General features: G+C 38.7%; 1 protein-coding gene across 1 annotated transcript; it reads left to right on the top strand.

The window, feature by feature from the left end:
- The first annotated feature begins 56,420 nt into the window (after positions 1–56,420).
- Positions 56,421–275,434, top strand: TRHDE (thyrotropin releasing hormone degrading enzyme). Its single transcript, XM_083859071.1, has 19 exons — positions 56,421–57,208; positions 63,280–63,553; positions 94,945–95,071; positions 136,625–136,779; positions 142,623–142,736; positions 154,298–154,435; positions 170,437–170,502; positions 187,336–187,401; positions 197,482–197,669; positions 216,654–216,742; positions 225,923–226,056; positions 226,155–226,210; positions 244,730–244,877; positions 247,000–247,097; positions 247,589–247,696; positions 258,917–259,084; positions 259,594–259,734; positions 265,759–265,840; positions 267,702–275,434. The coding sequence occupies exons 1-19, from the start codon at positions 56,439–56,441 to the stop codon at positions 267,843–267,845; spliced, it is 3,066 nt and encodes a 1,021-aa protein (XP_083715197.1). The 5' UTR covers positions 56,421–56,438; the 3' UTR covers positions 267,846–275,434.
- Positions 275,435–288,358: the final 12,924 nt, after the last annotated feature.

Raw genomic sequence — 288,358 nt, 5'->3', positions numbered from 1 at the left:
AGGTACAGTAGGAATTTGAATTAGAATGGACACTATCTTTCCCCGATTTAAAAAAAATAATAATTCTAGACGTTGTTCTAACTGCAATGTATCCATTGGCCATTTGGCAAGCTAACAAGGCAGACATGACTGCACCATAGAGCACCAAATCTAGGCTTCTGTTAAAATAAGTGAATTTCTAGCCATTTTGTTTGCCACGATAATCTTGCCACACTCTAACATAATGTTGTCTGTTTGCATCCGCACACAGTCTTGTCAGAAAAGGGTGAACCTTTCCAGACCATTCATCTCAGTGAACTACCAACCTCTCACTCAACTGGTTTCACTCAATGTCAGTGCCACTTGTACTGCTGGGTGTTTTATCTGAAGGTTTGGAGGGGCATGCAGGGTAGGAAAACACAGGAAAGAAGAGCAGTGCCACAGAGAGGAAGAAGGCCATCCATGCAGCCATCCCCTGCATGTGGTTGATGGATTAAGCCCCTCTGGTGACAGCAGTAAAAACAGGAGCTGGAGCTCTGATCAGCTCATCCATTACAATCTCCCCTGAGAGCAGCCCCTTCACACATTCCACTGTTGTTAAAGGTAGAAATCTTTTCCCAACACCGGCTGAGATCATCCTTCCTGCAATCTGGGCTGGTTGCTTCTTGTCCTTCTGCCTTGTCCCACTCTTTCTGCTGCTGTAATTTGAGCCATCACAGAGACTGGTGTGAGTCAGTATTGTAAATACCCTGAGTGCTGTTAACCAGAAATTTAGGTGTTGGTAGTGACACCCCAGCAGCTCCCTGGAGACTCAAGTCTTTTGTCTTCCCTGTATCCAAAATCTTCATTTGTCCGTGTCTCCACCACAGTGGGTCCTTCCCTGACCAGGTTCTTCTACAGAAAACCTCCCCTTCCCTGCTCTTCTCTGAGTTTTCCCTCACCTTTTCCTTGAAAGTTTTCAATACACTGCAATAAGACAGCCTTCTCTATGTCACTTGAATGGGACTCTTTGCTTTAAGTTTCCACTTTTTTCTAAGGTGTTCACTTTGTCTATACTCAGAATTATAAAAGTGGCCACTTACAGGGGCTAGGACTCCTACAACATCACTTCTCTAATGCTTCAGGTGTGGATATTATAACTTGTGTTCTCCAGTTTTCGTACCTTTGTTCTGGATGCATGACAGAGAAAAATTCAAGGCTATGCTGCAAAATGTTTGTCTTCCTCCTTTTAAGGCTAACAACTAAACCCCATGATATTTTCCTCCTCTCTCTCTGTGTTGTAGCTTTTTCACACCTCTCCACTGAAGAACTCCTTCAGAGGCACTGAAAGGACTCCCTACTTCTTTGGATAAGAGGTGGTTAAAAAGGCACAGGACTGTGAGGGGAAGATGGGGCTATGGAGCTGAGTTAAAGCAGAGGAAAAGGCAGCATCAGCTGAAGTCAAGGAGAGGTAAGGGCCTGGAGGAATAGGGGAGGGAGGGCTGTCAGAGCCTGTCCTTCATTGACTCAATAAATAACCCGCATGGCAATAACAATAAATAATTTTATGAGGAGCTAGATAACCTTTTAAGGGGAAAAATGGTAGGGAGTGTAACTGCAAAATTGAGGAGGAAAGCAGCAGAGATAGGTTTCCCTGTTGCCGTCTGTCCTCTATTTGGCAGCAGCTCATTTGTGAAAAAAGCAGTCAAGAGTAGTTTATGATGCTTAGACATTTCAGTGACTTAGACTCAATGAAAATCCTTGATGTTTCTCCTTTAGCTAGGTTTTGCTGCTCAGAGTTGAAAGCATTTTCCTGTCTTAAATCCTATTTTGTTAAACCTGGCAATGAGTAAAATCACAAGTTCCTTAAGAAAATCCTCTGGGCTTGAAAAGGGACGTGTTCATTACCCTTGTAATTAGCAGGAAAACTTCATCTTGACAGGGCACTCAGTCCCCTCTACTTACCTTCCTCACAGCTGCTTAATCACTAGGTGCCATTCAGATTGTAGATTGCCACTATTTAATATGTGTTGTAGAAAACTCTGATTATGTTTCACTTTGAAACATTTAAAGAGCTGGGCCATAAATATTTCCATCAACCTGTGTCTCTCCCACCCCCAGGACTCCACTTCCTGCAATACAGCTAATCTCTCAAAATGCAGTTTGGGTTTTGCTTTCTGTGGAGCTGATCCTTATGCGAAGGAAAGGTTACCTTGGGAACAAGGTTAAATGATAGCCTTATGGACCTAGTCTCTTATTTCCCCTTCATTTTATGATGGAAATATAAGATGTTGTGAATGGTTCATCATAACATATGCCAGCAGAAGCATGCCAAAAATAGCAATCTGAAGCAGCACACGGTATGTAACGCTTGCATACTTCTTCGAGAGTTAGGGAGATCATTGGAACAACACATGTCAGATGCTATTACTGTCATACTGCTGGGGCCATCTGTTAGAGGCCAAGATCAAGACCTGCTGCTTTCCCGGGAACAGCAGCTCCAGAAAGGACTGTGGCAAATTAAACTAAATCTGCTCAGGCCCAGGGAGTTCATCTAAGGGATTTTCTTGTTTTGTTTTGAGATTTCATTAGGGATAAACCCAGCAGTATATTTTGAATATTACTCCAGGGGAACTCTGAGGAAAGGTTTTTTAATTCTTTTTTGTTTGTTTGCTATGGATTTTTTTGAGGAACTAAATTGCAGGTCCAAGATAAGGACTGAATTGTCAGGACAGGATGTGCACATTTGCACTCACAGCTGTGCTTCTTGGGAAAACATGTTCATAAGTAAAGTCCATACAAATGTGCACATGAAATTCTTTGCAGCTACTGAACAATAATTTGACAGCAACCTGGAGTTGAATATGACAACTGATTTATGCAGCTGACTACACAGACACAAATTTTTAAAGGGAAGCAAACTTTTGAAGTTCCACATGGAATTTGGATGCCAGTTCCTCCTAATGGTCCTCAAAATCTCAGCTAGGATATCTGTAAATATATTTATTAAAACTAAGATGAAGTTCTGAGTAATTTGAATCTACAAGGAACTTTGCTACTGGAAGCAGTAGGCTGGATTTCACACGTATATTTGCTGTATCAATATAGCTGCTCACACACACATATATCTATTCATATACATATAGATAGATGTTTTCAATACTATTAGCATAATGGCACAGTTTTAGTTCCACTGCATTCGTAGAATTTTATGTAATAGGCATATGTTTTACTGACGTGTTTCATAACAGTTCTAAACAATGTCCTTGCTGACACCAGAACACTATACAATTAAATGTATTGATGTGGAAGACTGGAAGTCTCTGTTATGAAGACAGATGTGGTTCAAATGCCATTAAGTGGGAGCAGTTTGCAAATGTAGGAAAATGACATCATAGATCTGGAATATTTTTGTCGAGGTTTTGTTTTTCTTCATGTTGGTAAAAGACTTGGACCCAGCTCCTACCCATTCTGCACTTTCCATTTAGAGGAACTTGCACCACAAAAAGCCTCCAAAGCTTTGCTTTAACTCTGCTGCAGAAAGAGGTTCTGAGGTTTTGAAATCTCAGGCTGTGCTACAGCAAAATAATTCTTTTCCTATGGACTCTGGATATTCACAGTGAGTGCCCCATTTTGCTTCTGGAGGAGCCCAGCACAATGGGGTGCAATAGCAGGAGAGATCCTTCCAGAGTGGAGGAGGCTACAGTCTGGTACTAAAATAAGGAGAGAGCAGTGGAGACTCTGCAGAGCAGGAGGGAGATACAAAGGGGAGAGAGAGGACTTCTGAGGATTCCTGACTGGCAGCACCTTGTCATTCTGCTTGTTAGCTATTTCCATGTTTTACCCAATGACTATTTCATGCAAAATCTGTGGATGGTCCTTGGAGTTGGAGTAAGATCCAAGTCCCCATTTCCAGGACAGCTTTCTCACTGGCAGGATAGAGATCTGAAGTTTATTAACTACACCTTCAGGACCTTTTGCTTGTGGAGGTCAGACTCTGGAGAGAGGACAACAACTTTATGCTCACAGCTATTTTATAATCTACTGCTGTTCCGTCCTCTGGGTTTCTTGCAGGAAACTGGTGTCAGGAAGATGCTGCTGCAGCTTTTGCCAGTGAGGAGTAATGATCCCAACTGCAACACCCTCTGTACACATCACTATCTGGGGATGCTAACAGTGCAAACTGATTATGCAGTGCAGAAGTACCTAACAACCTTCTATTTATTTCTTTTGCAGGAGAAATTCCCCAAGTAGGTCTCTGTCAGTCCTCCTGGCCATTTCTACTCATTGTTTAATCAGAAGTGTTAAAAATACATGTTTGGAAGCTTTTTTTGATTGAAATTCATTGTGTCTAAACTAATTTGGATGAGTTGGAAAGGTATTAGTTTCTTTGGAGGAGGGAAGCAGAGTGGAACTGAAAGATGGCATGGCAGTTTTGGAGCCAAGCAAAGGGCGTGTTTGCAAACCAGAGGTACTGTGGAGATATCTTTGACCCCTGAGAAGTGCTAAGCTAAAAGAGAAGCTTCCATAATACGAAATAAACTCCCTTTCCTTTCCTCTCTGGGTTTAATCTGAGTATTATTTGGGGTAGAAGCAATTTTCTGATTTTGAAACTTGTGCCAAATGACGAGCTCCCAGGACAGGGCATTTCAGCTCACTGAGACTGATGTTCTTGTCACTTTTACTGCCACCTCCAGCACAAATGGGCAGCAAAGCCAATTTCCCCTAGCAGCTGCTGGCATCTGCCATCAAAAGGGACTCTGGGGGAATCCACCAGCAGACTGACTCCATCTGAGGGACTGCACAGCTTCCAGCATCTCCATTCTGGGGCAGGCGTGCCAGTAGTCAGGATGACTGATCTCAGAGGACTGTCTTGGATTAAGCAAAAGCTTGAAATCCATTGTCTGGCACATTTTGGGCTGCAGAGGATGGTATTTTTTTACTAATATGTGTTTCAACAATGTGTTTGAACAATTCTGAAGATTTCCCACAATCTAAGTGCTCATGTTACCTCCTTGCTGACACTTTGGAGTATTCTCCAATTTCATTTAATATCTTACCTGTATGTGACCAGAAAAGCTCCAAAAAAATGGTTCCACTTTTAAATTAACGAAAAAAAGAACAGTCAATTCTTAAATGATCTGACCAACACTGAGGCAATTTCTGTGTATTTCATAGTAAGTGGTAATAGAGAACTTTCATAAAGCAAACCCTAAACCATCCCAAACTGTGCTTTCCTGTGAATTCCATCACAAAAACTGCCTGCATGTGGACTGCAGGAGCTCAAACACAAGATGTGTTAACATGAAGGCCATGTCCAATCTCAGTTGTGGCACACAGAGAGAGTATTGCTAATCCCACTGCCAGACACTAAGTCATTCCTTGCAGCAAGTGGTTTGTTCAGTCCCAGCAGAGAAGGAAGCAGTTCCACCATAGGGGCTATCCAATTACGTGTAATTTTTCAGGAAAAGGTGTAAAAATATCTTCCTTCGTGAGCCTGAGCTTGAGCTGTTTATCTCTAGTGACACAGTATTTTTGTTCTGCTTGGCTTTTTGTAGTGTTTCATGATGTGACAGGTTTCAAGTATTTAGTGATTGTAAGATTAAAATGCGCAGTGTAAAGGTGGCAGCAGTATGATGTGTTTGTTTGCTGCTTTCTTGCTTGATTTTCCTTAGGTTAGAAGAAGCCAGAAGAATTCAGATAAATCAGAGCTGAAATGTGTTTTTTTTCAATATTGAGGAAATACAGACTTACTTGTTTACACTTGGAATATTCTTTAATGAAGGCAACCCTCGGAGCAATAGTATATATGGGGGAGGCTGAGACTGGAGCTATTTATCCTAAGGGATTTGTGAATTAATATGTGTTCCTCTTTTTTTCTCTAATTTCTTTCTGCTGGTAGGAAAAGTTATATCCATAATGTAGCTTCAGTCCATGTCATTTAATATCCTAGACTGATTTCCCCTTGGGATGTAGGGGAAGTGGGAAGAAGTATATTTAGAAAAGGAGACAGTTTGTTAAGATTTTAAGAGCATTTTGGTCAAAACGAGACCCCTAAAACGCACTGGATTCAATACAGATTATTTTTGAAGTTTGAAGTCTGATAATTCTGTGCTGCTTTTGCCACGCCTTATGGTTTCTGGATTCAGGGATAGAAAAATTACAGCTTGCCTTACCAAGCCACAGTCTTGTGAGAAATGAAGAGTGCCAAATAGCCTGCCCCTGCTGCTGGCTGTCAGTGGGATCTCAGGGAGAAAAAAGAGAAACTGGACAAATCCCTAGGGAGCCTTGCCAGCACCCAGTGCTGGTCACCCAGCTCCTGCTGCTCTGCTTGTGTGGTGGGGAACACCTCTCTTCCATGAGGAGCTGCTCTGGTGGTGCATGTTGGCCTTTTGGGTCCTCTGTCACCCACCAACCCCTCTTTCCTCTCCCCTCCTCTACCCAGGAGCTCCTTGTGCATTTGGGAATGAGCTGCTGTGCTTCCGCCTTGAAGAGCAGCCACACGGGGATGAGGCAGGTATTATCCCCCTTTTTTGGCCTGAATATTACCTGGTTTATTTCAGAAGAGGTTGTTGCCTTCCACTGTGCAAACGCCTGTTCCTAGAAAGCACATGGTCACAAACCTGTTCAACACGCTCTCACGTTACTAGGGGGAAGCCATTTATTAATTTTATCTGCTTTTTCCCATGGGAAAGTAGTCCAAATGCCTGAAGTGTCATTAGGAAAAGCAAGAGGAATACTGACAGCTCTTGTTTTGTAAATTGTCAAATGAACCCATTTCCCACCGTTGCTAGTGATGTCTTTCATTATGGCTTTAATGAAATTGCATTGACATATTTATGGTCTAATAAAAGGAAAAAAAGATACCCTGTAAAAGAAGTCTTCAGAAGCTGAAATGTTTTAATAATGGTTTCATAAATTATTTTTATTTTTTTTTTTAGTCATAAACTTTGGCAAAATGAGTGTCATATTATTCAAAAGCACTAATGAAATGTTCTCTGGACTGTGCCATTTAAATCCTGTAAGATGTATTTTCTCCCGCCTCTCTCCTGCCTTCTCCTGCCTTTTTAAATTCAATGCCCTTCATTTTTAACATCAATAGGAAGCTGGCTACAATGTATTGCATCTTCTTCCCACACAGACCATTTATCCACTATTATATTTTCCTACTCTCTTATCACTAGGAAAACAGCACTTTGACACACCATTTTATGATTTATACTTTTAAATACCCACCTGATCCAGTTTTATTATGTCCTCAGTTGTTGAATTCAGCTTGAGTGAAAGTAGGGACTTAAGCATCTGTTTTGAAATTGTTAGGGATTAGCCAGAAAATTTTGTAATGATTCTGATGAGCATCTGTCAATTTTTTTGTGGGGCAGTGGTGAGAGGTTCCAGATAGATTGTCATGTCTGGTGGATCTAGATCTGGACTCTTCTTAAACCTAGGATCCAATCTGTTAATTGTACTAATTTTCATGAGGGCAGTTCTGGTTTCAGTTATAGATGTGTATAATTTTTTCAGGTTTTTTTTTTCTTTTGTAAACTCATAAAATGAATCTGACTGAGAGCTTTGTATGTTCACTTCACTTATATGAATCAGCCAATTGCTGTATCCAGCTCAATTAACATCTGAATTGGCTTTTATGGAAAAAAGGGCTATTGGTTCTATCCCAGAGGTTACAGCAGACTAAGAAAATAAAGGTCGTGTTATATTTTGAATTCAGGATACACAGATGTTATAGAAAGATAAAATCTGAAATTCAGAAGGAAAAGGAAGACTTATCTGCAGCTATGCTATGTACATATAAATGGTAACAGATGATTTACTAGTAGTATCTTTTTTTTTCTTCTTTTAGCAATGAAATGTCATAAAATAGGCAAAAGGAAAAAACTAAAATGGACCAATGAATAACAATACATACTCAATCTCTCTTAAATATGCAACTGGGGGAATATATGCTAATTTCTTAGGATATGGCTAGTAAATATGTAGAGGCTTAGTAGCAAATCTGCTTTCTTGGAACAATAGTTCTTATATCACAGATGAAAATAAGGATATATGCATCAAAAATAAAGAAGAGAAACAATACATATACCCCTGAGACCTATGTATAATTCAAATCAGTTGTCTGCAAGAGACAGAAAATACTTCATACATTCAGGGAATACAGCTTTCCATCAGAGAAATAAAATAGATATATCTAGGATGTATCAGCATTGGTCTCATATTTCCTTTCTCTGGGGCTTACTCTGATGTCATTTCAGAGTAGCCATGCTTTTCCCTTTGAAACTCACCATTGTTAGCTCAGAGGCAGAGACAAGGAACATTTCAGAGACAGAGCTCTTGGCACAATTTTTGCTCATGTTGTATTTTCATCCTGTTTCACATTTTCAGTCTCCTCCTCTGCCTGCTGTGACTTCTGGCTGAGCAACTGCAGAGTTCACCGTGTTTGAGACACATTCAAGTGCTAAGCAAATATATAATTTCATTGTCCATGAGGTGGTGGTGGGGGACATGGTGGCACAGAGTACAAGGAGTTTGGCCCATTTTTTCAACAAAGATGTGTGTGATAGTTTTCAAAGTTTTTTGAAGGGGTTGTTGTTTTAAGATGTTTGTGGCTCTTACAAGTGCATTTGTTACCTGCCTGTTCAGGTGCACTCTCTGCCTGTTGTCTACCTGCCTATTTATGATCAGCAAACCTCAGGAGTGTGGCTGAAATGGCTTATGTACTTATCTAAGTGTCATGCTTAGATTTGGGCAAGTTGTCCTGCTGAAATCTACCCATTCCCTGTTTCCTGATTATACTCATAATATACACAGCACGTGAGAGAGTGTAGCCTCCAGGCATCTGGGTGGGATGTTCTGTTCTGTCTCACAAAAGACCACAATAGCTGAGATGGAGTAAATGAGTTCCTTAAAGTCACATGTGGTGTTTCAGTAGGAGCAGGAGCTGCAGTGAATTTCTTTGGTAGATCTTTAGATATATGACTGTGATTGCCAGCAACCAACAAGAACAGAATATGAGGGTATTTGTGGTTTAGCATGTGTGTGTTTGAACTTGTTTACAACATAACAATCCAATGCATTGATGGAAACCATTAATGAGTTTCCAAGGATCATAATAATATAGGAGAATATAGAGATATAAGAATAGATCTAAATATAGATTTGCAGTCCTGTGTCCTGTCTTTTGTGCCTTAAAAGCAGGTGAAGTAATTCCACAGCAAACGTGTAGGACCTGGCTTCCACGTGATATCTGCATGATCTTAAAGCAACACCCGTACAAACTCATAGAGAAAGAAGTTTTGAATTGTGATATATGCTTAGCCTCAATTACAGGTTGAGATGCTGAGTTTCCCTGATCTTCATTTTATGAAATGTCTTCCATTTCTTGTGACACAGAAATACCTAAAACATAAACCAAGACACCAATATAATTTAGCAGTATGCATTAGAAGCCCATATAACTAGGTAAGTCAGTTGACACTTCTAAAAGGCCTAGAATTGATTTGTTTTTCAGAATGGTATAAATGTTCTTAGAGGTGTTCTGAGGATAATTTTAAATGAGATATTAATAAACTAACAAACTTTTATTGTATGTGCACAAAAATGTACACATGTATGTGTATTTCTTACTAATTTGCAGAGGCTGCTCTATGTCTTCAGGAAACACAGAGGTTTGAACTTTGCTGTTTGCTAAAATTTTACTGCAAAATTTGGAACTGACCTATTTTAATGTCTACTAAATTCTATACTCTTTATTATTTTGTCTAAATGATTACTGACCTGGTAGTACTCCTGGTCCATTTTAATGGTGAGGTAAATGTGCCTCAGGCTGTATCAAAAGACAGTATACTTTTCATTTAATGTGAAACTTCAATAGTAACCCTCCCTGGTTTTTTACAGGATTGATCATTATGTTGGAGAAAAAAAAAGTATCTTTTTCTTGCATGCTATGTAGTTTTAGGAGATAATAACACACAAGAAAAAGAAGATATTTTTTCTTGCACAGAAGTAAATAGCAACCATTTGATGAATCATTGCTGCAAGTGTAGCAATTAAATTTCATTCTTCAGGCAGTTTGTTTTGAATAAAAATATTGCCGAGTTCTGTACCAGTGTTTCCCATATAGCTTTGGCTTTTGTAGAGAATACTGGAGAGTTGGAAATGCAGACCTGTTTGTTCTCCAGGTTTGTAAAAGACGAATTGTACTGTGAGGCAATTTGGAAAAGAAGGGTGTCTGTGCAAGGAAGCCAAATCAGAATCCATGCCTGACTTCAAAAACGTCACCTTTATTTTTCATTAGCCACCACAGAAAGTGAAGTGGTTTTGTGTCTGTTAAATCCTTGGTCTTGCAGCCATGACATTGCATCTGTCTGTGAAGCTGAATTCAAAACACCCTCACTCTGGCTCAGAAAGCAAATGAAAGGCTTGGGTCAACTGATGACAACGTTTAGAAAAAGAATTTAACTGGTTGCTTGAGGGTAAAGGGGATTGCATTTGCTTATTGATCCCCTGATCCCCTCAGGCTGAGACACATCTTACTGTGAAGGCTAAACTTTGCTATGGATCTGAATTGATGTAGCTAATGGAGCTGGACCTCATGCCTCTGACCTTTCCTGGTCCTTCCTGTCAGACTGGATTGGCTATTCTCCAAACTGCACCTGGGGCTGCCTTTTCTGAAACCCATGAGCCAGTGCTTACTGCATAGATCCTTTTTAGGTGTCTCTGCTTTAGATCTCACTATTAACATTTATAGCTGCGATGTTACAAGTATGAATTCTCAAATAACAAACTATTTTATCTGTACTAACAACCTTAATATGCTGTTGCATCTATAAACATCTGCTCTCTCTGATAGTCCAGAGTCCACTGTAAAGGTCAGCTCAGGGCAGGAATCACCAGAATTCTCTACTCACATTATGAGATTTCCCCCGGTTTGTTGCTGTTTTGGTGGAACATGTAATTTCTTCTAAAGGAATGCCTGGTCCTCACAACTCCTCTAAAAATTTCCCCGAGGTTTTCTACGTGATAAATTGCCCCTAAAATAATTTCATGAGTAGAGCTGGTACAGTATTTCTGATATGTCCCTGCAGAGAGAGTAGGACAATTGCAGGAAAGGGGTTGCCTGGATCTCCTTTCTAATAATTCTTTATCTATGATAGAACTTAGCATAGCTACAACAGGATGAATAAATTGTTCTCAGTCACCTACCAGTGGAAATTTTTCTTCACAGCATCACTTTAAAAAGGAAGCAGTTCCCCAAAAATTTTAAATTGATGTTCCAGCTGAGAAAAATAACAGTAACTTTTGAAAGAGGATTTGATTTTTATACTCTTCTGGTTCAATACCCAGTAGCCTTAGGTATCTGCAAATATATCCTGAATACATAATCAGCCTATGCTGAAACCAGCACAGGTTTCATATCTCTCTTGTAAATACAATTCCTACAAAGGCTGGTTGCCCTACCACGAATCACTGCATGAACTTAAAAAATGCTCTGAAACCCTTTAAGGTGTAGTTCTTTCGAGCAAATGACATTCTCCAGCTTTGTAATGTCATGTGGATAAATGCCTCTTTCACTAACTCTGAGGGGACTATGAAACTCTGTAAAAGTTTGATTTTCCAATTCTTGGGATTGGAAAATAGAATAGAGACTTGTCCTAGCCTTCTGGCAGAATGGGCAAATCATTAATTCCATTGATTTCCACAGTAGTGAAATTTATCAAACAGAAGTCCATTTGTATTAGCAAAAAAGGTTACATGCCATAGCATTGAAAGGTCTCTTCTCATGCTCTTGCTTTTATACTTTCACCTTTATTTACTTGTTCTTCTTAATGCTCTGTTATATACTGTCATGTGTATAGAAGCTTCAGAGAAAGATTATTGGTGAGACTCTCCTGTTGGGTCACAAGATGCAGAAAGGACCCCCTGGCTTTCTGAACTCCTTCTCAGAGAGGAGTCTAGATATGGCTGGATCTGATCCTAGTCTCAGACTTGGTCAATGGTTTATGTCTAAAGGATTATATAGGTGTAATTGAGCCTTTATATGACTTCATCCTGCAGGATTAAGGATGTCACACCAATTAATTATTCATTTAAATTGCTGATAATAATGATTTGACTAAAAGACTTTAGTCTGAATAAATTACTACACAGTATAGATAGTAAAAGCTACAAGTATGGTAGACTATTTATTAAATCAATAATTCCAATGCTAGCAAAAAAAAAAAAAAAAAAAAAAAAAAAAAAAAAAAAAAAAAAAAAAGAGAGAGACTGATGTAATCATTACCAATGATTGTGGCCAAATATCTTTCACTCAGCCTCAAGGTGTAACCTTGCAGGGTATCCCCTCTCAAAGGAGGAACCTCCACACATACTCCTAACAGGAGTATGCTTGTAGTCCCTGCTGTTAAAAAGTGGGACTGTGCCTTTATAATATGAAGTGATTGACTGTCAGTCGTGTTTCTAGGCCAGCTGTATCAGCTCAGCAGCCTTTAACTCAGCAGCTTTAGATAAGTTATCAGTACTATCACTTGTTGGTTCCTTTATCTGTAAATTTTTCTGCCACATCCTCACCAGTGAAAGTTCCTGTCGGGATACATTGTTTTTCACATTCTCAGAGTGTTTGGGATTGTTATCAGTCTGGTCTCAGCATTCTTCAACAGCAAAAGCAGCATGACCTTCCTTCTATGTCCACTGATGCAAATAGGGTAAAGTTTGAGCTGTTTTACCCCCACTTAGGCAGAGGAGCCTGCTTTGTGTATCTTGTAAAGAACACAGAATGATTTACTGTGAAACCTTCTGCTCATTCTTGTCCATCGCACTCAATGCACTTTATGTCAAAATTGCAAATACATTAATGCTGAATGAATATGTTTGCCAGTCTTCAGAAGGATTGGAGAGGAACAAAGGACTGCATGGAAGCAGGCAAGCCCACTGCTCTTCTACCCCCACAGCCTGCAAACTTTAGTGATGAAAAGGTCATTTGAAGGTATTTGACTAGGAGCAAATTTCCTTTTTTCTTAATTTCAGGAAGAAAACACTGCATTTCCTGCTTGGTGGGCTTACCCCATTCCAGCAGGTGTTGGTGCTGGCTGGTGTATGTGAACACAGCTGCAGCTGGAGAACTGGTGATGATTTGCAAGGACTGCTCTGCTGCTGGGGGTTGTGCTGTGCTTCCACTGGAGACCAGCCTCTGGATGCCACAGAGGTGCACAAGAAGAGGAGGGTTAAGGGTGATCTCTGATTAAAGTTCCATTTGCTGATGCTCTTCACTGATTTATATCCAAGTGCTACTTTGCTAATTAATGACTGCTCATGAAATGCCATGTGTCAGCAATGAATCACTTATTTTTGTTGCACTTCAGTAGTATATGGCTAATGAGCAAGGACAACTCATATAATTAAAGCCTAAAATAGCCCTGTCGGTAGGACACAATCAAGTGTTTATATTTTGCTGCAGTGTGTGGACCACAGTATATCACTTTCCTGTCTTTCCTTTTTGGTAGTTTTACAAGAAAAAAAAAATGGAAAGTTGAAAAAATTTAGGATAGCACATGTTTTTCCAATGGTAGTAGTATGAAGAATTGAATTTCATTTTAAAAGACGTAAAATCCTGCCAATCATCTGTATCTGTCATATCCCTAAAAAAAGTCGATGTTAATTATTGCCTCTAATGTGCATCACCAACTCAAAACTAATTAAAAAGATAAATAAAAGGGAGAAACTTCCTGGATGAAATGGGGAAGGTTAGTGCAAACTTACAAAAAATCTGGAGTTTGTGTCTCCACAGCTGCATGCAGGTAGGAAAAGTGAGAAACAGGGACAAGCCTGCTGTGAATGTGTGAAGACAGCTGTTCATACTTTAAGCAATACCTTGAAAAATCTGCCACTGAACCAGTAAACCAGCAAGTAGCATTTCTCCTGTTTGACCTGGTCAGTGCTAGCACAGCTGAGGTCTTGTATTTTCATTCATGAGAGGTAAGATCAAGCCCCTGGAGAACATTTGGTCCATCCATGCATACTGCATCCCTTTCCCCTGTGTTATGTACATTGTGGTCTGAACCACAGATGTAGTCCACTAGTTTTCCTCACAGATGGGGAAAAAAAATCATATTCCTGAGTGAGCAAGTAGAATCTACTAACCAAAGAACTCCATGTTAGTAGTGACATGCACAAAAGACATGTGCAAATGGTTTCTCAGGTGCAGAAGTGGGAAAATCACATCCCATCTCCTTTATCAAGGAATAAATCCATCTCCTGTGAACCCGCTTATTCTGATGAGCATATTAGAGAAGGAGAGGAATATATGTAGTCTACATTAAAAAGATAATGCAGAAAAGGGACATTATGAAAGGTATGAGAAGAACAGACTTTCTATTTCTTAGTTTTGGATACAAAATATTTCAATGTTTAGGATTTTAACTTTGTAATAAAAAACAGTTTTATGACACATATCTTCCCACAAGAGCACCCAACATTTCTCTTCCACTCCCTTTTGCACACACCTATGTGGGAACTCAAGTTTCTATAAAGGAACAAAGAACAAAGCTGCCAGCTGTGACCACTACTATGTAAAAGAGCAAAAAAAGTGAACATCTGTTTTCCTCAGAATAGGTTCTAGGTAGTTTCTCAGTGTGACCAGATCTTATATTGGTGCTCAGCAGTAAGAATAGCTACAGCTCTCCCGTTAATGCACTGTGTAGAGTCTTTGTATTGGCCTCATACAGCAGTTCAAAAAAATCCTGTGAAAAGAGCGTCTTTTCTGAAATGACTTCTACAAATTCTCAGAAAGCTTTGTGAGTGTTTGAGAAAAGCCCTTACTCTGGGGTATAAAGCACAGTGGGATTTTAATCTCTTTGTTTTCACAGACTTGTTTAGGGAAAATATTCAACTCAGGTTGAGTGGTGAAGACGTTAATCTCCTTATTGAAGACATTATAGCCTTCCCACCTGGACTTGCTTGAGTGTTAAGCTATCAAGGCAGATGTTCTGTCTGCATCTTCTTCCCTTCATGGCTCTGCTGTGATCTCTAATGACATCCTGACACTGGAGAGTTGCTCAGTGATAAACTGGGAGACAAATCCTCCTGTTGACATCTGATCTTCCAGATTTGTTTAGCTCTTTGAATGCTGCTTGCTTGCAACAATAAGGCTGTGGATAACCACCCTCCATCTGAGCAGTGAGATTGTGAGAGATCTTGGATGGAATTAATTTAGATATTTCTGATCTTTTGACATCCTTGTTGGTTAAGTCAAGGTTCTTTATAACTGCAGAGTGGAGGGAGGGATAAAAGTATGAAACTATCAGAGCATCTGCAAAGTGGGCACTTCATGTTTTTAAAAAACATGCACTGCTGTGGAACAGAAGTGTAATATATGCCATTAATATTATTGTCATTGATATGAAAACAAAAGAAAATGAAAACTGTAATAAGCTCTCTGCATGAGAAGGGTAATCTACAGTTAAATATAAAAGCTAAACTGAAACAATGTGAAGAATGAGATATATTTCCTATTTTAGGGCTAAGACTGAATCTCTGTCTCTAACCCCCAAATCTGTGACAAAAACTTAATGGTGTGAAGCAGAGACACCATGTCAGACTTCACTCTGCATCCCTGGGTCTGGATGATTTATCACTTGCAGCCATTCTGTTTGCTATTAATTAAGTGCAATAGTTATTTTAGTAAGTTAGCTTGACTGTGCTCTGTCCCCTATGGAGCTTAGTTGAAAGTGAAAACAAAAAGTCTTTTTTGCAGCTGCTGTAAATTTGGGTCTCAAATATGTTTCTTTGTATTTGCACACTCATAAAATGAAAACAGGCAGCCTCAGTTCTCTGCTATAGGTGTTCCAACACTTGTATATAGACCAGGTTATAAAAACTGATTACTTCATAACAAATAAGCTGCATGTATTGTAACATAGCCATGAGGATGGATATGATCTAGGTGGTATTACGAGAGAATTCTGTCATTTTTTCCCCCTGACAGCAAACATATGGGCTTCTCTTTATGCTTTGGAGAACAATGAACTATTGACTAGCAAATGATGGGAGAGTAATATTCGATGTTGTGAAGGCCCTGCTGGAAGTGCCCTCTGGGAGACCATGCTCAGCACAAAGGTATTTCTTGGAACTGGAGCTGACTGCCAGCCAGGCTGTATCTGTAGTTCTGACTGCTTTGGAAATGTCAGTAATGTCAGCCAAAATGGGAGGTCTGTAAGAGAGGAAGACAGAGCATCTTGCTGAGCTATGGCAATAACAAATCTTAGGCTGAATGTGAGCTACTACTACCTGCATGGACAGGTTTCAGAGAATGCACCCCTTGACATGAATTTCCTGGTAACATGTCCCTGCTCTGCTGGGAATTCAGATAGACACATACCTGTGGCAAGGAGCTTTTTCTTCTTCAGCTCTGTTGACCATATTTCCTGTTCCATCTGTTGTGTCAGAAGAGCCTTGGTCACCTTCTGGTTTACTCTTTTTTTCCTTCTACCCACAGAATATGAGAGTATTCTCCCATTTTCTTTTTCTTAATGGCAGGTAGAAAGAATGAAAGACAAACCCTACTAAAGAGCCTCTGGGCAACTGGCTGTCTCACAATTTGAAATATGCTGAAATACAAGATACAAAACTGATGACTGATGTGGCTTTTTTGTTCTCCAGTCAGCTGATTATAAGGCAAATGCTTCCTTATTTCTTATACAGTGATGACAAATTGAAGTTGTGTTTGGGTGATGCAGGGGACCAGACACTACTCAAACATAAGGTGCAAAGGATTTTGTTCGTTCAGATGTCTGAAAGTCCCACCCAGCCCTTTTGTTAAAGAGCCCCTCCATGAATGGACATGTGCAGTGTGGGTGAGCTGACAAGGGATGCCAGGGGCCTAAGTGATGGTGGGAGTTAGAAACCACAAGTGGTTTCCAGTTCTTTTGTCTGGGCTACAAATATACATCTTGTGTCTGTTCCTTTGTATAAGGTTCTTAAGGGTTCTGTTGCAACCCTGCTCCAGTACAGTCATGCTACATGAAAGAGACATCTAGTTTATATTCAGGATAGAGATTTAAGCATTCCTGTATAGTTTCATGCTGAATGGCTGGCTTGCAGATTCTTTTGCTGAAGTTCTGAGGAGCCAGTCCATACAAGGTTCTTTGTCTAACCCACTTTGCTCCTCAAGTCATCCTTAAAATGTAAATTAACCGGGCAATCCTTTAACTCCCAGTTCAGCTTATTAGAAGTGGGAGTCCCTGGGAACAGCAAACACAGCACAGGATACCTTGCATGCAGTGATATCTTTTGTATGCTGATTTTAACAGTTTTCTGAAAAAGAGGTTCAATTACAGTTTGCCTTGGAAGAAGCTTTTTTCTGAGCTGCTGAACCCTCTCAAGCACTGTTTACAGGCCAGTGCCTGCCAGGTTTTGATGTTTTCTGGAGGAGGTCCAGCCCATGGGCAAGGCACCAGCTCTGGCTCCTGCTGGAAGGGCCAAGCAGCAGCAGACGTGCCATGAGTGTGAAGAAGCACCTGGGGGCTTCAGAAAGACTGCACCCCACCCAGAGAGATAATCTTAATGTCTAAGAGTGCTTCCCAAGGCCAAAATTTCTTGCTTTAATGAAAATAAGAGTTTTAGCTGGTTGAAATGAGGATACATGATGGGAAAATTTTGTCTTGATGGAATATTGTTATAAACATTTTATTATCACTTTTTGCACTGAAGTGGCTCATGGTGTCTCAAGAGAATCATCATTAGGCATTTTGACATGCTTTTTATTCAATTCAGAAATTAACACTGTGGCTTTAATGGAGTTCAAATAAACCCAGTATGAACCCTGGGATACAAAACCATTATTTTGTAAAAAAATCAGGAAGAAAATCAAGCAAAAGTATATCTGAAGATTAAAAAAAATAATTTCAAAGACAATAGAAAGATAAATGAATGAGCACAGCTATCATTCCTCTGAATATAATGAAATGTGCTTTACGACTTTTGGCTGTAATCACAATTAGCAATACTCAGGGCTATTTGCTTGGCTATGTGTGCAAATCAGAATTTGTGTGTATGAGAGAGTAATAGTGGCTGTACAAATTAATTTCTTGTGAAGAGCTGATTGCTCCACCTGTTATAGTCTGTCTACATCCTCTATTCCCATCAACTGCTGCCGATTAGTTCACAGAACGTAATTGAAGAATGAAAATAGAGAGCAAAATGTCTGATTTATAGTCTGAATTGGTTATGCCCAGTGATTTTTTTTTTAATGGTGGTTCAGATATTCTGTTATTAAATTGATTAAATAATTAAATGCTGCTATAAACATGTCAGATGGTATCGCACATCAATTTTTTGCTGCTGAGTGGGACTCTCATTTACTTCTCAGTATACTGAGTATTACTAAGGTTGCTGCTAGTCTTGGACAAGTGCTAAAGAACACTAAGGAAAGAAGGGAGGGATGAAAATACCCTCTGTAAACACCTGCCAGTGGAAAACATAGCATGGGCAGATCATGCTGTTTGCATGTGATTTGTCTTAAATAAAAGGGCTTTCTTTGCTGGGATGAGCAGAGCTGAAAAAATAACTGGTTCTAAAGGGAAAAGATGATTTTCAATGATTCCTTGTTTTCTTTAAAAATAGTATTGTGACAACACAATCACCAGATCACAAGCTGCACTCTTTATATATTTATTCAGTTGGAAAACTGAATCTTTATTTGAGGAAGCATGAAAAGTTAACACTTAAGAAATCCCTAGACTGAAACAAAGCCACTTGCTGTAAATCATAATGTTAGTAAAGCAGATAAAGTAAAAAACATTTTTTGGCAAAATATATAAGCTGATAAAATCCAGGTGGACCTACGGGAAATTAGCATAGCAAACTGTTATACATATTGTCAGAGAAAAGGAGATCCAGCTGCTGTGTCTCACTCCCCACTCAGAGCTGAGTCACTGCAGGAGCTGTGCTCCCTTTGGAGCATCGTATCTGATCTCCATTTCTTCATGTCTGATGGCAGCTGAATTCCTGTGTTTGTATTCAACCCTTTAATCTTTGTTTATGCTGAACTTGCTTGCAGGCTATTTAAGCTGTGCAAATGGCTGTAGTCTGATTTAATGAAAAATCTCCTGGAGATTCACAGTCATTGTCTGGATTTACAAATTTTTGAAGGAAGAGAAAAACCTGTACCTGCCATTTTGTTGTTTTTCTGACATGTTATTTGGTCCACTTGCTATTCTCCACCCATGTGTAGAGAAGAGGGGGTAGCAGTTTGTATTTCATGCTGTTCTGGTTTTGGCTGGCGTAGAGTTAATTTTCTTCACAGTGAATAGTATGGGGCTGTGTTTTGAATTTATGCTGAACACAGTGATCATAAAACAGAAAAGCTTTTACAGAGCCAAGGCCTTTCCAGCTTTCACACTGCCATGCTGGTGAGGAGACTGAAAGTATGTGAGAGGCTGGGAGGAGACACAGCCAGGACAGGTGATCCCAACTGACCAAAGGGAGACTCCAGACCATCTGATATCATGCTTGGTGTATAAAGTGGGGGGAGGAAGGGGGAAGGGGATGACATTTGGAGTGGTGGCTTTTGTCTTCCCAAGTAACTGTCACAGGTGATGGAGCCCTGCTCTCCTGGAGATGGCTGAACACCTGCCTGTCCATGGGAAGTGATGAACTCATTCCTTGTTGTGCTTTGCTTGCATGTGAGGCTTTTGTTTTCCTGGAGACTAAATATTAATCTGTGTATAAAAAGTGTTAAAAGGAAGTTGAGAAAGTTAAATTCTTTGACACACTGTTATCAAGAATATAGCTGCCTGGTCAAAAGAAGACAGTTCCTTCACTGACACAGATCCCCTTTCAAGAGGGTGTATTTCTTGGAAAGATATCCTATGGCCAATAAAGCTTTCAAAATGAGTTGAGAGTTTTTGTTGCTGTCCTTTGCTGTGATTTTGGATTTTGTATATCTCAGTTTTTCAGGGCATTCTGAATGCAGTCTATATATTCTGCCCCTAAGACTCTACTTCTTGAAAGAATTCTTTAAAGAATCTTTAATTTAAAAGAAAACCAAGGCAGAGGCTGAAGATCTATTTTTTATATTTGGCAAATAACAATTTCCATGCACAGGTTTGCCTTACAGCAAATGTAAGCCTCTCATTTTTAAGTATTCATATGGACCCCAAGTCTCAGGGCCTCAGTAATGCTTCCATTTTCTCATCCTTCTTCTTGTTCACTGAGTATTTTGGAGATTTCAGTACTCAATGATTTATAACTTGCTTGTAAAAGCAGGTATTCTTGATGCTGCAGTGATGGCCAGATGCTTGGACACCTCCCTGCTTGCTGTCATTTTGCAGATGCAAAACAGAGGCCTTTTGGCAACTTATCATTAATCATGAACTGTCAGACTTGGGTATAAAGATTGGAAACTGCTTAGTGTGCTTCACGTTCCCTTTTCAGACTAGTTCTGAGCTGAGTGCACACTATTCTCTGAATATGTGTCAGAGTGGATTGCATTAAAGTTCTTTTTTCACTTGCTGTTGAAGAGATTAATTAAGAACTTACGGTTCAATGTGCCATGAAAACTTGGGAATTTGACTCACTCAGTCTGAAAGCATGTACCCCAGCTGAAAGGATGCTAAAGGAGATAAAATTGGCATTGTGATTTTGAGGCAAAAGTTCCTCCAGATTTATTTAGGAGAACAAGTTAAATAATATTATCTTATATTAAAGGAAAAGCTTATAAAAGGAAGAGCTTAAATACTGAAAAATAAATTGATTTTTCAGCAGTAAAGAAGCTGGAGAAGGCCATTAGATTTTGATGACAAATCAGAATGATCACCAAAAATATACCTGGAATGGACATCTCCACAATTCAAGTGACTGGCTTTACTCCAAGTCTTAAAAATTGTAAGAGTCTATATAGCTGCAGTGGTTCATGGGCTTTTTTTTTTTTTAGAAGTGCTGTAACTAACAACAGATATGATTGGTATGTGGAAGGCAACTTTTGTCATTACTAAACATGTTTGTTTATATTTAGAGTTCGAGACAAAGTAGCCAGGAAGGAAGGTTTCAACTTGAAACAAATCTGCAGTGTTGTTAGAAGGCATGAGAGGAGCTCCTCTGAGATGCTCTCTTTCTGTCTTGTAAATACACTTTGGCAATTTTATGTAGTGCATGGAGAGCCAGATGTAAGTGTCTCTATACAGTTCACTCAGCACTATTCAATCTGAGAATTGGACTTCGGTGTACATTAATTAAATGCAAAACTAGGAAACAGACAAAGTTTCTAAGCCCTGTGTCAGTGAACCACAAAGTAAAAGCGCAATTATAAAACTATAATACATATTTATGCGCTTAGTACATGTGAGATATTCTATGATTCTATATTGCGAAATGCGCATGCATTGAATAACAAAAGACCTAATACCGAGGCATTTTCTGCTTTGTAGATTACTTTAGGCTACCACAGCCTACTTGCTTTGGAAGCAAGATTATTTTCTTTTACTAAAAGTGAATATTTTAAGATTTTCATGTGCATGAAGAAATAAGCACTTACTTGTGCCTGACAAGGAGATGTATATGACGTGGTATATCCAGAGTCAATTTATTCATATGGCATATAATTGTCACTTTTTAGCAAGTAGAACCTCCTCTCCTTCTATGAACAAAAACGAAGGCTCTTTTGTACTGTTTACTAGGCTCACCCTGATTCTTATTCTGTCAAAACAAACTCTGAGATATAAACTCTACTCCTCCGAAGAAAATAAAACCCCTACAACTTTTTTAAAATTATTTTTGTTGTGAATGGAAATAAAGAAGGTTTAGAGATAAGTCTGGGAGCTATAATCATAGAAATGTATTAATGAAACTGTCAAATGATTCCTTTGAAGACACTTTTAAGCGTGTATTTCATACAAGGATGATGCCAACCCTCATTAATTGAAATTTCTGTGCCTTTGCTTTAATAAATTTGCTTCACTTACTTGATCCTTTAAACTCTTCGATTAAGTGGCTGCATTTGTTAAGGAATGGTGTGAAGCTTGTGGTCTGTGCTGAATTCTGTCTAAAAGCTGGATCCATTGATGAGGTGTCCATCGACTTGTAGTGCAAATATGAATCCTCCTTTCTGTGGATAAAGGGGTGGAGAAAGGAGGCTGGAAAGGATATCTTAAGCATATATTTCTGTAGGATTTGGTCATTCTGCTCTCTTAACAACCTGATCTCATTCACACAATGAGTTGCGCATGTTCTTGATTCTCATGTGACTAAACAAGGATTTTAGCATAAAAACGGGTTTTTGAGCACAGGATCAAGCCCCCAAAGACAAATTAAGTATGCAATAAGCAGCGGCTCGCAAAGACCTGACAAAAGAATAAAAAATGCATCAGGATGTGCATCATTGGCAGGAATCTTTCAACTGGAGCAGGTTGGATAAGGTTTCGTAGGGGATTAGTCCAGCCCCTTGTCATCACAGGCCAGGATATGTTTCTGCCATGTGGGCAGATTGGTCATCATTCCCCATGTGACAGGGAGGTCCACAAACCTCAGCCACAAGTGTTGTGTTTCCAGCCAGAGGAATGGACACCACCTCCACCACATAGTACTGGCCACAGAGAGCAGCACAGAGCTGGTACCTGCCAGCCAGCCTTGGTGTTTTGGTTACTTGGTGAAGGTGCTTCCTTTTGGCTTTGTGAAGACATGGCATAGGGCCATGGGGAAAGAGGGCAGCAGGGCTGGCAAAGCAATTCAGTATCCCAAGAGAAGGGATGGGATCAGGTCTTGGGTCAGATTCAGTTTTTGTGGTAAAAGAGATAATTTGTAGGGACTGGAGGTTGCTATCTCTGACATACAGTGAGATGTACTTGTGAGGGGCAGTTTGCCTTTTTCTATGATTAACATAATAGAAAAACTTTACTCATGGAGAATCTTAGTTGACATATGTTCCAGATTTCTAACAACATGGTAGTACGCAGGGTGAATAAATTGGTGTAGGTGGACAGAAGCAAATCTAATCATTAATGACATCAAAAGTGTCCTGCAGATCACACCTTCATGTAGGCACAGGCTACAGCCAAAACAATTTTATGTAGAAATGGGTGTGTCTAAATATGGGGATAAGTGAGAGCCACTCAACTCCTGCACAAACCCCTGCTTAACTGCACCTTTGTTTACCCGGCTTGTCCCAGCCTGAGCACCCAGAAGAGCCTGTCTGACCCCTAGGCCAGGAGGGAAAGCAGCAGTCTCCCAGGTGGCAGTTTCATTCATCTTTTAGAGGCCTAGCTCCCCAGGCATTCTGTGCCTGAAGAAACACAGGCTATGTCCATTGTGTCCATCATCACAACTTCTTTCTGTAGTTATCAGTGCAGTATTAGGTATTGGGACATAACTGCAGCAAAAAACCCAACCAAACAAACAAACAAAAAACAATAACCAACTCCCTGAAAAAACCCCAACAACCCCAAAACACCCTTCCCCCCCAAAAAAAACAGCAAAAAAGCCCACAAAAAACTCCCCAAAAACCCCAAACAAAGAACCAAACAAACACAGGAAAACAAAACAACCCCAAAATAAACTCAACCAAAAAAAAAAAAACACCACAAACAAAAAACCCACCCCAAAAAACCTGGCAAAAACCCTCAAATTAAAATGCTAGTAGGGCTGTAGTCTAAGGGATATACCGAAATAGTGGGGCCTTAGGAGTCATTTAAGCTATAAACTGAAGTTCTCTCATGAGAAACTTGAGGGAGGCAATCCACACTGGGTAACAGGACTTTTGATGTGAGTTATTGTTGAATACCTAGAAAGTATGATCTCTTTTACAAACAGAAAATGCATGTACAATTTTACACTAGGTATAAGTCCTATAATTGTATGTCACCCTTTTAAATGCAATAGCAGGTAAAACTGTTCCTGGGCATAATTTTTAATGCTTTTTCTCTGAAAACCACAACTACTGTTGAAATTCTGTGCCCAGTTATGAAACTAGAGTACCTGACATCCACAGTAATACATGTCAGAAGGGGGGAAGAGAAGAATTAGTGTTTCATGCCAACCTGATTCAGAAAATGAACTCAAATTATCTAAATCACATGAAATCCTAGGGTAGCTCATATGCTTTAAGCCAAGATGTCCAAATACCTTGCTGGGCTGATAGGCTTAGGCTTAGAGAATTCCTAAAAGAATCTGAAATAATTTCTGTTTCATATAATGACTGCTGACATGAATTAGTTATATCCTTACCTTACACTGAGAAATAGAAGAGTCTCACCTTCATATTTGTCATCTGTGTATTAGACAAGGAGATGACTTCAATTGCATCAGGGGTTCTCCCTAAGATAGTGAAATATCTCAAGAACAATCACTGGTTGATGGAGGCTTCTGGGTGTGTGGTAAAAATGGCAAATGGGCTCCCTGAAGACAAGAAAAAAAACCCCTATAAAACCTACCATCATCTTATTAAAATTAGGTAGATTAAGAATTTATTTATTTCAGATGGATTTGCACATTTAAACCCATTCTGTTTGATTATCTATTAATTCATAAGCAAATACTTTCCCCCCCATACTTTCCCTTTCTACAATCATTTTTTGTCCTCTCAGAACAAAAGCAAAAAAAAAATCACAGCATTTGAACTCCCCAGTGCCAAATTAGGATCCTTATGTTTTAAGAACAGAATTCCCTGGGAGGATATAAATTTCTTGCCAGCAGTGGACATGACTGGTAAAGAGTCACTTGCCGAGATGCAGCTTTTTGGGTATCTGATTACCAGCTCCTGAAGTGAAGTCCTTAACTCTCCTATGCCCTGTGCTGCATAGTGGTAAATGAAGATCTGTCCACTCAAGTGGAAAACCAAGCAGAGTTACTCACAGGCACCAGTTCAGAGTTACTCAAGAGAAACCCATCCAAAATTGCTTTTTCAACATCAGTCTGGAGCTCCAGTGCTGAACTCAAGGTGATAGAAAGGCACCACCATTCTCATCCTAAATTTATCTCTGTGACACCCATTTGATTAAAGAATGGGACTAACAACTCTCTCTTTCCTTGAGATTTGGAATTGACAAGAGACATTTGTGTAAAAGAGAAAGTCCCAGGATCAGGAGTCCAACTAATGGAATCTCCATACTGAAGGTCCCAAGCACAGAGCTATAGGCTAGGCAGAGCTGTACCACCATAAAATCCCTGTGACTGCCATGCCCTGCTGTTCTTCCCATTGGCTCTGTGACACACCTGCATGACAAGAGCAACAGAACATCCACTGATAGCGACACTTACTTTCTTCCTTTTTAAGTGAAAATGTCCCAGTTTCATTACATATTGTCAACTTCCTTGAAAAACTGTTGGTCTGGACATGTGCAGCAGATGTGGACACAAGTCACTTCTGGATGAGGAGGTCCTAAGTTGATAAGGATTTCGAAGAAGAGGATAACAAGTGTCTCTTTTGTTAGAAGTGAACAGAAGGAAGAGACCCCTTTGACATTCTATTAGGCAGGCACTGGAGGGTGCCCGCTGCATTTGCTTCCTTTTCTATGCAGAATTAACTTCACTGGAAATTTTGCAGTCAGTTTTCAGAGGCAGAGTCTTATTCACCTGCTTTTGAACACCTCTGTACTTCAACACTTCCTCTTTCCTTCTTCTAGACAAATAGAGAACAGCATTTCAGAGGTTTATTTCTGTCTGTATTTATCTACTGTACCTTTTGCATCATTTGCATCATTTGAGGCTGTTCACAGAAAATGTACTTGCATTACTTTTGGGAACTGAAGCATGGAAGGAAAGAAAATTACATGTTTATCTTTATTTGATTTCTTAATCTGAGATGCGGGGATAAGTTAATTAATTGACAAAGGTTTTAGATTTATCCCATTAGAAGTTAGGGCTGGGACTGCTGAGTAGCTAACTATTTTTGACATGTCAAGAACCTGAGAAGAATGCTTTTTGTTATGTATTGGTTTTTTTCTCACTTCAGGCCAAGGTACTTTTATATTTGTTTTAATATTTTTGCTAAGTAGTAGGAATGCTAATGGTACAAACAGGAAAGGATCTCTGCTTCCAATAGCTTACATTGAATAATTACTTTGCTAAGGAAGTATAGAGATGATTTTATAGTGCAATTACACAGTTCTGTTTCCATGCCTTCTTGATGACATAGAGATTCAGAACTCTTGCTAGATTCTGGTAAAAGGCAGCTAAACTTCAGAAGATAAGAATTAATAGTAGCATTTTAGGATGCTAATAATGCAGAATAATTAATACTAGTTAATAACTAATAAAAATAACTAACAACTTTTTGTCTGGTCTGAAATTCTCAGTCTAGAAATCCAAGTCAGCCAGATAATACTTATAATAATTTATACTTAATTCAATGTCCTCTCTGCTCTTTGTGTTTGGGGAAGACGTTTAGTCATAGGCAGATCACTAAGTGAAAGCATCTATGAGATGCTCTGAGGTTTCCCTACAGCCAAACTCTTGCTCTGACACAATTCTCCTTGTGTCTTTGAATTTCTAATCCCTTTGCCAGGCCGTCAGGGCATTAGCTATTTGAAAAGCTCAAAAGTGTTTTCATATTCCATTCAGGTATCAAGTTATTTAATCAAAACCCTAAAGAGTTATATCCAGACTTAGTTTGGCTCTTTATATTTAGCATAACCTAATATCAGGGCTTTATTTCCTCTAAACTATCTGATTGAATGCTGCTGCAAATTATTCTGGTTTTAGCAATGCATTAGTTCATCCTGTTCTCATGTTTCATAACTTTCAGAAGCTAAAAAAAAAAAAAAAAAAAAAAAAGAAAGAAAAAAAGGAAGAATCTTTTCAGCTTGTTTCCAAGACTTGCTTAGGTAAGCTTTATGACATGCCTGCACAATTTGAAACAATACATGTCTTGAGGGGGAGGAACATCAGTGACATTCCATATTGCCCTAATTGCAAAGGGAATATATTGCATAGCTTAATCCCTCTCTGGCCCATGTTGGATTACAGGGTAATTCAGACTGGAAGAGGCCTCAGGAGGCCTCTAGTCCAATCCCATGCTCAAAGGTTCAGAACAGATTGCTCTGGACTGTACCCAGAGTGTGCACTTCAAAACCTCCAGGGAAAGAGAATGTAGATCTCCTTTGAGCAGCCTGGCTCCTCTGCTTGGTTGTCCTCACAGGAAATATTTCTTCTGTCTGTTCTGAACTTCTGTGGTTTCACTTAATGATCTTTGCCTCCCATCCTCCAGACACCTGCCGCTGGGAGAATCCTGGCTCCATGTCCTTGACAAGCTCCTCATTGGTGCTGGGGGCTTTTCTGTGGTGCCCTCAGAGACATTTCCTCTCTGGGTGAGCAAGCCCTGGTCCCTCTGAGCTTGTCCTCACAGGGCACGTGCTCCATCCCTGCCCACCACAGTGTCCCTGCCCTGGGCCTGCTCCAGTTTATCCAAGCCTTTCCTGCACTGAGGAGCCCCAAACTGGGCTCAGGGCTCCAGATGTGTCTAACAGCTGCCGAGTACAGGGAAGGTTCCCTTTCCTTGATCTGCAGGCTGTGCTCCTGCCAATGGAGCCCAGGGCACTGCTGGCCTCCACTGCTGCCAAGGCTCACTGCTGGCCTGGGCTGACCCTCTGGTGTCCCCAAGAGCTCCTGTGCAGAGCCGCTCCCCAGACTCCCTTGTTGCAAGGATTTCTTCCTCTGAGGAGAACCGCATCGTGTTTGTCCTTGTTGAATTTCATAAGGCTTTTGTTGGCCCATTATTTGAACCTGACCTCAAGCAGGGTTGGAAATATACTGGGAATCAATTGAAAGGATACAATTGAATTCAGAGGTTGCTCTTGAATCATTCAGGACAGAAATTTAAATACATTAAAGGGAAGAAGAATGTGCAAAGCTATTCCAGGGTATTTTTGAAATACTTGAAATACAGTGACTGAGTCTTTAATCTAGTTTTGTATGGTGTTAGCATAACCCAGGTTAGCACAAAACCTGCTGCTGGAGAAGACTCCACAATCCCTGGACCAGGGAAAAAATCATTAGTTGCCACAGCATGGTGCCCCATATCTAGCAACAGTCAGATACATAAAGTGCACATCAGGCATCTGAGGCAATAGGAGGTGCTGTGTGTGTACTCACACATATATACAAGCACAGTGTGTTAGGATAGGACTGACAAAATGGTGATGGGATGGGCCTGCACATGGTGGGGAGCATATGCTTAGAAAATCCCTTATTTGTAATAGCATTTCACTAAAATTGACAAAACAAGTGGAGGCAATTTAGGTCTTGTGTATAAACCAAGTTATACAGGCATAGGTTCATTGTTCTACTCAATCCCTAAATTAGGCCTTTTTGAGAGTTACTTAGGCTTAAGGAAGGACATGAATTTAAAGTGAAATAGCTGTTCTAATTTTTCATGTAAACAAGCTCTTATTTGATTTTTCTCTGTAATTATTCAATAGCATGAAAATTAAAGACTATATTCCCTTTCAAAAAACTTTATTAAATATTTTGCCCAAATGACTTGATTGTATCATTTTAATGAATACAGAAAAAATTAATCAGGACAAAAAGTCATTAATTATAACATGGCAGAAAACCCCTGAAATAGACAAGAATAGACCTTTAACATGTTAAAGAACTTTTTACTGAGACAGACTATTGCAAAGCCATCTTGCAAACTTATGCATGTGGGGCAACAAATTTACCAGAAGTTCATAATGCCCTCTCAGTGCTTTACATTTTCTCCTGTATTTCAATAGGAATCAATCCTACTAAGGCTGGTTTGTTGTAGCCTATGTACATAAAACCAGAGGAATTTACTTCAAAAAGTGGTTCCTGATTTTAGGAGCCATCTCTCTTTTCATAAACACAGCTTGATCAAAACTGAAGACTTTGTGAAAGGGGATATTGCACATAGAAGAAAGTCAAAGAGATTTTGAAAATGGATAGAGTTTAAAGTGGATCAGTACTACCAGCTATTGCAATCATTTCAACTGAAGACATTAAGTTATATGTCTGTGTGGATGATGCATTTGTAGCTCTGCAAAACACTGGACATGGAGGTTTTTTCGTGAATGCAGTTCCTTTCTTGATCCATTTTTCCAATAAATGGACTGCAATCAACTTCTGAAAGAGAATCTCAAACGATAGGTAATATCAAGTGCCTGAAATCTGAAATGCTCCCAACTGCTTAGAGAAGAGAAATTGTGAAGAAAAAAAATTATGACACTGTCAGGAAAAACATCCTGAAGAATGGGGAGGTTCAATTGCATGTTGGGTTCTTGCAGAAAATGGGAAAGCAGCAATATTTTTTGTTTTACTATCTTAACCAATCAAAACATAGTAACAGGACTGTGTCACATCCAAAAAGTGAGGAAATGTGGTTTACAAATTAGGAGATAATATCTGTAGCTAAAAATTCCCATTTTATTAATATTTTGATTTCTGTTCTTTTTAAATTATTAAGGCTTTTTTTTTTTTAAAAAATCTTATACCAAGCTTCTTCAAGCATTTAGGCTATCAATAGCATACTATTTTTTCCACATGCTGAGATTATCTATCAATGGTGGCACTGCCAGGGAGGCATCATATGGAGGGAGATTTAGGCTAAGTCTGAGAGATGCTGGACACTCCTGCACTCATGTGTGACTGGAAGACCTACTGGTGATTTCCACGGGCCATGTTTTTGGATGGGCTAAAGTAGTTTAATTCTGAAGAATCCTGGAGCTGGTTTGAAACACATCATATGGGTATTCGGCTAAATCATTCCCTGGCAGAGTTACAGAGCTATAAATGTGGCAGTGCTCTTCCACTGTCAGTCTTTGTGGGTTGATTCTGTATTTGCTGAAGAGAAACAGTAATTGAGGCCCAGATATTTGCTTGACAGATTATACTCATGGCAACAATCTCTCAGGCATTTATTGTGTACACAGCTATTGAGAATACTGGCAGTTTCCCCTCACTTGATGACATAATAAAATACTACAATTAGTGCAAAATGCACTCAACATTCAAAATGTCGTCATCCAGTGATATTCATTGTTCCTGTGATTGATAGATTTTAGTGGAGAAGGATGATTAAGTGATACACATTTGCACATGTTTTTCAGTGATAGATAGATTTGAATTAACTAAAGGCAATGTGATTTCCAGATTTTTGTTTTCCCACAAGGACCATTTACATTTGTTTTGAGGTTTCCATTAATCCCTGCAATTTATTGAGTAAATTGCTATTTATTTCATCATGGATAGGTGCATTTCCTATGACATTTTCTTGACAAACAAATGTTTGGTGTTTTGTTCCAGTGGTATGTCATTGAAAGGAAACAATGACTTGTCTCTGCATACTTTGGTGGCTTTGGGAGCACAAGCATAGGAAGTAAGGTCATCCTGCTTGCAGAAGGAGGTTGTACTAGCACAATGACATTCAGGGGCACAAGGTTGCTTCTCTAATTTTGTTACAGTCAAGTGCTGTGACAGTGCAGTGGCATCTAATGGAGTGAATAGTAGGAAGAGGACAATGTTTTTGCTAAGGAGACAGAAATGGTAAAACGAACTCCCAAAGGATCAGTGGGGGAGATAATGACACACAAGACCCTGGTAACTCTTCCCTGTTACTGTCTAGCAGAATATTTGGTGAGTTTTGATTGCTTCATTCACTATCAGACACTTGCCATAAAGCATTAAATTACCACATAAGTCTTCTGATAGATAGCTAGCTATAGAACAAATGCATGCAAACCTTTATCAGCAGGAGTTTGGGATGCTTGCTGAGGCACATCCTCATCAGACATAAAACCCAAGTGATAACTCAACTCTGAGGCTTGAAATTTGTATAAATCATTAAAGCTACCCAGGATATGTGGCATCTCCCCTTATTTCAGTGCCCTTAGGTCAGAGTGCAATAGGATAATTAGGTTCACATGTGGTGAATCATTTCTTGGTTATCTGGTGCAAACCCTGAATTGATGCAGGTCCATCGAAATCACATTGCTCAAGATCTTGTCTAGTTAATTTCTGAGTGTCTCTGTTAATGAAGATGTGTTCCTGACCCTTTCCAAGGTCCAGGGAAAAACGGGGAAGAAAAAGGACTATTTCTTCCCCACTCATCTTTCCCTCTTCTGTTCCTGGGTACTCAAAGCAGACATTGGTGCTGATGCTGGAGGTCAGGAGCAATCAGAAAAAGAGGGCTTACTCAGGCAGGTGTGATCTAAGCAGGCTTCCTGGGACTCATGACTATGAATGCAAGAAATTGAATTGCAAGCCCAGGCTTTATGGGAAACAACCTATTATATGCAAGGGTCATCCTGACCCGAGTCAGAGTCTCAGCATAGGGTCACACAAGCTTTCTGAGAAAAGAGCTGGCTCCTTCAGTGCAAGACTTTTCTGCAGCACAGTAGATACCAATAAAAATTTTGAGCACACGACACATCATATGAAGACACTGTTTATGTTCAGCAAAGGTATTTTTATAATTTAAAGAGAAATTCAAAGGATGTTATCTTGAAAGAATACAAGCTTGTATTTTTCCACCTGAATGTCAATACTGAGAGGTACAAAATATGTACATGGACTCATTCAGTGCACCTCTGGCAAGATTGTATTCAGTGAGGCTGGCTATCTTCACAGATAAATTAGCTGTGTATGCTTTTCTTCCAGTCACTGCATGACTGTGTTTTTAAATACAGAATATCTGACTGTGTAAAATGAGTTCAGCTTCAGAAGGGAGGTTTGCTTCTACCAAACTTATTCCATTCCTTAAACTACCATAAACTTGAATGGGATGAGGGAGGATGAAGAAGAAATGAAACAGTGGCTAAGTTCTTCTCTGCTTCTTCCCCTATCCTGCACACCCAGGTTTGTGGTATGGGAACTGCACACTCTGTTCCTTGAGATTTGTTGGAGAAGCTCCTTTCCCTCGGAGTTCCTACTTCTGAGTACATGCAGATTGCTTAGTTAACACATTTCTCTAGTACTCACAGTAACTGCTCCCATACAGCAGTACCCTGCAGCTTTCTGAGAGCTCATCTTGTAAAAACCCAATGAACATCTGAGGGGACATAGCAATTTTTTGCACCTGTCAAAATCTTACACTGTTGCCAATGCACAGCATGTCGCAGACTCATTTTCAATGGTGGGAAGTAAAGTCTGGTTAATCTCTGAAAAGCCCAAAAATAGTTCTCAAATCATCCCAATTTAATGGATGATTCTTATGCAAGGATAGCAATGTCTACAAATTTAAGGTAGCTGTGGATTCAACAGAGATACAGGGGATTTGGTGTCACAATCTAGTGAAACATAAAGATATGCATATACAGCAGCTTTTAAATTTCAGTTGAAACATCAAATTGCCATGCAACATCCACATAACTTTGTCACAATGTTTAGTAGGAAACACTTAGAGCAAAATATAACCCTCTCAGCTAAATACATGTCAGAGAGAAATATTCATGTCTTTCAGTATGGCTATAGAGGCAAACTGAAGTTAAGGAAAAACAACATTTTTAATAGAAGTATTTATTTTTAGGTTGATTTTTTAATGAAATATTTGAAAGCCCTGGAGTAAAATTGTAATTATTTACTGCAGGATTTAATTAAAATACGCTTATTTTTGAAAAAAAGAATTACATCTGTCCTGAAATGCCAGTGCTACACCATGCAGGCAAAATAAATAATGCAACAAAATTTTGAAGTTCACATTTATTGTGTGCATGTTTTGAAGTACTATTTATGGGTCAAATTCAAGAAGCACTAGAGGAGGTCCCTGTGGATGAGGAGTTTGTGCTGTGGGATGGGAAAAGCAAGTAACATGCATATGGGACTCCTCTATCTCTCAATGCCACCTTCTTTTCTTCCATGGGGAATGGCTGGTTGATCCACATGGTCACAGAGTTTCATTAAAAAACCTGCAAGTTTTCATTTTCTTTCAATATAATTCCAGCAACAAAACCACTTCTGCCTTACCTTATACATGTATTTCACTGCCACCAGGTTAAGAGTCATGCATATGAGAGATTGGCAGGTTTTGGCCCAAAACAGTTGGTGCAATAACCTGCCTGTGTGTAAGTGCCTGTAACTTGCACTCAGCTGTGGACAGATGACTTATTAGGGTTCACAGAGCTTTGGGTCAGGATTGAGGCTACCATGGGTCCACAGAAGATTCTGTCAGTGGGCGATGGACCTCCTGGTGGACTCGTATTGTAAAGCCAAAGGGAAGGCTGCACACATATCCCTGACACTGAATGTCCCAAATGACAAAACATATTATTATTAATAATAATAATAATAAATATAATAGTGATTAATATTGATGAAATGTTATTATTAAAATGCAATATTTCACTGATAAGATAGTGGAATTGGCTGGCATTTGTAAGAGATGTGGCCCTTTCAGTGACCTAACCTGTTCCAGCAATAATCTGGTGAAGTTCTCCACTGATGTCTTTAAAGTGAATTGCTAGACAGAAATGTTTGTTATGCAGAAAATCCAGATGTGATAGGAAAATATATGTGTGACTCACAACTTCGAATTGTTTTCATGTATCATATGTGATGTATATCTTCCCTAGAAAACAATCACAGCATCTTCCCTAGAAAATAATCACAGAATCATTTAGTATGGAAAAGGCCTTTAGGATTCTGGCATCCAACCATCAATCCAGCACTGCCAAGTCCACCAACAAACCACGTCTTCAAGTGCCACATCTAAACAGCTTGTAAATACATCCAGGTTTGGTGATTCAACCACTCCCCTGAGCAGCCTGTTTCAGTTATTGACAAGCCTTTCTGGTATTAAATTTTTCCTAATATCCAATCTAAATCTAAGTGCAGCTTGAGGCCATTTCCTCATGTCCTGTCACTTGTTGTCTGGGAGAAGGAAACAACCCGCACTTGGCTATAACCTCATTTCAGGCAGCTGTAGAGAGAGATAGGGTGTCTCCTGAAACTCCTTTTCTCCAGATTAAACCCCAGTTCACTCAGCTGCCTCTCATCAGACTTGTTTTCCAGTCTCTTCACCAACTTTTTTGCCCTTCCCTGGACTTGCTTCAGCATGTTGATGCCCTTATTGTAGTGAGAGGTCCAAAACAGTATTTGAGGTGTGGCCTCACCAGTGCCCAGTACAGGGGAACAATCACTGCCCTGGTCCTGCTGGCCACCCTATTGCTGATCCAGGCCAGGATGCCATTGGCCTTCTTGGCCACCTGGGCACATGCTGGTTCACGTTCAGCTGCTGTGAACCTGTGCCCCCAAGGCCCTTTTCTGCCATACAACTCTTCAGCCACTCTGCATCAAGCCTGTAGTACTGCAAATGCTACACTGCAAGTGTGCAAAAAGCCAGTGTTTTATAAACTTTTCTGATTAAAGTGCCTAAGTGCAAGAGTAGGCTGTATGCATGCATGTGAAAAATGTGAAACACTGCCATCGGCTATAGGAGAGTCAGGGGTTCCCAGAACTCCTCTCTAAGTGACCCTATTGGCTGAATACCACAAATTTCATCCTCTGCTCCTTCCAGGTATTTTTTCAATAATGCTGATGGAGCGAATAGTTTTTCTTCACACAAGTGGCCTCAGTTTCCAGTAAACATTGCACATGAGGACACCCTGAAGGGGAATCTGAAAGAAGAATCTGTTTCTATCTGTCCTTGGCTTGCACATGTGTTGCTGTCCGCATCAGGTTAAGAGAGTATAAAAATGCTGCTGACAACTCCCCTTAGGGATACCCTTAGGAATTCTTACCATGTGGAATAATTATCAGGGCACTGGGGAAGTTGTGGGGGAGCTTCCTTTCCCTCAGGGACTCTGTTGAATAACTCAAGCTCCCTCAGTATTTGCACAGCTCTCTCCGTATAAAGGACCAGGATTGAAAGCGAACAAACAGGTAGCTACGAAGAGAAAAAACAATCAAAAAACAATCTAGCCATGTCTAAACAGAGAATCCTGCAGCCAGACCTAGACAAGAAAATAAGTGATGTTGTTAAAGGTGCATGTTTCCTGGCAGGTTCAGTGGGAATCATTACCTCCTTCGTGCGATGAAAATCAGGTCATTCACTGAGCGCCTGAACATGGATTTAATAGCCTCACTGTGGTGGACGTGGTTTTCCTCCAAGGAGCTTTTGGCCTTATGTTACATGTTTTGAAAAGGACACAGCTCTTCCCACCCCATCCCTAAAAAAAAAAATTTAAAACCCAACTGCTGTAAATCAAGTAAAATTCATAACTTGCTTGAGGTATCACAGCTGTTGATTAAAGACTCAACATCTTTGGGAGCGCATTGCTGCTAGGAAGATAAAAATCTTTTTGACAAAGTTGTGACCATAAAAATTGCAAGGCTTTAGTCAACAGTTAGAGAGGATTTGCATCTCCCTTATAATAAATAACAATAATAATAGCTCACATTTATACGATGCTTCCCAGATTCAAAATGTTTTACAAACATCAGATAATTAATCTTATTGAAATACTTTCTCTTGCAATACAGTGATATACAGTCCAGAATATATCTCATAAAGGGGGCTAATGACTCATAAAATGCAGCATTCTCCTCGCTGTGTGACTATCACTGGTTTTTTAAATGGCAAATATAAAAATCACACACCTTTATATTTATGAAGCCTATTCTTCAATTACTACATCTCTGCAGTGGCCACTGTGGTTATTTTGGGTTGGGAACATGACTGAAATTTGGATATCCAGTTGGAATCTCTGGTCTCTTCATTCTCTTCTCTGGGATTTGTTCACCTTACAGAGGGTTTGTGTCAGCAGCCTGACAAAGCTAATGGTACCCAGCTCCTGCTCAATGTCTATGGGCAAAAGAGGCTGCTCAAGGGGCCAGGTCAGAGCAGCCACCAGTCTGTGGGGCAGAATGGGGGCTGCATCCCTCTCTGCAAGGTCTGCAGAGACCATGGAGGCAGAACAACATTGGCAGCTCTTGTAAATACTCCCTAAAGTCCTTCTTACTGTGTTGGGAGATCTGAAAGGAATATGCACTGAATTTTCACTCCTTCTGTATTCCTTTCCTTGTATACCCCATGTCATACAATGTCTCTGAAGGAACATGGATGAAACCTGTGGTGGTGCAAAGGTATTCTTGACAGCATAGTTTTTAGGATGTATTTCCTGATCAACAGTGTATTTGGTTTGCATGGCAAGGTTTTGGTAGTGGGTATCTGCAGGGTTGACTTCTGTGAGAAGCTGCCAGAAGCTTCCTCCATGTCCAGCAGAGCCAATGCCAGCTCCAGGATGGACCAAGGCCAAGCACATCAGTGACATGGTAGCACCTTTGGGGTAACAGATTTAAGAAGAGAGGAAACAAAGCCTGTGCATCATCATCCAGAGAGCAGAGTGAGAAAATGTGAGAGCAAGAACCCTGTAGACACCATGGTCAGAGAAGAAGGAGAGGAGGAGGTGCTCTAGGCACTGAAGCAGAGATTCCTCTGCAGCCCGTGGCGCAGCCCATGGTGAGACAGGCTGTCACACTGTCCTCACTGAAGGTCTGCAGGGGAGCAGAAATCCACCTGCAGCCCATGGAAAATCCCACCGTGGAGCAGGCGGAGGCCTGATGGAGGTGACCCAGTGGGAAGCCTGTGATGGAGGAGGGTCCTGGCAGGACCCAAGGGCCTGTGGAAAGAGGAGGCCACAATGGAGCAGGTTTGCTGGCAGACTTGTGAAACTGTGAGGAATTCAGGCTGGAGAAGTCTGTTCCTGAAGTACTTAAGTCTGTGAGAGGGATTTGTGCTGGAGCAGTTCTTGAAGAACTGCAGCCCATGGGGAGGACTCAGGTTGATGTCTGTGAAGGACTGTCTCCCATGGGAGGGACCCCATGCTAGAATAGGGGAAGAGTGTGAGGGATTCCTGAGGAGGAAGGAGTAGAGACAATGTGTGATGGACTGACCACAGCCCCAGCTCCCTGTTCCTCTGTGCCACTGGTGGGGAGGAGGTAAAGAAAATTGTAAGTAAAGTTAAGCCCTGGGAGAAGGAAGGAGTCGGAGGAAGACATTTTAAGATTTGTTTTTATTTTCTCATTCTCCTACTCTGACTTGATAGTTTATAAATTTAACTAATTTCCCCAAGTCTGTTCTGCCCACAACTTGTAAGTGATCTTTCCCTGTCCTTACCTTACCCACAAGCCTTTGGGGTCTCTCCCCTGCCCAGCTGAGGAGGAGCAGGATAGAGCAGCTTTAGTGGGCACCTGACATCCAGCCAGGGTCAGTCCACCACAGACAGTAAATGCTTTTGTGAGAATCCTACCAGTTAAAACATACTGTTGACGTATTGATGATAGTGACAACAGAGTTTTTCCTGTGGTTTCCTGGGGAAAAAAATAATTCTTTGTCCTCCATGCAGAGGACATGGTTTCAAAAGTTGGAAGCTTAAAATAGTGTTGTAACTAGGAATTTTCTTCTCCCATCATGTGGAGTACCTTTATTCAAAAAGATTGGTTAACTTTACAGCTTTCACCATTGCTTACTGTTTCCTACTTGAAGACAAATCTATGCAAAAATCCACTAATATTTAAACTAACTAAAGATTGAGATGACTCAAGCAAACCTTTGCACCAGAAAAATATACTACTTGCTTTTCATTTTAATGTATTTTACTTTCTCTTTGACTTACTAATTACTGCCACAACTGTGGTAGCATTTTTTATAGGAAGAGGTAAGACTGATTGCATGGCTATGGGATTATTATGTGGGATGAGATAATTTTTCAGAGCTTTTGTTTTCTCTTCTAGAAATCTTGAAAGACTGCATTTTAGGTCTTGACTCTTATTTATATGAATGCTGCTTTATTCCTTATACATAATATCAGAAGCATTACAGGGAATACTAAAATAGTTTACTAAGTCTACAAGGCCCATTTAAGCTGATGGAATGATACAAAGTCCTTAAACATTTATGAGAATCAGACTGTTGGGGCTTTTGTTTAACTCAGATCCATGCTTCGTTTAAATCAGTTTGTTGACTGAAAAAATGACAGCGGAGGAAACCAAGACCTATGGAGTTTGCTCTCCTGTCACAGGCAGGTCTTTTTGCCTGACAGTAAATGAGATGATGGCATCCTAAAATCTTTTCAGCAATTTCTAGTACGTGTCTTTCAGGGCACTGGCTGTGACACTTAGTCCTGCCAGTCCCAGCCTAGCACAGATCCTCAGTCAGCTCTGAATTCAAAATCTCAGCCTCCCTAAGAGCCTTGCTGTGACTTCAGGAGAGGAGCAACCATCTCCATTATGGAAATCCTCTGTAAATCAGCAGTGTGGAGAAAGGACCTGCAGGCATCCAGCCATGGCTGTCAGCTGCTGGCATGTAGCCCTAACCTGCCCCTTTCCTCCATCCTTGTGTTCCACAGTCCTGCCTTCCATGGCATAGCTTTAGGTTTCCTAGCAGAAACCCTTACCTGAAAAAGCAGGCTTAGAGGACTTGGAACACTCCAATGAATCTTGAAATGCTTTGCCTAAACTGTGCAAGGCCACTTTGAATAAAGGGGATAATGGACCTCCCCTTGCATATTTGATGCATAAATGGTGACTCTGGTGACAATATCTGCTTACTGCTTTTTCTTTTCTTTTCTGTTACCACTGAAGAGCCACCATTATCATGGAAGCATGAGCCAGGTAATCTCTGGTTTGTGCTTGGTCAGCAGGGAAGCTGCATGCTTGATAATGATGTGTGATATCAGATGCATGGAACCAGTTTCCTGCTCCAAGACCCACTTCATAGGATTGCCTAATAGCGGAATGTAATTTTTCTTTGGAACTTCGTCAGATTTAAGCTGACAGTTGTCAACATGTGAGATATAAATATGGAGCTTTTATGGTCAAAGTTATAAAAAGTTTGGTTTTAGGCTTGAAACCATACTTTAGGCAGTAACACATGATGCTTCAGTGAAAGGTGTGTTTTTCAGATCATACCTTGCTTCTAGCAAGGTATTTTTTGTATGTTATCACATCACATGAACAATGTTTATATCACCACTGAAAGAGTATTGTCATGCTTACCAGAGTAAAATCTGTGCTTTATTTACTCATCTGAGAATAATTGTTTAGCTACAATTTCCAAATAAGCCTAAAAATAAATGTTTGAGACACCTCAGCACGGGTTTGTTTTTCTGACTATTCTTTACTTTCAATATTGAGCATGGAGCCCTTTTTACATTTTTAAACTGAACCACAAGATAGATCAGACTAATATTTTACAACAATTGTAGCAGAGTGTGGAAGGAACAGAAATAAATAAATCAGCTGGTGAGCCACTAGCATTCACTTTACATAGTAAAAACCAAATACAGCTGTCATTTCCTAACTTTCATTGAAAATAAATTGAAAAAGTATATCATTCTTTAACCTAGCAAGGAAAGAGAGAATTGTCTAATATAATGCAATGCACACTGCTTTTGTAATACATATATTACAAAGGGCGGGGGGGAAACAGAAGGAAGGCGTGAGGTGACATAAAGTTGTAAAAGTAGATTATCATACCCCAGAATCTTGAAAGACTCATTTGAAAGACATAGAGAATAAAGAAGAAAAAAATCAATTAAGAGTAAGCAAAATAAATAGCAATTGTTTCTGTCTTCCTACACTACTTTGCAGCTCCTCTATCAAGCAGATAACAGGCTAGGTGAGTGTGGGTGTTGTAAAGGTCCAATTGACTCAAACCCTCAGATTTCTGAAATAGTGTGTAACACTGAAGCATTACTTTTCAAGGATGCCAACATAATAACATAGACTTTTCATCTGAAAAGTAAAAGAAACCCACTATCACTTTTCTTCCAGCTCGGAGGATTGAAGTCACAAAAGTAAAGCAAAGTGTAAGGCCCCCATGGCTCTTTGTCAGTGTGTTCAGGGACATATGAAGCTTTGGTAGCCCAGATAAATGAGCAGGGCTGCCCTCCATAAGACATCATCCTTTTCCCAAACACCTGACCTGGGAGTCGGTCATGCTGAGCACAGTTTTAGTCTTCACTCCTCATTGACCAGATTAAGCACTGACTCTGTAATTTGGTGAGCTCAAGCATGTGACTAGTGTTTGCCCTCCTACATCCAGCCACATCAATAAAACTAATTTCCAGAGCAAAGAAACAATGATCAGTTTCCAATAAGTCTCCTCCAACACAGGAACTTTTGGACCATGCAGCTCTGCAGAAAGACTTATTAATTTTTGTCACTTATCCCTTCTACTGCTCAAAGGTGGTTCATCCCAGATTCTGTCACTTTGTAACTCAACAGTAGTAACTTTGTTACTACTGAAATCTGTAAGAATTTCATAATTACAGTTTTGTATTTCTAAACCAGCTTTATTGAGGTTTCCATCTTAAGGGCCTCCTGTGCCAGAGGATGATTGATGGCCAGCTGACACGTCTGGGGTGCTGAGAGCTAGTGAAATGCACACTGATGAGAAACCTGTTTACAAAGATAAAGGGTTTTTTTTTTGCAATTATACATAAAAAACACTGTCCAGTTTTCCTTGGAGCAGCTGCTGGTCACACATTAATTACCCTTTAGGAAAGACCATTACCAAAGGCTAATAAGGTTTAACCCTGTTGAGGAAAAAATATTTGTCCTATAAAATACCTTTCAATAATCAAGATGTAATGACTTCCCTCAGAAAAAAAATGGCAGATTCTGTATTGAGGGGAAAGTAAAGAGTTACATAGTATTCAGCTCCTTCGAAGGATCTCAAGAGACACAGGACACGAATTAAATTCTAATTGGTTATATTCTAATTGTGTCAGATTACATGGAGAAATAAACAAAGCTTTTTCCATATAATATACCTGACAAGTATCTATTATAGCATTCTCCAGAAGCAATTTCCAGCAAGCCGTATTTTCGTGCACAGTCTTATTAAAAAGTAAGGAAATTGGAGAGCATATTTGACAGATAAAATTAGAAAATTAATGGACACAGATAACCCACTCAGATATTCAGAACAGGTGTATGAAGAACCAAATTCAAAGGCACAGGAGAGAAAATACATGAAGAGAAAAGGGAATGGTACTATGGGTTTGCTTTCTTATTCCTTAGCAATATTAACTTACATGCATACAGTAGCTCAAATAAGTACTGACAAAAACTGGAAACATTTTTTGTCAAATCCTTTATACAGACTAAATCTGACACAGTCTGATTCTCCCTTCTTCTCCCTCCTTCCCAAAAATATCCATTTATACATTGTATTCAGACTAAAAAGCACACAAATTTTAACGGAATGCTAAATACAATTATCATCACAATAATATTGCTTTGCCTGTACATATATTCACATAATGTGAATAATTTCCTGGTTGTTAATAAAATAATATAATAATTTTTTTCACTTTTTCCACTATTTCTTGCAGCAGTCTTGGAAAAATGTATGAAATAATTCATACTTTCCCTCAACTCTTTTAAAATACAAGACTTAAAGTGGATGTAAGATGTATGTATCTGTGCACACTTTAAATGTCACTTTATGGAGTTCTGTGCATGACCGTTCATTTTGGAACCACTGGCAAAGCTCAAATTGATTTTCAACCTTACAACTGACGTAGGAATGCATAATAACAGAGGATGGACAAATCTGCAACTTCATATAGTGGCTACTATGTAAATGAATGACAGGTCTTAAATCTGCTGAGAATAGTGATGTTCAAGATTATTGTCAACAGATTCTGTTCTATAGGATGCTTTGTTTTCATTATATTGAGCATATTCTACCCAAGGATATATTTTTTACATAATTTCCTTAATTAATTTCTATTGAGCAAAAAGCCATTTGCAAGAAACTATTTTCAAAATTTGGCACTGGATAAAATGCTCTTTTGATGATGATTATAACATTTATCTTCAGTTTGGGAAGGTAGTACAAGAATATAGCAATAAGATATACCACAGTTTGTGGTATGCCTTATATGTGGCATTGATTATGCAGCTGTAACTTTTCCATTGTGCCCCCATTCCTGCCACCCAGTCAAGCTCCTGACAGTAATGATTCAGGTTCTCATTCTTATTGAGCATTCCGTTCTATTTTTGTAAAATGCTTTTGGCTTCTAAACAGGTGTAACCCTTTTTTCTGTACCTCATTAGGCACTTTGCCAAGGAGAGAAAGGCTGATTCAACTTTCCTGTCAAACCATCTCTTTTAAAGTGGCACCTTTGAAAGTGAGATCTGATATTTTGCTCATGTGTCTGAGCTCAAGTTTGGAAAGCAACAGAGCGTTCCTGGTTATCCCAGAAATAAAATTCTTAAGCTTTAAGGCTGACATTGGAACATGGGGTTTTGTTCCTGCATTTCTCACTGAAAAAAATATATTGTGTTTCAAATACTTCCACTAAATTTGACCACAGATAAATAGACCTGTCATTGTTTTCTTAAGGTGTAATTATTCACATGAAAAAAGCTTTTCAGAAGATCAATTCTGATAGTTTTTGTTTGGGGAACATTTACTTTGGAGTAAAAGGGCTTCAGCCCATGCAGAAGGTGAAAAAAATAGATTCTTCATGTTATTATGGTTATATCTGATGTATTCATCTTCTACACATTTGGGCTGCACCCCTCCTCAAAACCAGTTAGGATGTTCCTTGCTCTGGGGAGCTATCTCAGTGCCCGTGCCTTTCTGTGTACACCCATAATGACATCCTGCAGTTCCACTGTCCCCAGCCAACAGAGCACATTTTCTTGAGGAATGATGACTTTTATGGCCTTTGTTTTGATTCTGTCAAGCTGCCTTGCCAAGTCATTTAAGATGCCTCCTGATTCAATGACTTATTGGTGAACAAAAGGCCACCTCACTCTATTTTCATCCTTTCCAAGATATTTTTGCGAGCAGAAGACCTAGGCACAAATGTTCTGCATTGGAATTCTGGCCTCCAACCTGGCTGCAAGTTGGTGTGGGGCAAATTTTACACCTATATAGATCACAGTTAAATGATGAATGTTAAGGCTGAGGTTATGCAACCAGCCACAACATTTAGCTGGACTATACCACATGGAATAAATAGCGATTACGTGGAACCTTCTCTAACTAGTTTTAATTAGAAAATGTGAATGCAAGTGTGGATGTGCTGAATGCACAGATAATAATAATAATTTGAAAAAAAATCACCATTTTTTTCTTGCTTCTTTTTAGTTTATTAAATCTCTACTGTAGCTGTCATGTGCCAAAGTTCTGTGTTCAACATAGGATTTCAACAATTATTTCCTAAGCTAAAACTAAGCTTATTTTGCACATTTGATATCAGTCTCAGTCTATTTATGCTCTTAGTTGCCTGTTTTTCCACCCAGCCAGTGCCTACACTTTGCTCCCCTCACTCTGCACTCAATCCAGCTTCGGAAACGGGATCTCCTGTGCTTTTGCTGTTGGAATTGCATGCCATATGAACAGTGACCAGCTGCCTCCAGCAATGCATGGAGGGCCTGACCAATGGGTCACAGCGGCTGCAGGGTGCCATGATGGGAATCATTCCCTGGACTGGTGAGGATCTCAGCTGGGAGACAGGAGCTGGCAGTGGTCAGTCCCTGGCAGTGGGCCAAGGTGGGCTGACCTCAGCTGCGAGGCTTGCCTGGGTCCAAATCCGAGCTCAGCACCATGAACCAGCTTCCTTGGCTTCCAGCCTCAAACTGGGCAAAAAGGCTGTATGGGAACATCTCACTCATCCAAGAGCATGTGCAGTTGTGTCACCGTAACACCTGCACTGCTATAGTCTCCCTTAGACTGCTACTATACAGTCTTAAAATTATTAATGTAAAAAAAAAAAAAAAAAAAGAAGAAATTAAAGAGCTCTTGATATGCCAACTAATCTGCCCACCTATCCAGAAAAAGAAGATTATATATACAAGTTACAAAGAATGTTTGCAAACATTATCGTTAATGTGCACACCTTATCAAAATGCATTGATTTTATACACATCCTTTAATTTAAATAGCTTTGATTTTCTGTCTGGAAGACAAAAGAGAACATTAATAGCCATCGCTTACTGAATTTACAGAGTTGTGCATTAGCTCCTCTAAAATGATCTTGTGTTTGTTATGCTTTAAATATTAATATTTAAAAGAATATTACAAATGCTGGTAACCTGAGTCATGTACACATTATAGAAATAAATTGCATATTTGATATTAATTCACTCTGTTACTTCCTATCATCCTCCATAAAATTGTACACTTCCTCCAAAGCTACCAATAGCAATCTCGGTGTGCCAGTTTATTACCTGTATAGATATCATTATTCCCCGTGACAGCAAAGTCAAATTCAAGGCATTTTTCATAAACTAGGAAAAATTATCTTCCCAGTGACATATGACACAACCTTCAACTACTAAATGAATCCAAGAAAAATTCTCTTTTGGGAAAAGAACTTGCATATGATTTGTCAGCCTTAAAAATATTTCTTGAGAAAGTTAATTTGGAGAGACTTTACAATTGAGCACTGTTTTCTGTTTATATTTAAACTGTACTCTGCTATGAATGCATTTCAGAACCAAAACTATGGGACAAAAATTTGCTTTGCTATATTTCATTTGTACAAAGACTGTTAGGTGAAATCTGAGACCTTATTGGAAATCTCACATAAAAACTGTATTTATAAATGTCATGTCATGATTTTCAGCACTGAGGTGTTCCAAGAGATTGATGCCATGATGAGGAGCCTGAGGAATGGAGACTAAAACCGAGGTGAAGTGTCTGGGGATTGACAGGGGAGTTAAAGTAGAATGAAGTGGTTGAAGCAAAAAGCATCAGCTTTGGGGAGGAGGGGAGGACAGAAGGATATTCATAAGAAGAACACATTCTTTCCGAACTCTCACACAGATTTAACCTTTTTGCTGTTGCTAAAGATGTGTCTGTGAAGCTGATTGGCTCCTGGGCTCCTTAGTGCTGGTTCGTTTATGAGATGATAACCCAGAGATGCTACTGCAGCCCACGGTTACTGAGAGGAAGCAGGTACACCGTGCCTGCCCACAGCCCAAGGAAGGGTTAATGGCTTAATTACCTCCCCTAGTTGAGATCAAGCTATGGATCTAAACCAGCTGCTGTAAGAGACAGCTGCCTGGGCATTATGGAGCAGCAAATGGTGAGGCTTCAGGCTGCCCTGGAGGCTTCAGAGATACAGGCTGACAGGAGTGGTAGAAAAAGCTATGTGGAGATAAAAATTGCCAAGCAGGGAGATAAGAAGTTGCAACAGAAGAAGGAGAGGTAGGAAAGGGTGATCTGCTGTTGCTTGCTCTAAAGCTGTCAGGAAAGAACATCTCTGGACAACCCACTTGAATGGACTAGAGTGTTCAAAGTTAAAGTAAGGGCTCATAACTGAGCTTGTACAGGGTGGTGCTGATTGGGTAGGGTGCCATGGAATAGGGATGCTCATCTTCACTACAAGCTTGTACAGCAGGCTTCTGCTGCCTTAGTGAAATTCAGCTGTACAGTACAGCTCAGTGGTGTGCAGAGACCCTGAGGCTACTTTTGACGGCAGCTCTGTGTGACAACTTTGTCGTGCTTGCTCTTGCACAGGTGATCTTGCTGAAAAACATGTTGGAGCAGTCTGAACAGCACAGTGTTTAAAGCAGCTGAACCCCAGCTGGATCACAGCTCTTCCAGGTGATGCTGTGCTATATAGACCTACTTAAAATACTGCAAAAGCAAGGCTCTGGGGTTTGCTGAAACAGGGTGACACTACTAGTCTTCTCTATCCTGCAGACTTGGAAAATTAGATTTTCCATCTGCATATTCATACAGTCTTAGAATTGGAATTTCCTGGGGTCTGGAGAACTTGCATTTCAAATAAAACCATGGGAAATTACTTATGTACGTAACTTTTCAAAAACAAATTGAGCAGCGTTTTTTAGGAAGGGAGCTATTTGAAAATTGTCCCAGGAGTGGGGAGGGCAAGAAAGCCACATCTCTTCAAAACTGGTGTCTGTTTTCTGCCACTGTCTGACTCAAAGCTGTCTACATGTGAGCACAGCTGCCAGTGAGCAGGTCAGACTGCACCCAGCTGGGCCTGAAGGGCATCATGCCTGGTGAGTTTGGTGGGAGACCTACCTGGCAGAGACATAGCTTGTGGTGTATGCCTGTTGTTTCTGATAAAGAGGAAGCTAAAAACCTGTCATAGAAAATGCAACTCAGTTCTATGAAGTACTTCCCAAAAATAACACAAGGACCTTCTGTATGAACAATGGTTGCAGTCCTGGGTATCCCATGACTTTTTTTCTTTAGAGTATTTGTTTTGTGCCATTACACTCACTCTCACCATTTAAACATCATTGATACTTTTTCAGAATTTCAGAATGTCAGGATTTCAAGCATGTAACCCCTCCCCCGCCCCCAACATATATTCAAATCTCATTTTTAAGGATACAGCCATTTCTTAGTACAGTAAGTGCGATGTTCCAACAGGCAGGTTGCCAGTCTGTGTCTTCTGGTGCTGGTAATTATGTAGAAGCACCTGGTAACTGATTATAATCTGGTGTTTGTGAAAGTTTGGGAAGGAAAAGTGGGGAGAGAGTGATAAGAATAACTGATGCATGGTGGAGTCATGCAGAGATGGCTCTCTGTAGCTGTATCCCCTGCAACTGCTGAAATGTGAGCACAGGGTGAAAGCTCTCTCCCTTGCTGTGTGTTATTCTTCACTCAACCTTATTGTTACTCCTTGCCCTCCCCCTGTATTCTCAGTAGAGGAGCATTTGTCCATTGGTGTTTTGCAGTGGGTGGCTGTTCAGCTCACAGTGAATTTTGGAACATGATCGGCTATCCCAGCCATTGCTATCTCAGTGTTTCCATGGGGTGTAGCATCCAGACACTATACAGTCATCAACAGCTCTTTTCCTCAAAGGCTTTTTCAGTGTTTGGAGGGGTGAAGATAGCAAAGGGACTATGGGAGAAGGCTGTGGCTGTACTCACAAGCCAGCTGCTGAGTTTTCTCCAGTCTGGGCTAGTGAGCCAACTGCTGGACTATCCTTTCTATTGCTTGACCTGAACTTACTGTGTTTGAACTTACTTAAGGCTCAGAGAAACTGCTGGACACCTACCTACTTATTGGTAGGGGAGTTTACTGGGCTTTTCATGCTTGGAAAATTTCCTCGAACTTCAATGCCTGCTGTGGCATATGCTTCTGTGAAGCTCCTTAGCCTTGTTCCATCTAAGAAATAGCAAGGTCTGATCATGGGAAACGACATTTTCTTCAGTCTTATATTTTTAGTCACTTGGTCTGATCATATGCCTTAAGGTTGATAACAAAGTTTAGTAAAACCCAAGGGTACCATTTAAAATAACCCCTCTTACCAGCAAGAATACCTGATATGTGACTGATTAAATTTAAGAGATTTTCAGGGATGACTTATTTTGCTTTATAAGCCTGCATTTAGTAAGAGAGAATGCAAAGGAGCTGGCTAGATAAAAACCAGAATCTGTATGTTTAAAGTGCTTTTAATGTGTATGCAGAACAAAATGGGGGCTATAATGTATAAAAAAATATTTTTCTTGTAGCTTCCAAAACTGTCAGCATTAAGACAAGCAACAAAAAGGATTAATGAAAGTAACAAAAAGGGCCCTTTAAAAATTAGAAACATCAGAAACATTCTCTCTGCTCCTTTCAAGAAGACAAACTGACCATAATTCTACTGTCCACAGTCATCCAAGTAATGAATGAGCAGTGTTTGAGCTATTCTGTAAGGTGAGGGGGCAGCTGAGTCATTAGTGTTGTATTAAACAACGCTTATTGTGACCACACTCCAGCCAAGTTTTGATTTGAATGTCCTCTGCAGTATGCATGTCCCCTGACACTTTTAATTTTTATATATGCTTTTAATTTCTGTGCTTTATCACCAGAATGAAAAGCTCGTGTGTGCAAATTCACCCTGAATTTAAGCAAGTATGCTATGATGCTGTATCTGATCATTCATCTTTTCCAAGAGTGGGATTAGTGGGAGTTTACAATTATCTAGCTTTACTTCTCTTGAAAAGGTGTTGCAAAATTAATGTCACTAACATACGAAACCATTTTTCTTGTGGCAAAAATCACACAAGCCAGAGCTTGCCACTTACATTTTCAGGGTAAGTTTGATGATTATCCTTTAAATGAACATTGATTTTTTTTTCTGTAGATCCCATTATTTTCAATCCAGAGAGATTGTTCTGTCTTCTTGCATACCTATTATAAATGAATAGCAAACATTTTCACCATACATTACTGCTTTTTTTCTTAAAAAAAGAGATGCCTTAAACCCTTACCTAAACCTCTCCCCCTTCCCCATGATGTTCTGAAGGCTAGATCCAGATTATTCTTAGTGCAGGAGATATTTCAGTGCTTTTATAACTGGCTGACCCACAAGGTGGCACTAAAGAGAAAAGTGACAACTTGGCTAATAAAATGCGAAAACCAAAGGCAAAATACCATATGCTGAATCAATATTATTTTAATTAGGAGCATAGTTCCTTTATTGTCACTTAAATTTTATTTTGTGAAAAGCCTTAAAGCTATGTAGCAGCAAGGATGGTTCACTGCCCCCATCCCACATCAAAAGTTAAGTTTTTAAAAGAATGAGCAGCTCCAGAATCTTAAGGAAGGTCATTGCGATCAAAATGTAGTTTAATTAATTTTCTTCTCTAAGGAATAAAGGATTCAAACGAACTAAAACCTGAAAACTTCTTTTCAGTCATTAGTCATGTTGGTAAGAATATGACACCAGGAATTATTTATTGCCTGCAATGTGAATGTATTTTCTACTGGAATGTTTCGATTGTTTAATTTTTGTGGCTTTGTTGCTAAGTGCTCTGGTCTTACTTCATAAGCAAATTATTTGAAATACTGAGTTCTGTGATCATGAATTTTATACCAAGAGGGGTTAAATCTTGCCACTTTGATGATGAATATGAATCCTCACCAAAAACATCTTAATAGTGAAACTCTTTTTGAGATCCAAGTGAGTAGTTAGATTAATACTTTTCTAACAAAAAAGTAGCAGCCATGACCGCTGTAGACTGTTCTGTAGACTGCTGATGTGAAGCTTACAACATAATGAAACAATTATATCTGAGTCATTTTTAGACTTTTAAACCAGACTAGTTATAATTTTTTTTAATTTTCCTGAGATGCATGCCTGTGGTATCAGTACTATTATGGGCGATAGGGGGCAGGAGTTTACTTGCAGAAACAAACTCAAAACAGTAATGCATTTAGAAGAAAATCTTTAAAACTGTTATGAAATATTTTTCTCTGAACTGAGCAGTGTTACAGAGTACCTGGTAGTGGGCTCTGGGGCCCATCAAATGATCAGATATTATATTGGTAATGTATTTTGATCCTTAATGATATTGCAACTTTACATCCATCCTGGAAATCAAGAGTCACTGTGGGTAGCTTGAAAGACTTGGATCTAGAATTATTACTAAGTAGGATTTTTTAATGTATTTTAAATGTTGGTTAAATTATCAATACTGCTGCATTTAGAAGAGTTTTATCACTACAAATAGTTACTTGTTTTGTTTTTTGTTTGATTTTTTAAAAAAATCAATAACTGGTATTTTACATTCAAAGACCTTGTTTGATTTGCTCATATTATTCATTTTGTGAGGAAATTGAAGCATCTAATCCTCAGTATCCCAGTAAAATCAAACCCAGACGAATTTTGGCCAAAAAGAGCACTGAGGCAAACAATCTTGCTAACTCAGCTGAACTCCTCTTTCCTTTCATAATTTGTGCCCCCTGTTTATGACGCCCCTTCAGCACTTGCTCAATTTTAACGGCGAACCCAAAGAAAGTCATGTTCTGGCCTGTATCAAAGTGCGTTCTTGGAATGAACCGTAAAATCACAGCAGCCATAAAAACACTGACTTTCTTTCCTTGCAGTCCTTATTCAGAGAAAGTTTGGGATCAATGAGCATTTAAACTGAGGAATCTCACAGTGATTCTGTTTGTAGATGCTTGCAATTATTTTAAGAGATCATTCTTCTTGAAGTATTAGGATTGTTGTGGGCTGTACTTTCCCCAGCTGTTAAATTTTGGCCACATTTCTGAATAAAATTGCCTGGTTTATGCTTATGCTGGACATTTGGCAAGTCAAAAATCTCTAAGGTACTGTGATTGTGAAGATCAGTGGAGGTGATCATTGGAGGCTGAGGTGAGTATCAGTGCACATATCCTTTCTTAGGGAGTCCAAAGCAGGATACAAAAGGTTATGGTAGAACTGACAAAATACATTCATATTCTCGTATCTCTACTGGACACAAATATACTGGACACACTGAGGCAGGTCATGGTAAAGCACAAGTATTCTTGCATAAATATCTCTAGATAAGCTGAATCAGGAGAACCACAAGGAAACATCTATATTTTTGCCTTCTAAAATGGAAATAGGATATTGAAAGGAAAAAAAGCACATTGTGTTTATAATGTTTGTATTATGTTACAAAATACACAAAACTCTGTATTGAAATCCAGTTCCAGAAGTCTGAATATTTATTGTAGAGTTTAAAGGATGAAGAGATTATCCACAGATATTTTTAAAAATGGGGTTTAATCTAAATTTTAATGGAATTAAACCCTTGCCTTGCCCATTACAATGTTCCTTGTATTTTTAATGAAAAAGGTTCAGTAGATAAGACACAATCTAGACATGTAAGTGCTGGTTCTTAATACAATCTGGAGTTTCCACAAATAATTCTTCTTCTCCCCCTGAGACTAACTTCTTACTACTAATTGATTCCAATTAGCCAGTTTTAAGTGTAATTATTCAGTGAAAGAAACAAACACTATTATATCTATGCTCTACATTCCACTACTAAAAACATGGCATTATTGAACTTGTGGAGTTGAAATGGTTCATGCTTGGGAAAAAGATATCTTCAAGAAGCTGTGTTTAAAAAACACTGAGAAAAAAACCCTTGTAAATAAGTTGGAATATACTTTAACTAAAACTTGCTAGTGGAGAATGAGGACACTTGTTTTCCTTCTTAAATTACTGCTATAATGAAGAAAAAGAAATTTAAGGAAGAAAAAGAAAAATCAGTTGCTGACTAGATGTGGATAAATATGAAAACAGAACATCTGGGGAAAAGAATATATCTCAGACACCCAAATTGAAAATTTAAAATATTTAGGTCTCATATAAAAGTAGACACTCTTATCCTAAAACTTGAGAAAAAAATGCTGACTTTTGAAAAATGAAAAAGTATTATGACTTTGTAGGGTAGTACCGAACAGTTTAAAAGGACTGGAATATAAAGGAAGTAAATTCCCCAACAAAGGGTGGCAATGGTGTGATTTCAAGGCACAAGGTGAATGGAAAGCAGCAGGTGGTCACTGAGGCCTGGTGGTGCACAGACAATGCTCTATTGATCCTCCTCTGCTGCAGCTGGAGAGGTGACAGGAAAGCAAGAGGTGATGAAATGAGAAAAAGGAAGGAGGGGAAGAGAAAGATCAAGGTTACTCGGGAGCCTCTCTGTCCTGTGGCAAACTTCCATCTTTTCATTCTATGGGACTTTAACCACAGCACCAATCCCCTTCCTCATATATCTGTTCCTTGAAAAGGAAACACAAAACTTGTCCAAGATAAAGCCACACCTACACATCTGGATATCTCTAGTTATAAACTAAACATAAATAGTGCTTACTGCCAATGAACCCAAGTTAAAAAGGTCATTTATACAGGTGACATGAGGGCGAAGGAGCAGAAAACAATGGAAAGAATGTTCCTTTTCTTGGGATGTTTAAGCCAGCACAAATGTGTGTCAGCTTGTTTTACAATCCAGTGTTTTCACTTTTAATTAGAAAGTCTTTCCCTTAGCATTTTTCTTAGCAGCAATTTTTAAACTTAACAGAAGGTGTATTCCCCAGTGCCATATGTTAAACCTGACATGTTACTGAAAATGTCTTTGGGAAAAAACAAAACAAAAGAAAACCAACTAAAAACCCACTAAAATAGGACCACTGTCCCATTCCACTCTCTTTGGCCTACTTGTAAGCCTTAAGAGCACGCAGCTGTCCCGTTAGGCAGTGTCAGTTCCTTGAGGAATTAGTCATAACTGGAAAGCCAACAGATGATAGACTGATAATTTCCTCTTTGCTTCAGTGGCAACCTGAGTGCCTGGAAACAGTTATCCCCCACTTGGTCTTGTAAGTAACGGCTAGATGGAAGCTGTGTCTGTGGGGAGTGAGTAGCTCATAATGCTCTGAGAGGTCACCTTGTTGATGTTTTTTGACCAATATGTTACTAGGCTATGAAGTGTAGAACATTTTAGGACTTAAAGAGGAGGGATTAAGACCTATGGGTATCCTTGACTTTAAAATATGCAAGGAGAATCCAGGTACGACCAGAGAAATGCCTGACTGAGGCTGAAAGGGTCAGTGGAGCAGTGACTGATGTGGGCTTTTTTCCCCTGTAATTTTTCCCAGTATAAATTCCAGTAGATTTTGGGCTTTGCATAGAAGCATAGAAGGACATTTTCTGAGCCTTTTTTTTTTTTTTTTTTTTTGTGAGTAGTGCCACTATGATAAAGTCTGTCTGTAAACCTCTACTATATATCCAGATGAATGAAGCATGGATCACTTGGATTAAAAAGCAGCAATAGTTAGGCAGACTCAGAAAAATGTAATGTGCCAATCCCTAGGTTGGATGAACTGTACCCAGCTGCATGATACACAATGAAGTCAGTCATTTATAGTGCTTTTCTTCCAAGGCTGTACAGCAGCAGTGTGAATACTGAGCAGTGCTGTGTGCAATCTTAATGTAACATAAACTACAGCTTTATGCAGATCCCTCATCAGCTCTTTGGGAGCCAACCTATAAGCTGGTATAGAATTGGAAAATGTGCTATCTGAAGTTTATCCATGTTTCTTCTGATACTTGTCTAGGGAGGGCCATCTCCATAGAAATTCAGTTAAGGTGAGACACATTCTTTTATTTTGTATGAGTACCTGAAACCCTAGGCTATAAGCTCATAAAATGAGATTGCATACAAGATGTTGATGGCCTAGGGGAAGTTTTGAACAACAAGGAGTCATTATCAGGATCTGCTGAAAAAATGATCCATGATCTGATGTATTTTCAAACAGTCTTTGCAGAAAGACCAAAGGAGTTGCAAGCTTCAGAGGCAACACCTGTGAAATCCATGTCTATGTTTATAACTGTGGACAAATGAAAAAGCAAGAATTTTTCCCAGATGTACACACAGATTTTTTAGGAGCCCCATGCCTTTGCATTTTCTTCAGCAAAATGACTATATATATAACAGACTGTATATGAAACTACTTGCAGAGAGTAGCAGTTGAGAACAAATTATGAAGTTAATACCTTCTTTGACCTGTATCTGGTCAAGCTATATTTTAGAAACCTGTCATTACTAATATGAAGAAGAGGTTAATCCGGTAATGTGAAGTTTCAGAATGATGGATGAGTCAAGGCACATGAGCTATTTAACACATTGCCTAGCTGCACCTTCTTATTGTAAGTCTCCAGACTGACATGCCCAAAGAGGAGGGATCGCAAACCTCTCAATACTTTGTTTCTGCAATGATGAAATTCGGAGGTAAATCTAAACAGCCTTAATTCCCATCAGTCATGCCTTGTGCCAGTTCTTGGAGTACTATTCCAACTTGGCTTAAAAGGAATCAGCCTCATGACTCCTTACTAGCATGCATCTTAACCTTTTTACATACACTCTCTCATACTGACCCTTCAATTTATAGACAAATGTTGAAGCAAAATTGTGTGACTGACTCCCTCAGCAGGGATTGGAAGATCTCAGCCTGGAGAGTTATGCATTTGTTATCTGTACAACAAGAATGACGCTCATGTGCTGTCACACACAGTTGTACTTCCCTCTTTACAAGTGGCAGAGCTGGTTAGCCCAGCTGCCTGCTATTCACTACTTTTCTGAGAAGGCTTCACAAAAACCTTAACCTGTGAAACTTGTAACTATCCAACTGTATTTAATTAAATTTTGTTAGAAATGTTTATAAATGGGACATACTGTACCACTTTATTCCAGGTTACTTCTACTCTTGCCCGAATGTCTCCCTGCACTGCTGACAGAAACAAACATAACTGAAAGGGCAGTTCAGAGAGAGGGAAACACTGCCTATTTTACTAATGCCTGATACTGACAGCCTGCACACAAAATCTTAAAAGCACTCATGCTCTTCCTTTTGTGCCCACTTTTAAAGGGTTTAATGAAACATATAGAAACTGACATTTTAAACCTGTAGCTTTGGATGTTATTTTGCCATGTCAGTTTCTTTTTTTTTTTTTTCCAAATCACATAGCAATAGTTTTCTACCTTTCTGCATCAAACTTCAGTCAACAAATAATGAAAGCTGTTTTCAGATTAAAAAAAAGTTCCTGTTATTTGACCTGTTCTAACAGGTGGGGAGCCAAATATCACCACAGGAAATATGTAGTAATGCTAGTTATTGAGCAAAATTTTAGTCCTCCTAGGATATACAAACACAATTAGCAAGTGTATCAACACACTCCTAATTAAAAATTAAGATTAAAAACCTTTTTTAGAGTGTGCTGCAAAATAAAAATAAAGGCTCATTTTTTTTCCAGAGGCAAAGAATACAATCCTTCTATAGGAATATATAAGGAAGCTAATAAACTCTTTATACTGAAACTGGTAATCCTTAAACTGGTTTGAGTGTCAATAAATGTTCATTTGTATTCTGCAATAGAGTGCAAAATGATGTAACACTTCTTGAAGATGTCAAAGATTCAGGACAAAGAAAGATTAGGCAGTTCCTCTTGAAGTAAAATGGCTAATATATCACATTTCATGAAACTCTTCAGATTTGCTTTGCTTATGCAAGAAGTGTAGGACTTGATTTTTATTTTCTGTTCTTTTTCTTTACTATGGAAAGCAAGGCCTTTATCCTGCAAATTGTTATGTATGCATTTAACTTGATGTACAGCATATATTCCCATAGATTCCACAGGACTGAATGCCAAAGATAGACACATCTGTGACTGCTTACAAGATTGGAGCTAAAGAGCTTCAAAAAAGAAAATGAACAGAGATAGTTTTTGAAGTATGCAAGCAGAATAAGGGGAACAGAGACACTTTCAGACATTGATCTAGATCCTCGCTGTATATATTAATTCTGTGTGTTTGCAGATCCTATGTACAAAAGTTCGGGCACAGGTAGAAAAAGTAGGCTGGTTCGGTTTTCCAGACAGGGCTTCACTCCTCGGGGTACTGAAGCCAAGTGCTGCTGTATTATGGCAGGCAGCATTTAACACATCTTTACATCCCTCCGGCTGAGGAGTGGGGGCTGAGCACCGGCAGGAAGGAGAGAGAGAGGGAGTCCTGGGGCCGGGGAGTACCGGCAGGGGGATTGCTAAAAGTACCAGCCAACGCTTACCGCGCGATTCTTTTTCTGGGCATATTAATCCCATCGATTTAAGTAGGAGTATTTATCCTTTTCTGAGCTCCATCGTCACGTTAGTATGACAGCACTATTGTCGTTGAAGCACGTAGTCGGCGGTTCTTTATTAAGTCTTTATAAATATGACACAGCGAGGGCATTCAGTATTTACGCGGGGAGCACACGCACTGGTGTGTAATCCCGGGCAGTCCTGCGGCTCGGGCTGTGCCGCCTCCCCGCTCCCGGCCCGCCCGGCCCTGCCCTCCGCCCGCCCGCCCGGGGCTCCCGCCGCCGCCCCAGCCACCACCTCCCCCGGAGCCGCGGCGTGTCACACACCGGAGAGGAGCCTCCCCCGGCCCCGCCGCCCCCGCCCGCTCCCCCGGGGCGCCGCCGTCACCGCCGGCAGCCGGAGCAGCCGCTGAAGCCGAGGGGCGGCGGGGCTTGCCCGCCTCTCCCCCATTCCCATCCTTTCCCTTCCCTTCCCTCGCCTCTCCCCGGTGCCTATATATAGCCGCCTCTGCTCGAGCCAGCCGGGAGATTGCTCTGTACCTGCAGGAGACAGGAAAGAGAACATCAGAGGAGCCACTCTCCGGAGCCTGATCCGCTCTCAGGAGGAGGAGGAGGAGGAGGGCCCGGCCCGCGGCGCTGTCCGGTGCACGGCCCCGGTGCCGGGCGAGCCCCGCGGGGACGGGCCGACCTGAGCCCGGCGCCCCGGGGGCGCGCATGGCCGGGGCGCTGCGGGGACCGGGCGAGGAGCCCGTCCCCGGCCCCGGCGGCTCGGGACGCGGGGCAAAGCCAGCTCTCTGCGGACGGCGGCGCTAGCGGGGGCCGGGGCGGCGGAGCCCTCCCCTGGGCGCCGGGGAGCGCTCGGCGGCATGTGCTGAAGTGCCCCGCAGCAGCCGCACAAGTTGCCTGCGCGGCCGGACGGCGGAGAACGCCCGCCGCCTCCTGCCTGACCCGAGCCGACCTCGTCCCGTTCCCCTCCCCGAGGGCTGCCGCTCCCCCGCGGGGCTCCCGGCGGCCCGGGTGATGCGGCTCGTCGGGAAGTGACAGACGGTGCGTCCCGCGCGGGCCGAGGGCCCCGGCCCCGGAGTCTCCCATGCGCTCGGGGCCCCCTCGGGCGGCCGCGGCCCCGCGGGAGGCGGGGGCGGCGCTGCCGTGATGGCCCTGGAGGAGAAGCGCCCGCCCGTCACCCCCATGATGATCGAGGAGGAGGCCGCCTTGCGGAACGGCAGCCGGGGGCCGCCTCCGGGACCCTGGGCCGAGGCGGCGGGGCCGAGACCCCGCACCACGGAGCGGCACATCGCCGTGCACAAGCGCCTGGTGCTGGGCTTCGCCGTCTCCATCCTGGCGCTGCTGGCGGTGACCATGATCGCCGTGCTGCTCAGCGTCCGCTTCGAGGAGTGCGGCGCCGCCGCCGACGGTCCGCCGCGGGCCGGCGGCAACGGGAGCGTGTCGGGGGCGGCCCGGCAGCCGCCCGGAGCGGGGCAGACCCCCGGCGGGCCGGAGGAGGAGGCGCGGGGCGGGGAAGCGGCGGAGGAAGAGGAGGAGGAGGAGGAGGAGGAGTGGCAGCGGCGGCGGGAGCTGCCGCCCTGGGCCCGGCCGAGGCTGCCGCGGCACCTGCGGCCGCTGCACTACAACCTGATGCTGTGCGCCTTCATGGAGAACTTCACCTTCAGCGGGGAGGTGAACGTGCAGCTGGAGGTGCGGAACGCCAGCCGCTACATCGTGCTGCACGCCCACCGCATGCACATCGAGGCGGTCCGCGTGGCCGAGGACAAGCTGGCCGGCGGCGTGCGGGTGGCCCGCACCTTCTTCTACCCCCAGACACAGGTGTTCGTCGTGGTCCTCAACCGCAGCCTGGAGGTGCAGAGAAGTTACAACCTCAAGATCATCTACAACGCCCTCATCGAGAACGAGCTGCTGGGCTTCTTCCGCAGCTCCTACGTCCTTCACGGCGAGCGAAGGTAGCGGACGGGCCGCGTCGCTTCAAACGCAACTCGGTCCGAAAGTTGGCGGCCCCCGCGCGGAACTCGGGGCGGGCGGCGCTAGGACCCGGCGGCGCCGGGCGGGGGATGCCGCGGGCTCCGCGCTGCCCGTCCCGCCCGAGGGTGCGGGGCTCGGCCGCTGCCCGGAGAGGGGCCTGCGGCGGGGGGAGCGGCCGGCTGCCGGTGAGCGCTGCCCGGGCCTCGCCTTCCCCGCCACCGCTCTCTGGACATCTCTGTAGGGCTCGGCTCTCAGGGCAGAGATGCGTTTCTCGGGGACTACGAGCCCTTTCCCGGTCCGAGCCGCCGGCCGGTGTCGTGAGACAGCCGTGGGAGCTGCTGGAGGGCGGCCGAAGCTGAGGGACCGCGCGGGAGCGGGGGCGGGCGGGGGCGGGCGGAGCTGTCCGGGCTGGGCCGTGCGGGAGGCCGGGCCGGGGTCAGCCAGGCCGGGGTTAGCCGGGGTCAGCCAGGCCGGGATCAGCCAGGCCGGGGTTAGCCAGGCTGGGGCTAGCCGGGGTTAGCCAGGCCGGGGTCAGCCAGGGCCGGGGCTAGCCGGGGTTAGCCAGGCCGGGGTCAGCCAGGCCGGGGTCAGCCAGGGCCGGGGTTAGCCAGGCCGGGGTCAGCCGGGCCGGGGTCAGCCAGGCCGGGGCTAGCCGGGGTCAGCCAGGCCGGGGTCAGCCGGGCCGGGGTCAGCCAGGGCCGGGGCTAGCCGGGGTCAGCCGGGCCGGGGTCAGCCAGGGCCGGGGCTAGCCGGGGTCAGCCGGGCCGGGGTCAGCCAGGGCCGGGGCTAGCCGGGGTCAGCCAGGCCGGGGTTAGCTGGGGTCAGCCGGGCCGGGGCTAGCCGGGGTCAGCCGGGCCGGGGTCAGCCGGGCCGGGGTCAGCCGGGCCGGGGTCAGCCAGGGCCGGGGCTAGCCGGGGTCAGCCGGGCCGGGGTCAGCCGGGCCGGGGTCAGCCAGGGCCGGGGCTAGCCGGGGTCAGCCGGGCCGGGGTCAGCCAGGCCGGGGTTAGCTGGGGTCAGCCGGGCCGGGGTCAGCCGGGGTTAGCCGGCAGGGTAGCGGGGCGCCCCGCCTGGGCCGGGAGGGCTGCGGGGAGCGGCGGCGGGGCGGGACGAGCCCCAGCCCAGTTTGGGGACGGGCTGGTGCGAGGAGCAAACTTGGCAAGGGTGGCACCAGTGGAGCAGACCGGCCGCTAGGTCCTTGTCGGGGCAGGCCCGGAGCGGAGACTCCGGGTGTGTTTCCCACAAAGACCCTGTGCCCCGCTGCCCCGTACCCTCGAGTGACAGAGCTTTGTCATGTGACAAATAGCAGCGTGTAAGGCAGCGGGACTTCTGCTTTGTTTCTATTCTATTAGGTAAAGCAAAAACCTGGTGGGATGTGTTTTCACATGAGGTGAATACGTTTAGGCTTGTTGCAGCTGGGTCGCTGGAGATTCACACCCTGTGACCCCGCAAACCCGATACGTTTGCGGACAGCAAGATTCAGTCTTGATCGGTGTTTACTCATGTGGTTAAAGCCCCGTGGGTCCCTGTCGAGGCCCTTGTTGCGGTAGGCAGGGTTACTGTGGAGGGCCCCGTTTAGCCAGTTACAGAGGCTTTCTTTTTAATAAAGGTGTTTTCTAACTACATTGAGGCTTTGCAATAGGAAAGAGGGCGGGATAGACTTCTTGCTAGTTCTGGGACAGTTTATAATTTTAGAATTGGATTCTTTTTAAGCTGTCCTTTCTTGAAATATCTGGTTTTCTTTTCCTGAATCTTACTGTTTTAGATTGTGAAAACAATCTTAAGTGAAACAAAGATTTTATAGTTGGAAGAACTAGGCAAAAAATATTAAGACATGAAAAGCACCCTAACCGAATTAAGTCAAAAGCCCTTTTATTAAAACATATTTTCTTTACTATGATTACCGACAATTTTAAAAAGCCTGGTATTAGAACCACAAGCAGGATCAAAGTTAAGTTTTTGCATTTTGTTGTCACAGTGAAATAAAAAGGAAATTTGAAAAAGCACAGTTGTAAGAAAAGATGTGGATAAAATGCCTTTTATCACGGTTGACTGAATGGTTGGAGTAATTGGGAGTTCTTACAGACCTATATTGAAATGGGCAAATCAAAAAACAAAATACTGTTAACAGCAGGGGGTATAATTCACTTTACAAATCTGAGAAGTTATTTAAGCAGTTATTATTCTCATGTACTTTGACTTTGTGTAGGAATAATTGAGCTGTCAAATAGGTGTGGCAGTGACATTTCTCCAGAGTTATTGTACTACACTTCCATACCGATCCCCTAGTTAAGATTTAGAAACCATCACCAACAAAAAACAGGTCTGTTCACTGTTTCAGTCATCAGGATAGTTTAGGACACAGGGTGGAAGGCGATGGTAAAATGTTTTTCGCAGTGCTCTGTGTGTGACTTTTCAGATACAAATTAGTTTGTTTCTAATACACTTAAGTATACTCATGGGCAGGATGGTTACTTTCCTTAAGGTAGCATTGCTGTATTGAAATCAGTGGCACGTTTTTCCTTTACACCAGCTCACTTACATTTCTTTTGGTAAAACATTTTTAAAACTGTAGTTATTGCATGGTTTTAGTTTCAGGTGTTAAGAGAAGAAGTGTTTTTTCCTTTTCAATTGTCACAGGCTTCATGGCTCACTATAGTATAAAGTGAATAATACCCATTCTAAATCAGGGAACTTTTTTGATCAGAGAATGCTCTTAGAGTAACAGTTTGCATTCTGATTAATAACCCATTTTGAATATGATACATATAACCATTTTTAATCCTTGAACATGGCCAGCTTCTGTTATGATAGACAGACAGACTTGCATGCTCTGGGAGACCTTGCTGTTCCAGCAGGGCTTTGGTTTTTTGACATCTTTATATTCAATTAAAATACAGCAGCCTCATTGGAGTAGTATTTGCTGTAAAAGGGTCCAAACCATCATTTTTCACTTTTGTTGTACATGAGGAGCAAATAACTCTGCTGTGAGGCATTACAAACATACTAATGCCTTCACTTTATGATTTTCTCCCCTAAAGTTAGTTTCTCTGGCCTTCACAGGTGAATGCTGTAAATCAGCCTGAAATGTAAAAGCTGCGTAAAAGTATTTATTTTCTGACTGAAATCTTTCCTACAGTACTTGAAATGTAAAATGGAAGTGATATGCTACGAATTTACTTTGCATTATGTGCTAGAATTTGTTGACAGTAATCAACAGAAACACAATACAGAGCTACTGTGGAGTACTGAATGAGTATGCAGGCATAATATAAATGAACCTTAAACTTTGACGTAAGTGAAAAGGAAAAAAAAAATTCTTATATCACACAGACTAAACAAAGACATATTATTTAGTCTTGTAACAACTAAGATGTCAAAATAGATAAGGTTGTTTAGGAAACACATCTTCCTTTAATAGACAAGATGGAATTAAAACACCTGCAAGTTACTGCGCCATGGGTATTCTGAGAAGGCAGACTGTGAGCCTGTCATTCCCTTAAATACTGCCTTTTATTGTGATATTTTTGGGAACAGGAGATAAAAGTGTTGGTACCCAGAGGGATGTGTAAAGAGACGGATGAGAGAGTCAACCGGCCCTTCACTTTTGGCATGCCATAGAAGTCTGCTTGTTTTACTTGAACACAGAGCAAAATAGATAAACAGAGAGGATGTTTTGGGTTTAGCTTGTTTGTTTTCTTTAAAACTAAATGGTTAGGTTTTTAAAGCAGTTTTAAGATTTTGTTTGTTTTGCTTCACGGCACAACAAGCAAATCGATGTTTGATAGTAATGCACATGTTATAAATATCACTATTATTGGTAGTTGATGTATTTTTAGTATGAAATATTGACTGCCCTGTGTTTGCCCAGTTATGGCTGTGTGGATATATCTGTCTATCTGTGAAAACACAGAAGATGAAGAGTTTACCAGAGTTTATCAGCCTGGTGAAGGGATTGTTTCACTGACCTAATATGTATTAAAAGATGGCTCATAAGATCTCTGAGAAATGGGGTGAAGATGTGGGGAGGGGACAAGGGGAAGCTTCCTTATTTAGGGAGTATCACAGTATGAACAGTATTTCCTAAATATGTGTTTACCTGTGTGTCAGAACTCATTAAAATTGTTAATTGCAGAGGAAAGTTCATCATTCTTGCTTTATTAATAACAGGCCAATACAGTTTTCCATGCTCACTTGAAGCTTCTGTTGATGTCTGTTTAGAGTGTGCCTAGATTGCAGAATCAGGTCCCCTTGAAATACTTTGCATATAAATTAAGTTGCTTTGCTTCATTTAATTGGCTGATTTGGCTTTGTTGCTGTGGTGCAAATCCACTGATAATATGGGATTTTTTCTGGATTAACACTGAGATATCTGGCACCAATTTTTTACCTTAGATTTAGCAACCTTATCCAAAATGATGGTTTTAATAATCCATGTTTTGTAATGAAGCAAGAAAAATGTGATGAATTCCTTCAATAATTTTTAGCCAAAAAAGGCTTTTTATTTTAGAAAAAAGACTGGTGATAACTGCTCCAGTGGAGGAAAATTTTTTAAAGTTTTTAAAAAGTCATCCTTATTTGCAAGAGGTGATAATTCACTGGAAAATATATATCTAGTTCTGTCATGTGCTGTAGCAAGAAAAAGGTGTAACATTTCAATAAACTTATTTCTTCATTGCCTCCAAGATATGTGTAAAATCCAAAAAGTTTTAGAAAAAGTTAATTAGAGGCTTTATTTTCCCTATAGGCTATGTATGTTTTTTGCTCTGTCAGTGTTAGAGTGTCTTATTGCAGATTAATGGTTATAGACTGATTAATAATAGGTGCCACCATTTTCATTACATGAAAGCTATCCACCCATCCTTTTCCCTCAGAGGAATAACACATGATTAGTCAGCCTCTAAAATTTTGATAAATGTTTGCCTGGTATCTAAAACTGTGCAGTTATTTCCACAGATGAAGCCTTGGAAAGTGAGACATGAATCAATACCACTCGAAAAGCCTACATGCATGCTATCTTCAGATTTACATGGTTGGCCCATGGTAATTTTCTCATTCTACATGCCTCCAGAAAGTACTCTTACCAAACTCCACAATTCAACCTTTTAAAGTGTAGCTTCTTGTTTCTGCAAAGAGATCATGGGTTTTCTCCAAATGTGTAAATATAAGTCTCCATCCAGAAAACTTCCTATTCTGTATCTGGATCAAAATTTATTTAGTTCTAAAGGAAACAGCTGCAGGTTTTATCGTCAAGCTAAAGCCTTTCCATTCTTCCCATATGTGCTTAATAAATACCTTTACCTCCTTCAGAGGTCTTTCCATAATTTAACCCATTAACTGAGAACATGGATTTGCTCTCTATAAAATACACCAGAAAAGGAATGCATGTGTAGAAGAATGGTGAAATTCTTTGTGCTGGTTTAATCGTTTGCTTGCATTTGTGATTCTGCAAAGTTCACAGAGTGTTTTTTTTGGATGTGCACAGACATAGCAGTGCTATTATAGTACTGTGTCCCAGACCTACATGCAGCTGGTAGAGAAGTAATCAGCAGTGGAAAACAATGACCCTCCTGAGTGCACTGTGTGACCGTGAGTTCTCATGCCCAAAGAAAGGTAAAGCTCCCTGTCAGTGTTTCAGGACAGAGTGAATTCCCTGAAGGCTGTTAAACCTGGTTTGAACCGAGTGTGCTTGTTTTACATTGTATAACAAATACTGGCTCACTTTTTTTCCCACATATTGATGAGCAATACTACTAGAATATGAAATTTGATGCAAAGTGAGGGTTGATTTATTTAATGTCAGTGTGGTGTCTACAAATTTGTAGGAAATTTGTGGACCATTAATTTGTATCTATTGAATTGCAGTAGAGGTAGTAAGAAAATGATCAAGCAGTGTTCTAACACTGTGTATTTTGTACAGCTGTAGTTTTTTCCTCCTTTTAAACCACAGTGGTCAAGCAATGTCTTATCTGGTATGTCTATGAATCAAATGCTAAGCACAGTTAGTAAGGCACAGTTAGTAACCAAGTTTTATTTTTGTTTCCTGCTTTTCTAGGTTTCTTGGTGTTACACAGTTTTCTCCTACCCATGCCAGAAAAGCCTTTCCTTGCTTTGATGAGCCCATCTACAAGGCCACATTCAAAATCAGCATCAGACATCAAGCGACTTACTTATCTTTGTCCAACATGCCAGTTGAAACATCTGTTTTTGAGGAAGATGGATGGGTTACAGATCACTTTTCACAGACCCCTCTCATGTCCACCTATTACCTGGCTTGGGCAGTGTGCAATTTTACATACCGGGAAACTGTCACCAAGAGTGGAGTAGTTGTAAGTATTTCTAATGTACCAAATACATTTCATTACCTTGAAAACTCTCACATTTTGTAAAGGGATTGTACCAGAAAATGCTTATAATATTTTCTTGATTAGTATTTTTTAAATTTGCTGGTCTATTTAATGATTATAGGTATTGTTAGGGACCTTTCCTGGAGGTTTGTCTAACATTTTTGGTTTGTATTGTGCCTTTTTAAATGGTTAGCTTAGTTGAAATTTTAAACTTTTACATATGCTGTTAAACTACACTTCGGTTTTCTTGGGAAGCTTTTTTTGTTTTCCTGTAGCCTTTTCATTACCAGTGTTCATGAGCTTATTAAAACGGTAATACTGGTAATGTTTCCAGTCTTTTTCCTTTGGTACTGATGTGTCCCTTGGTGTGCTGTATGCTAGCTCAAGAGGCTGATACAGTAATTTCGCTCTTAGATCTTTTGCTCAGGAGCAGGACTTTGCAACCTATGCGCTTCCTGAGGTTGATGGAAGCCCTAAGTTTCTGGAGCTGGTTTTTTGCAAGTATGGCATGATTCCAAGAGAAATGCCTTAAAAAAAAAAAAAAAAAAAAAAAAAGAAAAAAAAGAGAGAAAATCCTTTATTTATGTCAGTTTTGGTTTTGTGTACAAATATCAAGCTCAGAACTGTATAACAAGCCAAAACATACATGAGAAATGCTGTCAACTTAATAGAATATTTCACAGCACTGTCATCTTGATTTTTCAGGTGAACATACAGAGAAACCCTTCCTACTTAGTTGATGTGAATAACAAAACAGAGCTGGTTCTGGAAGTAGAGGACTAGAAGACAGTTTGAGCTGTAACCTGAGCAAAGGGGTTTATACTTTGGCATATGCTGTTTGATTTTGTGCTGTAGCCTGTGGACATGAGGAGGGGCTGCAGACTGCTCATATCAGGAAATACCACCTTAAACACTTTGAGCCAGTATAAGCATTGTGCTGCAGTGGAGGGAGCTGATCCACCTTCTCTGAGCCAAAGGTATTCTTGGCCTTCCTTGTGTCAGCCATCAGCTCTGTACGGCCATATGATCTGGCTGAAAACTGACCTGAAAAATAACTGAAAATATGGTAAGTTTTCAGCCAAAACAGTTAACTGATCTGACTTCTTGTGCTACTACCAGAGTGCTAGTATGAATTCAAGGCTGTGCTGATGGAAGGTAAACCCAGGACAGCACTGGCATATCTCATTTAGGCCATCCTGAAGGGATCAAGAAAAAAGTGGTGGTGTTTTTTTTTTTTTTTTTTTTTTTTTTTTTAACTGGAACAGCTGGGTAGGACACTGGGGACCCTTCTTCATCCCTTTTATACCATGACCAGCAGACTGTGACACTTTCTTTGGCACCACACAAGGAGGAAATATGACTAGGAAGTGGTTCTCCTGAGGTGCTTTAACTTACAATGATATGGGAACTCCTGACACGTAATAGTCGTAGGATCATAGAACAGTTTGGGTTGAAAGGGGCCATAAAGACCATCTAGTTCTGAACCCCCTGCCACAGGCAAGCACACCTTCCACTAGGCCAGGTTGCTCAAAAGCTATATCCAACTTGGCTTTAAGTACTTCCAGGGATGGGTCATCCACAGTTTTTCTGAGTAGCCTGTTCCAGTGTATCACCACCATCACAGTTAAGAATTTCTTCATAATACCTAAACCTGCCCACTTTTGAAACTGTTACTCCTTGTCCTGTCACTGCTACTGGCATAACCAATTATTTGGAACATGGGGGATGGACCTCAGGACCATCAATTTGGAACACACAACCAACTTCCTCCTTAATTCATTTTTCTGTAGTAGTGTTTAGAGCTCATACCCTATAGATTTTGCTGCTTGAATATATTTGATGCCTTGAAAACAGAGGCCCACTTATTTCTTGTCAATAACTTTCTGCGGTTCTTATGTTTCCCAAAACTTTTCTCAAGATTTTTAATTTACCTGGAATCTGAAGAAAAAATCCAAATATTTTTTGTTAGGAATTTATGGTTACTAGAGCCTTATAGTTATGCTTGAGTCTGTTGGCTCAGCATGTGGAGATACATATGTATATCCCTCCCACTAGCTTGACAGTACCACTGTACAGAACTTTGCCAACAATTATGAAAATTACTAGGTTAATCTTCATGAAAATTTGAAGACCAAAATCCTACATAGATTGAGTTAGATAGTCTCTATCCCATAAAATTGTTTGGTTAATCTAGAGTTTTAGCTCTTGTTTCTCCATAAAGCCCTTACCACAGAGGTATATTAATGCTCAGGAATACCAAAATAGTTTGCACTGGTTTATTGGTTAAATATATCTTGCTATTTTTCAGTTCCATTTGGGATCTGATCATCTTTTATCATGGTTCAGTTTTGTTGAAAGACTGTCTTTTAAGATGTGAGCTCACAGCAAGTACTTCAGTTCAGAGCTGCATTCTTTCAGAGGAGTTGTTGAAGTAATCCATCTTTTTGAGTCTGTTATATTGCAGTGCTAGGCGTTCATGGGCGCTACTGGGTGAATTTGAAATTGTCTGAATCCTTGCACATGAAATTTCAAATTTCTTGGTTTCCTTCAAATCCACTTTTTACTAAAATATAGTTACCCCCATATCCATGACAGTTAACTTAAATGTATAATAAAAGTAAGTTTGCTTCCAAAAATGAATGGATTTTCATGAAAGTTACTCAGATCTTCAGCTGAAGCATCTTAATAGGCTATTTCTTATATTGGTGAATCTTCATTTTAATTAACGCAGTGTATATTGTATTTGTTAGTAGATACCTAAAAGACTCCAGCTTGCATATACTTTTGCTTTTCTTTTGGCACTTCCATGAACCTGGTTTTGGTTCACAAAACGTTTTAGGGGCAGTGGTCTATCCTTTCAAATTTTGACACCATGCTAATGATTATAATCTCATTTCTCTTCCAGCTGACCATTATTAATAAAGTGCTGTGGTCAAAGGTGAATGAACTCAGAGGAATAGAAGTAGTTATGAGATGAAAAGCAGATTTTTTCCTCGAAATTGCTTAAATGTTAACTGTTCATTTTTTCTCAAAGAATGCCATTGACCTCAAAAATTAGTTTAAACCTAAGCACGACATTCAATACAAGTCAAGTTTTAAATAGAGACTGCCTTTTGGAAAGCTTAGGTAGCCAATCAAAATACTTACATGGCTATAGCATATATAATTCTTGCATGAAGATTTTTTTTTTATTTCTTACACTAAAATTAATTGGGAAAAGGGAATTAAGATAAGCAGTTCTTTTTTAGGAGCATCCTATAGTAGATGTGAACAATTGTCACATCCATAACTCTTTAGTCCATATGGGTCTGATCCACATCCCTTCCAGATCAGGTAATTTAAAAGCAGAACTGATTTTTTATATGTACTACAGGTATATAATATGTTATTCAGATTCAGCTGGGATTATAGGAAATCACTGCAACTGCTTTTGTCTTTAGGCAAGGACTTTATTTCTGTGGAAAGGACAGTGGCGCAGTCATCTATGCTGCTATGGACTAGGGAGCAGTGTAGTTCTACCAGGGTGGTGCCTGAGATAATGCTGTTTTGGGGGAGGAGGGGTGCCCTTGCAAACAGACTTAGCTGATCAGTGTATGGCTCTACTAGCAGTTGTACCCGCTGCAGCTGGGGAAAATAATGGGATCTGTGTGCTGTCATCTTTGGACAGTATGATAATCTAGAAAACTCCACTTACCTCCACATGCTCGCTTGCTTCTAGTCTTATGATGCATTTCCTAATCATGCATCATGCCTTCTTTGTCAGTAATTCTTAAAAGCAAAAGAAATATTGCTGGTTGGATTATGTTGTCTGTCACATCATCTCTGTGTCTCTTTCCTTCATTGTTGCCTTTATTTGTGCTTTCAATTCACCAAGCCTTTTCCTACTATTGCTTTATTTTTTCCCTGCTTGGATTAGTGCTTCTATTCTCCAAACCCTCTGTTTTCATTTCTTTGTCAAGTGAACATGGAAAACTTGCTATTTCCTGCATGGCTTTTCAGTGTCTCGTAAGTTATTTTGGTTCATTTTTTTCCCTGTAAATTCTTTCTCTTTGAGTTAGTGGAAGGAGGGAGCACATAGTGTATCAGTGGTAATGCATGTATTGCTGGAAAAGATGTTTCTGAGAGGTTCATCTTCTATTCTTCCTTTTTGCTATGGATGGGATGTAGAGATAGGTATGGAAATAAAATGCCAACTGGCAATGCTTAAGTGTTTCTCTTGTCAGGGGGAGTATTTGCTAAAAACAGAAAAAGAAAGTGCATGGAAAGGAGTGAAATCAGGAGGAATTGTGGGTGCAGGGGTTAAAGAGATAAGTGCAGACAGTACCAGAGCAGATGGGAACCAGCAGCTGTGAAAGAAAGTGGCTATCTGGCTGGGTGGTGGTGAGTGGGAGGAGAAATGCTGAAAGTAGGCAGTACCTAAAGGGGAATTTTGCGTGGTTTCACTTTTCCTACGCCTTCTTCTATTCCAAAGTGGTGGCAGCACCTTTTGCAGGACTGGCAGTGTGTGCCTGACCACAGCTGGGTTAGCTGCTTCAGGGTAGGACCACCACTGTCTGACTGAACTCATGCATGTTCCATTTTGAAGAGACCTTTATGACCAGGCGCATTTTGCCTTCAGCTGTATTAAATGTTATTGTAGTGCCATCGATGCTGAGTAATTTGTCATGATACAAAGGCCTTAATGCTAAGAAAGATCTTAACAAATTATACCAGAATAAAGTCAACCTTTATTGCACTGCTTTTGTTTTGGTATTTATCTAAGATGTAATTAATGTTCACAAGCTTTACAGCACATTTAAGTCTTACCCTAGCCAATGCGGAGGAGCTCTAATAATCTGGCTAAGGGAAAGTAAGATAATTGCTGTTTCTGTAGTGCTTTCTGGCTTGCAGAGAGCCTGCATAAAGGTCCTGGCATTGAATTTGCTCAGGCATGTGCTTGGGGGGCTCACTCACTTTGGCTTAATATATTAACTAAAAAAAGATATAGTAGTCTCAAAAATGGGACCCATGTAGCAATAGTTGCTTGATTCTGCGCAAGTGAAAAATTAATTTTGTCCAGGAAGAGCTAGTGAACAGAGTCACATAAGCAGATTTGGGTCAGAATTTGTCCAGCAGCTCATATTGGTTTACTTCCAGTATGGGACCATGCTTTTATTCACATCCTTAAGACAAGATGACTGGATATAGTACAGTGCTTCCAGCTGGACAGCTGTATTGGGCATTCCCTTGTCTGAAGTGTGGTGATCAGTCTGAGAAGACTAAAGAGCTGACTTCTAGTAATAATCTAAAAAAAAAGAAAAAACCTCCATGTTGAACAGCAGAATAACTTTTTTCACGATGAGTTTTGCCATTTGTTAGTCATTAGAAAAGACTGAAAGTATCAGTCTTGTTTAAAATAACTATGCACTTACTATGCAGTTCGGCCAGTAACTTTTATAAAATTATTTTGTGTTTGAAAAATGTATTAATGTTTTTATCTAATAGCAAGAATGACCTCAAGACCAGGCAATTTCTGTCAGCTGATGACTACCTGGATTAAAGCCTGAGGCTCTTCCTTAGGCCCTGTCTTCAGCTGATGGTAGTAACTGCCAGCAAAATCTCTTCATCAGTTATTATTTATTAATCAGCATTGAAGCAATTATACATGAGATAATTCTTTGTGGGTGAACATATTAGTTACAGCAGAATGCTTTCGCTATCAGAAGTGGAACTGGTCTTCAATTAAAATTTTTTTCCTCTGCAACCTGAATTTAAGTCCAGCTCCAGAGTTCTGCTCTACTTTTGAAGCCCTGCAAAGTAACTTTTGTTAGCCTATCACTTACCACTGGGAGGCCACACGTTTATCTGAAAAACAGGTAACAGCTAACACAGGAAGTACCAGGCATATTTCTAAAGTCTAGTATGATGGAGGCTTGTAATCTTTAATCTTTATATGTCCGTGAATCTTATAATGATGCACATTTGTTTTTGGTTTTTATTAATAATGTTCCAGACTTGCCTTCTTCAGAACAGCTTTCATCAAACAGTTAAAAATAAAATGCATGTTAGAAAGAGTGTATTGGGAAGTATGCAATTACATTGAGCTAGAAAAGTACACATGGTTATAGATAGGTGTGTTTGTGCTTTCTTTTTTGTGTGTGAAATTTTCTCTGTAGTAACAACAGGCTGGTTCTGAAACTATCCTTTACTCAGTTCAGTGCTTACTACTGTTTTTTAAGTGGGAAGCTGTGTTATAATACAATAGGAATCCAAAGACATTGTAGTGTTTTCAGATTCTCTGCATCAATATTTGTTTACCCATTCTTTTTCAGGTTTGTATATTGAAAATAGCTTCTAGTTTATTAATTTTTAAATGCTGTAGCTATAAAACATGCTACAAACAAACAGAAAACTATGTGATCAGCATCCATGCAAAACCGAATATGCCAGGGAATTTGTTAAAAGCATAAATTGCAAACTTGCACTCCATTGTTATTGATTTCTGGTTGAATTTGCAAGTTGAATGCACTAGGAAAACACTGTACACTTATTGTGCTTACTCCTTTAAAAATTACTCTCCATCAGCACTTGTAGTACATGCTGTATTTAAATGTGATATTTGTTTTACTATTGTCAATGCTCAGGTGCACTCTGCAAATAATGCTATTGAATTGAAAGACTTGAGTTTGCAAGCATTGTTTTGTTTTGTTTTAGGCTAGGAAGATCACCTTTAAGTATCTGGGGGCAGTGGTGTACTTTGTATGTAGTAGCAAGAAGACTGTCAAAAAGCACAAATCAGTTTCTTAATTTGTGGCTGTTTTGTACATTTATGGCTTGCTGAAATTACAGTGAGGAGAGAGAGGCAGCACGATTCCTGGCCTGATGGGTGTCAGAACAGCTTTCTAATTGTAATTCTGTACATTCAAGAGCAGTTCAGCATGTAGCTGCTTCATCTGGGTCTCTGCTGGCTAATGAAAGAAAAGAAAGGTCTGAGACTTAGCATTTCCCACTCTTTCCCTGCCATTTGCCCAGAGGAGAGTGAAGTGCCTGCAGTTCCTCCTACTTTCCACATTATGGGCAAGGAAGGGAGGGAGATGTAAGAGAAGAGACTCTATTTCCCTTCCCTTTCATGTGCTAATGAGCATATGCTTAGTAGTATGTGCTATGACAATGCAACTCATAGTCAAGACTGAACACTTGAGCTGCACTCTGCTTTTTGCACTATGTTGTTTCATGTCTCTTTATGCTTCTTGTGTTGTGTTGTCATATATGACTTCATTAACTTACTCGTCTGTCCTTGGCATCAACATGAATTCTGCTTTCTGACATCCAAGGAAGTAGCAGGAGTCTATTAGCGTGTTTCTGTAAGAGTCATGCTTTTCCTATAAAAGCAAAAATGGTGTGCCAAATAATCTGTAGGAGGTATCTCACTCCAGAACAATGTAAAGATGAGCACATTCCTGCACCAGCCTGAACATCTGTCAGTCAAGCCAGTGCTTTCCTGTGTAAGTTTACTGTAGTAACTGTGCTCTATGCAGTGAAAATGGATTACAGACTTAGTTGACATCTAGTTGACAGACAGATACAGTATTTGTTGATGAAGGAGAGTGATATGTGCTTTTATTTATTTATGACCAGTGTTTCCTCCAGGGTTTAGGTAAATTTTAATCGTATTTTTCTTACAGGAACAAGAAACACCCTGGTTATTCCCAGTTTTTATAGCCAGTGGTGGGAAAGTAACCGCTCATTTTGGAGATTCATGCATGTTGCCAGTCCAAGCCCTCCTTTTTGGGAACAGTCAGTCAGATGTCTGTAATTCACCTTTTTAGGCTTGCCTTGACCTGTTTTCGTGTTGGAAAACCTGCACACATGCCACCTCATTTTTGCCTTTGTCCCACTGTTTTTTGCTGCTTGGAGGTTTATGGTACTTGCTCCCATTTTTACTAGTAGAATACCTAGTCAATTTGATTTTCTTCTAAGGTATTCTAGGGTTGACAGAACTCTTTTGCTGTTCTGGTGGGGTGCTTTCACACTTTGGTACTTTTTTTGAAAGTTTTTGTTAATCAGGTGCTGGAATAGAATGAGAAGCTGGAGAGCAGTGCTATGGAAAGAGACTTCAGGGTCCTGGTCCATGGCAAGTTGAACACGAGTCAGCAGTGCCCTGGCAGCCAGGAGAGTCAACCCTGTCCTGGGGGACATCAGGGACAGCATCACCAGCTGGGCAAGGGAGGGGATTGTCCTTGTCCCCTCTGCTCTGCACTGGGGCAGCCTCACTTCGAGTGCTGGGGGCAGGTTTAGTGCCACAATATCAAAAAGATATTAAACTATTAGGGAGCATCCAAAGAAGAGCCGTGAGAATGGTGAAGGGCTTGAGGGGAAGCCTTGTGAGGAGGGGCTGAGGTCACTTGGTCTGTTCAGCCTGGAGAAGAGGAGACTGAGGAAAGACCTCATTTGTCTTCAGCCTTCTCATGAGGGGCAGCAGAGAGGCAAGTACCAATCTCTTCACTCTCATGACCAGTGACAGGACTCGAGGAAATGACATGAAGCTGAGTCAGGGAGTTTAGGTTGGATATCTGGAAAAGGTTTTTCCCCCAGAGTGTGCTTGAACACTGGAACAGGTTCTCCAGGGTCAAAGCACCAAACCTGACAGAATTCAAGAAGCATTTTTACAATGCTTTCAGGTACATGGAGTGAATCTTGGGGCTGGTGCTGTGCAGGACCAGGAGTTTGACTTGATGATCCATGGGATCACTTCCAACTCAGCATATTCTGTGAATTTGTGTAAGTGCTTTTCCAGAGTCTAGCTTCCATGGCTTCACATGCCCTTTCCTGCTACTCTCTAGGGGTGTTATTTGCACAGGGCAAACTACAGCAGTGGAAATAGTGAGGCTGATTGACTGCCTTGCAGGCAATGCTCTCATTCTCAAGTTTATTCCAGCTCATAGTGGTTGCTGTGGCTGTCCAACTGCTCGAGCTCGGCACGTGGCCCTGTCCCCTGGCATGCCTCTCATGCACTGGGGTGAGGACAGGTGCCAGAGAACCAGCTCTGTTGGCATGGTTCCACTGAATGGTACCCCTAGGAGATCCTCTGCTGCTCCTGCCTGGCAGCTTTCTGGCTGCTGAATGCTGTTGAGACCGAGCAAGAGCAGTTAGAAATGAGAACTGAGTGTGTTATCTTTGTATTTGGAACAGCGTAATTTGAAAGCAGATTATGTTTCTCTTTGAAGGGTAAATGACCTAAAGTTCATTAAAAAAAAGTTGTCCCACAGTGGATTATCATGAAAAATGTTTAGCAATGCATTTCACAGCATGTAGTGGCGCTGTGTGGCTATGTGGGACAGTACAAGAAAACTAATATTTTATTTATTTGAAATGACTGAGTGGGGGAGAGGATAAGAAGCAAAAGGTGATTATTAGCATTTACCTCTGGGGTACCCACACTTTTTCCCCCCCTCTCACCTCCCTTTTCCCAAGCGTGGTGATAGTTTGGTAGTCACAGCAGCTTGGAACCTCAATTAAGAGTTCATATCCTCAGGATGGCAACTAGTACCTCAGTTAATAAAGGTAAAAGGAAATAAAAGGTGGAGGAAATAAAGCTGGAGGAGGAAGAAGGGAAATGGATTCTTATAGAATAATTTCAAAGAAAGTATACCTACTGAATCATTTGCATACCACATGCATTTATTGTAGCTCTTCAGTCCCCTGGCTAAATAAATCACAGACCATTGCTGAACAATAATAACATCATGCTGTGTTTTGTTTTGCTGAAAAGTGTTTCTATATGTTTGAAATTTGATAATGTTATTTTGAGTTCATTCTTGCACGTAAAATACCATATGAGAAAGGGAAAGTGATTTATAGCTGATGAGAAAGCTTGGTAAATTTAGGTTTTTTGTCTGATAGGTGAATGTCTGTTTTTCAGATAGAAATCCAAATCTGTATGGGGTAATGCCAGTGAGTCATGAGATGTACTGCTTAATTCAAAGTTGTATATATGAGTGCATAGACATTCATAAATACTTAGATTTTTTGCTACTGCTGCATCAGAGCTGACATACTTTTTTTTTTTTTTTTTTTTTTTTTTTTTTTTTTTTTTTTTTTTTTTTTCCCTCTCACAAGACTAAAGGAATAATTCTTCTCATTCTTCTCTCAATTTCTTGCTGAAATTCTACTAACTGGATTTTGGGGGATGGAAAGAGAGTGATGCCCAAACTTGCTCTTCTTCTCATCATTAACCTTTGCTTTTTATTTCATAGCAATTCTGTATGTTTAACATGTTAAATACGCAGCTCCAAAGTAAAAGAACAGGGTGATCAGAGGGAATATCTGATTTATTTCAGTCCACAGTACTTTTACTATACAACCTTTCTGCAATAAGTGCCAGCAGAGGCAGAAGAAGCATTCTGCCCTTCTTTAGAAGTCTTCTCTCATGCCATGCTCAGGTTGTATTCAATCTTCATTGTGATTTCTTGTTAGAACTATAAAATGTGGAGTGATGGTTTGTACTTGTATTCTATTTTACTTCCTCTGGGGTTGTTGGATGTTTATTCCTGAGCCAAGACCATTAGGTCTGCAGTGGACATTTAAACAGTTAATATGAGCCATTCTAAAATAGCACTGCAGTCACCTGCTGACCCTGATGATCACTTAAAAAAAAAAGTGTTAATAGGTGGAGGATTAGGAAGTAGACTGTATTAACTTTCTTACTTAAAAATATTACATCTCTTTTGGACAGCATGGGAATGAGTATATTAGAGTTAATAGGTCCCAGGAGAGCAGAAAGATGAATCCCTTGGGAATATGTATCTTGATGTAGGAACAGGAAGTTTGAAACTTTTCCTTGTGTCTCTGTGTTTTTGTGGCTTGTGATGATCCACAGAAGACGTGTCATTCACAGTTGCTGAGGCAAGTACTGTATAGTCTGCCAAGTGAGCTTAGATTAACTTAAGTCCACAGGAAACATGTGAGGCATACAGAGGAGATTGGGTGGTAGCTTAGGAGTTAAGAACCTAGTGCAAACCTTCTCAAAACAGTGATGTGTAAAGCATAAAGAGGCTTGAGAAAGTGAAAGGGGATGAAGAAGGCCACCTCCCAGAAAACTTAGGACTCCTTGCTATGAAACAACTTTGAAATGCTGAACTAGCTTGGAACATGAGAGCTGCTTGAGCAGCAGAAAAAAGTTCAGCGAAAGCATAATTTAGGTATGGAAATGAAGATAAGTAATTTGCATGGTTACAATAGGGCATATTATAACATTTGTCTTTACTACAAAATACTTTGATGAATCATACATGACTAGGAATGATTATACTACCATGAGGTATTGTGAGGATAAAAAGGATCTGTGAATCATAGTGCAGCTGGTAGTGTAGAGTTGCCTGGCTTCAGAGTTCTGTTATTCAGGGTTGATGGCTAAGAAGAAATATCCTGAGTGCTGTTTTGTATATACATTTGTGCTTTAGCAGCATTTGAAGTATTTAAATACATTTAATTGTACATTCTGTTCCATAACTGATCTCACCAGTCCAATGACACCTTGCAGTACCTACATGAGGAAGTCCGGAAAAGAACAAAACTGATTTCCCAGCAGAATCTATCTGCTCCAAAAGATACTTCCTCTTAAATGGAGACTGATGCTGGGATGTTTTCATCAAGTTGAGCTGTTATTGTAATTACAATCACAAGTTGAAATGCTTTTCCATATGTTTTGAGTTCTGTCACAAGTTGAAATGCTTTTCCATATTTTTTGAGTTCTGTCACCTGAACGTGGACTAGCTCTGCTGTAACATCCTCTAACCACAGATTTTAATGTGATTTTCTTTCTTTTTTGGTGACTGCTTTGTGGCTTCTAGTCAATTCAGACTCACTGTCTTTTAGGTCCAAGAAATTGTGTGTTTTCTATTCAGGAGACTAAGTTCAAGTAGTACTGCTGAACCAGAAATTGCATTTTACCATTGTGAGTAAAGCAGCATAGCTGAAAGCTACTACTGAACAGACTTGTGTTGTTCCTCCCCCTCCCTTGCCTGCACACTTTGCTGTATCATTTCTGTCAAACCTAGTGATCTGTGGTTGGACAGTGAGCCTGTAATTATCCAATGGGAGACTAAAAAAAATTTAATGACCTTTCGAATGAACCATCTCGTCCAATATGTGGATAGTCTGTGGATCTAATTTGAGAGGAGAAGGAAATGCACAACTGTCCTTTTTAGTGGTATGCCATCATAAATCCGGAGAAAGAAAAATATAAAACTCTGTGAAGATATTTTGCCACTCTTGATGACTCGTGGAGGTGTCATTGAGAAATATGACTAACCATAACTCTCTAACTTTGTGAAGCATCCCTCTAACCATGAGTCTTTCACATCCACGCTGCTGTCATTATTGTCCAGATGGAGAAGTTAGTGCCAGTGTGTATGTATGAATTACAAGCAAGACCCTTCAGAAGAGTGAGATGTTACCATTTCTATGTATGTGGCTCATCCTCCTGATTATTAAGAACCTGTTCCCATTTATTTTCTGGAGTCTAGCTGTGTTGGTCACTATAGTTGAAGGTAAAAGTCCTGTTATCCACAAGGAAGTGGCGCTGTTTAAGGGACTCACAGCCAGAGCTGGTCTTTGAGTTACATTAGTTTACACTGAGATTTTTTTCACCAGTATTTACTAAAAAACACAACACACCTAATGTAAACAAACACAGAGGACAATACTTTCCTATGTCCTATATGGAGACCAATTTAGAGAAGACAATCAGTCTCCTAAACTCATTACTCCTAAATTCTAGTTTGTCAGTGACCCTGACTTAATGCCTACCAAAGGACCTGCTCTCTGTACATTATCTGGATTGGAAGCTGTTGCACTTCACACTCTGACAATCGGTGGCAACAAGATCTGTATTTTACTTACATGTCTCATTTACTTAAATGCATTTATCCCACATTTTCGTTGTCTTCTCTCTCTTTTTTTATGTGATGATCAGTGACTGACTGTTCTCCATTTACTGTGTGCCAGTCCTGAGACTATAGATAGTTTAGCTGTCCTTTTTCAGAATTCAAAAGTACTTTATCTCTCTTTGCATGGAATTCACTTCCCATCTCTTCTTATTCTTATCACCTTTCTCTGTGCATTTTAAGTAATAGAGTGCCTGTTCAAAACACTGAACAAGAGAGAGGGGTGGTGCCACAACTGTCTACAGTGCTCAAAGTTTATATGCTTGAGTTTGTTCTGTGGCATAATAATTTTTGGGTGTTTTTCTTTCCTTAATCTATTGTAACTTTGTGTTTGCCTGTTGAATATTTGTTGAGCACTGAGCTGACATTTTCAGAGAGCTGGCCACAGTGATTCCCAGGAGCTCTTGTCTGAGTTATAGCTAATGTAGAGTACTAATGTGTATGCATAGTTAGGGTTATGTTTTTCTGTTAATGTTTCTTTGCACTGACTGGTGTTAGTACATATGACTGTTCTGATTAATTCTGTTTAGACTGGACACTTTTCTGCTCATTTGGTACTGGACACATTCCTTATTGCTTATCTCTGCTGTTGTGGCAGGGTTTGTGACACTTATAAGAAGAGTTCATGACTGACAAGAAGATGGCAGTTGCGTCTTCTTTTTTGTGGCAGGGTACTTTTATGTAAGGTGACTAAAATGTCTTGCTGAAAAAGATGCTGATAATGTGATAATATATATGCCTAATCAGGTGAATAGAGAATATAAAGGTGGTTGTTGTTAGGAGTCATGGGTAGTTATGGTTCAGGTCACTGTTATGTAAGAAGTCTGATAACATTAGCAGTTGCAGTTGTTGTGCTGAGATTGACCAACATCTTCAGCTCTTCTGAGTACATTTTAGCCAGTGTATCAGGAGTGTTCAGGAGTATTCTGAACCCTTATTTAGGTTCTATAAACTCTGCTGAGCAGACTACCGTTACCTGACAGCAGAGGTACAGATACTTGTGTACAGACATGGACAGCATAGAGACCTTTGGGATCTGAAGTGCAACTGAATTGTCTGCTTTATGAAGCATCAGCTATAGTGTTTCGACTGTAATTCTGTTATATTTGTTTTTTGAACAAATTTTCATTCCACTTTATTTCAAGAGGGATGTATTGTCTCTCATGACACTAAATATTTAGGTTTTGTTTTGCTGAGAAACAAGGTTACAGCAATCTTGATCCAATACTAACAAACCAATAATGGCAAGTTCAGCTGGTGAGTTGATAGTTGTCAGTAGTATGCCCATTGGTGGTGAGATGCTAACATATAAAAGATAAGAACCATCAAGCTAGGAAGATTTTTTTTTCTTTATATTGCCATTTCTCCTGATTTTTATGGTATGCTAGTAATCGAAAAAGATAACAAGTTGAATGCAAAATAAAAAAAGTTAAAAAATCATGGCTCTGTTATGTGGAAAACTGCCTTTTATAATTATTTGTTTTATTGTTTAAATATCCAAGGCTACAGTGACTGGAGTATACTTTCTGTTTTTAATGGCAAAGATATTAGAACTATGAGTGAAACATCATTAATTGTTTGAAAGTCTGTCTGTTCTAGAGAAGAACCGCCAGTGAAGTGTTTAACTGATCTTTATATACCCGGACAATGCCAAATATACAGCTTCTTTGGAAACCCCAAAATGGAAAAAGTTGGACCTTCCTACCTGAACTTTAATCTGAAAGAGGTTGTCTGTGGTTTTGTACCATTTTCTGCTCATCAGCATTCAGCAACACTGCAGGACAGAGGAAAAGTACAGAAGCATACGGAAAAGATAAAAGGAGACTGGGAGCAGAAAAGATAAATGACTTTGCTGTCAGTGCAGTGTAATGAAAATCAAATCAGTGCTTGGCAATGCACAATTGCCCAGTATGGCTAACTGCAGACAGTGTTTTGAATAAAGTACATGCCTTTTGTATTTCATTCTTGTATTTATATAAAGAAAAATTACTTCATTATTAGTTGATTGCAGGAGACAGAGATGTCCTGATTCTGTAAAATCCTGAGAATGAGTGTGACTTAGATATTTAATGCCTCTTTAGTTATTGGCTTTGCCAGTAATGGAATTTTGTTGTTGCCAAGGTAAAGCCTGTTTCAGCCACTCTTACATTGTTTGGGCAGGGTATAAAAAAGATTCTGCATATAGGATACATTCATCTTAAAAGTGTAAAGGAATTATTTGTTTGATAATGCATACAAAAGATATCTAGGAGTTAATGAGCTGCTAAGTTCTGTTTTAGTGTGCTCACCACCACTCACAGTCCTTGCTGGCCTGGCAGGCATTGGCTGGATAGGATTGTTCAGTGTCGCTCCATTCTAGAGACGATGTGTTGCTGAGCTGCCATCTTCCACCAGCTCTGTCAACGCTGTTGATGGTGATGACTGGAGGTGATAATTCCCAGTGGGGCCAGCTGACCACACTCTATGATTTTATACTTTTGTGTTGGTACTTTCTTCTTGAATCCTTGACCTAATGATGATGTCTCTCAATAATCTTAAAGTCTGTAACTTTCTGTACTGACAACAGTGTGTAGCTGTTGTTATCTCCCTCCAGACTTCCTTTAAACTCTTAAGTATTCATACAGCTAGGCAACACCAGAGATGGACCTGGGCATGCAGGCAGCTGAAGTTCTGGGTGGTGAAAGCAGAGCTAGCACTGAGGGTTATAGACTGTAGTGGTGGTATCTACAGGGCCAAGTTACATTAATTTCAAGTAATAGTAAAAAAAAATTTTTTTTTGCAAACTTATCAATTTCATTTTATATATAAAAAAAGAAGTACATTTTCCATTTTATTTCCAAATAAAATTTTCCAAGTTATTATGCATTAGCACAGTGCTGCACTGTTTGTGGTAAACTCACAATGGAAATGGAAGTTGTTTTGGGATATGCCTGCACTGGAATCAAAACACAAAAAGGAATCTACAACAACTCTGAAAGACTTCTGCAAACTTGCATTTTGTTCCCAGTTGGGTCTGAGAATGTATTTTTAATGAAGTCTTGAACATCTGCAAACTGTTTGCAAGCTGGAATTTTCTTCTTGAATTCCACAACTGACTGTGGAATCACAGACTCTGTAATCATGAATGCTGTGTCTCCACAGTACCGATAGTACTGTGTATACAGTACAATACTGTTTGCAGTAAAGTAATATAATAATCATAATAATAGCAATAATGAAATCCCTTCCCTCCCAGTTAAAATTCAACATTCTGGATAGCATTTCATACTAGTATAATGGGCTACTGGCTGTTTATGATGACTCAAAATTACTGCAAATGGCCTCTAAACACCTTGTACAGCTGAAAATACATTTGTTTTCTGGGTTGTTCTTCTCCAGCTTCTTCATTTCAGTAAATGTATCTCAGAATCCACAAGTGTACAGAAAACTTCTGAACCAGAGCTCATTTTCAGATTAGATTACGATATACAAACCTATTGGGAATTCTGGTTTTGTGTCCACAGAATGATCTTAATTTGTTGCTAACTCTTATCACAGGAGTTAAATGAGTCAGAAATTTTCACAGGGTGTTATTGTTTCATCCATTCCTTTAATTTCTAAATATTTGTGTAGATATTGATTGTTGTAAGCTTTAAGTCCTTGAATATGTTCATATGAATGCAGTGCAATGTACAGCTAGGAAAGCTGCTGTTACTTAAACTAGCAGGGCTAGGTAATGTATCCACTATGATCAGGTCTAGAAATACCGCTAACTTAATTAGAGAGACTGTATAATTGTGATGATGCTGTGTAAAGTGGGACTAAATGCACTGCAGATCAGCTCTTAAAACGTTGCAGCATTCAATGCAGACAAACCTTTAGATTTGTATTTGCTTTTTTATCTCAGTTTTCTTCTGAAGCTGCAGGACCAAAATGGCAGGAAATGCTGTCACATTTTTTCTTTACTGTACTTAATGGCTTTCTTATGTGAGCAACCTTGTAAATTGATGTATTTCCGTAATTCCCAAGCCTTCAGTAACCTAGAATTTGGAATTTGTTCCAAAATGTCTGCACTTTCCTGAGTGTGATGAAGATGCTTTGATTTATATGAGCTCAGAGGCCACCACCTATTAAACTGGTTTGTTGGTTTTTTTTTTTAAACATTCATAGAGCTTTCAGGATGCCTATTGTTCAAGAGTGTGAAAAGTCCTTAGCCATCTCAGCATAAATGACAGTAAAAATCAGCATTCAAACAAGGGTCATTTCTCAGAGTCGTGGGTGTGCTTTGCAGAATGTGCATCAGTGAAACTTGAATTAGAGAAAATCATTGGAGTGGCCTTGGCTGCTGCTGAGGGGTCTGTGTTACAGTGTCCTGATACAGAAAATAATGGAGAAGGATGTGGAGAACCATGGCTGTTCAGCTGGTTTACAGCTATTGCATAGCTCATACTTGACCCGACCCCATTCCTGTGTTGGCATAAAATGAGTGAAGCTCATCTGCTCTTTTTAGGGAGAGATGAGTAATTCTCAGTGGAGTACAGTGCAGGTACAAGCATGAGGATCCCTTAACAGGATCTAGAATGGAAAGTGGGATAGCATTATCAGCAGAGCATCATGTCCCAGGTCATTTGCTGTGTTGCAGGTCAAGATTTATTAGCTCAGACACAGCTCTGCCATACACGTGTCTCTGAGTGGTGCTGGATTGTAACACACAGCAATGCTGGTGTGCCTGCCAGCTCCTCTATGCCATATCTGCTCTTGAGAGGAGCTCTCCTCACAAGCAAGGTCAGTTGAAGCTGCTCTCATCTCTGTGTGTCTTCTCCTTCAAAAGCTTACCATTTTATGAACTCACCACCTACAGGCCTGCAGTGATCTTGTGGTTAGTTTGGATTTCTTTTTTTTTGAGAGTGAATGAGACTCTTTTATTTTGTTAAGGAAAAGAACAGAGCTGAAGTTTTCCAATAACTTTAACATAATTTGTGGCTACTGACCTTTCTTAATTTTTTTTTCATGAGCAAGCTGGGCAGTGGTAAAATGCAGTAAAAAAAGTCAGGAGACCTATTTGGATTTGTAAGCATAATTCACGGAGGTGCATGGGCTGGGTAGCATTTGGGAGGCCCTGAAGTACAGCGGCTGAAGTTGGCTGTCTCATAGCCTTAATCCCTTGGGTTGGGCTAATGAGACTGGCTGATTATTGAACCAGGGAACATTTTAAGCTTTGGCCCTCCATTTAAGAATGAGTCAGTCAGCGCTGTGAGCATGCAGTACAGCAGCAATACTTCTTCCTGGGATTTCTTTCTTATTCCCCCATCTTTTTTTACCCCTTGCTCTATCTAATAGAAAATGGCAGCTTTGAACACTCTCATGGGAAAAGTATAGTAGATGTTTTAGAGGCAGTAGCCTCTATTTGAGAGCTTTAGGGAAAACTGGCAACAGAATATTAGTCAGTGATATTTATACAAATGTTTTCCATAGATGCTTCTGGTAGCATTTTCCTTCACTTCGTAGACTGATCTGAAGACTCTCAAATTTTTATTAGTTTAATTTTCTCAGCCTAGCTCCTTTGGTCTGCTTATCTTCTTACTAGTCTTTTCACATCCACATGGTGTGGCAGTTTGTTTCCTGTAGAAATCAAATTTTCAAGCTCAGGGATTCCAATCTTCACTGATACTTTGTTGCATATATTAAGAGTACAGGAACTGTGGGACAGATCTTGTCTTTCATTGTCCTGCTGAGAACAGTCAAACACCAGAAACTTTGGGGAAGAGGGCTATTTGAGATGCTGTTCTGATATGTTAAACTTAGAGGCACCTTCCTTGCAAGGACCCCTTTTTATCCTTTCCAGTGCTTTTATTCTTTGGAAACTTCCAAAAAATTTTGCATTTTTTGATGTATATTTGCTAAAGTGCTCAAATGCTGTTGCTGCCCATGCATGGTTGATATTGCCAAAGTAATTGTTCTTAATGATGGTTAACCTGCCGATGCTCCAGTTGCAGACACAGTTTATGCTGTGGGTGGAGATACAAGAAAAGCAAATAAAGGCTGCCATTTAAAAGGTTTACTTTGCACTGTGCAGTCAGGGTATGTCTCATGAGAGGGAATGCCATCTTAGACTCTAAGAAAGTGTTAAAAAGAGAGAGACTAATGAAGCTGTTATATTGATGTGAATGTCAGGTGGAAGCTAAGCAAGGGAATAGCTTTCTTCATCAGCTAGAAAAGAGAGAAGGAAGGACTGTTGAAGCAACAGTGATCTGCTCCACTGTCAGCAAAGAAACATATTTGTGCAGTCCATTGCATTATGTTACAAACTGAAGTAATGATGGTGGTGAAAATGTTTTTGTATTTCTATTTCCCCAATTGACAGGCTATTTGAGACTTAAACCTTTAGTGCAAGTTCAGTTTTGCCTTTGATATGATCACTGTGCTTGATACTAGGTATCAGAAAATTTTCTCCTCTTTCCATCTTCTCATAATCCATTGGGCCATGTTGTTGCTTTGTGCTACTTAGCTTCCTGGGAAAGGAATTGCCTTGACTTTTTTGTAGGAAAGAGTTTCTTTTTATAATTGATTCTGTCTTAACACTGTTTTCATCTGATGTTAACCAGCACACTGATATGAATGAAGTGGTCAGCTCTCAGCAAATTGTTTTGTTTTAGGAAACTTGTATGACAGTCATCCAGACCTAGTTTAACCTCAGCTGCTTAGCTGACTGGCTGGGTGTTTGGATGTAAACCAGATACGGTGTTTGAGGTGTGACTGATGAGAAAGTGTTAGCAAATTGACCTTTTCCATAGGCATGCAGAGGACATTGCTGATTAACTTACATCTTCCAGACAGGAAATATGTCCTGAGTAGTGCAAGTTTTAAGGTGAGGAATGTAATTTGAATGCTAAAATGTGCAAAAATATTTTTCATAATCATCTGAGCATTTCATATATTGGAAGGGATTTGATTAATAACCCTGCAGTTAAACATTTTATAGTATTTTAATTTAAACAAGTCACATGTTACATTAATGTATATTTTGTAGACTAAAACCAGCATACTTCAGAGTCATCACATTTACTTGCTTAAGTCTTTAAGTGTCAGAGTACTTAAATTTTTCAGCTTCTTCTGTCTTAAGGTGCAGGAACTTCAGTTTGATACTTTTCTGTGTCTCCTGGCTAGTGGTCAGGTGGTGAATCATTTTGTTTCCTGTTTGTGGCCTTGATCTTTCTCAGATGGGAGTCCTGACATGAGAATAATGTTCTAATTGATTCAGCTCTCTATTTTGTTTTCTCTATCTATAATTGCAATTTGCCTTTGAACTTTTTCTTTTTTTGCTTTTCCTGTTTTATACTGAGATTGATGTTCTCAGAAGGGGGCTGAAATCCTTCCAGTTGGAGGTGTTAATGATAGATAACTACCTCTCTCCTAATTTGCCCGTGGTTTTATCAGAGGCTAGTTAAGCAAAAGCATTTGAATATTATTAGTGCGTTTAGGTTTTTTGTTTTATTTTTATATTGTTCTGTCAATTTGGACATCTAAAAAAAATATTTGAAACATTAATTTAGAGTGAGAACCAGAGCTCTTAATGAAGCTTTTAAATACATTTTAGTGTGTGTTCATACAAAAATTTTGATTTCTTTATTCCCTATTTCATGGTTTATGGTTTTTGTTTTCACTGGCTGAATTGCTCGTCTCTTTGCTCCTTTTAGCCTGAAGGAGCTCTCACTGTTAATATGGTTGTTGATCTTATTGATGAAACCTGTTTTTGGTTGTGTTACGGCTTTTGTACTAGTCAGAGCACAAAATTTCCCATGTGCATATTTTTCTCTCCTAAGGGCTAGGTACAATTTTTCACAAAATCTCCAGCTTGATCCAGCACAGTGCAGACTTGTCTACAAAGTGCTGTGTTTTCTCAATGCCTACAAGTTCTAAAGGATACTTTAAAATTTAGCACCTTATAGCTCTAATCTGTTTACCTTGCAAACAGTTTTTTGATTAAGTTTACATGTAGCTCACAAGATACTTTGCTGTGTTTCTCTTGCTTATTGCTGCTGTTATAAAACGATGTATTGAGCTCTTGAGTTCACAGGTGAGCTGTGCTTCTGCTTTGCTTTTCTTGCAATTGCATTTTGTCAGTGGTTCCCTTTATTTACCACAGCTTATTTTTTTTCCCTAACACTGATCAAGATTACTGCAAACATATGATGAGTAGGGTGAAATGTATGTCTACCAGACTTGGGTTTCCATTATGGTTGTGCAGAATCTATGTGGAACAGGAGAGTACTGACATGCCCTTGCATTCCATTCATCTTTGGTTTGTCGTGTACAGTCTGTCTCTATCTCCTCCCAGCTTTTTTTGTTATGCTCTGGAAAAGTACATCACTTTACTCAGTAGCTGTTTTGTAGGGGACCCCTATCTTGACATCTCTTAAAGTAATTACTTTTATGTGAATAGTAAAATAGCCATTGCCTTTAAACAAACCCAAATAAGTCTCAGCATGGTGGCCACTTGAGAAAAGGTGTTATGGGAGTGGGATGGTTACTCTTAGACATGAGTTTACGTGGGGACCTTCAGTGTTCAGAATACTTCTAAGTTAAACAATTTCAGGGATTCAGGTCTACAGTTTGGAATGAAGTTCAGGTTTGGTTTTTGAAAAACATGTTGTGACTGAGGAATCTAAAAACAGGATTTATTACTATTTTTTTTTTAATTTGTGATGGAAAAGGTGGTGTTTTTCAGAAAGTGTATTTTGGGAATAGTAATTTGTTGATTTGTGACGAAAAGATGATTCATCAGTTTGGGGAAGTGATATTCAAGTTCTGTTTCTGGCTCTTTTTTAGACTTTCTTCCTGATACTAAGCTCATCTTTCTGTAACTTTCATTTATAAAATGAAGATGATAACAGTTCATTTTCTCCATGTTTTGCCTGTTACTCTTTAGGCAGAAAGAATGACAATAACAAACATCTCTTACTTCTATTTATGTAGTTGACTAAGCACAGGGGGATTGTGCTGTCACATTGACAGTCTCTAGGCAATGTCAAAATATAAATAAGCAGTTACGGTGTTTTCATATTATCATTTGAAATGGAATTACTCTATGGTAACATCTTGTGTGCTTGTGCCAAAGCAGTCTCTAGCCAGGTGAAACTGGGCATTCTGTAGGGCTGCTGAACATTGTAGGCCACTTGGTAGCACTTTGTTTAAACTTGTGTAGTTCTTAAACTCTTCTTTTTTTAAACCAAGGGTAGGTGAAGTATTATTTATGGATGATGTGTGATATGAATGCTTTGACTATAAAATAGGGAATAAATAGTACAAAAGAATTCACTCCAATTCCAGGCCAACCAAAGGAAATCAAAATTGGTGTTAACCATTGGGGTACAGGTACTGCAGATACTTTTTCCTGGAGGAAAAAGCCATTCACATCATCTTACCACTGGGGTTGTGATACAGAACTTTTATGCGTAATAGGTAAAAAAATGTAAATCTTTGTGCTTTATTACTTGAAGCTATGTTGGTTTTTCACCACCTACAAATGACTGGAAGGAGCTTCAAGCACTCTGAATCTCAACAGTTTAGACACTGAATTCCCTACAACAGCACTTTGGAAGAACTTGAATCTTGTTCTTAGGTTGAAGTTCTCTAATAACTCAAATTTATCTGTAACCAGTCTGTCATGGTCCTCTCTTCTCTCCACAAATATTTTCTCATGCTGTTTCTAGCACTGAACTCATGGTGGCCGGGTGAGGAGGCTGGCTACCTGAACACTACCCACCTGGTGTAGCTAGCTGACTTGTCTGGCTGGCAGGTTTCTGTGAAAGGATATGAACTCCAGTACTGATGTAATACAAGAGTTGAGCCCAAATGACTGAGTGTGTGGTGATGAGATTGTGGCAGTCTTAGTTGGCTGAAATGTCTATGAAATGGTGTCTGTAATTACATTTGTTCTACATTAGTTGTTAACATGTTCACTTTCAATGTCCCTGAGCCATTTCAACAAGATGATAGAGATTCTAAGTGTTCTAAATTAATCTTAATGGCACTGTGGTCAGTGACACAGCCAGTATTTTATTGTATGCCAGTTGAGCACTGGTTGGATTTATATATGAGTGCAGCTCATTAACTTTCCAAAGTATTTTATGATCTCAAGTTAGAAATTGCAGCATGTCTGCATGACAGTTTTGCCTCCCATTAGAATATATAGTTTGGCTGGAGCAATTGCATTTGTTTTGGTTCAGGTGGGGAATTGATGAGGCAACTAGATGCTTGTCCCATGCAGTCATGTTTATTTAGAAAGGGGCTGCACAAAATTACTCCTCCTCTTTCACAACTCTGAAAATACCTGACAATCTTTTAATTGCTTAATATTCCTCATAATCGCTTAATATTCCTCATTTGCCCACTGTCACCTGGAACTCCAAAAGTTTCTCTTACTTCTTTCTCCTTCAGGGTCATACTACAAGTTTTTGTCCAGTAATATCAATTATTTCTGTTCAAAGCCTCTTTCCCTTGCCCTGCAACAATGTTCAGGCTCCCCAATACTTGCATTGAGTTTCCTGAGACATCTCTCTATCACTGTAATTCCCTGAGTGACTATTTCTTTTATATACATTTTATTTTTAGTGATGGCTTCTCTTATTTTAACTGGTCTGTTAAATGAGTCTCAAATGAGGATTCCAAGATGATGTTTGCTTACTATAAAAAATCTTTGGCAAAGGTGTTTCCTAAGAAAGTATCAGATCACTGAATGCTCATTGGTTTCAGCCAACTCTAAGAAAATTCTTCAAATTATTAAACATGTTTTGTTTTGTTTATATTCAAGAAAGGCTCAGTGCAGTGCTGTGTGTGACTGCTCAGTTTGGAGTAGAACAGTTTTTTAAAGGTGATCTGTGTCTTCAGTATTCAGTAAGCACATTTCATTATCATGCAGTCTTTTTCGAGTATTGCCCATGATGAGTAATGAATAGGAGATTGAAACAAGGCATTCTTCTGTAATTTCTTCCCATTATCACATCTAACTATGTTCACTACAGCAGAATTGATATTTCAATACAGCTACCTCTTCCCCTCTCTCCTTTACTTATCTATGTTGTAAAATTTATTGCATTTGCGCCACACAGAACTTGGGGAGGTATGTGCACATGTGAAACAGTTCATACACATTCTTAGTGGAATCTGGCCTGTAGCTTGTTTGTGTGTAGTGAATTGTTATTTATTTTGAATTTATCACGTTTAAAAACCCATTTGAGATGCAATATCTTGTTTGCAGAAGCGATCCAGGGAGTTCACAGCCGAGGCTGTTGGATCCAGACATATGTCTGCTATGTTAAATGTGTGATGTGACCGTATCTTTGTCTCTGTAACAATAGTAAAAGCAATACCTGTGCCTCAAATAGTCAGAGCAAAATAATGATAAAAGATTTCAGATTATCAAGTAAATTGAAGCATTTAAGTACAGAGGCAATCCATGTGTTTTTTAGCTGAGCATGTCACTGCTGAAGTCACTGCAGATGAAATAAAGAGCAAAACACAATTTAGTCTCCTTTTATAAAATTTGTAAGTGCTGCTGTTGAAATGTTAGGGCCTTCTGTAACTATAACGTGTAAAGGTACGTTTGAGGTTAAACTCTTGTTTAAAATTAAACTAATGCACAAGCCCTTTCTGAACTGAGATTTTTAAATCATTTTAAGATCCCAGATGTACCTGTGCTGGGCAGAGCCTGTGGGTACAGTCACAGAGGACTGGAGCTTGCCTCCCTTGCTTTATGTGGAGTATGCTGGCTTTGAGGAAGGGATTAAAGAGCAGACATTATTCCCAGGATGGCTTTGCTGACACCAGTTGATGAGCAGAAACATCTGTTTCATAATGGGAAAGCACTCCAAGCTGCTTTAAAACACCTGACAAAGTTACTTTTAATTCTGTGTGAAGTAGGTGGGAGGGATAACTATCCATAATTGTGAAGTGGGTTCCTGTGTTGATACAAGGTTACCTAACCCATGCTTGCCTGGGAGAACAAGATTTACTGTTGTCACCAGATTTATGCTCAATTTCCTTACCCTCTGTCTGTTCAGAATTAAGCACGTGTAGCAAAATGGATCAAAGACAGAAGAAAGAAGGAGACATCTAGACACTTGCAAAACAGATATATGGCAGCCTTGGAACATTAGCCATGTTTGCTTGGAGAGATGCTGTAATAGTGGGAAGCTAAATGAGAGCAAGTCTCAAGTCCCTTTTTGTTCCACACGCCTATGTGATGTGACAGCATTCAGGGATGGGAAAGGCTCTCCGTGCATGTGGGTGCTTTTGGGAGTGGTTTTGTGTGGTGAGATGGTTGGCAATATCTGTGATATAGATGGTGTCATCCAAGGGTTAGGGTGATATATGCCTCTTCTCCCCTTGTCTGCCTCAAAGCTGACCCTGTTGGTACCTGATTCTATGACAGACATACAGCAATGGTTACCACTGTGCAAATCCTGCATCAGGCTGTTTTCAAGATTCAGAGAGCCGTTTTCTTCATAACACACAAGATATAAATGTGAGATCCAGTCCTGCTTCTTATGATCTGAACTATCAGTGGCCATGACCAAAACACTGCCCTTTATTTAATGAACTATTTTCTTTTCTTCTTTTCTTGCTGTGCAACTGACTAACCAGGACTGCTTGAGTGATGGTCTGAAAACATGGACTGTACACATGGCAGATGGTGTTGGTGAAGGTTGCCTTGCTAGAAGTGTCCCTAGCCCAGGAGCTGGACCAGCAGTGGTCTCTTACAGATCACTGTAACAATCCAAGTGATAAATTAAGACTAACATTTACAATGTTTCCAGAATGTTTGAAAGCCCTGTAGTTGACAGCAGTCATTCAGTTGAAGTCACTGGATATTGTTTTAGGCCTTTAGAGCCTCATGAGCCATCTACTTTCATAAGCCTTTCCTTGCTAAAATAGAGGTCCACTTTATTTCCTTGGAGCAGGATTTTTCATCCAGTGAGCTGTGATTCCCCCAGGGCATAGGGGAAGACAGTGATGGCAATTGCAGTAGTCTTAAGACATGGAAAAGATGACTAAACATTTAAAGAAAAGATGCTTTGCAGAATGGATGCAGACTATGATAGAGGATTATTGCAATCAGTAGACTTTACTGCAACAATAAATAAAAGAATACAAATGTCTTGATACGAAACAAGGTGATGCTCCCCTAAAAACATAACACCACTACAAGAGCAAAGGTTTCAAAGGGGCTACACACATGAAACAGAAGGTGACAGAGAATAATCTCTTCAAAAGCAGGCTTCAAATGTAGAAGTGCATATTTAATTCTGAAGTAAGAGGTGGGCTCTGGTGTATGTCATGCTTTAGGCATGCAAACTTCTTACTGTAATATTCTGATTTCTGCCTGGTTGTCAAGTTCCTTAATTCCCTGGGAAAGTGGATTGGCTGGCTTGTGGCAAAGGTTTTTAGGATCTTCAAGTGCCCAGAGGAAGAACTTTGTGCAGTTTTCTCTGGTCTTCCTTTATCTTTATTCAATTTCTGTAGGGGAGAGGGTTGGACCACAGTCTTTTTGCAGTTAGACACATGTAAATAATCGATTTTTCCTTTTTATTGCCATGATCAAAATGCTGAATGTATTCCATATTCTTCCTACCTGCAGAACTGTACAAACCCTTTGGTTTAAGCCAAGATATTTCACATAATGTGAAAAAATGACTTCAGGTTTTTCTTTACTGTTCTTAATCTTCTCCTTTTCACTTTCATTTTAATGGGAAAAAAAAAGGTAGTGATTTAAAAATTTCAAAATAGAACAGTTCTGCTTCTTTTGAATCTGTTCCTTTGCTTTTTATGTGGTGAAATTATCACTAGTCTTTGGTACAATGGAAACAATCGTGGTGAACATACTATTCTCTAGAAATTAAGGTGTGTGTTGCTGTCTAGAGATGTACTTGTCAGAGGTTTACCCATTGTACCTTGTACATAGTTGCTAATTCACATTTTTAAAGCACTCTGCAGTAACAAGACTAGAAAAGCTCTCTCTTTTTTTTTTCCCCCAAGTGCTACCTTTCTTTTTGATGGATAATTTTTACCTGCTGTAGATAGGAAGATTTTCTCATGCTCTGTAGTTAATAACCTGACTTCAGTTAGATGAGATTTGTTTTAAATATGTTGCACATTTCCTAGTGTATGTCATGACACTGTGGGAAACAGTTCTTATTTTATAACCACATTTATCTGTTCTGGCAACCTGGTATTAGAAGTATTTAAAAAATTTCTTTGACTTATTTTATGTAGCAAATGCTGAAATACTAAGACAGACTAGAGAAAACGTTGCAATATTTACAAATTGTAAAACTTTGCTATTTTACACAGCAAATACTTCTAACTAACTATAGAGGAGTAGGCTATTGATCACTTGAAACAAGTACATGGAATTTACCATACAAGTTTCAGGAATATTTTAGTATTTTTTCTGATAATGCTGCCAAATTAATTCTAAAAACTTGAGTAAGGTTACTAATATCTTTAAAATGATCCTTCACAGTGATTTTTTTGGAAATATTATCTGAGTGTGGCTGAGTATTGAGTTTATTTAAAGTTCTTACAGAACTACTCAGGGCCTTTGGAAGGCAAAGAAGGGGAAACAACTCACATTTTTGCCCACTTTAGAAAAGAATGAGAAACTATATGTTGCAGAGATTTCGTTTAGAATGTCTCATAACATTCAGAGTTATTAACAAGTATCTTATAAAAAGGAAGTCTGGGTTGTAGGGCTGCAGGCATAAACCTAGTTGCTCAAACTTGTGATAGGAAGGAGATAATCAGTTTGGTTCCATTTGGGGGAGAAATGAGAGAGCTGGATTTTTCTTCTTCATAGTCAGAACTCCTGCTGAAAAATTGGTAGTGGTTGCAAACGTAGATGTAAAAGAGCTGAAAAAACCCCCCAGAATTTAGGTTAACAGTGAACGTCGTTATATTCATAGGTTTTATTACAGTGTCATTACGATTCCTCATAACATTTTTCTATTATTTTTTCACTGAGGTACACAGGAAACTGTACTACATCAGAACACCAGCAGTGTGCTGTTAAAATACCTGTTGTCCAAACAGAACCTACCTTATTAATTCCAAGATGTGGAAAGTGCTTGGTGCAGGTTGTTAAGTGCTCACAAGGATGAATGCCTGCTTTGAATTCCCTCCCTTCCTCTACCACCAGAGTTGCTGTGGGATGCCAAGTAAATTGCATAAACTGACAGAGTGTCATTTAGTCATCAATCATGTATTACTGATTTTGTGAATGCCCAAACTAAGGCACCTGTGGCCAAAACTTCTATAAAGTGTTCACCACTGCGGTAAGATATAATGGGAACAGTGCTGTAAGCACGTGCAATAAAACTGTTAAATAGACTTGACATTGAGAGGTATCAAGATAAGCACCCAGAATTACTCTTAATCTCTCTTTGGTCTCCACTTTCTTACATGAAAATGATAGTGTAACCTAATCCTGCAAAAATTATGAAGAAGAGCATTAATAATATTTGCAGGGCAGTAGGTGCCATTGTGGTGAGTGATGAATTATGCACTTACACTAGAAACCTGTTAGTCTTTTGTAGGAGAACATGTAGTATTTTAGTTATATATTTAGGCCTGACCCTGCAGAAGACTTTGGTTTTTCTCTTATTTAAATTACTATAAAATCCAACTCATAGTACAGTGGTCAAACAGCCTGTGGGAAAGTGTGTAATAATTGGGCATTATTATTCAGTCCAATGGAGTTTTAAAGTAACATTACCTACCTGCCTTTTGAAATGAAATTAGTAAACATGCAAATTATTCCAAACAAATCTCATGTCTTAATCATCATTCTGTTTTATTTATTTAAGTTCATTTTTGGAGCAGAATATTAAAACTTTATTACTTTTGACTGAGAATCTTTGTATAAACTAAGAAAATCTTGTAGTCTCCTTTTGATGGATTTGGAAGTAAGATATGGTCAAAATAAGCCCATACACGTTAAAAAAAAAAAAATAAATCAGTGTGTGAAAGTTAAGGGCTTCAGATTCAAACTTATAGGTCCCAGCCTTTAGACTGAACTCTAGACCAAGCTGCTCACATTGTGAATGACACCTCAGACAGAATATGTAATCCAAAGCAGCTAGCCAGGTAGGCAGAGTGTCACAGACTGTCCCCTGTGGTAGCCCTCTGATAACCAGGAGGGAATTTCTGAGGCTGGGACAGATCTGTAATGGTGTGCCTCAGGTTCTCCATACATTTCATGCTCAGTGATTGCTGGGTGAAAGGCAGAAGTAAGACCCAATGTTTGAAGATGGTTGACTGCTTTGACAATATCTGTCGCCTCAAAGCCCCGGAGAGACCTGGGCAGAGGCACGGGTGAGTTCTGCACTGTGTTCCAGCTTAGGGGTGACCTTGGTGTGAGCCCTGGAAGCTTGGCAGTCCAGAGCTGTTCTGGGTAGGCAGAGAGGCACACGGGGAAACTTTATGGGCGAAATAGAACTACATTGAGTGTTAGGCAGGAGACAAATGAGAGTTTGCAGCATTGCAGCTTTCATACCTTGGCTCCATCTCAGATACCATTAAATGCCTTTTCTATATTTGCCTGGAGACATTAATTGGAATGCAATAAGGTGAACCTTGATTTTTCTTCTATATGTCTATTATTTTCTTCCCTTCTGTTGTCCTCTTTCTTATTTTGGACAGAGTTGGCCACTGACAAATTGAATGATGTTTTACATACTTGGTTGACTGACTCTTTTTTTTCCCCTAATTTGCTGGTACAGTCAACTGTGCCAGTGAAGCAATTATGCAAAATTGTGTATAAAGGTTTAATGATACAAAACAGTGTTCATCACAAATCTAATTCTGATTCTTAACATCCTTCCATAAACTCTGTGCTTAATACCTATTTTGTTAAAACCTGTATTTAGTTTAGTGGATAAGGGAACATTTAATGTACCTGTCACTATTAACTTTGAAAGGAAGCAATAAATAAATATAGTGATTTGGAGGGGTTCAGATAATGATCTGTGTGCTTTCAGGTAGTGATTATAAGAAGTCTGCTTTATTACATATCTTATCAGGTTACGTGTTTTACATTATGAATGATAACTGTGTATGGTTTATTGTGCCCCAAGCCTAATACAACACAAAGATTAAATACGAAGATGGACATTGTAATGAAGCAAATAATGTGTCTCCATACTGAAACCCAAGAGACAGTGGGTTAAAAGAGAATTGAGAGGTACACTGTTCTTAGGCTTGATACTTGGTTTCCACTTGGATAACTGAACTGGTTCAGGAAAAGAGCAGCAAAGCAATACTTGGTAGTACTTTCACTGAAGCCAAAAATCACACTGACTTTTCTTAATCCAGAGTGTTTAGAAACATTCCAGAGCTGCTATTTCTCCTTCATGTTTGCATTGGTGTTTTCTGATTTCTACACTACTGCTTTCCTCGGAACCCTGGCTGGGATTTAGTCCTACCACAGAAAGTACTGGCGAGTCAGATGTTATTAGGATTGACATTTAGTAGAGTCTCATTTATGTCGGGTCATTATGTACTGCAGAGAGAGACCTTCTGCCACAGTCACTAGAGACAAAGCACATGCCCTTCCATCAGGCAGGTGTGGGGAGGGAGAATGAAAAGTGGCTCTCCTTTCTATCCCCTTCTTGGTTAGCAGTTTATGCTCGATATCATCTTTATATGAAGGAAGTGCTACAGACTGTAAGGAAAAGGAAGAGGTAATAACCCAGCAGTACTTTCTGCTGCCTCCCTAAACAGGGTCACACTTGGATGCTGAGTTATGAAGGTGAGTTCTGTTCACTTAGTTCACTCCAGGTATCAAAATGTGAGCTGTGTTATACTGAACAGAGCAGTCTGTGGCTTACATAAACAGCTTTAATTTAATACTTTCTGAAAACAGAAGCAGTCATGGAGGTTTTCAGGAATGTTAATTGTTTGTGTACATGAATGAGCTTAGAAATGGTCATATTTGCAGTCTTCCCATAGCTCATCGAGAGTGTCACTGCTGAAGGAAAGAGAATGATTATTTTTTTTCTTCATAGTCTACTAATATTTTCAGGGCTTGATATAATGTGCCTCTAACAAACCATGAACTTCTCTCCTACTGAGTCACTGCATCCTGCCTACATTCAGTGTAGGCAGAGAACCATTATACTAATCCACTCTTCCATCATATCTCTAGCAAACACATGTATTTTCTTCGAATATTTATTTTGATACAAGGAGTGCAAGTTTTTTATTTGGCAATACAAATAAGTAGAGATTGTGAGTTCTGAACTTTTAACTTTTTTGTAGTAGTTCTGGTTTTCAACTATGATATGATTTGACAAATGTATGACAATCGTATTTGGCTTTAAGGGAATAATCCTGCCACCTCATAGCAGCCCTAGAGTAATTCATTCACCTCTGCAGGCAGTGAAATTGAACTTTTGCTTTGTTTTTTAACAGGTACGGTTATATGCAAGGCCTGATGCAATCCGAAGAGGATCAGGGGACTATGCTCTAAATATTACAAGGAGACTCATTGAGTTTTATGAAGATTATTTTAAAGTGCCCTATTCCCTGCCAAAATTAGGTAAGATTTCCCAAAGAATGTGGAGTTAACCCAGAAATGAGAGATTAAGCCAGCTATTTTAAAGGATTGTAATGTATTGGATTTCAAGTTAAACATTTGGGTTAATTTAGGAGGATCAGTAAGTAAGAAGTTTTTCCTTGTGGAGGAAAGGAAGCCAAACTATACTTTATCCAGCCTGGAACTGAAAGGAACAGGAAGCAGTCAGTATTTGCATTTGTTAGACAATGGGTAGAGAACCTTTCACTGATAAATGGATTTTTCTTTGTTATTTCGATGTCTGTTTTGGTCCTTACTCCTGTGAGATAGCCACTGATGTTTGTTCTGTAGTAGTTATACCTTGTTGTCTCAGCCTTAAATGGGGAACAGAAATGAAAATATTTGTGGAAACTGGCAATGTTTAGCAGTGCAAGACTGTGAGCCTGTTTTTTCTTTTTATGGCTCATATGGCTTATTAATGATGATTAATAGACAAGCTTATTGTCTTGTTTATTGAAAAAATTGCTGTGAATTTGTTCTACTGTGACCTAAGTGTAAACCCCATAAATTTTTATTATTTTTTTTAATAGTTTCTTCTCATCCTCCCTTTCATCACAATCCTACTCATTTAAATACTTTCTATAGTGTTATTACACCCTCCCTCCTTTGGAGCATGTTTGATAAAGATTCTGAAAAGCCTATTGCTCAGCAGCAGGAAGAGAGCATGTATTTGATCAGAAGTGTTAGAGTTGGAACCACAGGTGATCCTCCCAGGAAGTCAGGGTTTATTTCATTAAATCCCTTGCCTGCTGAGTAGGTTTATTGAACTTACAGCTAATGGTGTAGGAGACAGATAATGTAATTGATGTTTCTAGATGAGGGTATTGCATGAATATTGTTATAATTATGTTGTGGCATTTATTTCTTGGTGTCTTTTAATAGCAGGTTACAGGCAGTGCTCTCCTAGAGAAATATGCAGATAGGTTAAACAAGCATATGGCATATAGGTATACACAAACTTTCTGTGTATCCTTTCATGTATGTTTTCAAGTGTGCTAATAATGTTCTGTAAAGGAAGTTTTAGGCTTACAGGGGCCAGAAATTTAGAGGGGAAAAATAATCAGGAATTTGTTGAATAGAAAAGATGAACATAGAACGGTTTTGGTTGAAAGGGATGTTAAAGATCATCTAAACATCAAACATCATTACTTCAGGTAGTTTATTGAGAATGCCAGCTGGCAGCAGTGGTACTAACTGTACCTGCTTCAGAATGTCTTTCAAAATTGTAATTTACGGTCTTAAACCCAACATGCTGCATCTATTGTCATTGTGCTGTGGCATAGCTTTAAAAAAAATCTCATTGTAAGTGAATATATTCCAGTTTGGATCTTTTTGGAACAGAACGGGTGGAATAATCACAAATAAAACTGTATTTTTTCATCAGATATTTCCAGTAAAATTATTAGTAGGAAATACTGCATGAAGACTTTAGCCATTCAGTAGTGATACTATGAAATGAATTACTATCAAGAATATTTTTTATAATATAGTAAGGTTGAACTTATTTAACGTAAATAGAGGAAGAAAATTTTCTAAACTCAGTGATGTAAATATTTTTAAAAATTTTATTTGCATATTAATATAGGTATATTTGTTCCAGTTTGTCCAAACACTGCTGTGTTTAAGCATGTTCTGGTCTTTAACCTGAAAGAACACTGAATTTTTGTTTTTTGTTTTAAACTTGAAAAAAATTAGAAAAAGGTTAGAAAGTTAGGTCTGATGGGTGAATAGAAGGACTAAAAATGTATTACTGTAATCTATCTATGATAGGAATTTTGCAGTAGTATTGAAGAATTTCCCAAATGAAAACACAAAACAGCATTAGCAGTGGAAAAAGCACGTGCATCAGGTAGATGTGTTGATGCTGAAAATGCACTTGGGCTCTCCAAAAGCTTAGGGCTCACCTAATTTAGTGCTGTCAGCACTGAGAAGGATTGAGTACTTTATTAAGGTTTTAAGAAAAATGAGCATGTTTTCTTCAACAGGGCATTTCAGAAGTTTTTAATTTCACTTCTAAATGTGAAAGTGGGAGTGAAAAATGAAGAATGTACTTTGGAAAGCTTTTTAATGTCAACAGTTTTATAGAAAATGTTCTGTTTCAAACATAGATTTTTTTTAGAAATAATGTTTCATGTACTTTGCAGTTCTAACAAGAAACTTATCTGAAGGTAATTATTTTGGTTGAAAGCACAATTTATGTTTACAAAATAATTTTGTTGAAATACTGACCCGTTGACTATGTAGGTGCTGTACTGGCTATTGAGTGAGATGTTTTTTGTGCCAGTAGTGTCCATGGGGCTGCCTGTGTGTGTTAGAGTTGGAACTACAGGTGATTCTCCCTAGACAAGGGACCTGCCACCCTTGGCAAACCACTTTGTCATCTATGTGGTCATCCATTTGAACTCTCTATATGGTAGCATTACCAGAGGACATTTAGGCTCTTTAGATATGTTGCTTTAGCAGAAAGATCTGTGTTTGTTTGTTCACTTCTGAGTCATTGGGGTCCACTTCCAAGGCATTTGAAACTAGTGGCTCTTACTTGAGTTTATAATACACCAGCCAGTGTTCTCTACAGGATCCAATTGCTCCTGTTGCTCTTGACTACCTGACTGGCAGTGAGCAGGCTTTCTTGCTGTGCTTACAAGCAATCAGATGGCTGTGGCTAAGATATTTTTACATCTTACATGGTCTGTACTGCCTTCTGAATGCACTGGAGAAGTAGATTTGTTTTTGTTGCTATAAATTCTGGTAATGAATGTGAATTGGGAATTTCTCTAACTGGAATAAAGAATTTCTGCTGTTAAAAGTTCTTCTTAGCATGTAGGTCTCCACTTTTTTATTTTTTATTTTTTTACTTACATCATACCCTGAACTGGAAGGTGCTTGTGTAAGGTTTTGAAACAATAATTTTTATATCAATTTAATTTATGGAAAAATAGATCATGTCTTTTTAAAAAACCCTAGATTATTCCAAGACTATAATATTATCATTGTAAACATTTGTTAAAGTGATGGGTGGATAAACTACTGAATTTTATTTAATCTAAAAAGACACGCAGAAGGGTTTTTAATTATATTCCCATGGCTAGTGAATACAAAATATTTCTGTATTTATATCACAGTTATTTTAAATCCTGTTTGCACTACACAAAAACCTGCTTTGTATGCATAGAGCTTTTTCTTCTGAGGGTTTTTGAGACTAGAAAGGTCTTGAATTTTTCCCCCTGAAGCCCTGACCAGTTGCTGTTTTGAAGTGCACAGAGTGTAGAAACTTAAAAAGAAAAAAAAAAAAAAACAAACCCAAACAGAAAAACCACCTTAAAAGAGAGGCTTTGAAGGTCAGAGTAAAAGTCACATTATGGGGAATGAAAAGGTAGTCAAGCCCTCTTGCCATGTGGACAGCTGTGATTGTTTAGCTGTAAATGGTTTGAGGTGGATGGGCTGACTGGCTTTTCCAACCAAGACTCCATGGCATGTGGGGTCACATGAGAGTGGAGCAGAGTGACAGAATCCTCTCCCTCACCCTGCTGGTCACACTGCTTTTGATACAGCCCAGATTGGCTCCTGTCCAGCCACTCCTCCACCAACACCCCTAAGTGAAATACATTTTCAGACTTCTTTCTTTCAGGCCTCTGTTCCATTCCCTGATGGTTGACAGTGAATATTTTAGTGAGAGAGAACTGCTGCTGCCTGGTGCAGTGTGTGTTATTGCAGGTCCAGAGAAAAAGTGTTGAGATGCTGTAGTTCTGTTAGCCAGGTGACTTGCTGTGAGCACTGGTGATTAACTGTTCATTTTGATTTAAGTGCTTTACTGTTAGCTTGACTCTTGGACATGCATCTAACCTATTCATTGCAATGTTCCCTTCTGCCCTGCTTGATCTTCCATCATCTCCATCAGCAGTTCTTGTGCTACTGCTTTCTTCCCCTTTGTTTGTCCTTCCTTCTGTCTCTGCTGCTCCTTGTAGAGTGAACCTCCATATTGGTGCCTGCATTCTCTGCTTAAGTTCCGCTAAAAGTTTCACAATTCTACCCTCATGTTTTCTCTCTGGCAAGTGGGGCTTCCTGCCACTTATCCAGCTCTGAACTGAAATTACTGTACAACACCAAGCAAGATAGCTTGTTTCTTCTTCTCTGTCTGTAAAATTAGAGCATTAATTAGTATTTCTGGAATGGGGAAGGGTGGGAGAGCAGTCACTAAAAATTTGATTCATGTGCCTAAACATAATTAACTGATACTGTTAAATGCCATGGGATAATGTGAGAACTCTTTAACTAGTGTCCTGCTGGCTTTCAGATGAGATTCTATTGGGCCATGGTTTGCCCATACTGACAGTTTCACATGGATTTATTGTTTTTTAATAGCTTTGAACTTCTCAGTTGGGGCTATCACCCATGTTTAGTCAGCAGAGTTGAAGTTTTCTATTTTCTTTGACCAACTACTTGAAGCAAGCATAATGCTTCTGCACACAGAGGACTATTTGTTGAAACAGGTCGTTCCTAGAAACTGTGTCATTTCTTCCCTTTGAAGTTTTGGTATGCAAGGGTGTTTTTTTTTTTTTTTTTTAATTTTGTTTGTTTGTTTGTTTGTTTTTTATTTCTAAGCTGTGAGCACTTCAAAACAGAAACTGGCCAGGACACCAGGGGGAAAAATTCCAGCTCCAGCCATAGAGAAAGCAACGTATTTTCTCAGAACAATGCTTTGATATAGAAAAGGAACTGTGAATTACTAACTGAAAGAAACTGCAAAGGAAATCATAGGATGATATTAACAAAGAAGGGAAAAAATAGTCATCACTTAGGACTTACTATATTGCTTTAAACTATTTCAAGTGATAAACGAATTAATTTCATTAGTGAGTTTAGTAGAGCTCACAGTGGCATTCTAGCAGGTTGTTAAAGGGTACCTGATCTCTTTCTCTCTCTGTTGCATTAGTGTGGCAAGTCTGATGTTGTTTGCAGGAGATGGGAAGAGTTACGTATAGGAATAAAGTAGCCTTATATAGAATAAAGATGAATGGGCCCTGGTGGAAATAATCCCCTTCTGCAGGGAATGTTTTCATTATGTTGTGATTTCCCTTCCCTCTTAACTGTGACATGAATAGAATCCATAGCTCTCAGATAGGGAAAGTGTTCAGACAGAAGTATTACTGAATTGCCAGTAGCAATTCAGTCAGCCCGTAGTAGAGAGAAGGTGACCAAGTCTGATAGTGTCCCCACTGGCTACTTGGCTGAATCAGCTTGGCTTTTAAATGAGTAATTAAAAAAAAAAAAAAAAAAAAAAAAAAGAAAAAAAAGGAAAAAACAAACAAACAGAAAAACCCCCAAACACCTGAGAGTGATGCTGTTATGACAGGGTAATAGGATATGGGATTGTGGGAGATTCCCTGGAAATGTCATGGCTGTTTTTGAGCCAGGAGAATCCTTCATCTGAATGTAAATAGATTTTTTCCCAAGCTGCTCTTCAGTATGTCATTTGAGCAGTTAGTACCAGTATAGAAGTGGGTGCACTGAATTTCAGCAGTGTCTATTCTTAGTTCTCTACCTTGTGAGAAACACAGATGCCTCCAGAAAATGATGCATTTTATCATGAGTTAGGAGAAATAAATCTTGGCCAAGAATTTACCAGTAAAGGTATCTCTTTTGACTACTCAGAGAGGAAACTAATCTGGATACTTTAAACTTGATCTCTGATTTTTAGATGGATAAAAGACAAGATAAATACTTCTAGGATTTATAGAATGGGATAAGATCTTTGACAGACACAGAAACCCCATAGAAATTACGAGAATCACGAGAAAACTGTGTGAACTTCTACCTGGTATAAGATAGTTAAATGCCTAAAAGCACATTAATTCAAAATACTTTTTTACATAGCTCTGGTTGAAGTAGTTTTCATTATAGTTCCTTTCACTTGCCTGAGCAGAGCTTTCATACCTGATTGACCATGTCCAGATTTTGAACTAATTTTATTTTTAAGAGAGGCTACAGAATTTTAATAACCTGTTAGATTAGAGTCGAGAGGGTTCATCAGAGACTGACCAGCAGCTGAGACCTTTTATATCAGCAACTGTAGCTTTATTTTAAGGGAGCATGTGTAGGAAAATCTTAGGCCTTTGTTCTACATTGAACTTCATGTCTGTATAGGCCTTATGAACAGTAGTTTTTGTTATAGGATAGGGTCTATATATCATTAAGATACTGTGAGAGCTACTTTCTGTACATGATGTGACACTATAAAAGTTACCATGCAAAGCTCAGAGCTACGTGGCAGAAAAATAAATACAAAAGGGTTTGGAAAAAAGATAAATTATATCACTGAGGATACTGTGGTAGATTTAGATGGTGCTCAAAAAAAGACATGTGTAAATCCTTGGGCACTGTGTAGGAAGATTGGATTGCAGTAGAATGTGCTAAACCATTAATATTTTTCTTTTGAAAAATGTACCTATAGCATTTAATATGAATGAACTATGTAATGCAGTTGAACTATATCAATTAGAGTACCAAGGAGAAAGTAATTACCTTTTCTCTCAGAATTGAGGTAGAAACCTGACACCATCTATTTCTAAAATATGGCAGAAGTATTAGATAATCTGCTCAAGTATGTTGTCTTATGGTGGAAAAGGAAATGGCTGTTGTTGACCTAATGAAACCTTATGGGGTCTTATACACCGGGCATTACTTAAACAGCACCTTCGAGAGAACTGTATATTTACAAACAAAGCTAATGGAATAACATGTAATGGAGTAACATGTTCATAATTACAGGATTTGAGTAAATATGACAGTTTACTCCTGACTTGCATGATTATCATTGTATGACAAACTTTAAATAATTTCAAGTCCAATTCATGAAGGTTCCAGTTTTCATTTAACCTTGGAGCTTCAAATGGAAGGAGGGTAAACAAGGATACTATGGTGATTCCTGTTTTTTCTATCTTAACATGTGAAGTAGAGGATGTCCTGAAGAGTGAAACTCAACAAAATCAAAGTATTGTGCTGGTGAGAAAAAAAAAAGGCAGATTAGAGGACTGTACACATCAAACACTGACACAGTTCACTCAGACTTTTTTGTTTAATATGTACAGTTTGAGCACAGGTCAATTCTATTTTTTTAAAGAGTTTTTGGTGTGAATTGATTGAGACAGGTTGTTTCACATACTTCAGTAGCAGCAGCGGCAGCAATATCTTCCACTAGTATTTTCTTCTCATTCAGCATTGTGGTTTTGGGCCTCCAAAGAAATGGGTTTTGGGCCTCCAAAATTTGAAAAGTGAAGACAGCTCAGTTTCAAGCTGGACTGAGAAACATGTTCAAATGAGTCTAAGAGGAACTATAAATCAATACAATGGAATCTTTTTTCCATTCCTGTCTAATAATGTGTTCTGTAGCAGTTTTAGCCCTGCCTAGTGTTGTGCTTGTTGAACCAACCCTATAGTTGCTGTGTTGGATCTCCAGCACTGGGAGAGGTAATGTCATGTCAATGTTCAGTCTTATTTCAGAAGCACAATTTTATTTAGCCTGAAAGTTGTACTATAGCCTTTTTCCTTGGTCAAGACACCAAGAAAGCCTTAAGAGACATTTTTCCACATCTCTCCCTCAGTGGAGGTATTTAGCGCTCTTAGGGTAACTACTTGCCTTCCTTCTCTTAGGGTAAGCTTGCTGTTTGAAGAGTTAGCAAACTGATTTAGGATACTTAGGATACTCTGTAGTTTCAGAGCTAATCTATACCTTCTGCCGCTTACTAAAAGTCTCTGGAGTGGGATGGCAACTTCCCTGCAGAAAGACTAAAAGGGGATTTTAACAATACTTGCATTGTGTTGTTCCTTTTGCATAGGTAGCAATTGTTTTCACAGCAATTTCAAAAATCTTGCAATCAGTTTCATGCTGATACTTAGGATCTTTAGAAGTATGTGAATTTATTTATTTTTCATATCAGTAACATTGCTAAAAGTAAGGGAGAAGAACAATTGGGTTTTGGTTTTTTATTTTCTTTTTTTTTTTCCCTGCAGCACTGAAGAAGTGTTCCTGTTAACTCTCCATGTTTTCAGTTTTAGAAGGATTGTGCTCCTTTGGGGTAGTTTATTACGCTCTCCAGATGGTGTTGTGACAAAGTTTGTTTTCCATTAGATGCTGATTTGAGGGCAGCAAATATATTACATTGAGAAACAGAAGTTTCACCAGGCAAAACTGATGATAAAGCACTTTGCCCACTGCCTCACTTAAACTGATTTGTATTTGGCTTTGCTTATTTTCTCATGCATGTTTTGAAATATCCATGTATGTATTTTAAAATGTTACGTATTCACATATAATGTAATGCCAAGATCATGACAACTCCATAATTGTCCCTACTAAGAACAATCTTCTTCACTGTGAATCTTGTGCCATAAAGAAAATAGATGAGGGAAGTTCAGACACACACACACTCTCAAAATAATCTAATTATACTCTTCCTAGGAAATTTAAAAGGTAATAAAAAAAAATTAAAAAAAAGAATTTAAAGGGCGGGAGTTAGAAAAAAGTTACCACTTACTGAAAATATGCTGAATATTAGAAGCAGTTAAAAATCTTTATGTAGATGTGTAAAAATGAGCTTTCGCATCTTACTTCTAAACTGTAAAAAATCCTATATATACAGATGTAAAGAAGATACATTTTCATATATCAGCACAGAGCATGCAAAGTTTCTTTCAAGAGATTATGATGGTGTCTTGAAAAGATCATAATGCATTAAAGTGGGTCTTAAGTAGGCCAGAGATTTCTGTTCATACAAAAGATGTGAGAAAGTATATAGCTACTGAGCTGAATAAACCTATTGCTGCTGGCTAGATTCTGCTGGCTTAGTTATAAACCTTCCACCTATACTAGCTAGTTTCTGTAAGCTACTGAAATTCAAAGGGATATATGTGCTCACCTTCTGTTGCTTTTGCTAAGGATATTGTAACTGAAAAATATCCTTACACGATGAATTATGCTATGTTTGCAGTTCCATGCCTGAAGCAACTTCATTTTTACATTATGGAAGCCAGTGATCTTCAGTGTAACGATGAAAATATTAAGATGGCTGAACAACTTTAATTTAAACAAGGGAATTACCATTGTTCATTTCCCCCTCACCCCACCTTGCTTCCTGTGTGCTGGCAAGCTTCTTAAAATGGTAGATGTACATTGAAAAAAATCCCTTAATTAAAATTCTTTGGAGATCTCTGGTAGGTACTGCTAAACTTGCTTTCCCTGATCTCTCTTGTTGTATATGAATTCTCCTTTTCTTCTAATTTATTTAAATGCCATCTGCTTGTGTATTTAAACCATAACATTTCCAGTTTCAGGATCAGTTCTGTGAAGACTGCAATTTCTGTCGCTCTCTTGATTCTTATCAGTAACACTTCTAACAAAGCTGTCCTCGTGAAGATGTATATTTGTCATAGTGATAGCACACTTCAGGAAGTGTATTAAGCTAAAACAACTCCCACTGTTCAACTAAAAAATATGTTCCTTGTCATCTGCTACTGCTCACTGAAATTAAACTTGGGCAACATTTTAGTCTAGAAAAATCCAGTTGCTTTTTCTTCTTGGAGCGTTTGGCATTGCTGCACATTGTTCTGCTTTTGTAAGTTACTGGGCAGTTGAATCCTGACATGAGTTGGAGAAGGAGGGAAGGGGGCAGGTACACAAAAGAACTTTGGTATGTATTCTGGAGACCCTTGTCATAAGTTTCTGCAGCTATTGCTGTCTCTCTGGGGGGCTTAGATAAATCTTTAGAAACTGTTTCCAAATAGTCCCTGAGTTTGTGGCTTTGTAATTGATCCTGAGCTGTGCAACAATAGGGAACTTACCAGTGGAAGGGATCATGCCAAAAGAGCTCTTGATTTGTATTTTATTCAGCAGGGGCTTTGATCTATCACCACCACTATGACACTAGGTTTCCTTTTGAAGTCATGTTGTAAAAGCACAGGTAATTTGTCAGAACTTTAATTACTCATGGCTCTTAATGGTGTGACTCTCAAACAGTAACAGAGGTCAGTGGTTGAAATCCTCATAGGAAATTATGTGAGAGGTTTCCATGGTCGTTGTAATACCTAAGCACATTGTAATTTCTGTTTACATGTAATGCATTTGCAAATGGAGAAACACTGCAGTTCTGTTGTCCTACTTAGATGCTCAGCTGAAAGCCAAAGAGTGCTAAGAGGTGAGGGGAGGCAGATGTTTTGCTGGTCAGACGTGTATAAAATACTCAGTTGTCAGATAGAATTTGAGTAAGCGTTGAGACAGTAGGCAGCTGGAACTTGCATCCTTTCATGGTTAAGTATTGACTATTCATGTGAGCGACATACAAGTGACTGCAATATTTCCTGCATTAAGGTTGGGCTGAGAAGTGTTCTTCCTAGGGTGCTAATTCTTAGGTATGGAAATACATAAAGCTGCACAAAACTGTCAGCCTTACTTAGATACATACAAAAATGAACTATATGTCTTTTCACTGGTAATGTGAAAAATAATTCCTAGGCATCTTTTCTCTGTATTTTTGAAATGTTTTAAGCTTTGCTTCTCTCTTAAGGTAATCACAGACAATTGAATTTTAAGAAGAAGCAGGCTGTTACTCAGTAACAAACAGATCCATTAGAAACACAGTTTTATGCTTCATCCCGTATCGCCAGGATTTTCTGTAGAAACTGTACCGCAGTTTCCAAGTGATTAAAAGGGTCTGAATTGTACAAGTTCCGATTGATAACACAATGATCATATGTTGCTCTTAATAAAACCTTCCAAAGACAAGAATGTTGCCAAGTGATACTGAAGGATATTTAAAATTGCTCTAATTCCTTCAGAGTAATAATGAACAGACAGCTGTCTGTAATGCTTATATTGTATTTGGGGACAGCTGGATGGAAGTCCAGCCCAGAAAAATTCACTGCTTTATCAGTCTGTTTCTTGGGAAAAAAAAAAAAGGCAAAAAAAGAGAGCTTGCTCTTTGTAATCAAAATACAATTGCTGTGTGACAGCTTTGATGTGGAGTATAAAATGGTCAAATCTTAGTACACAGCTGAAGGATAATTTAATGTTTCAATAATGAAGTGCAGAAAAATAACATTACAAGTGAGTAAAATGTAATTTTAAACATTAAAAGCAAATCTTCCTACAAGTAATTCTAACCTCTTGAAATTTTACATATACTTGTCTCTGAATGTTCCTTTAATATTAATCTGTCTATCCATATATCCTGGCTGTAATTTATGATGGTAAGCCTATAAAGACTAAGAGAACATATCTATAGATAAAACTACAGTCAGCAGATACCAGACTTTTGTGAAGGCTCTCCCAAACTATAGTTCACACCTTTCTGCTGTCATATATAACAGGTGTAAGTCTGATCATGAAATCAAGAAGTGTGCTCCCATGGGATAAGGAATCTGGAAAAAGAGAATCTTACAAGCATGAGATGACTTTAGAAATGTGGATAATGAGAAGATTGGGTGTGCTGGTTTTTGCTAGCGTAGAATTAATTTTCTTTTGGTGACTGATGTGGGGCTGTGTTTTGTATTTGTGCTGAACACAGTGTTCAGAACACAGGAATGTTTCTGTTATTGCTGGGCAGGGCTTACACAGACCCAAGCCCTTTGCTGCTTTTCATGCTGCCACACTGGTGAGGGGACTGGCGGTGCCTGGGAAGCTGGGAGGAGACACACCCAGAGCATGTCACCCAAACTGACCAAAGTATTGGTCAGATGGTATTACAGACCATCTGACATCGTGCTCAGTGTATAAAGTGGGGGGAAGAAGGAGGAAGGGGGTGGTGTTTGGAGTGATGGTGTTTGTCATCCCAGGTAACTGTTATACCTGCTGGGGCTCTCCTGGAGATGGCTGAACACCTGCCTGCCCATGGGATGCCCAAGTGCATTCCTTGTTGTGCTTTGCTTTTGTGCACAGCTTCTGCTTTCCTTAATAAACTGCCTTTATCTCAACACACAAGTTTTCCAGCTTTTATTTTTCTGATTCTCTCTCTGATACCACTGGTGGGGGGAGTGAGCTACTCTGTGGTGCTTGGCTGCTTCTTGGGATTAAACCACAACATTGTGGCAGTTTTCAGACTCTTATCTGTGGGTCCCGTGGAGAAGTTGGGTCCTGTTCACTGGATATGAACTAGTTGTCCCTCATTTCAGAAGTCTCCTGACTTTTTTCTAGTTGCCTCCTCCACTTACAAATCATCACTGCAGTTCTTTTTCATCGGACCCAAGAATGATCAGGCAAGCAGACTGTCCTATATGCAGTTTTATAAGACATTAACTTCAGTGGTGTAAAGTAGTTTTCTTCCCTTTGATCCTTGGATTTTTTGGAGGTTATTTTTAACTATCTCTTTCCAGAGAACTGTTTGTCAGGGTGGTCCCACAGTTCAGCTGCACTGCTGAGAAGCTGCTGCTGGCTGGGCTTTCTAGAACTTCTTAAGTCAGGTCTGCTGCCAGTATGCATGAAACTATAACCCTGGAAGATTATAGTTGCAGATAGTACAGCAGTGTAAATCTAAGTGTACTTCCAAAGTAACTTATTCTAGTGTATGTTGTGTGTGTTACAAGAATCAGGAACCTCAGTATCAGAAAGCCCCTGATTGCTGTCAGGAAAATAAAAGTGGCAGAGTCAACCCACCTAGAGAGAAAGAACTGTCCTGTATTCTACCACTAGCAGCTTATTTCCATTATTCAAGTAGTCTGTAAGTAAAAGCTGACAGACACAGAAGCTGTAAAATTGTTTTCATTCAATATTCATATTTAGGAGGAAGGCTCCTATAGAGAGGTAATAGGACTAGAGATAATATAAATGTCTCTCTTCATATCAAAACTTTTGACTTGACAAGTAAGCTGTTTTATATTTTGGAAGGTAATTCCATGCAGAACCAGTCTTTTGACAGCATACTCTTTGATCTGTTAGACTGGTGAGCTTCACTGAAATTCATTTTAACACTCCCAGATGGGAATTTGCCTTCACTGCACATCCAGGATCAAGGCATTTTGACCTAGGGATTATAAAGTCCAGGTGACACAGTGTTATTCTATCTTTACCTGAAGATGGAAAATTCCTGATAATGTTACTATTGGCTCATGGTATTAAAATGCAGAACCACTCAAGTATATTTAAAAGCTTTTTTTTTTTTTTTTTTTTTTTTTTTTTTTTTTTTTTAATGTCTTCATCCATCTATCGTCACCTACAAAGGATAATGCCTTTCTTCAAGTTGCTAAAACCTCACTTGTGATGCAGATCTATATAGAACTGGATTTAGATAAACATGCACATGTGGATGGGATCTCATCAGTAAGACAACTTTCCTCTATCCTAACACTCTAGCATCTTGTTCTTCCTTAAATTAAGCATGCTAGTGAAATATGTGTCATAGAAAGATGTGTCATAGTAAATTTTCATTTGTTGGGTGTAGTTCTGTGTCTCATGTTCTGATGGAGAAATTGGATGAGTACATTCAGTTCATATACAGTTCTTTCTTTTTTAATGGCTGAATTTTCTAGAGGTGTGTGTGGAGTATCCCAGTAAAGGCATTTTCTTCATCCTCTCACAAATGTTATGGGGGGCACATTCTCAAAAGCATAGACCATGCTGCATTTCTTTCAACATGAATAGCTTGCATTTTTGGTATAATCTATATTACAAAGTTGCACCTGTAAAGTTTCTTTCTTTTTTGTCTTAGCAGATTTAGTGAAAAATGAAACAGCAGATGCACATACTGGATTTTAAAATAAAGAAATATTAGAATCTTGGCTTACACTTTTCTTTATGCTGTTCACTGAATTTCACTTCAAAATCGAATCATAATATTTTCTCATTTTTGCTGTCTTGGGGAGGATTGACTGTATAGACTGAGTGCTGAGTATCATTATTATAGTGCTAATTGCCTTTTTTATCCTTTTCTGGTCTTTCTGTGTGTGTGCCATTTTAGTATGGCAGTGCCACTGAGTCAAACTGTTTTCTCATTTGTACATTACACTTCTCTGTGGTGTACTGTGTTTCCCAGACTTAGTGAGCAGGAAGCTGAAGCTGAATCCTGTACCAGGTTTAAGAGTTATGTGTGCCAGAAATATAGTGAAATTTTACTGGGTTTCAGCAGCATACTAAGATTTGTATTGTTTAAAAAGAGTTTTTTCAGTAGCAGTTAAAATAGGGGAAAAAAAAAATATCTCTTCTTTATGTATCTCCCCTGAAGTCACATTCGATGGCATTTGGGATTATGGATTTACTTGGACTTTATCTTGAAAGTTTGGTTTGTGAGGTGGACTGAACAGTTGAATCTGTGCATACTAGCTTCTCTACACTGTGGTGTTAACTTCTACATCACTGCCAATGTGATTGTGAAGGCAGTATAGTTGTAGTACTTAAGAGCATATAAATAACCTTTTGTTTATGTTCTCTGCTCTTGACATTATTTTTATGTCCACTGAGCTGTTCTAACATTGAGCCCATCTCTCCATCTTTAAACTCTATTACAGCAATCTTTGCTTGACATCTTCCTTTCATGTTTTTATACATTGTGATGAGCATTGAGCTGGGGAATCCCAGGTGCTGTTAGACTAGAAATTCAGTATGTGTTTGGAGAGCTGCCAGGAGCTGGGATGAGTTGCAGATTTGAGAATCAATATGAACTGCCTGACTTTACATGTGGGCTACCAACTGGCTGTCCTTGGTACTCAGTATGCATACTTGATTTATGTTTTAAATGGGATGGCACCAAAATATATACTTAAGGAAGATGATTTCAGACATAAAGATAATATTCTGTCTGTTTGATCTTTAAAGGTGATGCCTCATTTAGGCCTTGAGTTTATCATAAATCTGATTTGAATGTTTTTAGTCAAGACATTTTATTCAATTGGATCAGACTTTATTGTCTTCCTTTATGTTTCTTTTAGATGCTTATGTGATTAACAAAAGTTAATTTCTTTTCCTTTCTTGTTTACTGTCCAAAGCAAAAATACAGTACAATTTTAGAAGATGAGATTGGGGAGCTTTTGTAGGCTGTATTTATGTAGACAATTTTTTTTTTAAAACAGGCGTTTTGAATATACAGTAAAGCTAAAGTGTATGATCAGTGCTTAAATTTCCCAATACTGCATACAAAAACTAAGTAAAAAATATTGAGATCAGAATACTTTAAATTTTTTTTGTACTCATCACTGTTGAATATTGTACTGTGCTCCTAATAGCACATTTGTGTTTTGTGGGCTGCCTCAACTGGGCTGCAATCCCATCAGCTGTCATCAGTCAAACATGGCTAGGCATGACCAGAGGTGGTATGGAGGCTGTCTTGTTGGGAAAACAGTCTTTTAATTCAGTTGATGTTCTGCTTCTGACCAACTCAATTCTTCTTTTGCAATAGGATGAAATAAACCCCCAAAAATCCTTCACCATGTCCATGCCTTAAAATAGCTGCCCATTTGGTGATGTATAAATATGGATAGTTAGATTTGGTGGAATTTCTCCATAGTGTAAATTGTGTTTGTGTGTCAATGATTCTTCCACAACTAAAACCCCATTAAACCAAAACCACTTCAGAATAATAAGTGAAGTGATTAAGTCAACGCTGAGGTGCTATAAAATCTGTCATCACTCATTATCCAAATGAAATTCTACAGTTCAGATAAGACGTAATTGGTAGTTCTACTTTTTGTTCAGTGAAATATTATTGTCAGATGCGCAGAATTTCTGTATGTTGTCTCTTGAACACATATAGCAGAGAATATGAAATTAAAGTCTTGTACTGTAAATGTCAGAATAAATTACATGCTATATATATTTTCATATGGTGATGGGTAAGGCTGGAAGAATATCTTTGTGACCAGAGAAATATTTGACATCATGAAGTACAATGGCTATGAGGTTGCAGGTTTTATAAGAAAATTAGATTTATAAAAAGATTAACAGTGTTGCTAAACACAGGATTTTCTGGAATAGGCAACATTAGAGTATAGAGTGATATCCAAACATGTTAAAAACATTCCCACCGAATGATAATTGGAAAAAAAATCTTGCATTTTTTGATGAAAAATAATGCTATTAATTTTTGTTTTTAAAATAGCAGTAGACTATAGTAGTTTTGGATAAAAGGTAGTTTTAAAATGTGTCCAGTGGGGTTTTTTTAGGTGTGTTGACTGGCTTGCCCTCACTGGACATAGAAAATAGCTATTTTTTTAGTAAGAACATAATAGAAGGGGAAGAGTTGTGCAGCCCTATGGATTCAAATGAATAATTTATCAATGGAGATTTCAATCCAGGAGCTATTTTAGCAAGTAGTTTTTGAATTTAAGTACATGATTATTTTTTGCTGACTCAACCTAACATATTTAAGTACCTCATTGCTGTGAGCTTTTAAATACATAACTGAGAGATGCTAACAGGTAATTTGTATCTGTAGTGGTATTAAATGTACAGAATGTTTGGTACCTGACAGATGTCAATATATATATGCTTACAGAAGAAATGTTTAAAGTTCATATAATAAATCAAAGAAAATGTTGAACTAGATGGAATACATATTTTTACTTGCAAGAGACTTTACTTTTAAACAAACATGTAAACTGACCTTTGCAGCATTGACTGTGCTGAGGTTTATGGTTCATAAGAGTGGAAAACAACTCAGGTGGTGAGTAGTGGCTTGCAGGTGGCTACAGTAAGCTTTCGTGGCAAAAATATGACCAGTACTTAGAATAAATTTTCAAACACCTTTTCCCTGATACCTGGTTGCAGAGGAAACTATTTTTCAAATTTCCTTCAATAGGAAAAAGGAATTTTGTGGAGTATTTCACTTAATGGAAGATGCTTCAGACAAAGTTTACTTTAATTTGTCTTTGATGGAATTTTTCATACGGATTTTCAGTCATAGATTTTCAGTTGTGAGTAAGCCTTTCCTCTCAAATTTGAAGCTGATTTCCTGCATTGTCTGCATGACAAGTAAACTGCAAATTATATTAAAGTGCATGTGCAGTTCATCAAAAGGTGTTCTTCTGATTGATGTATCATACTGTTAGATTTCTAGGAGTACTAATGTTTGTGCTGGCACATAGTACAATTAGTTGGGGTCACCTCCCCTATCATCTGCATGAGGAGTCTGGCTCATTTGGATAGCACTTCAATGTAGTATGGCTCTCAGCATTTCTCTAAACCAGATTTATAGTTGTGTGGTTCTTTTTCAGACCCTTTTCTAAGAGTCAGATTTTTCCTGTGTTTAGTTTGTTTTCTTTTGCTTTCTGCCAACAAGCTGATATTTTATTAGTTTTCAAATATTTTTCTGTGCATTCTTGTAATTTGTGTGTCAATGCATAAGTAGTTTGAGTAGCTAAAAAGTTCTGTTTGCCTTTGCAAATGAAGCTGAATAGGGTCACTGGTTCTCAGTGTCTCTGGGATAGTATTACAGTAGCTGGAGAGGTAAAGGGGCAGATGGTTATTGTTGCTAAAAAGTTGTAAATTGGATAAGAATTGCTCTGTCTCTCTTTTTGTTTTCCTCTCTTTCTCTGGGATCCTTTGTCAAGCTCATATTGACAAGACAGCAGTGAAAAAGGTTGCTGAGAAGAACAGGGCTGTAGTCCCTTGAAGAACTAGTATAGGGGGCTCTGTACACTGACATCTAAAGATACTATAAGCCAAGTAAATTATGTAAAAAGAGATAGAATAATTTGCATTGACTTTTTACTGGCTGACAAAGCAAATTGTCTTTTCTATCATGTTGTGGAGAATTTACATTATTTGTTAAATGATTTCTAGAATAGAGTAAAAGCATCTGGAGGTAATAATCACAGAGAAAAGCCCAAGGGATACTCTTCAGATACAGCAAAATAATTGGAGCTTTAGCTATACAGGTTGTTTGAAGCATAATTCCATGCCCAGAGGAGCCAATGGGAGAAACCTGGAATGGTTTCCACAGATATTGATTCAAAGCTTTGAGCTGGCAGAAACAGCAAGCCAATTTCTTGCAGCTCTTCCCTATGTAAAGAGATATATTGTGCTTTTATCAAGCAATTTTATAAACTCAGAATTTCTTCACAAGCTCTAATCCATCTCTTAATTCTAGGCTTTGGACCAAAGAATGTTCTCTGACCTTTGTTGCTTTCTTTTATGGCTAGAAACAATCTTTATTGCAAGGAAACACTACATAAATCCCTAGAAAGAAGCTGTTTCTTTATATAGATTGTTTCCTCCTGTGTCAAAACCATGGGGCAAGATTCTCAAGACAGCAGAGACTCTGTGCAATAGCAGAATGAATACATATCTTTTTCTGAGAGTAGATCCACACTCTGGTGGGAAGCTCAGGTGGGTGGGGTTCCTAAGCCAGTCATGTTGTTCATGTGAAGGAGGTTTATTGCACCTTTGTGTTTTAAACAGGCAGGTCGCATTGCAAAAATGAGGTGCCTGGTGGGCTACTGAGAGAGGGAACTAGTATTTTGCTTTAAATGTTGTTAGAGACAGAATTTTGAAATGTGGGGACACCAAATGGCACATGGCAGAAAGCTCCTTCAAATTTCACTGAATCCCTGTTCACTAATAATCTGACTCCCAAGATTTAAGTTTGTAGATTGGTAGCTGTGAATTTGTATTCCCTTCTGGACTGGAGAAGCTTGTGGATTTCTGCACAGCCTATAAGTAAATACATAAAAATCTGTCTGCAGCATAGATCTTTTGCTGATCATGTGCCCCTGTCCAGTTCTTGTCTTGCAAACAGGCAAGACTCTCCTTACTGCTTCAAGGCAAGGGGCCTGAACTTCACACTGGGTTTCTGTAGGAGACTGCCAGCAAGGCTTCCCTTGGTTTCAGACAGATAGGCATCACTGCCTTTGCTTTCATGGCATCTGCTGGCTACAGGCTGATCTGAGGAAATGAGGAATTTCCTCAGATAAGAATAACATTACAACAGCATGATTATTTGGTATCCTTTTGTGTTTGTTGAATTGTGGGAGACAAAACCAATGACATGTGTACATCACTGCTGTTGTTGCTCAGTTATCTCACTCATTAGTGAATCAGCATTTCTAGAAGGAGATTCTTTGGTCAAATGTTATGTTATCTGGGGAACTGCTGAGTGAGTGAGTAAGCTCTTCCTCCTAGCTGACACTTCACTCTGAACTCCAAAGAGTATGTTTCCTTCAGTGTGGTGTCTTTTTGAAAGACAGCAAAGGAAGGAATTGAAAAAAGGGCAAAAGTAGAGTTTACTTTGGCTGTTGATATTTCACTTCTGTGGTGCTTGCATAAGCATCCCAAGCTCTCTCTCAGGGATGAGGAGACATATTTTTTCTCCACCTTCATTGTAGGAAATGTCAAGTGTTAGAAACATGTTTTAGTTGTATTTCTGTCTGCTTTCCATGTGTTCTTCCATACCATACATGTGGGGTATGTATGCTGGTTGATTTGTGGATCAGATTCTTCAGCATCAAAGCTGTTACTTTTTGTACTTTACCTTTAAAAAAACCCAAACAGAACTGTTCTTTTGGTGTTAGGTTCTGAAAGGGCTAAAAATGTCTTCACTTAACTCTTGCTTGGCACACAAGTTGGCATCCTTCAAGTAAGTGACCAAGAAACAAGCACAGGCAAACTGAAATTTGTATCTCCCTGAGTGCCACTAGTTGCATTTTTCTTTCCCCAATCTGAGATTTCTTCTAAAATGCTGTTTGACAACTGCCCCAGAGAGATAACTTGTAAATGTACTATAAATATTTTCACAGTAGTAAAAATGTCTTGTAGTGGGATCACCCTGAACAGAAGATGCAGAGTTTGTTAGAGCCAAGTTAAGTGAATGCATCATGTAGCTGGGGCTACAGCCTGGAAAGGTACCTCCTGAGTTGTTGCACCCAGTCCTACTTCTGTGTTTGACAACCAGCTATACCAGCAACTCATCAAACTCCAGTTTAAATATGACTAGAGTCTTCTGATTCCAGGATTCCTACCAGAAAATGTTCTGAATTCAGAATTTCTTGACAGAAGTGCATATCATGAAGTCTGAATTCTGGTTGTGGTGGCCAAATACTTCATTTTACACTACTTTTTGGAAGAAAATAAAACCATTAATTTTAAAGTCTGCTATATAGAACACTAAATATACAGGTTTTTGTTTCTTCTACAGTAAATGTATGCTGGCTTGGTAGAGGAGGGAGTGAGCTGTCTTTTAACAAATAGCTGTGTCCTTCTTGAACTTGATACATGTCATTGGTCTATAAGGAGTATGCAGTAAGGAAAATATGCCAGTAGGAAAGACTGAACCTAGACCTTATGCATAGTTCATTGCTTTGAAAGAAAACATTTTGACTTTTTGCTATACCTTAGGCCTGGAGCAGAAAGGAGAAACAAGTCAGAGAAAAAGTGTTGATTGTAATCAAGGGAAAGTCTGACAATTTAGGCATGACATGATAACCTGTGTTCTCTTAGGACCCCTAGCTACTTCACAAAACATGAAGGATGGAAAATGTGGATGCCCTGGGTTCGACATTTGTGTTAGATGCCACATCTGAGGTCAAGAAGTAACAGTAACTGGATTAGTTATGTTGTTTCTATTTTGTGGGATACTAACATATGGTTGTTATTTCTCTTTTTCAAGCTGTCACTTCTACGTTTTTCCCAAATCCACTGTTTCTTTCTACTTCATGTATTGATAGGGGCCATGCCTAGCTTTACTACAGACAGTTATTTCCCAGAGTTGGGTCTTAGAAAATATACACTGTTTCTGGGGAGGCAGATTAATTTGTAAAACCCGGTGTTTCCAGTTCTTATCAAGGCCAGAACCTTGCAGGTCTTGTGAAAAAGAAGAGTCAGATGAATAAAAGCAGTCATTTACAGTAGATCTGAGACTTTCTGAGATATGTAAACCCTCTTGCTCTAGCACATAATACATCTGCTGATTGACAGGAATGGAAGGGCAGAAGGGAGAGAGGCTAACAAATGAGAAAAAGGATCAGGTTGTGCTGTAGGCTTTTTACAGCTATTCATTCTCAGTGGTGCCACTTACTGAAGCATTTGGGTAAAGTGAGATGCAAGAGTTACATGGTTACTGGAGGGGATGAGAGATTGTATTTTCTAATTCTGGGTGCAAAGTCAGCTTAAGATATTTTTTAGGGTATCAATGTACTCTTCCAGACAGGATTAAGATCAGTTAATCTCAGAATTATTATCATCCCAAAGAGACTTGTTACCACCATAATTGCTCTCAGTAAAAAGAGCATGTTGCCTTTTGTGTGGTTCACTCCTGTCCTCTGTGTATCTCTCTATAAAAATAAAGAGACTAACATGTTTCAGTGTCAGGCTATGAATATGGAATAGTTTAGTCTTTGGTGGAATGACTCTTACGCCATGTAGAAAATAACTTGCTGAAAGTTCACTTGTTGTCAGTCCAGGCACTGTTTGGTGTCACCTCTGACATTAGCGTTTCCAAAGCAGGATATGCCAAGAAGATAGGTGAAGATACTAGATTTCTTCCTGCCTGGATCGATGCATACAAATAAGATTTTTTTCTGGCAGAAGACATGGAAGTGAAAGAGACGGAAAAGTGATGAATTATGATTACAGATCTGGGTCATAGGAGGAAAAATGTGTCTTGTTATTTGGACTCATTTCTGGTCCCAGGTGGGTGAAGGAGATAGGGTGAGAATAACACTTCTTAGCTGGAAAAACTACTGGTTTACTACTTAAATAATACAATGTGGTAGAAACTTTTAAAGCTGGTTGAAGTTCAAAGTTCTTCCTTTTAAAAATATCATGCCTTTTTTTTTTTTTTTTTTTTTTTTTTTAACTGCAAGCTGCTGTTTGTGTTTAGAACATGAATATGTTTGCTTCACTTTAACTCAGTTTAGGGCTGATTTAAAAACAACTAGTTCACTTCAATATGCTTCCTGTTGCTTGTAATGCTCCTTAAAAATGGAGTATTGGAGTACTGTATTAAGTAAATATCCTGCTTCCAAATTCAAGCTACTTCTCCTCTCAAATGGCATTGAATAGTTTTTGATTCATTAATGTGGAGAAGTGTCCTCCAGTGATATCAAGGGAAAGTCTTTCCCATGTGGTTAGTAATGTGTGTTAAGTGAATGTCTGCACATCAGAGCATACAGAGTCATTCTCTGTGATTCCTGTGAGATACATACAAGAAAAAGTGTAATATAATAGAAATGTGGATGCGTAGGAGAGTGAGACAGAGAAAGACAGATCTGCAGTGCTGGAACAGAGATGGGACTCATATTGTGGAATGCCCTAGGGACCTGATTGTATCAGTTTACATTTCCTGTTTAGCAGAGAAAACAACTATTTTCTGGGTTTTTTTTTTTAACTGTAAATGGAAGTATATTTTCTTTAGCTTATGGATTAGCATTGTTGACAAAATACTCATGAGTTGCTTCCAGGTTGTTGCTGTAAGTTGAAAGCCACTGGCAATTTTGTTTGTTAGAGGATGAAACTGTTTAAGAGAAAAGAAAGAAGAAAGGTAGGGAGAGGGGAAAAAACACAGGATTCCTAGGGGGTGGTTTTAAAGTGCTATCTCCCTGCTTTGCACCTGCTGAGAAATTAGAATTTAAGCTTGCCTGAGTTCCCTATGGCTACTTGCTGTCAGTGCCTGTTTTGGCAACCTCTGAGCAAAAAGCATGAAACAGCTTTGATTCTCTTTCTTCTCCCCTCCTTCCCATCTGTTGCTTCACTCTGGATCATGAGGTGTGCCAGCCTCCTTGTGCTGGAACTGAGATGAAGCAGAGGCTGTTCTGTAAATGCTGACAGTGTCTGAGACCCCTATAATTGGCATTATCTGCAATGTCCCAGATACCAGCCCAGGATCAATGCAAACAGAGCATGGAACAGCACTTGGAGCCTTTGCACTGGTATGAGTGAGTTTCTGAGACAAGAAGCCTGGCCTTGCAAGCAAGGCAGTAAGAGTGTTAGTGTTCTTTGAGGCTGGTACCTCTCTGAAGTCAGTTTTAGGGTTAAAGTTATGTAACCAGTGCTATGTAATTTTTCCCGGCATATGCCACTCTAGGACTAATGTCAGCTAAAGGCGGAAATGTATAGAAAAGGCTGCTACATGTACACTAAAGACTGAAGGCAGACAAAATATTTGATCTTTCATTTTTTATTAACTAACCCCTTCTCCACCAAAGCTGAGGCAGAACAGGTGTGGCCAATTCAAGGATTCTGCCTTTTCTGGGAACAGGGCCAGGTATGAGTGACTTGAGAGTATGGGAGATATGACACTTCCTTCATTAGCTGTATACTTATGATTTTGAAGTGTGATTATAAAATTCTTCCTGTAACACATGAATGTAAAGGTTTTACTTGATTCTAACTGCCACTGTTGTGGAAGTAAGACTCCTATCCTGATTATCAGAGTATAGAAAGCTAGCTGATATGCTGCCTATTAAAAGTTTAGAAAGCTATGTTACATAAATCCAACTCTCAAAATTTGGCTTTATGTTTCAGTAGTGAAAGCTGATTTTTTTCTTTTCCAGCTGTAACATTTCATCCTGAATTTTCTTTGCAAAGTGGGCAAAAACAGTAAGATGCTTTTTTGTTTCCTTATTTTCAGGAGAAAAGGAGGTTGACAACAAAGAAAAGTGTATTTTGCAACATTGAAATTATTTAGATGAGAATTATTCTGAGGGGTAGAATTTAAAATTAAATATTTCTCTCTTTCTCCCTTCTTTCTAGTCTCCCCTATTTTTATCCAAAATGATTTGACTTTGAGAGTACAAAATACATTATTAAGGGGGTTTTTCATGGAGAGTTTATTAAAGAGAAGGATAAAACTAAATGAATTCATGCAGAACTACAGTTCATCAAATCCTGCAAGGGACACTACTACCGCTGTTGCTCATCAAAAGTGGTAGGAGATTGGTTTGAAATGGATAGAAGAAAATACTTTTAAAGAGTCTTTAGTGAAGTGAGGGAGAGAATTTTTGATTAATTTGCTCCAATAAGGGATTGGATGGAAGTTTGCTGCCTTTTTATCAGTTTCTGAAACCGCTACTGTGGTTACTAAAAGTTATATTTTTAGTATTTTCAGGGTACACTAGCATCTTCTGTCACTGACTTTGCTGCTTCCTGGATGTTGAAATGTCACTTTTTACGTGTTTGTTTATCTCTGACTGTATCTTCTGGATAGACTTGTGAAATAAAAAGGAAATGAACAGCTCTTGCAGTTTCCAAAACTGTCATGCTAAAATAAATCATAAGCATAATTTGGGAAACTTGTCAGACTGTAATTAGGATTAGTTTTATTGAAGACTCTGTTGTAGTGGTTACTAAGCAAAAGATAGAACATAATTAATGACAGCCACTTCAAGTCACCTTGTATTATATGCCTTTTAACTGTTGATTTATTGGTGCAAAATTACAATGAGGTGGCAGTGTGTGCTAGTTCAGCATATTTGGGTGAGCCATTCAATCACCTCGAATGTATTTCCTATTTGGGCTGGCAGACACAGCTTTGCATCAAGTGCTAAGGGAAGATAGATGTAGTCTGGAACTCTGCAAAAGAATGCTGCTTCAGGTATGCTCTAAGTTGGTGTTTTCCTGAGCATTTTACTGCTTCACCAGCACTACCTTTGTTCATATACCTATAGAGAACCATGACATAGTCAAGAGAAAAAAGACATTGCAGCAGACCTACTCTTCTAGACACATTCTGTTGCAAGCAAGAAGATCAGTGGTCTTGCTTCAGCCAAAGTAACAGTCAGACCCCTACAAATTCAGTGAGAAGCATGCTGAAAACAATGTGCACCCAAACAGAGTATGAAGTCTGGGAAGTAGCAGGTTATTACAATTTTATGTCAATGTCAGTGTGCTACCTTCAACCTCAGATCTGATCACAGAGATGTATAGGTATGGTTTTCTGATAAACAGTGCTGGTGGGAGAGGGAGGGATAGAAAATTACCAGACCTGCAAGAAAACAAACAAACAAAAAAAATCCGGTCTTCTTCAATTGCAGATCCCTACTTAATAGGCATTAGTTCAGGAGAAGCCACAAAATACTTCCCAACTGCTTGCAGCATCTGTAAAACTTTAGTACAAAAGATAAAACCCTCAAAAACTGCAGGGGGAGACCAAGAGGTCTAAATTTTCATTGTACTTGGAAATATGTTAAGCAGAATTTCCTGTATGAGCCTGGTAAGCTGATGATGTATCACTGCATGGACTAGACCAGGACACCACTGTGTATAGACCTGTACCACTGTGACCTGAGGGAAAGTCTCTGGCATGTCAGTGTGAGGCACCAGCGGGCTGTCAAAATGGTAGAATTGCTGATTCTGCATAAGAAAGGCTGGTAAAGAGATTCTTTCTGGTCTTTGATTACATGCCCAAGGAATTACAAGATTCCTTGTACAGGATTACACCCAAAGGAATTTCAAGGATTGATGACACAACTACTTTTCTTGGAGGTCACGGGAGATTCAGTTCTCTCTTCAGTTTTTCTCTATTCCTTTCCAGCATCCAAACACAGAAAATTGCAAATGTACCTAAGGATATGAAAGACAGTAATCTAATATAGTTAGAAAGGAGATAAAGAGTTTTGATCAAGAGGGAGGGAGACATCATTACATTACTAGGAGAGGAGAAAAGTTAATAAATATAATGAGCCAGAAAACCCATGCTGAATTGACAGTGAGAGTTATGTGGAGTCCAGAATGTCTTGATTTTCACTAGGCCAAGTCATTACAGGGATTCATGTGCTTGGAGACAGGCTCTCTTAATTGTGATTTCAACAGTACCTATGTGAATCAGATTGCATGCTGATGCAAGTCAGTTCTCTGACTATGGAAAAAGACTTCAAGAGCTGAAACCTCTAGGAATGGCACTTTACTAATGCCAGAAGGACTGATACCCTAATAGACTAAATAGCAGAATTCTGTGATAACTTTTGTTGTGAGGGTTCCCTGTCTTTCTTCATTAGTTGCTAGAATATATTTCTATAATTATGCATTTCTCAGTATTGCATACAATTACATAAAATTAAGTCATTGTGTTTGGACATTTGTTTTCAATCAAAGCTGTTTTATTTAAAAAAAAAAGCTTATTTTTTATTACAAAATTAAACTAAAAAAGTTTATTTTATTAAAAGAAATAGTTAATGTAAAATGATGAGAGAATCTCTGTGGAAAAAGCTGAGTATCTAGAATGTTAAGTACCAAATGGAAGCATGTGCTCTTCTAGATCCTAAAGTGATGGTTGGGATTTTTCATCTTTTGTCTGATGTCTTTTTGTCATCTTCTAAAGTTTTCCATTGGTTACTTCAAGTACTTAAGTTTGAAAGGACAGGTAATAATCTTGCACCTCATCACTTTGTCAAGCATAGTACTACGTTCACTGAAATTTGTATTGTCACTGCAATACCGAATCTTTACTTGTAAATGAAATATCAGTTCCTTGTGCAGCATATAGCTGTGACAAGGGACAAAAGTGTCTTTTAAATACGTGTTTAATTTTTTCTTGCTGGCAGGATAGCTGGTATTCTTGAAGCCCCTAGTAATTTGTCTCTGTAGATGGCCACCTTTGGTCATCACTGCCATACCTTCAAGCTGACATCAAGCTGAACTCCCAGTCAGCACAGACAGCAAGGAATATACTGAGATTATGTATGGTAATGCAAAGTACACTACCATTCCTGTTATCTTTGAAGAAGAATCCACTGTACTTATTTTAAACAGTTTTTGAAGCTTTAAAGAAGAAGAAATTGGGATTGGAATATCCATAAAGAACTAGTTACAGCTGTGGATTTTTATTCCAGCTAGCCAGAGGAGGTTCAGCACCTTTGAAGGTGTTAAACAAAACCGCTCTTGTTTTAGCTTTATTTGAAATGCAAATGGAGGGGGGGAGTCAATGTTTACTGAAAGACAGAGAACAAAACTGGCTTAAGGAGTAAAAGATCTTGAGAAGTATTAAAATATTAGCATGAAAAAGCAAACTACATTTCTTATAGAAATACCTGTAATGTGCCTTCCATCAAGTAAAGTCATGAGATAAAGAGAGGATTCCTCCACTGATACGATTGTTACTGTTTAATTTAAACCGATAGATTTTTAATGCTTGCACCAAGAAAGAATCCCTCAGTTCTCCTTTGTTTTTCTTCAGCCTCTTCTGCATCTCTCATTTGCATTCTCAGATGCCAGTAGACCGCTAGTCTTTGATCTTTCACATACTTAATAATTTGCTTTCAGCAAGTCCTTAGTCCTTTTGAATCTGATTTACATTTGAACCAGCATCTGATTTATATTATTCCAGCAGTGAAAAGGAACCGGGAACCACGTGTAAACACTGTTTCATTTAGGCTATTTCATAGCCTGCCTTTTAGGAGGAAAAGATCATGTCTTCGGTGTGAAGGAGAACTTGGTTTAAAGACTTCGGTGTCAATTTTGCATACTTCCAGTGCAGATGATTTGATGACTTGGTGTCCTGGCTTACTAGGTTCACTACAGAACTGCAGTGTTCCTCTGCATAATATTATTAAGATTTTTACGAATGCTTCTATGGTGCACATTGAATTAGCTGTGTACTCTGTGTTGATAGGAGTCAGAACAAAAAGGCCTCCTAAATTCAGGGACTATTAGATTCTGATTCCATACTAGGCATTCTTTCGTGGCTTTCATTATACTGAAGATCTAGCAATTTATTCTCTTTCTTCTAGTAGACATTACGATACTTGTTTTGTGCAAGTTATTCTTTGATTTTCTGAAAAGAAAAACTTGTTTGCTCAGTCATGGTCTACATCAAACATTACCGATGCAGCAAAATCTTTAATTGGACTTTCATTTTTACTTTTAGGAGGAATGATCAGAAATTGTTTTCTCTGTAAATAATAATGAAGTAAGATGGTATGGGAAAATTATGATTCTAACAGAGAAAAGTCATCATAATAGAAACATTTTAAAATGAGACCTGTATTATCTTAATGTAAATTATTCATCGGTTATCAAATTTCAATGAGGTTTGTGAACCTAACTTTGTTATGGTTCTTTAATATAACTTTAATATAACTTTAATGTTTAAATCTGTGATGCAGAGAATGAAATTCTACTCAGGGAAACCATTCTGATTTCTGTATAATTGGAAAAGTTTATGTATTCAGTGGGCTAGTAGTACTGAGAGCAGACATCTATCTCCATGACTTTGTAATGTCATGGTATAACATGGGGCATAAGCAAGATTGTACTTGGACAAATAGTGCTATTTCAGGAGAAGAACATGCTACATCAGTTTTGGTATCTTTCTTGTTGCCAGGGGCTGATCAGGAAGGTTCTCGGTTTTTGTACCTGACAGATGCAATTGATTGTACTGAATTTATGTTTGCTTTATGTTCACTTTATTCAAACTTCTTTTTATGCCTTCTTTTGCTTGTGCAGGCTAACTGCTGTTTTTCCTTCAACATCTTTGAAACTCATGTGGTCAAGTCAATTCTCTGTATCACTGCATTTTGTGTATACAGTTTGCTCTCAAATACAACTGCACCATGTAAAGCTGTTTCATAGAATCATAGAATTGGTAAGGTTGGAAAAAGACCTTTAAGATCATCAAATCCAACTGTTAAACCAGCGCTACTTTGTTCGCCACTAAACTGTGTCCCCAAGTGTCACATCCACACATTCTTTGAACACTTCTGTGCTCACTAATCCATCATTTCCTTGGGCAGCCTGTTCCAAAGTCTTATGGCACTTTCAGAGAAGAGTTTTTTTCTTAATCACCAATCTAAACTTCGCTTGTTACAACTCAAGGACCATTTCCTCTTGTCCTGATGCATGTTACTTTGGAGAAGAGACCAGTCTCCATCTGGCTACAAACTCCTTCCAGGCAGTTGTAGAGAGGAGTGAGGTTTTTCCTGAGCCTCCTTTTCATTAGAGTAAGCAATCCAGCTCCCTCAGCTGCCTCTCATCAGACTTGTGCTCTAGACCTTCCCTATATCTGTTGCCCTTCTTTAGACACACTTTTTGTAGTGAGGAGCCCAAAACTGGAACACAGGACTCGAGATGCAGCCCAACCAGTGCCAAGTACAGGGGACAGTCACTGCTCTGGTTCTGGTGGCCTCACTATTGCTGATACAGGCCAGGATCTCATTGGCCTTCTTGGTCCCCCAGGCACACTGTGGCTCATGTTCCATTGCTGTCAACCAGCACCCATGGATCCTTTTCTGTCCAGTTTCTAGCCACCCCACCCAAACCTGTAGCATTCCATGGGGTTATTGTGACCCAGGTGTGTGACATGGCACTTGGCCTTCTTGAATCTCATACAGCTGCCCATGGTGCATCAATTCAACCAGTCCAGATCCCTCTGCAGAGCCTTCCTACCCTCCTGCAGATCAACACTCCCACTCAATTTGGTTTTCTCTGCAAACTTACTGAGGGTGCACTCAATCCCCTTGTCTAGGTTGTCAATGAAGATATTAAACAGAAGTGGCCCAAATACTGGGTGCTGTGAAACACCACTGATTCTGGGTGCTGTGATTCACCATTGGCTCCACCACTCCCTGAGCTTGGCCATCCAGCTATTTTTTTACCCAGTGAACAGTGCATCCATCCAAGCCATGAGCAGTCAGCTGGTCCAGCTAAATACTGTGGGGAATGCAGTCGAAGGCTTTACTGATGTCCATGTAGAAAATATTCACAGCCTTTTCCTCATCCACTATGTAGGTCACCTTGTCAAAGGAGATCAGGTTAGTCCTACCCTTCAATGATTTTCAAACTATAGCTTCCCCAAGGCATTATTAATTTCCAGAGTTCTTGAGAACTTCTCTGCAGCCATTCTGGCTACTTAAAGTTCTAAAAGGCAGAGTACATGAACATCTAGGGTGTTAACGTCTCTAATAACTGAATAATTGCTGAAGTGAGTTACTTTAATACCTCATGAGCCTTCAGCTCATTCAGTTCTTTATTACGCGAGCAGTGGATGGGCCTTTCCACAGCTTTTCTGTTTCTTCTAGTTCTGTGCATTGAAGATACACAAAACCTTACTGGAATAAGGCTGAGGAATTGCAGATGTGTTCTTAGGAAGGTGTGTTCACTTGCTCCCTCTTCTCAAAATATTTCTCCTGTTTTTATTCATAGTTCCTGTGACAACATTTCCTCAGCTTCTCAGCTTTTATTTACTGTCTGTCTCAGGCAAACTTCATTTCTTTGCCTTGTTTCTCAGTTCGTTTTCCTCATCTATTTCAACTCTATCTCTCAAACCTTCTGGTGATATTTTTCAGCTTTTTCCACTGTGTTTCTTGGTACTTTGAGATGAGCTCTTTCAGTTCCTTCAGCATTGTATCTTCAATTTTTCAGAAGTAATCACATCTTTCATTAGCTTAAGATAGTGTTCTTCTGGTTTCCCAAGGTACCTTCTTAGCTTTGGTCATCACCCTGCAATTTGTGAAATGCAAAATACGTGGGGGAAAAAGTAGATATACTTCTTTGTCTGCAATTCTTCTGTTGAATACTGAAAACAGTTATTTCATTTGGCCCTGACAAGAGTTCTCTGTTTACTTCAGAGTAGTATTCTAAGTAAAACATGGACACTAACAGAAAAATATTTTACAGGAAATATATTAGAAAAAAGTGTACAAAATGCTGTTATTTAAAACATATTTTTAATCAGACTTTAGCATAAAATACTCTCTTTTGAACTAAGATTGCAAGTTGTAGAGGATTTATGGATACAGCAAATTAATCTTTGTTCTGTTTTGCTCATTTAAATTTGAGGTAATATTCAAATGTTTGATGAAGTCTTAAAGAGTCACAATCTACCAAATTTGGGAAGATAATCTGCTAAACCCCAGGGAGCACAGAGATTGTGGTGTCTCAGTCCTTAGATGTATTTAAAAGCCACCACCAAGAATGTGGTCTTATGCTACCAGCTCTTGATGACCCTCCTTGAGCAGGGGAGTTGGGCAAGAAAGCTTCTGGAGGTCCCTTCCAGTCCCAGTCATTGTGTGAGTCTGTTAGAAGACTGCCCTAATGCCATGTTAAAGGTACTTCAAGAATTTAGCTTTATGTTTGTTGTCATCCGGTTTCTGAATTGGCTGTGGGGTTACAGAGAGATCTTTTTATCTCAGCTCTTGTTGCCTTTTCAGACTTCTACGATGTCTGTAAACAGGATTTCTCAGTAGTGGTTACAGTAGTTGCTGATTAAAAACTCCCTACATCTGGCACAAATTTGGTCACATAATCCATTATTTCAAGGAATCTCAATATCTCTTCTATTGACTAGACATGATGATAATGCTGTTCTTGTACTCTACTTGCACATCTCAATGCAGTAACAGCTCTCTGTACTTCCACTACAGTACTTCCAATGTGCGTCCTTTATGCTTTTCTTTTTTTGTGTGTGTGTTTTCTAATATTTTTCTAATCTTTCCAAAGTTGTTGAACACCTCTTGCTGCTCTCTCTTCCTATTTTTTTCCTATAGGAAATGTTACTCCGTAAAACTTGGTACCCTGTCTGTGCCATCATAAGATGAATGCATAACCTTTTCAAATGGCATCTGCCTGAATTATGCATATTCATCTAACACAGGAATACTTGATATCAATGGCCTCTCAAAATACTTCCTTTTGTAGGCAGTAAAAAGTGTTCCAATTTTCCACAGGTTCTTCCTTGTGCAAAAGCAAGGGAAGATAGTTACTTTATGTTTTCTTATTTGTTATAAGGATATAACAATTGTTGTATTCTGCTCTAACTTTGAGAACAGTGGGGCTGCAGCAGGGTTCAGTTGCTGCAAGCTCACTGTTATACCATAGTGGTTCATTACTGATGTGTTGGGATTATTGGTCTCAGCAGTCAGCAATGAGCCGTGTACATTGTATTTATTTAGATCTTTGGATAATGCAGGTAAAGATTGATGCACAATGTAAGCTCTGGTGGAGGTCACATTAGACACAGAAAAAATGCAAATGAATTACTAAAGCAACAGGAAAATATTGTTATCCCCTACTGAAGTAAGAAGCTGCTTACCAGCCAGTTCAACAGGGAAGATGTTTTTTATGTTTATCTAATAAACAGATATTTGCATATCTAAGGAAGTGCACAAGTACTATTAAGACAAATGGACAGACTGTGTCTCAAAAATTGAGGAAACAGAAGGAGTCAGGATGAAAGATGTAAGTCTGTTTAAAGATCCCAGGAACATTTCAAAGCCTGTGATTTAACTGATGAAGGACTATGAAGAATTTGAAGGTCTCGGGGGAATGGAGGAGTGCACCTGAAAATACTCAGTGAGTTCATATATTGCAGATAAATTCTCAGACCAGAACTTATGAATAATTTTTTGATGATTGGGAAAATGTGAAACATAAGGTGTTCAAAAGGACCTGAGCTGTGATTACCTCCTTGTCAGTGCCAGCTTAATATGGATGTAGGTATGGATCAGTGTAACTACATCAAAAATAGATTTTGTCTGTTTGGTGGTAACTTCAGTAAGCATTCAGCAGTATTGTCAGTTTTGAAAGTTATTGATAAAATGTATGACTGATTTTTTAACCTGAATTTGGCTTAAATGTGATTTAAGGGAACTAACAAGGCATGCTTAATGTGAAAGTATAGCAATACCATACCCTAGGGCATTTGTGTATCATAAATATACAAAGGAAACACTAAAACTCCTATTACACAACTAATAGGAGTAAGTGTCGCTGTCATCCTCCCCCTTGGCAGTATAGCCAGTCTGCTGGTGAAATGGAGAGCTGTAATCCATCACCTTTTCAGAATTTCTTCCCCTACTCTGACGAGGACTGTTGTTTGTCCAGACTGTCACTGTGCGTGCAGCTCCACATGTTCTCTGAGCTCTGGATGATTTTCTATCTTGCATTTATTTTCTGGTGGGATATTGGATTATCAATCTTGCTCACTGTGTCAGGGATCTGACTGATCACTGTAAACCTTGTTCTGGACTAGATGGCTCCTGTTGTTTACCAGGCTCTGCTTTTTTTTTTTTTTTTTTTTTTTTTTTTTTTTTTTTTTTTTTTTTTTTTTGTTTGTTTGTTTGTTTGTTTTGTTTTGTTTTGTTTTGTTTTGTTTTTTGGTTTTTTTTTAGGAAGTCAGGAGTCTCTTCCTGAAATACTTGGCCCAGGTCTGTCCCAGTCTCTTCTGTTGTCAGCTCTAGTTAGCTCCTTGCCAAACTTAAGTAGTACACTTCATTTGGTATCAGTCACCAGCTTCTCTTTAGTATGTTGCTCTTCTTTTGTAACTTTGGATAACAAATATTTCTTTCTAGGGTATTTTATTTTCACAGTTTGCAGTAAAACGGTTTTGTGACAGATTTTCATGTTTGGGTTCTACTCTCTGAGTTAATTGAAACTATTAAACATTTGCAGCATGTCTGGAACCACAACTGTCAGAAATAAGGCTACTTTCTAATTACTGTCTTTCTCATCACTAGTATCACTTGCTTCCAGGTGCAGAGCAAAGCACCGTTTTCATTTCTTCCCTTTTTTTTTTTTCATACTCAGAGAGATTTTCAGCTCTGGTGAAGGTTTCAACTATTCTGCTTTTCCATCTTGCTAATTTCTTTGATTTCTTTTAATTACTTCACCCCTTCCCCTCAGATAACCATGTGGGGTTAAGTCTGAGCCCAGATGCTTAAAAAAAGACCCTCTTTATTTGGAGATGCGTTCCTGCCTGCCTCTGCATAACAGAGTTTTTACTGAGTGGAGCCCACCACCCAGCCCTACTGTGGCAGGAAAGTAAGACTTCTTGGTGGTTTCAGATCTTGGTGCTGCCATTTTACTGTGGGAAATACACAGTAACTGTGCAAAGGCAGGATTTTTTTCTGTCACAGTCTTGCATACCTGCTTTTTAATTGTGATTTTTTTACCTGTCATGAGTAGCTGCACAGCACATGGTTGGCAGGCTGTGCCCATGCTGATAAGAAACAGAGATAAGTAGTAAATTCAGTTAGTTAAACCTCTCAAGGAAATCTAAATGCATCAAGAAGTTCACCTTGGACTTCTGTATTCTGATGCATCAGGATTTCATTTGAGCCTCTTGTGAAAATGGATTCTGTTTAGTTTATGTGGTTGCATCCTTAGATATGAGTGGGAAGGAGAGAGTTTGAACTTGCATGTGGACAAAATGAGTCCTCTGTTATTTGTGTTTCTTTAGAACTCAAGATGATGGGTTTTTATTGGGATATGTTATAGAAAGATAGTAATTATTTTATTAAAATAATTTAATAAACAAAGTGATGAATGGATTGCTATTTTTAGTGTTAGGATAGTAAAGTTCTGTACTGATCTACTATATCGAAAGGATTTGCATAAGAATGTAAGATAAACTCTATTCTAGGACTTAGGATACACACAGCAAGATCTAAAAACAGTATCTCAGGATCTATCCAGTACAGTCCATTTGCATTTCTTCGTCTTACTCTGGAACAGAAGATAAATAGATGCAGTCCCCCAAAAACATTGCCTTCAGATGTAGTGAATATGATTAAGTCCGTTGTAATTTCATCTCCAGGTGAAATATAAGATATTGCTAATGCTAAATAACTGCCTGTCTTCCCAAAATTCCTATTTCCATTTTGCCTGTTAAATTGTGCCCATCACCTGTGAATGTGATCTCACTTTAAAGCAAACGTAAAAGAGATAAGTCTTAGTGTATTGAGTGCTGTACTTGCAGGCATCCATCTCTTTATTACTGTGATGAAAATGAGTTTAACCTGTGCCAGATGAAAAAAAAAAAAAAAAAAAAAATCTCATTAGTACTCAAGTAGAATGGAGTTCTGGAGTTCCCTGTGTACCTGCACCTTGATTTTGCAGCAAAGGGAAGGAATATGGCAGTGGCACTTGATCATTTTCTTTGCAGCAGCATTCATACTGATAGTGCTCAGTAATCAGTGTCATGTTGTTTTCAACCATAGAATCCTCATGCTCTATTAACTCTGGTGGTAGGAAAATGGCTGTTGGCAATTTTCCATCATGTCAGTGCTCTTAGTATTTACGTTAGAAACAGTATTTATGAAGGCAACAAAAGTATTTCTTGTTTTTTCCTCTCTCCGGATCTTTTGGTGTCCGGAGTTGGAATGTATTTTCTCTATTGTTTATATGCTGTAGTGGATGCCTGTACAGTACTACCTACCCTTTTTACCCGGAGTAACAGAAACCTGAGCTGTTTTCAGTCTGTGTCCTGGTTTGAGCCATACAGCTCCCTGTTCGAATTCCCACCTAAGGCTGAAGCTGAGAAAAAAAGTTTATATTTATGAAGAAACTTTGTGAAAGATTTTTTTCTCCTTGTTTAATACTGTGCAGCAATTCTTAATGATCTGTCCAGGTATTATTTTAAAAGAAAGGCATTGTTCCTGTGCAGATCAATACAACCTAGATGATGCACAGTTCATCCTCAATGGGCGATTGCATTCATTTTTCATTTTAACATTGAATCATTTGATATACTTTGAAATAACAAAGCAATGATCTATGGACTGAGGGTATCAAAATTGAAAGAAATTTAATAATATGCATGTCAAATAAAATCAACAGATTTCTGTTTTATTTTTTTAAACTATTTTTTTAAGCTATCACCCAGTGTCAAGGCTCAGTTGCTTGAAAACATAGCAAAGTTTTTCTTTCTGTGTTTCTGCATATTCTCTCTCCTTATCCTCCCCTTTCTCTCCCACATTTTTTCCCCCTCTTGGATCTTTTAATCTTCCTGTTGCATGAAACATCTGCTATATGTATCAAACACTCTGAGAATCCATCCATTGTTTATGTCAGTTAATGTTAAGTAATACTTTGTACAGCAATAAGAAGCAATAAAAACCCCCGCAATAAACTGCTGTGTGGTAGTGATTTCTCCTCAGGGTCTGCAACAAGCCATTGGATTTGACCGGAATAGTGGCAGACAATTTGAGACCTTTGCATTAACTCTGCAGGCCAGCATCCGTGTGGGTTGTCAAGTGTCAAGCTTACAGAAGGGTAGTGGTGCTATAGTCCTGGACATAAAAACTGATGGGCACCAGAATAAACATTTGGCTGAACAGGAACGTTAATCGAAGATTTCCTGTGGGGGTGTCATCCAGGTTATTTGTGGCTTCTGTGCCTTTGAATACTTTACATGTACTGAGATAAGACAGAAGAATACTATTAAATTTAAAGACAGCTAATTTAGGGTATTTAGCTCCTAACTGCCAAAAGGGAAATACTGAATTGATTTAGTTTTCAGGAAACATGCACTTAGTGTTTTCTGAAAATAGGATGTTTCAAAGTGTCTCAAGGCAAACATTGGCTTGAGAGAGCTTTTACCAGCCCTGGGATGTTTGGGTTTTTTGGTGTGTCATCCCATTGTGTCACTCCCCTGCCTGCCTCCTCCCTTCCCCCCATATCTTTTTAAGGGGATGAAAGTATATGAAGAAGTCACTTGGCTTTTCAGAACAAACTTCTCTGGCAAATCAACATCATCAAACAGTGCAAAAAAGAAAAAAAAAAATCAACAGCTTATTTAGGTATTTCTTATAAGTACCATTACCAATAGTTCTTTATCAGTAGAAATTTTGGATATTTCTTACAATAACTACTGTTTGACTTCATGTTTTTTAATGAGTTCTGTCACTTTTTGTATTTGGCTTGTTCCTTAAAATCTGCATAAATCACAGAATGGTATTGTGCTACAGAAAAGCATCTTCTACTTAGTAAAACAAATTACTTTGATTAAGGAATCTGAGTGGCAGAAATAAACACCCTTCTGGTAAACATTTTTTTTTCTATTGGTGCAGTAGCATTCTTTTAGGAAATTGCACAAGGCGTTTAGAGAGATTTTATAAAGATATTGATTGCATTATGCAGTACTAGGAAAGGGCAAAAAACATACTTATGGTGTGACTTAAATAAACTGATACTAGTCCACGCTTCCTCTTAATTTGCTGAATTGGTTTTCAGAAAAGTGGAAATCTTGGGAGCAAGAAACCTGGACCAATATCTTGAAGAAATCTTCTGAAGAAATGAATGAAAATAACATTGTGAGAGGCACACAGATAAATTCAAATTATTTTTGTAGTGTCGTTTTTGTAATAAAAATAGGGATTATAAGGGAAAAACATGGAGTTCATGGAGTAAACAGTTTATCCCTGCATGCCTCCTGGGTTTATTAAGGAAAACGTGTAAAGATGCTTGACAGCAAATTCTTGTCTCTCACTCTGTGTTCTCATTTACAACTTGCAGTGTTTCAGGGGTCTTAGATTTTTTGGGGAGACTTCTCATGTATGCTAACAGAAAATATGTAGAATTAATTCATACATCTTGGGTTTTTCTTCCCCTTAGTGCTTTTTAACTTCCACCATGAGTATTAGAAACTTAATACTGTCATATGTTCTGGAGTATGTAGCCCTTAGTTACGTTACAACCAGCAGCTAAAACAAATAAGATTGCAGTACATAATGTTAATAGATGTGGATGTCTGTTGGTGTTTATTCACACACTCATATTTATATGTATAGTGTGGATGTGTGCATGTTATACCAATATCCCTGTCCAACTTTAAATGGGGGTGGTTAAATATAGTGGAATCACACTGATGAAGAAGATGCTTTGATGTTCGCAAAAGAGTAGGATGGTAAAGGGGGGGAAAAGGCCCCACAAATTAATGCTACTCTCCTTGAGAGAGCTGGATCATTTTGCATTTAATCCTTTTCTGTTCTAACCTTGCTCTCAATTAAAGTAAAAGTGATGCTCCCTGCTTGTGCTTTGGGTAATATAATGGTTTTTAACAGAACCTAGAAGACACCGTGACTGAGTGGCAAAGATTGAAAACCAGTATCATTTGTGCAAATTGCACAGATACTCAGTTCATAGATAAAAAGAGCCCATCAAATGTGTATTTGCTTTGTGGCCAACTTAGGTGTGAAATTGCTGATTTCTATTTTGCACTAGGATGATAGCTTGCTGATAATGTCAGAGGATTATATTTTGATGTAAGCTCACATAATTATGATGCCTTAATTAAATGTTTGGAAATAAAACAAGCTGTTGCACTATGTACAATTTTTGTAACTTAATATTTTTTTTCTTGGAAGTCACACAGAAATAGATTTTTTAAAAACCCAAATGCTGTCCTTCTATTCAAATAATTGTACCAATATAGCATCTAAGTGTGAAGCTCCAACACATTTTTGTCTTGTGATTTTATTTTAGCCGTATAATTTTTACTTGTTGGTCATGAATTTAGCCTCTATGAAGGCCAGGAGGTGGAAACCCTTTATTATTCCAGCACTACACGGGACTCTGCACTGCTGTATCAGGAAATCTCAAGTAACAGTTTTATGATGCATGAGGATATTATTCTCTGCAAGCAATAACACACATTTCTATTTCCCCAGCAATATCCACATAATCAAACATTCACAAGTGCTTTACAAAGAATTTAATTAAATAGTGTACAGAGTGACTGGATGCAGCATGTACACAAGCTGTTATATATTCAGTAGTTCCCATTTTGCAGTTAGTGCAGAACAGTTTCATGCAGTAATATGTGTGAATGATATTTCCATCAAAATGTGCATTATCACTCCTCCTTTTTACCTTAAAAATGACACTAAAACCTTAACAGATGTCACCTCCAGGATCACCGGATACCTTGCTCAGGGCTCTAATGGTGTGATAAACAGGGAAAAATACAAATTCTCATGTTGAGACTTGAACATCACACATTGTTCCTCTGAAATCAAATGTTTATTACTCCCCGGAGAAAGATATAGATTATTGTGACTTTTACCACAAAACTAGACGTGTTTGGAATTTTATTTAAAGGTAGTAGAAATTTTTGAAGCCATCAAAGACCAGCCACTGAAAAATTAACATTGAGAGTTGGATATTCAGAATTTAGATGTGGACAATAAGTAGCAAATAGTTTTGTGATGATGAGTATTTTCACAGACCATTCTGTCAGTCAGTGGAGATTAAGGAAGTGTCTTTGGCATTAAAGTGTAGTGTGTCAGACCCTGTACTGGAAAATGGTAGTGTGCTCATATTCACTCAACATTATTGGTATGCTCATGTCACCTGCAGGGATTAGCATTCTGGAAACTGACAGGGTTATTTAATATGTTTTGTTTTCTCTCTTCAGAAAAGCCCTTTCAGCAGTAGCCGGTGCGTGAAAGGACTTTTCAGGCTTGCAGAGAAATGGGGCTGTGTTGGATGAAAGTGATTTAAAATATCCCTCTGTGGTTGCCTATCTGCAAGGCAGTTATCTGTCCATCAGATTGGAAGGTTTTATTGGTGTGTTAGTGCTGTAAAGTATCAGTCCAAACCAGCAAAGCAATACCAATGACACAAATAGTGAAAGACAGTCTATAATTAGTCTGTAAGTATGTTTAGTGTGGCACCTCACCCTTGTTTCCCAGTTCCACAAGAGTTATTCCAGTTTATTACTGGATGACACTGACAAAATCTATCCATTTTGACTAGAAAGAAAGAAAGAAAGAAAGACCAAAAACTACAAATTAACCCAAAGGAGAATAAAGAGATGAAAGAATCAGTGAAAAATAGGGACCTGGTCTTATTTTTGTGGTAGTTCTGTTCTATGTTTGAAGGTAAATGCTGAAAACTTCATTGAGGTAGATAAGAACAGTATTCATCTTCTGAAGACACCTTTTGGAGGAAAGTTTAATTGGTGTAGCAATTATGGCTTTCTTTACAGAATTGAGAATGGGGGAGATCCCTATTTATGTTAATGACAACTTGCCGTTAACTTCAGTGATTCCACCTGGTAATGTTTGTGTCTTTTTTTTTCTCCATCCATATTCCTTCTTTGTACAGCAGACAGGAGCTTTTCATTTTTCATGTCATTTGTAACAAATGGCAGTTATTCTAAAAAAAATTGTATAGTTCAAGCTTCAACTGAAGAAGAAAAGGAAAGCATGTAGTTTTGAATTTACTCACATGCCTAATCTTGAACACCATGTTTTGGATTTTTACTTTATTTTCTTTAATTAGGCTCATGTTCTAGTGTTTGCTTAGCTATAAAATATTTATTCTTTAGCATTTGAAGTGTGTCTCTTGGTTTGGATATTTTCTGCTGTATTTGGATATAGCTGCTAGACTTGCCTTGAATTCACTAGGAGGCTGGTATTTTTATGCTTCTTGAAGCAGGCCCTTTTTAGGAATGCCAGAATATACCCAAATTCTCATTTCCCAGTGTTTCAGTGGCAACTTCCTATGAATCTTGGAGTAGAGCTCCTGCAGTCTGTTTGTTCTCCAAGCCAATTCGATCACATGCATTGACAAGCCAAAACAGACAAACCTAGGAGAGGTGTCAGTGCTGTAATACAATTTAAGAGTATTATTTGGAATAATTAGGTCAGAATTTCCCTTGATCATGTTAGGAAGTCACCCAGTGAGGACCACCTAGACAGACTTGAGATAACTGCCAATGAGCTAGTTTTGGAAGCAGAAGTAGTAGAGGGAAATGAGAGAGCAGTGTGGCAGCCAGGCTAATTAGTTGAGAAGTCAGGCTAATTAGTTTGACTGGAGGGAGCACCATGCTGATGTCACATTGTAGCTTCCAAAATTCTATCTGATTTGTACATGGGTTGTACTGGGCTTTTAATAGACAAGCAAGTTGTTTCTGGGCTCTTTCAGATATTTTTTGCCATGAAGCAGAATCGTGTATTGGTTCATTCCCTATGGAAATTTACTGTAATTTTAGATTTCTTTCTGGACTGGTAGTCAATTTAGTTCCTTTTCAGTCTCCCACAGTAAGATTTTTCTAAGACACGTATTGTAGTATTGAGTTGTTCAACCTCATGCCACTGGGAGAGATTCCTTGGTGCTTTTTTTTTTCTTACTTGTTGAAGGACTATCCTATCTTGTTCCTAATATTTTCTCACTTACTGAATACAGAGTGAGAAATAGAAATTTGAATAAAAAACTGAAGTAAAGTTCCTTAAGTTGCATATGGTTCCATTGTTCCAGCTGGCAGGGCTGAGAGGTGGCTGTCAGCAGTCTTGCTCCCAGAGGACGAGTGCTAGCAACAGTGCACACTGGAAGGTGCCTTGTTTAGTAAGGACTGGGGATTCTGAACAGTTTGCCATTTTTCTTGATGTTATGAAAAAGTATTTCTTCAGAGCACCCGTAAACATCAGTCATTACATACAGTTTGATGTGTAAGATGTTAATAAAGGAATTGCTTTAATGAAAAGATAAAAAATACTTGTAGTCAGAGTTGGTGTTAGTGTGCTGATATGATATAGTAAACATGAGAAGCAGTATCAAACCCAGAAGTAAATCAACAAGGTGTTGCACATAAGCTGGATTCTCTATAGAAAGCTTAATTAGAAGTACTAAGTACTATTTTATATCAATAACATGAAAATGGTAATAATTTGTGAGCAGATAGTGGCATAAGATAAAAATGAATATTTTTTATAAATGTTTCCTAAGGAATATTACTAGATCGCATCTTGAGAGGTTTTTTTTTTGGTTGTGGGTTTTTTTTCCCACGTATGTTATTTAAAATGCTTTTAGTGATGATTTATGCTCCTTCTTATAGTAGATCTTGAGCATACTAGCTCCCACAAGGAGTTAACGTTTATATTTTCTATTTCTAGATCTGTTGGCTGTGCCTAAGCATCCATATGCTGCTATGGAAAACTGGGGACTGAGTGTTTTCGTGGAGCAAAGGATACTGCTAGATCCAAGCATTTCTTCTATTTTATACCTATTGGATGTCACCATGGTCATTGTACATGAGCTATGTCATCAGGTATTAAAGCTGTTCATGTGTTTGATCTTAATGTCAGAAACCATGCACTCCTTTTCAGAACCAAAAATGAATTTGTATTGTACACAGGGATGGTTGTGATTTCTATTGTAACAGGAATCTATATAACATGGAGGTCTGTTGGATTCCTACAATACAGAAATTGTGAAGACTCAAAATGGGGTTACAGAGAAAATTGATAGTGATGAACAGCTTCCCTGTCTTCTGTAGCAATATATTCTGTGTGTTTGTGTGTCAGTGTATTTGTTATGGATATGTAGAATAAACATGTTGATAGCAAATTCATGCTAAGTTTCATGTTCATGTCAAAAAATGTTTTGGCTGAATTCAATTTAGTAGTATCTTTGTCTTGTGTCATATATACACATTTCCATTTTCTTTTTCTTCTCAGTTTTTTTCCCAGTTTGATATTGATCCTCTCTGTTCACTAATAGTGGATAAGTGAATCTTTATATGTACAGAAACTATTGTGTCAATAGGAAAACTTAAAATAATGAACCCACATTACAATTTATTTTACGTTTTTCCCATCTTCTTATCTCAAACTAAACACATTACAACTGTTAGTAATATTGAATTGAAGGCAAATGTTATTGAAGAAATTTGCTACAGGGGCAGGAAACGCTTTCTTACACTCATAAGAGGCATAATCATAGCCTTCAGGTTAAAATGAATGAAATCCTACTGTGTAATCACCATGGCTTACATCTGTGACTTTACACAGTATTCTTTAAAGGCAATGCAAATTCTTAACACTTTCAGCAAATAAAAAGTACTGTGTAAAAGGGAGGCATTGTAATGGTGTTCTGGCAGATGAACCTGAAAATAATATTTGGTTCATGTTTGTATTTTACATTAAATTGGTTGATGAATATGAAGTCCTCAACTAAACCATAAAATTTTTCTTGAAAGTTACTGCTGGTTTGATCTTGATATTATTATCTGATTTTTCTATAAGCTCTTCACTGTGCAGTACAATAGAGTAGTACACAGTTCAGTTAGAAAAACTACAGTGCCGTAGGAATCATGTGTGGAAAACAGACATTAGGTCATCAAGTCCCAGTGTGAGTATCAGGTTTTTCCATGTGATATGTTTGTAGTGCAGCCTTCAGTGCTCCTGATTACAGGGCTGTATGGCTTCCCTTAAAACCTTTTGATTAAATCTGATAGTAAGTAACTTTCTCCAGGTGTTCAGCTTAAGTCTTGGCTTTTCTGAAGTCGTTTCATTACTTCCAGTTATTCTTTACACTGCTTTGATAATTTCCTCTACTTCCAGAGCAATTTGTACTTCAGATGTGGGCAATTATCACATCATTAACTCACCAAGTTTGTTTATTTGATACTTTATAGACACTGAAGCCTTTTTTACATTGTTCTGGGAATTTTAGAGGATCATGAAGTGGGCAGAAACTATAGCTGAATTTATTTTAGGGTAGAAATAGTATTATAAAGTGCATTTAAGTGACCTTAAAATTGCAGATGAGGAGGTTTACATGATGTCTATGTTGATATCACTGCCAGTGCTATTTGCTTAATTAAAAGTAACTTCCTCTATTCCTGTTGCTACTGTTTTTGTTGCAGTGCCATGCAGATTAGGTCTTTCCTCAGCTGCTTCACTGGACAGCTAGACAAGATAGAAAAGATTCAAGTTAAAAAAAGCATTATTTCTACTTTTCTAATGAATAATTGAATCATACAGAATATGGATTATTCACCTGCAAGTAAAGTTTAAAGGGAGAAACGCTCAAAAATATAACCTAAAAAGCACTGTCCAGCACCTCCATCACATTGTCTTTATTTAGCCCTTCTTTCTATTTTTATCCTACCATACTCAGAAACCCATCAAGGAACTCTAAACAATACTATTTTAGCTGAAAATGTACTGAACTGAGACCAAGTTGGGTCCAGGGTCTCTTGCCTCTGCTGTTTAATTGTTATTTATTCACTGCATTTTTCATTGCCTTTTGCTGTGCAAATCACACATTGCCTTTTGCTTTGCTATCACCTGTTAGCCTGTGGTTACTGATGACTGTTCTTCCCCTTCCCTCATTTTTACATATAGAATAACAAAAATTAAACAAAATCTTTCAGCTGTAAGGAAAATTAGAATCCACGTTTCCACATCCCCAGTTTTACTTATTATTTATTGATTTTTTTTTTTCAGATTTCAAGGAAGGTGAAATGGAACTCTTCCAAAATATTTCTTTTTTTTTTTTTTTTTTAAGAATTGTGCCATCGTCCAGTTTCCCTGAGTTTAAAACCATGACTTCAAGATTTATGGAACATATCTGAGCATGTAATAAACTGATCTGTATAAGAGCCCTGTTACTTAGAGTAACACAGCAATTGCTTTGCTAATATTGTTTCCAAGATTAGAGAAATCAGATTAATATTAAAAATACAGATTGTTGCCTTTAGATTTGACTGTTTAAAAATTGTAATTACCAAGCCTGCTCTGTACTAATGCTTGGCACAGTGCTCAGGATAGATAGAAAATGAGAGACAGCACTGCAAAATGACAAATTCAGTGGTTGCTAAAGTACAAGTAAAAACCGTGTAAGAAAGGATTTTATGTCCAGTTTCTTCACAGCTGACTTTTCATGTTTGACCAGGTATTTTAGGTACCTGTTTAAGGAGAGATGCATAAAAGTTACTTTGGTAGTTTTGGTTCAGTAATTTTGTAGGGTCTCTTTTTTGATATTGCAGGTTGAATGTTCTTTCCGGATTTTTTTTTAATTAATTAAAGAAAAAATTGATCATAGGAGTGTTTTGGCATAAAAGCTTGTCCTCTGAGCTCCAAACAATAAGTTGGTCAAAACACATGTATTTCTACCAGCTTAAGTTGATAGCTTGAAATAATTACCATAATTTATTAAAATAATTCTGTTAAGGTAGTAATCAGTTTTATTTGCATATCATAGATCAGTTCCACCTATAGCTTTTGAAGAGTCATTTGAATTTATGCATCATGATTTTTTGTGATAGTTTTCCCACCTGAGTACAAAACTTGGTGTGACAAATTGAATTCCAGAGGCATGAAATCAGAAAGAAAATTAAAAACTTCTAAATCAACATTTAAAAAAATGTTTTGTAAAAAAAAAACATATAAGAAAGAGTATCCTTTCAGTGTATCTGTAAATTAAATACTTTCTGCATATCAGGTTGAACATAATACCTGAGGGAGATGAGAAATTATGTGATCAATACATTTCAAAATGAAGTGATGGTCTTCACTCCAGGCAGATACAGCCTGTAGTCAAATACACAAATAAATAAATAATTACTTAAAGAAATTAAATGCTTAACCTACAGTTTTCCTTTGAGACATGTAACACCTGGGAAGATAATAGCACCTTTCTGCTGGAAAATTTGGCTTTCTTGCTTGCAGCCTCTGGGTACTGCTCTGTCTGTGACATCCATAACTCCCTCTCATGTTGTTCAAAAGTAGTTAAGCAAATTCCTTACATTTTCATATTGATATCACATACTGGTATGATGCCTTTAAAACATTTAATCCTTTAGGTGGATAATTAAACAAATAGTGTTAATTGTATCATTAATAAATTAACCCAGAAAATTCACAGAGGAGTAGAAGAAATTCTCTTTTGTAGCACCATAAATTAATGCTATTAATTCAAATTACAGGATGAGGTATTATGAACTTTACAAACTTTATTTTTTTCTAAAATCTCTCTGGCTAGTCATAGTTCAAAATGACAATTTTACCACTGGTTTCATATTTGTTCAGTAGTACTCCTGCAATTGAGGGAATAAACTCTAAGCTGTTATGTTTCATCATTAGAAGTCATTTAAGCAACCTATTCTAGTATGAATTTAACTTCCATACATCTTGTTGTATGAAAGTTATATTCATTTTATTGTTTCAAGTTCTGAAAATGCATAAGCTATATGAATATATTTCCAGCATTTCTTTGTCTTTTCAGTTAAATGTTCTTAAGATCAGGATCTATGTTTAGTGGCCCTATAGACAGTTAATTTATTAAAAGCCTTCAACTATATTATGCATACTCAGTGTGCAATAAGTTTAGTTTAATGTATAAATATGACTTCTGTCAGCCTCATCTTTTCTCTCTAAATTCTTAAGCTGATTGTCACTGACATTCATTGACATGTTTTTCATTTTTTTTCATTTGAATTATGTTTGCTGAACCTTATGTGGCTGTCTGGTAATCTTCCAGCTAGTCTGGTCTGTGCTGCTAGTCTGTTCTTTGAAGCTCTAGTGTTCACGTCACTACTGATCCTCACTGCAGCATTGATCCTTCTGTGGTGTCATTCTCACTCCACAAAGACATGCACAGAAGTGACATCTTTCATTCAGGTCCCAGACAAAGCCTTCAAACAAGCCAGCTGCCATGAGATCAAACTGCTTATGGGCCAACTCTGCTTTCATTCATTCCTGACTCTCATTACAGTTCAGCGTCAGTTCCTCTGCTCTGACCTGAGTCTTTCCCTCTACTTAATTGCTGTTCCCTCTCTATTTTTAGAGCTTGCTTACACATGAAAGCTCAAAATTATATCTGTTGATTATAACTAATTTTTATAAATATTAAGAGAAAACTGGCAGATAATATTACTTAAATCAAGTTTTGGTATTTGTTTGGTAGAAGAGAGGCTACAAAGAGTATGACATAGGTTTTCATAATACTGTTGATGTTTCTGTTCTTACCACTGGTGTAATGTTATTCACGTTACACATTACAATCATTTAAATCATTTAAATAATCATATAAACAGCGTCACCCGTCAGCAGATGAATATATGACGTCTGATTTCCTATGAATTCTTGTCCTCATCTATCTTCCAATGATCATCCCAGCTCTGTGTAAAATCCCTCTGACACCTACATGTCCTGTACTGTGAGACTTGTGTCTGCTGAGGTCTTAGTGAGCAGAGTATGTATGTAATGGTTGTGTTCTTGCCTTGCCCTCAGCTCAGACCCTTCTCCTCTTTTCAGCTGATGATATTTATTTACTTGTGGAGTTTATGGAATTTAGTCATCCTTGAGATTTCTGTCCTTCTTACTAAATTAGATGAAGTCAGTGGGGATGTTGAAGAATCATCTGGAGGAAATGGGAAAGGCAGGCAGCTCAAGTAGACTTCCTTTGCATGTACACATGTGGGCTGTGCTGTTTCAGATACCTCTGATTCTGGTTGCTGTTTGTGAAGGCTGCAGATGTCCTATAAGTCATGTATGAAATTTCCTAGGCCTTTGTGGGTATCTCACATACCCTAGTATCTTCTCTAAATGGCATCTGCTTTTGGGCATCTGAGTCCTACCCAGAGAGCTGGCATTATTGTGTAAAGCTGCTTTCTTTAAGAAACCTGCCAAGGAGAGGACCATCAGCAGTGAGTGGGGAGAAAGAAATGCTAAAATTCAGGTCTGGGGTGGAGAATGTGTTCCCATTCTCACATATATGTTTTTCAATATTCACACATCATGAAGTTTCCGTGTAATGGATGAGATTACTTGAGTTAGAAGCCTTTTTCTGTCCAGTGTGTATATTAGTCTGTTAAACCTAGGTGAGCATCTGCTTCAGAGAACTAAAGTTGACACTGTGAATACTGTACTCAGTGCTTCTTTTGCTCCTCTTGTTCTTTTCTAATGTTGTACTTCATTAACTTGTGCATCCTGTAATGTTGAATTAATTAGCACAGGAAAAATACAGTTAGTGAGTTTCAGTGCATGGTAAATGCTACTGTTTTATGAATACGTGTGCAGACTGTGTTTGTCATGGTGAAATACATGCAAACATGGTTTCCTAAAGGTTGTTGAAGTTGTTCATTTGAACTTTTTGTTTTTCCAGTGGTTTGGTGACCTTGTGACTCCAGTTTGGTGGGAGGATGTGTGGTTGAAAGAAGGTTTTGCTCACTATTTTGAATTTGTTGGGACAGACTACCTCTACCCAGGGTGGAACATGGTGAGTTACTTCTATTTTGTAATGTGGAGAGTCAACCAAACAGTTGCTTTGCTGTTAGACTCCTGCATCTGTTATGGACAGGGACTGCTGAAAAATACTGAATGATGCATGCAAGTATCAGATGTTGAATGAAGCAAAATCACTAGGTGTGAAATAATTTGACAGCAATCCAAAAGTGTAATCTGCAATTTATTGCAAAAGAAATAATGTCATGTCTGTTATAACCCAGCACTGAAATAGCTACTATCTCTCTGCTTAGAAATATTTTGAATTAAAGCAGTTATGATTTAACATGGACTGTTTTTTAAGACATTGAGAACATTGAATTTTATCCATAAGATAAATTGGAAAGAAGTATTTGGCTAAAAACTCTATAAAACTGAGCATATTTTTTTCTTACAGTATTCTGTTCTCCTCTCCCTAAATACACTCTTTTTATCTTCCTGGTATTGTTTGGATATCTAGCGTAAATCTAAATTAACATGGGTTACATAATTTGAGAATTTATGTTTTGGTATGGTTTCTAGCCATAAACAGTTGGACATGCTTTTTCAACCAGTATGCAAATACTGGAGCTCTCTGAGGGAACTGGGAATTCCATGCTGGGACATTATTTTGGAGTACTTCTGTTATACCATATTGTTCCTAGACAGGTCCCAATTTATATGAATTGCCGTAGTCTAGCTATATTATAAGAAAAATAAGAGAGATGAGACCTCAGTACAAGGAAATCATATATGAGAGAGACCACATTGAAGTTTCCTGTAGAGATTTTATTATTCGTTGGAGGCATGTTTATGTTTGCTAACCTTTTGTGCTCATAAATTTTTAATTATGTGGCAAAATATTTATTATAGATCATGACTGCCTTACAGAGATTTGTTCAGGCTTGGATATTTTTCTTAAACTCTTTAAAACTAAAGTCTGAATTTTTTTCTTCCATTTCTGTGTGCTTTCTTGAGTATACTTATCCCATTAACTTTTGTGTGCCATAAAATGAAGATGCTGTAATTACGAGTTAAGGCTAACTTTTAAAAAATAGTTGTATACAGGTTACTCTTGAGTTAGTAATGCTTCTGGTGAAATTTGAGTTCTTTGTAGTATTTCAGTTTTTTTTCTTTCAGGTGTCAATTTTGGTTTATAATTGCATTATGAAAAGGAAAACAAATCTTTATTTGAACTGACAACTGTCTTGCATAGGTAGGCTTGTTGGGTTTGCCTGGCTTTGGCATTATTAAAACTCATTCTATTCATCTTTGTAAAGAACACAACCTGAATTACAATGTAATGATTCTAATTATGAATGCAATGAAATCTGGCAGGCCTTTGTGATTTTAGCATAGTGAAGTGTCATAGATGACAACATTTATACACTGAATTTTATCTTCAAATCATCAATCATTTGTTCTTCACATAATCAGTCTAACAAATTCAGAATAACTTTGCTTTAGAAGTCATTTGGAATATAGTATATTTGCTTGAAATTTCTGTGGAATGAATATAATGTTCACTGTTATGCAAATAACATGCCCATCATCTGAAATCTTGGCATCTTAGCAGAATACAAGCAAGAAGAGTGGATTGAACAAGGGATGGTAGTTAAACTGGGAAATCAGGAATGTGGTGCATAAATTAGAATTAACTACAGTAATATTGCTGTGCTATAACAAGTATTACTCTGTCAAGTTTTTCCTCAAATTAAAAAGAAGAGAGACATAAAATGCTTATAAGGCTTTCGATATCTTTGGCCCTTGATATAAAAATGACCATATTGACATATTTAAATGTTTAGAAAATGAGATGAAACTCATAATGGGTTAAATGTGCGTCATTCTTTTGCACTCTAGAGTAGGAATCAATACTGTCATGTTTCAGCATGTTTATTACATAGATTGTAGGAAGAGGAAGCAAAAGTTACAGTTACTGAAATTTGGCTTGCTGGAAATTTTGTTATTGTTAGAAAGTGCATTTGCAGTTTGAACATATTGACTGACATTTGTAAACTTCAAAAAATTAAAATGATCATATATAAAAAGAGAAACTCTTCCAAGCAACTTACTGTTTTTCAGAAGAGAAGGATGAAGTAGGAGTTGCAAAAACAAGAACTACAAACCTTATTTTCTGTCATGATGGCCAAACAGTACAATATTCCAGCATTCTGGCTGGTGTTTTGTCAGTAGTAATTAATACCTGTTAATTATAAATAAAAGAAATGTATGATGTATGTTACCACAGCTCTTTGTGTCAGGAAAATAGAGATAAATGAAAATCCTCTTTATTTCTAAAGAATTGGGAAAGGTAAATAGCTAACTTCTTTCCCTTGAAGTTCTGCAATGTTAACCTCGAAGGTTTGCTGAAGAAGCCCATGGATTAAAATGTCAAAATCAGCTTATTTTTAGCTTACTAAAGACTTTTTGTCACATTCTTTTCTGGAGAAATGTAGAAGCAGGAGACTGGTAGTCCATTCCAGAAAAAGGAACTTTGTTTGAAAATACAGCTTGGGCAATATGTATACATCTGAAAAAATGGGGTCTAACCACAACTTCCTCTTGAAGTTGTTGGATATTTATAGGCAGGCTACAGGCACGTAAGTGTTCACCATTGAGGCTTATAAACCATTAAAGTTTTGATAAGGCTTGTCTGAAAGTGCTTCTCTTTTAGCACAGGTGAACGTTTTTCAGTGTCCATCTTATCTGGCATTCACAGCCTTAGGATGGCTGAGCCTGAGACTCTTGAGAAGAGCTATCTGTTAGGCATGTTCACACAGTTATTACCTAAACCAGCAGCACCAAGTTCTGCATAAAACAGGGATCCATGATTTTTGTCTGAAACCCATTTATTGGCTTTTCCTTCTTCTTAGGTTCTTTAGCCTTCTTAAATATTTCTTCCCCCTGACATTTTTGACTTTATCAGTTTCTCTTCAATTGTCTCATAGACTCTTTTACAGCAGGGAAGATGAATGGATAACAATACCAACTGCCATGGAGCTACAACACTTTATTGAGAATTCCATATCTGGAATTTCTTGTGTTGTCCAGAAGGCAGAATTTATTGCCATACTTCATCATGCTTTTATAATCTTAATGAGGAAGGAAATCCAGTCCAGTCCTTTGCTATCCTGTCTGCTGGAGGAGAGTAGACTGAAGGGGGACCTCATGGCAATCTACAACTTCCTCATGAAGGGAGGAGGAGGGATAGGCACTGATCTCTTCTCTGTAGTGCCCAATGACACGAGGGAATGGCCTGAAGTTGTGTCAGGGGAGGTTTAAGTTGGATATTAGAAAAAGGTTCTTCACCCAGAGGGTGTTTGGGCACTGGAACAGGATCCCCAGGGAAGCAGTCGTAGTTGTCTGGCCTGTCTGAGTTGAAGAAGTGTTTGGACATTGATTTTGGGCACATGGTGTGACTCTTGGTGGTGGTCCTGTCCAGGGCCAGGAGCTTTCTTTACATCAGAACTTTCCTAGGGAAGGGAATGAAATTTTGCTAGTTTTAAAACAGGAAGATGGGCTTTCTGTGCTGAGATCCTTAATGGTCATCTCACTCTCTTAATATAGTTTTTCGAAGCTAAGTCGTTTCAGATTAAAGCTAGATATTCTCATTTTCTTCCTTTAGCTAAAGCAATAAATCCCTGCATGTTACTTTTTACCTTGTGAAGGTGAAGCTATGTTTTAATTTTGCAGGAAGGCTCTCTCTGCTATACAGTGATTAGACATTTGCCATGGGAAGGAATTCACTATTCTTCCCATTCCAGCCTTTTGCCTGGCCTGCCACCCAAATTAAGAGTTTTTGGAAATTCTTTTCTGAAATGCCTCAAATTCTTAGTGCTAGATCTCGTTCTTAAAGGTCTGGGAAGTTTAAACAGTTGTTTCTGTGTTGTCAGGATGATTAAAAAAAAAAAAAAAAAAAAAAAAAAGCTGTTTTTGCAAAATGTTCCTGAGATCAGAGAATTTCTCTTGATCATGTGTGCTCAGAATAGTCATCTGCATGTGAATTCCCTGGCTGTTACTATTTCATGACTTAGAAAAAGGTGAGATTTCTGTATTAGAGATTTACCATATGGTTGTCTCTCCATGCCATCAAAAAGCAACCTCAGCTGGATGTGAGTTCTTGAGCTATAAGATCTTATGACCGATACAAGGTAATTTCACCTCTGTGGAAGGGCCTTTGCTGGTTGTAGTATCAGAGAAAATAGAAAATTACAGTGGAAAACTACATGCTGGTAATTTCCACTTCAGAGCTCTGTCTTTTCTCATCTACTGTGCTCACCTTCCTCCTTTTGGAGGCCTGTTTGCAGCTGTGTATTCCATCTTCCTCTTGGCTTGTTTCTCTCATATCCTGAAGTCCTTTGCATGTGCCTTTTTAAAGGAAGAAATTCAGCTGAGGCTTGCAGATCCAGGAATTTATTGGCTGATCTTTTCCCTTCTTATTTTCTAGTAGAAGGAACCATCATGTTTGTCCTTGAATGTCTCTGGTATTGGGGTAGATTTTGGGACTATGACAGCAGGAATTACTGGCATGTAATTTGCCCTTACATCAATCAAATGAGCATCACATACTTTAGCAGTCAGTACCTGGCTTGGTGCTGAGAAAGCATTTCACAGAGCCCAGCTGCCTTCTCCCTTTTCTTTATTATATAAAAGTTAGCTTTGCTGACAACTTCACTGGCTGAGTCAAGATGTAGCACATCAGCAATAGCTTCAAACCCTGTGTCTTCTTGATCCATTAATACCATGGGATAGGATTTCCCTCTTTCTTATTTGCTTACTACTTTTTAAATTAAGGATTGTTGTATCTGCCAGAATTTTTCTTAGTATGAAATTAAACACTTTGTACCTGTATAGAAGGGTATCTTTCCTCCTTTGTTAAGTGAGCCATGCTTCCTTTACACGATTAGGTTCCACAGTCTGGACAATCCTGCCATTACTATAGACAGCTGAAAATAATAATGAGGTTCCATATCAACATGTCTGTATTATAATAAGTAAGAAATAGATAAATGATTTTAGTTGACCATCTTTCACATTGACTCAGTTGGAATAATGAGTTCAGTCACTAGACACACACATATCTGTAATGAGCTTTGCCTCACATGCCTCCTAATGCGTTTGCCTCCATCAGTAAAGATTTCTAAGGCATTGTTTGACTCATACGAAACCCAGAAAATCATTATAAGTTTTGAAGTAGACTTAAGATATGGACCTTTTTGATTTATTTCATTATTATTTTGGCATCTCAGACCTGAGCTATAGCCTGCTTGGTTCTTCTAACCCAACATAAATATCATGCTGGCTCAGCATTGAGGGAGATTCAGCCTCTCGTTTTTTAAAACTACTTTCATCTTTTCTTTTTTGGTTAAAGGCTCCCCATCCTGGTGTAAAGTAAGCCTTTAATTAATACCACATGGAGTGTTTTTCCTCCAGTAATGGCTCAGTGAAGTCAATCCTTGTAGGATTTTTTGTTTTAACTCAACTATGGGGGAAGCTTTCAGTGTAAAATTAACTAGAATCTCATGTATAATTGACTTTGTCAGGAAAAAAAGAGATTGTAAAGGTAAGGTGCAAGATCTTCTGTTTCCTAATTACTATGCCTTTTTAAGTATACCAGGTAAGAAATCCTTACACTAAATTTTGCTTATAACTAAGAAAAAAATTTCTTCCTAAATACAGGTTTGCATTTTTTTAATGCTCTGGCGAAGTAGATTAATATAGGGAATTCTTTCCTTTAAGCAGTTAACTCTTAACAGTTAGAGATCAGACATAAGTGAATATCAACATTTAGATGAAACATTTATTCAAAAGACTAAGTGTGGGTTTGGAGAATGTCAGTGTCTCTTCTAGCTTTGTGTCATTTTCTGCTCATCTTGAGACAGCAGTTTAAATGACATTATGATGAGAGCTTTGGAGTCATGTGAGTTCAGACCTTCTGGGTTCGGGGTTTAGATGAAGCTTTAGTTTCAGGAAAAAAAACTTCACTCAGCTGGCTGAATTTCACATAATTTTGAATCAGTAGACACTTCATCTTCAGTAAAGATGAGATAGAAACTCTCCAGCAACTTTTGCCTCAAAGTAAGGACTCATTACAGAATTGCCCTGCTGAAGTAAGAACATGCATTTCATCAGGAAGTATGGTTGATACAGTAAATTCAATAGAAAAGTTTAGCTGTATTTTTGAGGGCATTCTTAACTGAAAGACCACTTCCCAAATTTTCAGCAATCCTGAATGTGCTACCACTTTATTTTAAAGTTGTGGCAATCTGCAGTTACTTGGAGCACAAACTGGTAAGTAATTTTTGGTGTGTCTGCAAAACATGCTTGGTTCGTTCAGGATTTAACTTGCTGAATCTTGCCATTTTCTGGTTGAAGCACAGTCTAGGGGTGCAATACCTGAAAAGTATTTTCATGGATGGTGACCTCTGACAGTTGTTGCTGGAAGTCGACTCAGTATACCAACCACATCATAAAGCCACTTTTCGTTTAAGTATTGATTACTGTTTCTTGAATTGAGGTGATTTTCCTTTGCAGATTTCCTCTGTGGTGTTTGACTTAGAGGATAAGCTTCATACTTTGTTGCCTAATATTTTAAAATGCTCTGAAGACAAATGCATGACAGAACCTCTCTGTTCATCTGTTTGCTTAATGACTATTTCAGTGAAGGCAACTATATGCATAGTCACAAAACATGATCTTTGAGAGTGAAATTGGCCTTTTTTGTGAAGTTCTGGTGGTCAGTGTGTGTTGTTTCCTTCATTAATGCTCTGTTGTACTACATAATGCTCTATGTACTGCATCCTCTCATTCTGTAGGCATGCATTTGGCATAATGCCTCTGGTGTACAACCAGATCAAAGCTATATCTAATAAACAGAGTGGAGAAAGGAAACAGAAGTTAAAGTAATGTAATGGCAATGTAAGCAGGTGGTCATGATTGAAGAAGAAAATATATATCCAATTCTCCTTCCCAGTACTTAAACCTGCTGATATTCTCCTTAACTTTAAACTCCTATGACATCTACCTTCTTTTGTAACAATAAAAGTTGTCAGTCAGTCTGAAAAATTTCTCAATAAAGTTTGCAAGATCTTTGACAGAAAATGCAGAAAAGAGGGTTATGAGGGTAGATATGGAACTGTGACGTGTTCACAGCTGATCAATGTAGAATGTGTTGCGGGCCTTCTTCAGCAAATTATACACAAAATTGAAGCACACATCAGAGATGTAAATTAAAAAAAAAGTTTGTAAATTGCTTAATGTACTAACAAAAGATTACTGTTGGCAAGCGAGAAAGAAACATTGCTTTCATTTGCAAGTACTCAGGAGACTTCCTATGCTATGACAATTTAGGATTTGTAAGCATGGTGACTGAAAGAACTTGATTTTGGCTCTCAGTGGATCTTATCTGGCCTTAATGTATTTTACCAAACCTTAGACTTCCTCATAGATTATATTCCTCTGGTTTGTTAAGCTTCATCCTGTAATGTATTTTGTTAGAACTTGACTGCTGGTAGTGTATATGCTGGTGTTCTTTGATTGCTTTCAAAATTTATTCCTATTTCTTTTTTCTTGAAAAAAGTGCACCTAGGGTATACCAAATACTGTGTTTTGCAAATGCTTGTTCTCTTAGGCATGGAAGATCACTTATCTTCTTTGTATTCTTGATGGCTAACAGAGCTCTTGTGGAGACAATATTTTCAGAAAATTTGTCAGGAAAGTCATTAGCAGATTTACACACCAATGTTAAGCTTTATTCATGTAGATTTCGCAGTCCATAAAGTGTTCAAATGACTGTCCCAGAACAAAGGCAATGCCTTTAATATTGAGGCCTTTGATCTCTTTTGCGTACTAATTATCAGTTTGGGCTTTCATTATGCTGCTTCTTTTATTCCTTCTTTTTTCTTTCATTTTAGTTATTTTCCCTAGTATTTCATATTAATTTTTAGAAACTATTTTTATGTGACTGTCTTTATTACATTATGGTCATACTAACTTTTACATTATACCTTAATGTGATACTGTAAAATGACCAGCAGCAACCCCTCTCCATTACATCATTGTTATCCTGTTATACACAATAATTTTTTCTTGAAGCTAAATTCTTCTTGAAGGTACAGAATTTTTTGCCAAAAATGTTATTTCACAATTGCTTTCTTTCAATTTAGAGATAGACTAGTTAAATGCTGGGCACGCTGGTGGAGATTTATATGTGAAGACTGACCACTGTCTCTCTTTTTTCCCAAGAATAAGGTGAATTTAAGTGTTGGCTAAGGAGGAGAGAGCACAGAAAAAAGACAAGTCTTTCAGGAAAATCTTGTGCAAAGCAGAGAAGGTCTTTCTGATCTCCTATGAAGAGACAAATACTTTAGTCTAGTAACCACAGACATTTGTGAATAATCAGAAAATGTAGATATTTTAAAGAGGTGTTCATCTGATAACAGCAATTCAGTCCCTGCACCTGGAAGCATTCTAAAGAGTAAGAAAGAGAGCGACCAGAAATAATTGTCATGTGTTTTATTTTCAACACAGGTCTGGTGTCTCAGACTTTGACTATACACAGTTCAAGGAAAGCTATGAGGAAAAGAGTTGAAAAGTTAGTTTCCAAGTGTACAGCAGGAAGATAGGGAGTAGAAGAGATTCTTTCCTCTTTGTCTTTAAAGTGAGGCACAAATCTGTGTGGAAGCAGCTCTGTCCTTATTTCAGATTCACCTTGTGCTGCTGTGATACCCTTCCTGCTCAGGGCCCTGACGCTGTATTAGCATTGCACTTGCATGTGGCTACTGACACTTTCCAAGCAAGGCTGCAAGACTCACCTGAAGCCCTCTTTTCCTCGCAGGTGGATCACAGTCGTGACTTTTTTCTTGTAGTTGAACTCCCTCAGGGAGGGGTCATCTTGAAGAGCATTTTATCATTCTTTCGATGTTTAGTTGCAAACCTGACACTTATCATGTTGCCAGTTTGCTGGTCTCATTAAACACATTCCAAGATTGATTTCCTTTACAATTTCTGTCCTGGGTGTTTCTTTAGTCCCGTAGGTGTCAGTTAAAACAGATCAATTCCACTGTATGCATAGGGTAAAATAACTAGGGAATAGAAAGCCCTTCTTCCATCAATATAAGCAGTTTGGTCACACATATTGACCTTTTCCCCTTAATGTGATATTAGGACTTCAAGATCTGAAGTAGTGTTTTGTCAACATAATTAAGGCAGTTTTAGTTTCTTTCTGCACTTCTGCTTCTTGTTGCTTCTTCAAGCTGCAGGCCCCTTGTCAACCAGTGGTGCCTCGAGTTATATTTGAGTCTCCTTCTCCAATTGACTCTCAGGGGCTTTATACTAAGGGGGAAGGCTGGGAATTTTATGGAAATCCTTTTAGTTCAATAAATGTAGCTTTTTAGGTCAAAAGCCTTCTTAATTCTCACTAAAGTGTAGGTTTGCATTTTTGGAGGCATACTCAATATTCCATTTGTATCCCAGTGTGACAGTCCTCTGTAAATTTCAAGGAAGGCTTTTCAGCTATGGTAACTGGAATGAACGATCATCAATCTGCAATTCTACTTTCCAATCCTTCAGGACATGATCGAGGAAACAAACAGAAAACCAAAGTGTAGTCTGCTCTTTTTATATGTTCTGTAATTTTCTTCTTACAGCTTCACTTTATGTTTGCCATGTGCTGATTTTCTTGATTCTGGTTCTATATTTAAGGTATTAATTTATGATTATCCAAGGTCCTTTCAATGAGTTAATTCTACACAGTAACAATCCACTCACACAACTGTTTGTCTTCTGGGATCCAAACCGGAATTTGGAGACAAGTCTGTGTGTTCACACCTGTATGTGTTACATATCATACATTTGATGAAACTGGGGCTTTGTTACTGACTGATAGAGAATGTGAGTGAAGTGTAACCAGAATATCTACAATTTTTACACCTCAGCAATTTCCTCTTGAGTAGGACTGTCATGATAATTGTTTCTCTACACTTCTTTTTTCCCATTAAAAAAGGACAGCTACTAACTGCTTATGCCTGAGAAAATTTGGAAATTAACAATGATATGAAAAAGACATTACTTTTTGTTTTACAAACCTTACCTCAAGCAGCCAGATGAGAACACTAAGAGTGTGTAGGTAATTGGCTTTCCTGCACCCTGTGTTTTTAATTGCCTGGATATGCAGTCAGCTCAAGGTACATTTCTTGTGCTCTAATGAATTTTAACATAAAGGTTTAATTCTAGGTAGATCAGCATTGGAAGAGCTTTTCAGCTGTATTATAAAAATAATTTAAAGTAACACATTGATACCAAAACCTTGCCACCCAAGAAATTAAACATAGAATTTATTATGTAATTGTGTGCATATTTTATTTGAGGACATCAAGGTGGCCTTTGAAAAAAAATCCAGCATTCCCCAGAGTTTCTTTATATCATGGCAGTAGGTTGACATTGATTCAGGGATTGTTATAATTTAGATAAAGTTTGAGATATGTAATTTCAGGTGAAAAAGCTTATTTAAACCTTATCTAATTTTTAATTCACTGTTTGCATTTATTTGTGACTTGAAAAGGCAAATAAATAAAGCTCTTCTTTCCTGACATGGTGTTTTGGATAAAATACATCTAAATGAATGAAATATGAGAAGTTTTAAGGGCATGTTATTTCTTACCTGCAAAAGCCCCACCTGGTTGTACTGTACAAATGAGTGCAGCACAATGCATTGAGTATACATGAACATTTCATTAATGTTGCTGCCAGAGTAAATAGGCAGCAGTTTTGAAATACCTCTGATATCCATATTTATAGAAGGTATTGAGAACAAATGCATATATTGCATCTTGTTTGGGTTTGTACCTGCCTCTGATGTAGCTGTGACTTTGACTATGTCATTTAACTACATGCAGCTCTTTTCCCACTGGTGAAGAGAGATGATAATGGTTTCCTTCAGATGGTAGTTACAAAACTTATAGATGGTTCAAGCTCTTGAGGAGGAAGGATTTCTATAGCCAATATCTATTTCTGTTTCTATAGTTATTAAATATGGTGCAAGCATATGCTGCTCACTGCTGTGAGCTCTCTTTGTTGTCCTGTCCCACACTGATCTGCTATGTGAACTTGTCACTAAGAGCCGAGAAATTAAACTTCACTAAATAAAAAAGTAGTAATTGTATTTACCCATCTTTGTCAAAAATTTTTGTACCTGCATATGCAATGGGCTCGAGGGCTTGTAGCATCTATTTTTGTGATTGAAGATTTTGCCAGTTTGCCTTTCTCCCCACCCCTTTTAAGTGTGTATGAGTAGTCATAATCAGAATTCCAGTCTGCACATATGGATGCATTTTGATTCATTTATTGCTCTTTAATTTCAGTCAAGTTTCATTGCAGCAAAGGATCTCAAGTCTGAGTCTATTCCAAATACCTGTTCAACATTGTAGGAGATAATAATGGTTTACATTCAAAGCAGAAGGTCTGATTTTGGTCAACTGTAATAGTAGTCAACTGCCTCTTGTAACTGTGCATCATTTCTGTGTTTCTGTAAATATGTATTTGTCTGTGATACTAACTGCATATGCTGTATTTCAGGAAAAGCAGAGATTTCTAACAGATGTCCTGCATGAAGTGATGTTGCTGGATGGCTTGGCCAGTTCACATCCAGTGTCCCAGGAAGTGCAGCAAGCCTCAGACATCGACAGGGTGTTTGACTGGATTGCCTATAAAAAGGTGAGACTAGCTAAACTTATATATGTGATACAGGTATGTCAGTAACTATTAGAAGATGGTGTTCCATCTGTAAAAGAAATACCATTGTAAAACTATGTATGGGAAACTAATCTGTGTGGAATGCATTTGGAATATTCTACAGTGATTATAGCAAATTACATTCAACATATCAAGTGTTACTAAATGTTATAAATAAACTTGAGAAATTGTCAGAATTCAGTAAGAAGATTTAGGGCTTTTTAATTACTATTTATTTTGTGACAGGGTCTGAACTGTGTTAGATGCTTTAAAAACCAGAAGGATATGTAGTTTTTATCCTATTGAAACTCCAGAAAACTTACCAAGGTCTAAATTTAAATGTAAAGTTTTTTCTATGCATGAGAGTTTTTCCTGTCAGCTAGTGAAAACTCTGAAGTCATTGCTGGACAGTGAGAGTGGGGAAACTGCCTTCTGGTGTGGTGAAGGAATATGTATTCATGCAATTTTAAATTTCATTTCAATTTCGAAAATCTTTTGGCCAGTTTCTGGAATCAACCGCTTCTGCACAGGAGTGAGAGGGTTTCCCTTCCTTCATAACAGGACTGGGATTGCTGTTAGCACATGGCCTGAAAGCTGGTGTTTCCCATCATACCACATGCTTGTTCTCTGCTACAGGCTATGACCTATTAAACCGTGCCTGAATATTATGCTCAATGTGTTTGCTGTGTGACACAGTGGCTGCTGCCTGCAGCCTTTCTGTACAGGAGCTCTCTGATGCGATTCAGTTGCAGGAGTCTTTTGACTATGGCCTTTTTGTCTAATAATCTTTTCTTTGGCATAATTTTCTGCCTAACATCAGACTATAACAAGGCAGCATAGAACTGACTTGGTGACTGAACCTCCAGTTTATCCAGTGCTCATTCTGGGCTGAAAAAGAGGTGTTATCCTCTCTTGTAGTCATAAGTTATTCCTAGACTGCAGTAACTTCACCTTGGTCCTCTTCATTAAAGGATCATATGCCTTTAAGGATGGGCAAATGAAAGTGTGTGTATGGGGGGGTATATGTGACCATGTACCTATGATGTAATATAAAACCACAAAATACCTATGAAAAGATTTTAAAGTGCTGCAGTTGCTCAAGAGCCCAAGTAACATTTTCAAAAATCCCTTACCTATCTTGGAAAATACTGCTCTAGGTCAATTAAGGTATAACAGCCAGCAGCTTTTAACACACTGAATATTCTCATTTAAATATTTCTGTCATATGCTTTCTGGTGATAGCTAGACCTTGGTAAGTTCAGAGTCTTATCTCACATGAGTATCTTCATATTTCAATCTACTTATTTTTTCTGATTTATATAGTAATAGTACTATTTTATAGTTAACTGTAGTACATGACAATTTTATGAACACTCTGTAACCATCAAGTAATTTTCATTTACATTGAAATGACAAATAGGACAATAGGACACATCTGTGGACTGATAGCTATTTTATGCAGGCTAATAGGATCAGTCTGTTTTTTGTGGAGATTACAGTACAATCTTTTTCTTGTATCTATCTATGTAAATGTTCCCTTTTTCAGTGTAATAGTGGCCATGCCCAGTGGGGACAGCAGCATTTCTCCATTTAGCTGCTCTGGTGGCCAATTCTCCTGAGTATTAGGTGACATTGGATGTGTTCATATCAGGGCATGATCCTGCAAATTTTGAACTCAGTTACCAGATCTTGTTCAGATCTAGCAAACCTTAGGGAATGGAATTCTTTTTCCTGTCTCGTAACTGTCTGTCTGCTATTCTCTGTAGCTGTTCATCCTTTTGGTTTAATATACAATCTTAATTGTCTAATAGGAAGCATACAAGTTTAATTAAGAGCATACAAGCCTATTGTTTAATAGGAAGAAACTTTCCTGGCTTACTTTGTAGCTGTTCTTTTCAGTGTTTCTGTACCTTCTGTACCTGACATTGTTCCTTCTGAGGATAAATTAGAACAAATTCAACATATCTGACATCTTACATTGTTTCTTTCCTACATAATCTTGTATGCATGCATGCATTCATTGCTTACACTGAAAATCAGCTATGTAAATAAGCTCATTTATTAGATATTCAGAATAGAGCCTATTACTCTAGCTCTCTAGTGTCTGCCAATATAAATACTGTGGTGAGTAGTAGGTCAATAAAATCTGAACTTTAAAATTACACTGAAGGCTTTCATTTGGTCAAGTGTGTCAGTAAAATCCAAACTGTAAAGTTACACTGAAGACTTTCACCTGGTCAGGTGTGTGCTCAGACATTTTCAGGTGCCACAAAGCTCTCGACACACAATGAGTTCTGCTGGAGGGAAATTATTGCTGGTGTTTCTGGGATGACTTTTTGGTTGTCTTTGGTTGAGTGATTTTTTAAATTGCTGTAAAATACTAAGCTGCCAGGAATATTTTTCTGTTGATTCCACTAAATTTTGGGTGATGATCACCAGTGAGGACTTTTCTACTGTCCTAAATAAAATATTTTTAAACAGTTTGCCACTATGTGCAGTATGTGTTCTCTACATTTTGGGGTTTATTTGCATTGTCTTTTTTTTTTTTTTTTAATGTCCATTTTGTGCTTCCTGAGCCCTTGGATTGCCCATGTGATCTCTATTCTGTCTTCACAATTTTCTACATGATATTGAAATGACAAAACTTTCTCCCATATAACTTTTGTTCAGTGAAATGACAGTCATAGAATGTCAATGTTATTTCATTGTCTTTACTGTCATCAGTTTGGCATAAATCAGACACCATGAAAGTACCTATCTCTGCTAGACACTCAGCTGTCATTCTTAGGACATGCCTTTCTCCACACACTTCAGAAATGACCACTGAAAATGTGCTATTTAATTGCCTCAGAGTTGAATATATATTTCATTTTCACTTTCTCCTCCTTGGTGATTGCATGTGTGAAGAAATCCATGACATAAACCTCTGAAGAATGGCATTCAGGTAATCCCACAAGCAGAGTGAAACAGACACTACAGTCTGGCAGCACAAAATGTTTTTCCATTTAAATGGTTGAGGGTAAAGTTTGCCTCTTTGAAAAGCATCATACTAGTCATTCCTCAGGATGGAAGCATGTCATCCTCCACTAGGGCCACAAATAAGTAGAGAAAAATGAGAAGTCGTGATAGTTCATTAATAAACAGTACTGGTAGATGATTCAAGGCTCTCAAGTTGCATCAGAGAGTGCATATGTCTTCCTAGTGCAGCTGGAAGTGAGATAGTGTCCTCCCACGATGACGGGAAAAGTGGTTATATCCCAAGTGCAGTAGAAAATATAGCCTGTTGAACACAAGAGTAGAACTGAGAATTGTTAAATCAAAGCAAAAAGCGTGACAGCCTTTCCACACCAGAAATAACTGACAGCAGGAATCATAGCCCTGTAGAGGTGCAGCATCAGAGGAGGAGAGAGTGCAGCAAGAATAACATAAGGAGCAACAATCAGCATGGAACAACCAGCTCTGAGAAAATGGAGAAACAAGGCCAGCTGCATCTCAAAGGGAGCAGCCAGACCCAGAGCAACCAGAGGGAGAGCCATCTCAGACAGAACTAAAGGAGTCATAGCCCTAGATGAGCAGCCACAGCCAGATAAGAGAAAGGATGAAAGGACATGCAGAGAGCCAGATATCTGAAGTAGTTTCTGTCAGCCTGCTGCGTGCTTTGAAGTGAACTGGTTGAAGATTCTGGCAGCAATCAGTGCAGGCTAGACCATTATGATGGAATGTAGCAATAAAAGTATCCCCAAAAGAATATGCCTTGGCAAGTGACAAACAATAATCAAAACAAGGAGAAGAAGATGACTGGAATAAGGAAGAATATTTATTTTTTCTCTCCCTGTAAACTAAATTAACCTCAGCAGTGAGATCAGTTACTGGCCCTGACTTTGTAATGCAAACAATTAATTGTTTCCTAAACCCTTGTATGTATAACTTCCTTTTCTTTTTTTACTCTATGCCACATCTTTAAAATTTCCTTTTTCTGCTTTCAGTGTCGAGTGATGGAAGGAAGATTTATTTCTGATAATAAATAATAAAGGGAAACCATGCTACCTGCTTCCCCTCAAAGCAGCATTCTGCATTAGGAGATCTGTTCAACTAAAACTTTCACCGCTTTACACAAGAAAAATGCACGACTTGCTTGCATTCTGGCAAAGGAGAATTTAAGAAATTGAAAGCAGTAGCTTGCTCACCCTTTTGAGTGTAATTCTCTTTGAAAATTTACAGTGTAGCATCTTCTGCAAGAATGTGGAAGAACAGGAAGGCTAATGCAGTCACTGGAAAGGCTCTATAAAAGCTTCATTCTTTTCACTTCTGTTCCTCAGGCGCTGGGAAGCACATTCACACTGAAATAACAAAATCAGACCAAGACAAAAAACCCCAAACCATCACCCCTATTCTGTTCAGGAGTAGTAGTTTGTAAGAAAGCTAATTCATGAGTGTAACGAAATTGTGATGATGTGCATCTATGAAGTGACAGAAGAGCGAGAGTAGCTCATTAACAATGAAAGCAATACTAGATAAAGCCTTATAAACTGTAAAATAGGTTTTATTTTAGTCGAATTGATAACATAAAGTGGTGTCAGACTGATTGAAAGGCTTACAATACATAGAGATGGCTTTGGAACCCACTCACTTGCCACGGTATAAAGGGAGAGCTTTTTGTTCTCCCTAATTTAGCTGTACTGTTGTCTGTGAGTGCCATTAAGTCATAAAGGGTGCACATTGCAGGATGCTGATTTTTCTTCCGTGACTTGTGAGTGCAACAGGTCAGTGCCCAGACTGCAGAGGGTGCTTTCAGGAGCCATTTGTTCCTAATGCATTGTAACAGAGAAAGTATCTTGTAATGAAAATAACGTCTTTCTGTTTCGATAAAAAGGGTATAAGTTGTTACTGCTTCCAGTATGAAAGTCATTGAAATGCAGTCAGTGATACTGATAGGTTCAAGTTCAGAGCAGCCCCAAGAGTGCCTGTCCTAAAGGATGGAGGCTGTCCCAGTTCAGCTGGTGGGTGTCAATGCCTACAGCTAGACAGGTGCTTCAACATACTTAAAATATTTCTCTTAACTCATCTTTGTGCCATCCTGACTCAAGCAGGAGCAAGCAAGGGTCGTTAACCCTTTACACTGGTTAGTGTATGATAGGTATTATTTTCTGGAGAAGAAACATGGAAACTACAGTGTGTGGTATATAAGCAGCTACAAATGGACAGTGCTTCAGGAGTGTTATGTTCCATATGCGAGGACAATTGTATATGGGTTTGACTGGAAATAATAACGATGGAGCACAAATGTTAATAAAAGCATTTTATTTTGAAGAAGAGCTCATTAGACTAGACTGTCCCATCAAGGTAGAGTTATTGGGAAGACACAACCTGTTGTGGTATAGGCCTTCTGCCTGTTTCCCATGGAAAGGCAGTGGCAAATGGCTGGAGGAGATGATCAAAGCAGAAATGGCAGCAGTGGGTCTAGACACTGTGTCCTACCATCCTTCCTACCCCAACAGGAAGCCATTAGAAGGAACAAAATAGCGTATCTGTGTCTCAGATGTTTTCATGGCTAAAAATAGAGCATTCATAATGACATGGAGGTACTTGCACTTGTACTTGCACTTGACAAGCACTTGCCTTTTCTGCCTCTGTTTCTGCTTTGTAATGATCATTTGCAGCAAAGGGCAAAGCAGAGAGTTACAGGTATTTTTTTTTTCTCCTGAAGGAGTCAAAAAACCAATGCTGGTGTACAGCCAAGGGCTGAGTTTGCTGATACACATCCTGGTTTAGATCAATAACAGAAGAGCAACAGTTACAAGTGTTAAAGTAACTTGGAAAAAATTGTAAGAATTAGAAATAGAAAATAAATTTCAATTAATGAAATAGAGTAAAAGGACCAAAAGCTTGACATAAGAATATGGTCAATATTTTTATAAAGATATGATCCTGTAAGATTTCTATTCAAAAGGTGACTTTCTAGAAAAACCTCTGGCAGACTGTTTTGTTGTTGTTGCTGTTCTTTTTAAAGGTGTGTTTAAGTACCAAATAACTTAGGAAGCTTAGAGGAGGTATTGAAAAAGATGAATTAGAATGACAGGTTTAGTTATAGATAGTTGCAAATCAGTCTTAGGCAAGTGGATTGAGATTCTTATGTGGTATTTAGTAAACTAAAAAAGAATATTAATTTTTCTTGAATATTTTTCATATAAAGGCAGTCAATAAAAAAGTATAATGTTCCTTTGTCCTTGTCACTAGTGTCAGAACATGTAAGAGGGATTTTGGTGGTGAGGCCGAGTAAAACTCTTGTTATAAGTTAAGTCACTATAGCATTTTATTATTCAAGGAAAATGATGTGACAATATCCAGCTGAAGAATATGATTATTTATGACCATATACCCCTGAATTTTCTTCTCTGTGTCATGTTCCTAAAATTTGCAGTGGAATTTATGACTAAGACAAGCATTTCACCAAAGCCATCTTACTATCTGACCATTTTGGTATTATCCAGCCCTAGAACAGCTGTGTTTGTCAGAATAGAAATTGATTATGATTACCAAGTGAAAAGCTCTCCTTGAATATAATGTTGCTTTTGAAGTGATGTTTTGGGATCAAATAAATGGCCTTTCATTTTGTAAAAACAACATAAGGTGCCTTTATGCATCTTCAAGGATTTAATAAATACATAACAAGTTTGTAGGTATATTTGCTGATGTGAAAAATACTGGATTACCCATGCTGTAAATAAAGTTTTTAAAACCATGTAAGTTTATTTTCTTTATTAAAATATATCCTGGTTTTATTGCTGAATATTAACAGCATGTTAATTTGTGAGTGTGCACTGCTTGATAAGCAAATAGCAATTGGAAATTCTGTTGCTTTAAAAAGTATAAAAGATTAATTAAATGACTGATTTTTTTTTTCTAGTCTATATTGTTAAAATCAAGTAGGGATGGTTTTGTTTGAGCTCCTTTTAACAAGTATAGTCCCTTTATTTTGAAAAATTGTTGCTAAGTACAGGGAAACCAGTCAGAGCCACAATCAGCCAAGTACATAGATGTTCAACTTTATATGTGTAGGCTGTGGAATTTATTTGGGTTGCTTGTGTGCTTAAGGTACTTCAGTGCATCGCTGAATGATTGCTTGGGTGAAGACCCTCATGATTGTCTCATATTGTGACATTTGGTACCAGTGGGCTGCATGATCTGCATATACCTATCTCCTTCCGTGGTTCTTCCCACAGCTTTTATGTGGGTTGTCCAAAGACAAAGCCTCTAGGAATTAATTTAAGCATTTTACATTTTTGTCACAGGGAGGAAATCATAGGCACATGTTTACTCATTTAAACAAGTATGTTCTGTTACCCTAATCAAATGAGGGAGCATTTGCACTTATCAAATTCACTTGCATTAAGCTTCATTTTTTTTCTTGTAATATTTGGAGGTGCCATTGGAGAATACAGAAAATAGCTGTGCTGTTGTATTACAGTGCTCAGTTTCTGAAAATGAAAGAGGAATTTAGTGCTGGTGACTCATGATACAATCTAATTAATTCCCTGAAAAGAATTTCTCAGTGGGTACTTAGGCGGTTCTCAGAGATGAGATAGTTTTGATAGAGACAGCTGAAGAATTCCAGAGAAGCCTTTGCAATTATCTCTGCTCTTACAACTTGATAGAAGTACTTTAGCAAAGGTCTCTCTGGAGCCTGCAACAGGATCATGTTGTAACTGGTGTCATGAATAGGACACTCTTGTTCCATAATTGTCAGGGTAAGGCCACATAAAATAAAAGACTGTTCAGATGATAAAGGTAGGAAAGTAAAATACATTTCAGCATACCCTCCTGAGTGGGAGCTGAGGAATGGCTGGATTTCCCCATTTTGTGGGAAAATGAAAAAAAGGAGAGTATACAGTGAATATGTTTGCTTAAGGAAATGCAGCTGAAGTGCAATACCTGTGTTTGAAAGTGGTTACCCAGTGTTCAGCTGCTTATATGGGAGAGTTCAGTAAATTCAGCGCACCGTAACACAGCAGATCAGTTAACCAAGTTTTTAAATAACTCATTTATATACATATGCCTTTGTCTAGGTTTAAGCAAATTCTGCAGATGTGACTTAGTCAAAACATACTTCTTTTCTGTTGAATATCTCCAAGATTCAACATATTTGATTTTTTTTTTTTTTTTTTAAATTTTATGTACTTCTTTTTTAAATGTCACATTTTTGCTATGTGTTCAATGTACATTATTCTTTTGCTTTTATTCATGCTGGTTTTTTCTCAATAAGCTAAATTTCATGGAGTATCCAGCTGTGGTTGCTTAGTACCAATGATTGTTTTGAAAAATGTGACTTGGATATTACTTGTTGGCTAGTGTTCACATTACAAAATTAAAGTGCAAATGTGCATTCTTTGTATAAGTGCTTGATAGCATGCTCCTCTAATATTTGAAATGAACTTAGACTCACAGGATTATCCAAGATTTTGAGAAATAAAGAGTAATGTATGAATTCAAGAAATTTAAGCTGAAATGAAATTATATTCACTTACTTAAAAGCCCATTTAATTGTGGATATCCTTAGGCTTTCATTTGACAGAGAACTCTAAAAATATGTTCAGCATTTAAAAGAAAAAGCCATAACCTGTATACTACTTTTATTACATTCACAGTTGGAAAAGAAAATCCTTTGTATGTTTCATGACAAAACGATAAGTTTCAACCAGTACTTAAAACACATTAGCCAAAAAATTGGAAGTTCTTCTGTGTTCTTAGGTGATTCTGGTGAGGTATTGTATGCCTGATTTGACTGTAGGCAACAGGTATGGTTCTGGCTTATTTAGAGAGGGCCATATCATGGTCAAAGTGTAAAAGAGTTACTGAAATTTTTAAGGATCTACCAGGGGAGTGCAATGGATTTTTTGTGTTGGACTTTCCTGCTGAAGAGCAGATTAATTCCCATGCTCAGTTTATTCTTTGTAACAGGTTGCAGAAACCATCAATTTGAGGTAGGTGTGTGGTAAACAGTAGCTGAAAGAACTGCTATTAGGAAGTCTGCAGATCTGAGTGGCATCCACCTACACCTTCTGAGGGTAACCAGATAGGGAGCTGCAGAACTTCTGACAATCTAGACCATCTTGGCAAATAGTTGCTGTGCTGGAGAATTGCTTGGGATGGTGAGTTTGTTGTCCTTCTCCAGTGAGATGGGGACTCTATATGGTATAAAGGGTAAGATAACTGAGCACATAATATGTTGATCTTGTCTGGCCATCACTCCTACAAAGGGGAGTTTGTTCTTGATATCTAGCTGGAGTTCTTGAAGAGAGAGTGAGTAGATAATGGATTTCAAAAATGTCTTTGACAAGGCATGTCACCAATTGCTCATGGAAAATAATTTAAGGAGAGAACTATTTAATATGAGTGTACTGTGACTGATCCATTAAAAACTACCAAGACTACTATGCATCAGGTATGTACTAGTATATTGATTCTCAAATTAGGAGGTCTTTATGAAAGAATAATGCCTTTGCGTGTGCCTGTATGTGGTCTGAGTCTTGTTCCAATCAGTGAAAAGAAAGCTGATTATGAGAACTCACTATTGATAACAATAGCTCTAATATGAATAAAATTTATTATAATTGAGGCAGAGGATAGATCAATTCACATTTCTCTTAGCTAGAGAAAAGGTAACCTTAATCCTGAATTGCAAATTTATCAGCACACAGAAATATATAACTGTAGGCCTTCTGTTTGTGTCCCATTGTGTTTGAAAAACAAGTGGTGTTATTACATATTAATCAAGACTGATTTTGAACTGACTACTGCACAATAGAACAAAGTTAATAAATCACTTGTATTTAGTGTTGGTTTTGCTTTTGTTTATTTAATGAGAAGAAGAAACAGAATGGGTGGGTGGAGGTTTTGTGGAAAATGGATGTATTTTTGTTTTAGAACCTCAGTTATGTAATTTTTTCTGATAGTTCAGTGTTCCCCTCCTCAGCATGTCACTCCCTGCTTATTCCTTGGATACCGTGGGGGTGTTTTTCTTACCAGGATCCTAGTTTTTGTATTGTGTCCTAGTTTTTGTGTCACAAGAGTATTTTTCTGAACTAAATCAGACAGCTTTAATTCCTAAAGAGACATGGCAAGGTGGACATTCAGTAGAGATAAATTGAGGTCTGTGTAATTTCTATGATTGATACTTGGTTACATGACACAAATTGATAGGTAGGCCTGCAAGGTGCTGTACTGACCTTTGCAAACTCAAGGAGGTGTTTTCCCACTGTTTTCATTTTTCATAATGTTATTTTGTAATTTACAGGGTAAAATATCTTCAGAGAGATTGGTGTCATCTCACTTGAGATGTCCACCATGTAGACACCTGCAACTGAATAGCCCCCCATCTCCCTGTATCATCAGTGAAGATAAACAGGCACCTTTAGAGTGAAATTCATCTGTCCTATTTTAGATGCATGTCTTTGGATGAACTGGGATGAACTGAAGTGCCTGCTTCTCTCTCCTTTGCCTTTAAAGGAGGTCTAGGCAGCTGCCTCAGCTGTGCACAACTGAGTAAACATCACTTAGCTGCAATGTAGGCATTTGCACTCAGTCAGATGAATCTCAATCCTATGGTTAAAACAAAAACAGCAAAAAACACAAAAACACAACAAAAAAGAAAAAGAAGTTGATATTGCAGGAAAAAAAAGAAGAAAAATTTTGTGGGAGGGAGGATGGAAGAGCTGTGTGTTTTCCAGGTCAGCCGATTATGATCTCTTTTCCTTCCCCCACTCTAATGCATTTACAGAACAATTGATTATTTTGCCCTTACAAAAAGTCAGCTGTAGTTCATGGTTTCTGTTTTGTGTTGCTGACAGTTTTCTCTCATGAGAACCTTTTAGAATAATGACATCATTTTTGGTTCTTCAAAGAATAATGCTGAAGGAGTTTCTAGCCTATTTGTATCTCTTCACATATCGCCTCTTGGCCCTGTCTGTTGGCTTCTGCATAACCTTATGTGCTGGTTTGTTGGATTTTATATGGTTCCCTTCCCTGTAACTGCTTCACCAGTTCTTTATTTCAAGTGCTCTTCTTTGCTGTCTATTCAGTATAGAGCATCTGCCTTCACCTAGCAAGCACTCTGCCCTCTCTCCAGGGCCTTCTGTTGAACACCTACTCTTGCTAGTCTTCTTATGTAAAAGTATGGCATGCAGAATAAAGCAAGATACAATTTTTGTTATTTGACTATATATACAAAAGGATCACACCAGTTCTGTACCTCCACAATTCAGGAGTTCCCCCAGAACAGGGAATCAGTCTCTGTATGGCCTTTTTGGACAGCGCAGTTGAATTCATCTCACTGCACGTTAGATATCTATGGCAGAGATAGGTACATATGAGCTAGTCACTCAGGCCTGCTTTGGAGTGAATTACAAGAGATGGGTGCTTTTAGAGCACGATTCCCCCGATCTGAGGTTCACTATAAGATTAGATAAAGCACATTCAGAGGTGATTTGTAAAGCCCATTGATCGTAAGGGAATTCTAAACAACTGAAGTGATTATAGTCACAGATACCTGCATTGAATCAAGTGTACCACTTCCTGTGTGGCTTTGAAGCAGTACTGTGTTGAAGCAGTAGCAGTCATGTTTTTGTGGATTCATACATAAGACCTAATTTGTTTCCAGTTAAACAAAACTGCATTTGGTAGTATCTTCTGTATTAATTTTTTTTTTACAAGATGCAAGTTGCAGGTGAAACAATTAATTAAGGAATTCAAGTATAATAAAATTGAGACATTCAATAAGTCATAGAATTAAATTGACTTATAGTAATTGTGATCTGTAATGACATAAGAGGATCAAGATGTAGGAATGGGTCTTCAAAAATCTGTTAGAACTAATCTGGGATCAAGGATGCAATCACATTATTTTATGTTGGCATGGAGAGAATTAGTCTGCATGGAGAGAATTAGACTGAATACCTTAGCTTGGCTCTGCATTTTGTAGATTTCAAAGACATGTTCAGTTTGCTTACAAAGGAATTCTACTCCTAGTTTTGGTTATGGATTGTCTTTACCATGTTGTGAGTGTACAAATTTCTTCAGGGGAAGAAAGTGCATAAAATTCCATCCGTTCAGGCAATGTTGGCTTGCTGTCCATGAATGAGACTTGTCCCCAGAGCACTTTGCAAAAAAGAGCTGTATGCATGTAATTTCCATGAAATAGCCAACATATTCTACTTCCCTTTCCTATAGCAGTGGAGTCACAATGCTGAGGCTGAGAAAGCTTCACCTGTATCATAGGTTATATGAGGAGTATGCTGAGTTATCTTTGGCAAATAATTTCACTAGGGTGTGCCGCAGTTTCCTTTTCAATTTGCAGAATATTGGCATTAATCTTAGGGAGCACTTGTGAGATCTGCTGATGAGTAGTGCTTCACTAGACCCAGGTAGTGCCATTAATCATTGGATGAATAACTAGTGTATTTGTCTGGGTAGACATATTAAGATAGGGTACAATGGCTTAAGCCGAGTCAGATTTTACATTGACAGGAACTAGGTATGTTTTTTGAATAGGAAAGAATTGCTTTCCACTACACCTCTTAAACCAATGTGCTTTACCTCTTGACAAGGTACTGAGTCATCCGCTGCCTGGAGGAAAGCACTTAAATCATCAATAAACAGTCATTCTGCCCAGTAGGAGAGGCAAGTTCACTTCTCTAGACAGCCTGTGTTGTTCCTCTGTTGGACGAAGGTTTGCAGAGCAGAAGTGGCTCTTAGAGTGAAGTGGGGAGCAGGCTCCTTGCATGTCATGGTGTTCAGAGAGTGATGCTGATTGCTTCCAAAGAGCATCTCCTGCAGCAGGACGGATTTCTTGGGATTTTTCTGTAGGTTTAGGTCTAGAAGAGAAGCTTTCAGAAGGTATGGCAGGATAAGTCCTCTGGGCTTCACCTAGTTTGCTGCTTGCCAGGCTGATAGGCAGTGGGATTGTCAGCATATTGGGCCATTCAGATGACTCCAAAGCTATGTATTCTGTTTTTCCTAAAACTGAATTCATTGCACATACCTTCTTTGCCTCCCACGACCCTCTGTTTAGGGTGCAAGCTCCTTCTTTTAGTAAGCCACTCTTCTTTAGGCCAGTTACTCTCTATACCTCTTGCTTTTTATCCTCCTGCCTGCAAACCTGTTTTGCTTCCTCCCTAGTCAGAATGCCAGTGTTTGCTGCCTTATCCTGCTCTGCTTCCCAGAGCTGTGAACATGTCGAGAATTTCTTCTCTTCTTATGAATGTATCATTGTTCTCTGTTCTGCCCACTCTCAAAAGTTCAGGAAAGGTGAAATGAATGTTTTCCTCCCATTTCTTTTCCTTCCACACCAAGGGCTTCATTTGCTCTTATTTCTTCTCCTGTCTCTCCAAGACACTTCTTCCCCTCTTAAGGTTCTCTTGCTTTTTGAATAAGTTTCCTTTCTGAAACAAGTCAAGAAAGCATTTGCTTTCCCTGAGTGGGGAAGATGGCAGAACTGTGACAAGCCTATTGTTCTCCAAGCTGTAAGCAGGGTTTCTGGTTTCCTGAAGGTAATTAATTGGTAGAAAGTACTTCTAAAGTAGTGGTGAAAAGAGATCTGTCTTGAGAGAATAGTCCTGCCTTGTGTCTTGACTCTCCATTCAGTTCTTTGCTTGCCATTTTATTTTGTTTGCTGTATAATGGCCAGCCATAGTCCATCCCACACGTGTCTAAATGTTACCTGTGTGGGGAAGTCTATAATTTCTTTACACGTATTTGATAGTTCTTAGTCTCTGGATAGAAAAAAAGACTCTATGGGCAAGATTACATGAAACTATTGGCTTGCTTTTTACAGAAATGAGTAGAGTCAAAGTGCTTATATAAATATATGTCTTTTGTTACTATGTAAAATTTAAACTCTGAGAAAGAAACCAGGGCATCCCAGAATACTAAATAGTGAGTAGGAAAAGGGATGTGTGATGAATGGAAAAATGTCTTCTTGTTGAGGATTTTGTCTGATATGTTTTATGGGTTTTTTGTTTCTGCTACAGATGGTTTGGATTGCCCTGCCCAAGAAACGTACAGAATAAATAGGATTTATCCATTTATGAGATTTTTTAAAATCTTCTATTTATCTGCCTAAATAGATTTTTCTGCTGTTTATCTGTTTAAATACCTCTGAGAACTGTACTCATTCTGTTTCTCTAGCAATATAAGAGCAATAATGTTTCCTGACCTATGGTCTTGTCTGCTCAGGTAATAATTTGTTTTGAAAGGCATTATTTCCCATTCTGCTATGTGTTCCAGACATGATTTGTCTTCCAGTAAGATTTTATACCACCATAACAACATATCCTAGTGTTAATAATGCAAACACCGTGTTTTGGTTTATTCACTCTTCAATTCCTAAAAGCATCTCAGTTACTCTGCAGCCTATATAATATCTGTTGTTGCTGCCTATATGGAATTGTGTTTTCTTACAACTTATTAATAATTTATAAATATTTTTGATTTTTTGTCATTATTTCAAGCGTTCAATACTTAAAAAGTCACTGTATAAAAAAATCAGTGGAACACCTATAAAATGATCTAAAAATTGGACAACAGTTAAATTTCCAGACTACCCTGAACTTCAGTTTAGCAGAAAAAGACATAAACTCTTGTTTTGAAAGATGAAGCTAGATAAATTCAAGTGAGTGAAACTAGATACCTTCCAGTTAGTAAGAAGGTGTGTAGTTTCATTGTGAGAGTAAATATTAGTTGTGGCACATTATATAATACTCTGAAACATTATTCTGATCTTGAATTTTTTTAAAATAGAAAGAGAAACCACAGGGGTTTTTGTCTAAATTACTGTTTGATCTCTATTAACACAGAATAAATGTTGTAATGGTCCTTTTGGCTTTAGAATCTGTAAATTTTTGAACCTATGTAATATTGCTCCTTTTTTTTTATTATTTTCTAATTGAGTGTTTACCTAGTTCCTGGACCTTCATCTCTGGATGAGACGGTTGAGTTCTAGCATCATATTTTCTTAAAGTCTTTGCAATTACAAGTATCTTTGCTCTTGTATGGTGATTCAGTACTAAGTATAACATTTAAATATTGGGATTGGAAGACTGGTTGTCTTGAAATTATATTGTAAAGTGGATATTGTAGCTAAATGGTCACATCAGATCTGCAAAGTTACTTCTGCCTGAAATAGAGCACTTGTGGAAAGGGAAAATACACAGCAATTGTGCTTCTGAGAGTGAGTGAGGAAACACAAAAAGGATGCTTAAAAAAAGCTATTCTTGCAATATCTGTCTGTTTCTTGCAGTAAATACTGAGAATTAGAATCACCTGTCTTAGAGTTCCATGCTTTGCTTGAAGGAAGAGGATAAGAATTGCTATAAGTAGAGAAAGAGTGCTATACAAGTATTTACCTCTTTGCAAGACAGTCTGGAAAACAACCTGACTATTAATAAGTCAAATATATATATCCACATCTTATAAAATTCTTAGGGAAATTATTCGCTTTTAGTCACGACATCTTGAAGGCTTTTATAAAGGGAGGTAGTATCACTGAATCCTGATGTACAATAGTGTAATGGAGATAAACATATTATGAATAATCACTGAGGTAGAATTTGCAATTGATACTATTTCTTTGCTCTAATTTAAAACTGGGCATTTCTGTGGAGTGCATAGAAGGGTTGGGTTCAGTCACCTGTGGAACTGACACGTGCATGCTGCAGCAATGGGGAGAGTGTGTTGTTTGACTTGTGACTTATTCAATATATGGGGCAGGATATTAACAATATCACTTTGCCTCCTCACTTTTTTTTAGCAAGCATTTGCATAATCTTCTCTCTCTGTCTCTCTTTTTCATTCTAGCACAAATAAAGATTGTATTAGCTACAGGTTTTGGGGATATTAGTGTTGGGTGGAAATGCTTGCTTCTGAGTGTTTTTATTGTGTTATGTTGGCATTCAAAACTGGTAACTTTGTTTCTCTATTATTTCCCATAGGGTGCAGCTCTGATTCGAATGTTGGCTAACTTTATGGGTCACTCTGTGTTTCAAATGGGCTTACAAGTAAGTAAAGGCATTTTCATCTCTGTGTAGATGTGTATTTCTAGCAGTTTCTCTTGCTCTCTTCTTTTTTCTTTTGAAGCTGTATTTGCATCAATTTGTGGAAATGTTTCTTTTCTGGATGTAAAAGGGCCATCTGAGGTATACCATCATGTCCCTGAAGCTGAATTTGATTGAAGATGCAGTTTCACCTATTTTTCTTGCTGTATGAAGTGATTGCACTTTAACTGGCATACAGTTTTGTGTAGAGTGCCACATAAAACCACTTTATCCATGTGACAACTATGTGAAGGACTAGCTGAAAAAGTAGATACTTCTCTTCACCTGTATTTGACTGCTGTTCTAAAAAATAATAACAATATAAGCCAGCTAGAAAATAAACAGCCCTAAAATGAATAATGCTTTTCAGATAAATATTTTTGCCATCCCTTCTTCCACAGCAAAAACCTTGAGCTTTTTTTTTACCTTTAATAAGCATGGAGTGCTCTCTGCCTTAATGTGTTTTGAAAACTCACTCTTGTCTTTTAAAAGAAATTTAAAGAGGTAACATTTCTATACAAAGAGAAAGAAATTCAACTTGCTGATTACCAAGGATGAACTCCTTTCAGCAATAATTCAGCATAAATTAGTGTTTCGTAAACTATTTAAAAACAAACAAGCCAAAGCATAAAAAACAATGCAATTCCCTCTATTCCATTGAAATCTGCTTGAGTAAATCATGTTACAGGCAGCTGTGATTGATGAATTATGTATGATGCAGCCTGGTACTTAGAAGTGTCCTTTAAAGTAAATTGATGTTCACCTGAAATACAATTATGCTAAGTTGGAAGGAGCAATCAATCTTATCTGTTCTTAGTAAGCTTTTCATTTTGAAATTTAAATAAACTACGTCTAGGATCAGGTCATTTTTTAACAGAATAATTCTACCTCTAACCAAAATAAATTGGAAGATAAAATATAAAACAAAAATTAAATGAATGCATTGGTCATGTCAGAGAGGTGTTTTCCATGCAAAAGCAAGGAAGGGAAACTTGCTGAGGAGATGCAGCTTTTTGGACAGTTCACAGTACATTCAGGGTTTGTAGCATAACTTACTCATGGGACCCAGCTTGATCATTTGCTTAGCTGTAACACCAGGTCAGATCAATTAGGTAAATTTCTCATCCAGATCAGAACTCTTTAAATCAGAAGTTTCCTTCATAAAATCTTGTGTTGAGGGTAAAACTATCACGTCATTTAAGACAGTAAGACTTCAACAAACTCCATATTCCAGCCAGAAACTTTTGTCTGGGCAGATCCATTTACAGAGGAATTCAGTAGCACTTTTTAGAAAGGAAAAGTTTTAGTGTGCATGTCTTAAACCCTGTTTTTCTGTTTTCTTCCATGTTTGCCTGAGAAATGACAGCATGCAAGTTGTCCTGAAATAGACTGAGAAAAAAGTTCAGATCAAAGAATAGCTATGCAGGGATTAATCATAATTACCATAAAGTTGTAATGGAGCTTTAGTTTTTGATTTGAATGGTTTCCTATTATTTCTGCTTTTCAGTGGTTTGGCTCTAAATAGAAACCATTTTGTTTGCTAATGAAAGTCTATGAAAAATCTAACTGTGAAAATCTGACTAGCGCAAGTCTTGGCATCAGTTGGAAGATGATGATTTTAACTAAGACCAGTTTGAAATCCAGATAGAGATTTTCTGTGTATATGTCTTCAAGCTGAACAAAATAAAACATAAAGTTCATAAGTTTTTCATAAGCTACAAATTCTACAGTTGGAAATACCTGTCAATCATTTAATTCTTTGTATTTTGCAAATCTAACAAAATGCTGCGCTGTACATTTGGGGGGCTGTAGCTTTGTTAATGATAAGGGAAACTGGAGGACTAATTTACCCTTTCTGTCATGCACTGGTTTAGGCATTTTAGCTCTTTAGCTTGGTATCATCACTTGGGTTTTTGAATTATGTTGCCTTGAGTCTTGTTTTAACATGGAATTCTAATACTCAACTAAATGTCCTTTCTGCAGAATAGCATAATTGAATATTATTACTATTTATAAATCTCTATAAATAACAAATATTTTGAAAATGCACTTGATTCCTCCTGTGTTATTCTAATGGCTTACTGAGTAACTGAGTTCTAAAAGACCTCCCCAGCCAGTTTTTCACAGGAGAATGCTGTAGGAAATGGTGGCAAAGGCTTTAGTAAAGTCTAGGTGGACAAAATCCAGAGCCTTTCCCTCATCCACGAAGTAGGTCATGGAAGGGGTAGGTCAGGCTGGTCAAACATGACCTTTCTTACAGCATGCTGTGGGCCCGACGCCCTGGTTGTCTCACATCTGCCGTGTGATGGCACTCAAGACAATCTGCTCTGTGACCTTCCCTGGCACTGAGGTCAGGCTGACAGGCCTGTCAGTCCTCGGATCATCCTTCCAACCCTGCTTCAGCTTTGGCTCTTCAAGTTTTCTACCTGCATAATCTTATAATGCCCTTGTAGTTCTCCTGAGTTGCTTGCCCCTTCTTCCAAAGGTCATAAACTTGTTTTAATTGTCTGAGCTCCAGACAAAGCTCTCTCTGCAGCCAGGCAAATGTCATGAACAGGCTGAGGTGGCAGTTCTGCTGACCCCTCTTCTTTACTTCTCCAAGAATTGAAAACTCTATCATTTCATAATGGCTGAGCCCAAGACGCCCTTCAATCATCACATCACCCACCAATCTTTGTTCACAAACAAGAGGTCCAGCAGGGCAGCTTTTTTTGTTGTCTTGCTCACCAGCTATGTCTAGAAGTTAACTTCCACACACTCCAGGAACCTTCTATACTGTTACCTCTCCAGTCTATTATATTTCCAGCATTATTTCAATTCTTTTTAGTACATTAGCTATGTCCTTAAGTGTTGAAAAGATGATTTTCAAGATGAAAAAAGAGTAATTTTGAAATCTTATTAGAGTTGAATAAACCAAAATGAATAGTTCTTTTTTTTGTGTTTGCATTGTTTGTGGTTTCATCAAAATCAAGGCATGATTCATCATCTCATTAGGAGTTAAAGAATTAGAGCTTTTATATAGGAGACACTACAACAGATAAGGTAACCTTTGGGTTAAGGAGAGGAAAAAGCAAGGTTTAGAGCAAGAAGCAAATAGGATTGCTACCTTTTGTGTTAATTGCCTGTTTGTTCTTACTCACCTGGCATGTGGACTTTTTGAAGAGCAGGTTGAGACAGCTTGGGCATGAAAAATCCCTTATTTGCCAAAGAAAACAATCAATTGTATTAAAAAGAAGAGAGAAGTTTATGGAGGAGAATGAGGCTCTTTGGTGGATATTCTTTACCAATAAATATGAAGGAAATGTACAAGTGTGCATGTGATCTGTAACAGTTCAGCAAACTGTTCTGTTAAGGAGTCTAGAAGGAAATAGAATTCTGGTAGAAATACTCATTTTTACAGTGTGTATATCTTTGTAGAGATTCAAATCTGTCAAGAATAACTGGCCAGTTCTTATGATGGTAAATATACTTGAAAGGCCATTTGATTAATAGTGTGGCAGTTCCACAATAAAGCTGCATCCAAGGGACTAGAGAAGGTAGTATGATTTTTGAAAAGCTCTTCAAAGATGATGTTTGGAATCATGCGACATTTCAAAGAGAAGATTTAGTTACAGACAGAACATTCTCACTGTAGCATTCCACAGACAAAAGCAAAAGAGGATGTATTTCTGTTGGCTGAAATGAATAATTGAATAATGACAGTAGTAGCCACAGCTGGTAACACTTGCATATGAGAAAGTTACAGCTATTATTTTTGTAGAAAATGTCTAATAAATTCTTCCTTCACACAGTAGGTGATTTCTATCTTTTTAAAAGTTCTGGCAGCTTTCATGATGTGCAGTTTCTTACACTCTAGGAAAATTCAAGAAGTGCACATCACTGAATGCTGGTACTCTTCTTACAAAATGGTGTTACTCTTCAGTCAAAAAGCTATTAATCAGGTAAGAAGGTGGTTAGAGTATGAAGAGGCTTGGTCAGCACCACTTGCTCTGATTATGTTTCTGAACTGCACAGATTGATAGAGGTAGAAGGCATAAGTTGGCCTTATCATTCAGTCATCACTCAGGGTGGTAATGTGCAATATGATACTAGGTCTATGTGGGATTTTCTTCTGTAGGCTGTTGTTCCAACTCTGTGCTTGAAATAGGTAGTTTCTTACATGTCTGGTGTCACTGGATTGCATTTTTGGGAAGATTTTACTGCTTTATGACAATGCATCTCTCTTCAAGTAATCAGGGCTTGGTTTTTATTTTTTTTTCAAATTAAATAGAAAGAGAAGTACCAGTGATTTGAATGTCTGGTAGATTTGTTTAAAAAGTCACCTCCAGTGCTGTAATGAGATATTTCTGCACTGGTTTATTTAAGTTTTCTTATATTTGGTTTGATTGTTTTGGAGCCTCATCTCTATTACTGTACGTTTGTCAACACTGCATTTCATTTGCTGTGTGACAGCTCATTGATCACATAGATCTGTATCCTTTTGAACTTCACTTGCTGCTATGTATGTGTTCATCGCTCACTCTGATTTAGTGCATCATCAGCAGTTTGACTTAGTTACCACAGGAATCTCTGCTTCTGTGATAAATTAACTACTTTTTGGGCTTCACATTGTACATTTGGAAGAATTTTCATGCAGTGCTCTGGATATATACTGTCTCTTTTGGTGCTGTAGAATGGCCACTGTATTGAAACAAATTAGTCAGCCTTTCAGAGGAACTGTCAGGGGAAGTGTGGTGTTCAGGCTATTAAATACAGCAAGGTTCAGATTTCAGTCACTTCCTAGTATCATACTGCTGGCTATTTAAACTTCCTTTCATCTGCACTGCTTTTTTCCTGCTTTTTAGACACCTACAATGTGCATGAAATAGCAATTCATGAAATATTTTCATCTATTTCCATGGTATTATATGATATTCTCTTTTTTACATCATGTATTAAACAGTGTACTCATTTAATGCCTATTAATTGTATCTTTATTACCAATTCATAACAGTTAGTTATTTGCTATCTTTCATGGGACATCATTAGAGACTTCTTTTCAAGAGTTTTCTGTAAAAACATAAAAAATCTGCAAAGACAAAAAGTCAGGCATCTTAGATCAAGGTCAGTGAAGCAGTGAACTGTGATGCTGCCTTCAGGTCAACAGTGCACATGGGACTACCTGAAGTTTTCCTTTACTCTGTCAGAAGATGTAACTTCTGCCACCCAGGAGGAGCATCTTTACAGCTAGAGCACCTCTGGTGTTGCAGCTGGTGCATTTACTAGATGTTGAGTAAAGTACTTTTCAGCTGATTCTGCAGCCACCTCCTCTGGTTTAGAAAAGCAGAGTGTATGACCTTGAACATCAAAATACCACCATGGATATTCTGGCCATTAACTGTCTGAGTTAGTTGCTACCAATTCTTTATCTGAGAATTGTCAACTGGAGAACTTGAGCATGTTAAAGGGAGGACTTCAGAAATCATAGGAAATCTCATAGGAGCTGACATCACTGTTTTCTACCCTGCACATCATATGAGATTGTTAGCATCTTTCACCTTTTTGGCCCCTTCAGCACTTCTTTTGCTTCTAATTTACATCACTCTGGATTTTAGTTTACATTTGTTAAAGGAATTCAGCATTATGGGCTGAATTCCTGTCGCTTCATCCACCTTGACTTTCACAGGTCAGTAAAAGACAGTAGGTCAGTTTCTTTCATAAGAAACTTCTATAAGTTCTTGTGTCACAATATTTTTTTTTCCTTTGGAAGTGTTAAAGATGTATAGCATAGTTAGATCTAGACTTGGATATCACTCCAAAAATGGAAATTCTTCCTCTAACTCCGAGAGTATTTGAATATACTGTGTGTAGCAAAATGCTAATGCTTAAAGGAAAATAGTGTTTGAAGTTGCATAATTTAAATGTAAAGTTTTTGAGAAATGCTAAAGTTAATTTTTTTTTTTTTTTTTTTTTTTTTAATGCAAGTACCCAGTGTTTTCTATGTAGGACAATGTCTGATTCAGTTCACAAGGTGGACCATGCTAACTGAATTGTTCTTCTGTTCAATAGTTTCATATACTTTTCGTTTGCTTTGTAGCCCAGTTCCTAACTGCTACATTTGATTTTCTTAAATGTCACCCAGTGTGGTATCAGTGTGCATCACCGATGGCTAATGCAGGGGACGTAAACCTCATAGGGAAGAAAGGCATGGTGCTAGGGTGGAGATCTAGACACAGAGAAACTGAAGTTAAAATTTACATAGGCGAAGTATGCAAAACTCTTGTGTGTCTTAGCACTTAGGGAACAGAAGAGTTCATGTATTCAAAGCACAGCTTCCACTGGCACCATTGTCAATGGTGTGGCTGCAGCTCAGCCTGGGAAGACACCAAGGTGGGCCTCCAGAAAATGTTGATCATTCAACTAATATTTCTTTAAATAAATTAATGAGAATGGAGTGCCTGTACCTCTGAGGGGAAATTGGACCCAATGTGAGTAAAGTGAAAAAGAGCCATGACATCTGGATATCTGTTTTGAAACCCAAGAAGATACTCCGTTAAAATATTTAGCATTATGAACCACTTCAGATATTCAAAACAGACGTCACATCACGTTCACTCACAGAGTCCAGCTTTGCAACAAATGAGACCATAGTGCTGTCCTGGTGTGCAACAACCTGATCCATAGACAGAGTGAGGGTATTTGGTTTATCTACAGTTCTGCAGTTTAACTATTACTTTCTTGAAAGCAGAACATTGTCAGGGCTGAACATAATGCTCCCACAATTTTATCAGACACACATCATGTGCGCTGGTGGTTTTTCCCTTCCTCCCTCTGCAAAGGGAGCTTCTTCCTGAAATGGTGCATTAGCAGAATATTCCTGTTTGGTGATATTAACTCCTTTCCATTCCTTCTGTTCTGCTTTGTGTTCCTGGAGGATTTGGACCAGACAGTTTTCTTCTGCAACTCCTGGGGGTTGCCTGGAGAAGGAGGGCATGGGCTCTTTGCTTTCTGCTTCAGGGCCTGATCTCCCTCTAAGCTTATGCAGCTATGAGCTCTTGGTGCAGGGAGAGTGTGTCTATAGCTGCTGGGTTATCTAAAAGTGATCAGGGCTAGGAAAAAGCATTTTCCTGAAAAAAGATCACTTTCCTTCTGACCTTTAGAGCTGTGCTCCAGTGGATGGGGATAGCAGGGGAAAGGACACACTGATAAAAAAAGGTAAAATGTGATATTTTTCAGTACTTTCTGGTGTTGACTGAAATTTTGGAGACGAATTCAATCTAAGATGGACTCTTTGAAGATAGGATTTCAGCTCAAACAGTTACACATTGAAGGTCACAGCAAGGAAATATAAAATGTGGTGAGGGTAGGTGCTGCTGAACCTCAATAGTGAGCGGTGTCCCCAGTGCCTGGGTTCATAGCAAGGTTATGAAGGTTATGGATGGTATTGCCTTCATTAGGAAGAAGTTGTGCTGTTCTTCAGCTAGTATAAAATGTTACTTTGCTCTACTGCTAATGCTTTTTACAAAAAGAAAAGCAATTAGTATACACACTGTATAAACACAGTTTGTTTTCTTAGAACAGCATTGCCCTTTATGGCAATGTTAGTCAGTCATTTACAGATACTGCATAGCTATTCACTTGGTGTGCCTTCAGTGAGCTTCTTTTTGTTGCATATGAAATTCAGTTATGAATGTTTTCTCCTTCATTTTTATTATAGGAATTATTAAGAGGAAGAGTGATGGGTATGAATTCCCAGATAATGTCAGCAGGCTCAGCAGCTATTTACAGAAATGTTTTCTTTTGGAATAGAATTACACTGTTTTCCTGATAGCAGCTCAGTGCCAACCTTACCTCTGTTGCTATGAGGCAGCTCAGTGGATTTTACAGGGCACTGGAAGTAAAACATTTTGTGTGTGATTTTCCTGCTCTTATGCAATCAGAATTTCCCTTAGTTTTTTAGAGGTCAGTGGGGATATTTTCAGAACAAATACTGCAGGATTGAACTCCTGGTTAACACATTATATTGGAAATCAATCAATCCATCGATCAATCAGGCAATCAGTCTACTTCAGTCTAGTGGAAGACATTCAGAAAAAAATATCCTGAATCCATGCTGGACAAAACATGCTTTTGTGAAAACTTTCTCCTTTTTCATCTCTTTCTTTTCTTCCTCCTCTCTTTCTCTTCCCCTTCCTCTTCTTCCTCTTCCTTTTCCTTTCCCTACATTCATTTAAAGCTAAGGTACTATAGCTAGGTTGACACACATATTGCCAGATGTAAGGGCTAATGATTTTTAAGGTGTCATCATTTCACAAACAAAACAAAACAAAACAAAACAAAACAAAACAAACAAACAAACAAAAAAGTGCAGCTCTAAGGACTGAATTGTATGAAAGTGTTTTGTACCATGAGAAACATTTGCTTATTAATACAAACAACAACTTCTGACTCAGAACTTCACTGTTGCTGCTTCTCTATCTGTTATTCACTGTTATTGTACATATGTTGCAGGTCCTTATGATCTAGACACTGTGGCATGCTTGCAGTAAGTTTTCTTGATTGGTTTATGGACACTTTCTTATAATAAGTAGCAATAATTTCTTTCCAAGTCTGGTGTTTATATAGAGAAATTTGTTACAGAAAAGTAAAGCAGAGATTTTTTGCCTGGTAGCAGTTCTTGGGCACAGTTCAAGTTAATGCAGAGGAATGAGCAGCCAACCTGTCACAATTAGCAGGTGCCATCTAAGTATCTCTGGAAAAGTTTCCATCTTTTTTTTTGGGTGCACTAAGAATATATTCATTGAGCAATGTGTGGTTTTAGGTTAAAGTGTATTATACAACCAGACAAGACACAATTAAATGAATGTACAAATTCAGTCAAATATATGCAGTTCAATTTCAGAGAGTGCTTTATTTCTGTAGGATTTGTCCTTAGCTCAGTAGTTTAGTACCACTACCCAATAATACATCAAATACATCTTTTTATAAAGTCAAGCTTTATATAGTAGCAGATTTCTCACTGCACAGCAGATACCGTCAGACTCTGCAATGCACTAACTTTGCAATCCTTCTAACTGTTCTCTTTAGACTTTGCTTGCAAACTACTTTGCCACCACACTGCAACTGCTGCTGCTGTGTTTCAAAATGGAACCTCTCTCCTCTTCGTATTAATAGCTAAAAGGTGAAGTTGGATTTTACAAGGGAAATAAACCTCTTAATTTAATATTTCTGATATTTTAACAAGGATTCTCAGAAAAGCAAGATATATTATAAAGTAGCTGGAAATTTGCCTGAATACAGATTTTTATTTGGTTTTAGAGGCCCCATTTCCATTGGGTTCACAGAGTTGCACTACAGAAGATTATTAATTGAAAAATTGAGTTCCTTATAGTCATTTGAAGTTTTTCTTCTTTTCTGTTGGAATGAAAATGAGGGCCCATGTCGATTTTAGTTGGCTTATTTCTGATTTACAGTACTGATTTCTTTTCAACAAACAGCGAGTAGAGTGAAGAAAACGGTTCCATTGATTTAATGATGGCTCTTGCCTGCTTTCTTTTACTGGTTTCTCCTGTATCTCAGCCTGCATATAAGAGGGCACAGCTCCTGTCTGGATCCTCTAAATGTATATTATACTTCTAATACCATGGACGAGATACTCTCAACATTGCCCTAATTTTTCTCCCGCAAAATCAATGCTGGAACTCCCATTGGCCCATATAATGCCAGAAACGTCAGTTCTGCTGATCTGATTATTGTTAGCATCAATGGGAGTATAATGCATTACAAAGGAAAAAGGACAAAGTTAAATGCTATAATTATGTGGCCCATTCAGCATCATCGGCTCCAGAGAAAATTAAGATTTATTTCCATGTGTGGTTCCAGTTTCACTCTTTCTGATTAGTAGTTATAGCTTGGTGTTTAGACATAATGATTTAATTGCAGATATGACATGTTGACTGGATATTTTTCAGTTGCTGCCAGTTTGTCAGCATTATATCACTGTTGTACATGAAAAAAGTCTAAATGTACCTTTTGGAAATTAAGGGGTAGAATTTCAGCTGGTATACAGTGATAGGGTTCCACCAAGTTCCTTCTCTAGGATTTTATGTGTTGACTGAGATAGTAACCCCAAGAGAAGGCAAAACACAGCTGAAGTGAATTTTTGTATGATGGCTTTGAAGTATATTGCACACCTTTCAGGCTTTTTTAAACTTCTTTTTACTATTTTTGAGTTTGAACTAAAGGCTAGCTAAGAAGCTTCTGGTAGCAGACATTTTAAACAGGGTTACACAAAAGTTCAATGAAAGCAGCAGAAGGTGGGAATTATAATTGGATTAGTTAAACCTCATGGTAGCCCCATGTGGACACTTTATAAACTAGAGGTAAATGTTATTTCCCTTTCTTTGATTTATGATAGTGTTTTTATTAGTATTTGAAGTTTCTGAGTTTAGTCTACTTCAGTTCTAAATGCAGTGTCCACACACAATTTCTAATGACGGTTAACTAATTCACTGTAAAAAATAGCTTATTGATGAGAAATGACGCTACCAACCATTACTTAAACATTTGAAAAGAACACTTGAGCATCGCTTTTAGTGAAATATGCTTAAAAATAATTTTTTTTGTTCTACTTAAATGTGATGCACTGATTATCTTTCTCTTAGCTGTGGTCTGAAATCACCACTGTCTATCTTTCTGTCCAGTCTCTTTAATAATACTTGGCACATACTTGGACAGGACACTGACTTAGGAAACCACTGTTTTGTTTTCCTCAATGCTGTCTCCAGCTGCTTGTTCCTCTCCACCCAACACTACTTCATTTGTACCAGTGGAAGAGTTTGGAGTCTTCCTTGGTAAACTTGATCAAGGAAGGAAGGGTGTCCTCAGTGGGCAATGTTAAATTCACTCCTATACAGGCTGTTTCAGAGGTCTAGTCTGCAAAGTAGTATCACAAATAGGGGGATGGGTCCAAGGAACAACAAAAGTTGTGGGACATGCTGAGTCTGCCTGACTCACCAAAGGATCATCAAACTATAGCTCAAGGCAGGTGCAGGAATGTATTTGATGCTGTGACTGTAACAGGTGTGATAATTTTAAAAATAGGTAAGGACTATATACATAGTCAAGCCTGCTGTCTGCAGGGATTACCTTATACTCCTTTTGAGCTTGCTATTTCAATATAATTTTTAGTTGGCTTTTTGTTATTATTGTAAGTTGAAATGCTTTTTTAGTTAGTTAAATTCTTGAATTTTGAGTAACTTTATTTTTTGTAGGAAGAACACATTTAATAGATTAAAGTATAGGAAGAAAATGAACATTTTTGGTCCTCTGTTGGAAACTGTGATGAAAATATATTCTATGACTGTAGTGTATTCTGTATGTTGGCAGTTTCTTACTAGACTGCCTGAAAGCAGTTTTAGGCGCTTCTGGTAAAACAATGTAGAAAGTGAAGCACTTGTTTGGCTTACTTATCCAGGAAAAACCTGTTTCCAGTTTTTTTTCTTAGATGGCATTGCAGTAGTGCTTTGACAGCTGGTCTGATAACAGCTGTTCTTTCAGTTTGGAGGTAGCTCTGGAACTTGACTCACTGGTACAAATTAATTCTTGACACAAATAGAGTTAACCCTCAACTAATTTGCCTTACACAGTGTTGACCATGACCAGTAAGGTGAATTTACATACTCCTTATTTTGTTGCTTGTCTGACTGCTCAGACAGGAGGGTGGTCACTTCTCTTCCTTACAGCTGTTTCTTCAGGATTAGTCTGTTGTACAGCTGAAAAATACTGCAAATCTAGTTGGCTATTTTAGCTTTTCTGTTCTGTAGTCTTCCCAGTCTTCACAGTTTTGTAGCTTGCTGGTGGCAGTCCTTTACCATTGGTTCTCACTCCCTCATTTGTCTCTCACCTTTGCAAACATATGCACTACCCTCTGATCCTTGCCCAAGCTTTATTATTTGAATGTTAGACAATGTTAAGATAATATGTGATAGGAGATTTGGTGTTAGCAGTGTGAAGGAAGGGAGGAAAAAGGGGCATGTTATAGTCAGAGAGCATCTGTCAGATGGTGTCTGGTGACTTAAGATTGAGTATATAAATTTCTAGGAAAACAAACACACTGGATTTGATACCTGGAGCCTTAGAGCATGATTTCTACCTGAACTAAGTGTTTTTATTTGTAGCATTAAATCTTCAGTGATATACAGCAGTCATGTATAAAACCATTGGACAAGAACATATTGTAGGCCAAGGGGAGGAGGATGTGCACTGAGGAGTAGGAATGAAATAAAAAAAGGGAGGTAGAGGCAAGTCTGCTTTTCCTGAGCCTTGAGAAAGGAGAAATATAGCCACAAAAATGGGAGATGAAAATAGTTTGCTACTTTTTCCTCCCTCATATTGTAGAATTTTCCAGTTATTGTTAGGAGAAAAATGAAGTTATTCAATATCAATCTGTTTCGGATCTCAGCACCACCCATGTAAGTCTGGAACTGTTCCTTCAGCTGAGCAATCAACTTCATACAGACTAACTGAGAAAGGAGTTTAATCCTAGATTTGATATTTCAGTTTCTGTTTATAGATGTAAAATCTCCCATGAAAGTCAGACATGTATTTGGAGACTTAGTCCTCCTTTACACTTGCTTAACCTTTTGGTATTTATCAGTCACTACTTTTGTTAGTTGTGAGCATTTTCATGTTTGGATAGTGGGGTAGTTAATTTATTTTGAAACCATGAGGCTTAGTTACTAGGTAATATTACAAGGAAATGAAAGATTCTTCCCTTGTAAATAATCTCCTTTTCTTAAAAAAATCCAATACTATAAGAGGTCTGAAAGCTTAATCAATAACCATTAGTAAAACCATCTTTCAAAATCTTTTAGCGTTTTTCACTATTCCTACTGCTGTTGAAGCTATCTGCTCCAGTTTTCAATAAATATTTTCAAAATCATTGAGCCTTTTAATTATTATTTTTTGGAGGAAATTAAGATTACTGTTTAATAACACATTACACTGTAGTCTAAATCTGTTGGGATTTTGGGAAGGATCTTATGTTTTGGTTGTGCAGTAAATGGACTTTGTTTTCATGGTATCACAGAGTCAGGATATTTATTTGTATATTTATTTATTTAATGTTAAGACTTGCTAAAATGTGTTAGGAAACTGCATTGTCTCATTAATTTTTTATTGATAGAGGTGAATGGATCACATTCCATTATTCTTTTTGGCAAAGAGTGGCTTCAAGTTTTAATGTGGAAATATTGGAAACAATATTACAAGAGGATGCATGCTGAAAATGTAAACCCAAATGATTACTTTTGGGTATGTGTTTTTGATTAATTTTTGTGTTGAGTGACAGTGCCCTAGGGTCTGCAAGTTCTTCCTACTTTCTCCATGACAATGAAAAACTTTAGAGACAGCATTACAGTGAAGGAGATTGGAAGAGTTGTAGAAGAGCACTCTTGAGTCGTGAGTTGTTTAAGAGATTTGCATGCCATCTTTTGTGCTGACATGCACTGTGGGGTTAGAGCTGACAGGAAGGTGGCTAAGGCATATCTTCATGCTCCAGCATACTCCAGTCGATGGAACAGCTTTTGTCTGTGATAGACTTGAAAGTTTATGATGGGAAGCAGCCTTGTAGCCAGATGGTTTTGGTTTATGAATAAGTGGCTTTAAGTCACTTTGCCTCCTTTGGAGCTGTGCTGAGCACACTTAGATTCAGACAGCTGTGTTTTTAGTATCATCCTCCTTTTCTGTTCTGTGGCTTGCATCTCTGTTCTGTTTGCTTTGGTTTTTCTGTTGAATATATAGGCTAAGGGTGGCTAATACTCCTGCCCTGGAGAATTACAGTGAATGAGAGCATGTATTATGCCCCTCTGCGAGCTGCTTAAGACTTATATATGAGTCCCCAGGAGGAAAAATGGATTATATTCTTGCTTGTTCCATCCTTAAAATAGACAAGCAGGGTATGTATAGATCTTTGGCTCCTGTTTTACTACTTCCTGCTATGTATTTGATGCTGATATGTTTTATCTTTTTAAAGCTGAATGCCTGTCCATGGAAGAGGAAGTGAGGGTCATCATCTGGTAATGAAAGTTCAGGCAGGGTCAGAAACTATCCAAACTACCTTTGGAGTCAGCAGCTGGGGTGGAAGTATAACTTTGCAGCAGAAATGAGAGTGGTTGACAGAGTTCTCAGTATAAAACCTGTGTAAGCCCTGGTGTGGATGCATATTCCATAAAGATCTGTATAAACATGAGTGGCTTGGGCAGAGTGAAGTGGGGAACAGTAATGCACTGTGTCTTCTAATGCCACAAGTAGGAAGCAGCAGATGAAACCAGTGGACAGGCAGGCATTTGGAACAGGTATCACACAACAGATCACTGAAGTGGAAAATGCTTTTTCATAAGGTGTTGCAAGTGCTGATTTGTATAGGTTCAGAAAGCAACCAGCCAAATTCACAGAAGATAGCTATTAAATGCAAGGATACTAATCTGCTTAGGATTTCTTGTGCTGTGAAGTGCTCCATGATGGAAGAGCAGTTGCAGGAGGTATCAGTGTGTGCTTTTCTAGTTTTATGCTGTTTCCAGGTGTCTGCTGCTGGTTATTGTTGAAAAAAATATATGAAGATAGGAATAAGAGGTATTTGATGGGACCTGGTTGAGAAGCCTTTTGCTCTTGTGCCTTTGGAAAGCACACTCAGATTTGAGATTGCAATGTGGGTTTACTACTGAAAGTGCATGTTGATACACGCTTAGGGCGTGACGCTTAGTCACTTAGGACTGCTTTTTGTGCATATGTTTGATAGCACTCCTAGTTTTATTCTGTGTTTGTGCTCTTGATGCAATTTTCATGAAATAATGACAAAATTGATGATTAGGTTGTATGGTACAAGGATTTTACCAAGATGTCATGTTTCTTACTGTATATTCTTATTTTATGGTAAATGTTAGGATTCCTTTTGTTTTTCTTCATAAAATAAACATGTTAGATTGGAGGATAATACATGTTTAACTGAGCGACAAGCCACATTTAAACCTCCCAATCTGTGTATTGGGAGGAAAACAAACAAACAAAACCAAACCCAAAAGAAAAGGGCAGAAGCATTTAATCTCTTTGTAGTCTTTCTGAACACAAAATATAAAAGTAAAATATAATGTCTAATGGTAGACTGGCAAACAGGATTATTGCCTGGGTGTGGTCCTCAAGTGTTCCACCCATTTTATTTTGCTCTGTAATGATTCTAAAAGCATCTCTCAGAAGGACCAATATATGCAACATTTTCTAGTATGGCTTAAAATGTGGAGCATATATCTTTTGTTATTTACTTACCTTGTCCCACTTTTGTTTATTCCTATTTTAGCTTTCTAATTTACAATTCAGCTTCTTTAGCTTTGGAAGCTATTGAATGTTTCACTGTGCCTTAAATGATTCTGTATTTTTAGACAAAATGGAAGCACAGTGGGCTATAGGGGCAGCCTATATAATGTCTTTTTTCTGAGTTAGTCTCATGACATTGTTAAGACTCAGCACTGCATTTACAGAGTCAGTGTTCTCATTTAGCCTTCCTAGTCTGTGATTAAATGGGAGTTGTTGCTTGTTTTACTATAAGTTGGCTGACAAAAGCTAAATCTGTCACAGGTGCTACAATTTGTGTATCAGAAAATTTGCTTTCCAAATACTAATTATTCCCAAAGTATCTTACTTCACACAAAGCACAGATAACACAGTCAGCAAATTTGTCCCAGTTTTATCATTGTGCAGTAAATTAGGGTTTGTCTTCTACCATTGTGTAAAGAGAAGATGGTAGAAATTCAATTGTAGAAGAACCAGTTGATGTACAAACTCTGATCTGTTTTTTCACTTAATTCTACTAATCAAATGCTTGAAATGTATGCTATTCAAATAATTACTGCTGAATTTTGCTTTTGTAACTGAATGAGCTGTTGTCAAGGGACATGGGATGGTAGGAAACAACAGTGTTGTCTCTCCAGAAGTAATTTTAAAAAAGAGGTGTTTTCTGCTTGAAAGACCTAGACCCAAGCTGGTTATATGCTTAAACTATTAATTTGAGAAGTTATTTTAATATGATGGAAGCTTATTGGAAATTGTCTTTCTGGTTATTATGGGAGAAGAATGGACCTTCAGTTACTGAAACTGTGGCAGAATAAGTGGTGGCAGGTGGTGTGAAAATACACTTATAGGTCCCTGTGCACAAGCACAGGGTTGGATTCCTGTCGCATGTTCTCCACAGCTCCCTGTTGTGGAGAGCCTTTGTGATAACCTGTTACAACCCTAGTTGCCAGGATGATGTATTTTGACAGTGAAGGGCCAGGATCTCCCTAGATAAGAGTTTGGAGTTCAGATGGACTATTGCTCAGTTAAATCTTCTGTAATGAATCCAACTGTCATCCGAGTGAACAAATTTTTGACACTAGACAAAGCAGAATGACTTGCTAAAATAGCAACTGGAACTGTTCAGCAGCTTCTCCTTTCATTGCCAAGAATTACCGGGAACCTTTCCCAAGATTAGACGTGTATTCTAAATATATATATATTAAAGATATTTAGCTTTCAGAATGACTTTCACTGAAAAGGAAGAGCATTGAATGTTGTAAATGAAATATTTAACAACATTTTTTTCATTGCAAAGTAGCTTAAGAAGCTGTTTATTTATTCCCTTAGGATGAACATATTGTATATTTCCAGATTTCTAACAAATGCAAACATTGATATGATTTAACTCCTAATAGCAGTGATGCACAGCTCCAGTTGTTTGGCTTGTGTATTGTAATACTGATTTTTATTTTTATTTTATTTCTCTAGAACTACTTAACCATTCACAAGTATGGCAATGCAGCCAGAAATGATCTCTGGAACACACTGTCAAAGGTAAAATGCTTTAATCTATTTCACTGAGGGAGAAACAGGAATTTGCGATGGTGTTTTTCTTGGTGAGATCAGGAGTAAATAGTGCATCTTGAGATCTTGGAACCACAGAGCAAATATAAAAACCAGTGCAAAGAAATTCCATTTAAATCAACCTAGTGGCAATATTAAAAATCTGAGTTCTGCAGCATTTCTGTTCTTCGCTGTGTTGGAATATATTTCCCTGCATATGCTGTGTCACTGATGTGCAGTGAAAGACTTCATGGAATCTATCACTGACCTCAGTGGCAGCACACTGAGACCCATAAGCTGGAAAGCACATGGAAGTGCCGAGCTTTGGCATTTCCATCACTTGTGTTTACGATTTCGTATGGAGTTAAGATTTTTGTGAAGGACAAAACTATTGAAGCTTCAAGGTATGGTGTAAACAAAAGAACTATTTACTGTAACATTTGGCATGCTGTAGAGACCTATATTACTATATCCAGGCTTGGCTTGAGTTCTAGAGCCTGGTCTGGGGCTCCACATTGGCTATAACTTTTGTAAGATGAGCGAAGCATGCCTGAATTTCTCCCCTGTGGAGCTAGTCTGAGTCTTTCCCAGAAAAAAAGACTAAGTGGAGGTCAATGTAGAGTACAGTTCAGAGAGTTTTGGTACAAGTAAAAGTTCAAGCCTTACAGAACATGACAATTTAGTTGTAACTATTGACACCAAAGCTAAGATTCAGCTGGAGGTCAAGACATCTAGACAAACAGGTGTATATGTATAAACTAGATGTCCAAGATCCTGTTGCTCTCTCTGAGTCTTCAGTTGCCAGTTCACAGACTTCTAACAGCTTTTTCCTTAATTTATCCTAACTGGCTTCCAGCTGCCACATGAGAAGCGCGTCTTTTGTAGGTACACTGGTTCTGAAAGAATGTGTTGAATATTTTAGGACATCTCATTTGACACTAGTGAATAAGAACAACTGGAGTCCCAGAAATCTAGTCAATATAGTCAGCAGAGCATGGAGAGTAATGATTATTTTATAATAAGCCTGAACCACTGACTGTTGGCTAGAGACTTGAGATAGTTGTTCAAATATAGGCAACTAGTGTCAGATTAGATGCAGTAGGATGTTTAATGCATTCAGGTGTGTCTAACCAGTTTAGCATAAAATATATGGGGAAATCTGTGCTCTTCTGAAGTGGCAGGTAAAGGTCAAATGACCTTAGTCACCTACATGTGGGCAGCTGAACCAAATCCTATGTCTATACTGACTGCTAATGAGAGTTGGACAAGTAAGATAAAAGTCAGGCTTTTAAATCTAGGCCTGAATCTGTAGCTGAAAGTCATTGCAGGAAATTTTCTTGCCATCCTCTGTTAAAGCCTCTGGGACAGTTCTGGGCAATGGGAGGTCAGAGGAATGATTGCTGTCTTGAAAGAACAGCAGAATCCACAGCTTCAGTAGGAAAAAAATGAGGCTGTATTCTGGTCCATAACCACTATAGCCATACTGTATGTTCATATATACTGTTGCAGCTAATAATTCTGTTTGTATCAATTGAAAATGGATTTGCCGCCAGCCCCTTTGTTCCTAATGCAGTGCAACTGCAGCTTCAGTTCCGAAGACATCTTCTGCTTGTATTCATCAGAGGTTGCTCAGTCTGTGATCTTGGACTGTTTGACAGCTAGGAGCATGTCTGTCGCTGAAGAACAAATGATGCCTCCTTCTCCTCATAAGCAGTCTCATCTCCCATGATGCTATAGTACCTCTTTCTGTTTCAGATGAAAATCCACTTGTAAAACAGCATTTTTATTGACATATGGAATCAAATATGAACACATTAATCCTCCATGTGTTGTGACAGGTGCAGTTTATGAAGCAGCAGGGGATATCTCGGTATACATAGCTTCACTTTGGACATAAGGGACAGTATTTTCAAATAACTAGTCATTTTGATTTTCAGAACAGAGAAGCTCAAGTATGCCTTATTGTAGGTGCCTAGATCAGCTAACACTTCGTCTTTTTTAACCTTAGGTAGTTAAAAATAGCTACCCAGTATTTCTGTGGCTTGTTAAAATCATGTAAAGCAGGTTATTTCTTCTGTTACAGCAGAAGTACTTGAATGATGTGGAAACCATGACTTTCTGACTGTCACTCTTCTCTCTGTTAATATTACTCAACATTTATTTTTAAGATACACAGAGTCTTAAAGTTCAGTTATGTAGTGTGTGTGTATTGGGGGGATGTGTGTATCTGTGTACATGTGTTATTGTTAGCCGAGGAAAGAACACACAATTGCGAAATTGTATGCGGTGCTTTATTTCAGAGCTCTGGAAGCCGGGGGTCCAGACCCAGATCTCGGCTTATCCAACATGCTTCATGGTTACAATTTTATACCTTTATTGTTACATAAGGATTTGTGTTAATCATTAAACCCCATTGTTCCATTGATTCCATCCCGAGGAACAATAATCTGTGTGATTCTTGCTCAAGATTCTGGTTGGAGAAAATAATCATATTTAGTTACCAAACTGATATTACAATTGACAATTCTGGCATGCGTCTTGCTAATGATTATATCGGTACAGATCCTCCTGACCTAACTTTATTCTTTTAGGGCCTATGCATTCTACCAAGGTTCCCCTTTTCTCTCCCCCTACCACCTGTGCAAAGTTATGCTTTATACTTCGTTTAATTAGAACAATAGCACGGAATAACATCCTGGTCACAAGTGGAGCCGATCCCTGCTTTTGGGCCCTTGCTATTTTAGAAATCAATTTAACCCTATGTTATCATTCCCCCCTTTGAAAGTATTTTCATTCTACTATGCAAATGCTTTCACAGAATTACAGTCCATTCATCTTTTGCATCTATACTGGATGTTCGTCTTCAAATCCATGGTTGACGTGGGCCCCATGGTGGAAGTTGTTATGGACTGCAGGCGCTGGATGTGGGGTCTTGTCTCGTGTCAATGTCTTCATTATTGTTCTGTTCCAGGATGTCCTTTTCTGTATTTCTCTCTTCAGGATTCTAAAAGCTAACCAAATCACTAAAAATATGATTAGTAAAATTATCAAGTTCTCAAGGATAGATTTTACCCATGAACTCACATTCCATCCCAACTTGTTAAAGATTTTGTCTAACCAAGTAGTAGCTAAATCCTTTTGCTCCTCTTGTACCTCATGTTCTATATGTTTTATTTGACTAATATCATATTCTACATCTGCAGTTACATTTGGGATGTGGACGCAGCAGTGGTCAATTTGTCCTTTTAAATATCCACACACTCCATGCTCTTTTAAAAGTAGCATGTCTAGAGCCAATCGATTTTGTAGGGTCATTTTGGTAGTGGCTTGTAATTGCATATTGAGTTCTCTGAATCCTTCTCTCGTAACCCTGGCTAGTCTATCTACCTGACCTGTGAGCCTATATAACATTTCCCTATTTTGATAGTTTGCAACAGGGCCAAACAAAGATTCCAGGGCCCATCCAAGCTTTACTCCACTAGAGGGTTCTTGCCAGGTATCATCTTGATCTTCACTATCTGGGACATCTCGCTTTGTCCTGATTTGCAAGAGCTCATGGCTCCCATTAAATGGGGACCTTTTCCAAATGGGACATAAAGTAGGGAGACCCATGGTAATTTCTTTTACTTCCTCGTCCACTGGCAGGTGTGTCATCCATCTACCATCACTTGTTGCCCATACAAATTGTCCCGGACTCCGGATCGTACTCCTGCTACATCCCACCACAATCTTAGAGTCTATCTTACCTTGTTTATGTCTGATCCCTCTGCAACCACAACCAATTCGTAAAGCTATTGCCAATGGTGACCAGTGTTTTATTTCCAGGTCATCAGAAGTGCAGTCATAAATCTTATCACATGCCCATCAATCTACTTTATTTGTTTCCCTTCTACTGCTAGTTTCAGTATTCGTTACTGCTGGGTCTGTATCATTCTCGGGACCTTTCCATTTAATGCACCAGGGAGTGCCTGCCATATATTGGAATTTCTGGAGTATACTCACAGACCATGCACTGTCCCAGGGCTCTAGACCTTTCCATTCTTTCTCCTCACACCTCCATACCACAGTGGTTTCTGTAGCATTGTCCTTAACCTTTTGGTAGTGTGGTAACCAGCATTCCCGCTTTGCAAGGTCTTCATCCTTAACCCACCATTCTACCAGTTTTCCCACCTGTCCATGACTTAACTTACAGTCCTTTTTCCTCAGGGTTTTCATATAAGCTCTTTCTGTTATCTTCCAGTACTCTTTAAGCACAATCCTTGACTCTGGCACTTGTTTACATTTAACTGTTTTGTTCCCTTTTATATCAGGTAAATTTGATGTTATAATTCCCCAACTTATAGGGTCCCCTGCTGCCATTGGTATTGGCAGGCAGGCTGTTATTCTACTAGTATTTTGCATTTTGGCAAAGTCTTTAACCAATCCAATCATCACATTTTCAGCCCGAATTGTATTAGGAGCTTCTATTACCTGTGTCTCTGTTTGCACTTCTCTCTTCATCCTAGAATGAAGAGCAGTTGATCGACCTTGTTGCATTCCATATCCCAAAGCAACAGCATTCCCTACTGGTGACATTAGAATCCATAGAATTAACATTAACCACGATATAAGCATGAGCATGAGCATAGTTACTGATACCATTAAAAACAATTACAGATGTTTTATCCTCAGCTTCGTTGGTTCCACAGTTTGCACAGTCCACTATTTAACTCTTCGATCAGCCTTCTTCACTCGAGTGTAGTGTATCCAGGGTTCGACTCCAGCCACTTTGACTGCTGTAAAGATGGTTAGCAGTACCTGATGAGGGCCAGTCCACTTCTCTTTCAATGGTTCTTCCTTCCAGGCTCTGATGTACACCTCATCTCCTGGTTCGATATCATGGACTGGATTCTCGAGAGTTAGTGGCTTATTCTACACAAGGACACTTTGGAGCTGAGCTAAAGTTCTCCCAAGAGACAGAACATAATTATACACATCAAGATATGTACATTTGCATTAGGGTTAGGAGATTCATATGGTGTGCGGAAGTCCCAAAATATTCCTAATAATCTACTTACTTCCTGTACCACTGTAGCTATAAAATGTAAACTTCTGTCTGATGATATCCCTAGGGGCACCCCAAATCTAGAAATGATCTCCTGCAGTAACCACTTAACTATTTCTTTTGCTTGATTGGTGCGACAGGGAAGGACTTCTGGCCATCCAGAAAATGCGTCAACCCCTACTAACAGATGTTTGTATCCCCGAGCTCTGGGTAGTTCTGCAAAATCTACCTGCCAATAATTTCTTGGTTCTATTCCTATCTGAATTTTCCCTAACCGTGCCTGTCGTCTAGCCACTGGATTGTTCTTTAAGCATATCTCACACTTTGACATTATTGATTTTGCCATTGTTTGCATCTGTGAGGAGATTAGGTGTCATTTTACCAATGCTACCAATGCCTCTGCACCCCAGTGACACTCATTATGTTTTATTTGTAAAGTTTCTCTCATTACCAAGGGGGGGTACCACTATTTGCCCTTGTGCAGTTACATACCACCCTTCTGAGTTCTTCTGTGCTTCCAGCAGACGTGCTAACCTGTTGTCTTCCACTGTGTACTTTGGCTGGGGAGGCAAATTGAATTGAGATACATTAAATTTTGATGGTATTAGTGCCATTGTTGTCTGTACTTCTCGTGCCACCTGGCGGGCTGTCCAATCTGCTTTTCAATTTCCCTCACACATTCTGGAGTTACCTGGCTGATGTGCTTTGCAGTGCATAATTGCTACCTGTTCAGGTTTCTGTACTGCACTTATTAATTGCAGGACTGCATCCTGATGTTTAATCCGTGTGCCTTGAGAGGATAGCAGTCCCCTCTCCTTCCATAAGGCACCATGTACATGTACTACTCCAAAGGCATATTTTGAGTCAGTCCATATGTTGACTGTCTTTCCTTTGCTCAATTCTAGGGCTCTGGTTAGTGCGACCAGTTCTGCCCTCTGAGCAGAAGTACTTGGTGGTAATGCTTTTGCCTCCACTACCCTATCAACTGTGGTTACCGCATATCCAGCGTATCTGATTCCATTTTCCATAAAGCTGCTTCCATCTGTGAATAGTTCCCATTCTGGTTGTTCTAGAGGGATGTCTTTCAAGTCTGCTCTTGCTGCATAGGTGTACTCGATTACCTCCACACAGTCATGTTCTAATAGGCCTTCCTCAGCTGTGGTGCCTAGAAACGAGGCTGGATTCAAAAGGTTAGTACTTTTCAGAGTCACATTATCCTGCTCAGTCAGGGTTACCTGGAATTTCATCATTCTGCTTGGAGAGAGCCAATGGCCCCCTTTCTGCTCCAGGACCGTAGTCACCATATGCGGTACGAAGACATCTATGTGTCTTCCCATCATGAGCTTCCTGGCCTCTTGTATCAGCAGAACGGTAGCTGCCACTGCCCATAGACATGAAGGCCATCCAGCACTTACGTTGTCGAGTTGTTTGGAAAAGTAACCCACCGGCCTTTTCCAGCTTCCCAGTCGTTGGGTCAGGGCTCCCAGTGCCAGTTGCTGCCTTTCATGTACATACAGCTGAAAGCCTTTGGACAGATCAGGTAACCCTAGAGCAGGAGCAGTTGTCAGTGCTACCTTCAATTTCTGGAAGGCCTCTCTCTGTGGTTTTCCCCAGGTAAATGACTGCATCTTCTGAGCCTTGTACAAAGATTTCGCTATCAGTCCATAGTCCATGATCCACAGGTGACACCACCCAGTCATCCCAAGGAAAATCCGCAGCTCATGTAGATTCTGGGGTTCTGGAATGGCACAAAGAGCTTGGATACAGTTAGTACCTAGTTTTCTTTGCCCTTGTGAGATTTTGCATCCCAAATAGATCACAGTCTGTTGGGCAATTTGTGCTTTTCTCTGGACACCTTATATCCTCCCATTCCCAATGAATTTAAAATCTCAGTTGTTACCTTTATGCAAGTTGCTTCTTCCTCAGTTGCAATCAAAATTTCACATACATACTGAAGTATTAGGTATTGGTCGCTTGGCACCTGTCCTTTAGTCCAGATTTCCAGTTCCTTCTCCAATTGACTCCTAAATAGGGTGGGGGAGTTCTTGTACTTCATCGGTAATTGAGTCCAGGTGAGCTGGGTCTTTCTTCCACTTTCTGGATGTTCCCACCCAAAGGCAAATAGTTTCCTAGTAGCTTGGTCAAGGGGTATGCAGAAAAAGGCATATTTTAAATCAATTACAGTAAACCATTTGTATGTCTCTTTCACAGATGCTAGCAATGTATAAGGATTAGCAACTACTAGATGAATGACTTTTTAGTTATCTCATTTATGCCCCTTAAATCTTGTACAAGTCTATACTCACCATTAGATTTCTTTACTGGGAATTTTGCAGTATTGTATTTTAATTCACGTTCTTCTGGAATTTGGTACTTTAGGAATTTATCAATGATTTTTGCTATTCCCTGTCGTGCTTCTGTCTTGATAGGATATTGTTTAATTTGCATGGCACTTGCTCCTTTCTTCAATTCTACCTGTATTGGCTGTGCCAATTTAGATTTCCTTAGTATATCCATTTCCCACACAGAGGGAATCACTGCTGCTTCTACTTCTTTAGGAATATTGGGAGTTGGTTTCTCTTTTACCATTAAAATCTTTCCTGCTTCAGACTCAGGTATCCTCATTACAAGTTCACCATTCTCAAAAGTAATCACTGCCTCTAGAGCTGCCAGAAAAATCACACCCCAAGAGCAGAGCTGAACACCCAGGTATATATAAAAATTCATGTGTTAAAGTTTTATTTCCAAAGCTTAGATCTAGAGGTTGCAGGAATGGCCGTATCTCCTCCTTCCCTGTGGCTCCAATAATTACAATCAATTTCTCCCCAATCTGCCCTTCTACATAATTTAATATGGAATATCTACAAGAAAAGTGACATCTTTCCCTTCTAAGCGCAGAGTGACCATCTGTTCCTTTGATTCTGGCTTCCCCTCACAGATCCATGACTCTGACTATGCTATCCAACTGAGGCTGAACATACTGACTAAACCAGTTTGGGCACTCTCGCTTTCAATGTCCTTCTAATTTATTTATTCTTAATACTCCACAGCCTCTGCCAAAACCACCTCTATTACTGTCCCGACCGGTTCTGCCACCACGTCATCGCCACCTCTAAAAGCTTGTCCAAACTTTTTAACTTTCCGCTTTCCAGTTTCTGTAACTTTTTCTAATGTCATCCTGTGATTGGTCTAGAAAATAAAGGCGAGCTGAATCTTTGCTTGCTCACTATCTATCTGAAGACCAGTATATTTCCTGGCTGCATCTGAGCTATCCTCTCCACTATCACTGCTTTCCGTTCTGTCCCTTCTGCATCTCCCTCCCCTTCATCCTCGCCCCACAGTCAAATCCTGATCGTTGTCAAGGATAGAAGCAGTGCGCAACTTGGGCAGAGGAAGATAGAGGGGACAGGAGCCGATGATATAGGCATAGGTGGGAGAGGAGAGTCGGTAGAGGGATAAATCTTTGAGCAAGTGTCAGCAGAGAAGGGGGATAGCCAGGAGAAGCATTTTGGATAGGCGCAAGCAGGGGAGAGGAAACAGAATCAGGTGGGGTGAGAGTAAGTGGAGTGGAACTTAATGCTGAGAGAACGTTGGTAGGGGCAGTGGGTCCTACAAATAAATCAGCTTCCAAATCATCTCCCCCCTTTTTTCCCAAAACCAGGTGTTCTACACAACACTTATCTTGGACGCAAGCCAAACAATGATTATTTTCTAAGACCAGTGCTTGTATTCCACATTCCACCAACCATGCCGGTTTCTCTTTTAAATAAAAGAAAATATCTATGTATGGCAATTCATCAAGTTTTGACTCTCATTTACAATGTGTCATCAGTTGTGATATAAGTTCCAGTTGTAAAGACCCATTTTCCGGCCATCTCTGGTTATCAGGCAAAATGTACTCAGGCCAACACACAGTACAATAATCAATCAACTCATCCTTATGTAACTCTTGACCAAAGTTTCCTTCCTTCCAATGTGCCAACAGGCAACCCAATGGAGAAGAATGTGGGATGGGGGCATTGCCGCCCAAAACCCCTTTTAATCCTCTTAGCTTCTCCATTATAACTACATAAAACCACCACTGCCGAACCTGCAATGCTTTCGCAATTGACTGACGGACGGCTGCCTAGGCAATACCAGGAATTCCTTAGCCCAACCACGCGCAGCTTTCGCCGCGTCTAACAGGCAGGCACCCCATACCAAACCAAATAATAAAGCACCTTACCTCATTCCCAGGGGACGTTGTGAGCGGCGGGGGGTCCCGGCGCGATGGGCTCCCCGAGAATCCCTCGGTGCCGGCTGGAGCGTGATCGGGTTGGGAGGTCCTCAGCAGCGCTCACAAGGTCCCATCTTGGGTCGCCAAAATGTTAGCCGAGGAAAGAACACACAATTGCGAAATTGTATGCGGTGCTTTATTTCAGAGCTCTGGAAGCCGGGGGTCCAGACCCAGATCTCGGCTTATCCAACATGCTTCATGGTTACAATTTTATACCTTTATTGTTACATAAGGATTCGTGTTAATCATTAAACCCCATTGTTCCATTGATTCCATCCCGAGGAACAATAATCTGTGTGATTCTTGCTCAAGATTCTGGTTGGAGAAAATAATCATATTTAGTTACCAAACTGATATTACAATTGACAATTCTGGCATGCGTCTTGCTAATGATTATATCGGTACAGATCCTCCTGACCTAACTTTATTCTTTTAGGGCCTATGCATTCTACCAAGGTTCCCCTTTTCTCTCCCCCTACCACCTGTGCAAAGTTATGCTTTATACTTCGTTTAATTAGAACAATAGCACGGAATAACATCCTGGTCACAAGTGGAGCCGATCCCTGCTTTTGGGCCCTTGCTATTTTAGAAATCAATTTAACCCTATGTTATCATTATGGTTATTTTACCCTCCAAAACCATGACCAAACCAAAACCAGACGGGGACAGTAAAAAAAAAAAAAGAAGGTTTTACATGTTGATACTGCTTCAGTGTATTGAAACTTCTCTTTTTTATTTTTTTTTTCCCAAGGCTTTAAAAAGAGTTGGAAAATCTGTAAATATCCAAGAGGTAATGGATCAGTGGACGTTACAGATGGGTTATCCTGTTATTACTATCTTGGGAAATGAAACGACAGACAACATCATAGTCATCTCCCAAGAGCGTTTTGTTTATGATAGTGATACTAAACCCAAGGATCCTGCCCATGGGGACAACAGGTACTTATATTTCTCAATTATTATCTTTCAAGATGTTGTAGTTGTTTAAATAAGTGCTTTATGTGTGTGTTTTTACGAAAATAGCTTTTTTAGAAATCTGAGCTTTGCTTGGGGTCATTAACATGCGGTGATGTTTTAATTTGAACTTTAGTAAAGTTGAGAGTAATTAAAAGAATTGGAAAAAAAATGCCCATTTGCATCCTGACAGTTCTCTGTGGTAGTGTCTTGCATCACTCATCTGTTTCCACCCCTTTTCTTTTGATTTTGTCACACTCCATGAAGTAATTTGGAATGTGATTGGAAGGTCTTAAGAATAGTTCTTAAGAAATTCTTTGGAGTGGACCTCTCAGTGCTGATACATTGAGTAGGCAGATGTAAATATATGTCAGCTACAGACCTCACTTGACTTGGGAAGCAGTCAGGAGCCGGACTGGACCTCTGTACAAAGCAGGGGATTCCAGTTCTTTCATTTTTGGAGCCAGCTGAACTGGTCCTATGGGAACTGGTACACTGGCTGAAATCAGCATGTCTGTCTCCACCCCTCTTCCATTTATTAAATTGTTTTGTTCCTGCTCTCCACTGATTCTGTGCGCTTCCTTCATCCAAGAGACAAGCTGATGTTCCTGGGGAATCCTCATTGTTTCAAACAGTTTTGGCATCATATTTTAAGGCCAAGAATAGCTGTTGCTAGCTGATGCTAGAGAATTTCAAGATGGCATTTGAAGTTTCTGTATTGACCTGTTCATGCTCTGTGTGAAAGAAGGCACACTATTAACCTGGAATATTCAGTATTTGTACAGTAAATTCAAATTGTTAAAATGTAAAATTTAATACAAAAATTTGATTGACATATCTGGAGCTTGTAGAATAGTCCTGTTGAGGAAGGCTACTAAAATTATAGTAGCATTTACTGGAAAGTGTTTAGAAGTTCATTATCTTTTTTAAAAACATGAATACTCTGGAACTCAAACATGATACAGAGTAAATAGTTGTTTTTCTGGCTTTGTTGGAACAACCTAACAGGTTATTAAGCATCTGTCTAAATTCTGGGTTGAAATTAGTTCCTTTGTGAAAAAGAGATTAAACAACTGAATGTGGACTGTTGGAAGTGTTCATGACTCAGAGCTCAGTGCAGCAGGAGAGAGATTCTCCCTTCCTATCTTGAAAGTTTCTTTTGTGCAAGTATATATATGTCTAATGTAATTTGAGTGGATTTTACTACTCAGAAAACCAGCAATTATTAGTTTTTTGATTGACTAAACCAGGTATGTTAAGCCTTCTAAGTATTGTAGAAACATTTAAAAATAGATTTTCTAGGTATTCAATATTGATTGAAGTAACTGCTGCTGTAATTTATGAGTAAAGACTACTGGGTGTGTAAATGATACTACTGTATGCCAGGTGCCCACCAAAGCTGCTTTATCACCACCCGCCTCAGCTGAGCTGGGGAGAGAAAATATAATGAAAGACTCGTGAGTTGAAATAAGGACAGGGAGAGATGACTCATCAGGTACCATCATGGGAAAAACAGACTCAATTTGGAGGAGGTTGGGGGAGAAATTATAACCAATCAAATCAGAGAAAGGTACAAAAATAAACAAAAATCTTAAAACACTTTCCCTGCACCTCTCCCTCTTTCTAGGCTTAACTTCACTCCTGATTTTCTCTATCTTGTTCCCCGCAGCAGTGCAGGGGAACAAAAATAGAGCCATCACATGTCTCTGCTGCTTCTTCCTCCTCAGGCACAGGGCTCTTGCTACAGCATGGGGTCCCTCCCACAGAAGACAGTCCTCCACAAACTGCTCTATCATGAGTCTTTCCCACTGGCTACAGTACTTCACAAACTGCTCTAGTGTGGGTCCCTCCCTCAGGGTGCAGTCCTTCAGGAACAGGTTGCTCCAGTGTGGGCCCCTTGTGGGGTCAGAAGTCCTGTCAGGACCCTGCTCCAGCACAGGTTTCCCACAGGGTCACAGCCCCCTTCAGGCCTCCCCCTGCTCCACTGTGGGATCCTCCAGAGGCTGCAGTTGGATCTCTGCTCCTCCATGGAGCTCCACAGACTGGAGGGTCCCATCCTGCCTCACCATGGGCTGCACCACGGGCTGCAGGGAAATCTCTGCTCCAGGGCCTGGAGTGCCTCCTGCCCCTCCTTCTGCCCTGCCCTTGGTGTCTGCAGGGCTGTTTCTCTGGCATATTCTCCTTTCTCCAACTGCTCTTTCCCAGCAGTTTTTTCCCCACGTTACCTCAGAAGTGCTACCACAGTTACTGATGGGGTTTGGCCTCGGCCAGCAGTGGGTCTCTCCTGGGGCTGGCATTGGCTTTGCTGAACATGGGGGAAGCTTCTGTCAGCTTCTCACAGAAGCCATCCCTGTAACACACCAAAACCTTGTAATGCAAACCCAGTACATACGAGAATTAGACTTAGTTTTATTTTCAGACATTAGATTAATTTGTAAATCAAACTGTATGTTGTCATATGTGGAATGGCCAGGGCAACACCACCATGGCAAATTGTCAAATTCTTAGGAGATTTTGTTCACAGATTTTATTATAATTCTTGTTTCTAAACACTGGAAATAAGATTTAGTGCTAGAGAGAGCACAGCAAGAAATATCCATGTGAACCCTATGTCGTGGTTTGAAAGCAAAATGAGTGAGAGGCTCCAAGTCAGTAATACAATTTAATAGGAAGAAAGAAAAAAAAAGTAAAATAAAATAAATAAAATAAATGCAATAATACAAAAGACCACTGACAGAGTCAGAATACAACCTGAGCAGGGTGGTGGAAGCAGTCCAGATGAGGTGCTCTTCCTGAAGCAGTGATCCTGTAGAAAGGTCTGGTAGCTCTGCTCCTCTGGGAATCCAGTAGGTAAGGGCTGCTTGTCCTGTCCCAAATCCCAGGTTATATCCAGGTGGGAATGCTTGGCTCCTCCCCCTGGGTGGAGCATCTCACAATGGGATGATGAGTCATGAAGTGGGTCCTTGATGGCCCATTAAACAGAGATAACTCCTGGAGGGAGTTACCTGTGAGTCATGGGCAAGGCGTTGATGGGCCATTAGCAGAAGACAGCCCAAAGGCAGGGGGCCTAGGAAGAACACTGCCCCACTTGGTTTAACCGCTCATGAAGATGGTGATGAATAAATACTTTGTGTACATCCTACACTACAACCCTGAACACCCTACCAGGAATTTAGTATCCTAACAGGCATATTCATACAATACATATATGTATCTCATTTGGCAGGTCTGTACCCCCTTTGTATTGTTTTTTTTTGCTATGCCCATTTCCTTTTAAGCACAAACAGGAAAGAAACCCCTTGCTCAAAGAAAGCTTTACAGATTAGTTGTTTACTCCAGCCAGTTAGCAGACAGAGTTAATTTGCCACTTCCCAGTTGAAGTTATTTGAAAGCTATGTTATGTAAGTATAAATACCAAAGAACAGGATCCATATACATTTAGTGAAAGGTGAAACTTACCTATGCCATTCACCTTTCAAAAATTGTGCATCAACTTAAGTCCTATGGCTTAGTTATAAATTAGTGTCTGAGTGTCTTAACACTGACCATGCAATTTATTTGTGCACTGCGCACAGGCACATGTTGCTGGGTATGCACAATGGCCATGTGTTAATAATGTCCTTCCATACTATCACATTAAGTAAAAAACAAGGTTGAAATACTGAAAATAAATTCAATCTTTTAGTTGGTAGTGACCTAGATATTTTTCAGTTGTTTGGCTTTTTTATTTCTTTTTTTTTCAGTGCTGAAGTGACTGTTGCTTCAGTTATTGTGAAAGCAGTAGACAGGGAAAATCACATTAGTGTATGGTCATTTGGCAGTTTGAGATGCATTACTCTGCCTTGGTTTTTAGTATTGAAAGAGCTGAACTTTGTGTGACATGACACAGTTTTTCTACAGGTTCACCAAGGGGGGTGGTAGCACTGTTGTACAGTGCAGTGTTCTGGCTTCTTCTGTGGAATGTGGATGGCTTTGGTCAGGAAGTTAGCACGGTTTGCTGATGTCTGCTGAGGAGATAGATATATCTATATATATCTCATCAGCACACAGGCTTTGGGGGTGTTACAGATGAGTGGCCTAATTCACAGTCTAATAAAGTTGGTGCTTACCTCCCCTGCATGACCCATGAATTTAGACATTGGACTCACATCTCCCTGGGGAGCCGTAATAAGCACTGTAAATAACGGAGAGGAAATGGTATTTATGCCACATCTGAGACCGTGCTCTTGCAGGGCAGGCACCGTTGGCTTCCTTAGTGTAGTTTATCTATGGATTAATTGTGATGGTCATTCTAAACACCATAAGATGTAGATCTGTACAAAACACAGAAAAATGTTCAGGTCCAGGCATTTCCAGGAATTTATCATCTAAACAGACAACAGAGTACACACTGGAGGGCTCCAGGGAAGGCTCTTAAAGCATCCATCTATCCTGTAGTCTTTCGTTATCCAGAGGTGGGGCTGTAGTTTGGTATGGCACAGCAATAAATGTCAATTCTATTGCCTTCAGAGTGATGAGGTGTTTAAATTTTTGGTTCAGATGCTGTCTAGGCAAATTTAGCTTTGCCTTACAAAAGGAAAAGAAAGAGTCCCTTCAGAGTAGGTCTTTCAAATGTCTTCATAAGAAATGTCTTTCAATCTACTGCATAAGAAATGTAAATAAAGAGGCAACTGAATATTTCAGAACCATTCTGGTTTTATAAAATGTCCATGCTTTTCTTTATGCTGTGTATTTATGCAGCAATTAACTGTTAAAAATGAAATGTGAAGCTGCATATTTAATTTTTAACTCTGAAACCATGTAGAGGAAGACAGAAGCAGCAAGCAGATTTTTCTAAGTGATAAATGATAAAAGTGAAAATTGTTGATACCTTTGGCAGTGGTTGATGCCTAGTCCATTACTATAAGTTCCTTTAATTCTTCTGCAGAAGAGAAGGATTACACATCTTCCAATCTCCTGCATATTTGTGCTCCTTTTCATTATACCTGTAGAAAAATGTGCTTCAAGAGCCATACATCTACAAACTGTGAATTATTTCTGTGCATACAATCAACTGTATGGCTTGCTAAGCTCTAACATTTGGACTGAAATTATGGAAGGTATACAATTTCACTTCTTTTTGCTTGACACTTATGCCTTCACATGATCCATAGTTCTTATTTTATGAGAAAATAAAACTAACAGTGACAGACACTGTTTCTAGCAACATCATTCCTTAGATGGGCCAAAATCACCAGCTTTGATTTGAATGCCAAATCCTGGGGTTGTTATAATGTTTCAGTGGCAATTTCAGCTTATGCAAGCAAAACTTTAAAACTCCTATTATAACTGTATAATTCATATTCTATTCCTGTTTAACAACCCTTTACCTAAGTGTAGGTTTGGTCCTGGACTCCTGTATATACCCCTGTGAGAACAGATTATGCCCTTACTTTATAAGGCTCCAGGAGAGAGGTGATATTCCATCTGACAGGGTTCAGTGGGTTTCCCTGCTTATGGAAAATGATGATTTTAAGGCACTAGTCTCATCCATCATTACAAAACTACTCACAGACATGACAAAAAATCTTACGAAAAATAATCTGTGGTCTAGACAATAAACTAACCAGTTTTGATGAAATCCATAAACCTTCTATATACTATATTGAAGAGCAGACCAAAGCTTTTTGGTTGTGGGTGTATTTGGCCCTCTAAAAATATACAGACCTTGTCTCTGTGAAAGTGGAGAATAACCTTTCCAATGTTATCAAAATAATTAAGTTAATGTTGCTGGGATAATATTCATTTATACAGTGTTCTTATCATGCATGCAGTTTCCATAGCTAATCTTTGTTTGTGATAATATCCTAAAGGGGAATGTCTTGCTAGGCACTGAACACAGCTAGCTGCGAGGAAAGAGAAAAGCAGGAAGATTAACAGATTGGGATATGGACAGGATATGCATACATGCTGTAGTGTGGTAATCCTCAGTGCCTTTCTCTGTGTAGCTGAACTGGGGAAAATTCAGTTGCACAATGTAAGCCTTGGACATGACCAGCAAAACCAGAGCTGTACAGACCCATGGGTCTAACACCCTGTAGTAATTGCGACAGCTGAAAGGCTTTACAGTGGGCTGCAGAGCTGCTCAGCAGTCACTGCACTTCAAGATGAATGATTAACTGCAGAATTTATTTCCCTTCAAGTCTCTTCTGAATTTAGTAGACAAAGCTCCTTTATTTATTCAGGCTTTGCAGAAAAAGGCTTGTGCTTGTCCCTTTACTGATAATGATTTGCATAGTAAAAGCATTGCTATGTTTGGATATTGCCATGTGTATTCTTTCATAGTTATAAAGCATTATTACTTGAGCAGTGATGGGGAACTTACTCTGTCCACTTACCAGCTAAGGAGCTGGTTAAACACAGACCAAAATGTTAGGAGCACACGGGGAATGCTGATCAGTATCTTTGCTATGTTCTTAGAGCAATTGCAGATTAATGTAGCATATGTAGTATTAATTATGTAATAAAAAAGAACCATAATATGGACGAATATTGTTCCATAAACTGAGGAAAGAGGGCTAGCAAAATAGAAGTAGAAAACAAAGTGATCATTTACCTCCCTGTCTCTGAGAAATGTCCTCTCATCTTCCATTTTCTCAGGTCCTTTGAGTGTTTTCTTGTTATGCCTTTCATCTTTACTATACCTGAAACATAGCACCTCTATCAGTGTTTCTACCAGAAACAGCTATTGTGTTGTTACCTAGGGAGTAGATGTGGTAGCCCTAGTTCATCTGGAGTGACCTTAAGGTCTCTATATCAGCTGTAATGATGAAGGAAGGGAACAGGCTTCAGGAAAGGAAGGTACCAGTGTATTAGGCACAGAGGAGATGGAATTAACAGGAATGAGATGAAAATATCAAGAGGCCTTAGTGGATCACAGTGCTGTGTGTAAACACTGCCAGATATTGATCTAACCATTTTTTTTAGCTGGTCAAGCAGGGACTTGAAAATACTTGTTCTTTCAGAAGAGTAGGAAAGCATGGGGTGCTCCTTCCCTTGAAATGCACAGCTCTCTGACACCAATAGGTCTTGTTCTTTGATATGTGCAAGGATAGTCCTTAACCCCATCTGCCTGAGAGAGGACAGTGCTGTGCTGAGTGCTACTTCTGCATAGGAGCAGGCATAGGAGCTGCCTCTGTCAGTGACCTGGAGCAAGCTTGCCTGCCTTGGGCACGTGATGGAACAGTGCCTTTGCCGTGTTCACTAGTCCAGCCCTTGTGCTCTGCACTCCCTGTTGCAATAGGGTTTTTTCTTTTCTGTAAAAGCCACTAGAATGTCCTGGGTTTTTGTCATGCTTTTTCATTTTTAGACGCTTTTCTGATTGTTCCATTAAAAAAAATTGAATAGAATATTCAATATTCAATAGAATAGAAAATACTCTTAAAATCTCTTCCAGTACCTATCTGGGCTAGTGTCTCCAGCAAGATTTTGCTGCTAGCAAAGACAGCAGAAATGCCAATTAAAATTTAACACTTAATTTCCAAAACCATTTAACAGCTTCTATTTGCAAGAAGCTGGGAAACTTCCAGGACACTCTGGTGTGCATTATATCGGCAACTTTCAGTGTTAGAATTTGCAGAATGCTAAAGAAGACAAAATTAGTGTATTGTGTCATTGCATCCTGTGTGGTGGCACCACTTGTATCCTGATGGAGAATTGTAGAAGTTAAGCTGACAGAGAAAAGCTGCTGTTGTATTTTATTGTCACTGCAGAATGTGCCACTTTCCTCATCTTATTTGCTAACATTAACTCTCAGGAATTGCTAGATACCCAGCCTAGTTAATTGACTCACATTAATTAAATCAATTTCATGCTGAGGAAAGGAGCATGTACTTCAGGGCAGTGCTGTGTTTTAATATAGAGTGAAGTCTTCGGGAGATGAAGAGGAGAATAAGGACAGCAGTGCTCATGGGGAGCTGCTTAACATGCAGTGTGTAGGAGAGGCAACGTGGCATGGCAGGGTGCAGGCATGAGCCGGAGTTGGAGCATTAAAGTTATGTAGCTGGAATAAGCAAAAACGGAGTACCGGGGAGCTGGGAAAGGGGTTGAAAGTGAAGGCTTTAGTTGAGGGAAAGACCAGATTGGGGAAAGCCCAGATAGCATTTGGCAGAGACAAGTTTTGTAAGAGGGATGAGGGTGAATAAATATCATATTTCGTTGGCTTTGCAAAAATCAGAGATGTGAGCTCCTCATTGTAGACCAGAGCACAAAACTTCTAACATGCTCCATTTTTTATGTCTTCTTCTTCCTGCTTTTTAAAGTTGCTGATAGTGGCTTTCTTTTCTTATCCCTTTGCATGAGCATTTACACTTAGTAGTTGAATCTTGGGTTTTATGGAGGAGATACTTTGGTGGGGGACTCTTAGGAATATTACTGAGGAAAGAGAAAGCATCATAGGACTTGTATTTTAATCTTGCTTAAATTCACAGTATTCAAAGGCAAAATCAGAACCGAGCACTGGAATATGCTGAAAAATATTTGGTACTAAGTCTCTGAGAACATATTGGAGGATTGTAAACATAACTAAACTGTTACTCTCTTATTCCTGTGGATCCTTCTCAGTCCATAACACATCCTTGTGCTCCGCTCCGAGAAATCTGGGATCTGTGTTCTAGTCAAGGGGTTATGCTTATAGGTAAAGGCCCACATAGACATGGGCTTTACATGATCAGCACCTCGGGTGCAATTCTTCTTCAAGGGTGTTTTGCACTGGTGCAAGGCAGAACAGAGGATGTTGGAGAGATTAAGAGCCTTTATTGCAGGGTAAGGAGGCAGCTGTTAGGACAGACACTTAACACTGCTAAAGCTTCTTTGTATCCATCTTTGATTCAGCACCCAAAGTTGCTTGTCACTTTTGAAAATGAAGCCTTTTGTGTTTTAGTGTAAAAGGTTCTGTTAGGCAGGGAGGAGACAGCATGTGCTGACAAAGAATTTGTAGTATTTGCTCTTTGCCCACATCATTTTTCTAAATTTGGTAAGGTATGCTGCTAGCACTGGCACTGAAATGAGTGAGTTTTAGATAGCTTCACAATATTCATAGCTACTTCATTTATAATTTATTTTTGGATGAAATATTTAGCTAATATTACACAGAATTTTATAGAAGGTTTAGTAATGAGATAATTATGTTAGCTATGCTATATTATGTTATTATCAGACAATGATTTTTTTTTTCCCTCAGATTTGTCATTTAATTCAGATTTACTCATTAAAATTACCTTGTGTCTGCCCTTAAAAACCAAAAGCATAATGAAGTTTAGACAGGATGGCCAAAGACATACAGCTGTTTTCTAAAAGAATATGCAGGCTGTCATCTTAAGGCAGACTCACAGTTCAGAGCCACACATGAGCTCTTTCATGCTAGGGCTGCTGCTACAGCAATGAATCTTTTTTTTTACGTCTGGAACTTTGTGTTGTTGTTACAATGGTAAGGGCATTATATTTTGCATAAGACTCCTGGAGAATGGAAATTTTTTTCCTTTCTCTGCTCTAGGATTTACTTATTGCCAAAAATTATTCCCTAAATTCTTGCAAAATCCAGAAGGAATTAGGACTATGGCAGAGTAAAGGAAAACCACAAATTCTGCATCTTTAATACATTGCTGTTAAACATGTTAATCGCTGTTATGACTACCGATGAAATATAGTCTCAATTATTGTTTTAAAATACATGCCTCTAAAATTCATTCCTCTAAAGTACATTCAAGCAATCCTGTGCTGACATTGAAGATATTTTCTTTCTATATCTTTGTATTTAGGTCGTTATACAGAAAAACCCCTAAACAATCCATGATTCATTGTATTAATAGTTGCTTTTAGAAACAGCTGTCAATCTTTCATTTAGAGTATACCATTATGATTGTCTTTTTAATATGTTTCTAAATGAAAGCATATATAATAGACAAATGTATAAAATTAGCAGCTGTATTGAGACAGACCTGCAAACAAAGAAGCTTAAAATCAGAAGCAAGTCATCCTAGATGTGCTAGCCTCTTTCAAGACTAGAATATAATCTTGCTAATCATTCTCATGCAATTTTAAATATTTCTCCATACTATAAAGAGTAGTCGTAGTAGTTTTCCTTCATGTGCGCTGCTAAGTATAATTTGTGTTCAAAATAATAGGTTCACAATTCCAAATACCTTCCAAATCCCAGAGTTTTCCCTCTGAAACACATGCTACCTGTATTCAAGTGCCCATCCAATCAAAGCCTCAGACAAAGTAGATAAATTTTAGTAGTTAAGAGGCAAGACTGCTCTACAAATTGATTTCTGTTCATCTGTGAGATATCTTCTAAGTTCACTTCTATTAAAAATTTGAAATACTCTTCAAAATCTGACACCTCTGTGAAGCCCATTCAGAGCCACCAGGTAGTGAAGCCATTATCTGCCTGGCAACACCTATCACAACCTGACTCTGTTGGGTTGTTCTGGATGGTAGGTTGGTCTGACTGAAAAATTTAATCACCTTCATAGCTGGGCATTACGGAGAAAGAAGAGAAGAACTGATACAAAAGCTGAGATAAGTTTTGACAGTGTTTGGCTTAGATGGTAACAAGAAGACCAATAATTTCTGAGTACTAATGTGTGCCTCACTTGGAATTTTGTTACCTGCTTACACAATACTGTGTGGATATTATATTGCACCCTACCTTCACTATATCTGGACTTTCGACTGAAAAAATTACTGCATATTACAGCCAGATAGAGCTCCTTAAAGACGATGCTGGTTTAATTCACAAAGTCCATCAAATTCCACCAAAGAAAGGAGCCCAAAACACCTCTGCTCACTATAGTGTAGAATAATCTTAGAATAAGCATTTCCACAACCTTTTTACCTTTTTCTTCCAGTCTTTTTCTGGTTGCTCATATGTAGTCTGTGTTATTAATTCCCTTTTTTTTTTTTTTTTTTTTTTTTTTTTTTTTTTTTTTTTTTTTTTTTTTTTTCTCCTTAGCTTACCTTTTTATGGTAGACCACTGTTAGTCTTGGGTGAGGGCAGAACACATGTAACCCCAGAATCCCGATGTCAGCACCATTTCCTTTCCTCATTTTGCTTAAACCCAGCAAACTTGTGTATCCTACAATTAATATGGTGTGCGTCACCCTGCTGTTTCTTTTCTACACTGCATACAGTGCTGCAGTCTGTCTGCAGGATTTTTGTCTGATTTAGACATCAGGAGGCCCTCTCCTGTTTTTACAACTAAAGTACTGTCCTTTCTGGTTTCAAGTTAGCTGACTGCAACTTGTTCCTTGGTGAAAAAGTCTGATGTCTGCTTTTTCATCCCCCTTGTAGGGAAATTCAACTTGATCAGTTACTATAACCAGTGTTTCTCACATGTTTCCCACTGTTGTTTGTCTTAAACACCTTGTTGGCACTTTGAACTCAGGAGTTAAGGTCACACTGGGCATATGCAGGTAAACAGTGAATACCGCAAACTGTGTTCAGCACAGTTATTTTAAACTGTGCTTTAAAATCCATTTTTCATTTCTATTTGTCTCTGCTACAAAGTTAGTAAAATCTTCCCTTCTTATCTGCCATCTTCCATGCTCACAGGGTACAAGGACACCCTGTCTCAGTGTAGGAGGTATAGTAATTGTGAAAGAAGGAATAACATCTTCTGTTGTGTTATGCCTCTGGGCACAGCCTACAATCACTTCACTGGCATGTATTAAATCTAATGAAATCTCTGTGTTCTTCGGTCTTGTGAGAATGCTATTCACAACATGAATATATTGTCAGCTCCTTATCCATTAAACAGAACTAACACTCTTGTAGAATTGCACTTAATAAAAATGTGTGATTTCCTGTGATACTTACATGAGCTTTCCCTGGAACCTGAATTACTCCTTACTGAATGTGATACTATACTATATAATAACCTTGGAAAATCTCTATGATGCTTTTAAATTATCTTTCTCAACACAATCTTTCTAGAAAGTGTGGCTTACAAAATTGTATCCTGCTGAGTTCTGCTTCTTGTATAATCTTTTTCTGTAGTAGGAAGCTCTGAAACTGTTTTGCTGCTCAACAGCTTTCACTCATTTTCTACTGACCACCTTACATTACTTGTGCCCTCAGCCTAGGATTAAATGCTTCCAGGTATTGCTGCAACAAGGCTTGTGATTTTATAGATTAGTTGAATGAACTTTCAGGTTTACTGTTAACAATTTATCTTTGAACCGTCACTATCTTAATGTTCAAAATTCAGTGAAAACAAAGGCTTTATTTTGGCTTGTGCTGTGGTTCAACCTCAGCCAGCATCTAAGCCCTATGCAGCCACTCATTCACTCTCTGCATTGGGATGGGGAGAGAATTGGAGAAGTGAGAAAACTCATTGCTTGAGACAAAACCAGCTTAAAATAGAAAGTAAAAGCTGTGTGCACAAGCAAAGCAAAACAAGGATTTTAGTCAACACTTTCCATGGGCAGGGAGGTTTTCAGCAATCCCCAGGAAAGCTAGACTGCATTAAGCTTAACAGTTACTTGGGAAGACAAATGCTGTGATGTCCCCTCTTTCTCCTTCTTCCCCCAGCTTTATATACTGAGCATGAAGTCATGTGGTATGGAGCATTCCTTGGGTCACTTGGGGTCTGTTGTCCCAACTGTGCCTCCTCCCAGCTTCTCGTGCTCCCTAAGCCTCCTTGCTGGTAGGGTGGGGTGAGAGGCAAGAAAGGCCTCAGTGCTGTGTAAGTACTGCTCAGCAATAGCTAAAACATCCCTTTGATATCAAAGCAACAGACAAAAAAATAGCCGCATACCAACTACTATGAAGTAGTAGCCCAAACCTTGCTAATCTTGCTAATAGAAACTGTACTTGTCTTGGCAAGAAAAGTGAGAGAACTCTACTGTCTGCCTTCTATAGTTCGTTATCAACTTTCTGTGCCTTTTAAATTTTTAATGAGTATTAAGGTCTGCGACATCTGCAGCCATCCATCTAAATGCTTCTTTTACTCGTCACTATTTGTGTATGTCTTTGGAGATCAACCAGGTACTCAAATGAAGTAAAAAGCAAATCTTAGTTTTTGTTCTGTAAGATTCACTCGCTTTCAAAAGGTCAGATTTTCTCATTACGTTTTGCTTTTGTGGTTTTTTTTGAGTCTGAAATCCAAGCACATGAGTTCATGCAGACTCATAGCAATATATTCCCTTGATAAGAAATGCTAATGTCAGCATCCTGACGTGTTCAGGGAATCACCAGGGCTGCACTGGGAAAGCGTTCCCTTCTCAGACTCCGTACTGCTCAGCTGAGCCCATGTGTTTATGCGTGAGATTTCAGCATTTCCATCTGGAGAGAGCTGAGAATGGAAAACTAATGCCAAGTGCTAAGGAGTCCTTGCTCCCTGTTTCTCATCTTCAGCCACGCTGGATGTACCAGGTTGTTATCTTTAACTGAAGAGGCAGAGTTGGCATTTTGGGTATTAAGTTCTGGTGCTTAAAATAAAGAGATAAGTGTCTTAACCAGTCAGTTTTACTCTGGGATTTTCTTTTTTATGCTTTTCACTCTTGAACTATTTTTATGCCTCACTTTATCTCTGTTTTAAATAACTTTAATCATATCTCTCAGTGATATGAGGTCTTAGATTGTTATGTTCTCAAAATACTTCACAAAGATTAGCAAATGTTACCAATGAACAAGAAATGGATTCCCATCCCACAGAAATTTTTGACATATCAAAACATTTCCCTGCACCAAATCAAGATAAAAATCAAAGCAAAAATTGGGGAAAATTTGGTTTAAAACATTCATTTCAATTCTGTAATTTAACTACTTTACATTTCAGTTTCAGTCATTTTAACTTCTCCCTGCAATTTTTTGAAGCAGCAAACTGCAAGTTCTTATTTAAAACAGTAATTGTAAAATTTTGCAGCAGTGCCTTTTTAAAATACTATATTTGAAAAATCTGTGCTGAAGCCTTTTTCTTACAGGTACCTTGGTTTTGAAAATTGGCCTTTTTCACTTAGAAATGAAAAAGTTTCATAGGGAAAGGTGCGTTTAATTATGGAAGGTCTTTTTGTTAACACTGCGTGGATGGAGAGGCCCATTTAGTTGCTTGCATGTGTGATTGGTGCCAGTCAAGGTGCCATCAGGTATTTTACTTTGCCTTGTGCTGCCACTGCACGGGCAAGACAATCCTTCTGATCTTACAGACCATAGCAGATGTCTCAAATACCTACAACAGCTCATTTGTCGTCACCTTGAACAACTGAATTTATGCCAGAGAAACTGAGTCACGGAGGAGTGATGGTTGGGATTTCACCAGTGTCAGCTGATGGGTTCTGTCATGATTTCTGTCCTTCCAGCCTGAGATAATTCACATTTCCTTTTCTCATCCTACTGAAGTATTTGAAAGTACATACAGCTTTTGGTGTTAAGCTTTCCTGAAAGTAATTCTGTATAAGCTTTGCAGTGAGAGAGATTAGGAAAAGAAGCAGAGGGCAAATCATTTGCCTCAATTGACTTGATTGATTTTGTGTGATGCCACTGAATATAGAGACTGTTATATGCTCCTTTGATATCATGTTCTACCTACAGTGAAACTTGTTTTCCTGTGCTCTGATCACATTAGAGCAGAAGGCTTTATCTCCTAAAGTCTCTTCCCACCTAAATAATTCTATGATTCAAGTTTATGATTGCCACTACACTTTAAATTATCATTCTTATATTCTGCTAAGAGGCAAATCACTTAATTTGCTTTTGTGCAAAGCGTTTTAATTTTGTCCCTCATTCTTCTGTAGTTGGATGTACTAAAAAGAAGTAATTTTTTTCCTTAAATCTGTACATTGTTCTATTCTTCTGCCTTGCCATAGTTCTCCTTTGATTTCCTGGCTAAGTATATAATCAAAGACGATTAATAAATGTCTTCGAAATCCAGATGTATATCGCTTGTAATCTAACTTGGTTTTTATGTGGTTTTTGAGGTCCAGCTTCCCCCTTAAATGTTCCTAAATAAATTAATCTATATTAAGGATAAGAGAGAAGAACTGTTTAGAAAATGTAAGCCAAAAGTTGTTAAGCAAATTAGATAGTTGAATTTCTTAGTGAAAGATCATGAGATTCTTGAGAAACCTGCACTGAATGTGTTTTCCTATTCAGCCATGAGATAAAGGGTGTGGAAGAGTTAGATGTCAAGAGTTTTCTGGTAATAGGAGTTTTGTGAGTGTAATAAAAATAAACATTACTTACCAAGATGACAGAAGTATTCCTTAGTGCTAGTTGACATAGTAATAAAAAGACAGATGGAGCTTAATGTTAATAATGAGGTGATACATGAGGGGAAAGTAGTTCTAACTCAGATACCCAGTGATGGGTTCTGAAGAAACTATTTTCTTTTAGGAAGGAGATCTTGGACCTGTGGTAGGTAATGTTCTGTAAACATCAGCTCCCTATCCAGACACGGTCAAGCAAGTAAATAGAACAGCAGGGATTAGTAGAAAAGGAGCATTTAAAAAAGTCTAAAGAGTGTATAAGAGAAAAGAATTATGTGATTTTTAATCCCTGGTAGATATGCCTTTAAAGCACTGAAGCAAGGCTTGGTTTTCTAACCTGAAATAATAAGTAGAAAAAATACAGAGGTGGACAATAAGAAGGATTAAGTACAGTTTCTATGTAAAGAACAGCAGGATGGATTAGATATCTTTGACCCAGAGGTCTGTAAAAGCAGGATAAAAGAGGAGTGTGGTTGTGCACTTTCCCTGCCATTCAAATGTAGGTAAGCTAAATTCTACAGTGGTACTTTAGTTACAGATGTTCTGTCACTTTATGTGAAGCAGTCACATTGCTTGTATACATGTATAATGCAGGATAATAAGCCTTTGGATATGGAGCAGATACCTTCATTGTTCTGTGAGTAGTGACTAGGAATAGCTCAACTTCTTTGTTTAGTTTTGAATCCAAGGGAGAAGGGAGAAATGCCACTGGAGGAATGTGGTATTCACTGCCAGGAGTGTCTAAAAGCTTGGTACATTATGGTTACTGGGAAGATGAATCTTGAAAATGTATGGATTTACAGCAAAAACATTTCACATTCATTAATGTGAAAAAGTAGTTAAAGAGGTGTGCAAAATCTGAAATGCCAGGAACCTTACCTTGTCGTTTTTAATTACCTGAGATCTTTATTTTGCAAGCAGAAGAAATAAACTACTGCCCTCTTTCTGGCTTTACATAGCTCTTTGCAAAGAAGCCACTGAAAATCCAATGTTATTACAATATTACTACCCATCAGAAGCAAAAGTGTGAGGCATCATGTTTGTTTAATGTTTTATGGTCTCAGGATTTGCCCACAAAGGGATCTCAGTTCTTTTTTGCTGAAAACCAAGTTGTAACCAGGCAATCATCACAACTATGATAATTTTCCAAGTGAGATAAAGTATACTAATACTGCCTACCTAGTCATTATGTAATGCTCAAGGAAAAAACCCCTATATAATCCACAAAGAGCTTAATTAGTTTGCTTGTACCATAGCTGATGCAAGATTCTGATACTTTGTGAAACAAATCCTTCTGATTAATCTTTAAGCTGAATGAACTCGCCTCAGTATTATGTATTGATACGGTGCTGCAAAAAAATCCACCAATGTGGATTTTTAATTTTTCCCTTTAATTGTGCATTGTCTCGTCAACCTAAGTTTAACTATTTCACATGAGCAGTTTCCCACTTGTAAATCAGCAATAATTTATTTATAGTATCTTTCAACAAGATTCCCCTTTCCTTACATTTCTTGAAGATTGAACAATGTTATGTTCAGCACAGTTCATGTTAACATGTCTGTTCTAGTTTTAAGTGTCTCTCCTCCTCAGCTTTAGAGATTTTTTAAAAAATTCCTGAAATAGCCCTTAGTTTTTCCACAATAAGAGGTTTGCCTTTAGCTTCTCGTCAAAGTGATAAGGTTTGATTGTGGAGGGACATTAAGTGGGACACCTCTGCAGCTGAGCAGCATCTCTTGCAGACTGAACACACAGTTCATTAGCACCATTTCACCCAGGGGCTGAGTGTGCTATCTGTACAGGCATCTGAGTCCTACAGACATAATCTTGACAGTAAGGGGACTAAATGAGTTGTTTTGTCTTGCTGCCCTGGTCACTGGGCCCTCAAGGCTAGATTCTTATTGTCACTGGAACTGGTTTGTCACAGCAGGCAGCAGATGGCCAGGTGGAACTGGATGCTTTTTTCCCCATGCAGATACATACTGAGAGCACACTGGTGGTGCTCTCAACATATAGAGAATAAATAAAAGGTCTGCACTGCTCCCAGACAAAGCAGGAGGAAAGCAGGACAGTGAGCCCCCTTTTTCCTCTTTGCTCTGTAAAGTAGAAGAATTTTCAAATGACACAGCTTAATTATCCAAAAGGTGCCTACCAGAGCATGTGCTTATATGGAACTTATCTTCAGTGCAGGAGTCGAGCTAATTATTTTCCCAGTGTGTCATGGTACCAACTTAGGTATTCAGAGAACCTAAAATCACATGGAAATTCTTTCTTCTTTCATATGGAAATAAATGCCATGTTTTATTTCTAGTGTCACTCACAGCTCTTTCAGCTTTGTGGTTGTCCAAATATCTCCCCATCTTTGCTGAATCACTGCTGTATGGACCAAGTGTTTCCCTGCACATGATTCTGTTCCAAGCATTGCATTTTCCTGTGTGTGCTGGGGGCTCTTTCCAGATGGGTGGGGAGCTGTGAGCCAAGCATGGTGGGCTTTGTCCCTCTGTCCCTCCCCCAGCCTCCAAGTCATGCCAGCAGGGCAACCCTTGGAAGCCAGCCCATGTTGACTGTGGCTGTGGAACATTTGGGTGGTATTTGTATTTCAGTGGAGCAGGCTTCTGTGTAAATGGAAAGGAGCAAACCTAATTTTCCTTCAGTTCTGTGGGCTAGTATTGAAATGCTGTGTACTATCGGGTGAGAATTGGCCCACCCTCATCTTTGCACTGCTTTAATGCAATCAGTGTAAAATGGTATTCTTACTTGGTATAAAAGTGGTACTATATGGTCATGTCTGGGTTGGGGCCAGTCTCTTGCCATGCTGCCTTGCTTAACTGCACATGTACTCCCAGTGACCACCTACCTAAGGACCACCTGTAAGGCACCTAAGGAAAAGAGACCACCTGTACCATTAATGAGTGCTTTACCTTCACTGATTTATAAAATGACATGGCAGGCCTGTGAGGGAAATGTCTGCTTTTTCACTGACTGGCGAAATGCTACCTTTTAGAGTTAAGAAGTAGAGGTGATTATGAAGACATAAAGGAAATAATCCTTTCCATCGGTTCCTAAAAATATTCACTTCATACAATCGATTTCTGTTTATTGAGATAAAGGTACTTTTTATAACGTTTACTTCAAATGAGAAACAATTTATAATACCCTATAGGGAAGATGGAGTCTAATTATACCAGTGTATCACCAAACCCACATGTAGTGTGTTTTGTCCAGTGGTGCCAAGAAGTGGAGATCTGTCCCATTCATTTTGTTTTCATAAACCAGCAGCAGTGAAAGCCCGTTGTAGCTTTTTAAGAAGTTGCTAGAAGAATATGGTGTTTTTAAACTTTGAAGTCCCTATAAATCAAAGCATGTCTTATGGGGAGGTTTTTTCTAAGTAAATGTAAAGTGTTCTTCTTTTTATAAACAATCATTATTTCCTCTTTTTTGAAGCATTTTCTTAAACTAGGAAAAACTTTAAAAAGTCCTCATATGATGATAATGTGTGAAAAAAATGTAAAATATAGTTTAGGTTGGAGTTTTTTTATAAATTATTTTTCTTTGTTTTATTGCTAATGCAAATGCATTTCAAAATCAAAGTAACTTGTTAGAATCCACAGATCTTTACACTGCTACTGAGATGTGTTTTAATTTCTTTGACATGATCCCTGATTGCTGTGAGAAGAATCAGTTCAGTATTTTTGTTCTTAGATTCCCCCTCCTTTGTCTTGCAGCTACTTGTGGCAGATTCCATTAACAATTGCAGTAGGAAATACGAGCCACATCTCATCAGAGGCAATTATATGGGTGTCTAACAAATCAGGTAAAAATAAACTTTCCTCCCAGTGGAATCTCATAAAGCATACTTGTGTTTTCCTCAAATGTATCTTTGGAATTGATCCTAGATAATTGTTTAGTTGCTCTGCACCCAGTTTTAACTGCTTAAAATGAATTGCAAAAAAAGCAGAGCTGGGAAGGGAGGGAGGAGGAATGAAGGTTGAGCAACAATGTAGATTTATAATACTGCACAATTTAGACAGTACAATGTAAAGCTTTTACAAAGAAATGTAAAGTGCTAAGTATTTTATATTTGGCAACATATTAAATCATTGATGAATGCAATTCACTTTATTGATTGGTGAAAGTTAAATGTAATATTGTATAACAAAGCAGATATGATGAGTATAATTTAATACATGTAGAATTCTAGCATTTTAAACTTAGTTCATAGTCTGAACTTGGCCTAAGAAATGGTTGCTGTCATTAAAAATGTCCCTTTTGATCTATCAAAAGTATTTGTTCTCTCTGTTAGATAACCATATGCTGGACCTCAAAAGCGCATTGTTCTGCTTACTACGTATTTTCTTCCTCCTCAGTTCCTGCATGATCATGACAGTAATAGTTATTGTTTGGAGGAGAGTGAGTGCTATATGCCAGTGGCTTTTCATCACCTAAGAATGGAAGCCCATCATAGAAATTTCATGAAATATTTATCTATTTCCTTAGCACTTCATGCTACATTGTCTGACAGTTTTGGACTGGAATTGAAGAGAGTGAGGGAAGACACGTTGGGACTTGAATAGTATTATTACATAGACAGGAAAAGAAGGATGCATGCAACCTCTTGACATGTGGGCTGTAGAGGGAGAGCTGACCCTTTCTTGTATAATTGGAAAGGTATAGATATTTCCCTCTAATAGAGGATTAATGGGAGAGAGGAAAGTCAAACCTGTATGAGATTTTTTTTTTCTTATGTAAGTTGCTAAAATATACACACAGAGCTTAGTAGCCAGAAGGACTGGAAATGAATGGTCAGTAGAAATCTGAATACCCCAGCTTCCTTGTGGTACAAAGTATGCTTTTCTTTGCCCAGATCATCTGCAGCCTATGTGAAAGTAACACGTTTTATGCTGCTGTCATGATAGAATGATCTGGAAACGTGCCTGCAACCAGAGCAATTTTCATACCTGGGAAACATACTCTCATCAAAGCATACAGGTTTTCAGAAGATTACTGCTTTGGCCGTAATTTTTAACATTAACACTTCCAAAATACTTCAAGACCTGTTTGCACTTTCAGAATCTGCCTTAATGACCTGCTCTACTTTTGTCCTTTAGGGCTTTATTGAACCCTCATTGAAGTTATTAGAAAGGTTCCCACTGACTTCAGAGTGAGTTGATCATCCCATCTCATTAGGTTGCACATGCATGCCTCCCTTCCTTCACTCCCACCTTCAAAATTCAGTATATTACTATTATCTACATAGATGCTTCCTCATTGCCTTTTACTTGCAGAGAGCTGTGGAGGAACAAGTCCATAAAACTGCTACCCACTCTTTTAAGATCTACTGCTTCTATTGGAATGCCTTCAAGAAATCAACAAATTAATGATGGCCAGTGTGAGCAATTATTTTGGGCTGGCTACTATATAGAAATTAAAGAGGAACCTTTCCGAGTCATCAGTCTCGTGTAGCAAATCAATGACACTGTGATCTATTGTCATTATCCTTGTTCTTCCTCATTACTTTCACTCACACATTCACTTGCTGTGCCACATTGAAAATGAGACTGTAAACTTGTGACTACAGCAAGAATTTCCTCTTGCTTCTACTTATTGTGGTCTAGCTCAGGTGAATAATTCCTCAACACAGAAATATCAGTAAGAATATGCCTGAATTTATACTCAATGTCTGATTGATTGTACATGCTGCTATGTATTGAGGCTGGTATGCATGATTTTGTGATATTCCTGAGTGTTTTTCTGCAGCTGGTATGTTTGTTTTATGGGGATGAGGGAGGAATTCTGAGACTCCAAAGGACAATTTCCATGTTTGATTCTTGTGGACTGGAAGAATCTTGAAGACTTTCTGTTGTATAGAGTACAGTTTCAGTATTGTCCCAGTGAGTAGTCTTGGAAAAAGTCTGCAAGCTGGAGGTGAAACAAACTGCTCCAGAGGATATTTGGAAGATTGGAAGTGGTCATATTGTTCTTCAAGTGAGTGTAATTAAATGCAGATCCTCAAATCAACTTTGGAGTAAATACTGTTCATGAGGATGGTTTCTGTGCACTTTTTAGGAAAAACTAGGCAATTCCTTCTTGTTGACTAAACTGTTCTGCTGAAGGAGCTTCTGCTATGGCTGGAAGAGTGGATAGGAGCTAATGAACCTAAGGGCTGTGAACAATGAGACAATGAACAAGCTAATTAATGAACAAGCTTGTTATTGTGGTGTGTTGACCCTGGCTGGACACCAGCTACCCACCAAAGTCACACTATCACTCCCCTCTGAAAGTGGACAAGGGAGAAAGAATGTAACAAAGCATTCATGGGTCTTGGGTAAGATCTTGAGTAAGAGATCCCTCACAAGTACTGTCTCAGCAAAACAGACTCAAAATGGGACCAGGATAATGAGAAGTAAAAGCAGATCTTAAAATGCCATCCCCCCCTCCCCACCCCTCCCAGTTTCCAGCTCTGCCTCCTTTCCCTCAGCGGTGCAGGGAGAAGTGAATGGGGGTTATGGTCAGTTCATCACACATTGTTTCTCCCACTGCTCCAGGAGAGGAGTCTTTCCCCATCTCCAATGTGGGGTCCCTCCCTTAAAGTCACAGCCTCCTCTCAGGCATCCATCTGCTCTGGTGGGGGTCTCCTCCATGGGCTGCAGGTGGATCTCTGCATCCCCGTGGATGTCCATGGGCTGCAGGGGCACAGCTGCCTCACCATGGTCTGAACCACAGTTTGCAGGGGAATCTCAGCTCCAGGGCATGGAGCACCTCCTGCCCTTCCTTCTGCATTCACCTTGCTATCTGTAGGGTTGTTCTTCTGATACATTCTCACCCCGCTCTTCTCTGGCTGCAATTACATCTGAGCTGTTTTTTCCTTCTTCTTAAATATGTTATTACAGAGCCATTGCTACTGATTCTGGCTGGCCTAGCCTTGGTCAGTGACGTGTCTGTCTTGGACCCAGCTGTTGCTGGCTCTGCTGGGCATGGGAAAAGCTTCACACAGAAGCTGTTTCTTTAGCTTCCCCTCTGCTACCAAACCTGGCCATGCAAACCCAACAGAGTCATTATTACTGATCACACATCTAATTTCAGCTGCCAATAGGGAAAAGGGTTCAAGTTGATGACTACCACTTGGCATATCACTTAAATCTTCCAATAAAATTAACCTCATTGGTGGGCAATCTAAGAGAAATGAAACCACAGCAGTTTTGAAATAGCTACATATAGAAATGCATAAAAAAATGTTCCTTTTTTTTGGTGGTGTTTCAGACAACAATATCCATCAGGAGAAAACCCAGTGACTTGCCCTAGCTCACCAAGAATGGTTACTTGCTGATGTAAGAGTCCTCTCCTTCAAGTCATCCAGAAAGACAAAAGAGAATTGTTGATTTTTGCATCTTCTCTGCTACCATGTCTGTGACCCCAACAAGGATACCAGTTGGTATTTTCATGAACAAGGGATATGAGACTGCTCTCCAGCTTTGTGAGAGCAGCATGAATTTGGGATGATTGAGTTGCTGCTCTGTCCTCATCTTGTCTGTCCCTGGCTACATGCCAGAGATAGTGAGCATGCAGATCACTGATTGTTCAATATGCTGAGCAGAATCAGTTCAGATAACTAACTGCATGTCACCACAATTGCTGGCAACAATGCTAGATCTGTCCATTCTTCACAGCACTGAAGTGGAGAAACACACTGGAAATTACAGCTATGCAGTGTTTTTGTGAATCGTAATTCATTGTCCTTTGCAGGAAATCCTGTAGGGAGGACAGTGCCAGGCCTTGGCAACTTGTTTGACAAAGTGCATAATATCCAAGATGTTTCAAATCTAATATAGCTCTTCCCACCTGTTTGCTGAAGGTATTTAAGCATAGTTTTGAAAGCTTTTCATTTTGCAAGTGCTTCTGTCAGTCTCTCTTCTCCTTACCCAGTGAACCATAGCATTTATGTAACCGTATTTCTACTCATCAGTTCATATACCAGCCAGATGATGGTCCTTTTACTGGGTTCAGTTTGTCTGGTGTGTGAAATGGAGCTGTCTCATTTGCTCTCAGAGTGCTGCACAAATAGGTCACCACCACCTTTTCCCTGTTCCCTCCCCATGGCCATGGATGAGGCTGTTCTGCTTCAAGTGACTGTAAACCAGTTGCAACTAGACATACTGTGCCAAACCTTTCTATCCATGCCAAGGTCAGAAACATCATGCTAAAATGGCTGCAGGACTCTTTGTGCCCCAGTCTTGAAGGATATATTTTGCTGGTCTGTGGAAATCATTGGTGTTACAATCTTCTGCTCTGTCATATTCCAGGGCTTGTTTCTGTTTCTCCTAGATAAGTTGCCTCTTTTGTGGTTGCTGTAATGATCTGTGAACATGTATCCACAGCATTTTGGGATCAGCCCAAAATCAGTAGTGAGTCGAAAGCCAAGAACCAGTTTTGAGCCCACTCCATCCTTATGACTGCTGAGCAGGGCTTGTGGGAATGTGTTGGTGATTGCTGATGTACAAAGTATGGAAGCATAGGCTTACCTTACTTCATGTACTAAGGTGACTTGATGTACTAAGGTGTAATAGGTATGGAAGCATAGGCTTACCTGTGCATGTTTATGCAAATCCAGAACTAACCTCGAGTGAGGAGGTTAGCTAGCATCCATTTCCAATAGGTGAGCATGGCTTTGGAAAAAGGCATACTTGCTGTTCCCTGGGAATCACTGCTCTGGTGCTTAGTCTCCAAGTAGGAAACATCTCCATGCAACTCAGCAAATGCTGCTGAACTGGCTGACACAGCTTTAGCCTGCTTCCCTGCCCTTTCCATCCCCACCTCCTGTTCATTAGCTGAACTGTTATGTTCCACACAACTCCTTTGATAGACCTTCCTACCTCAGTTGAAGTGACTGCTGTTCAGATAGCTCCTCATATCTCCTCAGGATTGCCATGAGATGAAGGAAAGAAAGTTCAACAGGGTGGTTCCCTTCCAACAGCAAGTCCCAATTTACTTTGCCACCTCCTACAAGATAATCTCTACTTTAAGCTTCTCAACAGTCAGATTCTCCTCAAGGAAGTGTTTTGTAGAAGACAGATGCTTCTGAGCTGGGGTTTGCTGGTTGCCTGCTGGGGAGCAGGGCATTAGTTGCAGCTTTAGAAAAATACCATTTCTTTTCTGAAACTCAGCTGCTGAGCTTTACCTGTGTTCCTTCCAGACTCTACTCTTTTATCTTTCAAAAGTAGGAAGAGGGGAAGCACTGTGAAGAAAGATCAATATACAGGTCCTGCTTTGAGCTTCAGCCAGCCATAGTGAGAACCAGGGATACAGGGCTTGGAGTCCTGTGTAATTTTGACAGAATGAGTCAGAATTATTCCCCTTATTCTAACAGCTGAGTGAAGATCCTAGAGGAAGACTGCTGCTTACATTGTGTACCATCTTAGACATTAGCAGTTCCATCATACAGGAATATTAATGGATGAAAGGGTAATTTGAAAAAAGAATTATGAGAGATGTAACATGATCATACTTCCTGATATGCTCCATTTATTGTGCTAATAACCTCTATACCAAAATATTTTCTTTCAGCATGGAGCTATGGCAACATGGCAAGTTAGCTAGAACTTTTTCTTCTGGATTGCCTTCTCCTTGTATGAAAAGTTCTTGCAAGAAGATTTTCAGAATTTAGTTAAAGCCAGTATAAATTATTGTGAAATTCCTCATGGAACACTTTTCTGTCAGAAAAATTTTGCTTGCTGTTGTCAAGAAATTGTGCTACACTTGTGCAGTTATTTTTGCAGCAAATGGAGTCAGTTCCCCCAGTAGGGATTCAACTAGCATAAACCAATTTCTAGTATGCTGGGGGTTGTATGAAGTGAAGACTTAAAATAACAACTGTGAGCCAGAAGACTTGAAATGGTACTGAAACTGTGTTTGGTCCATGCTTCTGGCAGTGCTCTCTTGCAGGAGGGTGCCCTTCTCCCAGACCTGCCTCACATGCTGGTTTTGATGGAATTGAAGTTGCTGGGAGAGCTCAGAACTTCAAGCCACATACACCAGCTGGAGGAACTATCTCACACTTTGAGAGCAGATAGATTGGGAATGAGACCCTAACTGATTTTTTTACTTCAAAACAAATGTCATAAAGTTTAACTATTTCCTCCTGAATGTTTCCTATATGTATGCAGCAAAACTAGAAGTTTTAGAGCAGTATTATTTTCTGAGGCATCCAAAACATGACCATGGAAAAACTTTCTGATGGAAGGAGATTTAAAAAAATTCCCTTTACTCTCAAATATAATGGGATATATATACTTTAGATTGCCTTTTGAGAGGTGATCTAAAACCTTCAAAGATAGATTTAATTCCAAATGAAATCTCTGTTGTTGTTTAGAAAATCACAAATGGTTTAAGTAGGGTTTAATACTGAGTTGCTACCTTTTCGCTAACTATGATACCTTTAATAGGAAACTAATAAATGTGTTTGTGGTAAGTGGAGACATTATCCAGGTGTACAGAAATGTTTAGTGCCTGTAATTGCCAAAAGAAACAACTTCTTTTATAGGAAAGCATGAGAACTGACAGAAACAAATACCAAGTTCTACTAAATTATATAGAACTATATGAAGTTCTATATAATAGAACTAAATTATATAGAACTATATGTATCAGGCAGTCTCTTAAAATAGCCACCTCTTTATGTGAATTGGGGAGGTGTGAAAGATGTCTGTCCTTTATTTCAGTAGAAGGTCAATACATGGATGGTCTTATTGAAAAATAATAGCAAGAGGTTATGGTTGTATTTAAACTGACTGAAACAGCAATAATGCCATCATGCTTTGAAAAGATACTCTTCTCCTTTATAGTGATATGTATTGGGGGGTGTTGCAGAGGTGTTACATGTGAAATTGCTTATTCTGAACTTGTCATATTTGACTGGCAAGTATCATTCAATACTCTGTTGAAGCATAAGTAATTTCCTCACATTGGAGGTGAAAACATAAAACAAATGCTCAAAGAAGAAAAGATGTGTATTTTTAAATTATACGTGATTTTAAAAATTTCCATTTAGTGTATTTATTTACCCTGATATTGTTTAATGTGTGCCAATAGCCTATTTGGTATGCTTCTAGGTAGCATTGTAGAGGTGCAAAGATTAACCAGTTACAAGTAGCTGCTTTCTGGACTGGTGGCATTTAAAGGTTAGTTTGCAACTAAAGAGCATGGGCAGAAGCTCTAGTGCACTAAGGTTACAAAGGAACAGGATTCAAGTCTTCTCTAGGATGGAGCAATGGGCTGGTTCTGACTTTGACCAGATGAAAAAAGGATTTAAATAGAGGAGCAAGTCTAAGAGGGTTTGCCAAGGACTGCTCTGTACAGCCCCTTGTGGAAGAAAGGACTCGCAAATGTTACAACCTTGTTCCAAATCAGATTGGGTGGCAAAAGCAGCTTAGGTGCTTTGACAGTATGAATACCTGGGATGTCCACAGAGTTGGGGGACTCAATTCAGATTTTCTCAGTCCTGTTTCTGCAAGATATGTTGGATCCTAAAGAATGTGTCTGTTTGGTGCTTTACCACAGATAAAAGAGCAATAACAATTGAATTAAACAGGCATCAACTGAATTATTCTGGCCTTAGTATTTTTAATGTATGTATTTTTTCAGAGATTTTAATGGTTTCAGAACTACCTCGGAGAAGAGAGGACTTTCTGTTTAATCCTGCAGTTTTTTATTGGAATCCACATGCATAATGAGGGGCCATGAATTTAAACATAGAATTATGTGTTTTTAAGATTTAGGTCTTGCTGATCTTTGTACTTATTGCACCTTAAAGTAGTGTAATAAGTACAAATAAGTATAAACAAAAAGCAGTAGTTATTTGTGGGTTTGCTGTTAGTCAAGGGAGAAGCACAACTTTTATCTCTAGCCCTAGTTTACTATTATTTCTGCAGGAATTACTTTTTTTCATAAGAAAGACTGAAACAAATTAATTTCTTTAGTGAGCCTATGTACTAGATAGTATGTGTGAATTGTAAAGACCATACTGCTAACTTTTTTCCCATTTGTTACCTCCAGGGAATTCAAACACACCAAACAATTCCCTAATGGAAATACATTTATAGCAAATTTTATGTATTTCTTTTTTATTTTTAAAAATTAATGAGAAGACTATTCCATCAGTAGTGTACAAACTAATTTTGTTGGTTGAAAAAAGTGTTTCTGAATTTTTATTGAGTTCTCATTCATGATTAGTTTTGTCAAAATAATTTACTAGATTGAAGATTTCTTCCAGAGGTGTTGAAGCCTGATGCTTTGTGCCATGATAAAAAAGAAGTGCATGTTGTGAGTTCAGGGCATTTCTGTTGTTGAGATTTTGAAATCCCTATTCCTGTAAATAGTTGTGGAGTGCCTGACTGCACAAAAACAATAATAAATTTAGACTTTCAGCCCTAAAGTGATTACTTAAAACATGGGGAAAGATGAAGAACAGGTTAGGTGGTATAAGGTTAATTGGTCTAGCTCTAAAGAGGAGGCTCTCAGTGCTTAGGAGCTAGAAGCTGTACAACTGGAAGTACTTTAATTTAAAATCCAATGTAAAAAGTTAATCAAATACATGCAGAAACACTTAAGAATCAATTTTTTTTAATCACAGGTTTACTCTTCTCTCTATACCGCATCCATTGAATTTTTTGAGTTACAGTTGTAGAAAACTATTTAAGCATGGCCAGAATAAGGGTACCAGACTTAAAGTGGGTACCTCTTAAAAAGTAACATTTGCCAGGAAAGAAAAAGCACACCTGAAGTTTTGTGTGGGTAAAAGGTCTCTATGGGAATGTTCATTGCCATCTCTCTACATCAGAACAGATAAAGGAAATTATTAATCAAGCAGTATTTTTGTTGGTCTTTGAATTAATTTTACTGGCTTCACATATATTTAGAGAAGGGAAAATATAACAGATGCACCTTTATAATGTTTAAGTTTAAAATCAAGACCCCTTCCTTTCTTCTTCTTTGTTTTCAGAACACCACAAAATTCCTGCTTTGGAAGAGGCAAGTTGGTTGCTGGGGAACATCAACCAGACTGGCTACTTTAGAGTTAATTATGATATTAGGAATTGGAGGCTGCTAATTAATCAGCTAACAAGGAACCATGAGGTAAGCTCCTCTTCTCATCCCTAAAATCTGCTTTCATAGATGAACCTTCACTGTTTCATCACCCTAAATGGTTCCATTTTTGTGCTTGCCCCTCACAGGTTATCTCTGTCAGTAATCGAGCAGGCTTGATTGATGATGCATTCAATCTAGCCAGGTATGTTTTCCTGAAGATCATCTATCCTCATACACATTGCTGCAATAACTCATGCAACCATTAACTCAGCAGTTGAGTGTGTTTCAAAGTTAAGTGTGTTTTAAACACACTTCAGTTCCCCTCCTCTGCTTTTTTTTTTTTTTTTTTTTTTTTTGTATAGCACATACACATGGTCTGTAGCACATTCACTACTCTTGATCAATAATTGCTGTAGGGTATTTCCGAGTCTGAAGAGATTTGATCAATTCTGCAGCAAGTTCAATTTAACACTTTGCAGATAAATAATCTCTTTCCTCTTTCTCTAATGAACGAGCATTTTTTCTTCCATTTCTCCTGGTTGTCCCATCTCTCCTTTCTTTTACCACTGATCCTTGTGCTGTATTTAATTTGAGATGGAAGGCACCTTCAAGCTTCAGTAATTTTTTTGCCCTAACTTGTACTGTTACATAATTTTTCCAATATCTTTCTTTTCTTATTATCTGCTAGAACAGACATTTTTTCCTCTGTGATGCTTTTCAAACATAGTGGAAAAGCAATTCCATTGAGCATTTCTGGAATTTATGCAACATTTTGTATTTTATTATGATGAGAGTTAATAATTAACACAAACAGTGCTGGTTAGGTAGTGCCTTCTTTACAAATGGAGGCAATGGATTGGTCCCCATTTTGAAATCCAGTCTGTTGACAGTGAAAGCATAAAATGAGAGGAGAATAGTGGAACATTTGTAACTCTTTAATTTTGAGATACCTGGGAACATAGCATTAATACAGGGTTTTAATTGCATAATTACTGATTTAATGGCAAAATTGCAAATAATGTGATTTTACTTGCAGAGTCATGTCAAAGGTAGTATGAAAAGAATTCCTGATACTACTGTCTTTATATTTAACTACGTGGTCACTGGAGGTGTTTGGGCTACAGTCACAGTGTCACAGCTCAGTGATGTTCTGGCATCACTGCAGTAAAACACAGCTGTGTGCCCTACCACTTTGTTCCTTCTGCTGACATAAAGTAGTGATTAGCCCTTACTTTATAGTCCAGAGATGTAGTAGGGAAGGAAGTATCATGGGGAGAGCTGTATCCGTTCGTTTTTTGCACTGCCCTTCATTCTTTCTTTATGTCATCTTCCCATTGGTAGCAGTAAAGAACTAGAAATAGGTCATTACATCGAACTTCAGTAGATCATGATTTGTCTACTCTCTGACTAGAAAAATATTGCAGATTATTCAGAAATATCTAGACTATTTGAACTACCAAATGTTTAGCAAAGTCATAATCTACTCCAATTTTATTTGATTTTGACACCTCAGAGAAGTAGTGTGCAGTTACACAGAGCCAGTATGTCACCTTCTTTTTCCATTAACTGAATGCAGTCAGATGTGGCTAGACTTCTCTGAAAGTCTAGATGCTGAAAAAAGCTGTTTCTTAAGCCAGTTTTTGTAGGTGAGTGTTTTACTTCTGAGTCAGTATTGGGCCAGTGCTCTAGGATGTCTTGTTCATTGAGTATTAAGGTGAGGTCTTGATTAAAGACCCAACCTGAATTGTCTGGCCAAGTTTTGTCTACCTAAAAACCATTCAAAAGATTAGATGACTAATGCATTCCCCACTAATTTCTGAAGTACTTTAATGGGGATACTTGGGGATACTAGATCAGGCACCTTTTTCATAGGTAAATATACTAGAGCCTTGTGAAGTCTTTCACAAGATTTCACATTATAAAAACTTGATTTTGTTTTGGTAATGATGGTCTGCAGCAGACTGCTGCTGCATTTGATCTTCATGCACTGTGGAAAAAAGCAGTGGAGCTATAAATGTATATACATAAATGGATAAGAGGAAATATTCTACCAATAGAGATATGTAGCTAGACTCCTGTTTCCAGAGTCCTGTCAGTGGTGCTACCTTGAGAGTGTGCCTCATAAGCCAGTCTGATTGGAGGAAAGATCTGTTTGCAAACACAAATTTATGGTCTGTAGTTCAAGAGTAGCAATAAGATGTGTGGACCTGGCTAAACTTGCCATGTAGGGTATACTTCTTGTTGATATTTGTTGCATTATTAATCTATCGTCTTTCTATTTAAAAAAAACCCTCCAAACTATTACAGTGATGCTGAAGTTATTCTGATTGGCTGGCTGTCAATAGAGTAACTTTTTAGGAAAAGCTTGGTATTTTTCATTTTCATTCCCCTTCTCCCAGACAAAGAAAAAGCCTAGTACTTGCTATGTTCCTTTATGATGATTTGGGCTAGGAAGGCATTAAGAGACTCTTAGCAGTGTGTTGAGGGCTGTCCTTGATGTCAAAGCATCAGAACTTCTTGGAGTAGGAAAGCAGTTGGAAAAACTCTTGCCAGGACAGGCAATGGGAATTGAATCCTGATGCTGCAGTGTGGTGCAGCTTCTCCTGCTGTGTCTAGTGCTTTGATGTGACACAGCAGTGCTCCTAAAACAAGCTTTGAGGGCTATCAGAATAACACAGACACTTTCAATTTTCTGAAGAAGTCACTGTTCAAAAGGACACTATCAGCCTAAAAGCAGCTTAGCTTTTCCTTCCTTGGCTGCAAGGCACAGTGCAGAAAGTTGCCCCACTTTGTTTTGGAGCAGTACCATAGTTGGATATTATCTGCCTTGTGGGTGCTGTGCTGGTTCAGCCTTGTGTTGGATGCACAGCGAGCATTTCTCCCTGCCCATATGACATTACGTGACGGGGAGATTAAATGCATACACTTGTCTCTGACTGTGACGTGAGAGAAGGTGAGTAACCTTATTGAACAGACATAGAAGTAGTAATTGGTAGTTCAGAACTGATTTCTGAGAAGATTGGCTGTTTTTAACAGTAATTCAGTCCTCAGTTTTGGTCCCTAGTTGCAATGATGTGTTTTCTTCTTGTCTACAACTATAAAGTGCATGCTTTGAGAGAGGGAAGAGAACTGTAGAATGCATACCTTAATTCTAACCTCTAGGTATTATTTTTAGTGTTAAAATAATGAAAAAATTAAAACATGATTTCTTAAATTCATGCTGGTCCTTTCAAAAATTACTTCTAAGGTAAACAGTTCTTTTTACTGTACTGTTGAGACTGTATTTCTTCAAAGTACTCTGTCCTTCTTAGAAACTTCTGCAGTACTTCCTAGTGTGCTCTTGAACTTGATGCAGATAATACCAAAAGGTTTTGACTCAATTTTTCCACTATTATAATATTGTCTGTCCCGAAATGATTATTTCTATGTCATTATACGGCTAATTGATTTTGTTTGTAGAACAAGTGCAGCTCTTCTTTTTAGTAAAATTTAAGAATATTTAGATCTGGAGAAAAATGAAAGAAAGTGCGCATACAAATTGTTTTGGAATGGCACATTTAATTTTTTTAAGCTGTGTTTGATTTCATTCCTCTGAAATGTTTATTATCCTTTTACTGTCCAGCATAGTGATTTCTTGAAAATAAACGACATAAATGAATTGATATTACCGAGGAATATTTTAAGCTCTATAGCTTTTAATTTTTTTTTAATTTTTTTTTTGTCCATTTTATATGGAAATGCGGTCCTTCATCTTCCTTCTTGCTGTATTTTGGTTGATATAACATCAAGGAGAGTTGAATATCAACAACAGAGAGTGAAATAATAACAACAAAAGGAAGTTACAATTTGTTTGTTTTTCAGATTTTTAAGCCTAATTCTTGGCTGTAGTGCATGCACATACCCTTAAGATCTAAAAAGCTGTAGCCTTGGCAGAACACAGCTTGTGGCAATTCATGTCCCATGTTCTTGAGCAAGAACAGCACCTTGACACTCCCTCTTCCCTTCATCTTGAAGATTCTTTATATTTTGTTTGTATGAAGTTTCAGTAGAATTTAAAAATATGTTGGTTCTTGTAAATGATACTAGTAAACATTGACTGCAAAAGCCCAGAAGCCAAGAGAAGACAAACAGAACTGTGGTTCTCTTCTAAGCTTAAACAGAGCAGTGCGCATATCAGGTAGCTCCAATAAGCAGTGTCGCAATAAATAACAAAAGTCGCACTGTTTCATAAGAGTGTGAGTAACATTGTCAATTTCTCACATCTTTCTCTTTCCTTAGGATAAAGGGATCAGTTACTGACTATGTGAGCTGGGATGCCTCCCAATTTACTTTAGGCATCCTATAGGTAGACCTGTAAGTCTGACATTCTCACCTTGTAGCACACTGACAGTTAATGGAGAGAAACATGCACCTGACCTCTCAAAACCACTTAACCACATAAGATAAATTACTCACTTAATGTTAGGAGTGTTGTGTCACCCCTGGTTCTTCCTTCATGGGCTCTAAATCTTCATAAAATATTTCCTTCATTAAACTGGTTGACGTAATCTAGTATTATGTGAAAGAAATAGGTCTGGTTTATGTTTCAGGTTAATCAGTGTTGAATCAGATGCGACTGTGAATATCTCTTTTACTGTCATTTAAAATAGCTATTGTTGTTTCCAGTTCTGTAAGCACTGAATGAGAAGGCATGAAGTGGTGTCTTTGATAATTGTTCTTAGGCTCCAAGGATGGATGACTGTGTTGGAGTGCTGTCCATTTCCATGCTGTAGTGGTTTCACGTTCGCTGAATTCTGCTTTGCCAAATTTAGTGTAGTGGTTTGAGTGTCTACTCTCTTTTCCCTCTGGGAGAGAGGATTTGAGAGAAAAAGGCAAAACAGGCCCAACTTAAGGTAAACAGGTGGTTTTATTAACACACACTAAGAGGAAAAAAAAGAAAAAAAACAAATGAAACTTCTAAACCAACCCTTTCTCCTACCACAAATTGTTCATGTTCCCACATAACATAGAGAGATAACTATGCTTTTCAGTCAGTTGCAACCATCTAAACATAATCTTGCATCACTTTGGGAGAGGAGTCTCTCTAGAGTTTCATGGAGATACTTGCCACAAGAAAAAGTCTGGTGGCTCTCAATGTCACAAATCTACAACTGCCCAAAATTTTGCAGATCTGTGCAGTTCCACCCATTAGCAGCCTTTCCCTGGCTACTCATGGATCGCCCAGCGTATTTGGAGTGCCATTTAAGAATACTTCTTCTAGTATAAAACAAGGATTCTCTTCTTCTATCTCTGAAGTCGTCTCTATATCAAAGGAAATAGAGACCTCCTATTAGCCTAGAAGCCAGGGCTTCAAATCACTTTATCTCTAGAATCACCTTTGTCTCAAAAGCTGAGACCTCCTTATTTTTACCCCAGGAGCTGGGGGCTTACTCTATTTAAAATTCTTAGTTAAATCTCAATTATATCAGTACACACAACCTTTAGCTAGAACTTGCATTCCCCCAAACAGCATTATGATATTACAAGAAATAGGCCATTTCTCCATGGTTTACATCCAGAGAAGTCCAGTCAAAACCGTCCACTTCCTCCATCCCTTCTTCCAATAGTCTTTATCAGTTCTTTTGCTGACTTTGTTTCATGCTGTCTCTCTACATTTTAAATCACTCTGTCTTCCTTGGAGGAAAGAGTTAATGTCTTTGCCCAGAGTCTGTCTTTCTCTCGAGCTGGCTTCCAGTGTCAAACTTCAAAGCTGCACTGGTGATGGGGAATGGCAGGGGTAGCCCGCTCAGGAAGACTGATAGATGCCTCCCTCGGGCCAGTGGCGCCCGCAGCCCGGCCCAGACATGGCCCAGCCAGGGCCAGCCCACCCTGCCAGCCCCCACAGTCCCTGGTGCGAGCCCAGCAGTGCCGGTCTGCAGCCTCCCCTTCCCCCGTCAGCAGCCGAGGGCGTGTGAGAAGGGGACAGAGCCGGCCGGGGCTGCTGCTGGCGGGGCAGGGGCCCCCAGAGACCCGGCCGGGCCTGGCCACAACTCCCTGTGGGGCACGGCATGGCCTGGGCCGGATCTCTAACTTGTGATGAGGTGGTAACTCCTGGCCAGTCGGAAGAGAAAGGGCTGAGCCACCTGGGATCCTCTGATTTAAGCCTGGCTTCTCCAGAGGCGTAACTAACTCTTTAATTGGTCAGCCAAGTTGTCAACATCTGCTATAACTTCCTTGGAAAAAAACCCCTCACATCCATGCTATACTACCACACATGCACAGATTAGGGGCAGATTGAGCTATAGTCTTTTCAAATGAAGCTTGCCCCTGTAGGCTTCTCAAATATGTTGAGCTATATCAAAAATGAGCAACAAGAAAAAATTGTACCTTCAGAATTTTCTGTGAATTAAGTGATTTCTGTTAAAAATGGGCAGAGATAATATTTTTCTCCTTAAAATGCCTTCATTAATCAGCTCTTACAATAGTGGCTCTCGAGGGGTTTTGGCTGCCCAGTGTGCCCTGGAGGAGGAGGGTCCTTTCAGCTCTGCAGCAGGAAGTTCAGCAGGGCTGGAGAACTCTTCCCTCACTGGGAGTGTTCCAAAAGTTCTGAATTCCCTTTGTTTGCCTCAGGGTCTCACTCCTGGTTTGGTACTTTTAAGTCACAGTGAGTCACAAAAACAGGAAAAATCAGTTCCACTGATGCTCTAGGGTACACACGGCCTAGTATTGGTTCTTGTGGGTTTAAATTTTACTTAGGTTTATTTTTATAAGGGGTTTTTGGTGTTAAAAGGGTCCCGAGATGCACCTGGGATTTCTAATTTGCATGTACAGGGTCGCTCCGGGGCGTAGGGGCTGCAGGCTCTAACGACCTCATGGCAGTTTCGCAATCAGATATGGCGTCTCGGAGGTCTCGATGGTGGCGGGGCTGTGAGGTGGGGACGGAGCGTGTTCTTGTTGGAGTGGGGTGGCGGTCTGGCGGCCGCCCGGCTGGGTGCGCCACGTGGTGGTTTTGCGGGCTTTGGGGTTTTCTCCGCTGGGCTTGGGCCGGGGCCGGCTGCCGCGGCGGCAGTTTGGCGGCCCGGGGACGTGGCACGGGAGCCCAGGGACGCGCCGTCTAACAGCGGTGGCTGGCGGAGGACGCGCTATTTTATCGGCGCTGCTGCGGGACGAGGCTGTGGTGGGAACGAAGTGCGGCGGGCTGCTCTTATCGGCTGTGCCGCGCTGGAGCGGTTTGGGCTGGGAAGCCCGAGGCAGACTCCCAATGGTGGCAGCTGTGGACGGGGACCGCGGGGATGCCGGGAGCCAGACCCCGCGGTGGCGGGAGCGGGGGTTGGGGCCGCGCAGCCCCGCTCACTTCTCGGCTTTTTCGGCGACTGGGGTCCCCGCGGTGGGCACGGAGGAGCGGCCGCGCCACGGAGCCAAGTGGGAGCCGTGCGGCACGCTTATCAGCCACGGGGGCTCTCTTGTGGCCTCGGTGGCGGGCGGGCAAGCTTCCCCTTCTCCGGCTCCGGCGGCGGGCGGTGGGAGCGCCCGGTGTCGGGGGTGGGGGTGGGGAGCCGCGGTGCTGGGCTTCTTTGAAGGGAGCGGGCGAGCCCGCTCCTGAGTTCTGTTTTTAAGGTGGTCTGGGTTCTGGGGAGGGGGTTGCAGGCTTTCTCTCTCTTAAGGCGGCAGGCAGTCCACTCTGGGGTCGGAGGGAGGGTGCCTGCGGGCAGCTTTTAAGCAACCAGGCAGTCCCCCCTTCACTGCGCGCCCCCCCCCCCCAGGGGGGTGGGCACGGAGGTGGCTTTTTACTGTTAAATTACAAAATAAACATTCAAGATATTAATACACTTATTACATAACAATCAAGGGTTTCAATTCTCCAAATTTCATTTTTTTTCAATTTCCATGCTGTAGATGGCCTTCATAAGTGTTCCTCTCTATCAGAATTTCCTACACCAGACCAAAACCAGGGTCCTTGTGCAAATAGAAATAGGTTGAGTTGTGAGGATTGTTTTCCTGCTGTAAAACAATTCTTTGTGGCTTGTTTCTTTCTTAGCTGTGAGTTCTGCTGACTCTATAAAACCCAAGGTTGAGGGCAAAGGAAAACGCAGTACCAACCTACTTTTCAATATATAAATCCAAATTGTCTCCCTTGACACAAATTTATCTTTAACAGCTGGTGCATTTGACTCCCAAGATTGATTCCAGAAGTAAAATACTGAAGTAAGCTAATGCTGACTCCAGATCACTTTCTCACCAACTTGTAGAGAGGAATTAATTTAAAAAGTAAGTCTTGCTTAATAAAGTATAGCCTTTTAGATCTGGAAAATCATGTCTTTAGAACCCCCTATTTTATTGTTTCTTAAAAAATTAATTCCTGGCTGTGGAGTCTTGACACTGGGGCAAAATACCATTTTATCCATTCAGCTACATGAGGCAGCACCACCCTACATAATGATAAGCTGTTCTTATTTCTGGAAACTGAGAGTTATCTTGTAACTAAGTTCATACACTTCCATATAAAATCCAGAATTATTTCTGCTAAATTGGAAAAGTGTTTTCTTGAAATGTCTGGTGGAAATACACACATAATAAAACTAAACTATGGAGTTGAAATGATCTTCATTGCTGTTTTCCTTCACAGAGATTAAGATTTCTTTTCTTGTAGCATTAGAAGTCTTCCAACATATGTGGGCTAATTGGTTCCATTGTTTGTGTTAGTTCAGGTCCTGTTTAGTGTAATGTTGGGAGAAATCAAGGGATTTGAGGGCCCATGTGAAATGCTGGATCTGGATGGTAAGTAGGTGACAAAGGTAGAAATTGTCAGCACAATTAACGTACATTAATCAATATACTTCAAAATTTCAACAGCCACATTCAGGGCTGTTGACTTTGTTTTGTTGCGCTTTTCAGAAACAGTCATAGAGGATCCATTTAAATTACTAATCTGCAGTTTGACTTTAGCCTTTGTCTTTACTCCTGATTGCATTTTCTAATAGTTTGACTCAAAAGAAAACGAGATGTGTTATGCAGCTCCCTTAATTAGTGCCTCTGAGTACTAGCTGAGGGAGTGAGTATTAGATCGATACTTTGTATCACGCTTGATTAATAGTGGTATAGATTTACTGTTTTAATAAATGAGGCCTCATCTGAATTATTTCAGCAGATGCCATAGTAACTCCCATTCACTGTCAGGCAAAGTTTGGTGATGGTTCACTAGCAATTGATTTAGATATGGTTTCCTACAGAAGTTGTTTGGGTTTTTTCGACATAAATACTCTCTCAATGGGCCAAAGTAGCTGTGCTTTTTTTGAGAAAACAGAAAGTTACAATTATTTTAAGGTAACCATCATTCATTCCATATGCTGCACATCAGTCTCTATGTTCTATGACATATCACTGCATTGGTATGTGCTTTATGTGGAGATAAGTATTTCAGCTAACATTTGCATGTGTTCATAACAGGAGGAATCAAAGCAATTTCTGCAACTAAGCACACTAAAAGTCAATTCTGCTTTTGTAGTATGTATTACTTGTGCATCTGATCCTGTTACATAGCTAAAGGCAGTAAAGCAAATTGTAAAGCACATTCCAGGGAAGTGTTGTTGCTGTGAGAGCATCTTGAAAGATAGAAATACCTGCTGAGAGTCAGGGAAGAAGTTGAAGACTCTTCAGCATGTACTAAAAACCCTGTTATCTGACTGCAAAGTGTTTAATGCAGAGGGAAGGTCTTGGTCTAGTCATATCTGAGCAAAATTTGCCTAAATTATTTCTGGTACTTTCGACTAATTATAGCAGTAATTGTTTTATTCTGTAAACTACATTAACTCTATTCTTAGCCAAACCCAGAATAAACTGCCAGGAAGACTTGGCTCTGGTTTCGGGGGAGTGGCAGAGTTATTTTTAGCTAATGGTTGTTAACTCATTGTCTTTTTACCACATAGCCTTAGTCTCAGAGTTCAAGCTAGTTTCTGAAGTCAGCTTGGTATGGATGTATCCTTGTTGCAGTGCAGCTGCCAGGGTCTGCTGTGTAATGAGAGGGGAAGGGAACAGTTTCTGAACTTTTTTTTGGGAGCATTAATTGAACCAGGCTGAATTACGCTTCAAAAAGTACTTGAGTTTGTGGTTAAACAAGAAGAGGACTTCATGAGTAGAGCTTGCTGAAGGCTTTTTTGCAACTTCAAGTACTGGAAACAGAGCTAAGAGCCGCAAATATGGCTTGAGGAATCTGTGTTGGTGGGGCAGGGGGAAGCCTTTGTACAGCCTCAAAGCCTGTGGCATTCTTTGGGGGCCCTATCCTCTCATAGCAGGCATACATGCATTCCTTGGGACTTCATCTCATTTACATAGCCCTTTTTCTTCCCCACAGCTGCCTGATCAGCCCTAGTCTCTACCTCCCTCAACTGTTCTCTCAAAACAAGCAGCTTTTTTGACCCCTTACTCCAGAACCCGATTCCTTTCTGTGTGTCTGACAGGACTGATATGGAGAGCAAAAGATCCTTCTGCTACATTGGTTAAGGTAGCAAAAACAAGCCACTCTGAGAAGCTGGAGGTCCTGATCTAAACACCTTGGCTTTTCTAGCATCAGCAAAGGGTATATGAATGAAGGCATAAACCAGCTTTTCTAGTCATAAAAGACAATACTGATGCCTCACTAACATAAAGAAAGAAGTCTGCTATCATGGGCTACTCACTGCTTTGCCTGCTGTTTTGACCTGACTGCACCATTGTGTCTCAGAAATGATCCTACTTTTTGAGCTTATCTGATTGCTGTTGACCAGGATTGTTGTCTGGAGAAGGTCTGGTCTTTGTCCATATATGCTGTTTCTGCTGGAATATTTTAATTGCTTAGCTCCTTCCTATCTGGCAAGAAGTGTGTTTCCCTCTACCCAGAAATCAAGCAATAAAGGACAGGAAGGACTGTGTTATGACTAAGGCACAGGGACTGAAGAAACCTGGCATGCTCTATCTGCTGTAGCCTTCCTAGGTGATCTTAGTAAAATCACTTAAATTGTTGGTGTTTTGTTTCTTTCTGCAGAATGGAGATAAGAGAATAGGTGAGGGTTTAAGAGAATTTCAGAGAATCTTTTTATTATAAATATGGTTATTGGTAATTGCCTTTAGAAAAAGAATATCCAATTCTGTAGATATTCTGGCAAACAAAATTTGGATTGTATGTGTGTGTTCTCAAGATCAGACTTCTGTGCTATCCATATGAAGTTTCTGGCTTTTAAACACATATTTCACTTGGCTGACTGATATGCAAATTATAAGCATTAGACCAGGCAAACAGGGAGTGATGAGAAAGTATTGTGGATAATAATAAACTAACTCAATTTTGCTTCTGCTGAAACATGCTCTCATAGATACCATCACCTGTTGACAACTTAATGAATAGAAGGGCTGTTTCATTCTACCCTTCCCAACAAAAATCACCAAGAAAGAACATAAATAACACTTAATAATAATTGAGTCATCTGAAATGGATGTCTATTAGCCCCTGAAATACATTTGAATTTCTTTACTTAATTTAACTCTGTAAATTATATACTTCTCAAAAATCATGGTTTCATGAGATGGAAAACATGACATACCTTACTGCACAGCCTTAATTTTTAGCAGTAAAATTATTCCTTTTCTTCTTGTATTACTAGTTTTTAATTAATTTTTCTTTCATATGGAGAAGAAGAGGAAAGGAAAGGAAAGAGTGTGAGCTACAGTTTGAAGAGGTTTTTTTACAAGCATAGAGGGGTTTAGATTTGAGATTTTCTTCTGTTTTCAACAGAGATGAATAATTCAAATTAATATTAGTCTTTGCTTATGTGGCAACTCTAAAACAGTGCAAGATAATTTAAGCCACATAATACTCTGATAATTACATTGAATTTGAACTGTTCTTTGTAGGATGCTTCAAATGCTCTTATGTGAAGTTGAATGTCACTTGAAGAGTCCTTAAATATTTTGCATGTGAGAAAACATAATAAAAAGCAGGCTTCACTTAAAACTGTCTTACTCTCTGTATCTTTTACAGATAAAAGATACAGAGAGTAAGAATGCTAATTAAACGTAGTTCTTAAAATTATCTTGTAAGCCAAAACTTGCTGTTGTATTCATCAAAGGGCACATAGGCATTTCTCTCCTGTTTAAATGGGAGTTCATAGCTGGTACAGACCGTAATACCTCCATCAAGTCACTTTGGCATCTTAGAAAAATAAAGTCCTTACATGGTCTTTACATAAAGTCAGCCCAATCCTGGGAGGGAAGGGTGAGGTAGATTATTCTTTGATACTGGAGATCACAGGGCCTTTTTTACAGATTGTCCATTAATTTTCTATGATAAGACATTCTGTCTGCAGCTTCTGTGGTTGAACATGGATACCAGTCATCCTAAGTTTTTAATCGTTGGCTTCTAGCCTTGCAGGAGTTGAAGGGGAAATCTGTGACTACAAGAGTTAATTTCCCAGTTGTATGGGTCACCTTGCCCAAAGCTATTTTTGACATGTCAGGGTTCAACATTTATGTTTTTCCTCAGCTATCAAGGAATTGCTGTTAAAGGGCTGTGGGAAAGAATATCCTGACTACATTGGTAGAGACACCAGTCCTTGATAGGTCCTGAAAAAATGAAAAAGGCAGATATAGTTATGTGGATGTTTATTGGTGCCAGGTTTCTCTGTGAGTTATTCTAATCCACACATTTAAGGTAAAAGAATGAATCAATTGTTAAAAATCCTAACTTACTTTAAACTGTCACTGGGAGTTAATGAGGATAGTCTAATTATTCATATTTTGCACATGCATGGGAACGGAACTGATGTTAATCTGAGTTGCACATCTGTGTTCTGGAGAGCTGTGTTTTACCCCTTCAAAATTACTCAGACAAAAAGCAAGTCGTGGTAGTACACATTTCTAAGAAACAGATGAAGCAGGGTGGTTTTTAAACCAGCAGCAAGTAAATCACCTCATTTCCGTTGTTTCTGTAATGCAGACCAGTTTGCTGCCAGCTTGGATTTTCTAATTTTGATTTAAACATATGACTTATAATGCCTTTGTTGGGTGGTGGGACTAAAGGATTTATGGTGCCCTTGTATATGGGACTCTCATCACTGTACGGCAACCCTGTCGTTTTTGTGACAGAATCTGTTTGACTGGTGCTGGATTTATGATAGAGATAATTCAGAACAGGGTAATAATTTTCCCTTGGCAATTACACTACCATTTGGTACTTTGTCCCTAAGGGGAAAATGAATGTGCCGGGATCTGTCCATAAGTTCAGTGGCTCAGTGTAAAGAACAAATCAAGGTCAGAATGCAGTTGAATACACACTGATGTTTCATAATATAATCTAGATCCTCTGCTTTTATCTGACTCATTAAAAGCTCATGTAATTTAAAGATTATTTTTATTGCCACGAGATTTTTATTGGGAATTCTTTGTGAGGGATATTTCATTACTGCGTTCAGTACTTTCTTTTTCTGTTCATTGCCTCTTTTCTCTGTAGCAATGGCCACTGTAGCAACTTCTTAAGTGTAAGCAGGATAGTACTAAGCGTTGGTGCTTATGATATTATATGATTTGATATCATAAACCACATAATACTAATATATTATAACTTCTGTAAAATAGTTTTCCACCTCTGTCCTTTCATAAAAAGGATAGATCATGTTTTCAATACAGTTCATCAGCAGTCTCCTTTGGCATGAAAAACCGACTGAACCAGGATGTTTGTCTAGAGGTAATTTGTCTCATAACTAAACCAGATCTTTTTGCTAGTCCACGTTCTTGTTCTCCTGTTCTCCTCTTGAGTTTGGCAGGCAACTGTGAAATCAGGAGCACAGATAATAAGACATCACTCATGTGGTGCTTTGTTTCTAACACGTGCTTTCATGTGTAGTGGTGGCTGCAGAATGATTGCCATGGTCATAAACTGATGGGTTCAGACAGTTACGTAAAAATTGGTAAAGCAGTGAAGCATCTCAAATGTGTTCTTTTTGGTTAAATTTTGCTTTTATAGTCATGTGTTTCAAATGACTCAGTATGGCTTAGAGAGGGCTTGTAGAGGCTGTTTTAAGTCTAGGCTGCTTTCTGTATGACCCATGATGTCAAATCAAAACTCTAACCTGAAATACTATAAAGAGGGATGTCTGCTTTTTGTAGTTTATACTGAAGGTATGTAAACAACAGATCATTTTATATATAACAGGAAACGGATCTGTTGGTACTCTTCTATTAATATTTACAGGGCAAAAGATCAGAGCTATGATATTTTTACCTCCTCTTGGCAGAGCAGTACTGAAATAGTAGTGTTCCTGGGATATCCATTGGTAGAGGCCTATATAAACAAAACAAATTTCTGTCAGGAACGGCGCTGGTATGAATCTGCTTTGGGTAGGGAGACACTATATGAGTTCTTAAGGCTCTTTTGATTCCAGATCCCGTAGATGAAGTTTTGTAAACTTTTTAACCTTGTCCTTGAGAAGTGTTTTCCCTGAACATCAGTATGCTTTCAGCCACTGTTTATGTGTCAACACTGTTTAATTTAACTATTTTATGTGTTACGATACTTGCCAGAACTATCCCAGGTTCCTCTGCAGAATTTTTTAAGAAAGAGATACATGCTTGCTAAGATTCTCAGGTGGCTGCTGGAGACATACCTAGAGAAAACTCCACCTGTTTCAGACTAGACACAAGGTTGGGCATCACAGTATTTCTGTGGTGTTTATACTTGTTACTTGGTATCGCTATAGCTCATAATCAGCTCTTCCCCTAGCGACAGACAATATTTCAATTTTCCTCCAAGATGGCTAGGCTGGAAAAGAACCTTGTCTTTTAGCCCTGACTCTCATGCATTTGGACTTTGACAGGCAATATCTGATAGTAATTTTGCTGGACTTAAAGATAGCAATATGATTGATGGCTGAAAAGACACAAGAAAAATACAGATTTCTGTCACTGACCTTGAAAGAAGGAATAATAAGTCAAGCTGCACGTGTAGAGTATGTACTAAACATACTCTCTGTAGTACCTTTGAGTGAACATTTCTAGGCAATTATATGACAGGAAAATTATTTTACAAGCATAAAATTTTGCTTTTGATGGGAAGATGCTAGTCTGAGTTTTCTTATTATTGTTACAGTAATTGTGAGACATTTCTGTTCAACATTTCCACATGTCTGTTTTTCAACAGAGTTCAGAGACACTCAGACTCATTCTCTGTTCTGCCTTCTTTCCTCATTTTGGTTATTTTCCTACTCCATAAATGCTTTTGCTCACCAGATCCTATCTAACCATCGTTGAACTTAGTTCTTCCAGGCTAGTGAAGGAGAATCCTAGAACCCTCATGCCAGCACCCTTTTTGTGGTTTGCCACTGTTCAGTTCAGCCCAGTGTATCTTGCTGAATGCAGAGGAGTCACTCGTAGCACTGGACAAACTGTTAGTGTAAACTAAAATAGTGTGATTGTACTAAAATACAAAAGTTAAGAAACCAGTTGTGCTTTGTGAAGATGCGGACTATTAGAGCATAGCTCACCACACAGTCACACTACTTTATCAAGGTTCTGTCTTCTGCTGACCTGGCTGTCATGCTACCTCCTGGGACACTTCACACAGGTCCTAGATCTGTGATCTGGATTTTAGGACTTGTGCATTTTATGGTTCATGGTTTATGTCTCTTGTGGTCTAAGGTGAGAGTTTCTCCTTATATCCTATATTCTCAACTATGAATGTAAAAAATTAGCAGCTTTAGTGTTTGACCTTACCCTTGCTAATTTTTTTTTTTTGGGTATTAAAACTGTAGTATATCGTTAATAATTTATAACATGCACGTTATATGCCACTTTTTATGCAAAAAGGTGAAACAATAAATGTAATTACTACCTCTTGACAGGAGCTATTTAATGGCAAATAGTCTAGGAGTGCAGTGTATTTGGAGTAAAAATTTTGTAAACACTGCTTAGCAACTAGGAGAAAAAAATAGGGCTATCATGATTTTCTGTGGGCATCCATGAAATAAAATAGTGTATAATATAAAGAACATTCTGCCAAGGTAGTGTTCCTGAAGCATTTAAATTTTCTTCAGTAAAGTTGCTGTCTTAACTACCACTGTAAGAGGATTTGAGTTATGTCTCTGCTTGAGTTCTCTCAAAGGTTCATCTAAGCATCTGTACTGCCCAGTATGTGCTGACAGAAGAGTTTAACATTAATTGTGGCAACCATATCCACTTTTCCTGTAAACCGTGATCTGAAGTGATGAATTTGTTGTCATTTATATAATAATGACAAGCATCTCCCTTCATCCCTAAGAATCTCCCTTCATCCTGATCCCTTCTCTTGGGATGGATTGGTTGATGTGTGATTGAGGGGGTGATTCTGGTAATACTGAGCATAAGCTCTTTCTAAAGTCATACCCAGAAAGAAAACGAGGGTCAAGAGTAAACAAACAAAAAAATAAATTAACTTTGCCACAATCTGTTTGTGTAAGTTGCACAATACTCTTAGGGAAACAAAAGGAAAAGTGAGAGTCAGGGAGTGAGACAGGCATAATTGAATAGTCTGATGAATTTGGAAGTTAGAAGCAGTGAGTGATGGGAGTAACAGCTGCTGTGAACAGGATGAGTGAACATCATCATCCAGGAATCATGATTTTGAAACTCATCAGAAAGCTCTGAGCTCAGGAATAAGAGATTGATCTCTGAGCTCATTTCTTATATGTCTTTATGGAGAACATAAGCTTAAAAAGAAATAATCTGTTTGTTTTGCAGTGTTGATTTCCTTTTTGTTTAGTATAGGTAGATTTAATTTCAAAACATGAACTTAAATATCTGTTAATGCAGTTGTAATAAATATTAATCTGTTTATTATTTAAGCAACATGTTTCCTAGAGCTATTCCTCTTGTTCCTTACTGCACACTTTTTCATGTCAATCAAATTATCAGTAAAAATAATCACAAATTGTATTAGAAACTAATTATATACATGTAACTTCAAGGTAGTTTACCTCTTTGCTAACATTATCGCCAAGATTTTTAACGGCAGTCAGTCCAGCATGCTTGTGGCTCCATTAATTATGTTTAGAGATCTTTACAAAGTATTAAGACATAGAATTCATATTAATGATAGTCTGCTGCTTCACAAACAAGGCCTATTAAATGGAGCAACCTTCTGTCTTCAGATGCATTGTCCACTGCCTACTCTAAAAGCTTGACCATTTTCATTTCATATTTGCTCAGTTCCTCAGTTGGCACAGTGGGCTCCCCAAGTGATCTTGTTTTTTGTGCTTGAGTATGTACTGGAACTAGAGTTGAGAACAGAGCTAATAAAATGTGGACAAAAATGGCAAGAAGCAGACTGGAGGGTGGGATAGATACTTTTGAAATCTGTTAGATGAACTCAATTCTTTCCTGAGAACATGAAGGGAACAGAGTGTAATTCTTCCAATAGATAGTGTAAAAGATGAAAGCCTGCGTGATGTGGTGCACATTGCAAGGAAACACACTATTTCAAGCAGCGAGGCAGTTTTTACATGTTATTACAGCAGAGATAAAATCCTATATTAACAGATATGCAGTGGTTAATTTCTGTACTAATGTGTGCAATTTTGTTTGCTGTATGTTTGCTTTTCTTCCACATTGATGGAAAATCAAAGGAATATTTGCAATGAAGGAGAAAAACTAGTCTGTGAAGCTGTATCATACTGTAGCCTATTAAACTGAACTTTGTGGAATTTACCTTGCTGATTTTAACTGTTTAACGAAAAGAGAATCATTATCTCCTCTCCAGGCCGATAGGTAACTCCTTTTGGATTTAAACACCTGCATCAGGAGAAGAGTAGACAATGTGTTTCAGGAAAGTTCACACCCGCAGGGTTGCACTTTCTTTCTGCAATTTGGATAGTTAAAAAAAAAAAGTGCTATTCTGAAAAAGAAAGTGAGAGCAAAAGCTAAAACTTGGCATTTTCTGTATTTGTTTTTTAAAGTAACTTTCAAATGCTTGTGTCTGTATTGCATTTTATGTGTTATGCTATTATTTCAGAACCCTTCCTGTACATCCCCTGCACTTTTTCCCATGCAGGGGGAGGTCTTTTATGATTGCAAAAAATGGGACAAAATTTTAGCTGGTTGATTTATAAACACCTGAAAAAATCCATGATTTATGTGCAAAATGCTGGAGGATCCTGAACCAAAGTGATGTTACTGGATAAGTCCTTCCAAAGTGGCTTAAGGTGGATAGAAGACAGAACAGTTCTAAAGGAGAGAGGAAAGAGTGAAGAGAATAACTGTAGAACTAAAGCTTCTTCAGCACTAGTTTTTTCAATTGCTGATGGTCATTAGAAATGTTCTCTCAAGCAAAATGCCTTGGGTTGTTGATTTCATGCAGACAGCTTTCTATCTTACAAATCAACAAAGCAACACCTTCCTTTTCGTGTGGATCTTTTTGATATTTTTTTCCTTGAAGGCAGTTACTTCTTCATTCATGTTTTTCATAGCCAGAGGAATCCGTTCGAAGTAGGAATATCTTGTCTGGTTTTCTTTCATGTGTGTTCATGCCTTACTTCACCAAGTCAGTATGCTTCCATGTGTTGGGAGACACTGCAAGTTGCTGGTTTTTTATAAGGTTAATTTTTATGTCATTAAAATGTGATGAGTTGATCATGTTTTTCTGCATTTTAATTTCATTTGGGAAAAAAAAAAAAAAAACTTGTTTATGCACCATTGTGAATATCTTCTAAAAACCAATTTCATACTAACTTCTTTTTTTGTGCAGAGCTGGTTATTTGCCTCAGAATATTCCTTTGGAGATTATGAGGTACCTTTCAGAGGAAAAAGATTTCCTGCCTTGGCATGCTGCCAGCCGAGCTCTTTATCCTCTAGATAAATTGTTGGACCGTACAGAAAACTACAATATCTTCAATGTAAGAGATACAGTCTTCCTCTCTTTCTTCCTCTAGTTCTTCCTTTCTTTCATCCCCTCACTCTCTCCATCTGTCTGTTTTTCCTGCCTTTCTTCCTTTTGCCTCTTACTCTCTCATATTATTGCCAAGATTTGAACTGTTCCCCAGTTAGATACTGTAAATGACCGAGAGATATTAACTTTCTTCCTAATTACTCTTTATTTAAGCATAGCAATTATCAAGCTTGGGTTTATTTGCATTGGAACAGTGATAACTGTTGTTTGAGGCATATATGACTAGAAGAAAGAAAGGTAATTATCCCTCATGTAAAATGTTATGACAAATAAAGTGTTTCACTTAAAAGAAGCAAAGTATTCTATTGGCAGATTTTATCTTTTGAGAAGCCCCATGATGATATTTAGGTGGGTGCCCAAGATCAGCAAAACCAGCAAATATAGGCACAACTGAACAGAATACATGCAACTGAAGCAAAGATTTGTAGTCATTATTTCATCCCGAAATCCATGGTGAATTCAATGCAGTTACCTTAATTAACAAGAATTAGATTACTGTTGAGCCAAAAGCCCATTCATAATTGTGTCCAAAGGGACAGCAGTAATAGCTCACAGTAGATAATTAACATAGACATGGAAAATATTTTAACATGTACCTGTAGCTACACTGAAGCATAGTTTATGAAGTACACAGGATACACCAGTGATAATTACAAACTCTTGGGGTTTTTATTCACTATGAATTTTATGTAGTCTACATATTTGCAACAGCCAGCATACGGTAACTTTATGTAATGTTGTAAAGCCTTCAAGTGAAGCAGCTTTTTAAAGCCTGAAATGCCTAAGGATGCTTTTTTCTCCATAAATGTATGAATATCTGTTTGTGTGTATGTAACCCTAGACACCATGCTCAGAGATGATAAAGTTAGAAGTGACTGTGTGTATATATGTAGAAGTTATATACATATATACACCTATACATATACATATATATATATATGTATATGCACATATAGATATATAGATACGCACGCAGAATTACCTGATGACATGGAGAATTCTTTTTGTAGAAGATATACTAAGGCCTACATACAAACTGAAGCCATAATGTAAAATGCAGTTGAAATAATTTGCATATTTAGTCTGTTGTTAATTGCAAATAAAAATTCTTATGAGTCTGCCATTGCTATTTCACTTTTAAACACGATTTTGTAAAGAAAACACAATTTTAATAAATAAAACCGGTAAAATTCACAGCCAGGTTATGTTTTATCACTACTGATGGGAGTTTTGAAAGCCGAGGTGATAGCAGAGGGAATAAAAAGTCTTTTTAGTCACAGAATAACAAATCTGCTAGAGAAAGCTGCAGTATGAATCTTTTGTGCTGCCATATATACATGCCTATGCATCTGTAGTAATAAAATAGATGCTCTCCTATGCAGTTCTGTATATCTCAGTTATTTTTTTCCAAATTGGTGAATTCCACTGGAAAAAAAATTACGCTGAATACAATGACAGTGGTTTTCTTCAAAACTGGTCAGAATATGTAAATATGTCCTCTGTGTAATAAGTAGAAGTCACTAAAATATATCTTCTGCTTGTTTTGTTCCTTAAGCACACCAGGAGCCTAAACTTAAGGCATAGTGTCACTAAGTGCACAAAGCTTATTTGCAGCCACATCTTTATGTATTCTGAAGTCAATTGACTGTACCCACATAGTGTTTTTGGATGGCTATGGATATTAAAACAGTGTTCTTTTGAAAGTGAACATACACAGTGTAGTCAAGATTGGCCACAAATTAGAGATAAAGCTATTGACACTCTTGTAATTTTTCAGTTGCGCATTTTGAGTTCAAAGTAGCATGTAATGAATGTTTGAAATGTATGGATTTTATAACAATGTATTGTCTTATGCTAGCCATCTAATCAAGCAGCTTATCTAGAGATTGCTTCTAACTATAATAGTGAAGGAAGTTTATAAGTGAAGAAATAGCTTTGCCAAGTCTTTGGAATTGGACATTATTTGAGGGTATACAAAGAGAGACCAAACCTCACTAGTCAGCAGTATTTGAATTTCAAGAAAAATAAATTATTTTTAATATTAAATATACTTTTCTTTTTCTCCTCAGGAGTATATTTTAAGACAAGTGGCATCAATGTATCTGAAGCTTGGATGGCCAACAAACAATTTAAACAAATCACTTGTTCAAGCATCATACCAACATGAGTACTGTTATATTTACTTTTTTATTGTTTATTAGTGAAATATAATTATATAATGGCACCCTCCTAAAATTTACTCATGCTTAACATAAATCAGTCATAATTTTTTAGCTCTGTCAGCCTTCTCTTTTTTCCTTTCTGGGTTGCTGGGAGAGCAGAAAGATGCTGTGAGATGAATTCGACTTTCTTAACTTGGGGAGAACATTATTTCTTAAGCCCTATCTTAATATTTGACTACACTGAATTTCTAAGAACTTGTACTCATGTGACCACAGAGGTTGGGAAGAGTGCCTAAGTGTGAATGGGGGCTGGTTTTGATCCATGATCTTTCTTTAGTTGTTGCAGGCATTAAACTGACACTGAGATTTGTAAAGCCATATTGTCTTTGATATGTTGCCCAACTACTGATTGCTGTCACTGTTATAAGAAGTAGTTTTTTGTAAACATTCAAACACTTTGTTAATTCAGCCTTATTGCTTTCTTTAATTTGGACAGAGAGCTGCGCCGAGAAGTCATCATGTTGGCCTGCAGCTTTGGGAACAAACACTGTCACCAGCAGGCTGCAACCTTAATCTCTGACTGGATTTCTAGCAATAGGAACCGGTAAGTGGAGCTGAAATATGTATCTCACATTTCTCCTTCTGAGAGGCAGTTCAGTTCTTCCTTGAATGCCTGCCCTGTCTGCTGTGCCCTCTTTTGCAAAGGTTGTTTTCTTTTTTTTACAGGAGGAGGCAGAGGTTGCTGGCTGTCATTTAAAAATGTCTGTGGGGTTTCAGAATGAATTATTTGACTTTGCATATATGAGTGGATGGAAGGGATTCTGCCCACTCCTGATAAATTACTGTTGGATAATTCTATGCAACAAGATGAAAAGATGGGTTTACAGATGGACTTAAAGAAAGATGAGCGAACACCATGTTGTCAGACAAACATGAAACCTATGTTGGATAAGAGAGCAGAAGATGTTAAACATATAAAGAAGCGAGAGAGGTTAGAGACAGAAGGACTGAGAAGGAAGGATATGTGTTGGAGGGAAATGTTTAAAGGTATTTAAGGGTGAAGACTTAAATATTAATATGATTCAGGAATACATGGAAAAGCTTGTGTAATGTTTCAGAGAGCAGGTAATATTAGAGCTGATGCCTTGAGCATTAGCAGCACTGTAGTGGTTTGACAGCAAATATGTAAGTCAGGCTGTCAAGACATGAGTTTCTTCAGCTGAGGCAAAGGAGCATGAGCCATGGATAGTGTATGAAGTTTATCTTTTAAAGGCAAGCATCTAAGAAATAAGAAATAACTGATATTTCAAATATTTGAGTATGTAGTGATCTATGGACAATAAGATGAGTGCAGAGTATAGGTTAAGACCACAATTTCTTTAGGAAGAACAGTGGATTTTCTGATTATGTGAAATATTTGCACTGTACACATTTGTACATGGCATGATATTTTGGTTTAGAAAATATTTTACTTTCAAATAGAAAAGAAGAAGGTAAGAGAAAAAAGTCTCTCATTTTTAGTCGCAGTCTTGTATTAGCTCAGCAAAAGGATCAGATCTGTCTAGCCATAGAAGCAGGCAGGAATTTTCAGAGATTTCTTGGACTTACCAGTGTTTGTTTGCAATTAATTTATCTCTGTCTGTCTTTGTAGTCTTTAAAAATCCTTTACGGGCATACCCAGTTACATAAGTATCCAAGTGTCTTTTAAAACCAGCCATTAAGAGAAATTACTTTCCTATATGACTTTGAAACTTCTGGGAAAAAAAAATAGCTTGAAACTATGACTATGTAGCTTTAAGTAAATGTGTGTGAGATGGAGGGTTTTCCTGTGTAAGATGATACCAGATATATTTACTATGAAATATATACCCCAGGGTTTTATAAGAATTCTTATCATAAGCAGCAACAATCAGTATGAAGCTATTCAAAGAGGCAATTAAAGACAAAGAATCATTGGAAACAGTCTGCAAAAGTAATTTACTTAGATATTCATTTGCAAAATTAGTTAATCAAACCTAGCATTACCTATTAACATGCACAGCAGTAGATTATTCAGTGTTAAAAAAGCTGTCACCCTGCAAAGCTACCTGCCTGTGTCTTTCCAACAGGATTAAGAAAGGAGGCATCAGAAAAGAAAAACATAACAAAACACAAGCTTATTGCTTTACTATCAGTAGGAAGAGAGAAAAGGAATAAATTTAAGGAGCTGTCTGCAGATTCATCTTAGCCTTTCAATGGGGCCATTTTTGGTAGCAGAAGATTGTGGTTGCCAGCATATGATGAGTATTATGATAAAAGCACCACAGCAGGGCAGAGGAGAATAGCTACTAAGTTAAAGCAGTGTGTTTCTCAAAGGAGCTGCACAGTTTTGAAAAATGGCTGCAGCAAATAATGTAATTACAGAATAGAGATTGACAGCTGATAAATAGGGGTACAACTGGCAAAGAAAATAGAGACACACTTTAATATATTTTTTAAGATTGTAGGATTTGTTCAGTCTCTTGCTCCAGAATTTCCCGGTTTTCTCAGAGCAGTCTCACATCCTGAATGTAACTAATAAATGAGCAAAACTCATTTCTTATCTACTTACACTGAAACAATATTACAAAAACTACTAGTAATAGCACCTCAGTAAACATAAAATCAGCTCGTGTTTCACAATGACAGCATTTGTAGAGTGTGTCAGCGTTCTCTCAGGAATGTTGAGATCCTGTTGAATCAGAGCTACCCCATAGCACCTTTACTCAGTTTAAGCTAACTTGGACTGAAACCTGCAAGTGGAGCAAGGGCTCTTTTTCCTGCTTTTTTACTAAGAAACCAATGATTCCACAATCAGAATTTAATTAGCATGGCGTTTGAGTCATACTTCTGCCTCTTTTAGCACTTCAGAGACAATAACTTGCTCAAGTGCAAAGGGCAAGCACATAAATACAAGATATATGCAGAGAGCACGTCTAAGAGGTGCCATTTGGAATTCTTTCTCATCAATCAAGTGGTTTGCTCAGTTTGATGCCTTTAACAGCCGTTTGTGAATTTGCTGCAAACAACCTCGTCACTTAACCTGTAAGATTTGCTCAGAGCTTGTTTCCTCACAAAGAAGGGGAAACTCATGCTGCTCCTCTGTCTCCAGACTTCCCTGACAACTGGTGAGAAAAGTTGGTGACAGATACAGAAACTCTATGTATCCTTGCCTATTCCGTTCCTTATCAGCAATTACTGTAAATATTCTTGGGTTTGCCATTCCGTCTTCTGAAACAGAACCATGTAATTGTTTGATCACTGCAGAAAGCCTGGTTTTGGTGGGTTTGCATAGGCAGAGCACAAAAACAGAGTTCCAGAGAGCTCAGAGGTATTTTATATATAGCTATAATTTAAGTGTCACTGTGACTGTAAAAATAAAGGCTCGTTTGCAACATTTCCACCCATCCCTTCCCAGAAACTTTATTCTGGAAGATGACACAAACTTTTCAAAGCAGTAGGGACAACGGGATAAAATCTTTGTGTCAAGATTTTAATCAACTGAAAATTAAGTCAGTTTTAAATTAAAATGTGATATTAAATACCACATAAATGCGCAGTCAGTAAATCATATAAGGGAGGCTTTTTATTCTCTGGAAGTCACTGCAGTTAAAGTTGAAATAACTATAACAGAAAATATGCTATAAATAATACTGAAGAAATGCAAACATTCATAACTTTCTTTGCCACAGTTTTAATCTACGACTTTTTAGATGTTCTTTTGAAATATTTTTTCTGTTTTACTTGTAATATTTAATTTTGGATAAAGTGTTGGGTAGTACAATAACATTTAACTCTGTTTTACTGGCATATGCTTACAATTGCTGTGGTTTTTAGTAATTACTTTTAATCTGGTAGGTCCAGAAATGAATTGCCATCTACTCTTCACAATAAGAAAGTAAAATAATTGTGATATCAGATACTGTTTCTATTTAGTAATTATATACTCTTTACTGTGCGAATAATTTGCCACTGTTCATCAAGTAAAATAGTGGTCATTCTTAGCCCAAGGCCAGAGGTCCTCTTTCCAGTATTGTTTGAAAAAGCCATTAGATTTCCAACTATAATGCTGCAGATTTTCTTCTGGAATTAGTGAAAAAACCCAACTTACATGTGATCTTCAACACTAGTCTCTATGCATGAAAGTGGAAGTCAGCTGAGAGGCTGTGAAGACTCGAATTTCTGAAGTGACTTAGGTATTGCTTTGTTTTTGAATGCCTGGCTCACAGGGCAGAATCAGACGTTCAGAGTTATGCTTCCTACAGGGGGATTTGGGGGCCTCTAAAAATGCTGCTGGCAGCAGCCATGTGCTGTGAAGAGCCACTTAACATGAGATTCTGAAGCGTGAGTGGGCCCTCTTGGGATTCAGCACTGCAGGTAGTAGGAAAGATACCTGTATCAAATGATATATACATAAATGGCAGTCATAGAGGATGTGATCTTTGCAGAAGATGCCTTTCAATATTGTCACTAAAGCAGGAAAAGGACTGCTCCTTTTCCAACACAGCTGACAGAGAAGCTGCTCTTCAATAGCATTTCAAAGAGTAGTGCTGAGATTCCAGCGGTTTGCTGTGCTTCAGTTTAGCACCTCAGCCCTGTATCTGCCACTGCAGAAAGCAAGCCTGATGACTTGTCTGTGAGGTGTTTGGGACAGTATTAAGGTGCTGCAACACACTTCCCTCCTCTAGCTTCAGCTCAGCCACTGGAATTTGTTTTATTAGCAAGGGAAATTATACAGCTCTCCAGTCTAAAGATGAGTGAGTGTTCATCTGAGGGAAAAGGTGCTTCCATACCTGAAATACCAGAAATACTTAGTGTGCAAGGGGCTTTAAGTGGTGTTGCTCATGACCACTTTTTCAAGACAAAATGCAATGGAAAAAAAAAAAAGGCATAACTGAAAAAATTGGTATGTACAAGGGGCAAACCAAACACACAGGGTCAAAAGCAGAAGAGACTGTAAGGAGACTTGTTTTCCTTGTTTAGGAATTGATATATTTTAATCCTTGCAGCTGTTCAAAAGGTCGTAATTTCTTTCTACTGAAGATCTGAACTTAGATCTCAAAGTAGGTCTTGCAGTGTTTTAATCTATGAATTTAAATAATTTTACTCTTTTTTAATGGCTCATTGCTTGAAGGGCTGTGTTTACTTCTGACTTGATGGTGATATTAAAGCAATCATTTTCACACTCTTAAATTGTGATATATACTGCTCCTGTACTGGAACAATGGAAACCCTTGAAAATTTCATGTTGATGTTCAGAAGAATACAAACAGACTACAAAACATAACCATTTTGAAATTTCCCTTGTCGTTTGAGAATGTAAAGTTACTGGGATTTAGTCAGCAGCAGAATGTTGTATGAGAGAAGCTACTGTTGGCTGAAAATAAAGATGTTTGCTTCTATTTTCATTTAACTCAGCTCATCCCTGTGAAGCTTTCACGTATGAAGAAATACATTATTCACACTCCTTAGATATAATAGTGTTGTGGTTCAGCCTAAAAAATTAACAAAATTACCATTCAATGCCTGCCTGAGTTTAATAATCAGCCTTGTTAACCCCTTTAACCTTCACTGCATCTATTCTGAAAGAAAAACATGTTTCTAAGAGGATTAGCATTTTCAAACTTCTTGCCTTGGATAGGTTGAATAAACATGTATTTCTGAAGTTCAAGAAAGAATGCATGGAGAGCTGCAATATGTAAACTCCTGACAGGCGATAATGGGGTAATATTCAAATACACACCATGATGACTCGAAGCATAACTTATCCATAGACATGAGCATGTTTTTGCAGACATCTCTGTGGGTGCAGGCACAGTTACCTTCCAGCTACTCTTACCATACACCAGCTACAGGTTGCCATGTATACATTTCTGCTGGCAAAGTTGACTGTGCATTTATGCTTGCTTGGGGTAAAGTTAAACAGGATGATGTAAATGTGAATATGTGAGAGAGCTGCTTTGATTTGAGACAGCTCATTTTGCCTTCAGCAGAAAAAGGAGTACTTGTACTCTGATTCTGGTGGTAGAGCTGTGGTGATGCTGTTTTGCTGACATGCAGCACTAAACAGTGGGAGATGAAAGTATTGCATCAGGCACAGCTATGTGCAGATGTTCTGTGAGATGTTACTGGACCTGTTGGAAGGTCCCAGCTAGTCATAACCAGTTGCCTTTGCTCTCATTTTTGGAAATGTAACAATTGCTATTTATTGCCATTGTTAACATGGAAACGAAGTAACTTAATTAATTGCCTTAATATACCCCTAGAAGACTTAGAGTAAATGTGTTTCACTGATGCTGAGTCATATCACTTTGGGTGATTTTACCTTTAATGCAGGTTTTTACTATTTCTACTATTAATCTTCTGTCACAAGCACTCTGATCAGTTTTGATGATGTTTGCAGTGGGGAGTGCAGACTGCTGCATTGAATTAGGCTGAGCCAGTGTCCATTCTGCAACCCATAGGTTAATGAAATTTGCATTTTTCTGTCTTTGTGAATGAGGAGTAGAGACCAATGGACAATTCTGAATGCAAATACAGATATTTTAAAATTGTTGGTCTAATCATCCAGATTGTTCTGAGAATTCTTAGAGTGCTGAGGTGGCGGTCATGTCACTGGACTGGTGGGAGCTTCAGTGAAGTCCTGTCTTAGCTTCAGATTTTGGCAACAGTTTCAATTTAAGAAATCATTCAGGCCTGCCAGTACTGAGGATGGCAAATCAGGTCTATTTTAATAAAATGAATTATTTATTAAACAGGAAGGCAATAACAGACAAAAGATCTTAATCAGAGTTACTTATTGCACAGTATAAAATTAAAAGGAACTACTAGTAGATTGCAGCATGGCATAAGCCAGTGCATGACATCAAGGTACCTATATTAAAGCTAGAAAAATAAATAGTATTGATTAGGAGTCAGATGTAACCACCAAAATGATGACAGTGTACACAGATTCCTTCACTCAATCTCCATGGGAGTAGCCAGGAAGCAAGCATCCCTACTCATGGGAAAAACTCCACACATTTCCATGGAATGTATAGAGGATTTCTGCTTTGTGAGAGTTTGGTGTAGGTTTTATAGTTTGTAAAGTGAGAAATCCAGCTTATCATCCGGATTTCACATCAACATTAAGATGCATGTTGGCAGTTGGGAGATGCCAGACCAGTGTTCACCCTGTGGTGCCAAAGGAACTCACTACAGGACAGCTATTCCTGTTTAAGTTATCTGACTGGTTAACAAGCCACAGATCAGCTCTTGTGGGGGGCAAGATGCTCTGCTACAGGCCAGAGATGACTGAAAAGAGAATAAGAGATGAACTTTCCTGTTCTGTCTGTGGGTTTCAAGTCAGAACACATCTGTGTGTTGTTTACTTGCAAGTGAACCACTTTTGGTTACTAAGTAATGAAATCCGGATCTTACATCTCTGCACACTAAATAACCTCATCTGATCTTTTAAAGTGTAATAATGTAGATAGGGACTTTTTCAGTGACTTCTGTTTGCCATTTCACTTGTGTCATGCTGCTGTGATGGTTAGGAATATTGGTTAATTCTTTGTTATTATAAGAAAGTTGTAAATAATGAAGTAAATGTCTTCCATCACATAATTTGAAGGACAGTGATAACCAACAAGCCAAATTTGTGAGTTGTGAACCTCCACACTTGTTCATGGAGATTTTGTGTTTCCTCTACAAAGGAATGCTGGATTCATGTCCATCCACCTGCCTGAGTTGGCAGTGTGCTTACTTGGCTGCACCTTTAACAACTCAGTGGAAATGCCATCATAAAAACAATTGCAAATGTGTATAGGGGTGTGTTGCATGTCTATAAAAAAAAACTCGCCATGGATCTGAGGGAATAATAAGTAACAAATTGCATTCATTAATTGAAGTAATTTCAATGAAGTCCAGCTTGGGTGATAAAAAATCATAAAGTTTTTCCAAACAAGCATTTTTTCTTTCTTTTTCTTCCTCCTTTATTTCTGTATCTAATTACTTGGGTAGATAATTTTATTTCTGTGTTTCACATGGACACAGTAGTGCTACTGTCTTGCAACAACTTAGAAATGTACTTAAGTTTAACCGCCTACATAAGTATTAGGAGAACATGGCCAACAGGTTAATTACTTTTGTTAGTTTCTTGGAAGACACACTGGCTTCTTTCAAGGGATTGATGCCTAGCAGCTATTTTTGGAAATTGTTAGCAGCAAACATGAAAAAATGAGAGTTATTTTAATTTTTTTCACGCATGAGTGTCTGATAAATGTAAAAAAAATAGAGTGAATCCCTTCTTCTGTGTTTGCAACCCCTAGAAGCTTTAATTACTGAAAAAAAAAAAATCAAGCATAGCTATTCATGCATTTTGAAATGTTTCTGGAGCTTTGCCAGCTAATGTGAGCCAATGTTGCTGAAGTGATTTGCTAATTAATAGGTTGTTACAACATTTGAGTAGACTCTTGCACTCAAGTCAATAAAACTTAAGGAGGAAGAAAACACTGTTGAGTGCATGAGTTAATCAAGGACTTAGCACTCTGAAAGACCATCTGGGTCTAAATAGAAGAGAGGACTTCATCTTGTAAAAGTTAAAACTGGGCATTATGGGGCAGGTGGTTCAGGCAGTGTTTTTACCTTCTGATTTCTTTGTGTTACTGCAGTAAAATGACCCTATATGTAGTGATTATAGATTAGCAGTAATTAATTTGAGATCCTTAGAATTTAAATAGATTAATCTCCAATTTTCTCATTCAGAGATGATCTCTCCACAACTTTGCAAAACAATTGATCAGAAATTACCGTATTTTTGTTGAAAAAACTGTCCAGAATGGACAAAGGCATATCTATTCAGGGATTGGTGCCACAAAGATGTACTCATCACTCAGTCATTAAAATCAGTGTTGAAGAGCCTGACTATGCTGGTTGCATATTCACTTGTGGGGGATCTCCAATAGGAATGGAAGGGAGCAATAGCAGTAACCATCACTTGAGGGATGATATATTTATTCTCTGCCAGCCTCCGTCAGACCAATGTGATAACTGAAACCTGGGAGCACAGGACAGGGACTGTGCATAACTTTGCCCCAGACACCTTGAGTAGCCACATCCTCAGTTAATGTCCCCTGAATCTGAGGTGGGACAGGTGCCTGAATGTTGAGCCTATTACAGCTCTGTGCCTCAGTTTTCAGGGGGAAGTTCTGCCCTCTCTCTTTAGACTGGGTGTGTGCTATGGCAGAGGATCATCCTCTCCTCTTTCTGCACAAAAAGCAGCATGACTCCTGGAGTTTGTTATAGAGACTGGGACTATAAATTTTGGGATTGAAGTTTTTAAAAATAAGCTGTATGATGCTATTCTTTATATAGTACAATCTGTATTACAGATCTGCCAACAAAATACTAATACTTAACTCTTGTTTCTTATCTGAGACTTGTATCCTATCAAACAAGATGATAAATATAGTCATCAGGAAAAACAGGCTTAAGTTAAATGTTAAATTGTAGCAAAAATAAAAATAATGTTCCTGATTAATTTGCTTTCTCAAATAGTGCCCTAAATGGTATTGAAACTTGTTACTTAATCAAGGAACTGTCTAAACTGTGTGAATTTACATTTAAAAAAATTAGAACACAATTTCCCCAGAAGATAAATAATTATGGTCCAATTTTATAAGTGTGTCTTCAATTGTTAGAAAATACTTCAAATAGGAGCAAATATATGCCATTTAATTATGACTTAGAACATTATTCTTAGCTCGTTGTAGAGCTTTATAATTCACTCCTGAAAAAAAGAAATTCTTGTAAAAGTATAGCACGATTTTAATTAATTTTTTCTAACTGTTTAATTTTTAACTTTTTCTCCCAACGTGTTTAATTTTTAAACGAACTCAGCTAGCTACATATTTCATTCTCACCATCATATCTCTAATGCAAGAAAAATAAAGTTAAATAAATTGGATCAGTATTCAAATTAAAGTCATTTAAAGTTATGTTCTTAAATGTTTATTTTTATTCTTCTAAAGTATCCATCAGTCATATTAGCTCTTTAAAAATGAGGCACGGATGAGGTTTCACTGACAAGGGATGTGTTCTGCAGTGTTACAACCCAAGCAGTACCAAAATAATGGTAATTTTATCCACTTGATTCAGTTAATACAAGGGGCAAACATCCACATGCTGATCTAGTGCCTTGGAACTGCAATTTTCCAGGAACCTATAATCTTAAAAAACCTCTAGTCTGGAGAGATTTCAGACATTTAGATAATGATAGAATACACACCCAAAATGACTGGATGAGCAAGAAAGCAAAAATCCCCACAAATGGACAAAATTCAATTAGAGGACTCTCTTGTAGGGGCAATGGTAAAAGAGAAATTACTTTGGGGATATTCACATTTTCATAAGCAATTTTCATTTCCACAAGAGGAACCCCCTGCCTACAGTGCTGATTACAAGCCTCTCACAGGAGTAGTTTGTAGTGTTTCATAGCTGTAAATTTTGTAATTTCTGAAGGTAAGCCTTCTAAAAGCAGTATTTGTGTTTGATGTCTTGGTTTGTAGGGGCTGATTTTTTTCACATTATCCTAATTACTTAGCTTATAGGTACAGACCTAAAGCCTTCTCTGCATTGGATTATATTGATTAGACCTGCTGCAGCACTGCCAGTGTAATACTCCTGATTTGCTGGCAGTAAATTTTTCTTAGCAAGGAAAAGGGTGGCATGTAGACTATGGTCATGGGATCAGCTCCATCACTTGTCTTAAGGTCTCCTTCCTTCCCAGAGATCCAAATGATCCTGTGCTAACTGACTACACTGCTGCTGAAATTGCTGGTATTGGCCCTTAAAATGTAAAAAATGGACTAGCTGGGAAAGCCCATTGTATTGATATATTTTACTGTAAATTTTGAAAAGTACAAACATCACAAGTGAGGGGTGTTATCCATTCGGGGGTTAGACATCCACTTCTAGGTACATCTGCTGCTGTGTCTGTCCTAGCCAAACACAGAGTGACAGTCCTTCCAGCCCACAGTTCTTACCTGAATTAATGGGACAATGTTTCAGCTTCTGTGCTTGTATAGGAAACATAACCAAGGTAAGAAATTGAAAGCCCAGCTGAGACCTTTTTTAGAAAAAAGCTACATATGCATATACTATACTAGGTCTGAATTTGATGATTTAACTGTAGTTTGAGTTGATATTAAATTTAGCAGTAATCGCAGTTCTCAATCATTCTATGGCACAGCTGGTTTTGTACTGGTATTATATGCTGAAAAAAAAAGAACAGATCTTTCTGTTTTCTTCACTCCTGACAATATCATGTTTAAGCATCATTGTAACAGCACATCCTTTCTTACTTGTATGTTACTATATGAAGATGAAACACTTTCCAGAACAAGCAAGGAGGAGTTTCTGGCTGCTCAGGTCCTGCTGTAAAACAGTGCAAAGGACAAGAATAGTAGATTTGGCATAGAGCCCAGCAACAGAGTGATAAGATCCCATACTAATTTGGAGAGCGTATGTTACCTGTAAGGTTATGTGGCACATTATGAGTTGATGAACTACATGACTATATTTTATAGTCTCTTGACAATGTGACAGCATTATGAAGAGAATGGCAAGCATGTTTCTACCCTTTAGAAAGCCCATTAGGATAGCCTGGAAGATGCTGGTGGCAATAAAGAGATACAAATGTTATTTAAGAAAACCCGAAACGTTACTGTTGGACAATAATTTTGAAGTCTCGGAAATGGTCCTTCTTTGTATCCAGTATCAGGAGGCTGCTTATTTACCACAATGGTATTACTGATTTCTTTTATAGAATCCCTCTCAATGTGAGAGACATTGTCTACTGTACAGGAGTTTCACTGATGGATGAAGATGTGTGGGAGTTCATTTGGATGAAATTTCATTCTACCACAGCAGTATCTGAGAAGAAAATACTATTAGAAGCCTTAACTTGCAGTGATGACAGAAACTTGCTCAACAGGTAAAAAAAAATATTCTATATTTGAATCTGTTACTTATAATAGCTTCAACAGTTATTGAAGTCATCACTTGAGCTTTCATCTAAAGGAAAGAAATTTGCTTTTCAAGTACAGGCTTACTGTCTTTTTAAACCGTCTTACACTTTTTTTTCAATACCTATGAAAATTGACACATATTGTCTTTTCAATTCCAGATTTTCATTTGTTCATTGGAAATCTTTTAAATCCTTTAATAATTATTGGTATTTTTTTGTTGCCATGTCTTGACCAATTAAAGATTTTATAAAAGTGCACATGTAAAGTTGCAATCCGCTTTTACTGAAATCATTTTACATCAAGATTTTTGTAATTCATAAATGTGTCCAGTCTTTGGAATCACAGAAATAAACCACTGAACTCACTTGGAGACTTAAACAGTTCAGCAATGATTTTTTTTTTTTTTCCTGATTTCTGATGGACTCATGTTAGACAATGTGTTTGTGAAACTAAATGTTCTTGTTTCTCCCACTAGACTTTTGAATTTGTCTCTCAACTCAGAAGTTGTCCTGGATCAGGATGCAATTGATGTGATAATCCACGTAGCTCGAAATCCACATGGAAGGGATCTTGCTTGGAAGTTTTTCAGAGAAAAATGGAAAATACTAAATGCTAGGTAAAGATAAAATTCTTATCTTGAGATAATTGGTCTAAGTATTGTATAGGTGTGTATTTATATAAGCTCCTGAATCTAATCCATTCTCTTTTAATCCATAAATGGGGAAGTTTCTAAATATGGAATACCTACATATGAGTCATAAATGCATTTATTCATGGATTATTACACACACATAGAGACATTTGTCTCTTAACAATCATCTGTATATATATTAGTGTATTGTGTCTGTGCTTATGATAATGAATTCTATCTATATGTCAAGTGCTGCAGTTCTATTTTTACATAGACAAAAAATGGCAGCTCCCAAAGGAATTTTTCTGATTCAAAGTCTGATAGAAAAAAATAATCTTTTCAAAAATACTATTTCAACCGTGGAAAAAATGCACTTTTTGAAACATTTCCATTTTCAAAAGGATGTTAATATAGTGTCATCCCCTTTCTTTCCGCTCTGTGTTTCAGGTGAGTTTCAAGTAATAGAGGAGCAGCATCCCGAATTAAAAACACATTAACAGAAAGGAGACAAAGTTGCTCCTTATACCCGCTTATCTTTCTCTTTGAAAGTGCTACATGCTCCTATTCTGAAAACCAGTCAACATTTTCAAGTACTTTTTGATGAATATTTTGATATTCAATGAATGACAAATTTCAGTAGTTCTTTAGAGACAGCCTGAGGGCCTGAAAGATTGCACTGCAGCCATCTGATACTGATAGATTAAAAAGGACTACAACTTGGATGAGGTTCAGATTCTCAAAGGCAGTTGTCTAAGATTTTAAGGCGCCCCATGCCAGGTCACACCTTTGGTGTTGGCAGGAAAGGCATTGCAGAGCTGTTCCATTCTGGACTTGTGAGGAGCCAACTATTGTACTACTGAATATTTGAAACGGTTTGTTTAAAATGCTGTATTTAAGCAACTGAATCCCAGTGAATACAGTGCGAACTTCTATAAATTTCACAGCATCAAATAAGAGTCAAAGTAATGGAGACACTGAGTTTTAGTTTTCCTAAAAATTCACAGAGCTGTTCATGCTGTTTTGGATAATACTTCATAGTATAGTGGGATTTTAGAAGAAGTTTTTCTGGGAAAATAGGTTTGAGCTGGAATTGGTTTTGGAAATTTATATTGTGAGAACATACTTTTTAAAAACCATTTCCAAAAAAACTAGAAGAGTGCTGAAGAGTTTAAAAATTAAGAATTATCTGCTTTTGATGTGATTATTTAAGGAACTGGACTTCTGCACAGAAAGTAGATGGCAGATGTATTATTATTATTATGCAACCCAGTGCAGATAGCAAATAATTTTTCAGGTTCCTCGAGGGATTTATCCATAGTTGAGGCATAAAGCCATCACTATCTGTATTGCTACAAACAAATACGCTGTAGTTGTGTCCTGCTTTAGTAAGTATGTTTATCTGGCAACCTGGCTAACACCTGTGATTTTAGATGTGGTCAACGTTTAGCAGTGTAGAACAACAGAAAATATTTAACAAACTATGTCCCATGCCAAAATCTTTTGGGTGTTATAATTTTAAATAGAATTTGGATTATATTTATTTCACTTGCTTGGAATGCATCACTGTGCATTTTAAATTCATAACAATCAGTAAGACCTCATGAAAGACCTGTTGTTGTCCTTTTTTAAAATGAGAGAATAACAGTTTGTCTTTTTGCTCAACACTGTTTTGTGTTACCTTCATTAAGTTTGATCTCCAAACACAAGTCAGAGCCACCAAAAAGATTGTAGCAGTTGATTTTTCTAAAAGTAGCATCCAGTTAAATTTCTGTTGACCACCAAAAGATTCAGTGCAGTAAAATGAAATAGTTAATGCAAGCTGTATATATGTATTATATATTGAAAATAATATTGTTTTATAATCATAGATTGGAACCTTTTAGATGAGACTTTGAGGGAGTATAATCAGTCTAATTAATACCTTACTCCTTAACTTTCGTGAAACAGTGACATGGGAGCATGCAAGGTCCTAAACCTGGGTCTTGGCAGTCCCAGGCACACCCACAGGCTGGGCAGAGAAGTGATTTGAGAGCAGCCCTGTAGAGAAGGACTTGGAGGTGATGGTTAATGAAAACTCAGCATGATCTGGCAATGTGTACTCACAGCCCAGAAGGCCAACCCTGGACTGCATCCAAAGCAGAGGTCAGCAGGTCGAGGGAGGGAATTCTCCCCTCTACTCTGCTCTTGTGAGACTCCACCTGGAAAGCTGTGTATAGGTCAAGTGTCCCCAGAATATGAAGGACATGCAACTGTTGCAGCAAGTCCAGAGGAAGGCCATAAAGTTGGGCAGAGGACTGGAGCACCTCCCTACAAAGAAAGACAGGCTGAGGAAGTTGAGGCTGTTCAGTGCAGAGAAGAAAAGGTTGCATGGAGACCTGATAGCAGCATTCCCATATCTGTAGGGACCTACCATGAAGCCAGGGGGAGAGCCTTCCTCAGGAACTATGGTGATAGGACAAGGAGGAATGGGTACAAATAGAAGAAATAAATTAGATGTTAGGAAGAAATTTTTTACTGTGAAGGTGGTGAGACACTGGAACTGGTTGTCCAGGGAGGTTGTGAATACCCCATCCCTTGGCAGGGTTCAAAGCCAGGTTGGATAAGGCCTTGAGCAACCTGGTCTAGCAGGTGTCCCTGCACATGGAGGGGTGGGGGTTGGGACTGCATGATCTTTAAGGTTCATTCTAATCCCTAATGTTCTGTGTTTCTATGATTAGGCTTCTGATTTGAGCTCACCACGCTACTGCATTTTTGAAATATAAGCTTTATTGTGGAATTAGGCTTCAAGAAGAACATGCATGTCTTGGAGCAAGTGCTAAGGACAATCACAAAGGTGATCTGACAGCTGGAATATCTGACCTGTGAAGACAGGCTGAGAGAGTTGGGAATGTAGAGCCTGGGGAAGAGAAGACTGGGGAGATCTTATAGCACCTTCCAGTACCTAAAGGGTCCTTACAGGACAGCTGAAGAGGGACTTTCTACAAGGGCATGTAGTGATAAGACAAGTGGGAAAGGCTACAAACTGAAGGAAGGCAGGTTTAGATTAGATAGTAGAAAGAATTCCTTTACTATAAAGGTGGTGTGGTGTTGTTGGATAGGACTTTGGGCAACCTGGTCTAGTGAAAGATGTCCCTGCCCATAGCAGGGGGATTGGAACTGGATGATAGTTCCAGCCCCAACCATTCTAGGATTCTATGATGCAAATAGATTTTGTCCCAAGGCATCCTTTTTCTACAATTATAATTGATTATTTAATTTGATTCAAAATTAAAATACTTTGTATGAGACATTAATTTAATAAGGTGATATCTCAGTGGTATTTTCCATTTAATTTAGTATAAAAAGTATTGATGTTTCAGATAGTAAAGTGAAATAGCTGAGGGGGATTAAAATATAACTATTTCCTCTTACTTTTAAACATAGCATATCGAGTTAGCATTGCCACAAATTGTTGTTAATCCTTCATATTTTTACAGTATGCTTGTATTCACATTGTTCAGAACATATTGATGATGTATAAAGTCTTCAAAGTCACTCATATAATTTACACAGGTGACTTAAAAATTGAGATGCCTAACATGTCTTTAGTAAGAAATATGTGGGGCTAAGACTGCTACAACTCTGAAAAAGAATTGAAAATACTATGCTTGACTTCATGCTACCTGAGCATGCACTACCTTGTCTCCTAAAGCATTTTCATCCTGTGAGCACATGTCTGTGTGTGAAAATTTAATCTATCAGCTGCTTATAAGAATTCCTTCGTTCTCAAATGCTGAATCATTTGTCAGCATTTGGGAACCTGACAGTATTTGGGAAGGCATTTATATCTGTCGAAAGAAAATGGACTATGCCGGCTCTAGAGATTGCACAAGTGCAAAGCCTGTGCAAATGTGGGACACTGAGGGGTTTACATCCACAGAAGGAAAGATGCAAAAGAGAGTCTGTGTCTCCAGAATGTTTCCAGGAAGTTCAAGCATGTAAGGCCGTGGTTCTGGTGTGCCTTTGTCTGTCCTGTGAAGGGTGAGAAGAATGACACTTGTAAGACCAAACACTTCTCCTATTTATCCTTATGTTTCACCTCTGCATAATACTTTCTTGGAAAGTGGCTCTTCTGGCTTTTTTTGCCAGCAGAGCTTCTGTAGAAATTGCTGTAAATGGCTGACTTTTTACCAAGTATACATAATGGAGAGTAATCAGCACAGGTATGCATGAAAGTATCATTTTTAGTGGAAGGAATTCCATTACTTCTTGTTTGCACTGTGGTGGTGACAGTGGTCTGTAAGAAAAATGAAATCCCTGCAGCTGTTTTCATGAGGTTGCTTGTCTAAAGTGGATTGGTAACCTTGTCAATATACCCCATCAAGAGGAACTTCCAGTTTTCCAAACAGTCAATTATGTCTGAGACCGTAATAATAAAGGGCATTGTTAGAAAGCCTAAACGTGCTTAAAGTACCATGAAATCCCTACTTCCCATAGTTTGCCTCTGGATGTCTGTATATTCCAGTGTGACTGAAATTCTGGGAAAGGAGATGTACTTGCTGAAATATCCATGAATAATTCATTTACTAGTGGTCAGGGAGTAGGATTTTTGATACCTCTAACAGCATTTCTCCTCATAAGAGCTCAAGCTAGCAAGCAATATAGGGTATACCTTCCCTAAAACAGAATCTTCTCAACGAGAGCCTAGTTCTCTTCCCTCCCCATCTTTCTATACCTATTGCTTTGGCTGTCCTTCTTTTTCTTTCTCCACTTTGAAAGAACTGTGGCTTAGAGTACCTAAGCATTTAAAGGGTAATCAATTTGGGATTAACAGCAGCAGAACAGAAAGCTGTGACTGTGCCAGTTCATTTTGCTTTGAATTTTGAACTCTTTCTATAAATCAGTTTGTAAAAGTGGATGATGAATTGAATTGTTCTCTGAGATGAACATAATTTCAGTAAAGCCTATTGGTAGTAGTTACACATGTCTGACAGGAAATCTGGATGCCCTATCGTAAAACCAGTCATGTTCAGATTAGCTGGACACTGCTTTGGACACACATGCAGATATAGATAAGGATAATGATTTGTCATTTGGTTTTTTGAAATGTTATGTTGTGGCCCAGGGGATTATTTTAGTAATATTATTCCCATCAGCATTATTTATTTCAATTATCAGATGCTGGAACAAGAAAATTTGATTCAGTTCAGTTTTTCAGAGGCTGCTTGTAACGTAGATGAGGTGGATGAATACAAAATGCAGAGAAGGCTGCAGCGCATCAAAAAGTCTGATTTAATGGTACAGCTTGAAGGGTTCCTCAGAATAATTCTCCATGGTGGCTGCTCTGCTCCTTCATTGGCACCTGTGTTTTGAGCTGTATTTTACAGAGTCACAGAATAAGCTGAGTTGGAAGGGATCCACAAAGATCATTGAGTCCAACTCCTGGCCCTGCACAGCACCATTCCCAAGAGTCACACCATGTGCTCAAGAGCATTGTCCAAATCCTTCTTCAGTTCAGACAGGCCTGGTGCTGTGACCACTTTCCTGGGGATCCTATTCCAGTGCCCAATCACACTCTGGGTGAAGAACCTTTTCCTGATACCCAACCTAAACCTCCCCTGACACAATTTCAGGCCATTCCCTCAGGGGATCACAGAGAAGAGATCAGTGCCTGCCCCTCCTCTTCCCCTGATGGGGAAGTTGAAGACTGCCATGAGGTCCCTCCTCAGTCTCCTTTGTCCCCTTAAGTGGGAAGTGGTTTGGTCCTCTCCTCCTCTCAAGCAGTCATCTGTAGTTAAACCCATTCTGCTTAACAGCACCTGACTTAATAATTACAAACATTTCAAACTAGAAGAAGGTCTCAGTCTAGGTTTTTATCCTGAAATACCAGTACCCAGTTCCAGTGCTATTCCTTTGATCCCCTAAATCAGTCCTGTGCCTTCTCCCTTGCTTAGAGAAGATTACTTTCTCACTTTCAGTTGACCTGGCTCTTGCAGTAACTCTCTGTGCATCTTCTTTTTGCCCATGCAGGTATGGAGAAGCATTATTTATGAACTCAAAGCTTGTCAGTGGGGTCACGGAATTCCTCAATACTGAAGGAGAACTAAGAGAGGTAATTTTTAAATTACTTCTGTTGTGTGAGGCTGTATTCATAGTGAGCAGGGCAGGAAGAATAATAGGATTGTCCAGAAGCTCTGTTCTCTCTGCTGCAGTCAAAGGCCCAACTGCCTGTGCAGCAGCAGCAACCTGTTGGGCAGCACAAGGATGAGGAGCAGGTTGCAAAAGCACACAAGTGTGTAGTGGTGTCAGAAGGGGGATTGTGCAGGTGTTTTTTTGCAGCCAGGCTTGGCTGGATATGACGGTTTGTCTTTTTCTCTTGACTGTTGTTGAGAAACTGAAGATGCAATGTTTTATCTTCATTAGCTTATGCTGCAGAGGGCAGTCCTTGAAAACATCAGCGTTGAAAGTAGAAGCTGCCAATGTGTTCTCTGTTTTTCTCTTTCTCACAGTATTTTCCATGTGAGAAAATCTGCTAACTGAATATGCTGGCCAAATGGCTCCACAATAATTTGTACTTCTATTTAGATGGGAAAGATTTCTCATTTTAACTTAACATCTATCCTGACTGACATAGTTGGCAGTTGAGCTACAGCCTGTTTAGCACCTACTCAATGCTGCTCCAAATGGATACAGTGATTCTTATGCAGCACAACTACCATTACTTGAACTCTGAGTTCTGATTTGCATCCAACAATTAGTCTGCACTCAAGTCTGGTGGCCTCAGTAACTTAGGGAGGAGCCACAGGTGGTTTCTTCTCCCCAGGTGGGAATGACATTATTGGTCAGATTTGAGTATCTGCCCTACACAAGGAAGCCTTCTGTACTCTTAGTTTCCACCTTAATGTTAGGATTGGTAAGCTGGCTGGTTGTACTTCCCTGAAAGAAACTGGTATTGTAAACATTTTGGTATAAAAAGTACAACGATCAGGTAAAGTCTGATTTGGAAAGTTTCCAGTTCCTTTCATGCTTCTGACTGTGATGGGAATGAGATAGTTGCAGAATCAGCCTTCTCAGTTTAGAGCACATGCACAGAGATATTGCTGGAAGACAGAATTTAGAAACTGAGGTGATTTTGGTGTCACTGGGAAAAAAATTAACTAGTTATTCATAAGTGTTGCTAAAACCATCTAATTTTGTACAAGTCAACATAACCTGTAATCTATTGTGCAGATCAGCCTTGCAATTCTCACTTGAAAAGAACAACAATAATTGAAAACCCACCAGTGCCATTGGTTATAATAATCCAAGTGCTGGTGCTATACTTTGAGTATACACAAGAACAGAACAAGAGCTTTTTCAGTCTGCAGAAAAAAAGATCAAAGTTTTCTCATAAGGGAAGGAGTATGTTTCAGGCATTCAAAGATTGTCAAATGCATGCCCACTTGCTATTTTTCCATTCTCTTCTCACTGTAATCGTCCCTTCCTTCTATCAGCAACTGACCTGTGTTATATAACCAAAAGGGATCTGCATATCAAAATAAAATTAGTGTGTTTTGAAGCTTGATAAAACCAAGGGGCATTAGGGGTGATATTTGCATTGATATTTGCATATAAACCTTAATTAGAAGTACTTCTAGTGCTCCCAGTTTGGTTTCTTAGGTATAAATAAAAGTTTAGAGCATCCATCTACACAGTGCAGCAGTTGAGCTGCAGGAGGGAAGGAGGTAATTATATTAATGTGATCCAGCACTGACATATCAATATCTTCCAGTGCAATGTGAAGCAACTGCATCACATCTAATTGACAGTTTGCTGTCTTAATACATTTCCTATTAAATCTTTCTCCCTGATATTGCAGTTCCTACTACATTGATTGTGGATGTTTGTCCTAAATGCCTGACTTATTTGTGTGCACTGGAAATACTTGCTTTCTCTAGTTGTTGCAAATTTAACCTGTAAACTTGTATTTCCAGCTAAAGAACTTTATAAAGAGTTACGAAGGGGGAGCTGCTGTCTCCTTCTCCCGCGCTGTGGAAACAGTGGAAGCCAATGTGCGGTGGCAAAGGCTTTATAAGGAAGAACTGTTCCAGTGGCTAAGAAAATCCTTGACACAGTAATCTGTCTTTTTAGCCAATCATTTAACATGACTCATTGCAAGAGGAAGAGGAGACATTTTAAAAGTGTTCAACATGAAAATGGTGAAGACAAGATCAGATTGCAGGGATAAGGTTTTTTTGTTTTATTGTTTTTTTCATTGTGAATTTTTCTTTTTACACGGAACTGTTGTGAAATTGTCAAGAAGATTTTCAGAAGAGAAGATCAGGAATGCTTGTGAAATCCAGTCCTCAATGTACACAACCAAACATGATATTAAGTGGTGCATGTAAATGTCAAAAAACAAACAAACAAAAAAAATCCTTCAAAGACTATTTTGTGCATGCTTGTACTGTCTCTGCCTGTATTTTAGCATGCTTATGTATAACAGCCACATTTTGTATGTGAATTCCGGTTACATCAAAGTTGGGCATTATACAAAGCACAAAGACTCTACGACAATCACTATTTCAATCAACAAAAGGAAAGCAAGGAAAAGGAAATGCAGAAGGCTTCCAGCTTGGGGCGGTATGAGATGTAAAATCAACTTTCCCATTTGCTGCCAGTTTTTCTACCACTCAGAATTGTCACTTAATGATTACAAAGATGCCAGCACATTTTTTGAGTTACCAGTTGTATCTGCAGTCTCCGTATTCCTATATTTGAATAAGCAGAATAGTGAGAGAGGAGAAAGAGAAAAGGGCCAGGAGCAGGCTTAGAGAGAGCAAATGAGAAGGACATCATGATTGCATTATAATCATATACATTTGTTCACTGCTGATCAGTGAAACAGTGTAGTTTCAACTGTGAATGTGTGCTGGGATAGGCATTTTGCATTGATATCACAGAATCCATGAACCACCTCTTCTCAGCTGTTTTAGAAGGCATTGATACTCACAATGGATCACCCAGGCCACCCAGCCTGTGCAGTAGTAAATTTCGTAGCTCATAGTGCACAGCTATTATAAATAAACATAAGATTCAAGTGGAAATTAGGAAAAAGGAAGAATATCTCACATGCGAAGACTTAAAATTACCCAAGAGGGCTGTCTTGCATGTGGTAGACCAGTCTCTGTAATGATTTATTATGATAGACAGGTCAGATTCTCTGTATGGGCAATACTTCTGCAAATATGGAATGTACTATTTATGCCAGCATTGAAAAGTGAAATATGGAGAAAGTGAGGGGGGTGTACATGTGTTTATTTGTACTGACTAATACTGAGAACATGGTTTTCTTTCTGTTCCCGTGTACTTCACATAGACTAGTGTTCATGAATGACATTTTTCTTAATCATGTTTGTCTCTTCTCAATCCTTAATCTGAAAGATCAGTGACACAGTGGAATTGTACAATGAGTATTTGCACTCTGGAGCTAAATGCTGAGGATAAAACTGGTGGGGGCCAAATACTCTGTAATGTCTACACTGTGGAGGAAAAATACAAGAGATACAGTTACAAGAATACCATTTCCAGGAGTCAGATTGCAGCGCCTTCAGAGGTAGAATGCAGATGTGAGGCAGTGTTTCTTTATCCCATCCCAACCTATCCCAACCATCTGACCACATCATGGCCATGTACATTGGGAGCACGTGGCCCACCAAAGTAGAAAGCAGCCATTCTATCTGGTTGTTGCCCTCACAAGGCATGGGAGTTACCAACACACTTTACACTTGCAGTTGCTTATTGCCAGAAAGTTGTGAATTGAAACATTAGTGTGAAAAGAACCAAATCCAAGCATCTTCAGATATTTTTAGAGTAGTGTGGAGACAGTATTGTTTTCTGGGCTCTCATTCCCAAAATATTCTGCTCCTCAAAAACTAGCAGACCCATCCCACAACTAAGCTGTTGTGTGCCCTTTACTTTTGGAGGGTGTTGTTTGTGGATTGGGTGCATGAAATCCTTGTACAGGCAATTTTTCAGCTGTTTGGTGCTGTATAGCACATTAGCTTGACTCATGTGTAACCAAAAGAAGAGGGAATTCTGTGCTCCTGTACTGTTGACTTTTTGCCTTATAGTAAGCCCTAAACCTTTGTGCTATGTTGCAGTGCTAGTGAACCTGCTGCCCAGAGACATTATCATGTCGAAGCTGAGTGAAATCCTCCTCCTCCTTTGTATTTTACCTACCTCACAGGGGTGTTGTGAGGCTTGACTAATGTTAGCAAAGCACTTGAATATCTTCTTATGAAAGGCATTTAAAAGTGAAAAGTATTATTTTTTGTGGTTGACCAAACTCAACCTCAATGCCAGTATGTAGCATCACATTTTTAATTTCTGCTGAGAAAAATCACATGCAGACTTTTTTTATAATAAAAAAGCAAGCCAAATACTATTTAATGTAACCTCTACCCTGTAATGAAGGCCAAAATTGTGATATCCAAAGAGTGTGCAGAAAGCCAAGCACTTAAATATGAATTGCTTGGAGGACTTCGGAGAACAGAAGAGTGTGAAATGGTCTGTCCCTTTACAATTTTATTCAGTATTGTCTTTGATGACTTTTCCAGAACAAGTGATTAAACCCCATACCTTGCAAGATGGACATAAAAGTTTCTGGTCTTTCCACTAATAACAGTATATTCTAAAGTCAAAAGTTCATTACAGCCTGTGTTTTGCACAATGCACAGAAATTTCCACTCTTCCGCATTTGGATTGAAGTTCTTGCACATTTAGCTGGTGCTGGATGTAAATTGATATTTTAGTGGCCTTGAGCAACTGGTCTACCACAGATATCAAGTCCTAAATGTATATATTATACATACCCATTGATGTGTTGCTTATAATTGTTGTATTCTAATAATGTTTGTATTATTGCTCTAAGGTTGAACTGGCCTTTCCATTATAATTCTCTATTATTTTATTTTTTCTGTTTTGTATTTTGCTGTTTCACATTGAATCAGGATTAAATTTAATGGATTAAATCTAAAAAAAAATAACTGTTTTCTGCAATATTCAAACACCCTGCATTTTATTATATGTCCTTAGAAACCTTTTTTTAAGAAGTTTCACACAATTGTGTGTTAAAAGTATAGTTGATTCCTCATGGAAAGTTCTAATACAATCTGCTTAGAAAAATCTATTTATTATATTGATTTTCTTTCTCTTTTACCAGTCCTTTTCTTCCCTTGTCCATATATAAAGATGGTCCTCATTTTTATGATTTGGATTGCTATTAAGAAGCCAAGTACTCCATACTTTTCAGCATTTTCTAATCCAGTGTTTGAGTTTGTCCTTTATAGTGAGAGGAGATCGTGCAAAATATGAATGCAATGTGGAGATGGACATGGGTGTCGTTTTACAGAGATTTCATGGTAGAATCTCTAATAAGCCTTTGTATGACTCAGGATCCTTTGCAGTTATTAATTGATATGGCTTCCTAAACCATATAGGAAGACATAAGAATAGACATGATTCTATGCCAGCATAAGGAAATAGCTATTTTATTTTTTATAAAATGGTCCACTACAAGATTCTGGCCTGTTACTTTGTAGCTGGTAGAATTATTCATGTATCCACTGCTAATAGGTGTTAAAATGGTAGTAGCTACTAATTGTAATGAGGGCAGAACACTGTGAAAATATTCTTCTGAAATGACATGTCATTTCTGCTATTACTGAGAGTACTTGGACATTTATTATGATAAAAAAAAACCTTCATGTGTTCTCAAGTGCATCTAAATTTGTGACCTTTGATTATCTTTTTAGTGAATATAGCAAGAATTCTGATACTACACTGGAAACTGAAGGTGAATTTTTCATAGTTTTTGGGCTGTTGTAGATATTTCACTGATCTTTAGAGTGCCAAAGGAAGTATGCCCTGATGCAGAAGGATGCTTTCACATCAAAGATCCTGAACCATACAATTAATTCTTTAGTCGTAAGTAATAAAAAATGAAAAGTGTATGTGTGTTTGTAAGTGTAAAATCCTCCATAGCATTTTAAAATCCTCCACTTTTCCCACAAAAATCTAATTATTTGGATAGAATAAAGCAAAGCTAATTTTGCTATTTGCAGGGGAGGGTGCCTTTATTTAGATACCTGCAGAATAAGGTTTTGGTTTTCCACATGATCATAAATGATACTGAAAATAGACTTTGAGTCAAATGTACAATTTTCTCTTTGAGGAAAATGGATGTGGGTTTGAAAACTGCTAATATATATAATCAGCTTAGCACCACTCTTGCTATGACTACTCACTATATCAGGCTGTCTGTCCTGAGCAGGATATACAGCCACAGTGTCAGTATGAGCATGAAGGAGTAAAAGGACCATCCAGCTGTGGAGCAGCCTGAAGAGAGTCTGTGTGCCCAGCTATGGATGGAGCAGTCAGAAAACTGATGGCTGTATCACCTGCCACTGCTGCCAGACCACCTGGGTTAGGAAAGCAGCTGGGAACCACTGAAATGCAGAAGGGTTCCATCCAACTTTCTTTCAGTTGTATGGAAGAGACAGAAGGTCCCTTGGCTGAGGATCGGTTGTGGGTGATTTTCAAAAATGAATGTCATTGCCTTGTGGTAGCAGAAAGTAAAGGTCCAGCTAATGAACCTGCGCCGCTCACAAAAAGCGTAAGCCCTGAGCTCTGGCCACCCCTGCTGAAAAGCACTGACCAAAATGTTTGTAAAGGCTTAGAATATTATAGTGTCCCTTCTTCAGAAGTGTTTTTGAACAGTCAAATATTTAGTTTTCAAGTATGAATAGGAACAGACACTCTTTATGATGTTTTTTGTTAATATTTGAAAGCGTACCAGGAATTTCTTGGGCTTTTTTTTAACAGGTGGGTTGTAAGACTGTACTACAAATTATTCGTGGTAATAATTCTAGTAATAGTAGTAATTGTACTCATACCATAAAAAACAACAACAACAACAACAACAACAACAAAAAAAAAAAAAATTCAAAAAAAAAAAAAAAAATCAAAAAAAGCCAACCAACTGAACAAAAGAAAAATCAGATGCATAAACCTGCCTAAACCAATGTGGTACCAGTGACTGTGCAGCACTTTTTTGCATACAAAAATGTAAAAAATTGTCCACTTTGTTTCTCATATGACTGTACAAGGTTCTGCTGGTCTTAATACCAGTTCTGAAACCCAGTGAAACCGCTCTGACTTGAGCAAGTAGTCTGTGCTGACGGAGTAATTTTGTTTTCAGTAGGAAGGAAGGTGATAAAGGATTTTTCACCAAAGTAAGGCCACATGCTTTCATTGGGCAGAATTTTAAAATCAAATATATTTTGAAGAATCTGGTTAAACTTTGCTCTGTCTTGTGTCAGACAAGTGGAAGGGCATTCTGAGCTTGACCTCAGAATATGGTAACACAGTTGAGGCTGGGATTTAAAAGACATATGGAGCCAGTTTCATTGAGATGTATTTAAGGACAATCACCCACATGAGAAGTGCTGTGAGTCAGACCAAATGTAATTTCTCAGAAGAAAAGGCATTTATATTTGCCTGATTTGTAACTAGTGAGGTGTGACCTTGCCAAACAGTATTCCAGAATGGTTTGCTTGTTTAATGTGTACCATTTTCTAAGAATATCAAAGCAATGTTGGTAGAGAACAAAGGTGAGCAGCTTTGTGAGAGCAGAGGGCTGTGCTGCAGCAGGCAGTCATGAGCTGGAGGCTTTTGCCAGAGTGCCCCAGTGTTTTCTGGACAGTGTCACTTACATTTGCTTGATCAGGATAGCCATGGTACAATGGACCAGGCCAGCAGCCAAGATGCAGTCTCAGTTCTTTGTGATACGTTTCACTCCACTTGATGCACTGGTTTCTGTAATTCCAAAATAATCTGCAGCCAAACTGGTAGAGCTTTTGTGGCCTCTGTTGGTGCCCAGTGAGGTAGATCTGTTGAAGTGACTGATGTGAATTCCAGCTGAGGATCTACCCCATTGCTCCCAAAATGGCCCTGGAGGTGGCAGCTCGGCTGCCATACAGGATGTTTTGTGTGTTTGTATCTAGATTTCAGTAGCACATATTGGATGACAAATTTTTTTGTTTTCCTTTGGCTTTTCATTAGAATAATACTTTGTGATTAGTTCTAATGTGATAAAGCTTTATAATTTGTTTTGAGAGCTGTAGAGTACTGTGCTGTGAAGAGTGTGGTTACTATCCTCTCTTTTTCCTGCAAATAATAGATTTCAGCAAAGATGGATTTTCCTGGACTTAGGCACTCTGTGAAGAAGAAACAAACTCGGACAGTTTTTAATGGAAAAATCACTGTAATTACTGTATAACTACCCTGTACAAAGACAGCTTTATTATATGTGTAAATGTAATTTTGCTATGTTGTTGTTATGTTTGAGAGACAATAGGCTTTGGTGTGGGTGGAACATACAGCCTTATAAAAACAGAGATTGTATCTCCCTGTCTGATGTTTTACTGAAAGGTGTTCAGTTGCTGTATTTTTGCAGTAGATAAACTGATTCTCTGAAAGCTAACTACACACACTTCAATTACATAAATGGATTATATTGTTGAAAATAAAGGATTGATGATAAATTTTATTATGTTTCCAAAAGGCTCCGCATGTAAGATCATTTGACACTTAAAGTAGAAAGAAATCATCCTGCAGCTGTTAATGCTGGTTATAATGGATGAGTCCCTCTGTTAATTCTATCTCAACCTTAGATTAATTCTGAATACTGTAATTAGAAGAACATATGTTTCCCTCAGTTCTCAAATTTGTACTCTTTGGAATTCAGGTTTTTGTCATGCCAGAGGTGTCATGTAAACTGACTCTGTTTAGATACAGTTCACCAATGTTTTCACATGAATATCTGTTTGCCAGATCAGAATGCCATTTTCTTATAGAGAAAATACAGATGATTGCATAATAACACATTTCTCTTTCTGCCTACCATGTGTACATGCATGTATAGCTTCTAGTTCTGGACATTTTGCTTTGAAAAATTATTCTTTGGTTATTTGTATTTATAGATCTTAATCAAACAGTTTCAATTCAGCAAAACAGTTGGATATAAGGCAGGATGCGAGGCTGTGTTGACCAAGACACAACCATATATATAAATCTGTAGGCAGTCCCACTGATGTCTGTGGGATTAATCACACACTTCAAAATAATCTATATTCACTGTAAACTCCTGCATATGACTGAACTAGTATTTCTGGGAAGCGATTTAGATTGAAACCTGTTTCTACACAGGTTTCAGGTGCAGAATATGGTGATATGTTTTTGCTGAATTTAAAATCACAGTTTTATATAGAGCCGACTACTCTCTCTGTCTTTTTTTTTTCTCTTTTTTTCCCAGAAAAGGATATATTTTGCATATAGAAGGGAGATGTTTACTGATTCTCGGTATATCTAAAATGCCACATTGAACAAAGTTTTTCATTTATTGTTTGGAGCATTCTAGGCCTTTGAATAAAAGCAGAATTATTCGTACAATGCTATATAGTGAATATAGAATTAATCAAAAATTGAAACCATTAGCCAAATAAAATATATGAATTTCTGAGAACAGTGTTTTCTGTTACATGTCTTTAAAAGTAATTACATAAATATGGGACTGCTGTGTGTTCAACCTAAAATTTTTATTCCACTCTAAGGACTGACTAAATGGAATTTTTTTTTTTAAGAGAAACTTGATCTGTATTTTAAGCAAAACAAATTTGAATTTTGTCTCTGATAATAAAATTTTGTATAGTAATGTGTAATTCATCATTGTCTTAATTTTCTGACATAGAGACATAGTTAAGATAAATAATGCCCAACGTTTTGATTGTGTTCCCATTTCATTGAGGTAACAGTTTAATAACTGAGCAGATATGCTGACGTTTTACAATGAAAACCATGCAAGAGAAAGCATTTTTTGACATGAGGAATTTTTCAAAACATATTGACATGCTGGGGCTAGTAGAAAGCAGAGAACTAAAGAAAAATACAAAATCTGGGCTTCAAGATACTCTTAAGCACTTCAAGAGTAACAGGACTACGACTGGAGAAAAGAGCAAAGTCACTTATGCTTTTCTAATTATGTAAATTCTGAATAAACAAAAAGATCTTTTCATTGGTAAAAGTGATTTCAAGTAGAATGCAGTTCAAGTTACTTTTTAATAGAGTTCTTGAATCCAGGCTATTATTTTCCTTTTTTGAAGAACAGTTTTCAGTAACAATGAGATGTGAAACATGTGCAATTATTTACCCATTGGATACAATCATGTTCCCACTGAAGTCAGTTGGAGCTTTGACATTGACATCACTGGGAGTAAAAGCCAGCCCTGTCTTTTTCAAAATACAGCTTTCAATGCCAGAATTCTTTTTTCTTTAGCAATAAAGATGTTTTCTTTTGTATTACACATCTTAGTCTGCTGAAAAGCTGAAGAGAATTTTTAAGGTTCTGATTTTGCAAAGCACAACAGGCAGCTTTGATGCTTGGAACCGAAGTAAGCAGAGCTGAGGCCTAAATTAGTATGTTTATAGTATCCTACCTTTAAACACTTCACTGGGGCTGTTCTGACCCCGCTATACTGAAGCTAGAATTTTGACCATCCAATATGCTTATGTCAGCAGAGTACATAAACGTACCTTTCATACCTCTTTTCTTTCCCTGTTTTCAGGTCTGGATCAGGAGATCAGTGGGCCTAAGGAGTTGGCTTGGGGGCCAACAGAGAGCTTTCACCTTAAGGGGGAGATAGTGAAATGTAAGATGAAATATGAGAGGGTACGATGTACTGCCCGCAGAAGGGTTGTTCCCCTCCATTTTTTTTGCTACATGTCTCTCTCCATGAGTGTTGAATAAGCTGAGACAAATGGGCATGACCAACTTGGAAGCATCCCTGGTAGGATGTGAGGAAAGAGAAATGGCACTTCCCTCTGAAATCCCACTGGCAGCACATCTAATCAAACAGAAGGAACATGCTTGTTTCTTCCCCAGTGTGGCCACTGCAGTCAGCAGCACTTCAGTGTTGGCTGAGCTCTTTCAAGTTGAACATTTTCATACAAGACCATATCAAGAGCTGTTTATTTGCTCTCAGCTCAGTGTCTTCAGTAAAAGCAGAACTTTAAAAGGACCCATTTTCTTTGAAAGCTCCTCAGCTGAGCTGCAGGGTGTAGGGGGAAAAAAAGCTAGAGCTTTTGGCTTGCAAATTAGTGAATTTGCTATCTTAATAACAGAAAATCAGCTTTTTCTGACTAATTTGTTGCTTCCTCCTATTTGTAGCAAAAAACATACCTGGTTCCTTTAAGTAGCACCTTCAGTATGGAAGCCACCACTAAGTGCTGTACTGCTGTCAGAGGCACTCTGCTGCATACTGCAAGGAAAGTGGAAAGGAACAATTCAGTGAGCTGATGACAGTCCCAGCTTTTCTGAGAATTGAGCAAATAAACCCCATGTTAGGGAAACAGTATTGAGAATGACATGACTGAGGTTACCTTACAGATGGGATGGGAAAATGAGCACAAAGATATTTGTGAGGAAAGTGTAATGAAGGTAAGGCTGAAATTATGTGAAATAATGAGGGTGTGCTTGGGAAATTAAAGCTTCATTATGCTGAAACTTAGTCTTTGAGTTAGCAGCCACATTTACTGTGGCCAAAATATAATTAAAGTAAAAAAAAAAAAAAAAAAAAAAAAAAAAAAGTCCTGAATGGTTAAAAGGAGACATGCTGTACCTACTGCAGTGGTTGTTGTTTGCTTCATGGGCCTGATGCCAAATGACAGAAACTCCTCTCTGCTGTTTGAATTAGCCCAATTAGCCCATAATCTCTCTCTCTCTCTCAATTTGTCCAAGGCTAACCCATTAGAGTCTGGACTAATGGTGCAAGGCTCAGTGAGAAGGGCATCAGCAGGGTCATGGTGAGACTGGATCCTCCTGGCACACATTTCGTGTGTCACCTCCTGCCCTGTCTGACACGGTCCTGTTGCTCCACTTCTCAGGCCATAGCAACTGTAGGAACAGCAGGGAGAGCCCAGGTGTGTTTAGTAAGGTTTCACCTTTGTATCACCTTGCCTTTTAGCAGTAATGAAAGGGCTGCAGTGAAGGAACCAGGGCAGAAGGATCTAAGGGGCCTTGGTCTTCCTTGGTGCAAACCTTCATGCCCTAATCCACCAAAATCCCTCACTCCCTGCTGAACTACTAGGGCTGAGCAGCAGCATTAGGGCTCAAGCCCTAGTATAGCATTTTCATTATGTAGTGTATTGAACCTAGAGTTAATTACTCATTGTACTGCTAGAGCATTATTTTTAGCAGGCATCATTTTGCTTACTGAACTTTTCCAGGAGTCATTTTGTCTGTTCTACTCACCGTCATTTTTGACCTGCTCGTTGCAGAAGGTGAGGAGAAGGAGGGAGAGGATAACAAGATGCTATTACATGACATGTCTATTAAAGTAATTCATTTCATGTGGTGCAGAGCTGTTGCCAATGATAAATGCATGTTCCTGGTACAATTATGAGATGTACCTTGAATTTTTCAACAATAAAACTGTCAAAAGGTTGCAATAGGCACAAGCACAAATGTGAATCTGGCCCTTAAAAAGATGAAATAGCTCACAAGTGATTTTAAGAGATGTTATCATTTTCAGAGATGCACTTTTAGATCCATTAACTTTACAGTTAATACCAAAAGTCTAGATTGTTTCTGTTGTACAGTCATGGATGTAACACACCTTTTTCTCATCCCACTCATCTGCTTGGCTAATTGATATGTTTCAAATACATTTCTGTGGAGGTTACAGTAATGATGTAATAATAGAAGTCTTAGCAAAAAATCAGCACATATTTCCGTATATGTATATAGGTGGAAATTAGAGCAGTTCTGTCCTTTTAAAATGCCTGTAAGGTTTATGTGATTGATATCAAAAGTAGATTAACCCTAGCAGGTAAGTAACCCCAGAGACAGATGCATTGCTCCACAGGAGAACACATTGGCATGGAGAGCAGAGGCAGTTTGAGGAGGGATTCTTTCCTGATTGTTTTCTGAGATCTGCACAGCTATAAAGGACAATCAGAGCAAGATCCCAACCAAAAATGAGGACAAAAAAAAAATTTGCAAGTGAGGAAAATAAAAAAGCTAAGACAAAAAAGCAGTGGGTCTGAGACTCTGGGAAAAGCTTACAGAGAAGCACTTAGGACTAAATTCTGAATGAAAAGACTAAAGTTCGTCTACAGAGGGTTATTTCACATCAAACAGGTCCAGTTAAGGATAATCTTTTAGTAGAACCACCATGGTAGGAGAGAGCTGAATATTTTCACTGGACAAGATTAATGAAACATGCACTTAAAAATATTCCTCCTGCAGTTACCATCAGCTGTAAGATGTTATTTCTGCTTAAGAGAAATGCTGGTTAACAGTCACACCTAAATGTGAAGGGTTTGAGAAGCAGTAAAAGATCCAGACTTCCATAGTGTCTTATTGTGCCTGGTTTGGGCTGGTGAGCCAGAAGCCTTGGTTAGGATTAAAATCCAGTGTACTCTGCAGCTGCAGATTTTTCCCTTTAGTTTTAAACCCAATTAAGCCATAAACTGTACCATGTATCCAGAGTGCTTGTACCATATTAAAATATATGAACTGTTTAGGGGGAGCTCTTGCTTGAATTAAGATTAGTTCACACAATTCAGTAGGAGATAAATGAGTGACAGGAATTTTTTTGTTCCTTTTCAATCTCCTTATTGTAGAGCGTATTTTTCAGTAACTCGTAGTTCAACCTGGGAAAAATAGTCAGATGAATAAAGAACTAAGGACAAAATATCAGGATCATGGTTCATAAAAGCTCTCTCTGCATCTGTCTGTATATAATTCTTTCTTCTGTGACCTTGCCTAATATAAAAACTTCAAAGGCATGGATGAGGTTTGCATTTTGCTATTTTTGTGTGCACAATAAATTAGCATGGATAAATATTTAGTTGATATACCTGCATGGAATTTCTATGGAGGCTACGTAGTCAAAATTACACACATAGCGAGTAGGAAAATGAAAGTTATATTTTTAAAATCATGTGTGCCGATGCAATTGCAATTTTAAAAGCATTTCACTTGCGTTCAGCAGTAGTACTTTGTAATTGGGTATAAAATGATGCTAAATATTTTAAGTGTCTAAATAATTTGTCTAGGCTTATAAAAGGACAGAATTCTACTACTTCCTCTCTACATATATTAAACTTGCAGCTTCTGATACAGAACCTACAGTTCAGAAATTGGTGTAAACAATGAGATTTGGTAAGACGAAGGAATTAAGGGAAATGCATCATGTTAATTTGCTCTACAAAGTTGAGCAAACTAAGTGCAGGTATGTACAGACAAGGGGATAAACTCAGATGAACAGAGCTGACTCACTTTCAGTTGGTCACGATTGAATTTGTCTTCCTAATAAGTCAGTGTATTCACTTTGCATCGTGCTAGCAACTTCTAATTTGTATCAGTTGGTGGAGAAGACTTGTATCCAGTGGTCTGAAAGCATAGCACAGCTGGGACTTCCATGTGTCCTCGAAGTACTGATTCAATTAATGTACTATCCAGTCCTATTTTGGCAGAGCTAGAGAGATTTGAACAGCTGAGACAATGCGGTGCAATGTACTACTTCCAAAGAGCCTGGTTCCTACAATGTGTGTCAGACTTGCTAAGTTGAGTTGTCTACTAGATAGATCAGCCTGCATCTGAGCTGGTTCTTGAGGATCCCTTAGTCAACATGGTGAAAAGAACAACCAATCTCATCATAAAATATGCAACTAATGTAGTAAGGTGGATAGAAATGCTGAATAGAATAAATTTTGGTAGTAGGATAATGTACATAGGAAATGTTAAGGCATAACCTGAAGTGAAAGATGAGCTTGTGGAAAAAATTAATGCCATTTACTGTAAATTAAATTAATAATTGAAACCCAGCTGAGGGGGTTGGACAGAACCTGAATGTAAAAAAGCAACCATCAAGCTAAGGGAGTGAGGCTCCCTTAGGATTTTTGGATTTTTTCATAGAGCTCTGTCACTTGTGTTAGATAGGAAGCAATATATCCCAGTCAAAATATGTTTGAAGACAGACACTGTCTGTTCTGACAGATGACAATCCTCTGGAGTGGATAATTGCTGTTGTTGAAAGAGTTGAAAAATCAATTCTTTGTTTTAATCTGATTTAAACCCAGATTCTTTTTTCCACACCATTATGTGAGATACTCACTTTTGTTCACTTAATTAGTATGTATTTAGGATTTGACTGTTTATTGATGATATTACACAATGTAATGCTTTTGGCTAAAACTAGTGTAACTCTAGGAGTGCTCCAAGGGCAGAGAGCAGATGCAGTCACAGAGCAAGGCTCTGCTTTGCCTAGTTCATGAATAATATAATTTTTTCATGTGTCTTTGATGCCACGGTAGGGAAGATGTTGTCTGATAAGGAAAATCCTTTATATTGTGCAGGTCTTTTCAGTTTGTAATGTCTTGTGTCATAAAAACATAAGCAGGCAGTGTTTAAGCACTGTGTCATGGCAAACATAATGATTTCTTTACAGTGCAGCCAAATGGCAGTAAGTTATGAACCAGGAAGGAAGGAAAGAATGAAAGAAGAAAAAGAAAGAAAGAAAGAAAGAAAGAAAGAAAGAAAGAAAGAAAGAAAGAAAGAAAGAAAGAAAGAAAGAAAGAAAGAAAGAAAGAAAGAAAGAAAGAAAGAAAGAAAGAAAGAAAGAAAGAAAAGAAAAGAAGGAAAAAAAAAGATTGTAGGAATATGAAACAAATAAAAGAAATACTCATGATGTGAATAAAGGCATTGGATTTAGCCTGCAGCTATAATCTGGTACAGAAAAAGGGCACCAGACACCAGTACTTACTGAAGAAAGATACTGAGAGGAGAGTATGGAAGTGGAACAGTGCAGTGTCAGTAATCTGGAAATTACGTATAAAGATAAATTATTGCCTTTGACCAAGCAAAATGCAGCTTTAGGCTGCACAGCCTCTACACATATTTTAAACCATTGGGACATGGTAGACAAGTGAAAGAATAGAAATGGAACAATTATTACCTACTCCTGGGCTTCAGAAAATTGGGAGTGGCAATATGCAACAATTATGTATACTTAGGCAGCCAGAGTGTTGCCCTTTAATAACTCTAATATTGATCATTAGGTTGTTAAATAAAAAGTGTTGGGGAAAAAGGCATTTTGGAATTTGGGGAGGATAATGAATGCAAGAGCATTAAGTAGCATGAATTTACCAAGTATAGGTCTTGCATGATAAACTGAATGATTGCTCTTTTTCAATAAAATTGTGAGATTATTGGAGGAATTCAGACCAGTAGTTATCAGTTATTTAGATTTTCATAAAGCATTTGACATCAGCTTTCCAAATTAATTCAAATTGACCAGGAAACAAACTTATTCACATAGAGTGAAGTTGTCTGAAAAACTGTTTACAAAATATAATGAGGAGTGGCAGTCTGTAAGACTTGGGTAAGATATCTAGAGGATGTCTGGGTTTGCTCATGTTTTAATACCTTCATTAATGATTTCTCAGAAAGGAAGGAAAAAAGCAGCCTCTTAATGACATGTACACTGTGAGAGACTTGTTAACAACTGTGAGAATAGGGAAAATTTATGATACCCTAAGTAAAGAATTTTATAATGGACAGGAAATAAGATTCACCTCTAATTTCAGGGTAATTCCTCTGGGAAAAGTTCATTTTCAAGCTTAGTTACTTAGTTATTCAGTAGAATGGAGAAACTTAAATAGTATCAGAGCAACCTTATCTAGAGGAACTGTCAGAACAAGGCAAGTGCAAGTTTGCAATGAAGTTATAGTAGCCAAATGAGCAGGTACCATTATGAGATCACACTGTAAAGCATAATTTCACTGGGCAAGAAGTCTTTGTCTACCAATTTTAGTTTGACTACAGTTGGATATAGTTTTTTATTCTCAGAAAAAAATAAAGAAATAGCAATGAATTCAGGATGAGAAATAAAACAAGATTTAAAGAGATGGTAATTGATTCCTGCAATTAGTAGGTATCTCAACTTGTTAATGAAGTTCAGTCCTTGGCAAAGAGATGATGAAGATAAAATGTGTCTATATATTTATCAGTAGATATAAGAAAACTTGGAAAATTTTAAATGAAAGACCAATCACTAAAAGCCTATGAGTAACCTAAATGCAGTAAAGGAGAGGAAGTTTCTATGATTATATCTAAAGACAAGAAGAATCCTAATACCTAGAGGAAAGTATTTGCAGTGTTATCTTGAAGTACTTTGATCATTTATGTGTTTAATATTTGGATCCTTACATCAGCTATGATTATGTGGGCCTTAAGAGGCAATAAGAAGAGTAAGGGAGAAGTGCTTAGCTGCTGTAAATTTCATAGAATGGATGGGGTGAATCTTCCAGAAGGAATAATGGGATGAAGGTAAAAAAAGGAATGCCAGACCCAGGTGAATGGTCTCCCTGCTATTGCTTTGCCAGTCTAAGAAACATTACAAAAGGTGAATGGAAATCAATAGTGGGTCAGATTTACTGCCTAGTCACATCTTTAAATTTCCCCATCTGCTGCCAGTTTGTGTCTTTAAAAGATGTTTGAAGAACATCAACCACCTTCACTTGCTAGCTAAAAGGTGGGTAGATTGACATCTGCCACTCAAAATGGATTGTACCTGCCTGCCACTGGCAGACTTGCAAAGACCGTGCTGTCCTTACTGGGAGCTGCAAGAAACACAGGGAACAGAAGGATCTGGGCTTACTGTCCCTGCTATCAGAGCCTGAGATTAGCCATGATCAGTCTTAGCATAGTGATTGCCAGAAGGGATAACTTTGGGGCGAGTAAGTATTGATAAGAGAATATAAAGATTATAATTTAATTTATTCCCATCTTTACCTTTTTGTGTCTGTATGATTGTGGCTGTATCTTGAAATACTCCTACATGATTCTGATTTCTAAACCTCAGAGTCTCCCACGAACAAATTACAGCTGTGCTCAGAACCTCACCCCACTGGTAATTGAAAGCACTTTGAGCATCTTAAAAATGAGATCTTGATGCATAGATAAATCTGGTGACACATTACGATATTGCCCTCTGAAAGTGTGCAAGATATTCCTGGCTTGCTGCATATTACATAACATAGCCATTAAATGCAGATTATCTTTCAAGGGAGAGGCAGAGATTAATGAGTCAAACAAAAATGATGAATTAAATGAGCCTGATCAGACACACTTGCAAAATTAGCTAGCAAAGAGTTCTATAGAAACAAGAAATATTAGGGCTGGATTGCTCAAAACACAATTTTAAGAGGAGTGGCAATGCATATAAACATACATTATCACATTTTAGTATTCTTATTATATTCTTTTAATTTTCCTGTCAAATGCATAATGCAAGGACATTGCAGGTGTTACTCCACAAACAGAACTTTGGGCAAGAAAAAAGGTGTCTACTTTCTCCTAAATTGGATACTGAGACTCTGCTGGATTCTGACCCTGCGCTGGTTCTTTCTCCAGTGGGGCTGGAGTCTTCAGTGGGATTCTATGCAAATCCAGAAAAGTCTTCCCTTGCAGTCAGGCCTGAGCAGAGCTATAAATCAAAGCCACTGATTTGTTCTTTGTCTTTAGGCAAATAATTTCTCCCTAGCAGAATGCAAGTCATTTAGCCTTTGCATAATAATACTTTACCCCCAAGGGATATTGGGAGATCTGAGTTGTTGAAAGGTTGGAAAAAGTTCAGAGAGTCTTTGGTAGAAGTTGATTTGTGAATTCAAATTCTTGTTTTAACATGTTGTGATGGGCAAAATGATTTGCTATGTACCACTCTTAACAGCCATTTCTCGATCATATCGGCTAAGATTTCTTTGTGTCATGGCAAAGCTGTCACTGCAGCAGTTGTTATCCAGCTGTCACTGATACTGACCTTGAAACAAAAGGTTAACACCTCCCCAGCCTCTTTATGTCCGTGCAAAGTGTTCTCAGTGCAACAGGGACACAAGTGTCCTTGAAGCATTTCATGGCACCCCTAGATTTCTGAGGCACATTTGCTGACACAGTGCAGTACTGTGGTCCCTCCAGTCCAGCTCACAGCCTGACTCTGCCTGTTTTGGGTTTTTACCATTTCTCTGTAATTGGTGTGTCAGCTTAAAGACTGCACTGTTCAAAGGGACTGAGTGGCTGGTACTCCCTTCTTTCCCATAGGTACAAACTTCTCTATTGTCCTAGTTTCACTGATTGACATAGTTAAGCTAAGCAGCATTTTAAACTTACCTGTAATTGTTCTGTTTCAAAACTAAAGAAGGGATTTTGTGCCGGAAATCTTCAGTATTTTCTCCAAATCTATCAGTAGGTTGAATAAAAATTGTATTTCTGCCTACCAGCTTCGTACAGCCTTCTTTGTGGGCCTTCCTGGCTGCTGTAACAATACCTCTGAAAAAATTTACAAACTCTACTCAGTGGAGACTGCCAAGATGCCTTGCTGACACTACTTCAATTACCATATCATCTGATAAATGGCTGCGTACTTCAGTGAGACTCCTTTGGTCAGGGAAATCAAGACATTGGCTCCACCAGGCTGAGTACAACTTCTTCATTTAATTTATGTAAATCTCTGAAATCAGTCAAATTCCCAGTGTAAGTTTCTGGAACTCCATCCGTCATCATCATGATGTCTTTATCAGTTGATGCTAATGCTGCTGTTTCTAACTTGAAAGCTAAGAGGAGGTGTGAAAATTGATGGATAGATGAATAGCTGCTACCCTGGAGATTTCTTATTCTTGATGGGGCTGGGGCTGACAGGTGGTGAGTGAACTCAATAACATCCCCACTGTGTTTGTAATTATATTCCCTATATTTATTTTGAAACAATAATTCAGTGTTTAGCATTAATGTTTCAAAATATTGTTGTAAAAGATCTGTGATCTAAAATGCTCTATCCAGAGCTCGAACCAAAAGTAATATATTTTCTGAGAATGGGCAATAGAAATCACTGCAAAATGAAAATAATTCACATGCTTGATCACTGGCAGAGGCATTAGCCTTGGAGAATGTAACTCTAGCAAAAAGAGGAACATACAAGATCTATGTGTGGCTGTGCTGACTGTGGCACAATTTAATTGACTTGGAAGGTTGACCTTCCTAGATACCTTCTAATGTGAGGGATTTTCATTGTGCCTTACAAGGAAGATGGAGAGGACACTGAGCAATGTCTCTGGAAGAGTCAAAGCAGGGAAAAAGTGCTGCCACTGCAGTTTCCATCTGCTGGCAGAGGCCTGAAAAAAAGAAGTTATTGCTGCAACTGGGGGGTAACTCATGCCCAGTATCCTCAGAGAGGCAGAGGGCACCAACCAGGCTGTGAGAGAAGTTGGAATTGAAAAGCAGCTGCTTTAGTACCATCCTTCTCAAGGCTTTTCTTCCTCTCTCCTGCCAGCAGTACCTGCCATCAGTTCCTGATGCTGACTGGTGAGCCTTTGGCAGCGTGTGCAGACAGACAATCTGATGTCTTTCGTTGACACAGGGTGCTGTGGGGAGCAGGGCTCACTGCTGGCTCTGTCCACACACTGCCTTCCTGGCCCTGGGGCTGGACACCCCTGCAATTTGCCAAATAACTCAGTGAAAAGGTGGCAGAGATATATTTCTGAAGTGGAAATAAGTTAACCTTTTTTTATGGTTCACCTTAGCTAATAGTAATTTTCTGACACTTTCATCTGTTACTTACACAATTTTTGGCAATGGTGATCCCAGGAGTTAATTGGTCCCTACAGCAACCTGAGAGAAAAACCAGTATAATTTTGGGAGACACCTAAAAAATCTGTGTATATTTTCCCTTGGGTAAGATGGAGACAAAGAAATCCAATGGCAGAGCACCTCTTCCAGAGTTGTGGTGCTCTTTTTCAAGCCAGAGTATCTTGACAAAGCAGCAGTAATTTCTGTGGTTAGTGATCTCGTGGGAAGAGCAGTGCTGCCTGATCAGAGAAACACTTCAAAGCACTATCAAAATTATGATAATTCCCTCATTTAAAAACTCTTTCTGGCTTCCTATCAAAGTGTATACTTACACTGTAGCTACACAAGTGTTATTATAGATAGCTTTAAGCTAACTGTCACTTTCATAACAGAGCAAATAAGCGGATACTGTTCTGCATGCTGCCTCGGAACCAAGGATCTTCAGACTGCTCACAGGAAGTTTTCACGTGATGTTTGCAATCTTTAGCTTGTATTTCTAGAATAGTCTTGTCTAGCTTTGTACTGTGGTCATTTTCAAGTTCTTAATTGAATCCTTCTTGTTCCAGAGCCTCCAGGGAAGACTCATGGCTAGAAATTACTCTCTTTGAGGACTCACATGCAAATATTATCATTTCCATTTATGCCACTTCTGCTTCAGGGTAAATTCAAAGATATGTTCCTGGGGCTAATCTTCAAGCATGCTCATTCACCTTTTGTGAAGTGCAGAAAAGACCTGGGCCATATTTTCCCTTTGAAAGACCAAGTGAGCCCACTGGACATTTATAGCCTACATTAACAAACACCTGGTGAAGGCCATGTGTTGCAGTCCAAACTTCCTGAAGGGCAGTAGATGTCACTGTAGCTGGTGACTTATTGCCTCTTCAAGTAAGGATGATACTATGACTGCAGTCATTAAAATGTTCCCAGTGATTGGCATTACCAGACAGAACCAATCCACCAAAAGAATATTATCTGCTTCCAGGAGTAATATTTTAGAATATTTAGTCATAAGCAACACAGACAGCAATTGTCTTTTGAGCCAAGATGGCATAGTAAAAGTTAATATAGTCATTTTTCTTACATTGTAAGCAGGGACATTTTAAGACAGTCATTTTCTATCAAATAACTTTGATCAAGAATAATGACTTTCCTTCAAACTCCCATGTTTCTTAGGATGTCCATACTTTCTGTAAAAACCAAGGTTTTAATTATATTCTTCTTCCCTAGAGAAGGACTTTTATGAAAAGAAATCTTGAGTCTTACAGCACTTCAGCATTATACCCTTACTTCCTATTATTAGTGTAATTAAACAAGTTGATTTCACAGAGCCTATGGACACATTTTTTATTATACATTGCAGGGGCTCCAGGAGCAGATCCTGCAGAGTTCTTTCCACAGGATTCTCAATGTATTCTTTCTTTGTCCATATAATGGGACTCTAAGAAAACAGTCCAAGGGAGTGCTCTACTTGCATTTTGTTGGGCAAAACCATCATGATACTCAGAAGAACTTGTTAGACTTGTCCTACTTCTTTCCCAATGGAATTAATTGTAAATTTCTCTTTATTCTCTGGAAGCAGAGTTACACAAAACTACTACTGTCTAACTTCTGAATTCTGAGCCGCTTGCTCAATCAATATTTATGAAATGATCAGTCGTAACAATGAATTTTAGTCAAAATAAGTGGTAGGTCTAAATGTAACATTTTTGATTACTGGACATTTAATCAATCAAAGAAAACAGTGAGGCAAAATAATGAGTGATTGAAGCACTGCACATGAATAATTTTAATAATCTAATTAAGCTAAAAGTAATAACACAGTCTTTGTCAAGCTTGTCTGCAACAAAATGCTACCATGCTGAACCTCAAGAATCAAATTTCATGTTCTTCATCACATGGTGCAGA

This window comes from Zosterops lateralis, assembly GCF_965231275.1.
Source record: "Zosterops lateralis genome assembly, chromosome: 4".
In the NCBI taxonomy this organism is placed as follows: Eukaryota; Metazoa; Chordata; class Aves; order Passeriformes; family Zosteropidae; genus Zosterops; species Zosterops lateralis.
Note: the sequence above shows the minus strand (reverse complement) of the source record. Positions and strands in the feature narration are given on the sequence as shown.

What these genes read in the sequence shown, in the direction of transcription:
- TRHDE (XM_083859071.1), top strand. Translation starts at nt 56,439, where the DNA reads ATGATGATCGAGGAGGAGGCCGCCTTGCGGAACGGCAGCCGGGGGCCG. An exon ending in GTCCTTCACGGCGAGCGAAG is followed by an intron (nt 57,209 to 63,279) that starts GTAGCGGACGGG and finishes CTGCTTTTCTAG; the next exon opens with GTTTCTTGGTGTTACACAGT. An exon ending in ACTGGATTGCCTATAAAAAG is followed by an intron (nt 154,436 to 170,436) that starts GTGAGACTAGCT and finishes TATTTCCCATAG; the next exon opens with GGTGCAGCTCTGATTCGAAT.